The following is a 262,379-nucleotide window of genomic DNA, read 5'->3' on the forward strand; positions in this document are numbered from 1 at the left end:
GATGCTGCCTCAGGCTGCCAAGGTCCCAAAGGTGCCAGTTCCTTGTGGTGGGGACGAGGTACCCCTCACCTTCTTCTTCTCCACATGGCCAAGCTGCTGCTGCGTATTGTTCCAGTGCTGCTCCTGGCCTGAAATCTGGCTCTGCAACTCCTGCATCCTCTCATCCAGACGCTCCATATTTACTTCAAATTGGCTGCAATTGACTTTGCTGCCCAAGGCAGCTTTGTCCGCCTTCTAGCAGAGGGGAACAGCAGGAGAGCGGTGGGGAAAGGGATGAGGATCGCCAGGCAGGGCCAGCGTGTGAGGTGCAGAGGGAGGAGTGCTTCCTCCAGGCCATCGTGCCCCTTTCAGGCTGCTGTGGCCCCATTTGCCCCATCACCCTGGTGAGCTTGGTGCCACCATGTGAAGGCTGAGGGACCCCATGAGCTCGGGAAATTGTCCCTCCCCAGACCAGTTCTGCCACCCAGCCCCCAAGGGACAAGGGGCATCTGTCACCCTGCCCGGGAAGCCCTGGGCTGGCACAGAGGCCCCCTAGACTGTACCATGTCCATTGCAGCCATCATGTCCTGCTGATCTGCTTTCTCCTTCTGCAGCTTCTCCAGACACTGGATCAGCATCTTTCAGCACAGAGAAGAACCCACATGATTACACCACAGCAAGGTTGGAGCTCCATCCTGGCCAGGAGGACAGAACCCGCTCCCCCTGCCCAAAAACCTCAAGGAAGGCACTTGGGACCAGCACAGGGCTGAAAAGGTCGGCAGGGAGACATTCTGGTGATCCCTGCCTGGACTCACGGAAGCCTGGGGGATGCTCTGACCGCACAGGAGTTTCAGCCACACACCTCGATTTCTTTCTGCTTTTGTTCAGAGTCCTTCTGCAGGTTCTCGGAAACAAAGCTGAGCTTCTCACAGTCTCCTTGCATCTGTACAAACTTGCAGCCTCCACGTAGTGCAGTCGCTCCTGGTCATGCTCCAGCTCCTTGGAAGGAAAAACCATGTACTGAGCAAAAGGGAGTCGGCTGCTCCACAGGGGCAGAGCCACATTGCTCAGCCAGTGGCCATGAGCCCTCAGTGCCAGCAGGACGTTTGCATCAAAGCTTTAATTTCTGTCCATGCTGCTGACTGGTCCAGGCCACTTTGGGGCAGTTTGGGTCTACCCCCGGGGATTCTGTACCTACATATTCTCACAATTTTTGCACTTTCATGCATGTGAGACTCCAGGTCCACCTGCTGGAGTTCTCACAGCTAGGAGCTTACCACAACGTGATGTTGAAGGTGCAACAGTCTCCAATCCCCTCTTCCTGCTCCTCTAGGCCCTCAGTTTCTTTTATGCCAAGCTGCAGGAAAGGCAGAAGTAATTGGCTCAGAGATGGGATGAATGGAACCAACATTTCTGGGGCCCCAGCCAGCTTGGGAATATGGCTGAGAACTCCATCAGGACTATTGCACCAAGCCAGGATTGGTGGGAGTGCTCTCCCAGGACCTCACCTGCTCGTTCACTTTGTTGACTGTCGCAGTCACCAGCTCCTCCAGCATGGCACTCCTCATCTCCTGCTGCTCTTCCATCTTCTGCAGCTCAAGCTTTGTCTCCTGCCGCAAAGCCCTGGCCAGAGAGATGGGGGCAAGGGCAGGGTTACCCCTGCAGGGCTGCTGGGCATCCCATGCCCACAAACGTGGATGCGGCCAGACCCCCTGGGCTCCCTTGCAGCCCCCCCGGGTATGACCCCACTCCTGTCCCCTTACTCAATTTGCTGAGAGATCTCCTTCCTGCTGTCTTCTTTCCACTTGGCTGCATCCTCCCTCAGGTTATTAAGGTCCTCTCCCATCTTCTTAATCTGGGAAGACCAGTGACGGTCGACTCAGGGCACAGATATCATGTTGTCCCAGTGTGGGGGCCCTTTAGCTGCATGGGGAGACCCAGGGCCCTCCACCCAGTCCTGAGACCCTGACCCCAAACCCTGCTCTTGGAGTCACATTGAAGTTCCCCATGAGAGCCCAAAGATTACACAACCCAACAACTCACTAAGGCAGGGGTCTCCTTAAGCATCTTTACATCTCCTTCCATGCGGATCTGTGTTGTCTTTATCCTGTCAATCTCCTCACGCATCTCCATGTCCTAGGAGAGGGCAGTGGTGGCAGTGAGCCTCTGGGAGGGTCAATGGGGACCCACAAGGCCTTGGCCCCTGCTGTGGTTTGTGGAGCACTGGGGACAGGGCAGGGCCGGGCTCAGCCAGGCTGGCAGGGCTCTGCAGGCAGCACGGTCCATGCATGGAGCAGGGCCAAGGGTGCTGAGCCTGCAGCCAGCAGAGCAGAGGGGACGGGCTGCGGTCTCAGACCCAAAACTTGCTCCCAGCAGCAGTTCACCTGGTCCTGGATCTTCCTGATTTCCTCTGTCATGTAGGACTGTAGGAAAAAGTGGTATCAGAGACAAGGAGTGGAGGCCACATGACATGAACCACTGCACTGGTGTCCACAAACCTGGGCCTTCTGCATCTTCCTAAAATCCTCTGAGAGGTGGGAAAGTTCTGCCTTGATCCCACCAATCACATCATGAACAACCTGTGAAACAGTCCCAGAAACAGGGATGTCAGAGGTGATGGCCAGGGCAGCAACACCCCAAAGAGCCCCACCCTGCCACGGGCAGCCCATGGCACAGCCAGGGGAGCAGGGAGAGTCCCGCTGCCACCTGCCCCAGCCGGGCTCAGTGCCAGAGCACTGAAGCCCATCCAGATAGCAAAGAGCCCCTGCCAGTGGCTCTGCAGGGCAGTGAGGGCAGAGCCAAGCACTGCTGTCTGAGGGAGCAGGGAGGGGCTGTCTGCTGGGGGAGTGCCAGGGGGCCTGGAAGAGCTTGCACCTCAGACATCTGTTTCTTGTAGTCCTCCATCTCCTTCTTCATCTTTTCCATGTTAGTGGCCACATCAGCAAGTGAGGAGCCACTCAGGTGGCCTGGCCACGGCTCCTGGCTGGTCAGGTACTGCACGTTCAGGTGCTCCAGCATGGCCTGCAGCAGTTTTCTCATGGCTGCAAAGTGAACAGTCCCCTCCTGGGGCATCCCGATGGCGAGATCCAGCATCTGGGAGAGGCTGAGTGTGTCCAGGGATGTTGCCATGTCTGCACACACTCTGTCCCTGATTTGTCACAAGCCTTCTGCCCAGTTGGGTCTGTCAGGGATGAGCAAAATGGATGACAAACAGGGGGAACAAAAGCGTTGAGAGAAGCAATGAGCAAAAGCCACAATAAAAAGGACGAGTAGCCAACAGGCTCCTTCTCCTTCCGAATCCTTTGCAGGACTGAGGCCGGCTCTGCTGATGCCCCTCCTCAACACAACTCCTGCTGCCAGGCAACGCGCCCCACTCCACTCCTGGGAGCCCGTGGGTCCCATGAAGTCATAGATTAATGGAGTCTTGGAATGGTGTGGGCTGGAAGGGACCTAAAAGATCATCTCGTTTCACCTTCTGTCAGGGACAGGTAAAGGAACATTTTCCAATAGACCAGGTTGCTGCATGATCCCATCTCATGTGGTCTTGGACACTTCCAGCAATGGGGCTTACTCTGTCAAGGCATCAGCAGGCTCATAGGGAAGAATTTCTTCCCAATATCCCACCTATCCCTCCCCTCACTCATTGTGAAGCCATTCCCATGCCAGGCCCTTGTGCAAAGTCACCTCCAGCCCTTTTATAGTCCTTTTATTTCCCAAAAAGTGCTCAAAGTTCTCCCAGGAGAGTACAGCCTCATTGTTTTTCTTTGGATCAGTTTAAGATGGGTGTTACATCTGAGCCAGTTCCTCCACTGCTGCAGCTCCAGGGCCTGGTTTGCAGCATCCATTGGGATCAGCCTTTGCCAGGGGTGCTGTGCATGAGCCCCTGGCTGAGCAATGGGGTTGTTGGGGCACAGACTCCTTTCTCCTCAGGAGTTCAGGGCAAAAAGTCTCCGTGGGTGAAGCCTTTGGACATTTTCCTCCAAGTCAGGTTTTATGTCAGCTTGACAGTCCATAAAGAAGACAATGAAATAATTTCTCCTGCCAATGTCCCCAAGACTGTGGGGGAAGACAAACCGAGTTCTTCCTTTCAACACCAGCCATCCATCCTCCTCCTGCCCCTTTCCAAAACATGCTCTGTTCACTCCTAGTCCTTTCTGCTTCAGAGCTCCACAGCAGGTTAAGAGGCTTGCAATTTCATAACTTTTCATTTATTTTGTAAATTTGTCTTTAGCATTGTAAGTTCCACTCTTAGCCAGCAGGTAGCTAAACTTCTTTTCAGAGGGTGTTATTATTAGAGCTTGATTAGGAACATCAGGGAAACTTTCAGTTTTGCTAAACTAGCCCTTGACAGCTTCAGTGAACAAAGCTGAGAAGTGGACATGTAAAATGCAGGATTTATAGCCCTCCAATAAGCTGTTGCAGAGACCAGAAGACAAAGAAGAGATTAATAAAGATAATTCAGTATATGCTGGAAAACTCCCTACCTAAGGAAAAGATAATAAACTGACTGCAAAATGTAGGATAATTAGGATGAGAAGCAAGAAAGCTCTAACCAACAGAGGTTAGAATGCTAACTAATGAAGAGAATTATGTGATTTAACATGGATGACCATTGATTCCTTTGTTTGCTAAAAACGGACAACTAAGTCAAAAATTGTGTGTGTGTGTGTGTGTGTGTGTGTGTGTGTGTGTGTGTGTGTGTGTGGCTGGAACTATCCCCTCCACCTGCCCTGACCAGAATAAAGTAATGCCTAACTCACTAATACTAAAATTACAGTGTTTGAAGATTTCATTTAACCTAGTTTTGGTGACAGTTTCTAATGACCCAGATGGAACTTTCCTCCTTCTTTTGCTCCATGGATTAATGGGACCTAGAGGATTCCAGTGCACTCCAGAGATTTTTCAGGGAGATCCTCTGATGCCCCAATCCAGTGAGCTCAAGGCAAAGAGCTCTGGGATTTGAGTAAGGTAGTTTCAGACACACTGTTAACTCCAGGTGCAGGAATTGTGGTAATGGCAAAAGTGGGGGAAGAGGCTGAGAGAGGTCATGCTCAGAATGTTCAGCAGGGAATGCTGGATCAATCTTTCCCTCCTGCACATCCCTGGTGGGAGGAGGTGGAAAACACTGTCACTGTGTTGGTGTGGACCAGTGGAATTCCAGGGAAATCAAAAGCAGTGGAACCAGTAAGGATTCAGTTGGAGCCTGAGGGAGGACTGGTTAGGCAGAAAAAATAGTCGTTGAAGTTAGAAGCTAGAAGAGGGTTAGAAGAATGAATTGCTAAAGTTTGCAAGATGGATCACTAAGGGAATGTGAGTCACAATATAGGACTCCTCTCCTGCTGGTAAAGGAAGCACATACTAAGGAACACAGGCCGGTACAAGATATCAGAGCTGTCAATGAAATAGTGTGAGACTTAGACCCAGTGGCAGCAAGTCCTTATACAAGTCCTTTTTACCCAAGTTAAGGAATCTGATGAGTCCTGATGAGTCCCCTGTTGTGGATGTTAAGGATGCTTTTTTCTGCATTGCCCTTGAAACTGAAAGTCAGCTCTTGTTTCTTGAATGGAAAGTTCCTTGATAGGCCATGAAACCCAATTGAAGCAGAACGTTCTTCCTCCAGGGTTCAAAAAATCACCCCACATTGTTTGAGAAATGTCTCGATTGGAGACAAGTTAGGAGGAAACATCTCCTCTAAAGAAAACAGGTTTGGGCACTCCCTGCCACCCACAGCAAGGAATTTTTTGGAGGAAAGTGAAAAAAGCTGTTTATTTAACACAGAGAGTGCAGGCAGGCATGGGAAAAAGAATGAATAATGTTAGATCTTCAAACCTTCTGCAGAGAAAGCTGGAGGATTCAGAGCTCTTTCTGTAGGTGTGGCTCGGCTCCTCCCAGTCTGGAGCCAGGATGGGCATCCCAGGGCCTCCCCTGCGGCCTTGGCGCAGGGCTCCTGGAGATGTTCTGGTGTTTTGGACCAGGGAAAAGCCAAACAGTTGCAGGAGAAGCTGCCACAGTCCTGGAAAAACTTCTTGCATTATCAAAGAACAAGAAGCCAGCTAAAAGCCAAGATGTACTCCCTCTGTCTGTGCTGCACAACAGAGCTGAGCGAGCCTGGGGGAGGATGGGTGAACACCACACCAAAAGAATTCCACCGGCTTTCCACCCCTCTCTCAGACGTAGCGTAAAGTTACTGGACCCATGTCTGGGCATAAAGCACACAATAGGGGACACAGTCTCGTACTGTCACCCAAAGACAAGAACCAGCAGGCAAAAGATTGGAGGTATGGGAAAAGGAAAATGAGGATATGGCTTTGCTATAGTATGTAGGTGATCTTTTACTTGCTACAGGAACTCAAGCTGGATGCATTGAAATGACTCTGAGTTTCCTGAACTTTTGGGGGCAAGCCAATTACAGGGTATCCAGGAAGAAGGCCCAGAGTGCCAAAGAGCATGTTACCTATGTGAGGTTCACCATTTCCCAGGGAGAGCAAAGCCTTGGAACCAAAAGGACAGAGCCAAACTCCAGAGCCAAAGGTCTGTGTGCAAGTTAAGAACATTTCTAGGAAGGGGTGGTTGGTCTGGGCTCTGGATTCCTAGTTCAGGCCTATGGTAAGACCTTTCTATGAGGCCCTGAGAATTGCCCAAGGAGGTGCTACACCAAGGAGGTGCTACAGTGGACTCCAGAATGGCAGAGGCTTTCAGAGACCCCAAGAGAGCTCTAATGTCAGCCCTGCACAGGCATGGCCTGACTTGACCAAGCCTCTTGAGCAGTTTGTTCATGAACACTGATGTGTTGCGCTAGGGGTGTTAGCTCAGAGGTTATGGACATGGAAAAGGGCCACAGGATATTTTTCCAAACAAGTGGACAGTGTCAGTTAAGGGATGTCCCTTAACTGCCTTTGACTTGTAGCAGCAACTGCCTTTTAGTACAAGAAGCCCAGAATGGACCATGGGCCAAAAGATGACTGTTCATGTTCCACCCTTGGGCCTCTCAGTTCTAGGACAAAAAGGAGGTCACTGGTTACCCCCAAGTCAAATGCTTAAGTATCAAGTTGTCCTGTTGGAGCAGGATGATGTGGAACTGCAAACATCTCCTTTGCCTTGTACCCAGGCACGTTCCTGGGGTCTGTAGCAGAAAGAAGCCTCACAACATGACCGTGTTCATCAGCTTCACTCCAGCAGAGGAGATCCTCTGGGAGAAGATCCGGACTGGGAATTGTCCACAGGTGGGAGCAATTCTGTGAGCAAAGGAAAGCAGAAGTTTGGGTGTGCAGTAGGGCCCAATCCAAGCCATCCTATTACCTCTTACCACCTCTGCATGCAAGGCTGAGCTGCTCAGTCTATGGCAGCCTGGAATTGTCACAGGGAAGAAGGGGAGCATATGGGCTAATTCTAAGTGTGCATTTGGAGCAGTACATGCCCATGGAGCTCTCTGGAACAAAGGAGGGCTCCTTTCAGCACAAGGATCTCCTGTCAAAGCTGGAGAGATTATCAGACAGCCCCTAGAAAGTGTTCAGGTATCAGCCAAAGTGGCTATCGTGCATTGCAAAGCTCTTCCATTTGGAAATACATCAATTAGTGTAGGAAATGGACTGTCAGATAAAGCTGCTAAAGGGGTGGCAGAGAAAAGCATCCTAATATGTGGATGCCATGGGACAGAGAGAGAGAAACGGCAAGTGTTTCTCACAGCGGCTTGTGAGAAATTTTAGGGAGTTGGAAAGATGTGATAACTCGTTGAGCATAAACAGTTTGCAGGTGGTGCTTTTCTACTTTATTTTTCTGTTCCTCTCAAGGACAGTGTGTGAGAAAGATGTTTCTGTTAGTTAGCCAATAGAACAGAACCTCTCGTACCACTCTATAAAACCCGCGCGGTTTTTTCAATAAAGCCTTCCTTGCCTTTGCTACGATCCTGCCTCTCGCCTGCTCCTGCCTCGACCTCAGCGCAAGAGTGACACTAATAGTTGCTGCACCAAAATGTGTGACCTTTCAAATGTAACCCAGAATAACAAGCCCAAGATAAAATGCTGGCAAAATCGAATGGCCCTAGATTAAAAATATTATAAGTTTGCCAAAAAAATTTATTAACTAGTTTAATGGCAACTATTGCATTTTAGTGTCTTAAGTCTTTCTAAATATTCAATGATTTAAGTGGAAGTAATCCTAAAAGAAATAGTTAAGATCATTTTTCAAGGGGGGGATTGTCAGAAATCATATAACTTTCTAATTCACTATTCCAATTATTTGTTTTCATTAACTCTGTTAATAATAGCTTTACTTAGTCATAAGCAGTGCAGTTTTCCACTGGGGCATGTAGCAAGATTTTATAAAACTGCTATTAGTGGAACACTATTTGGGAAAATGACTGAAACTTTTAAGTTATGCTAAACAACCTTGATGTGATTCAGTGAACAAAGCCTGGGGTAGAAAAATGGGGCTAAGAACTGGACACCAGGAATGCAGAATTTGTAAACTGTGAGGACAAGCTGTGGAAACCAGAGGTAAAGAAGAAACTAGCAAAGAGAATTCAGCTTTTAGTGTACAGAAAACAATATATGGGAAAAAAGGAAAAATAATAAAAATAATCAAAAAGTGGACTAATTACCATTGTTATCAACAAACAGTAAGAAACAAACACTTTAATTTTCATATTAGGGATGAGGCATTCTTTACTGCAATGCCAGATGTATGGGGGATGGCTACACAGAGTGTACATGCTGTGTACAGGAAAAGCCCCTGTTTAAATACCATATTTGTCATCATATTCATACCTATTCTCAGAAGAAACATACATATGACAATAATTTCCCCCAAGAATTAACATACATTCCCTCCCCTTAGCACAGGCATTCTCCTGCCCTGGGAGCCTCTTTGGCTGTCCCGGGTGATTGGTGAACCCACAGTCACATCTGACCCCCTGGTGAAATGGTGCTTCTTTGCAAATGAGGAGAAAAGTTGGGATAGCTGGCCAGTTATTTAATTTGTGAAACCACAGATCAGTGGATTGTAGGTTTACTCCCTTCCTTTGTAAGTGTTTATCCTGCTTTTGATGGTGTGGCTCCATGGACTTGGCAAAATGAGCATAGTATGGAGCCCACCAGGAGCAAGCAATTCTTCATGTGGCAACAGCATGAGAACTGAGAAATCAAAAAGAAATGGAAGATAGAATATAAATTAATGAAGAGAAATTGGCAATGTATAGGCAATGAGCATTAATTTCTTTGCTAAAAATAGGTAGTGAAAAGTTTAGGGAGTGGGTGTGCATTGTGAGTGGAGCTATTCCCATGCAGCCAGTGCTGAGACTAAAGTACTGCCTGAGTCCTAATAGTAATATTAGTGTAAGATAGTTTGAGTTATCCTGGTGTTTTCAGTGACAGGAAAAGGCTCTGCCTCTCTTTCTGAAGGTTTTTATTAACCTCATAGAATGAAAATGTTACTTCTCTGACAACAATTGTCACAGACATTTCTCTCTGCTGACACAACGTCCCTGGTGGAGCACTGGGTTCCCAGTCCTGTCCAGCTACTTGAGGCTGTCGAAGTCTCATGGGGCTGGAGTGGCAGGAGGAGCCCTGGTGCCTTGTTGGGAGACTGTGCCTGGCCGGTGATCCCGCGAGGTGGCAGGGCCTGGGGGTGAGAAGCAAGGCTGAGCCCCAGTCCCCGGGGCTGCCCCATCTGGGTCAGCTCAGCCAGCTCAGAACGGGGCAGCAGGAGGGTCACCTGCTTGGCCAGAGACCCCCAGGGAGCAGGTGCAGACCCAGCAGACAACCAGGCTCTTCTCCCCTGATCCCCGTGCCCTGACAGGGCCACACCTGGCTCATCCAGAGTCCTGATCACCACAGGAAGTTGGTCCCTCAGGATGTGTCCACCCCTGCCCAGCAGCTGGGTCACTCTGGGCTGGGAAGGAGAGAGCAGCAGGGTGAAATGCAGGGCCCAGTCCAGCATTCCCTAGCAACCCTCCCAAACCAGCTCTCCCCGAGGAAACTGAAGGCACAAATTCACCCCAGATCCTCAGCATCGCCCCGCCAGCCCCTACTACACATGCCATGTCCCCCCCTTCACCATCCCTACCTTGTTGGGGAGAGTCACGAGTCCCTGCAGATATGCCTTGTTCCGGAGAGAATCATGAATGGGTGGCAGTTTGAAAGTGCTGCTCTGATGATCCCCAGAGCTCTGTAGCGCATAAAAGCCACCGCCACGGAGCAGTGGCTTCCTGTAGGACGGGGCAGAGGACACTCAGTGCCCAGCACTGTGGCATGCAGGGCATCACCCTGCTGTGCCAGGGAGGGACTGGCAGTGCTGCCTGCAGGGGCATGTCCCTGCCAGCTCCTGCCCACCTGCTGCAGGAGCCCCAGGCAGAAAGCAAAAGCCCATCCCACACAGGGAAAAGCCCTCCTTGCTGTGTCAGGGCTACCCTGCACCCCAGGCACTGGGGATGTGTCCTCAGGGCCCTCACCTTTGGCTGGGTGGGGGCTCCTTGCTGGGGGGCATCGGCTGCAAATACGGGAGTGTCTCGGGGTACCTGGGGAGGGCAGGAGTCACAGGTGTGTGACAGGGGACAAAGAACCTGTTCCTGTTGGAGGCAGCAGCCCCAAAGCCATGGGATTGTAGCCCATGGCATCCCGCTGCCTGTAGCCCTTGGGATGAGCCCCCACAGGCCCTGCTGATGGGCAGGGCTGCAGAGGGGGCTCCCCACATCAGCCCCTCCCGAGCAGACACTGTCACCGCTGTGCCCAGCACAGCAGGTCACTGCTGGCACCCATGTCCCCCCATGCCAGCCCCGCTGCCCCCGAGGCACTGGTGCTACTCACTGGCCAGGAACCTGCACGCTGAGCATGCGGTCACAGGACAGGCACGAGAAGGGGACTGGCAGCTGCCTAAGGAGGGTGAGGGAAGAGGGCTGGCTGAGCTCCTGGGCCCACAGCCCTGCAGCACACAGGCAGCAGCTCCCTGCAGCAGCCAGCTGCTGGGCAGCTCGCTGCACAGGCTCACGGCCATTGCAGGCTGAACCGGGGGCTCTGGAGCCTCTTTCTCCCCATCCCCAAGGTGCTGGCTGGTGCCAGGTGAAGGGCACAGGCACCCCTGCCACCATCCCAAGCAGCCCCTGCAGCGCTTTCAGCCCCTCTCTGGCACCAAAGTCCCGCCATGTGCACGGCCAGGAGGGCCGGACACGACCCAGCCCTGGGGCACTGCGTGTCACAGCCCTGCCTGGGAGGGGCAGTTGCCATCGCTGTCCCCAAAGCCATCAGAAACTCCATCACACTCACTTCTTAATCCCAGCACCACTGTCACCCTCCTTCATCTCATTCTTGAGCTCATCAATGCTTCTCTTCCATGTCTCCACCATTTGATTACGGAAAGTCTTCAGCTCCAGGCGATCCAGCTGTGAACAGGTGCACAGCCTCAGCCAGCTGCTCCAGGATGTGACATGGAGCTCTCCAGGGAAAAGCCTGGAGGGGGATCCTCAGAGGGATGCTGCCTCAGGCTGCCAAGTCCCAAAGGTGCCAGTTCCTTGTGGTGGCGACGAGGTACCCCTCACCTTCTCCTCCTCCACAAGGCCAAGCTGCTGCTGCGTATTGTTCCAGTGCTGCTCCTGGCCTGAAATCTGGCTCTGCAACTCCTGCATCCTCTCATCCAGACGCTCCATATTTGCCTCAAATTGGCTGCGATTTACTTTGCTGCCCAAGGCAGCTTTGTCCGCCTTCTAGCAGAGGGGAACAGCAGGAGAGGTGGGGAAAGGGATGAGGAACGGCAGGCAGGGCCAGCGTGTGAGGGGCAGAGGGAGGAGTGCTTCCTCCAGGCCATCGTGCCCCTTTAAGGCTGCTGTGGCCCCATTTGCCCCATCACCCTGGTGAGCTTGGTGCCACCATGTGAAGGCTGAGGGACCCCATGAGCTCGGGAAATTGTCCCTCCCCAGACCAGTTCTGCCACCCAGCCCCCAAGGGACAAGGGGCATCTGTCACCCTGCCCGGGAAGCCCTGGGCTGGCACAGAGGCCCCTCTAGACTGTACCATGTCCATCACTGCCAACATGTCCAGGTGATCTACTTTCTCCTTCTGCAGCTTCTCCAGACACTGGAACAGCATCTTTCAGCACAGAAAGGAACCCACATCATTACACCACAGCAAGGTTGGAGCTGCATCCCGGCCAGTAGAACACACCACTCTCCCCCTGCCCAAAAACCTCAAGGAAAGGCACTTGGGAGCAGCACAGGGCTGAAAAGGTCAGCAGGAGATTCCTTGTGATTCCTGCCTGGAGTCTGCCGGGGGGATGCTCTGGCCTCAAATGGGTTTCAGCCACACACCTCGATTTCTTTCTGCTTTTGTTCAGAGTCTTTCTGGAGCATCCCAGAAACAAAGCTGAGCTTCTCATAGTCCCTTCGCATCTGTAGAACTGCTACATCGTTGGGCTGTATCTGCTCTGGGTCCTGCTCCAAGGAGGAAAAGCATTTGTTGCTGACCAAAGAGGGTCTGGCTGCCCCACAGGGGCAGAGCCACATTGCTCAGCCAGTGGCCATGATCTCTCAGTGCCAGCAGGACGTTTGCATCAAGGCTTTAATTTCTGTCCATGCTGCTGACTGGTGCAGGCCACTTTGGGGCAGTTTGGGTCTACCCCCGGGGATGTCCTCAGTCCCCCATGCTGCCAGCTGCCTACCTGGCCCCAATTCCTCATCATCTTCTCAAGCTTGCCCGCAGCCATCTGCCGGGACTCCAGGGATTCCACCTGCTCCTCAAGTTTCTCGCAGCGCTTGAGGAGCTCCCCCAAATGCTCATTGAGGTCGAAGGTGCAGTTGGAGCACTCTGCCTTTACCCTCTCCTGCTCCTCCTGCACACTCTCCACCATCTCCCCTATCTCAGCCAGCTGCAGAAAGGGCAGAGGGAATCGGCTCCAGAGATGGGATGAATGGAACCATCAGTCCTGCGTGCTGTGGGCGTCAGTGGCCCCAGCCAGTTGGGGAATATGGCTGGGAACCCCACCAGGACTACTTCACCAAGCCAGGAGTGGTGGGAGTGCTCCCCCAGAACCTCATCTGCTTGTTCACCTTGTTGGTTGTCTCAGTCACCAGCTGCTCCAGCATGGCCTTCCTCATCTCCTGCTCCTCTTCCATCTTCTGCAGCTGACGCCTTGTCTCCTCCAGCAAAGCCCTGGCCAGCGGGATAAGAGCAATGGCAGGGTTACCCCTGCAGGGCTGCTTGGGCACTGTTCCGTGCCCACAAACCTGGATGCTGCCAGACCCCCTGTGCTCCCTTGCAGCCCCTCAGGGTATGAAACCCACTCCTGTCCCCTTACTCGAGTTGCTGAGAGATCTCATTGCTGCTCTCTTCTTTCCACTTGACTGTATCCTGCCTCAGCTTTTTCATGTCCTCCTCCAGCTTCTTCATCTGGGATGACCAGTGACGGTAGAGTCAGGGTACACAGACATGTTGTCTCAGCATGGGGGCCCTTCAGCTGCACAGAAAGCCCCATGGCCACCATCCTTTCCCCATCCCCTCACTCCAAACCCTAGCCTCAGGGAGTCACACTGAAGTTCCCCATGAGAGCCCAAAGCTGACATCACCCCATAGCTTACTGCGGCAGCCAACTCCTTAATCTTCTGTGCATTGTGGTTCTGTGTTGTCTTTATGATGTCAATCTCCTCAGGGAGATCCATGGAGAGAGACACGTCCTAGTAGAGAGGGGTGGTGGGAGTCAATCTCTAGGGAGGGCCTGTGGGGACTGGCAGAGTAGTGGCGGCAGGCAGCACTCTCCATGCAACGAGCCAGCAGAGCAGAGCGAATGGGCTGCTGTCTCAGACCCAAAACCTGCTCCCAGCAGCAGTTCACCTCATCCGGTGCCGCCTCGGCCTTCTTCGTCTTCTCTGCCCTCTGGAACTGTAAGAGAGGCAACTCCGTGAGAAGTGTCTGTGAGGGAAACAGCTTCACCACTGTGCAGACCACAGTGGTCTGCACAGACCGGGGCCTTCTAGTGGTTGATTGAGTCTTTTGGCACAACACTCCAAAGAGCCCCACCCTGCCACGGGCAGCCCATGGCACAGCCAGGTGAGCTGGGAGAGTCCCGCTGCCACCTGCCCCAGCTGGGCTCAGTGCCAGAGCACTGAAGCCCATCCACACAGCAAAGAGCCCCTGCCAGCGGCTCTGCCAGGGCAGTGAGGGCAGAGCCAAGCACTGCTGTCTGAGGGAGCGGGGAGGGGCTGTGTGCTGGGGGAGTGCCAGGGGGGCTGGGAAGAGCCTCTACCTTGGACATGTGCTTCTTGTACTCTTCCAGCTCCCTCTTAACTTCTCTGACTTCAGCAACCACATCAGCAAGTGAGGGGCCACTGAGCTGGCCTGGCCAGGGCTCCTCACTGGTCAGGTACTGCACGTCCAGGTGCTCCAGCACGGCCTGCAGCAGTCTTCGCATGGCCGCAAAATGGACGGCCCCATTGTTGGGCATCCCGATGGCGACATCCAGCATCTGGGAGAGGCTGAGTGTGTCCAGGAATGTTGCCATGTCTGCACACACTCTGTCCCTGATGTGTTACAAGCCTACTGCCCAGTTGGGTCTGTCAGGGATGATAAAAAGTATAATGAAAGGGATGAGCAAAAGCAATGATAAAAATGACGAGTAGCCAGCAGGCTCCTTCCTCATCCCTTGTCCATCAAAGGACTGGAGCCTGCTCTGCTCCTGCCCCTTTTCATCACAACTCCTGTTGCCAGGCAGCACATGTCATCCCTGGCAGACCTTGGGTCACAGACTCATGGAGTCATGGAATGGCTTGGGCTGGAAGGGACCTCAAAGATCCTCTCTTTCCAGGAACGCCTTCCACTAAACCAGGTTGCTCCAAGTCCCATCCAGCCTGGCCCTGGACACTTTCAGGAATGGGGCAGACACAATTTCTTTGGGAAACCTGTGCCAAGGCATCACAACCCTCGCAGGAAGATTTTCTTCCCAATACCCAGTGTAACCCTGCTGTCTCACAGTGTGAAGCCATTGCCCCTTGTCCTGTCATTCAAGGCCCCAGTGCCAAGTCCCTGTCCAGCCCATTTGGAGCCCTTTAGTGACTGAAAGGTGCTTGAAAGTCTCGCAGGACAGGAGAGGCCTCACTATTTTTCTTTTAATCCATTTAAGACTTGAGCTAGAGCTAAGCCACTTCTCCACCTGCTGTGTCAGGGTCCTGTTGTGTGGCATCTCATGTTCTCAGTTTTTCCTTGCATTGTGGAGCGGGCAGCAAGCCTGGCTTTGCTGTGCAGTGAACTGTCAGTGTGAGTCACCAGGGGCAGGGCACTGCAACAACCACAAAGCCCCAGATGAAGGCCAAGGGTACCTTTATGTTTATTTCCTCACCAAGAGAGGGATCCCCCAAGCAGCTTCTGGGCAGAGGCTGCAGGTGGGGCCAGCAGCCCCACAGAGCTCAGTCCCTGTGAGAGAATCCCCAGCCTGCTGCTTTCCCTGGGGTTTCAGACACGGCTACTTGGTGGCTTGGCACAGCAACCCCAAGGCCTGGTTTGGAGCATCCATTGGGATCAGCCTTTGCCAGGGGTGCTGTGCATGAGCCCCTGGCTGAGCTATGGGCTTGTTGGGGCACAGACTCCTTTCTCCTCTGAAGTACAGGGCAAAAATCTCCGTGGGTGAAGCCTTTTTACAATTTCCTCCAAGTCAGGTTTTATGTTAGCTTGACAGTCCAGAAAGAAGAGAACGAAATAATTTCTCCTACCAATGTCCCCAAGACTGTTGGGGAAGACAAACCAAGTTCTTCCCTTCAATACCTGTCATTTACTATCTGCTCTACTTTAGTTGTCCACAGAGCCCCATAATTACCTTGGGCTGCCTCGATTTGTTACTGAGCTCTCAAGGTAGCACTGACTGTTCCGTTAACTGCCACTTTTGCAAAATTTGCTACACTTTCAGGGAGGTTTTATTGCCACACACCATTGTGAACAGCATCCCTGTAGTGTCCTTTGTCGGGTGAGAGCACAGACATTCCTCTGTGCCCGGGTCCGTGCCAGCCCCGCACAGGGCGCTGCTCTGCGGGAACGGGGACACGGGGAAGCGGTGCCCGCCGCGTGTCCCCCGTGTGTTGCCGTGTGTCCCCCCATGTCCCCCTGTGTTCCCCGGCCAGGGAGCTGCTCTGGCCCGGGATGGCCGGGCCCAGCCGCCGGGCCTCGCCGGCAGCGGGCAGGAGCCGGCCCGGGCTGCGGGACACGGCGGGGGTGCCCGGCTGGAAAGCAGCTCTGGCTCCCGCCAGGGAGCTGTGGGCAAGGGGCTGCCGCCGTGAGGGAGGAAAGCCGCTGGGCCAGCCCCTAACGCTGCCCCGCAGAAAGGAAGGGCAGGAGGAAGCTGACAAATGAGCTGGGGATCTGGCAGTGCAGAGATGAAGGGACAAGTGCCCTTGGGGGCCGCGGGTCGGGGCCGGCCCTCGGGCACGGCTCCGAGCGGCTCCTGAGCCGGCCTCAGGGCTGCCTGTGAGGATTGCAGGCGGCAGCCGAGAGCAGCAGCGCCGGCAGCGCCAGCCGGGCCCCATGGCCCTCTGGCCGTGCCTTCGCAGCCCGTGAGGGCCGCGGGCTCTGCAGCGCTGCTCCTGCTCCCACAGCCGGCCCGGAGCCTCAGCGCTGCCCCGCAGGCGCCGCGGGAGCAGCAGCGGCCTCAGGGCCCGGCCCGGGGCTCGATCTGCTCAGCCCCGTGGCAGAGCCACAGCAGCGGGGAGGAGCTGAAGGAGCACCAGGGAGCCCGGGGAGAGACAGGCTGTGAGACAAGGCTCTGCCGATAATTTTAACAGTTTTTATTAACTTAATACAACTAAAAAGTCATGTTTCTCCACCACCTCTGGGCCGACTGTTCTAGTACTTTATCACTCCTTCTCTAAAGATTTTTTTTCCTAATATCCAGCCCGTGGTGCACCTTGAGGCTGTGTCCTCTGGTTGTGTCAGTGCTGCCTGAAGAAAGAGCCCAGCCCCAGCTGAGCACAGGCACCTTTCAGGAGCTGCAGAGAGTGATCAGGTCACCCCTGAGTCTCCTTTTCTCCAGGCTGAGCACCCCCAGCTCCCTCAGTGGTTCCTCACAGGGTTTGTGTTCCCAGCCCCTCTCCAGCCCCGTTGCCTCCTCTGGATGTGCTCCAGCCCCTCAAGGTCCTTCCCAAGCTGAGGGGCAGAACTGGACACAGCACTCCAGGTGTGCCCTCAGCAGTGCCCAGTGCAGGGGCAGAATGACCTCCCTGCTCCTGCTGGCCACACCATTCCTGATCCAGGCCAGGAGCCATTGGCCTTCTTGGCCACCAGGGCACTCTGCTGGCTCATGTTCAGTCACTGTTGACCAGCACCCCCAGGTCCCTTTGTGCCTGGGCACTGTCCAGCCACACCATCCCCATCCTAGAGCGTTGCAGGGGTTATTGTGGCCAAAATGCAGGACTTGGCACTTGGATTTATTAAACTTCATCCTATTGGACTCTGCCCATCTATCCAACCATTCCAGTCTCTCTGCAGAGCCCTCCTACACACGCTCCCAGCTTGGTGTCATCTGCAGATTTACTAATGAAAGACTCAATCCCCTCATCCATGTCATCAATAAAAATATCGAACAGAGTTGGCCTCAGCACAGAGCCCTGAGGGACACCACTGGTGCCTGGCTGCCAGCTGGATGCAGCACCACTCACCACCACTCCCTGGGCCCATCCAGCCAGGTCTGAACCCAGCAGAGAGTGCTCCTGTCCCAGCCCTGGGCTGCAGCTTTTCCAGAGAATGCTGTGGGACACAGTGTCAAAGGCCTTGCTGAAGTCCAAAAAGACACATCCACAGCCTTTCCTGCATCTACCAGGAGGGTCACCTGGTCATAAAAAGAGATCAGGTTGGTGAAACATGACCTACCCCTCCTAAACCCCTGCTGTACAATCTGAAATCTCCTCATGCGGAGGAAACAGGATCTGTGAGTTGGCTCTCAGCCCAATCATCCCAAGAACAAAACCAAGAATCACCATAGGATTTACCAGTGTTAGAGTTTGAACCCCATGTCCCCTCAAACCTAACAGTGTGAGTCTGCTTTGGAGCAGACACATTAAAATCTACCCCATGAGAAAGGAAATTAGCAGCAGCTTTGACCAGATGCAGTCCAAGTGCCTCTGCAAACCCATACCCAGAAAAAAAGTTCACAGCCTGAGATCCCTCCCAGGGAATCCAGAGCTTCATGGATACTCACGTGGCTCGAGCTGGGACCCTCTTCACAATCACTGAGACGTTCTTTGGGATCTGTGCATCATCAGAGTATTCTGAGAACAGCACAAATGCAGAACAAGTGTGAGTCAGTTGGGAAGAATGGGGCAGCCAGGAAGGACCAAGGCTTTAGGAAATCCCTTCCCAAGCCCAGCTGAAGCTCAGGAAGCTGTCTGCTAGTGGTGGTGTTGTGGCATCTACAGCACCTGGCAAGATCTCCAACATTTCCTGGGTTCACCTTAGTTTCTGCTCTGCAGGAGAGAGTTGGCAAGCATTGGGTTTGAATAGCCTAGGCTGTTGGACCATCTTGTTGTTTTTGTCACCATGTGCTTTGTCAAACACCTGCATAGTGACCATGGCTGCCAGCCATGGGTCACTGTCTCAGTGCTCATTAACAGGAGAGGGATGAGAGTGAATATTTGCAAGCTGGATGGAAAAAGCAACTTGCATTTATTACATGTTTTGGCACATGCCAGGTCAGGTCTTACAGCATCTTCTGCCTTCTAGATGTTTTGCACCAATCTTCAGTCTCATGCTTGTTTTTCACCTGCAAACACTTTCATGTGTTGCTTCCTTCATCAGGAACTCTTGTCCCTGTAAAGCCAACAGCTGCTTTCTGAGTCTTTTGCTTTGTAGTTAATGATAATGTTTTGTAGTTTCTTTCTTTCTCTCCCTCTCTGTTTTGGAGAGCTGAACAATCTAATACCTTGCATCACCAGGTGTGCATTCCTCTACTCAAGAGTACAATATAGAAGAGAGGCAGAAGAATCTCTTCAGGACCTACAAACACCATGTCCCAGACAATCCCAGCCATGTTTGGCTGCTGTAACCTTGGGCTGGCTCAGTTCATCCTGCTCAAATGTGAGGCTTACAAATTCCTTGCTGGGTTCTCCCCACACCTTTGGCTGGTGTGAGGTCAGTGTGGCTGGCGAGAGTGTGGCCTCCCGCCTTACCTGGTTCCCTGGCGACCCAGGTGCCCAGGTTCCACCTTGGAACCCTGCCTTTGTCCAGGGAAGTCAGGCACTTGCGTGCTAGGTTTGGGGTCATGGGGTGGTGGTTTTTGGCCCTGATGCTGGTGTTAGTCCCCTGGCATACTAGAAACCTTAGCTTGTGGCTGTGGGTCTTGATGTCCTGCTTCCCTGAGGTTAACCCCTGCCTGCTCTGCTTTGGGCCCCCTATTCAGCGGGCACGGCTTTGCCATGAGATTACCGGGGCCTTTGCTGATGAGCTCAGACATAAAAAATGCATTGAGGCCATTGTTGAGGCTTCTAAACCACTTGCCTCTGTCACTGTAGGTACGTCATGAGTCCCTAGGGACACCAAACCCAACAGGGATCCTGCCCAAGGACCTCTGTCCTGACTGGACCCCTGTCCCTCCTTTCACCAGGGACATCCATCCCAAAGGGGATCCGCACCCTGAACAGCACCCCAGAGCCCTCTGGGGTTTCCCATTTCAACCAAGGCCCTCACACTGACATTGAGCAAGATCCCAGGAAGCTGGGGACCCTAGGGACCCACCCCAGACAAGCTAAGGTCTTCTGAGTTCTGATTTGGCCCCCAGGGACATTTGGGAATCCCACACCTGCCTGGAACCCTGAGAATCCTGCAACCGTGAGCAAGGACACGCTGGGGACCCCTGGGGCCCTACCTAAGACCTTAGGAATCCACAGGGACACCTAACCTTTCCCAGTATCCCTTAAATCTTGTTCAGGACTTCAGGAACACTCAGAAACCCCCAGACCTTACTGGACCTTCCCATCCCTGAAACTCCAACCCTAACCCTGTACTGATTCCTGTGTCCTTGTGCTGGTTCCAGCATCAGGACAGCGTGAGGAGCTTCGGGAGATCGTCATGGATGCGATGTATTCTCTAGAGGAGCGATGGGGCAAGAGTGAGTAGGCTAAGGGACATGGGACATGAGACATGGGGCAAGAGGGGTGGGATGTGGAGGCCTCGAAGGGGGATGACCTGGAGGTGAAATAGAGGATACATGAAGGTCTGGAGCTGTAAAGGGATATTTGGGGAATCCTGAGGATATATGGGTTTCAAGTTATACAGCTTCTTGGGGAGTTTGAGGGGATATTTGGGAATGTATCTGACTTCAGGAGGGATATATGGAGTCAAAGTGAGTTATATGAAGGATCTATCGGGTCTGGGAAAGGTTTATGGGGACCAGGGGGAGGGCACATTGTCTTACCTGCACATTTGGAACACACCAGAGTCCTTGAACAAGTCTCTGCAGGAAGCTGTCAGCACAATCTGGAAGAAGCTGAGCCAGCTGGAAAAAGGTATGGGGGCACCCTGGGAACCCCTGTCCTAGAGAAACTCCCAGGTACTCCATCTGGGCTGGACAAAGGCTGAATCCTGACAGCTCATTACAAGGATGTGGGTCCCCAGTGATGCCCAGTCTAACGCTGCTTCTTCCCCACCAGTTCCAGCCTGTGTCCCACCCTGTGGTGAGTGCCCATCCTTCTGTCTTGGCCTCCCCTGTCTCCTAGTACATCTCCCACTTCCCTGGGACCACCAAGTCTCTCTTTCCCAGGATTCCAGCAAGCTGCCCGTGTGTTCCAGTGTGCTACCTGCCGCTTCATGGACTGTCAGTTTGCCCTGGACTGCCCAGGTATGATCGGGCCATGAGAGGCTGTTGTGTTAATGGTAAGGAAATCTTCCTCAACTTCCTCCCATTCTTGGGTTATTTTTGGGCTATTTTTTATGCTTGGTGGCACTTGAGTGACTCCAGTTACACTTCTGTTACTCATTGAGGTCACATGATCTAACTTTGCTTTTAAAGGTCTAAGCTAGAAAAATGCAGAATGTGTGCTCAGCTAAGGTGGTCATACATTGGGGGCAGATAGCTTTTGGGATGGAGGTGTGTTCAGTATTATAATGAGATTATAGTGAGCAAAGTTGATCCAGAAGACAGGATTTTACCACAAAAATCTCTGGGGACTCCCCGTGTTTCTCACCCACGGTCCCACGCTGAGTGCACCTGCCCAAGTGTACATCTGCCCATCCCTGCAGCCAGCACAGGAGCACCATCATGTCTGTCAGTGCATGTGCAGATGGGAGCTCATGAGCCTGTCAATGCTCCCAGTGCAGGACCTGTGGACCTACACAGATGAAACCATCGTGCTGCGCTGCAACGTGCCTTTCCACATCCCGCCAGGCGTGCCCATCACCTGGATGTTTGCCCCAAATGTGAGTCACACGTGGTCCTACAAGGGTGTGAGCAGACATTCCGAGGGGCACTGCTGCAGGTGTGGTGACTGCTGCCACAGCAGCTGTCTGTGCTGGAGGTAGCAGCTGTGTAAGGATGTTCGCTCATGTGAAGGGTGCACACAAGCAGCAGGCAGATGTGTGTTCGCAGATCCATGTGTGCACGTGTAGAATCATAACATCACAGGATGGTCTGGGTTGAAAAAAACTTTAAATCTCATGTCATTCCAATCCCCTGGAAGGTGTGGACGCCTTCCACCAGACCAGGCTGCTTCAAGGTCCAACCAACCTGGCTTTGGATGCTTCCAGGGATGGGGCAGCCACATCTTACCTGCACAACCTGTGCCAGGGTGTTGTGGGCAGAGTGGAAGCTTCAGACAAAGTTTGTTAAAGAAGCCCTGCTGCTGAGTCTGAGGGTCAGAAAGGATTCCTTTGTGTATTTAAACTCTTTCAGGGAGATGGGTTCAGATGAAGGTAAATCCTTCCTTAGCCTCAGAATCTGGCAACATTTTAAATCTTAGGAATTATTTTGGCCCAAAAGTCCTAATGATGGCAAATCAGATATATTTATAAAAAGGAATTATTTAATAAACAAATGAACAGACAAAATAGATTAAATATCTTAACCAGAATTACTTACTACACTATAAAATTAAAAGAACTACTAGTAAATTACAGCATAACACAGAACAGTGCACTATATCAAGGTATCTATATTAAAGCTAGCAAAAGAAGTAGTATTGAATAGAAGCCACATGTAACTTACCACCAAAATGACAATAATGTACACAGATTCCTTCACTCAACCCCTGGGGGATTAACTGGGAAATAGGTGTCCCTATTTATGTGAGACATTCCACACATTTCCAGGAAAACCTATAGGGATTTCTACTTTGCAGAAGTTTGCTGTGGCTTTTATAGTTGCAAAGTGACTTGCTGTCAGTCAGAAATCCAACTTATCTTCCACGTCTCACCTTGACAGTAAGGTGTTTATTGGCAGCTGGGAGATGCCAACCCAGAGGTGCAAAAATAACTCATTATAAGCCAGATTGTCCTGTTTGAGTTACCTGACTGGCTAACAAACAACAGATGAGCTCTTCAGGGGATGAGATGCTCTGCTACACAGGGCCTCACCACACTCACAGGGGAGAAGTCCTTCCTGCATGTGCAAGAAGTGACTTTTGTGTGCACCCTGGGTGTACATGCACCTGGGCTGGGAGCTGTGTGCACCTGCAGCAGCCAGGAGCACAAGAAGCATGAAGGGGATGTGTTGAGCACGTGCAGGACACAGGTGCCTTTGTGTGTGCAGTTCTGTGTGCCCGGTGGTGTGGGCAGTGCTGATGTGTCCCCCTGTGCCCCAGCTGCGCACACAGGACATGGCACTGTTCAAAGAGGTGAAGGGGAATCCAGAGAAGCCCTTCAGTCTGACCATTGAGGAACCTGCTCCAGGAACCGTTGCCTGTCGCCTGGGGGAGCCAACCAAGCCCATTATCCGCAAGTTCTTCTACCTCAACGGTGAGCCAGACACCTGAGTGCCCCGGGGCAGGGAGCAGTGTGGAGCAGAGTGGGACCTGGGACACCTGGCTCCATGGGAAGGGGGTGAGCAGGGTGCCAGGATGCCTGGTTCATGGTGGACAGGCAGATTAGAGCATGTGTTTATCAGTTCTGGGATCTCCCAACGTGGGAATAACGTGCTCTGACTCCATGATTTCAGAAGGCTGAAGAAATGCTTTATTAAGCTATAGTATATTACACTAATACTATTTTAAACTATACTAAAAAGATACCAAAGAAAAACCCATGCCTGTCTGGAGACAGTCATGACACAGGTTTAACTTAATTAGCTAATCAATCTAAACAACTCTCACAAGTGTCTAATTAACATATCACTCATAGTAAACAATCTCCATGACACATTCCACATGTGCTAAACAACAAGAACAACAAATAGAGATAAAAATTGTTGTTTTCTCTTCTCTGAACTTCTCACTACCTTCCCTAAGAAAAATCCTAGGAGAGAGAATTATGTCTCTCTCTGTTCAGAGAACGTGAACACCACGTGTCCCCTGGTGCCTGACTCCCCTGGGAGCATGTGGGGTGGAGCAGGGACCCCCAGCTGCCTGGGTCACTGGGGACAGTGAGGTCTGTGGCTGGAGCAAGAGCTGCAGGGATAGCTGGTCCCTGGGTGCAGGGCCCCATGACCTGAGGGGCCTGGGTCTCCACAGTATCAGAGGGAAGCGTGGAGGAAGAGAAAGGACTGCAGACTTTGTTCAGCACTGTGTTGAACTGGGATGACGAGACACCTACCCACATACCATACCTGGGGCTGGCTCTGGGTTTTGGCTCCATGGCATTCATTCTGCTGCTGATGTGAGTACTCCTGACCTGGTAAACTATACTCTAAAAATCCCCATGCGTGTCCAAGGGTAGGCCAAAGACTGCTAGGACTCCTAAATTCCCAGGAGCCTCCATGTCTCCTGGGGCTCCCTTTGCCCTCTGGCCCATTCCAGGATCTCTCCCTTGCACCCAGTAGCACTCCAGGCTGCCTTTTCTTCCCCCGGATTCCCTAATTGCCCCAGAAACCCTACAGCTTTCCCCTGTTTTCCCTACAACCCTTGCTGTCCCTTTGGGGGTACCAGTTACAATCACCCCAGTTGCCCCCAGGATACCATAGCTTCACCCTTAGGCCCATCAGTTGCTCCAAGGACCCCCCAGTTGCCCCTTGAGCCCTCCAAATGCCCCATGTGTCCCTGTTCTCCCCACGCACACCCTAATGGGAATAGGGTGTCCTCCCTGCTCCCCCTTTCTCCATTCCTCCTTCTGTCTCCCAGGGCCAGCTGGCAGTGCCTCAGTGTCCATCAGATCCACCGCAGACGTGGACATCAGGGTACCCAAGAGGATTCCAGACCCCTGGATTCAGTCTAGGGCACTGTAGCACATGGATCCACCCCAGAGAACCAAAATTCCTGCAATTGCTTTTCTTGTGCTAGTCTTAAAATAGAAATACAGAGTTCTGAAAACCTGGATTATGCTTGTGATAGAAATATTGGGTTCTTGAGCTTGCAGACATTAAAACTGGGTACTGGACAGCATTTCCTTTCCCTGGGTGGGCATTCCAGCTGCAGCTGCAGGGCTCTCAGTGGTGGTGATGCTGCAGGGTGTGGAAGAAGGGTAGTAACTTGACAGACTTGCTTTAGAGCTGCCTTATATTGATCAAGAATCAACGGGAGTGGTTGAGAAACATAAGGGATGGGTCCCTTGGCTGCCCCTGACTCCAGCAAGAGCCAACACTAGAACAATGTCTGGAGCAAAGCTGGCCAAAAATTATGGTATCAAAGTGGGGTCTCAGGGCAAAAAGAGGAGGGGAAAGCATCTCTTTTTGCTTGAGATCAGCAGATGGACAGTGTCTCTCCTTCTCCCCTGAAGGGATGCCTCTGCTTGAGCTTCACACCTCCAAGTGTATTGGAGCAGACCTGGGAATAGTTATTATATATAACTGGGTCAATATATATTTATAGCTAATAGATCCCTGTTACTACCCCTTCTGTCATAATACATATTAATACTCCATAGTGCATTTATCACCAGCATCCTGAATCTGCTTTCCTATTCCTTCCCTAAACCATGCTATTAGTGAACCTGGATTCTGTAAATTCTTATTTGACTGGGCCAGACAATGTTGGTCAATTGCACTATGGGGGATCTGTGATCTCACAAGTTCCCACTGAACACAGTCAGATTTATTGTGCCAGATATTCTATCAGATTTATACTTTTGTGCACTGCCTGTCCCTGCCATTCTTTCTGAGTGCCTTAAAACTGAACTATACCTTTGCATGTTTCCAAATTCCCTCTGTTCCCTCTGAGTGCTTCTCTGGATCCCCTCTTTCTCATTCACTTCACTTACAATCACCAATCACTCTCACATGCACTCCATTCCTATCCAGCTGCTTTCATATCCTCTTCATTCCCCTTGCTGTGCCCTCTTAGAACCCCTCTGTTGTTCTCCTTGCACTAACAGATCGTTGCCATTTTTCCCCTTGTACACGCCTGTGCCCTCCATTTCCCTCTGTGTACACCCAGATCTCATCTATCCCCCTCCTTGAGTACTCAGATCTCCTTTGGTCCTTTCAGCATCTCTTTAGTGCTGACTTTTCTCCCCTGGGCAAGCTCACATCCCTCTTTTCACACCTCACATTTCCTCTGCTGACCTCCATCGATGCTCAGATCCCACTGTCCCTTCTGTAGGTGCTCAGTTCCTATGGGTTCCACCATGATATCCCTCACCACCCCTCTGTGCACACTCAATCCTTTGTTTTTCCTCCAAGCATGCTTAGCTCCCCTCTGTACATGCTCAGATCCCCATTGCTGCCCTCCATCCACCTGTTTTCACTCCATTCCTGGGCAGATGCTTTCCTCTCACCCTGCATGGCCACAACTGTCTCACCTGCCTTACAGAAACCTTTCATCAGGCCCTTCAGCTGCTTCCTTGCAGGTCAGGACTGTGTCCCACTGGGGATTCAAGACTTCTCCTGCTTCCCCCAGATACAGACCCCTCTGCCTGTGTCATGCACCCCAGAACACACCAGCTGCTCCAAACACTGCCCCATAGCAGTTCCCCTCCCTGGGGACCTTGGGGCTGCTCTGCTGCCCCACCCCAAGCCAGGCTGGGCTGGACTGGAGCAGATTAAACAAGAGCCCCTTGACCTGGCAGCACCAGCTGCAGTGGTGGAGGCAGGGACAGACTTGTGTTTGCTCTCCACCTGGCTGAGGACTGTGGCATTCAAGTGTATGCTCAGCAATACTCTTCAAAGTTTGCAAACATGCTGTTCCTTGGGGAAATTCCATCCACTCAGCACTCACAGAAGAGACCATTCCAAGGATTCTTGCTGGCACAGGAATTCTTTTCTTTGCAATCCAGAACCACGGGCGCCTCCACCTCAGCTGGTGTTTTCTGCAGGCACAAAGGAAACCAACCTGATCTCTTCCAGCAGAAAAGGGAGGCAGGACCCACTCAGCCCGCCCAGCGCAGAGGGCACTACAAATCCCTCTGTGTGCCCAGCCAGTGCAGAGCTCTGCGCTCCAGAGGGCATTTCCACAGGGAGCAATGGGTGAGTACAGGGCTGGGAAGTGGGTACTCCTTGCCAGCAATGGGGAGAGCAAAGCTAGGGCAGCTCAGCAAGGGGGAGAGGCTCCAATCTCTGCTTCTTGCACACTGATGGGGAGCAGTGGCACCGGTCCCTTTAGGGGCACTTTCCCCCTCTGAGCACCAGCTGCTCATGCCCTGGCTTCTGGCTCAGCCCAGCCCAGCCCCTGCTCCAGAGACCAGGAGTGAAGCTTGACTCAGGCAGTTGTTGGTTTCTTTGCTCTGCCCAAAACTACCCCGTGTTTGACTTGCCTGCAGCAGATCAAGGGGGAAAGGGCAGGTTGTGACCCCTCTGGCAAGCTTTGCAGCTTGCAGGGAGCAGCCTGATGCTGCCCAGCATGCTCAGTGCCCTCCAAGACCTCACAGGCTCCTGTTAGCTGTGGTGTTGGTGCCATGGGAAGGATGGTCACATTTCTTCTTTTCTTCTTGTCCCTTTCTACCAGCTCAGTCTCTTCTGCTCCTTGCTTCCCTGCTCATCTTGTCTTCACCAGGCCATTGTGTGCACACACAAAGCCTAAACGCCTTCAAGAAATCTCCCTCCAACACTTCATCGAGTGTTCTGAAGAGAACCAGTAGGTAACATCCCTTGGGCACCTGGTGTTGTATGCATGTGTTCAGCCAGCTCTGGGTGGGGCAGGACAGTGCACTGTCCCTCACCCTGGCCCTGCTCCAGGATGGAGGATGGTGAAGGTGTGCCCAGCACAGGCTGCAGGGCTCTGTGTGTGTGTGTGTGCACTGTGCAGGCTGGGAAGGGTGGCTTTGTGCTTGAAGGGATCATTTTTCCCCATTTCCTGAGTCACAGGCAGGGGCTAGGTCCTCTTCACCTCCCTCCCAGTGTGGCCCTGCTGTAGTGGCACAGCCCCCTTTTCAGGAGACCCAGGGGAGCCCGCTGGTGCCTGTATTCAGTCTCTTGGACTGATATCAGCATAGCTCAGTCAGTCTGGGGCCTTTCAATGGGGCTGACTCCTATGGGAAAGGAACAGAGGGTTGAGGCCAACCCCCTCTCTGGGCTGGCAGAGCTGGTTATCCCCCACGTGCCCTGGCCAGATGAATCTCCCTCCTGCCCAGGGTCTTGTCCTGATGCCCAGGCTTTTGTTCTAACCCCCTTTGTGCTGCCCCAGCTTGGCCCAGGGACTGCAGCGAGGTTCTGGCTGGCAGCCCCAGTGGTGTGTACATCATCCAGCCCACGGGGCTGCACCCCATCATGGTGTACTGTGAGATGAGCGGGGCAGACGGGGGCTGGACCGTCATCCAGAGGAACCGGCAGGACACGGACATCACCTGGGCCGAGTCCTGGAGCACCTACAAGCACGGCTTTGGCAATGTGCACACTGAGTTCTGGCTGGGCACCGAGTACATCCACCAGATCACCAGGCAGAAGATCTACCAGGTCAGGTTTGTCATCTGGGATGCTGCAAACAACATGAAGTTTGCAGACTACAACCTGTTCAGCCTGGATGATGAGTCCCAGGGCTACCGGCTGAGGCTGGGAGCGCACTCGGGGACAGCAGAGGATGCCATGGATTCAGACAATCCCAGGAAAGTGCACAACAACATGAAGTTCTCCACAAAGGATCGGGATCAGGACACTTACAGAGGGAACTGTGCCTCACGCTATGGGGGTGGGTGGTGGTACTCAGCATGTTACTCTGTGCAGCTGAACGTCAAGGGGGGGCTGACGTGGGGCAAGCTGTGCAAGGGGACCTGCAGAGCCTCGGCCATCCTCATCAAACCAACCCCATACCCCTAGAACTCCTTCCCCCCTCTGTCCACATGCAGCACATGGCCCAGCCAGTGCCCTGCTGGGGCCCATTTGATGATGAGGCCTTGGGGGTGAATAGGGTTGCTCCTCGATATCAAGAATTGCTTTGTTTCCTCCTGTCCTGAAAAGTAGCAAAGCTGCTGGCTCTGTCTCTGGCCATTCACCTGTGGTGGGTTTTGGGGGCAATATTATTAGAGCTCATCTTTATAAACACTGCAGTCTCCAAGCATGTTCCTTCTGGAGAGAGCTCTGTGCTCAGAAACCTAAACCCCTCCTGATCAGCATGGCCTTAAGCTCTTTTTGCTTTGTGGGTAAGATGTTTTCAGCAGAAAAGTATCCACCCTCACCAGCTAACCTGACCTAAGCTATACTGACCCTAGGGTAGGCCATGTCCACAACACATCGCTGCTGCAGTCCGTGTTCATCCTGCAGAATAAAATCACTTTCAGACCTGCACAGTGTCCTTCATTTATTTGGGAACTCCTTGCAACTGCTGCCTGTTTCCTGCCAGAAGAACACCTGAGGCTTCTGGTGCAGCAAGAAAAAGTCTTCAAAGGAAGATTTTTTCATACAACCCAATTAGAGACAAAACTTTCACTTATAGAAGAGGGTTGTATTTGATGGAGGGGATCTTCGAAGGAGAGAATGTAGCATCACACAGCCAACAGCAGCAGAGGGTGTGAGGGAAGCACCAGGTCAGTTGCACCCTGCCAGCCATGACCTGGAAAGCCAGGCCAGTGTCATCCTGCCTCATTAACCCTGTGTGTACTGGGAGGGAACGCGGAGAGTGGAAAGGAACAACAGTACTGCAAGGCCACACAGCACCATGTGGCTGGTCTGTCTGGGCCAGTGTGAGAGCTGAGACAGCCTGACAGGGCAGGGATCCCAGAATTTCAAGATTCTGCATCAGCTTGGGTCTGTGTGAAAGTGCTCTGGTGTGGTGATAACCTTGTGATAACCTTGTGCACTGGACAGCTGGGCAGTGGACCCGGTACCTGTGGTGTGATGCTGAGCAGAGGGAGGATGTTTGGCTGCTGCACTGCTGTCTGGCAGTGCTGAACAGAGCAGGTGTCTCACTGGCTGCACTCATAGATTCACAGAATGTTCTGAGTTGGAAGGGACCCACAGGGATCATTGGGTGCAACTATTCTCTTTCCAGCAGAGACCCAGGAATGCAGCTCAGCATCACTCAGGGCTGCCAGCTGGCTGGAATGTTGTTTACCAGGAGCCCCAAGCCTTTGTCCAGCCTCTCCCCTCTGTTAGGTTGTGCATCCAGGCTGGAGCACCAATGCCTTTTTAAGCCAGCAGCCACATCTCTTAGTCCAGAAGTGCTGCTCTCAGCTCAGCTCCAGCTGGGAAGCCTTTCTCAGCCAGCTGCACCCTCATATCTCTCTCCATCTTCCCACAAAGCAGTGCTGCCCACCTGCAGGTGCCTCCAAGGCTGCCAAAGAATGTTCCTTGGGAACTCGACAGCTCCTCAGGAACAATGCACTGCCAAAGCTCCGGGACCTTGGTCACAGAGCTTGGCTCCAGAGTCCAATGGTGTTCAGCATTCCGAGCCACAAACCTTCCTTGAACTCAGTTTCCTTCCACAAAGGGAGGAGAGAACCTTCCTTGAGCTCAGCTTTCCTTCCACAGAGGGAGGAGAGAACCTTCCTTGAGCTCAGCTTTCCTTCCACAGAAGGAGGAGAGGAGCTGTGGGTTCTTTCAGGCCCCAAGTTCAAAATTCCCTGCATCACAAGGGAACTTCATAGACACATTCCCTGTCTGCAGCAGGGAATGATGGAACTGACTGACCCACATCACTCACACCCTCAGGGAGTCCACTGCCCTCTCCACACTCCAGGCTGTGGTGGTTTCTTCTCTTTACCAGGACAGAGCAACCACCCAGCCATGAACAGAGGCAAACTGTGAGTGAGTGTTGTGCATGAGCAGGGCTTTGCTGGCCCTGTTGGCTAATTGTAGCCTTACAGCCACAGTCCAGGCTGGAACAAGCCATTGAAAGGAATATTGCTTAAGACACTTACTTTCCCCCAAGTCTGCCACCCTGAAGAGTAGACAGAGTGATCCCCCCACAGCTGTGTGCAGGCAGACATGAGGCAGCACAGTCTGGCTCCAGGGTTTATTGCAGCTGATTCCTCCCACCATGGATAGCAGAGCTGTGGGGTGTGCAGGGCTCAGGGAGGGAGCAGGGCCTGGGCAAAGCAGGGGTCACCGACTGCAGGGGAAGGGAGCTGGCACCATGTCCCCCTCCCCAGGATGGGAGCGGGTGCACCCACCCCAAACCAGTGCCTGTGCCCCAGTGCCAGCCAGCATCATGGCACTGGACAAAGCTGCCCGCATGCCCAGCGCTCCGGGTGATGGCTCCTGAGCCCCAGAGCTGCTGTGTTTTGGCTGGTGAGGGAACAGGAGCTGTGGGCAGAGCAGGATGTGCGCTGGTACTGGCATGGGAATGGGGCACTGAGCTGGGGATGGTGGCACCCCCACGCTCCCGGGGGGCTGGGCATGGTCAACACACATCTGTGGGTTTGACCAGGATGAGGGAGGATGCACAGTCACCTTTATCACAGAATCCTGGCCAAACAATGTAGTTTTTGGCATTGAGCAGGACGTTCTGGCACCTGTTGTACCACCACCCCCCGTAGCTCTTGGCGCAGTTCCCGCTGTACTGGTCCTGGTCCTTGTCGACTGTGCTGAACTTCATGTTGTCATGAATGCCCCCCTTCTTGGGGTGGTAGAGGGTCAGGTAGTCATCCCCATCTCCAGAGTGCCTGCCCAGCCTCAGGGGGTACCCGCTGGCCTCGTTCTCCACTCTGAAGATGTCGTACTCGGCGTAGTGGGTGACGTTGGCTTTGTCCCGCACCACGAAGCGCACCTTGTATGTGCCCTGCTGCGTCAGCAGGTGCAGGTACTCGGTGCCCAGCCAGTAATCGCTGTGCACGTTCCCAAAGCCGTACTTGTAGGTGGTCCAGGATTGCTTCCACGTGAGCTCAGTGTCGTGGGAGTTTCTCTGCACCACGGTCCAGCCCTTGCCCTCGGTGTCCATGTCGCACCAGACCACGCGCGGGGGGGACCGGGCAGGCTGGATCACGTACACCCCGCTGGGGCTGCCCTTGCGGAGGCGGCTGCAGTCCGGGGGGAACCCTGAGGCTGCAGCAGCAAACACAGGTGGGGGGAGAGAGAAGATCTGTTGTTGTGTTGTGATTTCAGGGTTTGCCTCGGAACCTCCGTTGTCAGTCCCCCCCAATTCCCCAGGGCGGTATTGGCAACAAAGCCCTCTACCCCTGGGGGCACTGGCCCCAGGTGTCCTCTCCCTTCCCCCTCCACACCGTCTGTCAGTCCTGGCATTCCAGGGCCTGGTATTGGCAGATCCAAAGGATGCCCTCTACCCCTGGGGGGCATTGGCCATCCAGGTGTCCTTTGTCCTTTGTCCCTCCCCTCCTGTCCCTGCTTGGTGGCTCCCTGCCCCTTCCCTGCCCCTCTCCCCCGGGGTTCAAAGGAGCAGCAGCCACGGGCTCAGGAGTTTTGTTGGAGCTGGTGCTGCATTCAGAGGCCTGTGGGCCAGGAATGAAGCTCTGGATCCAAACCCTCCATCAGAACCGACTCCTTTCCTTCACCATTGCCTTTAAGCTTCTCCACACAGGGAAACCTGAGGAGCAGCCCCTGTATTGGGGGAAGCTCCAACCCAGCACCACCAGGGCTCCTGCAGGCCTGGACTTGTTGCAGTGCCTAGTTGAAGAACCCAGAAAAAAATATTTGTGTGTGTGGGGATAAAAAACAAAAAAAAAAAAATTTTTTATTATAAAAAAAAAACACCACCCCAATCTTGTGTCTGCAGTGCCCAGCTGCACCAGCCAGCCAAAAGTGTCTGTGGGTGAAACACCACACACCCATAGAGCCCAAAGTGTCTGTGGGGTGAAACACCACACACCAGCCAGCCAAAAGTGTCTCTGGGTGAAACACCACACACCAGCCAGCCAAAAGTGTCTCTGGGTGAAACACCACAGTTGCTGCTGTTTGGTTCAGCACCAAGGCCAGACAAGCTCAGGCACATCCCATCCATCTATATTGGTATTATTCCAATAGGCCATGAGTCTATCAGGACAACAAGGAGCTTCTGAAGATGGGTGAGGACTCAGGATAAAAAGGAGTGGTTCTGTCTGTGGCTTTTCCACTGGCTCATCCTCAGGGAACCTGAAGGTTCTGTAAGAACCTTCAGCCTCTGTAAGAGATCTGGAACCTATTTCTCATGATTTGCTGTTTCATTTGGAGCCTCTTGCCAAGGAAAGAAGGGTGAAAAAATGTCAAGGATTGCCAATCATGTCCTCAAAGTATGTCTGGCCCATATACCCTTGGCATACTGAGCTGCAGCTCTTGCAGGGACCAGAAGTATCCAAATGCTCCACTGCATGAGGATATGTAATGAAAATTTATGTTTTCCCCGGGGCTCTTGGCATTGGATAAGAAGGCTTAGTTCTACCTTGGTCTTACAGAGGTCTCCTCCCCCAGCTTGTTATAATTTATATGATCTCTAATCATATAAATTATAAACTAATTTGCCATCTAATTTGTTTTTCCTGGTTTGTGTCTGATGGGAGACAATTTGCTGCGGGTAATTCCAGTTCAACCCATGAAACTCTGGGCTCTTGCAGGTACTGTAATCCTCCCTTGAAGGGAGGAAGAGGATGTTCCTAATCCAACAAGAGCTAAACAAATAACTAGGAGGATCTCTCCTAGAACTTAGCCTCACAAACATGGCACAGCAATCCTTCCAAGCTGTGATGTTTTGGCACAGCAATCCTTCCAAGCTGAGGTGTTTTGGCACAGCAATCCTTCCAAGCTGTGGTATTCTGGCAAAACCCCGTTGGTTTCAGCGTGGACCCACCAAGGGGGTGAAGGTGACGTGGCAGGAGCCAGGCTGTGCAAGCCCTGGCCCAGGGGTTGTGTGTGTGAGGAGCTCCTGTGCTGTGCATCCCTTTGGGTGTTTGCTCCCCTTCCCTGGCACAGAGCAGCCCTGAGTGTCCTGCCCTGCCCCTCTGTGCCCCTCTGTGCCCCCCTGTGCCCCCCTATCCCCTACTCACCGCTCCGGGGGCCGGCCGTGGGCGCGGCGGGGCCGGCGCTGGCACAGAGCAGCAGCATTGCCCCCAGGAGGGGCAGCAGCACAAGGTCCCGGTGCAGCCAGGGTGTCCCAGCCTGGAGCCCTGGGGAGGAAAGTGCCCATCACTGACACTGGCAGGGGGTTATGTACGAATCACAAACAAGAAGGGGCTGCTGTGGAACGTGCCTTGAGCTGTTTGATTTTCCAGCATCAGTCTCATTACATGGTTATGACAATGGGAAGCTGCCAGCAGCTCACATCCCAGGCAGCAGACCAAGAATTTAATGTTACAACTTACTTTATGAGTTTTTTGACTAATCACACAAAGCAAAAGCACATTGACAGTAGTTCTATCTAATCACTATAAACACACGTTTATAAACCTTTGGTTAAACAATGCTTGCTTATTTCGAATACAATACCTGCTTGTGAGCCTTAAAACACAATGCACAGAGCTCCATTATTAAGCTTCAACCTTCCTAATATCTTGCTAGATAAACTTTTCTGTAGCTTAGACACTTATTCTAGACAAGCGTTAATACACAGACCATTGTTCTATTTGTCCTTGCTTTTCTACAGTTTAAATAATTTTTCTGCTGACCAATCTCATGGCTGCTGCTTAGCTCCAATCACAGTTCTACTGCTTCTGGGGCCTGCCTTTTGCAGCTTTCCCAAAACCCTCTGATTTTGTGGATTCCCACACATCACCACAGCTCCTACTGCACTGCTCCTGAGCACACAGGAGGAAATGTAGAAACTCAAAGCCTGCGTGCTGACCAGCAGCACCCCCTGCTCCCTGCACTCACTCAGCTCCTGGGGAGATGCCACCATGCCTGGGGCAGGGTCCCTGAGCAGCCACACATGCCACATGCACTGGTCAAGCAGGGAAAGGACCAAGGTGAAGCTCAGGTCTCCACATTAACCTCCCTTGGCAGGATGTTGGAACACATGGCACAGGGAGCCTGGGCTGGCACCAAGCGTGTGTGTTGTTTGGTGCTTTGCTCTGGCAGCCCTCCTGCTCCCAGGGAAACTCACAGCTGCTGTCCTGCTCATCATTCTCTGCATACTCACCCCGTGAGGTCTCATTTGAGCCCAGCACCACACTGGAGTGAGGTGTAGCTGAGCAGGAAACTCACCCATCACGACACAGCCAGCACAGCCGCGCAGAGCAGGAGCCGATGGAGCACCCTCCCATCAGAGCTGTCCACGCTGCCTTTATAGGCACTGCACACACCCACGTGTGCTCACACTCATCATTTCTAGAGGCACAAGGAGGCACTTGCTGATTGTGGCTGGAGCAGTTTCCAGATCCCATGACGGCACAGCTGAGGGAGGGACACGTGTGCTTCCAGCCAGAGAGTGCAGAATAACCCCCTCCATGCTGAGGAGTTTCAGTTATTGACTGTCCCTGCATAAACACTACATGTGAATTGCACACTTGGAGCCAAATCCAGAGAGCTGTGATCAAAGTGAAGTGGAGAGACCCAGCTTTTTGAGGATATACAGAAACCAGCAAAGCAGGAGAGGTCTGTGTGACCAGTCCCTAGCACGACCTTGGAAAGCTGAGGACAGGTCCTCAAGAGAGGTGCCCCCTCACTAACTCTCCACTGGCAGGTTTTAGGATCAGTCTCTGGGCTGGAGCCAGTGTCCTGCAGCCAGAGCTGCAGTGTGCCCTGGCACCCCAGTCTGCATGCTCTGAGCCAGGGCTCCAGGTAACAAACAGGGGTCTGTGGGTCTCCAATCCCTGCCTTTGGGCTGGTGAGTCCCTACAGATCCACCTTCAGCCCCAGAAATGTTGACCAGGAGTTTCTCTGTGTTCTGGATCAAAATGCTCTCTGGGCAAATCCTTTGGGAGGACAGTTCTTCCTGCCAGAGGATCCAGGAAGCTCCATAACCTTTTCAAGTCAAATTTAAGATAAAGATGTGGCCTTTCTACCTTCTTCTTCTGTGTTGGTTTCTGATCAGATTTTTTTCGTGGCACAGCTTGACACCTGCTCTTCAGAACTATCCAGGGTCAAGCTGAGGCTCCCACCAAACTTTCCATGCTGTGGGAATCAAGCAGTGCCACTTGCAGGCCTCGATGGACAGGGTATCCAGATCTCTCCAAGGTAATGGATCCCTGGTAAGGGATTCCTGGATTTGACAGGACAAGAGAAAATAGTCAAGTTGTAGTCAATAGTCAACTCCTCAAGTTGCACCAGGGGAGTTTTAGATTAGATATTTGGTAAAATTTCTTCATGGAGAAGGTTGTCAAAGGAACAGGCTGCCCAGGACAGTGGTAGAGTCACCATCCCTGGAAGCATTCAAAAAACACGTGATGTGACACTTGAGGATGTGGTTTGTTGGGGAACACAGTGATGCTGGGTTGACAGGTGGATTTACTGATCACAGAGGTCTTTTCCAACCAACTTAATGCATCCATGATTCATTCCAAGGGTTCCCTTGAACCTCTGCTAGCCTGGTGAGAGGCTGGGAGCCAAGGAGGAGAGGAGGAGGAGATGATGATGAGATTGAGATTGAGATTGAGATTGAGATGAGATGAGATGAGATGAGATGAGATGAGATGAGATGAGATGAGATATGAGGAGATGTCTGTCCTGGCAGGCCCAAGCACAGTGGAAAGGGCTGAGTGTGGGCTTCATGTGAGGCAAACACAGCTGGATCCAGGATCCTGGATCAAGGGACACAGGGCAGAGGGCAGGGCTGGAAATGTGCTATGGCAGAGATGGGAGCAGTCCATCCAGGAAATAAACCATCCACAAAGTCTGAGATCCATCCAGAAAAAGTGGACAGAGAAGGGACTGGAGTCCCCCTTTGTGCTCCCAGTGTGGCTCAGATGAGGACTGGAGCTCTGGGGCTGAGTTTAAACTGAGTTTAAACCTCACAGGCCTGGGGAAGGCCCAGGGTGGGACAGGCCACAGCCTCGAGGGCCACAACAGCTCCTAACCCTGAAAGGGCAAATCCCCCAGCTGGGCTGGCTGTGGGGGGCCCAGCACTGAGATGTGAGGGCTGGGGAGGGGGTCTGCAGAGACCTGGAGACACGGGGTATCCAAAATCAGGAGGATCTCTGGGTTTGGCCTCAGTGCCAAAACACTGAAACTTGAATGGGCTGTTTAGGATCACACCTGAGTTGTGAATGTCAGGGAATGGAGCTCACATAACTTCTCTTCCTTTTTTTTTTTTTGTATTTGAACACACTCAGGATGATTTTTTAAAACCTAATTTCCCTTCCTTCCCTTTGTGTCTGTTGGCTCTTATGATTCCCTGTGCACCTCCAAGGAGAATCACAGAATCACAGAGTGATGGAACAGTTTAGGTTGGGAGGCACTTCTGGAGGCCATGTGGTCCAAACCACGCTCAAGCAAGTCCTTGTCAAGTCTTGAACACCTCTAAGAAGACAAATCCCACACCTCTCTCTGGGCACCTGTCCCAGTATTTGATCAAGTTCATGTTGAAGCAAAGCTCTGTTTCTAACTTGAATTTCCATGTTCCAACTCAGATCCATTGCTTCTCATCCCACCATCATGGACCTCCTTGAAAAATCTCCATGTTCTTTGTGTGCTCCCATAAGTTCTTTGTGGGCTCCCATGAGATGGTTGCTGTCAGCAATGGGATCCCTTCTGAGCCTGCTCTTCCCCAGGTGGAGCAAGCCCAGTTCTCTCCAATTCTCCTGATGTGTCCTGAGCTCCAGGGCTCCAGCCTGGCAGCCTCCGGTGGCCTCCGGACTTGCTCCAGTCTGTTTCTTGCATGGGGGGGGTCCAAAGCAGGACACAGTGCCCTGAGGAGCCTGACTCACCTGCTCCTCACCCTTCCACCAGGCAGCTCTGGGCAGCCCCAAGATCCCATCCCAGCCCTCTCTTCTCCAGGCTGGACAAACCCATCGTTCTCAGCATCTGCGCTCCTGCCCCAGCTGTCCTGGTGTGTTGGGGAAGATGAAACAGGAAAGCTTTACAAATATGATTGCCTGGCAAAAGATTTTGAGAATATGGAAACTGTAAGTGAGATTGAAATGAAAGCAAGCTTTGAGATCCCTCAGTTACTGAACAACTGGAAAACAATGGCATGGCCAGCTGAAGGTGACCCCCTTTTGATGGAACAACACCCTCTGCCTGCAGACAGGCCCAAGGGTCAGAGCAGACCCTACAGCTTGGCAGAAGGGGCCCAAAGAGGAGTTTTTAGGGTTTAAAATGTAACACAGTGTGGTAATGTAATGATTCTTACGGGCTGTATGTAAATGCTGTAGGATTTGTATCTTGTACTAGATTGGTTAGTGAGAATGAGAATATTCAGCACAGAAGAAGATTTATTGTATTGTAATGGGAACCTCGCCCTCTTAGTTCTTACCCTTTTACTCCTTTACTCTCTCACCCTCTTATCCTCTCTGCCCCTCTCTTCTCTCAGCCTGCTCTGAGCTGTGGCTGGCAGCTCCCAGCAGGGCCCTGCCCCAGGCCCTTTGCAATGAACCCCAAGTTCCTGACCTGGCTGCAGAGATCTCTGCTCTCCATCCATCCCCACCATCCTACCCCCGATGCTCCTACACTGGTGTTCTTAGCTGGATCCTTGTGGAGCTGAAGCTGCTGCTCTGCACAGGGACCCCACACAGCCCTGCAGCTGCTGTCTCACCTGTGGAGGTGAATTATCCCTTCTCTCACCCTCCTGGCTGCATTTTTCCAGATGCAGCCTGGAATGCAGCAACAAACAGAGCTGTGGCTGTTCCAGAACCAAACATTGACCAAGGCCAGGCTGGACAGGGCTTGGAGCAGCATGGTCTAGTGGAACGTGTCCCTGCCCATGGCAGGGGGATGGAACAAGATGGTCTTTGAAGAAAGATTTCTCATTCAGAGAAACACAGAATCCTGGAAGGGTTTGTAAAATGGTCTCACTTGGAGCCCCTCTCTGCTCTAGGAGCACTCACACCATGGATGTGTACAGAAAATGCCAGACCCCCCTTTTCCCTGGCATGGATGCCTGCAGTGTTCTCACTCAGGAGGGCTCCCACAGCCCAGCAGCCAGAAAGATTTGAAAGCAAGGTCTGGCATTTTCCATCCCAGGGAAAAGGGGGGTCTGGCATTTTCTGTACACATCCATGGTGTGAGTGCTCCTAGAGCAGAGAGGGGCTCCAAGTGAGACCGTTTTACATCAGTGGCACTTCACGATGCCCAGAGCTCCCCTGAGATTGCTGCAAGGGCCACCATGGTGCCAGGGGGGCACAGAGGGTGTTGCACAAGGGGCAGCGTGGCAGTGGCAGGGCAGGGGTGTCAGGAGGCACTGGAGTGGAACTTTGTGAAGTTCAGGGCTCAGTTTCCCAGGAACACTGGAGTACCTCTTCCCTGAAGGGTCTGTGGGGTTCCCAGGGGCTGCTGAGCTCAATGTCAGCTCTGAAGAGAGTGATTTACGCCTGATGTTTGATTTCCATCCAGGAGGTGAAAGTCACCTGGGTGTTTGCTCACCAGTTGAGCTCTGTGGAGATGCCCCAAGAACGTCATTCCCTGGGGGAACACTGCACACTGAACTGTGGCCATTTTAAAGCATTTGCTTTTTGGCACCAAATTATTTGCTTTGCCTCTGGAGAAAGCTCTTCACCTGTGTGACTTCATTGCCTGAGGACTGATCACTTGATGGTGGAGAGCAAATAAGCCCTAAGCCACTGGTCCTGCTGCCAAGCAGAGGACAAGTGCTGAGGTTTGGGTCTCATGCCTCCACCCCCTCACCTGCCCAACCCTATAACTTTCAGGCTGGACACCCCTCCAGCCAGGCCAAAACCAGCCAGCTCTGTGCTCCACAGGTCCCCACAGAGACAGCATGGGTGAGTGTAGGGTGGGATGGGATGGGATGGGATGGGATGGGATGGGATGGGATGGGATGGGATGGGATGGGATGGGATGGGATGGCACCTCTGTGTGTGGCTGCAGCTCACAGGGTATCCCAGCACTTTGCTGTGGGGTCTGTCCTCCCCACACCCTGGATATCCTGGTGCTGAGTCCCTGTCTGTGCCTGCTCTGCCCTGGGCTGAGCCTGCATGCTCTGCTATATCCAGGTTGTACCAGAGCACCACACAGAACATTTTACAAGTTTTGTATTTACCATTCTTTGCAATTTTCAGTTCTCCAAAGAAAGTGTGAAATACTCTAGAATAGAAAAGGGATTTTTTAGATTTTCCTGCTGAATGTGTGATATTGAACAGGTATCCAGATCTGGAGGTCAGATGCTCAATGGCACATTGCTGTCCCCAGCACAGCACCCACAAGAGGCTGATCCTCCTTTGCATCTCCTTCCTATGCAGACTTTTCAGGACCAGGAGAAGGGCTGGCAGTGGGGGGAGCATTTCTTCCCTGGGGGGCCTCAAGGAAAAATATCTTTAAACATGTCCCTAAACACAAATATATCAACACCCAAAATGTTATGTAGGAGCTGAGAAGGGAATCAGTTGGAGTGAAGTGTGATTAAAGGACTTGCTGTAAAGCTGTAACCAGCACGATAGGTTGGGACAACTGAGCATTCCCAGAATGGGGTGTTTGTCTCTAGGGTGGCTGTGATTCCACACAGTGGTTCCAGGCTGCCATCCATGATCATTTTCCTTCTCAGGCATCCCAGAGAATGGTGCCAAACCCAGGTACCCCTGGGAAATGCAATAGGAGTTGGCTCTGCTTGGTTTTGCACAGTGAGGGGTTCACAGTGGTAATCTGCCAGGTGAGCTGTGAGTGTCTCATCAGGAACAGAATTCCCCATGGGCAGGCAGCTCCACAGTGTCCCACTCCTTAGGAATCAGGACAAACTTTCTGTTATTTTACTTAGCTTGAATACTGCCAAAACTGTACTGGTTTTTCCCAGCGCTCTGAACCACAGCAGACCAGACCAGCTGTCCTCATATGGAAACCTTGAAGCAACCAACACAACCACAGAAAGGGCATCATTTACCCAGACCCACTCTAATCCTGGAGGGCTGTGCTGCCTTCCTTTGCCATGCTGCTTGCACACACACAGCCCTGCCTGGGGCTTGTTCCCAGCCCAGGCTCTTGCTGCCCACAGCCCCAGGGCAGTCCCAGCTCAGACCACTGCTGAGGGCACACCTGGAGTGCTGTGTCCAGTTCTGGCCCCTCAGCTTGGGAAGGACCTTGAGGGGCTGGAGCACATCCAGAGGAGGCAACAAGGCTGGAGAGGGGCTGGGAACACAAACCCTGTGAGGAACCCCTGAGGGAGCTGGGGGTGCTCAGCCTGGAGAAAAGGAGACTCAGGGGTGACCTGATCACTCTCTGCAGCTCCTGAAAGGTGCCTGTGCTCAGCTGGGGCTGGGCTCTTTCTCCAGCAGCACTGACAGAACCAGAGCACACAGCCTCAAGCTGCACCAAGAGAAATACAGGTTGGATGTTAGGAAAAAGTTTTTTACAGAAAGAGTGATAAAGTGCTGGAATGGCTGCCCAGGGAGGTGGTGGAGTCCCCATCCCTGGGTGTGTTTAACAAAGCCTGGATGTGGCACTGGGGGCCAGGGTTTGGTTGAGGTGCTGGGGCTGGGTTGGACTCAATGATCTTGGAGGTCTCTTCCAACCTGGTCATTCTGTGAATTCTGTGAATTCTGTGAATTGTGTGAATTCTGTGTCATGGGAGCATGATGGGAGCTGGGCAGAAAGGGGATTCCTCCCTCTGTGTTCCTCTGTTTGTTATATCTAGACCTGAATCTTGAGTTTTATAGGGATTTCTGATCATGGGCACTTTGGGTTTGGACAAGGTTTTGGCACTTCTTTGGTCTCAAATACCACTACAGCAGGTGCCACCACTAATGACTCCTGCTAATGTGTACAGGAGATCTCATCTAAATTAACTCATCAACATGGGGCTCAGGGCTCTGAGGGAGCTCTACACAGAGTTTTATTTTCCTATTTTACTCTGAGTGGGGTTAGTGGCTTTCCAATAGAAGAGTTCTGATCTCTTGCTTCCAATCTCTTCCCATTTCAGCTACCCAGGGCCTTTGTCTCCTGCTTTTGACCTGCCTGCTGGCCCTGGCAGCATCTTTTCCTGATGTTGACATAAGGAACTTGTACCTCCTCAATGGCACGATGGATGACATTATGAATGCTCCCCCAGAGTCCTCCCAGCTTGGTAAGTATGGCCCTGCAACAGGGACAGGCTAACAAGGTCCTGATCAGTCAGATCCTACAGAGCCTACATCCTCACCAGCCTGCCCACGCCTCTGTCACACCAAGGAAGGACTAAATACTGCTCTGAGAGTGTCCTACTGAAACAAGAGTAACCTTAGGGTCCCCCTCTGCCTGCTGCCTGTCTCATCTCCCGCATGGCATGAAGTTATTCTGTCCATAAGGGACAGAGAAGGGACAAATTGGCAGCAAGACCAAGCCCAGAGTCTTGTGGGCCATGTGCTGTTCCTTGGAGAAGAAGGATTAAAGATGGTCCCAGTATGGTCCCAGTGTGTTTTGAGGACAGGGAGAACAGCTCCCATCTCTGGGAATCATCAGTGGAGAACTGAATTCAAGGGAGACCTCAATACAAAGAGGAAATAAATGAAGTTAATACAAAGAGGAAATAAATGAAGTTAACACAAAGAGTTTGGGCAGTGGCACTGGCCCAGGGCAATCAGCCAGGTGATGGCACAGAGTAACCTACAGGTACCAGGAGCAGTGAGGAGGCCTTGAGGAAATGCTCAGGGAAAACACAGGGGCTGTGGGTGGGATGTGGCACGACAGAAAGAGCTGATTCCCTTCCAAGGGAAGAGGAAATGTGCTTGGCAGAGGAGCTCAAGGTCCAAGTGTTTGGTTTCAGGTCACCTGTCACGAAACTGCCAGCACAGGGAGCACTGAGCCTGAACAAGAGTTCAGCAAGAACTGCAAGTCTGAGTAGAGAAAGAATGTGTGCTCTGGGCTCCACAATGCTCTCAGGAACATGGTGTGATTTTGGGGTTGTCTCGTGCAGGGAGTCGGAGTAGATGACCCTTGTGGTTTCCTTCCAACCTGGGATATTCCATGGTTTTGTGATCTCTCACCCACAGCACTGTGGTGTCGTCTGAAAACATCAGGAGCATGAATGCAAACCAGAAGAGACAAAGGGATGGGTATGAAGGCAGAAGGGAACAGAGGCAGACTGCCTTACAACACAAACAGCAGTGAACAGCTCCATGTGCCTGTAGGAAAAGTAAATGCCGTGGTAGGAAGCTCCTCCGGGCCATGTCACATGAGTGTTTCCCACTCCACACAGGCTCAGGTTGGAAAGAAAGTCAAAGGGAGTCAAAAAGAGAGTCAATATCAAAATTGAGAAAGAAGTCTGGCAGGCAGAATGGGCTTATGTGTCAAGAATGGGCTTATGCAGAGTGCAAGGGGATCAAGTCAAAACCCTGCACAAGGGAGGAGGCGAGACAGTGCCAGCTGAGACTGGAAGCAGGGAGCAGGTATTTGAGGATGTCACCTGAGCAGCTGCAGGGTGAATTGTTGTAGAGAGGGGACAGGAATGGCTTTTGTGATTCCATAAATCTGTGACTGATCCTTCTGTTTTACAGCCATCAGTGGATACAGAGATGTCCTTGCAAAGGAATTGCATTAACTCATTCTAAACCATCCTCTCTTCCAGCAACATCCTTCAAATTCCCTTTTGAGCAGACTCCTCTCCCAGCTCCTGGCACCTGAGCCAGTTTTCCTCTGTCTGCTCTCACATTTCTTCCCCCCCTCTTTAATCCCTCCTCTTCCCAAATCCCAGCTGCTGCTGCTGCACTCTGACACCCATCTTCCCAGTGCTGCCACCACCATTAGGGGTTTTCCCCTGCACAGTATCCCCAAATCCTTTCCACCAAAAAAGCATCAGCCTGACTCTAACACCATGTAAATTCCCCCAAATTACCAACTTGCTGATAGCTGAAATTGGTGAGTTCCTCTGGAATTAAGACCAGTAACAGAAAAATATAATCTGGAGAAGATTGAGCTCTCCTAGCAGGGTTTTGACATGCCTACTCCCCACACTCACTCTGTCACTGACATATTTTCTGAAAAATACTTTTGCCAGAATTTTTCTCCTGAGAAGCTGAGAAGCCTTGGAAATGAAATGTAAACAATAACTATCTGATGGCTGTGGAATGTGGTCTGGAGATGGTTTACCAACAGGGGCATCTTTGACTGGTCTCATGTGAATTGTTTTTACTTGATGACCAATCACAGGTCCAGCTGTTTCGAGGCTGTGAACAGTCACAAGATTTTATTATTCATTCTTTTCTAGCTTTCTCCTTTCTCCTTTCCTTAGTATAGTTTTAGTATATAATTTTCATATAATATATATACTAAAATAATAAATCAGCCTTCTGAAACATGGAGTGAAGATTCCCATCTCCTCCCTCGTCCTGGGGACCCTCAAACACCTCCACACTCACTCCTGTCTCCTGTGCTACTTCAGATGATGGTGATGGACACGTCCGGCAGGCCAGGGACATCGCGCACCACCCACCAGTGAGCCATGGTGAGTCTCTGCATCTCCTGGGGGTTCCACCATCACTGGGCTCACCAAGGGCTCTCAGACAGCTCTCCCATGCCTTACACCTGCACTGCCAGGAATATGTTGATTTTCTGATGGGCTGCAGAGGTGCCACAGCTACAACCTCAGGGGACTCTGCTGCCAGCTGTGTCCTGGGCTCAGTACTTGGTGAGGGGTTTTTGCATGGGGAATTTTCCACATAAAGGTCCAAACTGGAAAGTGATGCTTCATTACTGGGAAGTGATGATTAGTCACTTCCCTATTTTCACTACACAGTTGGATGTGACAGAATTACTGAGCTGGCTGGATCAACATTAGCCCCTAAGGCCAAAGATAGGTCCTGCCTGGGTGGGGACAGCTGGTGACAGAGGCACTGGAAGTGGAGCAAATTCCTTCCCAGCAGTGTGTAGGTACATTCAGCTGTTTGTTGTATGAGGTGCAGACACTCTGGGGCGTGGAAAGGCCATAGTCAAATCCAACAAGTCAGGAAGCCTCCAAAGAGCTACTTGGGTAAGGCCAGAGAACAACAATGGCTTTGCCCTGTTGACGTCCCAAGGGCTGATTTAATTGGTAGAGATATGGATGTCAGGGCCACCCTCTCTCTGGGGCAAAGCACTAAACCTCTGTGCTGTGCCAGCAAGCGACTTTGTTCCCCAGATTTGCATTTATCTGTGGTGATGCATCATCTGCACGACACAGGCAAATCACACAGGCAGATCACTGAGGCTCAGCCCAGCCTGGATGGGGGACCCTGGGTGACAAAGATCCTGGCTTGGTCTCACCAGACATTTTCACAGTGTGTCCCCATCAGTTTGAATCCTGTCTTAGGAAAATGTGAAGCTCAACTGTTGCAATATTCACATACCCTTTGAACAGAGAGAGACACAATTCTCTCTCCCAGGATTTTTTCTGGGAAAGGCAGTGAGAAAGCTCAGAGAGAGCAGGGAATTAACACAATCCTTTTCTCTACTTGCTGCTCCTGTTGTTTGGCACGTGTGGGATGTGTTATGGAGATTGTTTACTCAAAGGGATTTGTTCATTGGACTTTGCTGATGGTTGTTTGGACTGATTGACCCATTGGATCAAAGCTGTGTCATAACTGAAAGGGTCATGGGTTTTTCTTTAGTATAGTATAGTGTAGTACAGACTATAGTATAGTATAACATAATAGTATAGTAATAATATAATATAGTAATATTATATTATATTATATTATATTATATTATATTATATTATATTATATTATATTATATTATATTATATTATATTATATTATATTATATTATATTATATTATATTATATTATATTAATTATTGTATTGTATTATGATATAATAATTAGTATATAATATATATAAAATAATATAATATTATTTTATATAATAACATAGTATAGTGTAATATAATATAGCTTCATAAATCCATTGCTCAGCCTTCTGAATCACTGGAGTCAGAGCACATTACTCCCACACCAAGGACGCCCTGATTTGATAAAGTCTTACATTGATCATGTAAGAGTTTATCAAATCACTGATGGTGCAAGATTTTGGTTTACCCCTGTGAGCACATGGCAGGAATGCAGCCTAGTGGGCTGCATTCACACACTAGTGAAGTGTGTGTGCAAAAGGATGAAGACACTAAAGAAACGCCCCACTTTCAGGGGGATTTAATAACCAGCCCTTGTTTCCAGCCTCAGGGTGGCCCAAGGACTGCAGTGAGATCCCCCGGGGGAGCCACAGCGGCGTGTACATCATCCAGCCCAAAGGGCTGCACCACCTGGTGGTGTACTGCGAGATGAACGTGACCCACGGGGGCTGGACCGTCATCCAGAGGAACCAGAGGGACACCCCTGTCACCTGGGCCGAGGCCTGGAGCACCTACAAGTTCGGCTTCGGGAACGTGCGCACCGAGTACTGGCTGGGCACCGAGTACATCCACCAGATTGCCAAGCAGAAGGTCTACCAGGTCAGGTTTGTCATCCAGGACTCTGCAGACAACCTCAGCTTCGCAGACTACAACCTGTTCAGCGTGGAGGACGAGGAGCACGGCTACCGCCTCAGGCTGGGCTCCTACAACGGCACAGCCGGGGATGCCATGACCTCAGACAATCCCAACAACATGCACGACAACATGAAATTCTCCACAAAGGACCAGGACCAGGACACTTACAGTAAGAACTGTGCCTACAGCTACGAGGGAGGGTGGTGGTACTCGTCCTGTTACTCCGTGCGGCTGAATTACAAGGGGGGCCTGACATGGGGCAACCTGTGCAAGGGGAACTGCAAATCCTCTCTTATCCTCATTAAACCAGCTTCTTATTGTTAGTGCTTCCTCCTCCTGTCCACAGTGGACACTCTGCAAAGGCTCTGCACGGCCAAAGAGTGTGAGCCTCTCTGGAGCAGAGCGAGGAGCACAAGGGTAGCAGGGCTTTAATGAAATGCCACTTTACAGTCCCCCTCTCCAATTGCAGACTCCCCTCTGCTCAGCTCCATTCCCTGTGCTTGCCAATGATTCCTTGTTGTTATGGTCATAATCAAGAATTAAAACAACACTGATGAAATTTGTGGATTCCACATGTACCTTCCCTGCAGGAGGAAAACACACAGCCCTGGAGTTACATCAGAATTTCCCTGCTGTCTCCAGAACTCACAGAAAGCAATGCCCAAATTTCCATGTACTCTGAGCCTGTCTGCAGTATTTGATAAGGCATCCAATAAACATGCTTGCTTGAGCTCATTCTTCAGTAATGACATCTGTTCTGTACCTCTGATCTTCTCCCCCGAGACCCAAGAAATCCCATGTCAGGAGCCAGGACTGGAATCCTGAGGCTTATCATAGAATCACAGCCTGGTTTGGGCTGGAAAGGACCTTAAAACCCATCTCATTCCAAACCCCCTGCCATGTGTAGGGACACTTTCCACTAAACCAGGTTACTCAGCCTGGAGTGAGAAAGCCTTGAGTGTTTCTCATGGATATAAGAAAATTAAACCCAGCTACACTGTGATAAAGGCCCTGTGATCTGCACAGCATGGGGAGGGGATCCACAGAGCAGCTCCAGGATGGATTTGTGTTGGCTGGAAGAGCAGCTCTCCTGTGCTGGGATCAGAAGCTGGTAGAGCAAGGAGACACGGCTGTTAGAGGGGTCCTGGAATTTCTCTTCTAGGTTTTGGAATCCCTGCAGACATTTAGTGACCCTGTGGCAGCAATTCCTGGTCCCAGTGGGGCAGCCTCCCTTAGGGGACAAAAGGGCTGCACAGACATGCCATGAGAGGATGCCCCAGTGACAGGGTGCCCCAGTGACAGGGTGCCCCAGGGACAGGGTGCCCCGACGTCAGGGTGTCCCGGTGACAGAGTGTCCCGGTGACGGGGTGATCCGGTGACAGGGTGTCCCACAGCTCCCACCTCTCCTGAGCCAGTGGCTAACAGGGCACCAGGCTGTCCCAGGGCGCGAGGAGTGAAACCGCAGTGGTGGCAGGAGGGACTCGGTGTCCGGGACGTGCCCAGAGGGCTGCGGGTGCACAGCGGGGAGCACAGGGTGTGCACTGAGGGTGCAGGGTGCACAGAGTGGGGAGCAGGGTGTGCGCAGCGGGTGCAGGCTGCCCAGAACGGGCACTGGGTGTGCACAGCCGGGAGGGAGCAGGTTGCTCACAGGGGGGAAAAGGTTGCCCAGAGCGGGGTGCAGGTTATCCACGGTGGGTGCCAGTTGCCCAGAGCGGAGTGCAGGATCCGCGCAGCGGGGAGCAGGGCGCTCACAGAGGGTTCGGGTTGCGCGCAGCGGGTGCAGGGTGCGCGGAGCGAGAGCAGCGCCCGTGTCCCCGGCCGGGGCGGTGCGGGAGCGGTGCGGTACAGGAGCGGTGCGGTGCGGGATCGGTGCGGGATCGCTGCGGTACAGGAGCGGTGCGGTGCGGGAGCGGTGCGGGATCGCTGCGGTACAGGAGCGGTGCGGTGCGGGAGCGGTGCGGGATCGCTGCGGTGCGGGTGCGGGATCGCTCCGCGCTCCGCTGCGGCTCCTTTAAGACCGGCGGGGGCGGCGGGCGCGGGGCGGCGCGCGCGGCTCCCGGCGGCGGGGGCGCGGGTCCCGGTGCCGATCCCGATCCCGGCCCATGTCCCGGCCCGCGGCGCCGCCCGGCTCCCCGCGCCGCCTCGGGGCGCTGAGCACGGCGCAGCTCCGGGCGCTGCTGCAGGACGAGCCGCGGCTGCAGCGCGCCGCCCGCCTCTGCAGGAAGGTACGGCCGGGGCCGGGGGCCGGGGGCCGCTGTCCCGCCGCCGGCGGGGTCCAGCCGGGCGCCGCTCGCTCCTCCGGGGCTGTCCCGGTGCGCAGGGCGGAGCCGCCCGCGGCCCGGAGCTGGCGCTGCGGGGCCGGGAGCCTCCCGCCGGCTCCATGGCCCGCTGCCCTTATGGTGACACCCGTAATCCCGAGGGCTCCGGAGGAGCCGCAGAGCCACCGGCGGGGCGGGGGAGCCTCCGTCCGGGCGTCCCGACCGCGGCTGCGCGGGGCTCCCGGTGCGAAACCTTGGGCCACCAAACCCATGGCCACCAAACCCAGGGCCACCAACCCCGTGGCCAACAAGCCCCGTCCGCTGCCCCCGCATCCCGAGCTGTGCCGAGGCCCCGGCCCTCCGCCCGCCCTCCAGCCCGGTCTCGTTTTCCGCAGCCGGGATGAGCCCCGCGCCCTCCCGGCTGCGCTGCGGAATCGGGCGCGGGTTATTGTGGAATCGCTCTCGGCCCCATCCCAGCCCCTTCCCTGGATGGCCCCGAGTGCGGGCGGGGTGTGCGCAGGGTGCGTGTCCCTTCCGTGACATCCTTGTCCTCTGCCGAGCGCTCTCCCTGCGGAGATTGCCGCGGTCGGGTTTAGCCTGGAGGCTGCGTAGCCCGGCTGCAGCCGCTGCATTCCCCGGGATGCGCCCCCTTCCCAGGCAAAGCAGAGGGATGGAGACCCTGCAGAAAAAGGGGGTTCACCCCCGGATGGACACTGCCCCCCGCCCAGCAAGGTGCTGGATCTGACCGGTTCTGCCCGTTTCTCTCATTGCTGACACACACGGCCCCAATCCCATTCCCACAGTTCCAGAGTCTCCAGCTGGAGCGGGAAATGTGTTTGGCTTCAAATTGCACCCAGGCCAAGGTGAATCTGTCCCTGCGCCCACGGCTGGAGGATGGGAAGGCTTCCCTGGCCATCAAGTACCAGGAGCTGCAGGAGATCCGAGAGGCCTGCTGGGACAAGCAGCAGCGCCTGGGTGAGTGGGGAGCAGCCCATGGGCTGAGGCACATCCAGAGCAACCCCTGTCAATATGAGGGTCCAGGTGGGCTCAGCATTCTTGACCCTACCCCAGGGAGATGGTTCAGCCATGATCAGGAGTGGTGGGGGATGATGCTCCCTGTGACACAGCAAATCCTGAGCTGGGACCAGCCATGGAATCACAGAATCATTTGGGTTGGAAGGCACCTTAAAGATCATCTCATTCCATTCTCTGCTGTGGGCAGGGACACCCTGAACAATTACAAGGATGAGGCATCCACAGCCTCTCTGGGCAGCCAGGGTGGGATGGAAGCTGTGGTGTGCAGGTGGCTCCAGGGATGTGTTTGGGGAGGTTTCAGTGCAAGGAGAGGGGCAGTGGATGCTTGAGGATGGGAAATTCAGCACCCCCAGCAGCGGGGGTATCCAGGGGAAGCTTGGCAGCCCCATCCCCTTGTGACACACAGAGGTTTACCTGGAGAAGTGGAGCCCACAGAGCGCCCTGGGCCAGCTCCAAGCCAAGCTTGATGCCTCAGAAGCAGAGTCAGAGGTGAGTTAGCTGAGACCCCTGTGCTGCTGTCCCTTCCTTACCAGGGCCACGGGGTGCTCTCCATGCCTCCCATGTGCCAGGGCCTGCAGAAGAGCCCAGGGTCCAAGGGGTGCTCCTTCTAGTCCCACTGCCCATCCCACAGGCCCAGATAAAGCAGTTCCTGGCCCAGGAGCTGCCCCTCGAGTCCTTCCTGGAGTCCTTCTGCCAGAGCCGCACGCGCTCCCACGTCTGCCGGACGCAGCTGGAGAAGCTGCAGGAGCTGCTGCAGAAGGAGCAGGTGCAGAAGGACCAGGTGGGCAGGAAGGACCCTGCGGGGTGCCCCGGTGCCCCGGCTAGCGTGGCACCAGCCCGCCTCGCCCCCTTGCAGAGCGGAGCAGCCCCCAAAGCCTTTGATCTGTCCTACGGCTTTGTGCCTGCCGTCCTCATCCCCTCGGAGGCTGCCGCGCCCTTTCCCGTGCCGGCTGCGCCTCCCAAGCACCATCTCCCAGCCCTGGCACAGCAGCCAGCATCTCCCTGCTCCGAGGTGCCCAGCCTGGGCTCTCCCCTGCGCCCCGCTGGAGCCGTGCCCGTGCTCAGCGCCCAGCCCCGGGAGCAGGAGCCGCCGCACCGGTAGCGGGGCACGGTGGGGATGGCCCCGCTCCTGCCCCTCCCGGGGCCGGGCAGCAGCACCCAGGGCAGGAACAGGAGGGGTGGGAGGTGCTGTAGGCACAGCTCCAAGGGGTCTGTGGGGTGGCACATGGGGGAGCTCACAGAGGTGAGCTTGGTTGGGGCAGGGGTCCTGCATTGGGGAGGTGCTGGGGGGGAGCTCTGCATCCACAGCTGGAGGAACAGGGACAGGGAGTGGGGTGGGTGGCTTGTAGGGGTGTCAGTGGGCTTAGCTGGGAGGGATAGCAGGGAAAAGGCACAGGAGCACTGGGTGTGCCACATGCTTCCTAAATAAAGCCTCTTTCCATGCTCTGTGTGTGCTCTGCCCTTTGGTTCTGGCTATGAACAGCAGGATGAGACAGGAAAGGGTCACCAGGGAGCACTTGCCAGGCTTGGAGGTGACTGGCAGCCAAGGAGAGCCCTGCAGCCTGAGGACCCCCCAGACCTTTCCTTGGCACTTGGCTCAGGACATCACTTCCCTGGGGAAGCTGAGAGCTCCTGCAAGGGGCGCAGGGCCTGCCATGAGTGTGTGTTTCCCTCAGGAGAGATGCCAAGGAGCAGTTTGGCCCTGCACATGGGGAAGGTGCCCAGAGATGCCTCGTGCCAGCAGCAAAACCCTCACCCCATGGAGGGTTACACCCCGTGGGCAGCTGGGCTTGCTTGTGGTGGTGTTCACAGGGGTCCCAGGACGAGGGAAGAGATGAGAATCTTGACTCCAGGTTTCAGAAGGCTGATTTATTATTTTTTATGATATTATATTATATTAAAAGAAAATTATATACTAAAACTACACTAAAAGAATAGAAGAAAGTATTTCATCAGAAGGCTAGCTAAGGAAGGAAAGAAATGATAATAAAATCTTGTGACTGACCAGAGAGTCTGAGACAGCTGGACTGTGATTGGCCATTAATTAAAAACAACCACATGAAGCCAATCACAGATGCACCTGTTGCATTCCACAGCAGCAGATAATTATTGTTTACACTTCATTTCTGAGGCCTCTCAGCTTCTCAGGAGAAAAATCTTGTCAAAGGGATTTTTCATAAAACATGTCCATGACACTTGCTCACAGCTTGGCAGCCACTGCTCACATCAGCCTGAACTTGTGTGGGATCTCATCCCTTTCCCATCCCAGCCCAAGGGATGAGATGTGCCTTCCTCATCCCCTCAGGGCCCACGGTGCCCTTTGGCATTCCTCACCCACCTCCCCCATCCCACCAGCCCTCAGTGGAGAGAGTGACAGGAGGCCTGAGCTCTCAGCCTGTCCCATCCCAGCCCCTTCTGTTCCTTTCCTCAGTGTCACCCAGTGGATGGTGAGTGCAGGGGTGCTGCTCCCCATCCCCCAGCGTGTTCCCCATCCCCTGGTTCCTCCAGCTGCAGCCTCCTGGGGTTTGTTTCCTGCTGTGCCATGTCCATTGTGCTGGATTTAGCTTTTGGGTTGGTTTCAGACTCTTCTTGTCTGGCTGTGTGTCATTCTTTTCCTCTTTCCCCACTGCCTGCCCGACGTGCTCCTTGTCCCTGCTTTGTAGACTGCTTGGAAATCATCCCAAACAGCACAAGGTCCTGGCTCAGGCCACAAACCACCCCAAAATACAGGTCAATAGCTTGCAGTGTCTGATCACCCTCCCCCACAGAGAATACCTGGCTTTATGCCAAACATCAGCCCTCATTTATGGCTAAAATTCCAGTATTACCAGTTAAAGCAGGTTTAAAACTGGGATAAATAGGGGACCAGCCACTGTGCCTTTATTGGCATGTGAAGGAGGTGGCAGTCACTGGACTATTTGGAGTTTCACAAAGCACCTGCTGCTTTCCTGAGTCCCACTTTGGGCTCAGCCTGGCAGGGAAAGGCTGTTTGCCAGCCAGGCTCTGTGCTCACTGCCCTGCCACAGGGGGCCAGGCACAGCACTGAGGCATCAGATGGTGCATGAGCAGCAAAGCCACCCAAAAACTAGCCAGGCCCCCCAGTGCGTCTCCCCAGGCAAGAAGATGCCCCTGGGCTGGGCAGCCCCAGGCTGGGTGGGTGTGCCACCAGCTCCAGGACAAACATCCCTGGTCCCTTGCAGCTCCTGAGTCACCCCAGTGGCCCCATGAGTGGGGACTGTCAGGGTGAGCAGCTGCCCCTGCAGCCTGGGCAAGGTGAGTGTGTCCATGAGAGCTGCAGCACGAGAAGTGACGGCCTGAGCACCAAGGAAAGCTCTGCTGCCATGGTCTGTCTGTCTGTCTGTCTGTCTGTCAGTCAGTCCACAGGAGCCCTGCAGCACCCCAGGGAGTTCAGGAAGCACTGGGCGGGCCCTGGCAACCCCATGGTCCTGCTGGGTTGGCCACCACCCCACTTGAGGGTGGAGAACCTTGGGATCCTTTGGGAAGGTGCCAAGCCAGGTGAGCCCCTGCCCTGGCGAGGTTCCTGCCACCCTGCAGCCCATGGTCCTGTCCAGTTTGGGGCTGGCCACCCCAGTGGTGATCCTGGCAGGGGGTGCACGCTGTACCCCTGGGGACTGAGGGGTATCTGCCCACTGACAGCTCCAGGCCCTGCACAGGCCAGCAGGGACTGGGCACACAGGGCAGGCAGGGACACTGGCTCACAGCAGGGGCTGGCAGGGGACAGGGTGATCCCTCTGCCCCTCCTGTGCCTCTCCCTGCCTGTCCCTGCCCTGCAGGATGCAGTCAAGGAGGGTAAAGGTGCTGCTGCTCACCCTGGGGAGGAGGAGGAGGAGGAGAAGAGTTGGCACTGGGTGTGCACCTGCATTCATTGCTGCCCCCTGCCAGCTGGGGTGCAGCCAGAGCTGGGCAGGGAGCTGGGGGTGCCCCCCATCCCTGGCTCCAGGCTGGACAAGGAGCAGCCCCAGCCCAGGAGAGCCACAACAGCTGGGAGAAGAGGGGTGCCCCCCACTCCCCCCTGAGCCACAGCCCCAGGCAAAGGGGTGCCAAAGGGGTACAAACCTGGCCTAGCACCAGCCAGGAAGGGGGTGGCAGGGTGCCCCAGCTGGGGCCCCTGGAGCAGGCACGGGGCTGTTAATTGTCCATTAACAATTAACTCTATTAACCAAGGAGTGGCCTCAGGGGATGCTGCTGAAGGGAGGGGGAGCTGCCCCCATCCTCGGGTGCTGCCAACCATGGCAGCCCTTCCCTGGGAGGGCAGAGCCGCCAGCAGCAGCCCTGGGCTGCAGAGCTCTGCCCACACAGAGGGCTGGGGCTGTCCCAGGGGCTGTCCCCACACAGCCCCTTTTGTGGGGAGGAGGCTGATGGCCACCCCCCAGTGCTGCTCCCCAGCCTGCAGCTCCCTGCTCCTGCCCCTCACAATCAGAGATCTGCCAGCAGCCAGGATTGACCCCTTCCTTCCCAAAGAGCAGCCCAGCTCCAGGAGGAGCCCTGAGGAGGCACAGAAACTCCCAGGCTGCAGCCCCCAGCAGCTGAGGGGGGCAGCTCAGCACCCCAAACCTGCAGTTATGGGGATGTCAGCCCACGAAAAGGGGCTGGGGCAGGGGTGGGGAGTGGGGTCTGCACTGAGCTTGGAGGCCCTCAGCACTGGGGCCATCCAGCTGGTTTAAGTTTCCCTGGAGCCTTTGATTTCCTTAGCTTATCACACATCCAATTCCATCTGTTAACTACTCAGATTTTGGTGCTTCCCTTTGTCTGCTGTCAGTGATTCAAGGGTGGGAATGAGCAACACCAAAACAAGCCCTGGGGTGAAGGTGCAGGGCAGAGCAGTGCAGGCCATGGGATGATGACTGAGGCCCCACCAGCAACCCACCCTGGGACAGCTGTCACCCTTTTGGTGACACTCAGCTGGCAAAACCTGGAGCAAAGGACAAGCATCCAGCATGGACACATACATCACTGCAGGCAAGGGAAATGGGGAGCCACAGGGTGAGGAGATGAGGGGTGGGATGTGCTACAGCATCTGTAAAATGGCCCCAGTGGGCTGGAGACTGAGGAGGAAGAAAGTCCCTGCTGTGAACATCACACTCCTCCCAGCAAAGGCCTCGGGGTGCTCATGGTGAAGCCCCCAGCTCGAACTGCCACCTCACCTGGGCCAGGAGGGGCTGTGGACAGCTCAGCTGCTGCTGCTGTCTGCTCCTGAGCTGTGCTGCAGGGACTGGACACACCCCCAAAGCAGGAAAAGGACCTGGGGGAGTTCACAGCAGGGACTGGACACATCCCCAAAGCAGAAAATGGGTTCACGCCCCCACAGGAAAAGGAGCTCACAGCAGGACACATCCCCAAAGCAGGAAAAGGACCTGGGAGTTCACAGCTGTTCCCTGCCATGACCCTGCTGTTGGCTGCCTTGCCCCAGCTGCAGGAAGGGGGGGGGCTCCTGTTCTCACAGGAACAGCCCTGTGTGTGTCAGTGTCCCCAAGGATGCATCCTGGCTCCTGAGATGTAAAGGCCACAGCGAGTTACTGAGCTTTATCCTCTGCCTTATCTTCCTTTATCCTTCCTTGCATCTTTATCCTGTCCTTTATCTTCCAGCCCTGTACAGCTCACAACCCCTGGCACTCACATGGCACCCTCACAGGCTGTGCTCAGCTCTCCTGGCACCTCTCCATCAAGGAAACAACTGGAGAACAGCCAGAATACCATGACACTGTTGACCCAAGGAGAAGAAGGGGCAGAACAGTGGTATGCTGGGAGCGGGAGCTGGGAGGCAGGCTGGGCATTTGGACCAGCTCCAGCCACTTGGTGCCCAAGCTCCTGCAATCCTGCCCAGAGCAGAGGAGCAGTCAGGCCTGACGGGGCAAAGGTGACACTGCAGAGCTCAGGGCACTCTCCTCTGTCCAGGCAGCAGGGGAGGGCAGAGCTCAGGGGATGTCACCAGGGCACAGCCAGCCCTGGGTGTCACCCAGGCAGCACAGGACAGACCTCCAGAGGGGCCCCCCTGCCCTGCTGACTGCAGGCTGCATGCCCACCCTGCCCAGCAAGGCAGACAGAGCTCCCCTCCCTGGCCTCTTCTTCACTGGCTGAAGTCAGGATGTGAAACTCCTGCCTGCCCCTTGTCACAGACATCTTTTCATGAAAAATCCTTTCCTTAGGATTTTTTCCTCCTGAGAAGCTCAGAGACCTCAGGAACAAAATGTAAATAATGATTATCTGCTGCTGTGGAATGCAGCAGGTGGATCTGTGATTGGTCTCATGTGGTTGTTTCTAATTAATGGCCAATCACAGCCCAGCTGGCTCAGACAGAGAGTCTGGGACAGCTGCCTTTGTTATCATTCTTTACTTTCTATTCTTAGCTTAGCCAGCCTTCTGAGGAGAACCTTTTCTTCTATTCTTTTAGTACAGTTTTAATGTAATATATATCATAAAATAATAAATCAGCCTTCTGAAACATGGAGTCAGATCCTCGTCTCTTCCCTCAACATAAGACCCCTGTGAACAGTCACAGCCCCTCAGCCCTGCTTTCCAGCAAGTGCAAGGAATATTTACCACCCAGGCCCACCACAAGAAAGATGTGTCATTTTGTCACCAATTTATGGCTGGATGTCTTTAATCTTCAAGATACATCACAGAGACCTGAGGAGGAAGAGAAGAGCCAGCAGCAGGAACTCCACACCCCCTGTTTGGGAGGGAGCCAGAGGAGTGCCATGGACACTGCTGGCTCTTCCAGCCTGCAGAGTAATGCTTCCTGCCAAACCCTGCCCAAAAAGCTGCCCCTGATCTTTTGAGTGATTTGTTTACAGAAGGTGAGCATGAAAATGCATCAGCAGGTGCCAGAGCCACAACTCCAGAGAGTTCCCTTTAGCAGGGCACACCAGGCTCCTGTGACATCCCAGGGCTGTGATCCCAGTGAAGGGACAGACTGACACCAGGGGGGACCTTGGAAAGCTCCCTCTGCCGCTGGGCTGAGCATGCAGCAGCCTCTAGTGAGCAGCTGGAGGTGGCACAAGCTGCTGAGAGCAGGCAGAGGGCAATGCTGAGCAACCCTGCACAGGCAGGAGAGGTGCCAAGGAGCAGTTTGGCCCTGCACATGGGGAAGGTGCCCAGAGATGCCTCGTGCCAGCAGAAAGCCCTCACCCCATGGAGGGTTACACCCCGTAGGCAGCTGGGCTTGCTCACTGCTCACATCAGCCTGAACTTGTGTGGGATCTCATCCCTTTCCCATCCCAGCCCAAGGGATGAGATGTGCCTTCCTCATCCCCTCAGGGCCCACGGTGCCCTTTGGCATTCCTCACCCACCTCCCCCATCCCACCAGCCCTCAGTGGAGAGAGTGACAGGAGGCCTGAGCTCTCAGCCTGTCCCATCCCAGCCCCTTCTGTTCCTTTCCTCAGTGTCACCCAGTGGATGGTGAGTGCAGGGGTGCTGCTCCCCATCCCCCAGCATGTTCCCCATCCCCTGGTTCCTCCAGCTGCAGACTCCTGGGGTTTGTTTCCTGCTGTGCCATGTCCATTGTGCTGGATTTAGCTTTTGGGTTGGTTTCAGACTCTTCTTGTCTGGCTGTGTGTCATTCTTTTCCTCTTTCCCCACTGCCTGCCCAGCCTGCTCCTTGTCCCTGGGTGTCCCTGCTGTGCCCCTGCCCCAGGCTCTGAGCAGGAGCACAGAAATGCAGACACAGGAATCCATTCACTTGTGACATTCTTGTGCTGGGACAAAACACAACCCAGGCTCTGGACAGGGCTTGGGCTCCTGCTCACCCCACTGACAGCAAACCCAGGGTCCCACACAGTCCTTGGCACACTCAGGCCATGGCCAGGAAGCTTCTCTCCCTCCAGGCAGCAGCAGCACAGGTGAACCTTCACCCAAGGAGAGAGAAAAGGCTCTGAGAAACACAATCTTCAGTTCCTGAAACACTTCAGTATTTAAATAGGCAAATGCTCTTGTGCAAACGATGCTCAGACACGTGTAAGACACAGAGAACAGCATTGGGTGCTCACAGGGGCACCACAGCCAAACTCCTCACAGGGAGGGGTGCTGTGAAGCTCCTGGCAGGCCCCAGACAGGACACAGGACCGCAGACACCAAAGTGCTGTCACACAGCTCCAGGCAGTGTCACACACTGACCAGGCCACGGGCTCAGGTTTCATTTTTCAGGTCTGATCTCAGCCCCCTGTACCTGTACCTGCCATTCTCACAGGGTGGTGCAGCTGGGACACCAGGAGCTCCAGGAGCACCAGCAGCTGTGACAGCACAGGCCTGGCAGCAGCAGGAACCACAGGCACAGCTGAACACACACAGCACCTCTGACAGCCTTTAATCTCTGCAGGCACCCAGGGCCACACAGCTGTGCCAAGGAGGGGACACATCCAGGCCAGAGTCCAGCGCTGTGCTCACTTGCCAGGCACTGTGCAGGAGGTGTTGGCTGAGGGGGCACATCAAGAGCTCCTGCAAGGTCACCCTGAGTGGCCTGGCCCAGGCTGCGTCCCCAGAGGCACCCCGAGGGCACAGCCTGTGCCAGCCAGGGCACTGTGTGTCCCAAGGTCACGCTGGCAGGGTGCAATGCCACAGCGCGAGCAGCAGACGCGGGGCGGTGCAGGGCACACCCCCAGCGACACTGTCCAGCTGCGGGGACACCCCGCGGGCCGCCCGGCCGTCACTTGAGGCCGTAGATGAGAGCAACGCCCAGGAAGAAGAGGAGCCCGATGGAGAGATCCGAGAGGGCCCGGAGGCGTCCCTGCGCCGCGAACTCCTCCCGCTGGAGCCGCAGCTGCTCCCTCCGCGCCCGCAGCATCTGCTCCCGCTGCAGCTGCTCCCCGTAGTGCGCGCGGTAGAAGGCGTCGAAGTCGAAGGGGGTCTGGCCGGGCCCGGGGCGGGCGGCGGGGGCGCGGGGCGGCCCCGGGGCGGCGGCGAAGCGCGGCCCGAGGGCCGGGGAGCGTCGCGCAGCTCGGCGGCGCTCAGCAGCCCGCGGTCGTACTTGCTGCGGAGCGCGGCGCTGCCCAGCACCCGGTAAGCCTCGTTGACGGCGGCGAAGCGAGCGGCCGCGGCCGCGCTGCCCGCGTTGCGGTCGGGGTGGTAGCGGAAGGACTGCTCGTAGTACGCCGTCTTGATCTGCGCCGCCGTGGCCGTGGACGGCACTCCCAGCACCTCGTAGAGATCGCGGCGCGGCCGCGGGGCTCCGGCACCGCCCGTCTGCGCGGCCCGGGAGGGCGGCGGGGCGCGGCCGGGCCGCGGGGCCGCGGGGAGAGCGGCCGCAGCCGCCCGAGCACCGCCGGGCCCATGGCGGCCTCAGCGCCCGCCCGCCGCCATCGCCAGCGCCGCGGCGCGCGACAGTGACGTCACCGGCGGAGGAGTGACGTGCGCAGACACAGCGCCCACCGGGCGGGCACGGCGCGGTCGCTGGGCAGTGACGTCACGCAGCCGCAGCATGGCGGGCAGCGGCCGCCGGCCCGAGCACCGCGGGCCGCCCGAGCTGGTGAGCGGCCCTGAGGGACCGGGACCGTCTGGGGGGAAACGGGAACGTCTGGAGGGGGAACCGGGCACGCCTGGGGGATAACCGGGCACGCCTGGGGGGAACCGGGAACCGGGCACGTCTGAGGGGACCGGGCCTCACCGCGCCCGCCGCTCTCTCGTTGCAGTTCTACGATGAGGCCGAGGCACGGAAATACACCCAGAAGTACGGCGGGACCGGCGCTGCGGGTGTCGTGGGGCGGGCACCGGGGGCACCCACGGCGGGTGGGGGTCGGTCCTGGGTCCGGCCGGGAGGCCGGGGGGGCCGGGAGTGAGGGGCAGGGTCGGTCCTGAGGGAGTGAGGGCTGCTCGGGCCCTGCTGCTCGGGCCCTGCTGCTCGGGCCCTGCTGCTCGGGCCCTGCCGTGCGGGCCCGCTCCCGCAGTGCCGGCGGTGCCGCCCGTCGCTCACGCTGTGCTGTGCCGTGCCGCAGCTCCCGCGTGGTGGAGATCCAGTCGCAGATGTCGGAGCGGGCCGTGGAGCTGCTGGGGCTGCCCGAGGACCGTGCGTGCCTCCTCCTGGATGTGGGGTGAGCGGGGCTCTGCACAATTCCGTGGCCTAGCTGGTGCATGGGCAAGGGGGTGGCCATGTCCCTGTGCCTTCTGTGGGCTGGGGAAGAGGGACAGGCTGCTGTAACGTTGGGTGTGTGGCCAGCAGAGCCTCAGAGCAGCCCCATGAGCTCAGCACTTTTCCCCTTCCTCCCTCCAGCTGCGGCTCTGGGCTGAGTGGGGATTACATCTCTGAAGAGGGTCACTACTGGATTGGCATGGACATCAGCCCTGCCATGCTGGGTGAGCACAACCTCCCTGAGACCCTCAGAGGCCCCAGGGCTGGCAGCTGAGTGCCTGAGCTGTGCTGTGTTCCGTGCAGATGTGGCCGTGGAGAGGGAGGTGGAAGGAGACCTTCTCCTTGCAGATGTGGGCCATGGCATTCCCTTCAGGCCTGGCATGTTTGATGGCTGTATCAGGTGAGTCTGTGCCTGCAGCTGAGCTCTCCTGACAGCCCCAGAACTGCCCAGTCCCCATGGTGCACACCTGGTGAGTCACAGCCCTGTCAGCCTTGGCTCATCACTCCAGGACAAACCTCCAAAACTCTGGATGGTAGAAACATTTGTGACAGCTGCTTCCCAGGGGATGCCTGTCCTTTTGTGCTGCTGTGCTAGGAATTTTGTTGAAGGGAAGAAAGTAAAGCTGGGGATATTGTCAGGGTGGCTGAGACCTGCTCCAAGGAGGAGAACAAAGTATAATGTGGCAGAGCTTAGAGAAGTCAGTCCCTGGATCAAGGGGACAGAGGGACTTACCTGCTCAGAGAGCAGCTGGGAAGAAGCAAGGGCTGTCCATTGCTGAGCCAAAAGCTCTGGTTTAAATTGCTCTTTGGGAAAACCTGCTTGGCCAGGCAAGGGCCACAACTGAGATCTCCAGTGCTGCTCAGGATCTGTAATACTTGGAGCAGAAGTAACAGGTTCAAGCTGAAAGTGGGAACTTTTAAATGAGATACAGAGAGGAAATTCTTCCCTGTGAGGGTGGTGAAGCCTCCAGGTTGCCCAGAGCAGCTGTGCTGTCCCATCCCTGGAAGTGTCCAAGGCCAGGTGGGGCAGAGCTTAGAGCAGCCTGGGCCAGTGTGAGGTGTTTGTGCCCGTGGCAAGGGCTGGAACAAGCTGAGCTTTAGGGTCCCTTCCAGCCCAAACCATTCTGTCATTCTAGGATTTGAGCACTTGGACTAAAAGGGATGCTTGGTGATGCTTTTGTCCTTTAACTTATGCACCTTGTTAAGTTTTGTGAGTCTCCAGAGGGGTTTGTGTAGCTGTGAAACAGAAGGCAGGGCAACACAGAGGAAATGAAATGATTTCCCTGAGGCCCAGCACGTGCCTAGTGCAGGAATTCAGCTCAAAGGGAGGTGACAAGCTCTGTGAAGGAACCAATGACTCTGTCCTGAGGGTCTCATTTTCCCTCTCAGTATTTCTGCAGTGCAGTGGCTCTGCAATGCTGACAAGAAGTCACACAGCCCCCCCAAACGCCTCTACAGGTTCTTCTCCACTCTCTACACTGCCCTGGTAAGTGCCACCCTCCACCAGCCAAGGCTCTGCTGCTTTTATGGCTTTGCTTTTTAGCAAGATACTTCAAGTCAGGTGGTTTTAAGTAAATGCTGCTCTGAAGCAGGACTGGCAGGAGCAGCCACTGCCTGCCTTCCTGCCTGGTGCTGCTTCTCATCAAGCTTGCACTTGATGGTCTTGGTGGTCTTTTCCAAACCTAGCAGTTCATGATTCTGGGGTAGCTGCTGTTCCCCTGTGCCTCACTGGCTCTGTGGGCTGAGCAGCTCTCCTGGGAGCTTGTCCTGGAGGTTTTGGGGAGCAGGGAGCTCATGTTTGGGGCAGGGATGGTGACCCAGAGGGGTCACCTGCACTGGGGCAGGTGAGTGACCAGCTCTGTCTCCTGCAGGCCCGAGGATCCCGAGCTGTGCTGCAGCTGTACCCCGAGAACTCAGAGCAGGTATCAGTCAGCTGGGAGGGGTACAGGCAGAGAAATAAATCATTTACTGTTTGCATCCTGTTCTTCCTCATCAAGGCAGTGCCTGTCCCCCCTGCCACTTCTAGAGCTCTTCAGGAGCCCATAAAAATAACTTGTAAGGAGGATGCCTTGTACAGGTTCTGTTATTTCATAGATTTATAGGAGTTATAGATTTATGTGCTCTTTGTTGATGGAGTGACAAAACTATTTTTTGTCTCTTTAAAAAGGAAATAAGCTTAGAAGTTTTTCTTCTTAATTAAGTGAAAAAAAAAATTCATAAGACTTAAAAGACTTCACCTCAAACTTAAAAATAGCTAATTAGACAAAAGCCAAAAAGTCCTGCCTAAGCAATTTACTAGAAAAAGAAGAGAACAAAGAAACTAATTGCTTTTGTGAGGTGTTGTACCAGGGGCAGGAGGGCCTCTTGCACCTAGATGCATTTTTCTCTGTAAAAAGTTTTGTTATTTTGCCTTTTATTAAAAGTCACTACCACAAAACACTACCACAAAAACCATCCTGCTGATTTTATGCCTTCTAAGGTAGCTGAGCTATCTTAGGTGTGAAATAAATCTCCAAAAGCTTATGAGACCTGGCTCGAGGAAACACATATTTCATAGATTGTCTTGGGCTGAGCCTTAAAATTAAAGTGGCAAGGGAGTTGGTGTGTGGGTGGGAGTGCAGAACCAGGAGATGGGTGCAGAGCTTAGCAGGAGGAGGAGCAGTCCCTCTTGGGAATGCCCAGCCTGGTGTGGTGCTCCCAGAGCTCTTTTGGGCTTTCCTGGGGGATAATTGCTCATTAACTTTGCACCTGCTGCTTTTCCCAGCTGGAGCTCATCACTGCCCAAGCCATGAGAGCTGGATTCACAGGGGGAATGGTGGTGGATTACCCCAACAGTGCCAAAGCCAAGAAGTGAGTCCTGCATCTCTGTCTGTGTTTGGGGTGAGGCCCAGGTTTAGCAGTGGTGGTTTAGTTTTGGGTTTGTTTGTTTGTTTTTTGGTTTGGTTTGGTTTTTTTTTCCCCTGAGCTGTTCTCTCTCTCATTATTCAGTTCTGGACAGAGGTTAAAGCCTAGATCTGACTCTGTTGTAAACCATCTCAGTCTTGCCTGGGGACTGAGACTCACATGCTGAATCCCACCTTCATGCTCCTTATTCTTGTTCTTTCAGGTTTTTCCTCTGTCTCTTTGTTGGGACATCTGGCACATTACCAAAGGTGAGGCCTCCATGAGGCAGCAGAGCTGCTGTCCTGGGTGATGTGGACGAGCTGTGGGCAGTGTGGGAGCCAAACAGCTCTGTGAGTGCAGGTGTGACTTCATTTATACATTTTCTGGCAGTCACCAAGCCCTGCTCTCACATCATCACAGACTGATTTGGTTGGATCTTGTTCCACCCCCTGCCATGGCAGGGACACCTCCCACTGTCCCAGGCTGCTCCAAGCCCTGTCCAGCCTGGCCTTGGACACTCCCCAGGATGGGGCAGCCACAGCTGCTCTGGGCACCCTGGGCCAGAGCCTCACCACCCTCACAGGGGAGAATTTCTTCCCATATCCAATCTAACCCTTCCCTCTTTAAAGCTGTTCTGCCTTTTTTTTGCCATGATTTCTGGATGAGCAGTTTGTGCCTGCTCTGGTCCTTCCCCTTGCAGATCCCTGCATTCCCCTTAGTTTTGATGGGCTGTGCCTGGCCCAGAGGAGAACACAACTTCCCAATTTTGTTTTCCAGGGCCTTGGTACCGAGTGTGCCAGTGAAGAGCCACACCAGGCAAAGTTCACCAATGAGAGGTATCTCGTGGGGGCTGAGGCTGCAGGTTCTCCCTGCAGAGTGGGGGCCTTGGAGGGCTCAGCTTTACTGGAGACCACACTGCTGCAGTGGGAGAAGCAATGGGAGGGAAGGACAGGGAGGACTCACAGCAGCCCAGGAGAAAACTGCTTTATCTTCCCAAGGGACATGGGGAACAAAACTAGTTAGTTCCATGGGGCTGTGCTGCTTACCTAGAGCTGTAGGTGAGCAGTCAGTCAGGTGTGCTTTCTGTCCAGCACTGGGCTCTCCAGCTGATGCCAAGGTGTGGCAGAGGGAATGTTTACAGGGCTCATGATGGAGCCACGGAGGCAGGCTGCTGTGCCTGAGTCCTGGCATTCCCTTTTTTTCTCCTGTCCAGGTCTTAGCTGTGGCCTGGGGGTTTCTGCTGCTGGTCCTGTCTCTTCCCACAGCAGTGGTGCAGGGAGGAGCCCCTCTTGCAGCCGTTGGGAGAGACAGAACAAAAACCAGAGGAAAGTTGTCATGGCTGCCAGAAGCTTGTGGCTGCCATGTTTTCCTGCCTCTTACATTGCTGTTCTCTGCTCACTCAGTCTAAGGGCTGTCTGGTCTTGGAGGGCAGTAGCAGAGCAGGGAACGTTGGAGGAAGCCTGACTTTGTCTGCCTTGCTTGGAGTAGAGCAGACAAGGGGAAGGTGGTTGTGCATGAGCCTGTAATGCCCTGAGACCCCAGGAGCAGCATGGTGCTGGTGTGACACGGGGTGTGGCCTGGGGGAGTTCATGGGTCAGGATCCCTCAGCTCCGAGCCAGGGCTGGAATCGGCCTCAGCCTCCTCCAGTGTGTCTGGAGTTTGGCCCCCTGCCCCAGTGCTGGCTCAGCCTCTTGCCCAGCGTGGTGGGAGGGAAACTCACTAATTCTGGGTGACAATCCTCTGGGGCAGAGAAATGTGCCCCCACACCTCAGCTCCTCTCCAGCTGCTGTCCCCTCTCCCCCCAGGACACGGTTCAGGAATGTCAAGGGCAAGTCTGTGAAGAAAAGCCGGGACTGGATCTTGGAGAAGAAGGAGCGCAGACGGCGCCAGGGCAAGTGAGTCCAGCTGAGTGCTGCCTCAGGGGCTGTCACTGCCCAGCCTCCTGCCACAACCCTGCTCCCTCCCCTCCCGAGTGCCCTGCAGGTGGGGCTGAGCTGTTCCTGCTGTTCCCACAGGGAGGTGCGGGCAGACACCAAATACACGGGGCGGAAACGCCGGCCTCGCTTCTGAACTGCTCTGGACACTGCTGCCATGCAAGGTGGCATGGGGGTGCCTCCAGAGAGCCTCCTGTGGATGGCACAGATGGCACCCCACACCTGGGGACTTGCTGGGACTGGTCACTGTGGCTCTTAAAGGTACAGACTGGCTCAGGTGCTGCCGAACAGCAAAGCTTCCAGCCCTGTTTCCCTGGAGAGGGTGCAGACAGTGCTCTGGCACTGCTGCTGGGCAGTGCTCTACAGTGCCATCATTACCTTCCAGAGTGCAGTGAGCCAGCTGAGCTCCAGGTAAGCCAGGATGTGATATCCAGTTCCTCACTAAAGAGTCAAAAAGTTTCAAGTGTTTGCTGGTGTCCTGTGTCCTGCCCTTGGTGCTGGGAGTACTGAGGTGGGAATATGGTACCTCATTCCCTGCCAGCTTCCCCTCTACCTGCAGAGGATCCACGATGTCAAGGTGTAGATCCATGAGGACAAAGTTGCTCCTGACTCAAGTGTTATTCCACTACCCATTTACTCCTGTTGGTGCTTGGCACCAAGCCCATCCTGTTTGCTTTAGTGCTTCCAAGCTGCTGGGGCTGACTGAACCCCCCTCATCACCTCTTCCCTTCCCTTGAAACAAGGAGAGGTTCCACCCAGAGCTTTACAGTTACAAATGTTTATTCTACATAAAAATTCCACAAAATGGGAAGCTGTTTTGCACCCAAAGCCTCGGGAGAAGAAAGGAATGCTAGCAGGAAGGGAAAGAGGGAAGGAGAAGAGAGGCAACATACAGTGTCATCCAGCCCAGTGAGACAGAGCAAGCCAGGGTCAAGATCCACATAGAAAACAAGGACACTTAGCTCACAGTACAGCAACAGTAGAACTCCACGGGGGGCTCGGAAAGCCTTCAAGTACATTAATTACAAAAAAAAAAAAACCAAAAAACAAAAAAAAACCCAATCCCCAGTTCGAGTGCAAGCTGTGCGTGCCCCACACTGCTCATGGAATACTGCATCAACACGCTCCCGGCGTGGGGAGGGCAGGTGGCACCTGGAACAGAGGTGGTGGAACCCAAAGGACAAGCGGGTGCAGGTTGGGGGCTGGAAAGAAAAGGTGAAACATCTTCCCAAAGCACAACCACACTTTTGGTGATTTGGTCTGTACATGCAACGACAGGTGGGTGAAAAGGAACTCAATGGGGCTTCCCGTAGTGCAGGGGTAATTATTGCACCAAAACACCCTCCCCTCACAGCGAGGACAGTGTGAGCCTGCCTGTGGGGCAGCAGTGGCTCCTCGTCTCCCTGCCTTTGGAGCCCAGCACTGCTGCTGCCCACAGGATCCCAGCAAAGTGCCAGCGGCCCTGACTGGCCCCATCTGACTCCTGCTGCTGTGGGGGCTGCTGGCAGGGGTGGTGCCAACAAGGAGCAAGGGCCAAGAACCCCCCTTGAGGCAGTTCCTGGCCTTGTGCCTTGACAGGGGTGCCACAGCCCTGATGTCAGGTGAGCTTGTGCCACTAAAGCCGCTGCCTGGAAGAAAAAAAAGTCACCTTGTGCTAGCAGTTGGCATGGCTGCAGGGCAGGAGCATGGCTGCAGGGCAGCAGCCTGGGAGGAGGGTTTTCCTGCCTGCCCAGTGTTATTGCTTCCTGGAGGGGCCCTGGGGCTCTTGCTGGCCTGGCAGAGCAAGCATGGACAGCAGTGGCAGGGAGCTGCTGAGGGACAGAAGCATGGCCACTCCCTTTTCCCCCTGGAGCAGAGCCCCTGCCCTTGGCTGCCTCCTAGCCCTGCCTGCACGGTCCTGGTGCCCCAAGCCCTTCAGTGCCTGCAGGCTGCAGTGCTGGAGCTCACATCAGTGCTGTGGGACTGTGAAAGAAGGGGGCTCTGGGCTGGGCTGTTCCCATGGCTGCACCCCGAGGGGCTTGGACTGGGCAGTGTGGGGAACCAGGCTGGACCCCCTTCCCAAGGGAGCTGTGTGCAGCAAGGGGCTCTGTGGGGTGACAGTGGCAGAGAAGCCGTGTCAGGGCTGGCCCTGGGGCAGGCAGCCCTCTGGCTGCAGCCTCTGCCTCTCCCCTGCACCCAGGGGCACACACACAGCCAGTGCCTGAGCCACAGCACCCTGCCAGCTTGTGGAGCAGCCCTGCCCTGGTGCTGGTGGGGCTGGGAGGTGACACTGCCCGAGGCTGGAATACTGGCTGCCATCAAGTGTCCCTTTTCTGCTGCCAGCACCTGACAGCCAGCCCCTGTCCCAGAGTGGCAGAGAGTCCTACCTGGGCACTCCTGGGGTGCTTTGGCATGTGCACAGGCCAGCCAGAGCCCTGGGGTCTGCAGAGGAAGGTGAGGGCAGAGCCCTGGCCCTAGCCTGAGGCAAACAGGCAATGGCAGTACTGGACCCCCCTGAGCTACCAGTGAGACCCCCACAGCAGCTGCAGCGGTGTCATGGGCATGGCAGAGGGCACGCAGAGGGCACAGGGCACCCAGGCTGTCCCACAGCTCCCCACTGAGAGCAGGAGCCTCACTGGGTGGCTGGGCAGGAGGGCACGGTGCCAGGAGGTGGCAAACAGGCAGTGGGGCACCGGCCTGTTCAGAGCCAGACTGGAGACAGGAGGAGGGAGGCTGCTACTCCTGGCTTGCAGGGGGCTGGATGCAGCAAGGGCTGCTCCTGGCACCACAACAGGAGAGAGCCCAACTGCTTCTAACCCCCAGCCATGGGTATGAAAGAGCAAGGCTGGAGCAGCCCTGCTTGCAGGTGAGTGCTGCCAGGGGCTGTGGGTATCAGCAACAGCCCCAAACCCCGGCAGGCAGAGTCCAGCCTGTGGGCAAGGGCAGCCAGGGCACCGTGTGCCAGGGCTGAGAGCACTGCAGGATGAGCAGCCAGGGGAATTCACTGGCCTTGGACTCTCTGTGCCACCCTGCCCTGTCAGGCCAGCCCCACGTGCCCTATTCCTGTCCCCAGGCAGCTGTGATGGCCCCAGGCAGCAGCTCCTTATTCCACACTGCTCCATCAGGCACCTCCAGCCTTTGGCACCCTGCTGGGGCGAGGGCTCATGTAGGGAGGGGAGGAGTGGCAGGGATGGAGCCCCAGAGCCAGACACAGTCACTGGCCAGGCAGGGCTGGGCAGAGCACACCCCTGGGGAAGGGCCCCGGAGAGAAGCAGCCCGAGGGAAGGTGTTTGCAAGCACAGATGCGGCCGACAGACATGAGAGCTGGAGGTGATGGGCAAGCTGGGGAGGTTGACTGGGCACCACACTCCCGAGGACCCCTGACCCCATCATCCCTCCCTCCCTCCCTCCTGTCACACACACTGCCCAGCACAGGATGAGCAGCAGCAGTCTCCCACCCCCCAGCCAGCCCCCAGCCTGCAGCAGTGATGAGAGCTCGGGTTTCCCCCCAGGGTCCCCCTCGCAGCCATCACCAGGGCCGGCCCCCGCCCGCCCCGGGGCCGGAGCTCCCTCCACACAGACGCACCGCACCGCACACACAGCGTCACAAACAACCATGCATGAAACTGAAATGCTGCTGGGAGGCTCCGGGGCTGCGCGGGGGGCTCCGGGCGGCTGCAGCCCCACGGCACGCGCGGCTCCATCCATCGCACACTGATAGTCCCGGGGGCAGCCTAGCCGAAAATGCCGCCGAAGGTGGAGGCGATGACGATGCCCAGGATCACACAGCAGATTATGATCATGATCTTCTTCTGCTCAGGTGGCCCAGCAGCAGCAGGGAGAGAGGGAGAGGGGATGGTGAGTGTTGGGGCAGGCTGGACCCAGGAGTTCAGAACAGCAGTCTGTCCTGCTCCCCTTTGCCCATGGCAGGCTCTGAGCAGCACCTTGGGAGCCAGAAGGGCTCTGGCAGCCCTGGGCAGGGGGGGACACTCCTGCTTCTGCCCTGAGCTGGCCTCCAGGTCCCCAAGCTGATACAGGAGCAGGACAGACAGCTGGCACTGTGCTCAGACTCTGAGCTGAACCATGACCTTTCCCTATTTTTATTTTGCATGGGCTGTGGCTCTCAGAGCATGTTGCTATCTTACTGCAAAAGCCCCATATTTTTCGGTGATTTCTCAGGGGCAGCTTTTCACAGCGCTGACTCTTTCTTCTTCACAGCACAGCTAACAAACTCTAACTCTCTTCACAGCACAACTCACTCTTTTTCAGCACTCATCTTCATTGGACACAGCTGTGGCCTGTTAAGGGCAGGCTTGCTCCTAACTGGTAATTAGTACAGCTGCAACTCCTCAGAGGTGAGATTACTTTCTGCACTATTTTCTTACATTCTGTCTTCCCACAACAGCATGCCTGGTCCAGGGGTCCACCTTGTCCTTTTTCCTCCCCCCAAGCAGCACCCCTGTCCTATGGCTCAGTGCAGCTTTCACAGTCTGTGCTGGGAGATCTGCAACCCTCAGGACCTGCTCCCAGTGGTGTGGGGCAGTGAGGTCCCTGGGCACCTACAAAGCTGTGCCAGGCTGCCCTGTGCCTGGGATGGAGGTGTCGGCAGTGCAGGCAGGGGCAGATGGGCCCCAGACAGAGCTGTGACTTGGAGCATCCCATGAACTGTCCCCCCTTGGTCAACCCCCAGGCCCTCAGCCCTGGAAACATTAACTACTTACCACAGAGTCATCCCTCCCAAAGGGAAAAACAGTCTCCCATGGACTTGGTGTCGCAACTTCCTCTGGTTTCTCCTTCCCCTGTCACTGGCTTGGTACCCCTGGTGGCCACCTGCCTTCCCCTGGTGGCCAGGCCCCCTGCCCAGCCCTTAGCTCTGCCCCCACCCCTTCCCCTTTATAAGCTGCCTGCTCCACCTGGGTTTTCTCTTTCCCTGGGTTTGTCCTTTGGTGACAGTGTTACTCTGCTGGAATAAACCCTTGCAAAAGAGCCTTTCGTGCCTCTATCACTGAGCCAGCTGTGGTGAGTGTTGAGTGGAGGTGTGACTGCATTGCCTGAATGTTAACTCAGCCTGGCTCTCCACAGGAGAGGCTTGCTGGGGACAGGGGACAGGCAGCAGCACCTATCACTGTAACACCGCATTTTCAGTGACTCACCCGTCTGGCTTTGCTCTGGTACTTCACGGCCTTTTTGGTGTCGGACACGGCCCTCTCCACGTAGTCCACCGAGTGCTCCACGTTGTACTCGATGCGGTCAATCATCTCTCCCTGCAGGGGGACACAGCCCGCCCGCCCGCGCACAGCTGAGCTCGCTGCCGCTCTGCCGCTGCCAGCCTGCGGGGGGACGCGGCCCTGCCCGGCAGCCCTGCACAGAGAGAGAACCATCAGCTGCCTGCAGGTACTGCGTGTTTCCTGCCCTGGACTGCATGCCCCGTCCCAGAGCATCTCTGTGCACAGCCCAGCAGGGAGACGAGCAAGGGTGAGGGACAAGGGAGCTCCCAGCCCGCTCCTGGCGCTGACCTGCCCAATATTTCAGGTGACATCAAAGCCCCAACAGGATCTACACCAGCACCACACGCTGCTGGAACACGAGGCATGGCAGGGGCAAGGACAGTGCCAGCAGCACCATGAGGGATGCCCAGGAAACCACACACGAGCGGGGACCAGGGACTGCTGCTCCCACCCGCACATGCACTGCACCGAGGGCAGGAGGCTCTGCAGCAAGGCCAGCCAGCACTGAAGGGACCGAAGGGCTCTGCAGCAAGGCCAGCCAGCACTGAAAGGGACGAACGGGGTCTGCAGCAAGGCCAGCCAGCACTGAAGGGCCCTCCAGGGACCCCTGCCCTCTGCCCCTGCTGCAGGTAGGCTGGGACTGGGGGCTCCTCTGGGGGTGGGGACACGGGCTGGGGCAAGCTCCTCCAGCCTTGTTCACCTCCTTTGGCCCCATCCTGACCGGGCAGGCAAACAGCCAGGTCTGCAGCAGCTGGACAGGACTGGCAGGAGTGGGAGATTGAAGCCCTGTGTCCTCCTGGATGGCATGGAAGGAATTGAGGCCACAGAGCCATGGGCTATGAGCCAGCAACTCTGCAATGCCCATTTCTCAACTTAATGCTGAGCACTGAGCCCAACCAACTGCTCCCTGTCTTGTGTAAAACTGCTGCTGCTTCTTCCTACCTGTGCCATGCCAGGGCAGGGCAGAGCTGCCAGCCCTGCTGCCTGCCCAGTGCCCTTCTATTCCCAGTGCCAGCAGCTCTGAGCTTCTCACCCACTGGACAAGGGTGCTGGCACTGTCCAGCCCTCAGAGCAGGGCATAGAATCATGAATTCCCACATATGTCCCCCACTGCAGGCAGGACAGGCCACCAACAGCACAGTGCCCTGGTGACCATCCCAGTGCCATGCAAGCAGCAGCCATGCAGGAGCAGCCATGCAGAGCAGAGCATGCAGCACCAGGGGCTTTACCTGCCACCGACGTCTCCTCAGGCCATGGCAGCATGGCAGGCAAGAAGGGGGGTGAGCAATGACACAGGAGCCCGTGCCTGGCTCAAGGGACTGGTGCCACGGGCTGGCAGCACAGCCCAGGGGCCACCCCGAGCTCACCCAGCTGGGCCTGGTGCTCCAGGGAAGGTGAAGGAATCTCCCCCTGCATGGCAGCCACCCAGTGCCCTCCTCCTGAGCCCCTCACTGAGCCTCCCACCCCAGACACACAGCACCCCAGCCCTGGGGAGCCCAGCTCAGCCCCATGGGAGCCATGCTGCTCCTGGATGTGCTTTTTCCTCTCAGCACCCACCCAGGCAGGGGAGCACTGCTCTCCAGCCTCCTCACCCACCACAGGGAGCCCCCATCACCCTGCAGGTGAGCCCTGGGCTGCAGCTTTTCCCCACCTGGCTCTCCACCAGCATGGCCATGTCCATGAACATGTCGTGCAGCTCTCGGATGCTGTTCTCCAGCTTGATGATCTCACTGTGCCGTGTCTCAATCTCGTTCAGAGCCTGCTTGGTGATGTTTGAATCCATGATGATCTGCAGAGACAACAAGGCTATTGAGCACCACGCTCACACCCAGCTCCAGCGGGTCTGAGCACCAAGACTCAGTCTGGGACTGGGGGCACCAAGAGAGGGCTGAGCAGGAGCTGCAGAGCCACCCCTAGCCAGGGGGTTTGCAGCAGGGTGCTGGGATTCAGACTGCTCCAGCAGATCCTCAGGCCAGACCTGAGCCCCCAGGCCCCCTCCTGCATGGGCTGTGTTCATTTCTCATACTGAGGCCACTGTGGCAGCACACCCAGCAGCATCCCTGGTGCTGGGGGCTGGCTCAGCTGTGGCAGAGCTTACCCCAGAGGAGAAGATGGCCGGGTTGCCGCTCTCCAGCATGTCCTCCAGCTCCTCGCTGGTGGTGGTCCTGCCAGCTGCAACCACACAACACAGGTCAGCCAGGAGCCCCCTGAACCCACCACGGGTCCCACAGGCTCCGAGGAAATTCCCCCACGAGTGGAACAGAGCAAAGCTTTCAGCCCCAGGAGCACACGGGGCAGTTTGGGGGCTGCCCTCTCACAGCCTGGCTCTGACACACCTCATGTTAAGGGCGTCAAGCTGCCAGCTTGGCTGAGCTCACACAGGAATGCCCTCCTGGGCACAATGAGCATTCCTGCAGAGCAGGGAGCAGTGCTGAGGGACAGCAGCAGCACCCAGTGTCTGTGAAGGAGCAGAGATGGGGAAGGAGCCACAGGCAGGTGTGCTCTGGACAAACCCTGTCCCCAATGCCATGAAGGACACTGGGCTCAGCTGCCCTGCCCAGGTTCTGGCCCTGCTGCTGTAGCCATGGCACAACAAGCAAGGCACAACTTCCCAAGAATATTTCTGGGATTCGCATTCTCGAAACCTCAGAGAAAGAAGAAACGCTTTTCTCATACATCATCCTTGAAAAAACGCAGAAAAATGAAGTAAAAAAACACCACCTGCAAATTGTTTACACTTAACAAGTTATCACATCCTTACAACTCCCTAAAAGTTCTCACAAGCTGCTGTGATAAACACTTGCTGTTTCTCTCTCTCTGTCCCATAGCATCCACATCCAACCACCAGAAGCCAGGCTCTGTCCTGCCCCCTCCATGTCTCTGGGGGCCTCCAGCCCCATGGCTCCTCTAAAAACAATTCACCCACACCTGGAGAAAAATGTGGTTCCTTCCCTTCCCCACCCCATGCAGAGAGAGATTCTGATGCCTCCATGGGTGGCACTGATCTCTGCATTAAGTGCAGTGAATTTCCTGGGCTAACAGCCATGAGGGACACATGGAGTTACAGCCAGACAGATGGAGATGCTGGGCAGGACACTGGGGGCTGCCCAGTGGGATGGGGAGGGTGAGCAGGTCACCTGGGACAGGGCAGGTGACACCCACTGGTGTGAGCAGGGCAGGCAGGCAGGAACAGCTGATGAAGTGACTCCCCCAAGCCTGAGGGAACCAAAACCTGCAGAGCAGGGCTGGGGCCTGCAGATGCTCCCCTGTGACATGCCCCTGCGGCCTGTGGCACTGAAAAGGACAACAGCATCCTCCAGGATGGGTCCAGGGCACCTCAGAGTGGGGAAACAGGGCAGAGCCCAGCACAGCTCTGACACATGGGCAGAGGCTGGAGCTCTGTGTGAGGCTGGTCTAGACAACCACGACCTGGTAGTGACCCCAAAGCCCTGAGAAGCTGCTGGTTGGAGTCCCAAAAACAACCTGAGGGGGTTCACAGATGCATGTGAGGCTGAGCTTTGCCACTGTGTACTCATAGATTTCAGGATCAGTCAAGCTCCCACCTTCCCCAGCTCTGAGAGGGGGCCCCAGAGAAGGGCCCCCAGAGGAGAAGGGTCCCCAGCTCATTTCTACACACCACTACATGTTTTAGAGTGACAGAGCACCACTCCCACCACGGATGATCCACCACAAGCCTTGCCAGCTTTTCTTGCTGTTGGCTCCTCGCTCTGGGCTGACCCTGCCCTGCTCCCAGGAAAGGAGAACAAGGGACCAAGCAGCACAAATTTCTAAACCCTCCTGTGGATGTGCCCAGCTCTGAGCAGTCACTGCCCAGCTGCTGTCCATGGAGAGCAGCTTGCTCTGCCAAATGCCAGCTCTTGAGACAGGAGATGCCACATCCCTGATGGGCAGAGGTGGGATGGGATGTGGGAATCACATCCTCATCCTCTCCCTCCTGCTGCCTCACTGCCCTAATGCAGAGCACAGGTAAAAGCAGCACTGAGGTGAAGGATGAGAGCAAATCCCATGGATTAACAGCTGGGCAGGCACTGCTGGCCTGGCACAGCTGCTCAGGAAGAACTTGCTTTAATGCTGAGCCAAGCCTGGGGCATGGAGGCTGCATCTCACCCACACCACCAGCACAGCACCTGCCAAACAATCACCAATTGTTTAACATAACCAACCTGCAGGACCTCAGAGGACCTCCCAGGAAAGCCACTGCCTCATAACTGGGCTCCATGGTTTGGCTTCCTGGCCTGTCATCAGCTCCTGCACAGCACTAAAATCAGCTCTAAGTGTCCTGGGTACCTGCCTGATCTGCTGCTCCCATTCCCACAGGGCCCTGGCACAGCCAGAAATGGCAGTGAAAGGATGGAGCCACTGCAAGGCAGCACCGAGGGAGAAGAGCCTGGGGGAACACTCCTGCCCCAAAATTTGGTGAAACACTGGAAAATCCTGAGCATTGGACCTGTGCCTCCCTAGAGAGCTCCAGAGTACACCTGCCTCTTACTTGGCATCTCCAGCAATTAAAGTTTCTTGGGGAGAAGCAGCTCTGCCAACAAGAGAAGAAGGAGGAGCAAACTCAGCCCTAAAGGTGGCAAGGAGAGAACAGAGAGAGACAATGCCCAGGTCACTGCAAACTCTGGGACAGGTGAATGTGAAACCACTGAGGAGACTTCAAAGCACAGTAAAGGCCCTGTAATGCTCAGCTGGACAGAGTGACCATCCCTAGTGACCAGCTCCCAGGGCATGGGGCAGGAGCAGCCCTGCCAGGGTGTGGGGGAAGCTCCCAGGGAAGCCTCTGGTGCCACAGCTCAGTGCCAGAGCCCAGCTGACACTGGATGGCAGTCTGTCCAATCCTGCATGCAGATGCCTATAAATAGGGAAGCAGCTCAGGGCTGAAGGAGTCCAATGGTCCATGGCCAAATGAGGGCTCAGCTGGGCTCTCCAGGCTGGCAGCACCCCTGGGCTGGCAGCATCCCTGCTCCCAGCAGCATCCCTGCACAAGCACCTGCAGAGCCACAGCTGGGGCTCACACTGAGGACAAGGCACCTTCCCCAGGCTGGGATCCTCTGCCTGGAGCTGGCTTTTCAACACTTATAGACACAAGTCAGGAGAAGGGAGTGCTCCCATCCCAAGAATTCCCTTCCCTGTTTCCATGTTTAGCTAAGTTCATCCATGAAGAAGAGCACCCCGAGGAAGGACAAGCACACACAGGAATCAGGAATTCCTGTGAGCTTCTTTGAATTAAAAATTAGCTGCAAACACAGAAGGAATCCCTCTCCTTGTGATCCCCGTGCTCTCTCTGCAGCATTTTGGGGTGTAATTTGCTGGAAGCACTTTGCCACAGGAACTCAAGGTCCCACCCCACAGGAGCTGTGTTCCAGCCACTCCCAGGGGCTCCTGTGCATCCCAGGAGCTCTGCCCAGCTGTGGGAGTGTCGCCCTGATTTTTTAAGATTTTCTAAGCCTTCTGATGTTGACATTCTTGTAGCGAACTTTCTCACACACTTTCTGTAAATAACTCATTGTTTTGCATTCTTTTATGGAGGAGGAGAAATTTGATGGACTGTTGGTTTGTACAGTGTCATTGGAGAGGTGGCACTGTCACCCTCCAATCCACTGTCATTTCTGGAAAACTATAAATGTTGGAGTCAGAAAATAAACTTCCCTTTCTCTGAATGATCACATTCACTCCTCCCTCAGGGGACACCTGCTGATAACAGCTATTGAATGTCCCTGCATGGCTGATAAGAACTACAGCATCCCACTGGGAGATGTGAGCCCAGAGGGAGGAGCCAAGCATTGCTACCTGGATATAATCTGGAGATTCTGGAACACCAGCACGGCTTCTCTGCTGGATTTCCCAGAGGAACAGCAGCTGCCTCTTCCCCTGGATCTTCAGAGGCAGAGACTGCACCTTTCTCCAGGATCCCTGCTCCAGCAGAACCACCCCTGACACTGCAGGAGGGCTGCAGCCACAATTCCAATGGGATTGCTGCCAACACCCTGACCCACAGGGTGTCAGGCTGGGTTCTGACTCTGTCAGTGCTGTTTTGGTTTACTGCATTGTTTATTTTATCCTTTTAATTTTTTCTTCCCTATTAAAGAACTGTTATTTCCTGCTCCCATATTTTTTGCCTGAGAGCCCCTTAATTTAAAATTTACAGCAATTTGGAGGGGTGGGGAGGGTGCACATTTTCCATTCCAGGGGAGGCTCCTGCCTTCCTTAGCAGACTCCTGTCTTTCCAAACCGAGACAGGGAGCAGCTCTGCTCCACTGGGAGTGTTCAGGCCGTGGCACACAGGGCCCTGTGCCCCATGGCAGGGTTGGTTACTCACTGATCTCCAGCTGCCTCTGGATCCGGCCCTTGCAGCGCTCCCGGTAGTCGGTCTGCGTGGCGTTGTACTCCGACATCACCTCCACGAACTTGCGGGACAGCGTGGAGTGCTGGGGGGGACACAAGGGGACAGCAGGCTCAGAGTGCCACAGACATGTTTCATGAAAAATCCTTTTGCTAGGGATCTTTTCTCCTGAGAAGCTGAGAGGCCTCAGGAACGAAATGTAAACAATGATTATCTGCTGCTGTGGAATGCAACAGGTGCATCTGTGATTGGTCCATGTGAGTTGTTTCTAATTAATGGCCAATCACAGCCCAGCTGGCTCAGACTGTCTGGTCAGTCACAAGATTTTATTATCATTCCTTTCCTTGCTAGTCTTCTGATGAAATCCTTTCTTCTATTCTTTTATAATATATCATTTCAATAGAATCATAATATACAATATATATGTTATTCTAATATATTATATATTCTATTCTTTTATAATATATTATTTCAACAGAATCATAATATATAACATATGTGTTATATATTCTATATATTATTCTTATATAGTATATATGTATTATATATTCTATTCTTTTATAATCTATCATTTCAATAGAATTCTTTTATTCTTCTATAATATATAATTTTCTTTTAATATAATATATATAATAAAATAATAAATCAGCCTTCTGAAACATCCCTCTGGATACTGGGGAGACAAACACTGCAGGAGCTCAGGGACCAGCCAAGTCAGAAGCCAAAGCTCCACAGTGGAGCAGTGTCACATTGCCCACCTCAGGGCTCTGTACCCTGGCCAAGAGGTGTCCCCTGTACTCAGGGAAATGCTAAGAATTGCCCAGATTGCAAGAAAACTTCCCAACTCCCTGACTGAGGGAGTTTGGGTTTCTCAGCCTGTGCATAACCCCCTGTGAGAGCCACAGATCTACATCTGGATCCCAGCCCAGCTGATAAAGAGCAGCACTGGCTGCCCCTGTTGCCTTTATCCCTTTAATGGTTTGCTAAAACACATCCCTGGTTGCAGAACAAGGCTCTGAGATGCTTTGTGTTCACCCACACCTCCCAGACTGCTCTGCAGTGATGCAAGGACAGATTCCAGGCTGGAGCAATGGCTGCACTCCACCAGGTGCTCTCTCACCAAAGCAGCACCAGGAAGCAGAAATTACACACCAGCTCTGCATGGCTGGGCAGGAGAACAGAGCTCCAGGCAGAGAAATCCACTCCATAGCCAAGCACAGGCCTGTTGTCATCTTATTGCAGGGGTTCCATACTGCTGTCTCCTATCACAATAGCTTCACACCTTCTTGGTGTTTTCTCATGGGCATCTCCTCAGAGCACTGACTTTCTTCCTCACAAAGCAGTCAACAAACTCCAGCTCCCTTCTCACCCAGCCACCCCACTCTTTTATAGCATCTTCTTCTCACTGGTCACAGCTGCGGCCTGTTAAAGTCAGGCCTGCTCCTAATCTTTGCTAATTGGCCCAGCTGCAGCTCCTTAGGGGTGAGATCACTTTCTACACTATCTTTATTTTCTTATGTTCTATCCCTCTGCACAGGCCTCCTCTCCAGCACTTCTGGGACCCCTGAGCTGCCCCTTGCACCCTCCCCTCCCCGTCAGAGGCTCACCTGAGTTTTCCTTATCCGCAGGTCGGCCGATGACCTGTTCAGCCCCTCCTCTTGTTCGATGCTCTGCTCGATGCCTGAAGGGCACAAGGACACATTAGTTTGTTGTTTTGGTGTGATTTCAGGGTTTACCTCAGAACCTCAGGTCCCTCCCCTGAAGATTCCCTCCCAGGTGTGTCAGTCACCTCTCCTTTCCCCTCCCAGCACTGCCTGTCAGTCCTGGCATTCCAGAAGGGCACTGAGTGATTGGCAGATCCAAAGGATGCCCTGTACCCCTGGGGGGCATTGGGCCATCCAGGTGTCCTCTGTCCCTTTGTCCCTCCCCTCCTGTCCCTGCTTGGTGGCTCCCTGCCCCTTCCCTGCCCCTCTCCCCGGGGTTCAAAGGAGCAGCAGCCACGGGCTCAGGGAGTTCTGTTGGAGCTGGGGCTGCATTCAGAGGCCTGTGGGCCAGAATAAAGCTCTGGATCCAAACCCTCCATCAGAACCGACTCCTTTCCTTCACCATCGCCTTAAAGCTTCTCCACACAGGGAAACCTGAGGAGCAGCCCCTGGTATGGGGGGAAGCTCCATCCCAGCACCACCAGAGCTCCTGCAGGCCTGGACTTGTCTGCAGTGCCCAGCTGCAGCACCCAGCCAGCCCAAAGTGTCTGTGGGTGAAACACCACACACCAGCCAGCCAAAAGTGTCTGTGGGGTGAAACACCACACACCACCCAGCCAGCCCAAAGTGTCTGTGGGGTGAAACACCACACACCCAGCCAGCCAAAAGTGTCTGTGGGGTGAAACACCACACACCAGCCACCAAAAGTGTCTTGGGTAAACACCACACACCAGTCAGCCAAAAGTGTCTGTGGGGTGAAACACCACACACCAGCCAGCCAAAAGTGTCTGTGGGGTGAAACACCACACACCAGCCAGCCCAAAGTGTCTGTGGGGTGAAACACACACACACCAGCCAGCCCAAAAGTGTCTGTGGGGTGAAACACCACACACCAGCCAGCCAAAAGTGTCTGTGGGGTGAAACACCACACACCAGCCAGCCCAAAGTGTCTGTGGGTGAAACACCACAGTTGCCACTATTTGGTTCAGCCTGAGGGCCAGACAAGCTCAGGCACGTCCTGTCTGGCTATAATGGTAATTATTCCAATAGTTTGTGCTCTTTGGAGAACAACCACTGAATCACTCAGGCTGTAAAAGACCTCCAAAATAATCAAATCCAACCTTCCACTGATTACCTCAAGCCCATGAAGCCACTCTGCCAAATGGGACATGTGCTCATTTTTGGAGCACTTCCAGGGATGGTGACTCCACCACTTTGCCAGAGTGGCTGCTCCAGTGCTTAACCAAAGGGAAGGGATTGCTTGCCAAAGGGACTGTGGAACACTGGATCAAGGGGCAGCTGGTGCTGGGCACTTCCCAAACCCTGACTCCAGCGTTCAGCCTGGCAGCAAAGCTCTGTTCCATGACTGCAAAGCACCTGGTGCCTGGCCCCTGGCTGTGATTTGGGGCTGAAAGGGCAGCACTGTCACCCCCAGGCTGCTGAGCCAGGATTTCCACACAAAATCAATGTTGTGCTTAGGTCTGACTGCCAGCATTCAAACAAACTGGAGAGCTGTTTCCATCAGAGAGGCAGAAGGAGAAAATCCAGAGCTGAAGTGGCTCTGCAAAATACCAAACCTCAAAACTCCTGCAGGGAACCAAAACTCAGCAGCTCCTCCATGTGCCTGGAGTGGCACAGGGAGGACTCACCATGGTGGCAGGAGTGCTGGGCAGCTATGGAGCAGCACAGGGATCTGCCCCTTTAATTAGGAAGGTAATTGACATGAAGCCCTCACTACCCAAAGCCTGAGGGCCATGGCAGGGAGGAGCAGGGCCATGTCCCACGGTGCTGTGGGCTGCAGTGTCGCAGACATCTTTTATGAAAAATCCTTTCCTTAGGATTTTTCCTCCTGAGAAGCTGAGAGGCCTCAGGAACAAAATGTAAACAATGATTATCTGCTGCTGTGGAATGCAACAGGTGCATCTGTGATTGGTCTCATGTGGTTATTTCTAATTAATGGCCAATCACAGTCAGCTGGCTCGGCCTCTGTCCCAGCCACAAGCCTTTGTTACTCATTCCGTTCCTTTTCTATTCTTAGCTAGCCTTCTGATGAAATCCTTTCTTCTATTCTTTAATATACTTTTAATATAATATATATCATAAAATAATAAATCAAGCCTTCTGAAACATGGAGTCAGATCCTCATCTTCCCTCATCCTGGGACCCCTGTGAACACTGTCACACTGCAGGGCTGGCACAGAGCAGGACCAGCAATCCTGCCCCATCCCTGGCAGTGCCCCAGGCCAGGTTAGACAGGGCTTGCAGCAGCCTGGAGTAGTGGGAGGTGTCCCTGCCCATGGCAGGGGATGAAATGAGATTACCTTTAAGGCCTGTTCCCACTCAAACCATCCCATCATTCCAGGATCCTATGAAACCTGCTCCTCAGGGCCAGCTCAGGACATACTAACTCAAAGATTTGATTTCAGGGGATTATAAAACTTGGAAGAAAGCTGTCATCAGCAGTCTGGCCAGTGCGCAGGGACACACACCTCCACCTGAACCAGCCAGGTGAGCTGGTGGCATGTTGGAACTCAGGACATCCCTCTGGGTGTCCAGAGTTGCTGGGACCCTGCCAGGGGGCTCAGAGACCCTCGCACACAGCCCAGAACACCTGTGGGTTTGATTATGACCTGCGGAGCAAATTACCAGCTTTGTATGAAGACCTGAAAGCCACAGAAGTTTAAGCAGTGTAATAATAAAATTATCACTAGGTGAAAAAGTAGATTTTGGGGTTTTTAGAACAGGGGTTTTGGGGACAAGATGGAGGGACTTGGGCATGTCCAGCCTTTCTTCTTCTTCTCTACCTCCATCTTCTGCTGTGATGTTGGCACTTTGGGATTGGTTTAGAATAGAAGCTCACTGTCTAACATAAATGATAGGTATTGGGAAGTTATTGTAAACATTGTATATGTAGTTTGTAGTAAAAAGACATAACACCGCCTCGGGGGCAGGCAGAGTGCCTCTGTCTGTCCTGCTGAGCGGACCTCGGCTGGGCAGGAGAAAAATTTTTACAGATAAGAAACAATAAACAACTCTGAGACCGAAAACTGAAGAACTCCGAGTCATTCTCTGAACGTGCGGGCCAAACCAGAGACTGTTCACCTGTCTCGGGGCTGTGATAAACTGCAACCTCCCAAGATCTTGGCATCCCTGGGTGGGCAGTGTCAAAGATTGCATGCAAGATGCTTTCCATTACCATCTGTATGGCTGATTACCTTGTCAAGTGGGCAGTTTGCCTTATCTCTCTCTTTGAGTGACCACAATCACACCTCCCTCGGGAGGGGACATTGCTGATAACAGACTATTGAATGTCACTGCATGACTGATAAGAACTATAACATCCCACTGGGAGATGTGAGCCCAGAGGGAGGAGCCAAGCATTGCTACCCGGATATAATCTGGGATTCTGAAACTCCAGCATGGCTTTTCTCCACGGGATTCCCCAAGGAACAGCAGCTGCTTTTTCCTCCACTGGATCTCCAAAGGAAAGACTACATCCTTCTCTACAGATCCTCCTTGCTCCAACAGAACCACACCTGATACTTCAGAGGACTGCAGCCACATTTTCAATCGGACTGCCACCAACATCCTGACCCACAGGGTGTCAGGTTGGGTTCTGACTCTGTCAGTGTTGTTCTAGTGGACTGCATTGTTTATTTTATTCTTTTTTTTTCTTCCCTATTAAAGAACTGTTATTTCCTGCTCCCATATTTTTGCCTGAGAGCCCCTTAATTTAAAATTAGAGCAATTCGGAGGGGTGGGGAGGGTTTACATTCTCCATTTCAGGGGAGGCTCCTGCCTTCCTTAGCAGACTCCTGTCTTTCCAAACCAAGACAGCACACTGATAAGCCTCTTGGCAAGCAGCCAGAATGGCATCCCTGGAATCTGGCTGAAGACCTCATTCCCAACACTGGTATCCCACAGCTCTCAGAGCTCAGCTGTCCCCAGCACTCTCCATCCTCGATCAGTCCCTCCAGCCCAGCACAGGGCAGGTTCCTCCTGCAGCAGGGCTCACCCCCAGCACAGCTCAGTGCATTTCATCAGTCCCTGGGCCTCCTGCACACCCACACAGAGCACTCCCCATTCCCATGGCATGGTATTGGCAAACACTGGGCATTTCTGATAACTAATAAAATCCCATTTTCCCAAGAAGCTAGCAGTCAGAATTAGCCCCTGCATGAGTAATGTCTGGCCTGAAGAAGTCAGTTTGTTGTCAGCAGCTGTTGTTTTTGATCAGCCCTGACTGTTTTCTGTCATTGATCATGCTGGCCAGGAGGCAATTTGGGACACAGCACAAGCACCAGTCATCTGCTGCTCCAGGTAAACATGACAGCAGAGAGGCTTTTCTGGAAGCAGGAAACAGGAGCCTGTCCTGCAATCCTTCAGGCTTTCAAAGTCCCTTAAAAAACACTGAACAACACACTTATGGAAAAGGATTTTTGTTTTCTCAAGGCCAAACCCTATCACCAGGGATCCAGTGTGTCCAGGGCCATAAGAATGGATCCCCTGGACTGTGGAATAGATAAGATATTCCTGGCTCTCCTTTCTGGCTCCTTCTGTGTTAGGAGGACAGAGGGAGCATGGGAACAAGGAGTACAGGTCTCCTGGCCCACACATGGGACATGGCCACACCAGGGGCGACCAAATACAGGGCTCTGGTCATATCTGAGTCCTCCAGGACTGCCAGACTCCCACAAAACCCTGGGATTAGTGAGGACACTGCTGCCTTGGGGGAACCACCAGCTCCTCTCCTACCCCTCAGACACAGCCAGGTCCTCTGCACCAGTGGACCTGACCAAAACCCCAGACTGATGTCCAAGACCACCACAGGCAAATTCAAGGTGCCAGGGGTGACCTGCCTCCTGTCTCAAGCCATCCTCTTGGACTCCCTCAGTCCCCTGGGGCTCAGTCTTGGAATTCTGGGTTGTCTGAGTGCTCCAGCACAACCCTGACCATCAGCGGGTTGACACCACCTTGTTCTCACACCTCAGAGACTGACTGACTCCTCCAATAGTGGAAATTGAGGGTCACATCCTGCAGCACATCCCACAGCAGCACCTCCTCACCCACCCAGACCCGAACAGAACCTTTGGCCAAGCTGGGGGTTTGCCCAGGCTCCAAGCCCTGCCAGAGGGGTGGCACAGGACTCACTCAGAGCCCACCAGCTGCTCCTGGCCCCACTCCCTCAATCCCATTCTGGGAACGAGGCACGAGGGGGCAAATTCACAAAGGGCAAACAAAAGCATCTGGAGGGTACAGCAGGGAGGGAAGGTGATGCTGATCCTTGGGAGTATTTCCAGCCTGGAACAAGAGTGCTCCATGCAGAGCCAGAGCTCCATGCCAGGCTCTTTAGTTTAGTTTAGTTTAGTTTAGTTTAGTTTAGTTCAGTTTGTCACCACTCACTCTTTAGTTTGGAGCGCACTTTGTTCGCCGTCTTCTTGATGTCAGACATCAGCTCCTCCAGCTCCTCTTTCGTTTCTGCGGAGAGAGCAAAGAGCAAACATGGGTGTGCTGCAGCCACCACTGAAATCTGCTGCCCTGCAGAGGGTAGAGACCAGGGCTGGGAGCCCTTCAACCCCCTAAGTGGAAGGATTTCCAACCCCTGACTGAAAACACTCCCAATTCCCAGACTGGGAGCACTCCCACAATCCAGGCTGGGAAAATTTCCATCTCCAGACTGGGACTACTCCCCCAATCCAGACTGGGATAATTTCCCCATCCAGACTGGGAGCTCTCCCACATCCAGACTGGGAGCACTCCCACCCCCAGACTGGGAGCACTCCCACATCCAGACTGGGAACACTCCCAATTCCCAGACTGGGAGCACTCCCACAATCCAGGCTGGGAAAATTTCCACCCCCAGACTGGGAGCACTTGCATCCCCAGACTGGGAGTGCTCCCACAATTCAGACTGGGAAAACTTCCACCCCCAGACTCGGAGCACTCTCACAATCTAGGTGGGAACACTTCCACCACCCCATGCTCCATCCTGGACACTCCTCACACTCCTGAGACCTCCAGCTGCTTCCAGCTCTGGGGCCCTAACACAAGAGTTAAATTGAACAGGAATACAAGAATGAGGTCAGGTTAGACATGGGGAGGAAATGTCAGACCGTGAGGGTGGTGAGCCCTGGCACAGGGTGCCCAGAGCAGCTGGGGCTGCCCCTGGATCCCTGGCTGTGCCCAAGGCCAGGCTGGACAGGGCTGGGAGCACCTGGGACAGTGGGAGGTGTCCCTGCCAGGGCAGGGGATGGAATCTTTCAAATCCCCTTCAATCCCTGTGACTCTGTGATCACATCCAGGTTCCTCTCCCAGAAACCAGCCTGTCCTGAAAGGAGCCAGGATTTGCAGCCGTGCCCCTCAGCAATCTGTGCTTCAGGAACTGCCAGAGCCCCTGGAGCAGCAGCAGGGCTGGAGCAGGGGCACAACCCCAAACCCAGATCATTGTGACCCCCCTGGGGTCTGCCAGTGCAGCTCTCCCTGCTGCCACCCCAGCACTCCCTCTTGATTTTGATGAGATCAAGACTTAATTAAATAAAACTTAGTTTAATAGAGCTGAGGCATATTGACTGACTCATGTCAATGGTTCTGATGCCAGCTGCCCTGATGATGGGAATGTTCTGGGGGAAGGTCCTATCATTCTGGCAGCTATAAGCATCCCCATCCCTGAGCTACAAGCTTCAGCACTATTGGGAAAAGGAGAGAAGGAACACATTTGTGAAGTTCTTTACCCCAGGATATTTGCTGTAGAACAGGCACAAATGCAGTGGCAGGAATAGGACACTTGCAGTTTAAATTCTCATTTAAGTGACTAATTTTTTTCCCATTCTTAAAAAAAACTTGTAATAATAAGAAATAAAGAGATAATAAGAAATAAAGAAATAATAAGAAATGGTAATGTGAAGAAATTACTTGAAAGAATTTATAGGAAATATAAAAATTTCCAATAATAGGAAAGTAATAAAAATAAGAAACTGTTATAATAAGAAATTAAAAACTGTAATAATAAGGAATTAAAAATTATTTCTTAATAAAGAAATAAACCAGCCTGGGCTGAGTAACTCCCTGCAACCATCCAGGCTGGGTAAGCAGACAGGACCAGGAGTACAGGAGACAAGAGGAGACAAGAGGAGACAAGAGGAGACAAGAGGAGACAAGAGGCCATGGGCACAGGGATGGGCTGGGAGCTGGGATTGCTCACCTGGGATAAGGAGAGCCAAGGGGGTCCCTACACCTGTCTGAGACCACCCTGCAGGAGGGTGGAGAGAACCTGGGGCCAGGTGTCCTGCTGGTCCCTGGAGGTGACAATCAGCTTCCTACTGAAGCTTGGGGGTGCACAGGGAGAGGACAAGCAGTGCTGGGGCAAGCAAAATGAAAATTAGATATTGAGAAGAAAAACATCCATGATGGTGGCCAAATACCAGATGCAGAGAGGCTGAGGGATGTCTGTGGGATGTCTGTGGGATGTCTGTCCCTATGGATGTTCTGCACAAGGCTGGGTGAAGGCTGGAGGGGACTGGCCAGGGGCCTCCAAGGTCCTTCCCACCCATATCCACCTTCAATTCTACTGAACAATTTCTCATAACTCACTGCCATGAGCTTTCCCTTCTCCTGTCAGTTCAGGCTGAGGGATCCCCCCTCTCTCCTGCTCCGAGACCTCACCTGCAGACCTGCTTCCAGCTCTGGAGTCCCAGGCCAGGAAGGATGTGGAGCTACTGGAGCAAGTGCAGAGGAGGCCACAGAGATGCTCTGAGGGCTGGAGCCCCCTCTGGAGCCAGGCTGGGAGAGCTGGGGGTGCTCAGCCTGGACAAGAGAAGGTCTCAAGAGTCCCTTCCAGTGTCTAATGGAGACAGGAGAGCTGGAGAGGGACTTGGGACAAGGGATGGAGGGACAGGACACAGGGAATGGCTTCCCACTGACAGAGGGCAGGGATAGATGGGATATTGGGAAGAGATTTCTCCCTGTGAGGGTACTGAGGCCCTGGCACAGGTGCCCAGAGCAGCTGTGGCTGCCCCTGGATCCCTGGAGTGTTCAAGGCCAGGTTGGACAGGGCTTGACCAGCCTGGGATAGTGGAAGGTGTCCCTGCCCATGGCAGGGGGATGAGATGAGATATGAGATGAGATGAGATATGAGATGGTCTTGAAGGTCCATTATGAGCTGTGACACGCTGCTGTGAAGCTGCCACTGAGGACACACAGGACAAGGTCAGAGCACAGCCTGTGCAGGCCACTCAGGGAGGCAGCAAGGGCCACAGGACCCCACTGGTGGAAGGAGGGGACAGGGATAGGGCTGGATGCCTTCCCTCAAAACATTTCCAACTGAGCAGCATGAAGAACACTCCTTCTGGCTGGATTTGAGTCACAGGCCGTGTGAGGATTACTTGGCGGCCTGGCAGGCACAGGCTGCCCAGACAATTATTTTCACATGCACAGTGTCTGTTTAAGTGACTCACTGAGATTATTTAACCATTCCCAGCCAGGGACACACAGCCACGGGAAGCTGGAGTACCACAACACTGCCGTGCCAGGGCCAGCAGCCCTTCATGCCAGAGGGGCACTGAGGGGGCACATGGGATGTTCCAGAGCATGAGCCAAGCTCCCCACATCCCATAGCTCAGCCAGGATGTCCTCCCCATTCCCACTAGCACTGAGAGCAGAGATGTCCATGCCCATGGCCACGTGTCCCCAGTCTCTGCTGGGAGGGAGGAGTCTTTGGTCGAGCGTTGTTTGAGGAGCTTTTGGTCAAGTTCGAGTTTTTCCCAGGAGCCCCCAGGGCCTGCTGTGCCCTGCCTGGGAGGGAGCCCAGGTGGTGCAGGGAGCAGGCAGGGGTGCAGGCAGGGCACAAACTCTTCCTCCTGCCTCTGCCAACAGCTAATGAGGCCCCTGTCTGACAGAGAGCAGACACTCAGCCCAGGCTGGTGACACTGCAGGCAGGCAGGAACGGGAAGGCAAAAGCAGATAGGAGCAGGCAGGAGCAGGCAGGCAGGGCAGGCAGGAACAGGCAGGAGCAGGCAGGAGCAGGCAGGAGCAGGCAGAGCAGGCAGGAGCAGGCAGGAGCAGGCAGGAATAGGGCAGGAGCAGGCAGGAGCAGGCAGGAGCGGCAGAGCAGGCGGCGGAGCGGAAAGGCAGAAAGGCGAGCGGCGGACAGGTAGGAGCAGGCAGGCCAGGCAGGAGCAGGCAGGAAAGCAGGCAGGAGCAGGCAGGAGCAGGCAGAGCAGGCAGGAGCAGGCAGGAGCAGGCAGGAATAGGCAGGAGCAGGCAGGAGCAGGCAGGAGGCAGGAATAGGCAGGAACAGGCAGGAATAGGCAGGCAGGAGCAGGCAGAGCAGGCAGGAATAGGCAGGAGCAGGCAGGAGCAGGCAGGAGCAGGCAGAGCAGGCAGGGCAGGCAGAGCAGGCAGGAGCAGGCAGGAGCAGGCAGGAGCAGGCAGGCAGGCAGGAGCAGGCAGGAGCAGGCAGAGCAGGCAGGAGCAGGCAGGAGCAGGAGCAAGGCAGGAGCACAGAGCAGGCAGGGCAGGCAGGACAGGCAGGAAAGGCAGGGCAGGAGCAGGCAGGAGCAGGCAGGAGCAGGCAGGAATAGGCAGGAGCAGGCAGAGCAGGCAGGAGCAGGCAGGAATAGGCAGGAACAGGCAGGAATAGGCAGGAGCAGGCAGAGCAGGCAGGAGCAGGCAGGAGCAGGCAGGAATAGGCAGGAGCAGGCAGGAGCAGGCAGGAAAGGCAGGAACAGGCAGGAATAGGCAGGAACAGGCAGGAGCAGGCAGAGCAGGAAGGAGCAGGAAAGGGCAGGCAGGAGCAGGCAGGTGCTGGCAGGCACAGACCTCCACCCTTCACAGGTACTGTCACTCGATCTCTCTGGACATCATGGTGACAGTGACTTTGCTTACAAGGTGCTCAGCCCTTGACTCTTTGCTGGCATTAAGAAATTTCACTTCGGCTACCTTCAAGTCTTTACTGACAATAACCAACAAACATCATTGAGAAAAGTGCAATTCCAAGCTAATTCCCAGCTGAGTTACCTGGCAAAGCTGGAAGGATCTTTTTGGCAAAGATTTAGCTCTTTCAATAAAAAATGAAAGAAGATTGTGTGAACAGTTTCTTGAAGAAAATTTTAAACAAATAAAGCTTTCTTGTTTATCTAGGAACTTTCATTTAAGGAATGTTGGATATTTTTTAAAGGTGAATGCAAAGAGGAAGCACAGAACTGAAAGCCTCACAAGGATCTGATCTCTGGGAACAAATAGTAAGGAATCCTTCCTAGGAAGTCTATGGAGTTGTCACAAACATCTTCCATAGTGTTTCATGGCCTTAAAGCAACGCAAATGAAATCTGTTTTAAAAGCCACTAAAGATGAGATTGGCTAGAAAGGTCCTGTACCTGGGTCAGGGCAATCTCCAGGGCCAGCACAGACTGGGGGATGGATGGATGGATGGATGGATGGATGGATGGATGGATGGATGGATGGATGGATGGATGGATGGATGGATGGATGGATGGATGGATGGATGGATGGATGGATGGATGGATGGATGGAGAGCAGCTCTGTGGAGAAGGACTTTCTAGCTGAAGTCCCATTTGCCAAAAGAAATTTGGGACATCAGTGACCTCTGTGCAGTCCTTCAGTTCCCAAAGGCTGACATTTATTCTTGGAAACAGAGCTCAGAGTTTCACATTGCAACTTATTGATTCAAGCTGTGGGAAACAAGAACAAAAGCATCAGATGCTGACTCAACCCCTTCCTAATTTTCTAGAATTTTTTTCAACTCTGACCAACACAACCATTTGCAGCAGGTATGACAGAATAGGGAGCAGGCAGAGGAGGACAGGAGAGAACTGCTCAGCCCCTGCATCCCACCCTCAGCAGGGGCACCCAAATAAACCAGCAAAATTCATGCAAGAAAAGGGCTGTGGATGGCTGCTCCCACCAGCTGCAAATGTGCCCATCTGTCAGAGCTTCTCAGCCCTGCAGCATCAGCCCCAAAGTTGCCCTCCTGGAGCAATCAGCTGGCTGATGAGCAAACACTCCTTCCCTGCCCATGGCCTTCTCCTGCCTTCCCTATGGCTCTCCTTCCATTCATCCTGTTAGCTCCAGGACAGCACTACAGAACCCAATCCCTCCACTGCCTGCTCCCACTCTCCCACACACCAACCCTTGGCAGCTCCAGGATGGACACAGGGCACTTGAGATGCCCACAGACACTGAGGGCACAGGTACCAACTAAAGCTCCTCAGCTCTATTTTTACAACACTGACTGCTCTCATCGTCTTACCTTTCTTAGCTCTCCCAATCGAACCCCACTTTGAATACTCCACTATTTTACTCAGAAGCAAGGTCAGTTTAATCAGTCAATAATTACCCAGCTCATTCCCTCTCTCTTTAGAATCAATGCTCTTCTACCTCCCAAGCTCCCAGTGTCCACTAGGTATGCCAGAAATTATTGGAAATCAACACTAATGGCAAAGGCACCATCTTACTCAGCTCCTGGAAAACTTCCCAATCAATACCTTCAGGCAGACTGAATCCAGCAGTGCCTATTTTTGGTATCAACTGTTTAGCAACAAACTGATTTACTGCTGGAATGTTGGAATTTATTCAGCAAAAGATAAATAATGTATTTCCCAAAAAAAGGGAAGTGTTTCCCATATGTTTGTGTCCTTTCTGCATTATTCTCCCATTTTCCTTTACTACTGCACCAAAATGATTGAGAGATTCTGCTCTTCTGTAAGCATCTCAAGAAAACTTCAGCTTGTCCTTCAGGCCACTGCTGGTGGTTTTCTGGCTCCCTGTGAGTCCCAGCTCCAGTTTCTGTGACACTGGGAGAAGGTGGGAAAATATTCTCCCCCTCACCACCCATGGGAGAACACAGGCAAACGTAAATCCATGGCAAGTGAAACTCCAGGAGTAGGAGGTACAGAGAAGAGGTAAGAAACACTGAGGCCAGCAGGGAGGATAAAGTGCTTTAAATTTACTCTGTGAACACTTGATATCAAGGAGCAAGACAGGACCATCCAGATGATCGAGTGACCCTGCTACTGAAGGGTCCTGCCCTTGAAGGGTCCTTCTCCCAGGCTGTGACAAAGATATTTCACACTTCATCCAAACAAATCTTTCTTCCAGGTCTGAGGAACACAAGCTAGGCTGAATGTGGGATCACAAACAAGCAATTGCAGTTCTGTAGGGTTTGAACTGGTCTCGTAAACAGAGATTTCTGGAGCAATTAAATTATTCCTTTTTGGCCCAAGCTTTAATCACAGGATCATGGACTCACAGGGTGGTTTGGTTGGAAGTGAGCCGCAAAGATCATCCAGTACAACCCCCTGCCATGGGCTGGGACACCTTCCACTGGACCAGGTTGCTCCAAGCCCAGTCCAATGTGGCCTTAAACACTTCCAGGCTGGATGGGGCAACCACAGCTGCTCTGGCAACCTGTGCCAGCCCCTCTTGGTCTGACATTTTTCCTACATGTCCAACCTCAGTTCAACACCATTGTCCTGTGCTGGGACAGAGCTGGGGGCAGCTCCAGGGTGTCTCAGAGCAGAGCAGAGGGGGAACATCCCCTCCCTGTCCTGCTGCCCTCACTGCTGAGGGTGAGCCCAGGAGACACCTGGCTTTCTGTGCTGCCAGTGCCCATGGCTGGGTCAAACCCCATTTGTCACTCCCCAGAATCCTCCAGTCCTTTTCTGCATCCATGCATCCATGCATCCATGCATCCATCCATGCATCCATCCATGCATCCATCCATCCATGCACCACTCCATCCATCCACCCCTTCATCCACCCCCTTCATCCATCCATCCATCCATCCATCCATCCATCCATCCATCCATCCATCCATCCATCCATCCATCCATCCATCCATCCATCCATCCATCCATCCATCCATCCATCCATCCATCCATCCATCCATCCATCCCCCAGTCTGTCCTGGCCCTGGGGATTGCCCCAGCCCAGATCAGGACCTTGTTTTTGGCCTGGTTCACCTCCCTGAGGCTCTCCTGCTTTTGGGCAGCTTTATTCCTCTGCTTCAGTATCCTGAGACCCTCCCCAGCTCCCAGGACATCCCACAGCTCCTCCCAAAATCAGACTCTGCCCAAATGCTGGATTAAATTGTTCCAGATGAGAGAGTGATCTGTGCCCATGAGGGGCCCTATGACTGAGCATCCCAAAGGATGGGATGGAGGGAGGGCCTGATGGAAGGACTCAGCAGGGAGGAAAGTCCTCCACCCCTGCACAAGGTGACACTCAGTGAGCCCACTTGGACAGACAGACACGGGGCTTTGTACAGGAAGGAAGCCAGCTGGGGAATTGTGGGAAGGTTATTTTTAGAGTTGCATATTTCCATGATAAAGAGCAAGTATTACCTCTGGCTGAAAACTTTTTATAGCACTGGCAGAAAAAAACTGACCAGAAGTAGTCCTACCTCCCAGAGCTTCAGCTGGGAGTGCCCTTGAGATGCTGCAGTTGGTACCCAAAGCACTGAGTGTGAAATAAAGACTCAAAATGCACCCACAAAGAATGCAGACACCTGAATGTGCCAGACCCAGATTTTTTCCCTTAAAAAACAAAACAAAAACCAACCAAACACATAAAGAACCCCAGCTAAAATAAAATTATAATAAAAAAAAACAACTTAAAAACCCCCAAAATATAAAAAGAGCATTATTTATGTTTTTTAACACTGACTGAAGTGCAGGGAACTGTTTTTTCATTGAAATTGTCAGATCTCAGTAAGGACAGCACACAGGCAGGTCACAGTAGCTAGGAAGGGCTTTAAGGACATCCTGCAGCCACTGTCACCTGCAGCCACTGTCACCTGCAGTGCTTGTCTGGCAGCTTCTTCAGACTCCACTAACCCAAGGAAATGGGATAGCCCAAAATTCTGAGTTGGAAGGAAGGTATAACCCTCAGGGTGCCCTGTAAATTTGAGAGATTCAATGGCTCATTCTCAGGGAAAGGTCAAAAAGGGGAAAAAAATCCACCTCACAGTGCTGGGTACTTGTTCAAGGATCTTTTCATATAGCCATGGACTTGCAGGGTGGTTTGGGCTGGAAGGGACCTTAAAGCTCATCTCATTGCAACCCCCTGCCATGGCAGGGACACCTTCCACTGTCCCAGGCTGCTCCAAGGCCCATCCAACCTGGCCTGGAGCATTTCCAGGGCTGGGGCAGCCACAGCTGCTCTGGGCACCCTGTGCCAGGGCCTGCCCACCCTCATGGCACAACATTTCCTCCTGATGTCCAGCCCAACATTTTTTGCAGACAGTGGCAGCAGCAAGGCAGGGTTTGGTCCATCCATACCCACCTGCACACCCAGCTCCAAGCACAGGAGTGAGCCAGCTCTGAGCCTGCATGTGAGTTACATGTGCTGGGCCCTCTTCCATGATCCCCATCCCAAGGCTGACTCACTGCCTCCACCTTTTGCTTGTTAATTCACCAAAATCAGAAACAACTTGTTCTGATGTAGCTCTGGAGCAGGGGAACACACCTGCCACTGCCTGGGGACCTCCCTCCTCCAGCAGGTTGGGCAGCCTCTGACCAGTCCCCCCAGCACAGAGCTGTGCCCAGAACCTCCCCATCCATCCACCCTGCACCTTCCAGGTGCTGCTTGGGGGCTGTGTGCCACGGGAATCACATGCCATGTGTGCCATGGGAGCTGTGTGCCATGGGAAATGTGTGCCATGGGAGTCACATGCCATGTGGGTGCTGTGTGCCCTGGGAGATGTGTGCCATGGGATTTGTGTGTCACAGGAGATGTGTGCCATGGGAACTGTGTGCCATGGGAGTCACATGCCATGTGTGCCACGGGAGCTGTGTGCCATGGGAGATGTGTGCTGGAGGAGCTGTGTGCCATGGGAGATGTGTGCCACAAGAGCTGTGTGCCATGGCAGCTGCGTGAAATTGGAGCCATATGCACTGGGAGCTGTGTGCCACAGGAGCTGTGAGCCAGAGGAGCCGTGTGCTGTGGGAGCCCTGTGCCATGGGAGCCACATGCATTGGGAGCTGTGTGCCAGAGGAGCTGCGTGCCACAGGGGCGGGCTGTGTGCCACAAGAGCTGTGTGTCACAGGAACTGTGTGCCGGAGGAGCTGTGTGCTGTGGGAGATGTGTGCCATGGGAATCTGTGTGCCATGGGAGCCACATGCACTGGGGGAGCTGTGTGCCATGGAATCTGTGTGCCATGGGAGCCACATGCACTGGGGGAGCTGTGTGCCATGGGAATCTGTGTGCCATGTGAGCCCCATGCCAGGGCTCCCAGTGCTCTGGAGGGGTGTGGGAGCTGTGTGCCATGTGCGCTGCCCCCCAGCCATGGCAGTGCCCAGCAGTGCCTGGCAGAGCCGACGTGCTCCCTGGCACGCTCGCTGCAGCTCCCTCTCCTCCCCAGCCCGGCGGCAGCGCAGCGTCACTGCTGTGTCACCGTCACTGCTGTGTCATCATCATCAGCGCCTCCTCCCCAGCTCAGGAATTCACTGCAGGGGAAATCTCAGGAATTCACTGCAGGGAAATCTCAGGAATTCACTGCAGGGGAAATCTCAGCAATTCACTGCAGGGGAATCTCAGCAATTCACTGCAGGGGAAATCTCCTCCATCCAGCAGAGGAGGGGACAGGGAATCCCAAAAGCAAGCACACCACTCAACCTCGCTTTCTTCCCTCTTCCCCACCCCAGTTTTCCCCCAGTGTCCTTGCTCCTTGCAGGGCAGGTGACTTCTGATGGGGGAGGGAGGAGGGAGAAAACCCGAGCAGGTCTTTAACGAGAAAGATGAAATCACACAACTGGAATGAACAGAAAATAACAGAGACGCTACAAATTCCTGCAGAACAGTGCAAGGATGGCCTGGGCTGGATGGGAGGGGGGAACAGGATGGATGCAGGGCTGGCACTGCACAGAACAACTGCCAAGGACTCACTCAGCCTGCCCAGCTCTTGCACAGGCAATATTTCTGTGTGCTATCTCCTGGTGCTCCCCTCAGCCTGCTCTCCCACCCTGTCCCAGCCCCACATCCCTGCAGCTCCCCCCAAACCCTCCTCCCCCCTCTCAAGTTGTCTGTCTCCTTTAATTATGGCTCCATCTTCACACTCTGCAATTCACTCTCCTCTGCCAAATCATTCTCCAGATTCCTTCCTTTGCCATTTTTTGCCTTCCCCATTCCCTCCAATCCTGGGTGCAGTTTTTAGGCATCTCATAACCAGAAAGACTTTAAAGGGCTGGGGGAGTGTCTAGAGCACCAGGAGAGGTTGAGGTAGCTGGAGCGGCTCAGACTGGAGAAAAGGAGGTTCAGGAGGGACCTTCTTGCTTTCTACAACTCCCTGACAGGAGGGGACAGCCAGGTGAGGGTCAGGCTCAGCTCCCAGGGAACAAGGGACAGGACAAGAGGAAATGGCCTTAAGTTGTGCCAGGAGAGATTTAGGTTGGATATTGGGGAATATTTGTTCCTAAAAGGCCTGTGAAGCCCTGGCACAGCTGCCCAGGACAGGGATGGAGCCACTGATGGGTTTAACACAGCCGTGGATGTGTGCCCCATGCTCACAGCACAGGGCACTGTCCCACTGCACACACAGCAGCGCTGTGGCAGCACTGTGGCTCTGCCTGCTCCACCCTGACATTTCAGCAGCTCTGTGGGAGCTATTTTGGTCTCTGCCAAGGGCAGAGCTCTGACACAGGCAGCAGAGGCAGGGGGAGGCAGTGGGGATGCAGGAGGAGAAGGCTCCCAGACAGATCAGCACCACCACCCATGCTGTGGAGCCCACTGCCCTGCACTGCCCTCACAGGCTGCTGAGGGAAGGGGGGCTTTGCCAGCCTGCCCCAGCCTGGGGAGGTGGGGAACTCCCCAGAGCTGTCCTGGAGGAGGACATGGAACCAGCCCACACAGGGAAAGCTGCCCTGCCAAGCCCCTTCCATCAGGCACAGCAGGATCTGCACATCCCAGCAGAGGGGAGCCCGTGCCAGAGCAGAGCAGCTCAGCAGAGCAGCAGGAGCCTGCTCAGCCCTTCAGGGAATCACAGCATCAGCGATGGGTTTGGGATGGGAGGGACCTGCAAAGGGGATCCAGTCCAACCCAAGGGCAGGGACACCTCCTGCCATCCCAGGGTGCCACATCCAGCCTGGCCCTGGACACTTCCAGGGATCCAGGGGCAGCCACAGCTCCTCTGGGCAACCTCTGCCAGGGCCTCACCTCCCTCACAGGCAAGAACTACTTCTTAATATCTAATCTAATCTAATCTAATCTAATCTAATCTAATCTAATCTAATCTAATCTAATCTAATCTCCCCTCTTTTAGATTAAAACTGTTCTCCCTTGTTCTGTCACCATTTGCATGTAAAATGTTACTTTCTCCCTCTTTTTTCAAGCCCCCTTCAGGCTGGAAGGGGCTCTAGGCTCTCCCCAGAGCCTTCTCATTTCCAGGCTGAACACCCCCAGCTCTCCCAGCCTGTCTCCAGAGCAGAGGGGCTCCAGGCCTTTGACCCCTCCACATTTACCTGTGGAGGACCAGGTCAGAGAGCACATCCCACCAGCAGGAACATCTCCCCACCAGGAACATCCCCACCAGGAACATCCCACCCCAGCAGGAACATCTCTCCACCAGGAACATCCCACCCCAGCAGGAACATCTCTCCACCAGGAACATCCCACCCCAGCAGGAGCTGAGCCCAGAGCAGCTCAGGGCACAGGGGCAGCCACGTGGGGCTGTCCTCTCCAGCCCTGCTGGGTGCAATTTGCCTGTATGCAAATCAGGAAGGGATTTTCCACTTCCATTCATCCTGCAATGTTCATGAGGAGCCCCAGGCACACAGAAGGAAGGAAAGTTTTCCAAGTCCCAGGTCCCACCAAGCCACAATTGCTGCATAAAACTCCAGGTGGGGCTTGAGACCAACCAGAGAACCTGGGGCCTTCAGGGACCCCACGTTGGTCTCCTACTGTATTGGAAACTGGAAATAGGAACACCAGTGCTGGGGGACCATGGGGTTATGGTCCTCTTGCTAGGGATGGAGCAAGGCAGCAGCAGCACTGCCCACAGCTGAGCTGCCAGAGCAGCTGGCTGCAGGAAGACCCCACCAGGAACTAAGCAAAGCCTGTTTACGTCACAAGAATTTGGATTTTTCACATGACAAATTATTTCAATCATTAAAAATTGATTTTTTTCATTTTTTCCCCATTTTTCTGCTGCTCACAGCTGATAGGACATCATCCCCAGCTGCTCCATCCATATCAGTGACCACCTTCCATCCAGTGGGGGGTTCAGAGGCTGGTCCCAAGGGGAAGCCCCTCATTAGCAAAGTTAATGACTAATTTCTTCACTTCAGGCTGCTGGAAAAAGCAGCTCAGAGCTTCTCTAGTGTGAGAGGAGAAGGGGCCTTGGGGCTGTGTCCAGCACCCTGCTCAGACCTGGGAAATGGAGCTGCAAAGGCAAACACTGACAAGCCCTTTTATCAGCATTTCTTTCATGTGAAACTGAACAACAGGGCAAACAAAAAAGAACAAGATGAAGGGTTGAAATGTCACTTCATTTTCTTTTCAATTAAGAGCAAATGCTACACATCCTTCCCCAGCTAAAGCTTGAAAGCAGCTCCATTTGCTGTGGCTCCACCACTGCAGAAGAGGAACAGCAGGAACCAAGCAGGATCTTCTTAAAATTCCGAAGAAAATAAGGTGGGTGATGCTCTGCCTACATTCTCCAACTTGCTTTCCCACCAGGCTGCTTTCCTGTAGCACCAGCAGCTATTAAAAGCCCTTGCAGTAGTCTCAAGAGCACAGAATTATCTTCCAGATTGGGAGCTCCAGATTCCTTTTGGTCATGGTGAGATATATAATCCACACATGGTGCCATTACCCACTCTAAGCACTGTCTCTGCAAGAACCCAGATGGATGCCAAGAATAAGGCACTTCTTATAGCTGAGGCATTTTTAAGAGATGTTAACATGCCTTGCATAAACGTGTCCTACTTTCTGACTTGGGCTGAACACACATGAGTCACTCAGCTGCATCCTCCTAAAGCCCACACCTGCACAGAAAAATCCCACCTCCCCTCTCACACACCCAACCTCATCAGGAAGTGGTGTCAAAGACAGGGACATGCTGCTTTTATCATCATTATTCAAAACTTTTAAGCCCTCAATGGAAAAAAAAAGTTACTCCACTGTTGGGGAAGATGAAACAGGAAAGCTTTACAAATATGATTGTCTGGCAAAAGATTTTGAGAATATAGGAACTAAAAGTGAGATTGAAATGAAAGCAAGCTTTGAGATACCTCAGTTACTGAACAACTGGAAAACAATGGTGTGGCCAGCTGTTCCATCCCCTTTTGATGGAACAACACCCTCTGCTTGCAGACAGGCCCAAGGGTCAGAGCAGACCCTACAGCTTGGCAGAAGGGGCCCAAAGAGGAGTTTTTAGGGTTTAAAATGTAACACTGTGTGGTAATGTAATGATTCTTATAGGCTGTATGGAAATGCTATAGGATTTGTATCTTGTACTAGATTGGTTAGTGAGAAATAGAATATTCAGCACAGAAGAAGATTTATTGTATTGGAACGGGAACGTCGCTCTCTTACCTTTTTACTCTCTTACCCCTTTTACCCTCTTACCCTCTCATCCTCTCTGCCCCTCTCTCCTCTCAGTCCTGCTCTGAGCTGTGTCTGGCAGCTCCCAGCAGGGCCCTGCACCCAGGCCCTTTGCAATAAACCCCAAATTCCTGACCTGGCTGCAGAGATCTCTGCTCTCCCTCCATCCCCACCGTCCTGCCCCCGATGCTCCTACACTCCACATCATCACCCAATGCACTGCAGAGTCACCTTCCACAGCAGCACAGGAGATGCTGAGCTCAGGAGTCCCAAAAACAAGGCATCAGCATGAGGTCTGAATTGCTTTTCATCACAAAACAGTGGGTGGGGTGACAAGAAGGGACACAGAGATTGGTGCTCCTTCCAAGTGGGGGTACAGAGGGGACAATGGTCTCTGCCACACAAGGAGGAGGCTCTGCTGCCCTCAGAGAGCAGATGGAGCACCTGACTGGCTCTGCTGCTCCTCCCATGGAAACAGGAGCCTTTCAAGCCTTGACATTGCCACCTCTCCTCAAAGCCTTCCCACCAGGCTGAAAAGGACAGGAAAGGAAAGGGCTGGCAGAGGTCTCTCCAGCCGCGGTTCTTCACCCGGGCTTTGGCTGACAGAGAACTTTGGAATTTCAGCCTTGTTTCTTCAACAAAAAGCTTCAAAGAGAACACCTGTCAGTCTGAGAACAGCAGCTCCCTGCCCCTGAGAGGAGCAGGCAGCATCACAGCTTGTGTTCAACAAGGCAAAGGCAGCACAGAAAAACCCCGTCCAGCCAGTCTGCCCCTGCTCTGCTTTCAACCCAGAAACTTTTTAGGAGAAACCTGTGGGTTTCTATCCCCTGACTAATTGAAATACCCACAGATACAAACTGTACTGTCTTCTCATCTCTGCTGTTTTGCTCTAAATAAATGTTAATGCACCTATTCTGCCTCAGCTGCCCTCAGAGCTCCAGAGACTCCTCAGGATCAGCTCCTTCTTGAACCCAGGGGCTCTTTACCTGAGGTTAAGGTCCTCCTTCTCCTGAGCCTTTCTATGACCAATCTTTTAAGGCAACTCTTAATTTAAAAGACTAAAGACCAGTAATTGTTGGTACTGGAAACCCTTTGACACAACCTGTCCACCTGCAATATCCAACTGACTACTTTGGAGAGATGGACAGCTGGGACAAAACCAGTAACACAGGGGGAAAGGAACAATCCAGCAGTAATGAAATATGCTGTAACAGTACAGAATAGGAAAGATTATAAAACTGACTGCTAGAAATGCATTACAATCAAAAAACACACTGCCACATTCTTCTGAGCCTTTGCATGACCAATCTTCTAAGGCAACCCTTAATTTAAGAGACTAAAGACCAATAATTGTTGGTACTGGAAACCCTTTGACACAACCCGTCCACCTGTAATATCCAACTGATTATTGCAAGCTTTAACATATTGATGCAACTCAAAAACTTCTCACATTGCAATAAAAAGTCAAGCAGTGTTCAAATCACTGCCCACAGGCAGGGAATGAGGGATGGTTTCATGTCATGGCACTAGAGAAAGGCTGGAACTGACACAGGCTCACTCTGGTATGTGGGAATGTCAGGATTTCGTTATTTTCCATCAAAACTTTCCCCTGAAGCTGTTCCCTTCATGGCTGCAGTTTGAAGGGCAGAGGAAAAAGTTTCAAATCTGGTTTCAAAGCAGAGCAGATGGGGCTTGGAGCACTCTGGGATAGAGGAAGGTGTCCCTGCCCATGGCAGGGGTGGAACAAGAAGAACTTTTAAGGTCTCTTCCAACCCAAACCACTCTGTGATATTATCATTCTGTGACACCCACCACTCCTGACCACACCTGAGAGGAAAAGGCTTCCACCAGGTTCAGACTGGGACCATGGAGGTGACAAAAACCCAAAATAGCAGCCCCTGGGTTATGGGAAATGGCACAAACATCCTTGTGTGCACACACACACCCCCCCCCAGTGGCTGACCTGGAGATGGTGTGCACCAAAACAGACCAAAACAGCACCAAGGGCATCTCACAGATCAGCACAATCACAGACCTGGATGGTCTGGATTGGAAGGGACCATAAAAGCTCCTCTTGTTCCAAACCCTGCCATGGCAGGGACACCTCCCACTGTCCCAGGCTGCTCCAGCCCTGTCCAGCCTGGCCTTGGGCACTTCCAGGGATCCAAGGGCAGCCCCAGCTGCTCTGGGCGCCTGTGCCAGGGCCTGCCCACCCTCACAGAGAAGAATTTCTCTCCAGTACCTGAAGTGCTGCTACCTGAGGGCTCCTTCCAGCCCTGAGCACCCTGGCAGTCACCAGAACAATGATGGATCACTCTCCTTATTAAAAGCGCACAGGGAAGTGGCTCATAGGAGGCTGCTAATGAACAATATCTGCACAAGATGGTCTTCAGCTGCACACACATCAGTATTTACAGATCACAAGCCAAGTCCTGACCTGCTGGATTCCATACCACTTGATTAATTATTCACCTCAAAGCTTATTAATCATCCATTAACTCTTGGTGAGCTCTTCTGCCAGTAGAGCACATTCATGGAGTGACTCAAGAAATGCTTCCACCATTTAGAGCTTCATATGCTTAAGAAAAATCTCCTGTGAGAGAGCCCCAGACATCTGAGAGGCCACATCCCAGCTGCCTTTCACCTTCTTTACTGGATAGCTCTTTGGCCTTGCCCTGATCCTGTTATCCATGCCATGAAGCTCAGTGCTTCTCCAGAAAGCACTTTTTTTTTTAGTTGCATCCAAAGCAACTCTTTTATTTGCATTTTTGCTAATAAACTGATAACTTGATTAGGAAAACACAGCTCTGCTCCACCTCTGTGGGGCCTGGAAACTCATTAACAGTGCTGAGAGATAAGATGCTTAAACCTATTAAGCAGGCTCTGCTGGCATTAAAAACAATTTCAAGATTTGTTGCCTGCTCTCAAAAAACAAATTTCTCTCTGACAGACCCCAGGGACTGAGGCAGGATCAGAGGAAAGGGCTCAGGGCACACAGGAGGAGACATGTCACCACAAGGGAAGTGACATGGCCATTGTCAAGCCACACTGTCCTTCAAGAGTGTTTGGCCCCAGCGTTGCCCAGCCAGAGCCTCCGTAGCCATCATGCCCAAAACATCAAAATTCATCCCATTTCCCCAACCACAGAATCACAGAATCAATTAGGCTGGAAAAGCCCTCTGAGATGATGAAGTCCAACCATTTCCAAGGCCACTACTACCAACCCATGTCCACAAGTGCCACATCCACACATCTGTTAAACCCCCCCAGGAATGGGGGCTCCAGCACTGCCCTGCACAGCCTGTGCCAAGGTTGGACAGCCCTTTCCATGATTAAACCTTCCTCAGTAACCAATCTAAATATCCCCTAGTGCAACCTGAGGCTGTTTCCTCTTGTCCTGTCCCTGTTCCCTGGGAGCAGAGCCCACAGAATCACAGATTGATGAGGTTGGAAGAGACCTCCAAGATCATCAGAGTCCAACCTATGCCCCAACACCTCAACCAGACCATAGCACCCAGTGCCATGTCCAGTCTTTCTTTAAACACATCCAGAGATGGTGATCCTACCACCTCCCTGGGAAGAGCATTCCAGTACTTTGTTATTCTTCTGGTGAAAAATTTCTTCCTAATATCCAACCTGTACCTTTTCCTAAAATCCAACCCATACCTTCCCTGATGTAGCTTGAAGCTGTGTCCTCCCACAGCCCAACTCCCACCTGGCTGCCCCCTCCTGTCAGGGAGTTGTGGGGAGGGAGAAGGTCCCTGCTAAGCCATGGCCTGTCCCTGTCACTACCACAGTGCAGACTGAAGTGACAGATTAATTTCTTTGTCCCTGTCAGCCAGCATCTGTAAACATCTCCTGTTCAGGCTGCTGAGGCTGGAGTATCAACCCAAGCCCCATCTTTCATGTCTCAGTCACAAGCCAGGGTTTATGGTAACACCTCCCCAGCCCACGTGTCCTCATGTCACCGTCTCCAGAGGAGACTGGTCCAAACACAGCACACCATCACCAACTGGAGGGGAACTGGAGCGTGTTAACAACTTGACAGGTCCCTGAAAGGGCAGCCCAGCACTCCACTGATGCAGGAATTGCATCCATGAGCCAGCTACATTAGGTAGAAGGTCTCAGGTGTGAGAAAAATCATTCAGCATCACCACACCCTGTAAGAGCCTGAATGAGGGATGTGGGACTCCCAGCAGCTCTCCAAAATTCAGTTTATTCCATCCAAGAGGTTACACCAGTCCAGGGCTGTGGGTGACAGAGCTGTGCCTACAGCTGTCAGCTCCAGCTGCAGGCAGGCCTGGAGACCCTGAGTTTAGGTTACAATGCATTATAGACTTTTCTTTGCTGAGCATCTTCATACAGTAGAACCAATCTATACCTTAACTTTTATCTATAGCCTATCATAACTGCTGTAATTACCATATTTATGTTACTGCTCTCCAATCACTAAAAGTCAGTACATTACAGTTCAAGCTAGAAGTTGTTTTTCAGTTTTCTTGCAGTGGAAAATTCGGAGACCTTTTTTCTACTTGCAACTTTGCTGACTTTTTTGCCTGTGCCATCTTTCTGCTTGGTAAAAACATCTTCTTGTTTGAGGTGGGTTTATCCTTTGCTCTAAGCCATAAAAACCCCTTCTAACTAACACACCCTTTGCCTCCTTGGTTATCCAGTAAGCCTGGCTCAGCAATTCTTTTCTTCTGTATCAAAACTTGCTTCCATCTCTATTCCTTCTTCAGATTCTACATTCAAAAATCTTTCTGCTAAGCATCTGTGAGACTTTCTTGTCAAACTTTCATCTTTCTCAACAACAGCCCATGAATCCAGCCCCATCCCCAGGCCAGGATATCCCTTTGGGGCAGACTCAGTGCCCCAGTAAAGCAGTGGGGTGTCCAGGGTGTGGGCAGCCCTGGGGGCAGGCTCACAGCTCCATCCCACGCTGTGCTCATGGAGCTCTGGAGCATCAGCAATGCACTGGTGAGCACCCAGAGATCACAGGCAGGGGACCCCAGCACTGATAACTCAGCAGCAAACTGCCAGGGAAGAAGCCAAGTGACACATCAGGGAGTTTTTCCTCTTACTGAATCCAGCTCATAAGCAGCAGTGTCCCATTGGAATGGCAGCACTTTTCCATGATATTTCACTTTCCAGCTGCTCCCCATATCTATTATTTACACCTGCCTGCTAAATTCACTTGGAAATACCTCAGGGCCCTCTCCCACAGCTCTGCTCTAGTTGAAGGACCAAAATCCAGGTCTAGAACCCACAGAATCGCCACCCAAGGAGGGGGGGGGCTGCTGCTTGGTGCTGTGGTAGGCAGCCCAGTGATGGTGGCCACACAAACTGGGGGTCCCTTCCCTCCAGCCAGCACCCACCCAAGGGGGTCCCAGCAGAGCAGGGCTGCAGGAGCCACAGCCCAGCCACGCAGGCAGAGTTCTGTCCTGGGACTGGCTGTCTGACAGGTTAAATCTTCCCCTGGAGAATGGGGAAGCACTCTGCTGATGGGAACAGCTCCTCACTGCCTGCTGGGAGCCTGGCCATGCCCTTGGAGGGTCCAAGCAGCACAGAAATGAGACAGGCACTGGTGGGTGCAGCTCCAGCATGGCTGAATCACTGCTGCTCTGGGGAGGAGCTCCTGCCAGGGGGAAAGCTGGGGGGACTTGGGGAAACTGGAATTGCCAAGAGAGGGGTCTGAGGGATGGACTGTGGAGGGACAGGGAATCTGGGATGGTTGTGTCCAAAGTGCTGCAGTGAATGGCTCAGTGTGGAAACTGGTGACAAGAGGGGCCCCAAGGGTCTGTACTAGGACCAGGATTAGTTGATACTAGGACTAGAACTAGTTCAAACCTCCATCAGGAAACAGGCTGTGCATCAAGCAAACCCCCAGCAAGTTTGTGAACAGTACTGAGCTGAGTGGTGGGGAAGGGGAAAGGGACAGGCTGGAGCAGTGGGTCCATGGGAATCCTGTGAGGTTCACCCAGGCTTGGCAAGGTCATGGACCTGCATCAGGACAATCCCTGGTGCCAGCAAAGACCAGGGGAGAGATAGAGGGATGGATGGATAGAGAGGGATGGATGATGGGTGGATGGATGGAGAGCAGCTCTGTGGAGAAGGACTTTCTAGCTGAAGTCCCATTTGCCAAAAGAAATTTGGGACATCAGTGACCTCTGTGCAGTCCTTCAGTTCCCAAAGGCTGACATTTATTCTTGGAAACAGAGCTCAGAGTTTCACATTGCAACTTATTGATTCAAGCTGTGGGAAACAAGAACAAAAGCATCAGATGCTGACTCAACCCCTTCCTAATTTTCTAGAATTTTTTTCAACTCTGGCCAATAAAAGACTTTGCAGCAGGTATGACAGAAGAGGCAAGGATGCAGAAGGATGGATGCAGAGATGAAGGGCATGCTGTGGTAGCTAAAAGAGGAGAAATTTAGATTACATATTAGGAAGAAATTCTCCCCTGTGAGGGTGCTGAGGCCCTGGCACAGGTGCCCAGAGCAGCTGTGGCTGCCCCTGGATCCCTGGCAGTGCCCAAGGCCAGGCTGGACAGGGCCTGGAACAGCCTGGGACAGTGGGAGGTGTCCCTGCCCATGGCAGGGGATGGAACAAGATGAGCTGTAAGGTCACTTCCAACCCAAACCATTCTACAAATCCATGAATTCATGAACTTCCAAAGCCAGTACTATGGGAGCTGCTGGCACTTGCAGCAGGGGAGCTACAGGGATGCTCTCTGTGAGCAGACCCTCACCAGGAGATGCCCATTTGCAGGGCACAGCCAGTGCCAAAGGGCTGCAGGACAGACTGGCCAAGCTGAGATAGTGCCTCAGGTAAAGGCTGCAAACAATGTGCAACAGCAGCTGTGAGCACAAAAGGAGAACATGTGAGAGGAAAAGCCCTGCAGACCCTGAGGCCAGTGCAGAAGGAGAGGCTGGAGGTGCTGCAGGCACCAGAGCAGAGCTTTTCCTGCAGCCCGTGATGAAAACCATGGTGAGGCAGGATGTCCCCCTGCAGGCATGGAGGATGCCACACCAGAGCATGGAAATATGTCCATAAGGAAGCTGTGCCTCCACAGAGAGCCTCAGCTGGAGCATTCTCTCTCATTTTTGTAGACTGAAGCTCTGTGGCCTGTCGCAGACATCCTTTTCACTAAAATCCTTTCGTTAGAATTTTTTCCTCCTGAGAAGCTGAGAGGCCTCAGGAACAAAATGTAAACAATGGTTATCTGCTGCTGTGGAATGCAACAGGTACATCTGTGATTGGCCCATGTGGTTGTTTCTAATTAATGGCCAATCACAGTCAGCAGGCTCAGACTCTCTGTCCAAGCCACAAGCCTTTGTTATCATTCTTTCTTTTTCTATTCTTAGCCAGCCTTCTGATGAAATCCTTTCTTCTATTCTTTTAGTATAGTTTTAATATAATATATATCATAAAATAATAAATCAAGCCTTCTGAAACATGGAGTCAGATCCTTGTCTCTTCCCTCAACCTGAGACCCCTGTGAACACGGTCACAATTGGGGCTGGGTTGGACTCTGTGATCTTGAAGGTCTTTTCTAACCCAGTGATTCTGTGAATTCTGTGAATTGGGAGGTCCAAGTGGCACTCAAGAATGTCCCACAGATGCCCAGGCCATGTGTTTGTGTGTGGGTGGCCAGGCTGGTGAACAGCAGTGTGCCAGCTCTGCCAGTGGGATTCCAAGCCCTTGGATGGCAGCAGGCAGCTCTGGGCAGGCAGCAAGGCTCAGCCTGGGCTGGCAGCTGCCCGAGCAGCACCCACTCCGGATCAGCAGCTCCCAGGCACTTCCAGGAGGCAGAGCCCTTCCAAGCAGCTCTCTGCAGGGTTTCCAGTAACAGCAAATGGGCAGCAGTGCCCCCACGGTGATTAATCATCTCCTTGGGATGCAGGGAATGGTTACTGCCAGCCCTGAGTGCAGCTGGTGCTGCACCCACGCCGCGGCAGCCTCGCCGCTGGGGCACCCTCGCATCAGCCGCGGCTGAGCAGGGGGCAGTGGGCACAGACCCTGAGAGAGTGGGCTGCAGCCTCATGCACAGTGTGGGTGGTGCTGTGAGGCTATAAAATACAGGGATTTGGGGGGGAGTTCAAGGGGAAATGGGAGATATTTGCTGTCTGAATGTTTTCTGCTAAAACAAGAGCTGAAGGGATTTAGAACGACAGTGAAACACTTGGTTACTGCAGGGATTCTGTCAAACACACAGCAGCACTGTGTGAGCTGCCTCTGAAAAGGAACAGGATTATCATGGAATCATTCAGGTTGGAACAATCCTCCAAGACCATGGAGTTAACCCAGCACTGCCACCACCAACCATATCTCCACATCTGTTAAACCCCTCCAGGGATGGTGACTCCACCACTGCCCTTCACAGCCTATTCCACTGCCTGACCACAATTCCTGTGAATAAATTTTCTCCCATCTTGCCACATCCTTTCAGGGAGTTTAGAGAGCAAGAAGGTCCTTCCTGAGCCTCTTTTTCTCCAGGCTCAGTGCTGTTTTTAGCCCTGGGTAGAACACTGGATGCAGAACCACGTGCTGCATGGCACCACAGCCATGCCATGAGCCAGCACCACCAGACTGCACATCTATTGCAGGTGTCTCTGTTTTGTCACTATTTTCCTTGTATCTCAGGAACACTCCAGAAGCACTGTTGGCTCGGCCTGAGCTCAAAGCAGCTGCAGCCCTGTAGTTCCTGAAGGAACCAGTCAGCTCACAGAGTGGTGGGGAGGGCAGGGACAGCAGGGCAGATGTGCCCAGTGCCAGGCTTGCCCTGGGCTGAGGCAGAACAGCTCATTTCTCCAGTTCTGCCAATTCCCAGCCTGACCCCTCAGATACCCCTGGTCACTCTGAGCTGGTTTTGTGAGGAGTTCTGCTCTGCACTGATCAGTCAGGGATGGGACAGGCACCCACTGCCTGCACTGATGTCAGGGCTGGGCTCACCTGGCTGCTGCCCAGGACTCTGAGGGCTCCAGGAATGTCTTGGAGCTGGTCTCATCACCACCCAACCTGTCCTCCCAGCAGGCTGTCCATTGTCCCACTGGGAATCCTGGCTGTCCACCCCTCCATTCCTCTTCCAGTTTCTCCTCATCAGTTAATGCTGGCAAACCATGGGCAGCCAAACTGTCTGGAGCACCTGCAGCTTCCACACCAGAAGACCCCACCACCAGTCCAGAGATTGCTCATTTCCAGACACAACACAACCCAAGGGGTCAGAGGAGCCACTTCTGGCAGGCTCCAGCCCTGTCCAATGTCACAATGTTCGTAGGGGTCTTAGGATGAGGGAAGAGATGAGGTTTGATATATTATTTTATGATATATATTACATTAATTGACTTCTTCTCCCTCTCCTCCCACCTGAAGCACAGCCACACACACCTCCCTGCCACAAGTGAGTACAGCCACCCAGGGGGACACACAGACACTGCCTTTCCAAATCCAAATGGATTTTCATCAATAATTCCTCCTCAAGCTATTCCCAGCAGTTTCCCACTCACTATCCCTGACTCCTTCCCCTCTCAATAATTTAGTTGTAGCTTTGTAGAGTCATTTCTTGGAATGTGCCCAGAGCAGGAGCTCCTGGTGCTCCAGGATCTCCATGGGTGATGCTGAGGTCCCAGAGACCCCAGGCCTTCTGGCCACCCTCCTCCTCCTCCTGCCTGTGCTGCTGCCCAGCTCCACTGAGCAGACCCTGCTGCTCCTGCTCTCAGCATGCCTAGAAAGCAGCAGTCTCCCACACGTCAGAATAATCTCAGGAAAGAGTAAAAGGATTTAGGGCTTGCTCAGCTCAGCCCTGCTAAACCCATTTCTGCAGAGAAGGGATTATCCCAGTGCCAGCGCCAAGACAAGGACCCAGCAGGAGCAGGCAGAGCTCCAGCTGCAGAGCACTCTGCCCACCTTGGCGTCCCTGCCCCTCTCTGCCCGCACAGGCAGCCCCCAGGAAGCCACAGAGCCAGGGGTGCCAGTGCTGTGCCAGCCATGGTGACACGTTGTCATTGTAGTGCAAGAGTTCTATTGTCATTACATTGCAAGGGTTCCATGTTGCCAGAGTTTCATACCTCCTGGATGTTTCTTGTAGGCAGCACCTCCAGGCATTGACTCTTCCTTATCCTCACAGTAACCAACTCCAGTTCCCCCTCACACCAATCCACTCTTTTATAACACTCTTCTTATTGGTCACAGTTGTGGCCTGTTAACATCAGGCCTGCTGCTAATCTTTAATAATTAACCCAGCTGCAACTCTTTAGGGGGTAAGATTACTTTCTATATTACCTTTATTTATGTTCTATCCCCCTCCAGTGACACAGCTGCTCAGGGCAGGGCTGCCCTCCTCACCTCGTGCCTGCTGATCCTGCTGTTTCCTTCTCCCAGCACTTTCCAGAGCAGCCCCATATTTCTGTCCTTCACGCCTCCTTAACACCTCCTGTCACCCTGACAATGCCAAACCTGAGAACCAAAGCATGAGGAAACCCAAGCATGTCCATGCCAGGAGGAGGACTGAAGGGATGGGAAGGGGATGGGGGGTAGAAGACGAGAGAAATTCAACCACAGACCAGTGATACTCTTGGGTGTCACAGACATCTTTTATGAAAAATCCTTTCCTTGGGATTTTTCCTCCTGAGAAGCTGAGAGGCCTCAGGAACAAAATGTAAACATTGATTATCTGCTGCTGTGGAATGCAACAGGTGCATCTGTGATTGGGCTCATGTTGGTTGTTTCTAATTAATGGCCAATCACAGTGAGCTGGCTCAGACAGAGTCCAAGCCACAAGCCTTTGTTATCATTCTTTCTTTTTCTATTCTTAGCTAGCCTTCTGATGAAATCCTTTCTTCTACTCTTTTAGCATAGTTTTAATATAATATATATAATAAAATAATAAATCAAGCTTTCTGAAACATGGAGTCAGATCCTCATCTCTTTCCTCAGCCTGAGACCCCTGTGAACACGGTCACCCAAAGCTGTGCCACTAATGCCACCAATGCCACCCAGCATCCCAGCCACTGGGGACAATGCCACAGCCCAGCTCACTGCCCACAGGGCAGGGCTCTTGGCTGCTACACAGGGGTCTCTGGCTCTTCTCCCCTTGGAATACAGCTGGGAACCACTCCAAATCCAGCAGGAAGAGGCAAGGACAGCCTGGGGACACCCCATGCCACAGCCCATGCATCCAGTGATGACCAGTCCAGACAGCAAGGGGCACAGCTGCCATATCCCCTCACATTCTGGCTCCTTTCTCTCTTTCTGACCTCCCTGGATGCAAAGACTCAGGAGAGGACCAAGAGACTCCTTGTGCAGCCAGCTCAGCTCACCCACCCAGCCATGTGGATCCCAGCCAGGGCTCAAGGAGCAGCCAGGGCTGGAAACCACCACAGGAGTGGGAGCAAAGTTGTTGTCTTATATAGCAGGAGTTCCACTATCATTACAGTGCAAGGATTCCATATCACCAGACTTTCATATCTCCTCCATGTCCCTCATAGGCAGCTCCTCTAAGCACTAACCGTTTCTGGTCCTTGCAACAACCACCTGACTCCAAATCCCACCAAGCCACTCCTTTATACCACTTGCTCTTATTGGCTACAGGTGTGCCCTGTTAACATCAGGCCTGCTCCTGATCTTCAGTAATTGGTCCAGCTGCAACTGGTTGGGGGATAAGATTACATTCTCTACCACCTTCATTTACCCATACTGTGTCCCCCTACACAAAGTCACACACACACACACACAGCATGAACCAGGAGAGAGAGACAAGGGTGCCACAGGCTCAGGGCAGTGGTGGCCTCGTGTCCCCTCACCTCCAGGGCTCCCCCTCCATCCCAGCACACAGAACAGGCACTGAGGATGGGCTCCCGCTCCACAGTCACCTCCTCACTGCCCATCACACCACAGGCTCTGGGGTGCAAGAGGGAGTGCTGCCCAAAGGAGATAAAGTTTTCCAGCAGCAGCAACAGCACAGGTTCCAGGAGTGCCACTAAACCTTTGGTGTGGGAATCCACAAAATCAGAGGGTTTTGGGAAAGCTGCAAAAGGCAGGCCTTAGATACAGTAGAACTGTGATTAGAGCTAAGCAGCAGCCATGAGATTGGTCAGCAGAAAAATTATTTAAACTGCAGAAAAGCAAGGACAAATAGAGCAATGGTCTGTGTATTAACACTTGTCTGGAATAACTCTCTAAGCTACAGAAAAGTTTATCTAGCGAGATATTAGGAAGGTTGAAGCTTAATAAAGGAGCTCTGTGCATTGTGTTTTAAGGCTCACAAGCAGGTATTGTATTTGAAATAAGCAAGCATTGTTTAACCAAAGGTACCTGTGCTTATAGTGGTTGGATAGAACTACTGTCAGTGTGCTTTTGCTTTGTGTGATTGGTCAAGAAACATAAAGTGAGTTGTAACATTAAATTCTTGGTCTGCTGCCTGGGATGTGAGCTGGTGGCATCTTACCATTGTCATAACCATGTAATGAGAGTGATGCTGGAACATCAAACAGCTCAAAGCACTTTCCACAGCAGCCCCATCCTGTTCGTGATTTGTACATAGACCCCCAGCCGGCGTCACTTTGGGCTAAATTAAACCCAAAGTAATTACAGAACAGCTGATTTTGATTCTTTTTTTCAATGTTGCCATGAATCAGACTCCAGTTAATTGATATTAACTGCACTCAGCGTGGTGGATCACCCAGTGCTGCTCAGGGTGATAGAGCAGACAATGGGTGCTGGTGATCAGGGATATTGATGATCATGGAGCAGGAGAACTGCATGGGAAAAGGGAAAATCACCTGGGATAAAACATTCAGGGGAAACAAAAGAAACAGCCACAGGGCACAGGGAGAGAGGACAGAGGTGTCCCAGGTAGCCTCACTCAGCACTGGGATGATGCATTGAAAGCCCATTGCTGGAAAAATCCCAGATTTACAGAGACAGGGCAACTGAGAGTGCTGGCTTAGGAAGGCCATGGAATAGAGATTACATTGTTGAGAGAGAGATTGAACTAGAAACAAGTTTCAGCAAATTTCAAACTATGGCCTTGCAAAAAAGAACATATTTTAGAGAATTAGAACTGTGAAAGATGCATTGCAGCAAGACCAAATGGGATAAAAATATAGGTGATTGGTGTTAGAAGTATTAGCAGCATTGTGTGGGAAAAGCTAATAGGCTGAAAAACATTTATAAGGTATTGTACCCAGGAAATTGGTTGGTCTCTGATAAAATGGTGTTGAGTTTTACATCTCTTATGTCTCACCCTTCAACAAGACTGAAAATGGAATAAAATCTTTTAAAACACCTCTCAGCTCCCCTGTCTCTGTAAAGCTGGGATTCTTCCAACAGTCCAGTGTCCAATTCCTGTGGGCAGCACCCAAGGGCTGGCAGTGGGTGCCACCATGCTGGGCACGACGTGGCTGTGGGAGCCTCAGGCAGGTGGTGGCAAAGGGAAGGTGAGGAACAGCAGGAGCGCTCCTGCTTCCATGACCTGAGCATCCCTGGCACCCATGGCAGGAGCATCCCCAAATTCACAGTCCAGGTATCCCCACACCCACGGCCTGAGCATCCCAAACTCACAGCCAAGGCATCCCTGGCACCCCCATGGCATGAGCATCCCTAAATTCACATCCAAGGCACCCCTGCCACCATGGCCTGAGCATACCCACACCCATGGCCTGAGCATCCCTAAATTCATGGCCCAGGCATCCCTGGCACCCCCATGGCATGGAAATCCCTAAATTCAGCCAAGGCATCCCTGGCGCCTATTGCAAGAGCATCCCCACAGCCATGGCAGGAGCATCCCTAAATTCACGGCCCAGGCATCCCCACAGCCATGGCCTGACCACCTCTAAACTCATGGCCAAGGCATCCCTGGCACCATGGCCTGAGCATCCCTAAATTCACAGCCCAGGCACCCCTGGCACCCTGCCCTGAGCACTCCCAGCCCATGCTCACCCCCATTCTCCCTGCACCCCATGGCACCCACTGGGCAGTGCCAGGAGGAACTGTGCTGGTTTAGGCTGAAGGGTGGCATTTTGCCAGCTTGTTCCCAGAGACCACGGGGAGGGCTGACTGGTGACTCCCAGGACAGCTGTGACCACAGGGTGACAACAGCTGAGTCACCATGACCTGCCAGCCCTTGCTGTGCCCATGTCCCCCAAACACACACTGCCTGTGGCTGCCCAAGCACAGCACCCACATCCAAACACAGGGAACCCCAGCCCATCCCACACAGACAGATCCCAGATTCCACAGGGAAAGTGAAGGGAAACCCAGCCTGAAAAGCTCAAGAAATGCTGACCAGCAGTGGGCTCAAAACCAGGGGTACCCCACCTCTTTAAAACCAGAGCTGGGGCAGGTGCAGGGGCCTGGGAAGGCTGGGGTTGTGCAAAGCCCACACAAAACACCTGAGCTGCTGTGGTGACCTGACAGGATGAAGCCAGAAGGGCAAACAGCTCTTTAAGCAAAATGTATTTGTTCCTGGGCTGACACTGGTGTGTAAATCGATTGTAACAGACTCAGGCTGGAAGTGAGAAGATCACTGGAGGGTATGTCCTAGAGAGGCCCTTCAACAAGGATTACAGGCAGGAGACACAAAACTCCTCCAAGATGGAGCTGGAGCAGTGTCTGCAAGGGTGACAAAGCATCTGTGTGACACAGGGACAGGACAGAGCCACCTGAGGCTCCCATTGGAGGGAAGCTGGGAGAGGATGAAGGAGCAAAGAGAAGACAGGAGAACAAAGAGAGACATGAGAACAAAGTCACCTTCACCTGTCCTATCCACTGCTCCTCCCACAGGAGCATCACATTCCTGAGCCACAGCACTACTGCAGCTCCTGGTATTCAAGGAAACCTCCCTGCCCTGGTGGGACCAGGGGAAAGTAGCCCCAGGAAACCCCTGCATGGTGGTGAGCAGAGCTGAGAGGGCACAGAAAGTCTGAGGGGGCAGCTCCAGCAGCAACCAGCCCCAGCCTTGCTCCTCCAGCAGCACCACAGCAGCAGCTCCTTGGAGCACACTGGGCTTCCTGCTGGGACACCCTCCCAAAGCACCTGCTGGGAGGTGAGGTTGTGCTCACAGGACAGCACAGAGCCAGCTCAGAGGGGTCCAGCCAGCCCCTCAGCACCCAGACAGCTCCAAATTGGTTTTTGTTACACAGGCCGGTGCTACCTCAATGTCACAGACATGCTTTATAAAAAATCCTCTCCTTAAGATTTTTCCTCCTGAGAAGCTGAGAGGCCTCAGGAACAAAATGTAAACATTGATTATCTGCTGCTGTGGAATGCAACAGGTGCATCTGTGATTGGCTCATGTGGTTGTTTCTAATTAATGGCCAATCACAGTCAGCTGGCTCAGACAGAGAGTCCGAGACACAAGCCTTTGTTATCATTCTTTCTTTTTCTATTCTTAGCTAGCCTTCTGATGAAATCCTTTCTTCTATTCTTTTAGTATAGTTTTAATGTAATATATATCATAAAATAATAAACCAAGCCTTCTGAAACATGGAGTCAGATCCTCATCTCTTCCCTCATCCTGGGACCCCTGTGAACACGGTCACACCTCAACAGCATCAGACAGAAGTGAGCAGCTACAGCTTGTCTCTTTGCCTGCCTGACACACCAGGAAATGGTTTGTTAGGAATAACAGGGGCCACTCTCCAAGGAACTCCCAGCAGCCAGAAAGGCTGAACAATGTCACCTTTGCCTTGGTGTGGACACCACCACCCTGAGCCTGCACAGATAAAATGATGAAGCTGGAAGTAAAGCTCCCATGGAAGTGAACCTCCTCTTCTGTGCTGGTGCAGCTGGAATGGACCTGCTCCCAGGTCTGAAATATTCACTGGGCCTCCCAAAGCCTGCAGAGATGGGCTGAGCTGACAGGCTGAGAGACACAAGTTGGGATCTGAAGATTTCTGTTCCCAGAGGCAATGCATGGAGCAAACAGCTGCGTTACATAACCCAGTGCTGGAGAGACAGGAGCACTGCCACTGGAGGGACACAGTGCTCAGAGAAGAGGAACGACACAGAACCCCTCCTGACCACTCCAGGGAAGAGGCAAATGTGATTTCATTGCTTGCTGGCTGTGAGATGTTGCAGTGTTCCTGCTGCTGTGCTCCTGGCCGCTGCACAGGCATGGGGTCCACTTGGGGCTGCAAAGGCCACTCATGGCCTAAAAGCATAAGAATCTATTTAAAAGTCTGAGATCTGCAGTGAACAAGATGTGGTGACATTCCCATGACTTCCAGAAGCATCCAGGAGCTTGGAAGTGCTTCTGGTTTTGTTTTACAGCGTTCCTTTGCCTTGGTATTGTAGAGAATTCAGTTTGTTCATCAAGAATTGTTGGGACAGGAAGAGAGGAGCCACACATTGATCTGAAAGCAGTGATTTGTGGCATTGGCCACCTCCTCTGGGATGTGGCCTGGACCAAGGACCAAGCAGGAGCAGCTGATGGCAGCGCCAGGAGCAGCAACAGCCACAGCACTCACTGGGAAGGATTTTAGGAATGGCTTTACCAGGAGGGGTGACTTAAACCTGATGTAATGGCACCAACCCAAGGAGGAACACGGCCCCTCAGCTTTTCCAAGCCCACCCAGTCCCACCATAACCCTGCCCAGCTGGGTGTGGAGACCCTCCTGTGCCCCTCAGCCAGCCCGAACCTGCCGGAGCCACAAGCTGTCACCTCCCTGCCTCATGGCAAAGCCAGCCAGCTCCCCACCCACTGGGCTCCAAAATAAACCCAGGCAGCAGTGGCGAGGCAGATCCAAAACCAGTCTGTGCAGCCAGAAGAGGGATCAGCAGGAAGGGAGGGATGAGCCCCTCCACGGATCCTGCAGCCCTGCACGCCGGGCAAATCCAGGTCTCACACAGACACTGGACCTCACTTGCTCCTGCAAACAAAGAACACCAAGGGGCTGCATCTGCCTAAGCACAGCCACTTAAAAAGCAGATTCCAGTGGGATTGTGCCCACAATCCTGCCGCAGACATCTTTTATGGAAAATCCTTTCCTTAGGATTTTTCCTTCTGAGAAGCTGAGAGGCCTCAGGAACAAAATGTAAACATTGATTATCTGCTGCTGTGGAATGCAACAGGTGCATCTGTGATTCGTCTCATGTTGGTTGTTTCTAATTAATGACCAATCACAGTCAGCTGGCTTGGACTCTCTCTCCGAGCCACAAGCCTTTGTTATCATTCTTTGCTATTCTATTCTTAGCCAGCCTTCTGATTAAATCCTTTCTTCTATTCTTTTAGTATAGTTTTAATGTAATATATATCAAAAAATAATAAATCAGCCTTCTGAAACATGGAGTCAGATCCTCGTTTCTTCCCTCAGCCTGAGACCCCTGTGAACACTGTCACAGAGTCCCTCTTTTCTGTTGCTGACCCTGAGAAAGCAGCTACTCACCAGCAGCCACCACACACCTCTGCATCCATCCCTCCAACAGCAACCCCAACCACTGCCCAAACACTTCCCAGACCACCAGCCCAGCTCTGTTCCATCTAAAGCCCCACTCCAAAGTCCTCCAGCTCCAGGAGGGACTTGCTGGTGGTGTTCAAGCAGTTTGTATCTCTGATGGAGAAGCTACACCCACACCAAACCGAGCTGCACAGCACATGTGCCTCCAGACAAGGATGAGAAGTCCGTGACATTCTCTTATTTCCTGGAGGAACATTTCCCCTCATCCTGCATCTTCCACATGATGCTGAAGTACTTGGAGATCACTAAGAATAAGCAAAGTGCTGTTCCAGAGGGGATGAGAAGAATCCCAAATCCCTGCAGGGAGCAGCATCTTGCCCTGATGTCCATCCCAGGTGTCACTCCTTGCCCTGTTAAACAGCAAACCCCAGTGAGCACATCCCAAAATTAGCCTCTCACAACCTACATTTTAGTGTCCTTTGGCTCCATCCCCCTGCCACGCCTCATGGGAACTTGTTTCTGAATTTCCAAATTAATCTTAATAAATTCACAGCCCTGGGTTACAAATTTGCATTAATGAGCAGGTTCTCTGTGGCTTCAGGAACACGGGAGGGTGGGGGTGAGGCTGCCAGCACACACAGTGCCCTGGCAGAGCAGAGGTGGCCACCAAAACGGTCCAAGGGCTGGGACAAGGGGCAGTGGGGTCAGGTTGGACATGGGGGAGAAATGTCAGACTGTGAGGGTGGGGAGGGGCTGGCAAAGGCTGCCCAGAGAAGCTGTGGAAGTGTTCAAGGGCACATCGGACAGGGCTTGGAGCAAGTGGTCCACTGGTGAAGATTTAAGGTGTCCCGGCCCATGGCAGAGATGTGGAACTGGATGATCTTTGAAGGTCCCTTCCGACTCAAAGTACTCTGTGATTCTGAGTCTGTCCACTGCTGAGCCCTGCCACGCCTCCTGAGCACACCACAATGCCACAAATCACTGCTATCAGATCAATGTGTGGCTCCTCTCTTCCTGTCCAAACAATTCTTGATGAACAAACTCAATTCTCTACAATACCAAGGCAAAGGAACGCTGTAAAACAAAACCAGAAGCACTTCCAAGCTCCTGGATGCTTCTTGGAAGTCATGGGGAATGTCACCACATCTTGCTCACTGCAGATCTCAGACTTTTAAATAGATTCTTATGCTTTTTAGGCCATGAGTGGCCTTTGCAGCCCCAAGTGGGCCCCATGCCACTGCAGCAGCCATTTCACCTGCAGACCCAGGGGACTGTGCCTGGTCCCAGTCACCCACCAGGGAAGCCACATGCCCACAGGACACACAGGACACATGGGGCTCACAGCAGCTTTTCTCTGAACACTCCCAGACAGGAACACTGCAACATGTCACAGCGAGAGCACAAGGGCCTGGAAGGTGATTGAGCAATAGCCTGAGACATGGGAACTCCCTTGAGAAAATCCCTCAATTCCTTGGCCAAGGAAATTTTAGCTGAGGAGCAGCTGCCAGGAGAGGGGAGCCTGAGACAATTTAGGAAGAGCCAGTCCCTTAAAGTAATTACAAAACCTACTGATTTGACATGGATGCAGGGCAATGTGTGTGTGGGCACCCTCCTGGGACCTCCAGGCACAATTCCACAAGCAGGCATGGAATTGCACTGGGCAAATGAGAAATGGATGAGAAGAGGGTAGATGAGCAGAGAGAGACCTGGTCTCACCTTTCCAGCCTCTATAACTGAGAGCACAAGCAGTGCTCAGCCCATGCAAGCAACACCTCTGCCAAAATGAGGGCTGCCAGTGGCCTGGAGCATCCAACACCCCTGTGACACCAGCATGATGATGGTGTGGGCAGAGGAGACCCACTTGGGCTCAGTGTCACCCTGAAGGTGGAGTTTGGGGCAGCAGAGCTGTTCCAGGGCTGTCCCTCAGCAGGTGAGTCTGGGCAGGCTCCAGCCACACCCTGCAGGGCTCAGCCCTCAGACCCACCCATTCCACAGTAAGGGCTTTGCAGACACTGGAGCTGGAAAGCCTCTGCTGACCTCACCACCCCACAGCCAGTTCCTCTGGGGACCACAGCATGCACAGTTCTAACACTGCCAGATCCCCCAGACACCCCAATGTTGCCATCCTTTGGGTGCTCAAATCCCCAACTCCAGCTCCTGGCAACAAACCTCTTCTCTGGAAGAAAAAGCTGGTGAAGAAAGAGGTCTGGAAGGGATAAACTCTTTGACCAGCCAGCAATAAAATGTCCCCAGGACAGAGATGCAAGGTCCCAGCTGCCACCTCTGGATCAAAGAGGAGCTGTGACATTTGTGGGCCCAAGCAGGTGACACTTGCTCTGTTCTGCCTTATCCACTCTTGGGACTTTCCCAGGCAGCCCAGGGCAAGACAACCACCACAGAAACAGCCACTTGCCCTTGCCAGCCTCCACACTGCCCCAGCCTTGCAGAAATCCCCTCACTGGACTCTCAGCACCTCTCCAGGTCTCAAAGCCACCACCAGTCAGTCACCAGGCCAGCCCAAGCCCTCCCTCAGCACCCAGCCATGGACACCACAGACCCAGGGACTGTGCCTGGCCCCAGCCACCACCAGGGGACACAGAGGACACACAGGACACACGGGGCTCACTCACTTTCATCAGGGTTGGGGGAAGCCAGAATGGCACTGTGCTTCCTTTTCACTTCTTCCACATTCTCCGAAATTTTATCAATGAAGCCTCGAATTTCTTCCACCTGTGAAGTGAGACAACAAGACAGGTGGTCTGTGACAGACCTGGGCTCTTGGAAAGTGAAGGGATTATTATACCCTATTCCAAAGCAGCCATGACATGTCTGAACCACAGCAAACATCCTCCTGGATAAATATTTTCCAGTTTGGAACTGTGGAATCAGCCCTGCTCCATCCCACCAGCCAGCTCTGAGTCACAGCAGTGTAATACAGACTGTATGTCCTGGATTCTTTGTGATACACTGAGAAACTTCTGGGATTTTATATAAATCAGCAGCAGATTGATCCCCAGACTCTGTGCCACTGACAGAGCACTGCTGAGACTGCACAAGCCAGGCTGGTGGTGGCTCAGTCCCCCATGGCTCCTTGCTCCATCAAAAGCTCCAGAAATGCCCAATTTTTCCTCACCCCCCATTCCAGGGAAGCCACATTTTCCCAAAGATCCATTCTGGCATTTTCCCTGCCCTTCTGTGCTACAGGAAGACACCAGAATTGCCCAAGAGGGGAAACCTCTCCTGTGTTCTCCACCTGCCAGGCTGCTCACCCTCTAACTCAGCCTTCTCCTTCGGCTCACACCACCCCTTTGCTCATCTTCCTCCACCTGCACATCAGATTTATCCCAGTTCCCACTCCATTGCCTGCACAGATCCATTTTAACACCCCCCACACACATGCCATGCTAAGGGTGTGCTAAAAATCAGCAAGCAGATCTTACAGCCACCCACATGCCAGAAGACAACCTCTTGTTTGGGAACAGGAGGCACAAAATTAAATCCATGATCCATGCAGAGACTGCTGCTCTGCAGAGGTGCTCTGGGGAAAGGCCTGAGAGCTGGGTGTGAGGCTTCCCTGCTCCCATGGCCTGGGCAACAGCCTGGATGGGTTCTGGAGGAGCAGGGCAACATCCCCAGGGCAGCACAGCCTCAGGTGTGCAGGGAAGCCAGGTTCCTGATGTTCAGCACTCAGCACCAGCCAGGGCAGGACCTTCATCCCATCCCCAGTGGCCACAGGGAGCCTGGACCGTCCCCAACCCACCCTGGTGCCAGCAGAAAGGTCTGAAGCAGCCTCAAATCCACACTGGAGGAACAAAGCTCTCACCTGCTCAAAGAACTCATCCATGAAACGGTCCCGGTCCACACTGACGGTGACTTCATCATCATCATCACTGTCCTTGGCCTGCAACAACACAGAGAGAGAGAGAGGCATCAGCCAGGGCTTCCTGCAGAGTTCACAGCCATATTTCAGAGCTCCTGTGAGGAACCTTCCCCTTCTCCTGTGCTGACCTGCTTCAAGGAGCTGGGGCAAACACCAGCCAGAGTGGGGAACACCCCAGGCACTGCCACTCCAAGCCCCAGGACTCTGGGAGAGCAGAGAACAGCCACATCCAGCAGGGAGGGATGGAGAAACACCACAGCAGCCATGGCACAGCATGGACACAGCTAAGGACACCCCACATCCCAGGAGGGGGAGCTCCCAGGGCACCCTGTGTGAGCACACCAGCTCTGCAAGGAGCAGGAATGGGAAACACCACAGACTCCAGCATGGGAAACACGAGGGATGCTGGACTGGGAAAGCATGAGGGATGCTGTGATGGGAAATACAGGGAATGCTGTGATGGGAAACTCAGGGAATGCTGTGATGGGAAACACAAGGAATGCTGTGATGGGAAAACATGAGGGATGCTGCCATGGGAAAACACAAGGAATGCTGCCACAGGAAACACATGGAATGTTGGACTGGGAAAGCACAAGGAATGCTGGACTGAGAAAACATGAGGGATGCTGTGATAGAAAAACACAAAGAATGCTGTGATGGGAAAACAAGAGGGATGCTGGACTGGGAAAGCACAAGGGATGTTGGACTAGGAAAGCATGAGGGATGCTGTGATGGGAAAACACAAGGAATGCTGTGATAGGAAAACATGAGGGATGCTGCCATGGGAAACACAAGGGGTGTTGGACTGGGAAAGCACAAGGGATAACTGCCATGGGAAAGCACAAGGGATGCTGTGATGGGAAAACACAAGGGATGTTGAACTGGGAAAGCACAAGGAATGCTGGACTGGGAAAACATGAGGGATGCTGTGATAGGAAACATGAGGAATGCTGGACTGGGAAAAAACAAGGAATGCTGTGATGGGAAAACAAGAGGGATGCTGCCATGGGAAAGCACGAGGGACGCTGTGATAGAAAAACACGAGGGATGCTGCCATGGGAAACACAAGGAATGCTGCCACAGGAGAAAGCCTGGGCGATGCCATGATGGGAAAACACGAGGGATGCTGTAATGGGAAACATGAGGGATGCTGTCACAGGAAACACAAGGAATGTTGCCACGGGAGAAAGCAGGAGGGAAGCTGCAGTGGGAAACACGAGGAAAGCTGCAATAGGAAGTGAGAGATGCTGCAATGGGAAAACATGAGGAATGCCATGTCAGGAAAACATAAGGGATGCCATGATGGTAAGTAGAAGGGATGCTGCCATTGGAAACACAAGGGATGCTGTGATGGGAAAACAAAAGGAGTGCTGCAGAGTGCAGGAAAGGTGGGAGCAAACACATAAGACAGCAGAACTAGTAAAGTCACAGCAGGCAAATGAGGGGTTGTCCTTGTCTGTAGAAGCATGTGTGTCATTGTCACCAGAGATGAAAACACCTCCTGTCCCAGCAAGGCGGGGGCTGCAAGCTCTCAAGGGAAGGAAAAATTACAGTCCTGCACATAAGGAGACATTTAAAAGATTATCATCCAAAGCAGTTACACGACGGAGGGAAATGGAAAATTAACAGGTTGGAAAAGTTTCCTCTTACTCCATCTTTACAAGAGAGAAGAAGCCAGTGGAACGGAGATTTAAGACAGGACTTAAAGAGGACTTAAAGAGTCCTCTGCTCATCTCATGATGATTGCAGTTACACATCACCCCATGGCCCCTCTGCAGAGAGACAGCCACTACAGTCTCCAGGGAGAGCCCTCTTACATTGAAATAAGCCAGATGAAATATCCATCCCACCCCCTAAAATTGTCTTACCACCCTACAGTGACTGACTTGGGTGGTATCATCTGCAGACCTCAGCTTTCAGCCTTGCCAACACTTGTGGCACTTTTTGCCTGGGTAACTAATGGAATAAATCACATGGACTCCATTTTTTCCACGGTGGAAAAAGCCCCCTCTTTATTCACATAACTCCTTTTTATACAGTTGTACAAACCTCATGTGGGACTCCAATTGGTCAGTAGCTTTCTTGCCAATTATTTTATTAGTTAGTAACAAGTGTTACCCTGTATTGATTGGTCTCAAACACACTCAAACACCCAGTGTGTACACACAGGAAAAGTTTGTGATAGTTTTAATTTTTCTATCTAAGGTGTAAAACCAGTTTAGACAGGTGCAAGTTGTCTTGCACCCAGGAACAGATTGTAATGCTAATGAACTGCTCACACCAGGATTGCTTTCACATGGCAACTTGCAAAGGGTCTGACAAGACCAGCCACTGATTTTAGGAGAGAAGGTTTGATTTTATGAAGCCTTTCTTTATGATTTTTTTACCTCACTACAACAGGTAACTCACTCCCACACAGTCATCCCATTCATGGTTACCCAGAGCCTTTGTGATCAGAGAGCTTCCCCAGTTCTGGTGAAAATCGCATCCTGACAAGGAAGAACAGGCATGGTGCTGCTCTTACCCACTGCTCCATGGGTCTGAAGTCTGAAATTGTGCCCATTTGTGGCACAGCCACTCAGGCCAGGATCTACTGGCACAGTGAGGCTGGGGCACGGCCAAAGCTCCAGCCTGGGGATGGGTTGGTCCATTTAAATCCCTCCAGTGATGGTGACTCCACCACTGCCCTGCACACCCTGTTCCTGGGTTTGACAATCCCTTCCATGAAGACATTTTGCCTAACATCCAACCTAAACCTTCCCTGGAGCAACTCGAGGCCATTTCCACTTGTCCTGTCACTTGATAACCTGGGAAAAGAGAGTGACCCTCACCTGGCTGCACCCTCCTGTCAGGGAGCTGTAGAGACTTAAGAAGGTTCCCCCTGAGCCTCCTTTTCTCCAGGCTGAGCTGCCCCAGCTCCCTCAGCCCCTCCTGGTCCTCCAGACCCTTCCCCAGCTCTGTTCCCTTCTCTGGACATGCTCCAGCCCCTCAATGTCTTCCTGCCCCATGGTTTGAGGTGCCTCAGCAGTGCCCAGCCCAGGGCACAGTCACTGTCCTGGTGCCACTGGCTCCCTGTGTGCAGGGACAGGCTGGGCCTGCACAGTCCCTGCAGCAGGCACTGCCTCAGGCAGGGCCAGCTTTTCCCTGAAGCTTTTTGCTTCCAAAATTCTGCAGTTTGCTCCCAGCAGGTGCACACAGCCTCTCCCATTCCCTTCAGCAGCCACAGTCCAGCATGGAGAGCCAGAGCACAGCTCAGGCTTGGGGCAGAGCCGAGTACAGGAGCACATCCAACCCTCCCACACCTCCCTGGAGCCAGGGGCAGGGTTTGGCCACGGGCTCTTTTCAATCCTTCCTGTGTGCCAGTGCCACCAGGCAGCCCAGTCCCTCCCCTGGCCTGTGTCACCACTGCTCCTGCCTTGCTCCAAACTGTTGGGGAAGATGAAACAGGAAAGCCTTATAAATATGATTGCCTGGTGAAAGATTTTGAGAATATGGAAACTATAAGTGAGATTGAAATGAAAGCAAGCTTTGAGATCCCTCAGTTACTGAACAACTGGAAAACAATGGTGTGGCCAGCTGAAGGTAATCCCCTTGTGATGGAACAACACCCTCTGCTTGCAGACAGGTCCAAGGGTCAGAGCAGACCCTACAGCTTGGCAGAAGGGGCCCAAAGAGGAGTTTTTAGGGTTTAAAATGTAACACAGTATGGTAATGTAATGATTCTTATAGGTTGTATGTAAATGCTGTAGGATCTGTATATTGTACTAGATTGGTTAGTGAGAAATAGAATATTCAACACAGAAGAAGATTGTATTGGAACGGGAACCTCGCTCTCTTACCCTTTTACTCTCTTTATGCTTTTGCTCTCTTGCCCCTCTTACTCTCTCACCCTCTCATCCTCTCTGCCCCTCTCTTCTCTCAGCCTGCTCTGAGCTGTGGCTGGCAGCTCCCAGCAGGGCCCTGCCCCAGGCCCTTTGCAATAAACCCCAAATTCCTGACCTGGCCTCAGAGATCTCTGCTCTCCATCCATCCCCACCATCCTACCCCGATGTTCCTACACAAACCATCTGAGCACGGTGACAGCTGCCACTGTCCCAGCCCCAATGCCACCACTTCAGCCAGCACCAAGCCTGCCTGTAAGCTCAGCTCCACCTGGGGCCAACAGCTGCTTCCAGAGCAGTGCCCACATGTGCTCCATTGCTCCCAGAGCATCCCAAGCACTCCCCCAGCACTCCCAGCACATGGCAGGAGGGCTCACCATCGAGGAGGTCACAAAGAACCATGTCCTAAAGCTAGGAAAGCATGGACAGAGTACTATCCATGTTCACATTCCACTTACATATCACACATGCCTGCTAGGTTGGTGCTGTGCTTGATTTTAAGCACCAGCAGCTTTGAAGCATCACACACACTGGTGGGTGGTACTGAGAGCCCACTGGATGGGCAATAACAACACAAACCCCCACCTACATCCCCCAGGATCCTGGAAAATGCCAACAGAACTGGGGACACACACTGGGAGTGATGGAAGATGCACCTGCCAATGCAAGCACCACCCTGGATGTGCGTTTACAGGACAGAGGATCTTTATTCCCTCACCCTGCTAAGCCTCTCCCTGTCAGGGACAGGGACACCCACAGCACCCACAGATTGAGGGACACCTGTCCTGCCTGCAGCTCCTGCCACCTCACCATGCCCCCAACAGGATGGGCATCCACAGGAAGGAGTAAAGGAAAGGAGCTGAGAGCCCCCTGTGAGGATGGATCAGGGGATTCTGCTGGGTGACAAATGGGGTTTGACCTGGCCATGGTTGGCAGCACAGAAAGCCAGGTGTCTCCTGGGCTCACCCTCAGCAGTGTGGGCAAGAGGACAGGGAGGGGATGTTCCCCCTCTGCTCTGCTCTGAGACACCCTGGAGCTGCCCCCAGCTCTGTCCCAGCACAGGACAATGGTGTTGGACTGAGGGTGGAGTCAGGCTGAACATGGGGGGAAAATGTCAGAGCAAGAGGGGCTGGCACAGGGTGCCCAGAGCAGCTGAGGATTCCCCATCCCTGGAAGTGTCCAAGGCCAGGCTGGACAGGGTTTGGAGCAGCCTGGACCAGTGGAAGGTGTCCCAGCCCATGGCAAGGGGTGGAACTGGATGGGAAGCACCAGCCAGCCCCTGCAGCCCTGTACAGAAAAACCTTCAACACAACCTCCCCACAAGCCTATCCAGCATTTTTTTGCCATCATTCTGGCAGGATGTCAATTTGCCAGAATTCTGAGCCCCTTTTTAAGCCTGTGAGCAGAGTATTGCCACTGTTAATTTTAAATGAAGACTTGCACAGAAACCAGGAAGGCCAGGGACTGGCAGCAGAGGAAGAGCAGCAGGAGAGCAGAGTGCCTGCCAAGATGCTATTGTCCTTGTCACCTCTTGCTTGTCCCTTCTACATCCAAAACAGGCCTGCCTCATTGCACAAAGGATGCCACATCCCTGCCTGGTCCTATCTGGACCCTGCCATACCCAGAAATCCTGCAGAAAGAGGACCCAAGCCACACACAGTCTTGCCAGAGGCACTCATGCTTGAGGGTACAGCACTCCTGGGAGCACAGAGGCTGATGGACAGGCACAGAGATGTTATTTAGGGCAGGCACTGGACAGGGGGAGTGGCACAGAGCCCAGCCAGAAGCCCCATGAAGAGGAAATTACACAGATGGAGCCTGCTGGTCAGGAGGGCACATGTCACTTGTCACTCCAGGCTGGAGAAGGGCACCATCTGTCCAACCCACGTCACTGGGAACACCCTGAGTGCCATCCTCACCCCCTGTGTCAGGCAGAGCATCCCACCCCATCACCCCAGCCCTGGGCCAGACAGAGCAGCCACAACCACTAATGGGTGCCTTGGAGTGGAGCCAGAGGGATGCCAGGGAGAGCAGCACTGATGGATCAGCTGCTCCCTGCATCTCCCTCCACCCTGGCCCTCACTGCTCTACCCCAAGTTTGAGGTGTCCCCCCGTGACTAATTCTAGTACAAAAGCAGGAATGAGGCCAAAACTTTCATAAAAGAAACATAAAAAAAAAAAAGAGAAATGTGTTTCAAAAGGAAACATAACAGTGTTTTGGCTTCATGCATCCCCACTGTGAGCATCCCAGGTTTCCCAAGTCACATGGGAAGCTCCAGTCTTGGTCAAAACTACCTGCAGGTGCTGCTCAGCACAAGCAGCAAACAATTCCCCAGCCTGGTGTGACCGTGTTCACAGGGGTCTCAGGTTGAGGGAAGAGATGAGGATCCGACTCCATGTTTCAGAAGGCTTGATTTATTATTTTATGATATATATTATATTCAAACTATACTAAAAGAATAGAAGAAAGGATTTCATCAGAAGGCTGGCGAAGAATAGAAAAAGAAGGAATCATAACAAAGGCTTGTGTCTCGGACTCTCTGTCCGAGCCAGCTGGGCTGTGATTGGCCATTAATTAGAAACAACCAACATGAGACCAATCACAGATGCACCTGTTGCATTCCACAGCAGCAGATAATCATTATTTACATTTTGTTCCTGAGGCCTCTCAGCTTCTCAGGAGGAAAAATCCTAAGGAAAGGATTTTTCATAAAAGATGTCTACGACAGCCTGGGAACTCACAGTGTCAGGCACAGCACCCTCCCCATGCCCCTCACTTCTGCCTCAGGCCCTGTCAGGCAGCACTAAGGAGCCAGGGCTTCCAGGCTTTCCCCCACACAGGGTGGGTGAGGAAAACCCTTCTTTTGCAAGGTTTTTGTTTCTCCAGCCCTGCAGTGCCCCTGAGCAGCAGGGGCTGGATGGGGAGGGCAGGGCAGCCAGAGCTCCTCCAGTATCACCAGCTGGGGGCTGTGTACAAATCACCAACGGGACAGGACTGCTGGGAACTGCCTTGAGCTGTTTGATTTTCCAGCATCACTCTCATTACATGGTGTAGGGGGGTTCAGAATGGGTAAATGAAGGTGGTAGAGAATGTAATCTTATCCCCCAACGAGTTGCAGCTGGACCAATTACTGAAGATCAGGAGCAGGCCTGATGTTAACAGGGCACACCTGTAGCCAGTAAGAACAAGGGGTATAAAGGAGTGGATTGGTGAAATTTGGAGTCAGAAGGCCGCTGCAAGGACAAGGAAGAGTCATTGCTTAGAGGAGCTGCCTATGAAAAACATCAAGGAGGTGTGAGACTTTGGTGACATGGAATCCTTGCTCTGTAATGATAATAGAGCTCTTAATATATAAGACAACAACATGGTTATGACAATGAGAAGATGCCAGCAGCACGCATCCCAGGCAGCAGACCAAGAACTCAATGTTACAACTCACTTTATAAGTTTTTTGACCAATCACACAAAGCAAAAGCACATTGACAGTAGTTCTATCTAACCACTGTGAGCACACATACCTTTGGTTAAACAATGCTTGCTTATTTTGAATACAATACCTGCTTGTGAGCCTTAAAACACAATGCACAGAGCTCCATTATTAAGCTTAGAACTTCCTAATATCTTGCTAGATAAACTTTTCTGTAGCTTAGGGAGTTATTCTAGACAAGCGTTAATACACAGACCATTGTTCGATTTGTTCTTGCTTTTCTACTTCTTACGTAATTTTTCTGCTGACCAATCTCATGGCTGCTGCTTAGCTCGGATCACAGTTCTGCTGTCTCTGAGGCCTGCCTTTTGCAGCTTTCCCAAAACCCTCTGATTTTACGGATTCCCACACTCCAGCAGCTTCTGGACCCTCACAGGCTTCACAGTGCCCTCCACAAGGGCCAAAATCCCAAGTGGAGGCAGAGGCAAACTGTGATACCATCCCTGACAAAAAGGAGCAGCAGATGGGAAGACATCCAGAGCCCTGGAGCATCCCAGCTCTATTTTGAGGTTTTGTAACCAGCACATGCTAACAAATTCATTCCACCCCATTCCCTCTCCAAGCACTTTCTGAAAGAGGCAAAGGAGCACAGAACACCTGAAAAGACTTGGTGCTTGCTCTCCTCCAAACAGCAGAGCTGGCAGGGTGGGCAGTGAGGGGCACAGCCAGCTCTCTGTCACCCAGCAGCGACACACACAGCCCCAGGTTCCTGTCCTCTCCTGTCAGGACTGCAGATGGATCTGACCATGTCCAGGGAGCTGGTGCAGGCAGGGCAGAGGAACAATGGGGCTCAGCCCCTGCTGGGCATACCTGAACTCAACACAGCCCTCTGCCAAGCCCTGCTGGCACATTTTCCTGGGTCCAAAGAGGCAGTGAGGCCCTGCCTGCCTCCCACCCTACAGAGAAAAGGCAAGCCTCACAAAAGCACCAGGGACAGGAAAAGCCACACCAGCTGCCATCCCCCTCTTAGGGACCACCCAGTGCAGCACAGAAAGGGCTCATCCCTGAATGAGGAGGCTGCTCCACGGCTTCATTCCCAGGCTGCATCTGTTTGTTTGTATTTACCAACACCCCCGTGCTGCTCTGCCCAGCTGAAGAGATCCCAGCCATCTGGGCTTGACTTGCTTTGTGAAATTATGTTCTTTTTGTGCCACGGCAGGGTGCATGGGCTGCTCCTGGGGCTGCCTCTGAGCAGCTGTGGGTCATGTTTGGCATTGTGTCCCCACACAGGTATCACTGTCATATTTTCTGAAAAATCCTCTTTGCCCACAATTCTTCTCCTGGGAAGCTGAGAAGTCTCAGAGAAAAAAGAGAATAATGATCCCATTTTGCTTCTCCTGTGTTTTGCTGCTTTGGAATGTGGCTGGAGATTGTTTATCCAACATGTGAATTGTTTTTACTTAATGACCAATCCCAGCCAGCTGTATCAGACTCTGGGGAGAGTCACGAGTTTTCATTATCATTCTTGTTATGCCTTCTGATGTATCCTATCTCTGTTCTTTAGTATAGCTTTAGTATAGCATAATATAATATATGATATGATATAATATATGATATTATATATAATATATAATATAAGCTATAATATAAACTATTATATAACTATATAAACTAATATATAGTATATAATATATAATAAATATATCATATATAATATAATGTAATATAATTATGATATTAGATATATTATATACTATCTATATGATATATAATATAATTTATAATATATATGATATATAATATATAATATATAATATATAATATATAATATATAATATATAATATATAATACCATATCATATCATAATAAATTAGCCTTCTAAGAACATGGAGTCAGACTCATCAATTCCTCCCTCATCCTGGGGACCCTGCAAACTCAACACATGGATCCAACACCCAGCAGCAGTCACCTTGCCCCTATATCCAAACCCCCAAGGCCAGGGCACTGACACTGAGAGCTCCCAGGGCAGCTCATTCTGGCATGCAGCTATGCAAGGAAGGACAAGGTCACAACAACTGAGCAGCTCTGACATCTCAGCATCTCACAGAGCCCAAAGGACACACAGGAGAAGGTACAGATGCTCCAATCTCTGGGAACACAAGGGCAGCTCAGCACAGCCCCACCTGGACAAGGTGCAGGGCACCCATGGATCTCCCACCCACCAAACGAGTCCCTCACCCTGGGGCTGCCCTTCATGCCTTGGGAAGGCTGGCCTAGAACAGAGGCTAGACAGAGCCAAAGAATAAAGCAGGGATTTCTGAAGAGGCTTCAGTGGATCCACCTTGGGCAGCACAACCCAAAATGGTCACAAAATGCACACCTGGTCACTTTTATAAGTTCTGCTCCATTTGCATATTGGAGTTAATTGTCCAATTACAGCTTTAGCCCATGCAGTCCCATCCTTCTTGTTTTTCTCTCTTCAGCCCACCTTATTTATGCTTCTGGGCCTGAGGTCTGGATCATTTGTCCCTGGTCCCCAGCTGGAGCAGGAATTGTTTTGTCTCTCTGCTCTGTGCACAGAGCTCAGCATCCCCTAATGCAAAGCCCAGATCCACACATTAAAGCAGCACAGAATGTGAAAAATATAAAAACTAAAACCTGAGGCATCACCCTGACCTCCTCACACTTCAGGATTTGCTTTAGGCATCTGCAGCAGCCAAAAAAAGCCCTTCAAGCAGGGCTGAAGTCCTGTTCCTGAAGATACCCAGGGAGGTGGTACCAAGGCTGAGGATAAGGATGAGCACAGCCAGAGGGTGTGCTCCCAGGGGACAGCCCTGAAGAGCTCAACCACTCAAAACCATGCCTTAAACCACCTATGGCCTCAGCCCTTTCTGCAGTGCACCAGGATAAATTGTCCATTCCATGGCACAGAGCCCCCAAACTCAGCTGTGCCCTATTCCAGCATTAAATCCAGTTGGCAGCCTGTCAGCAGTGGCGTTCTCCAGGGATCAGTGCTGGGGCCACTCCTTTATCAATGACGTGGACAAGGGGATTGAGGGCACCCTCAGCAGAAGACACCAAGCTGGGTGAGATGCTGACCTGCTGGAGGGATCTGCAGAGGGATCTGGACAGGCTGAATCAATGGGCCAAGGGCAATTCTGCGACATTCAACGAGGCCAAGTTCAACACTAGGGCAACAACAACCCCATGGAGTGTTCCAGGCTGGGGGCAGAGCCACTGAAAAGCTGGGAAAGGCCTTGGGGTGCTGGCCAGCAGTAGCTGAACATAAGCCCATGTAGGGGGATAGAATATAAAAAATAAAGATAGTGCAGAAAGTGATCTCACCCCTAAGGAGCTTCAGCTGGGCCAATTAGCAAAGATTAGGAGCAGGCCTGACTTTAACAGGCCACAGCTGTGGCCAAAAAGAAGAAGATGCTATAAAAGAGTGGGGTGGCTGATTGGGAAGGGAACTGGGGTCAGTTGGCTGCTTTGTGAAGAAGAAAGAGTCAGTGCTCTGAGGAGAAACACCAAGAAGGTGTGAAACTTCTGTGATAGGAGACAACAGCATGGAACCCCTGCAATAAGATGACAAAAAGCCCAGGTGGGCAAGAGGCCAGTGGCACTTGGCTTGTATCAGAAATAAAGTGTCCACAGGACCAGGGCAGGGATTGTCCCCCTGTGCTGGACACGGCTGGGGCACCACAAATACTGGGGTCAGTCTGGGCCCCTCACAACAAGAAGGTCATGGAGATGCTGGAGTGTGTCTAGGGAAAGGAATGGAGCTGGAGAAGGGTCTGGAGCACCAGGAGCAGCTGGGGGAGCTCAGCCTGGAGAAAAGGAGGTTCAGAGGGGACCTCACTGTATACAATGCCCTGACAGGAGGTGGAACCAGGTGGGGATCAGGTTCTGCTCCCAGAGAACAAGGGACAGGACAAGAGGAAATGGCCTCAAGCTGTGCCAGGGCAAGTTTAGTTGGATTCTGGGGAAAATTTCTCCATGGAAAGGGCTGTCCAGCCCAGGTGCCAAGGCACAGGCTGTGCAGGGCAGGGGTGGAGCCACCATCCCTGAATGGATTTAACAGATGTGTAGTTGTGGCACTTGGGGTTAGTGCTGGAGAAACAACTGGATCTTAGAGGGGTTTTCTAACCTAAGCAATGCTGTAATTCTAATATTCACCAAAACCAGCCCATACCTTCCCATTAACAACTTTTTTTTTATGAATAAAAGTCCAAAGCACAAATGACTTCAGCATTCAACAACATCTGCATGAGTCAGGTGGTGTTTCCAATTTCCAGCACTAGCAGTGCAAGGGAGAACACGATTTCCAAGAGTTTTGTCCTTAGGTGCTTGCTTGCATTCCTGCAAAATAATTCCCAGCCTTTGGCACAAAGTCCAAGCCTTTTACCAGAACCACGATCATTCCTAAGCTCAGTTTTAAAAGCAAACAGGTAAAATTCTTCTTAACTCTGAAGAGCAAGTGCCAGAGGTGACACCAGTCCTGGAGAGGGCAATGAGCTGAGGACAGCACTAACACCTTCTAGAAAAGCACCCAGACTTTACAGCCAGTACTTTCTAAATTTACAGTCATGGCTGAAGAATGATTAGCTTAAAAACAGACTTAAATAATCTGAAATTAATTTTTAACACCCTCTAAGTGGCATCATCATGGTTACAGCTCCTGTGCAGACCAGAGCTGCCAGAGAAAAAACAAGGGAAGCCTCAGACAGAGAAGGTGACAGGGGCAGCACCACAACTCCCGTGGCTGTGGGATCAACACAGTCCACACAATGGTTATCCTTCAAATCCCACCACCTCACCTACAAACAGGCACTGAAAGCTCAATGACATTTCTTTGGTGCTCTTGCCTATACCCTTTAAAAGAACCTCAGCACCATCCCGGTGAGCCACTGATCCTCCCAAAAGGCAAAGGTCCTCTGGAAAACCAAAACAGTCATTTCATACACAAACCCAAAGTCTGACAGAACCTGATGGAAGACCAGAAATGGCAGAGAAAAAGGCAGAGCTCATACTGGAAAACCTGCAGCACACGTCTGCAGAAGTACACAGCATGGAAGTGGCCAAAGTGGCAGCACTCTCCTGAAAACTCACAGAACAGTGAGCAGAAAACTTCATTTTTAGTTATTTCTCATGGAAAGAAACCTGGATCTGCAAGTATTCCCTAGAATCTGGAAAACTGCACTGTTAACACAAAGTTCAGTCCCACCCGGCAGCAATATTTGATGCTGCACAGCCAGGTCCTGAGGTGCCTGAGGAGGAGGAGGAAGCAGAAGGGAGGAGGAACCTTCTCCTGTAGAAAGAACATGCTGGCCTAGGAGCAAACGAACACAATTTGGGCAGGAGATTTGGAATTCTACAACCAGTCAGGAGCTGGTCTAGTGGAAGATGTCCCAACCCAAGACAGTAGGATTGGATGATATGGTTCTTTGAAGGTTCCTTGGCAACTGAGGGGAATCTTTTCTTGAGCCTGAGCTCTCCAGGGCTGCTGGAGCAGAAGAACTTCCTGTTCTCCTCTGGATGTCCCCAAGCTTTTGGCCAGCAGATGTCCTGGGCTACCCTCACTACTTCCATCCCTTCTGCAGGGAAGAGCTGCTGCATCACTATGGAAAATACTCAGAGTATCACTGAAAAAGGGTGAAAGATGTTTATGTTTCAGAACATCTCTCATGCGGGACCTGAGCATCCTGAAGTCCGTCTGCTGTGTCAGCCCCATCCCTGGAAGTGTTCAAGGTCAGACTGGAAGAAGGCTCAGAGCAATCTGGTCTAGTGAAGGTGTTCCTGCTCATGGAACCACATGGTCTGTGAAGGTCCTTTCCAAGCCAAACCACTCTGTGAGCCCATGACACACCCAATGCCACAGCCTGTCCCCTGTTCACAGCCATAAGTCTGCTCCCTGATTTGGGGGGCAAAAGCAGTGCCCACATTCCCAACAGGAGCCCTGGTTCTGGCCACTGCAGGCAGGGGCAGAGGTGCAAGCAGCTTGTGACATGTCCCCCCTGCTCTCTCCCCTTCTTTCAGTTCAGCAAAACTTTCTACTCCTTGTGCTTCCACAGTTGCCTGGTTTCACATTTTCCCTAAGAAAAAGAGCCTCTCTGGCTTTGTGCCTGCTCTGGTCCTGACACAGCACTGCTCCATCTCCATTTCCCCTGCTGTCCTCTGCTTGCCCTCCCCTCCCCACGTCTCCTGCAGGATCATCCCATGGAGCAAGGACACTCTCCTGAGGCAGGTGTGCCCAGGTCACCTGGAGCCACAACAATCCCACACACTCTGTCCTCCTGCCCTTCCACCTGGGCTCACTCTCCTCCTTTTTTGCTAATATACATAATTTTCTGGAAGAAGCAATTTATCACAGTACTTAGCTTAATGAGCCTTACTGTACATGTTCTGCCTGTAGTGATAATTTTGCATATTTCCTGAGAAATCTTGTTAATGGGGAGATACATGGCAAAACAAACATTTGTACAGCTTCCGAGCAGCTCACACACAAAGACACTCAGATTAAAACAGAGGGATGAGACTGAACCCTTTTGGCTCCCTCCTCTCAGACACCCAGTGCACAGCTGACCTATCTGGCTGCACTTCTTATCACTCTTATCACTCTCTGGTGCCCACACTGACACCAGGTCTCAGTGGGGCAAGAGGATTCCTGTGTTTAAGTTGGTTTCAGTGGGACCACTGAACCCCCATGCAGCAGACCTGAAGCTCCCCAACACATACCAAGGGATCCCAGGGTTCAGGGTCCCCCTGAGCTCTGTCTGTCCCTCAAACCCTGTCCATCACCCCACCAGGCCCCTCGCAGGCTGGGGACATGACACATCACCCAGAGCTGACCTAGAGTCTGGGCTTTGCCTGCAGCCATGTTTAAAGCACACAAAAAGGTTTTCTCAGTTTTTGGCTTGCCCTACCATGGTGTGCACCCACTGAGAACAGCATCCCTGTGGCACAGGGACACCCAGGACCCCTCAACTGCTGGGGAACACAATAATATCCCATACAGGAGTATGTAGGAACACAGGAATATCCCACACAGGAGCATGTAGGAACACAAGAACACAAGAACACTCCTTCTCACACCAGGAGCATGTAGGAACACAAGAACATCTCACACGGGAGCATGGAGGAGCAGACGAACATCTCACAGGAGCATGCAGGAGCACAAGAACATCCCACATGTAGGATCACAGGAATATCTCACACAGGAGCCTGTAAGAACACAGGAATATCTCACACAGGAGCATGAAGGAACACAAGAACACAAGAACACTCCTCCCCACACAGGAGCATGTAGGAACACAAGATCTCATACAGGAGCATGTAGGAACACAAGAACATCTCACACAGGAGCATGGAGGAACACAAGAACATTCAACAAAGGAGCATGTAGGAATATAGGAACATCTCACAGGAGCATGTAGGAACACAAGAACATCTCACACAGGAGCATGTAGGAACACAGGAACATCCCACACAGGGGCACGTAGGATCATAAGAACATCCCACACAGGGGCATGTAGGAACACAAGAACATCTCAACATCTCACACAGGAGCCTGTAGGAACACAAGGACGCCTCACACAGGAGCATGTAGGAACACAAGAACATCTCACACAGGAGCATGTAGGAGCACAAGAATATCCCACAGAGGAGCATGTAGGAACACAAGAACATCTCACAGGAGCATGGAGGAACACAAGAACATCTCAACATCTCACACAGAAGCATGTAGGAACACAAGAATATCCCACAGAGGAGCATGTAGGAACACAAGAATATCTCACACAGGAGTATGTAGGAAGACAAGAACACAAGAACACTTCTCCCCACACAGGAGCATGTAGGAACACAAGAACATCTCACACAGGAGCATGTAGAGCTCATCTACATCACTCTGGCACGTTCCTCCTTGCCCAGCAGAGCCCAGCAGTGAAGGTTCAGCAGCATCTCACCCCTCCTGCTCCAGGGCCCCACGGGAGCAGGCACAGCAGCTTCCCTGCTGCAGTGCTTGTGGGATCAGGACTGCTCTGAGTCACGATGTGTGACCTGCCAGGACAGCTCTGCTCCTCCCCACCCCCAAACCCCAGCATTTCAGTGATGCTAAAGCCCCTCAAGGCGAGGCAGAGCTGCGGACACAGCCACCGGCTGTCACCTGCCATGTGACAGCCCCACTCCCCAACGGCAGGGACACAGGACAGCTGAATTATTCACGTGTGACCCTTCTGGGTGAACAGAAGAGCCCGAAAGCACTTATGGCAACGAAGAGGGTTAAAAAGGGAAAGAAGATGGCATCTGAACAAGTGAATATATTCATCTGCAAGGTCTGTAGGGACTTCTGCAGCCGGGGGGTTCTGGAAAAGATGGAGACACACAAGACCTGACCTCTGCAAACAGCAACTGTGCTCCACTTCACATTTGTGCCCCCGGGAGAGAAAGCCTCAGTAGGAACAGGATGGAATTAAGAGGAAGGAATGGGGAGAGGTCGGGCTGTGAGTCCTGGGGCACTGCTGCAGATTTCACTGCCACAGGAGGGGACAGGGGGCACCCACAGAGCCCGACCTGGAGCCCACCTTGCTTCCTCTCCCCTTCTATTTTTAACTCCCATCTCCCACTACTCCCACTGGCAGGAGGCAGCGCTGGGAGCAGGGACTTGGCTGTCAGGAGTGGGGATTCAGCCAGCTGGGGAGGGCAGTGGCACGGCACAAACACACAAACATCACTGGAGAAATGCACCCAAAACCAGCTGTGGAGATGAATAACGGGCACAGGGGGAAAGTGCACCCCAAAAAATGGGTCCTGCCCATGGCTGGGGGTTGGAACTGGATGGTTCCTTCCAACCTAAACCACTTGTGATCCTATAACCCTGGCACATCTCCCTTGCTTCCTCCCACTGTCCAAACACCATTCATAATTATTTTACCATTTGGACCTGTGTCACCTCCTGGAAATCCCAATGCCTCACTCAAGCTGAGCTGTCAGCTCTATGGCACGATGGAGCACCACAGCACTCCCACAACCCTGCATACACACACCATCTCACCAGGGCTGCTTCTGGGGGTGTTGGGGAACGGGACCAGGCCCAGACCCACTCCAGGTGGGCAGGAAACACCAGTGACAGCCAGAGCTGTGACACCTGCACAGAGGCAGCTGTAAACAAAGCTCTGCTCAGCCTCATCCAAGGCATCCTGCACAGCCCATCCTCAGCAGAGCTCCTCCACAACAAGAGGAAATGTTTTATCTGTAAGTTAAATTTCCTATCCCTGGTCCAGAGCAGACCTGGGGGCACTACTCCCACAAGGGCACTGAATAAGCTCCAGCAAGTCTGATCCAAACCAGAGCTGAGGTTCAGAAAAGAGCTGGGATTAGCATTTTGAATATCAAGTACCATTTAAAAAATCCCATTAAGACATGGAGCTCCTGTTCTGTAGAGCAGTGACCGCCCCACATCCCCTCCTCTGCTCCAACAATGCCAGTTCTTTTTTTATTAATCCTTCCTTTTTATCATCCCTGGCAGATTTTAAGCACTGTATTAACATGGGAGGAACCAACCCAGGCTATTAATGAGGCAGCAGAGAGGATACAAGTTCAAACGCTCCTGACTCTGTGTCCACTGCAGCATCTCGCTCCTCCCTGGTGTGTGCCAGCACCAAGGGGGTAAATCCACGCTGCCTCACTCACTGCAGTCCTGCCAGGGGGCACACACTCATACTCGGGGCAACTGGATGCTCAAAAGCATTCCTCCATCCCCAGGAGTCCCCGGGAAGAATGCTGCACCCTCAGCATGAGGCTGATGAATAAGGAGCAGCAGCAGGAGTGAGGCAAAAACACTTTTTTTTTTTTTTTAAGACATATTTAAAGGAACAGAGAAATTTTAAAATACTCCATGGCATCACTTCTCAGCCAGCAACGGCTGCCAAAAGGGCATTCATGAGGCTTCTTTTTACTATTATTATTAAAAAGCCTGCTTTCCAATCCCATTTCACAGCCTGTGCTGGTGGTGGAGACAGAGCCCCGTGTTTGGGTGTTTTCCAGGCAGAGTTGGGGAGGCAGCTCTTGGGGGAGCCTCTTCCTCCCCCAGAATCCACAGCCACCCCTGGGCACATACAGTGAGCCCTGGGCATTCAGAGCTGCCCATCACCCCCTTAGCCCCTCGCTGGCATCTCCACAGCCCCATCCTCCGGGTGGTTTTCGGACCAAACCAAACTCCCAGCCAAGTGATGCTGGGGGCAGCTTTGATGCCCGACCAGACTGGGCACCACAGTGGTCCCCGCTGTCCCTCGCTCTATGGCAGAGTCCTCCCCATGGGACAGACCCCCCTGCAATCCCAGGCGGCTCTGCAGCGCCAACTGTGAAGTAATTTTAAAAAAATAATCCACAAAAAAAAAAAAAAAAAAAAGGAAAAACCATACAAACAAGAAAAAGCACTAGCGGGAGGAGGACCGGGGGTGGTACGGGGCGGGGGCTGGAGCAGCGCTCCGGGATTTCGGGCTCTGCCCCTCCGGCCACTGCCGCTGTGCCCAGGGCTCGGCCCCAGCGTGGGCAGCAGCACCGCGGCGGCCCCGAGGGTGCCGCAGGGGCCCGGGCATGGGCACCGGGGACACCGGGGGCACCGGGGCTCCTTCCACCGATGCTCCGTGCGCGCAGCCGCCGCCTCCCACCGCCCGCGCCCCGGGCTCGGGGGGCTCGGGGCCTCCGCGGGACACGGGGCCGGCCCCGGCCGCACACGGAGCCCCAGGCCTCCCCGACAGGCCGGGTCAGGGCGCTGGGGTCAGCGCGGTGCAGCGGCCGCAGGCGGCCCCCGGCCCCGCCGCAGCGGCTGCGCCGGAGGATGAGCACGCAAAACGGGAGGGAGCGGAGCGGGGCGGGCGCGGCACGGTCCCGGGGAGCACAGCACGGCACGGCACGGTCCCGGGGAGCACAGCACGGCACGGCCCTGCGGGCAGCCCCCGCCCGCACCGCTACAAACACACGTCCGTAGCCGCTCCTCCCAGCGGTGATGCCGCTCCGCCGCCGCGGCCCCGGCACCGCGCAGATCGCCGCTCGCAGCGCCCGAAGCCGGGCAGAACCGCAGCGGTGCGCGGCGTGCGGACGGCGCAGCCCGGAGAAGCCCCCCCCTCTAATCCCGACATCCCGGCCATGTCCGGGGGCTCATCCGCTGCTGCCAGCCCCCGCCCAACCCCCTCGCCGCGCCGCCGCTCAGGGCAGGGCGGCCCCTGCGCAGGGATGGGGGCCCGGCCGGCTTGGGGCGGTCCCCGATGGGGGCAGAGGGCTGCCCGCATCCCCCGCATCCCCCCGCTGCGCCCCGCACTCACAGCGCGCAGCTCCCCGGTCCGGTCCTTCATCCTTGCCCCGCTGCCGCTGGGAACGGGCAGAGCGCGGGGAGGGGCGGGCGCCGAGCATGCGTGCGGCGCTGCGGAGAGGGGCGGGGGGACACGGCGGGGACCCGGCCATGGCGGGGGGGACCGGCAGGGGACACTGGCACGGGGACACGCACATCTCGGGTCAGACTGAGGGGAGGCGGCACGCGGGGTCTCACATCGCGGGGAGGCCACCGGAGGAGGGGGTGGCACAGATGGGAAGGTCACGGCTGTGACAAGGGGATGTCACCGGGGGGAGGGAAATTGCGCCCGCGGGAAAATGAGGTGTCACAGCTGCGGGTCACACCCAGGGGACCTCAGACGAAGGGGTATCACATCTACGGGAAGGGGGTCTCGCTGGGAGGGGTCCACGCGAAAAGGTCGCAGCTGCGGGTCACACCCAAGGGACGTCACACTTAGGGAGGCCACAAGAGGCAGTCACATCTGGGGATAACATCGGGAGGGATCACACCTGGGGAGGTCATACCTGTGGGACATCACATCACATCACATCACATCACGGTGCTCTTAAGGGTGTGGAGGGATGCACAGCAGGGCAGCCCCAAGAGCCACCCCTGGGGTCCCCGGGGCGGTGGCAGTGGGGCTGGGGGTCCTGCAGAAGCGAGGTTTGGTGGCACCGACAGGACGGGCTGGCTCTGACCCCCAGCCTGGAGACAAGCAGGGCATGTTGGGGGATCCACCCTGAGGACCCCAAAACCAGGCCCACAGGGAGCAGAGAAGTGCCAGCAGGGCTCAGACAGGTGCTGCCAGTTTGCGGGATCTCCCACAGCCGGGGCCTGCAGGTTCCTGCACTTCCTGAAGCCATCTCATCCAGCCGCGGGTCGCGGTTCCCTCAGTCCGGCTGTGTCCAGCACCGCTGGGGTGCCCAGGGCTGGGGTACTGGGGTACCCTGGTGAAGAGGCTGGGGGTCTCCCTCGCGGGTGTTACAGCCAAACCCAACGCAGCTCACCCTGCATACAGCCCCACTCACCCTCACTGGCCCGCATACCGCACACACCACCCCACACAACACCCCACTCTCCGCGCACGGCTCCACTCACCCCGCTCACCCCTCACAGCCCCTGCTCACGGCGCACTGTCCCACATACCACGCACGGCCCCCCTTGCACAGTTCCACTCTACCCCATTGACCCCCCACTGCCCCGCACAGCCCCGCTCGCCCCACAGAACCCTGCTCCCCCCTCACAGCCCCGGTTTCCTCGCAGTGCCCCGTTTTTCCCGCACAGCCCCGGTTATCTCACTGCCCCTCTCTCCCCACAAAGGTGAACCCGGCCCGGGCTCCGAGCGCGCCTCTGGGGCGCGGCGCCCCCTGGCGGCTCCAGCCAGAACCTGCGGGGTCGGTCTCCGGCACCCCCGGCACCCCCGGTAGCCCCGTACCCCCGGTAACACCTGTAACACCGGTACCCCGGTTACTCCGGTAACCCCGGTAACCCCAGCAACCCCGGTACCCCCGGCACCTCTGGTACCCCCGGTAGCCCCGGCACCATTCCCGCTCCTCCGGGAGAGCTCATCCCCCCCCGGGACAGCAGCGCCGGATTACACCAGGGCCACCCCAATATTCCCATATTATCCCATGCATGTTCTTCCCTTAATTACCCGTATCCATCCCTTTACCACCTTTGCTTCTCTCTAAAACATCCCATAATAAACTCTGTGTCCTTGGGCTTTCCTGGAGAGCTGGGACCATCAGGATCAAGGCTTCCTGCAGGGGAAGGGCCCATTTGCCTCCCGGAGATTTGAAACTCCTGCTCCCAGCCATACACGTACTAGCATGAAAACCAGCTCTGTGCATGCCAAGAAGTGGAACAGGATTTTTTGGCCACCACCATCCAGGTGCCTTTAAAGAGCTCTGATGTCAAGGGACACCCGTGGGCGCCTCAGCTGGTAGTGCAGGAGCAGGATCCCATTGTGCCGAGGTCTCATTGGTGGGACTTTAGCACTGGGCACAGTTTAGGTGCTGGGCACAGCTCAGGTGTGCACAGCATTTCTCCTGTTGGTGTTGCACTTATTTACTGCAAGTTATGAGGGCAGGGGCTCGCCCCACCCCAGTGTGGAGGACACAGACCTTGTTGCTGCGAATCACTCCAGTGCCAGGGATGGTCTCACTCATGGAAGGATGTACAAAGCCACCATCATACTGCAAGGGAAAGACCTTGTCTGGTGTCAGAGCAGCCCTCCAGTGCCCACCATGATTGGTCTGCCAAGAGCCCTGGGCATGCAGGGGCTCATGGAGAGGGTTACACAGCTCCTCACTTGTGCTCCAGGCAACAGAGGCTTGCAAATCCAGGGAGCCAGAGGCACAGCTCACTGGAACAGTGCCTGTGCCTGCAGCACTCAGGGTATGGATGGACTTTCAGGTGTTAAGCAGCCCAAAATGCAGCACAGAAACCCAGACACATGAGGAATTACAGAGGTGTTTTGAGCAGAGGCTGCAGAGGATGGCTGGTGCAGCTGCAGCAGATCCAAGATCAATCCTGTCATTCTCAAGGACTTGCCTCTGTCAGGAGAGACAGAACCACAACCGCCAATGGAGGAGTTCAGACACACACAAGGGGGTGCAGAATAAATCCTCAACAGAAACACAGAGAAAAGCAAGTGCTGGGCTCAGGGTGAGGCTGACAGTGTGAACGTGATGGAAATCCAGAGTGCAGCCCTGAGCTGCAGCTTGGCTGTGAATCAGAAACCACCTGAAGCTGCTCATTCATTCATTTTCAGTCACTGCTGGCACTTCAGGGACACTATTCACTTTGGAGGGAAAAGACAGAGATCCTGGAAGAGCTGCTGGAAGTTATTTGTTGAGGATTAGGCTGGAAAGCTGCTCATGGAGGAACAGACCAGAGTCACAGAGCACATCAGTGCTGAGGGAGCCAGGGAGGTGTTCTCTGTGCCAAAAACACAGGCCAAGTCCTGTGGCTTAGGAGGATCTCAGAGGCAAGGAAGGAATGAGGTGGATGGGCCACTCCACACCACCTCCCTGCAAGGGAGACTCACCCCTCATCCTACTCAATGCCCACAGGGAGATGCCAGGGAGGGCAGGAACAGCACAGGGAAACGTCCATATAACCATAGCTGCAAGTAGATCCAGCTGGAGGTTCCCTCTCCCTGCTCGAGGGAAGCAGGTATGTCAGTGCCAATTGCTCAAATGCTTGTCTCCATGCCAACAGACATTAAAAGTTGCTTTTGGACAGCTAGCACAGGCTGCAATCCCATTTGTCCAAGGATGGGAAGATGCTGCATCAGGGTCTTTCCAGGGACAGGACTCCTGTCCCCACTCAGCGAACAGGGAGATGATGTTGGGAGGAAGGGGAGCCGTGCCATGACTTGGAGAAACTGAGGCAGGGCACTCAGAAAGGCATTGGATGGGGGTGGAAAATTGGCAAGAGCTGTATGCTGTGGCTGAAAAAGTCAAAATGGGACAGGATATGGTAAACAAAGGAAAAAGAGAGGTGACCAAGGAGAAGGAGAGGCAATTCAGCCTTTTGAACACATCTGTGGTGGAAAAAATCAGACATTATAAGGGCTCATTATTTCCAGCAGCAGCAGGAAAAGTGGACATTCCCTTCTCTACAGCTTGTCTCATCTCTCATTCCCAATCCCATGTCCAGAGCTGTAAGAGCATCATGGCATTCACAAAAACGTGAGCAGAGAGAAGAAGATTTCCCAGGGAGTGGCAGAGTGGGACAGGAATACCCCAGAGAAACAAGAACCACCTAAAAGGAATCACAGGCTCCCTCCACCTCCTCATGCCTCCAGCAGCAGCCTGACAACACGCTCAGGTGCAAGCTGCCACTGCCAGTGCCCTGCACAAGAAAATTTCCTACAGAGAAAAGAAAACATGTGATAGGGATGATCTGTATTCTCAGCCTTTATGTAAGGAACAAGTTGAAAAACATTTCTCAGGTTTTTCACAGATGAGCATCTGTCATCTGTTACACTGCCTGAAGAAATTCGTGCATTATACCTTGATAGTCAGCCTGACCTTTCTGGATTTCTAAGGTCACATTAAGCCATGGGAAACTCACCTTCCCCACCTTCCCAAAAGCTGATTCTCTCATTCTCAGATCTGGAAAGCTTGAAACAACCTGGAATCACACACCTCCAAGACAAGTTTCACTTTCGCGCATTGTAGAAATCCTGCCAACTGTTGTGAAAGTCAGATGATTTTTAGTACAAGAACTTGTGAATAAATTATAGAGAAGTCTGATTCTGTCAGTCCCTTCTGATATTCTGTGTTACTCTAGAAAATGATTTTGACAGATGAGAGAGAAAGGGAAGGATCTCCAGCCTGCACGGCACTAGGGTTCACTTAAAAACCTGCTCGAACCAAAGTAGTGAGGGATATTCAATCAAACCAAAGCAATCATTTCAGTGCAGGAACAGGGCACATGGACATTTATTTCTTGACTGATCCAATGAAGTGGGATTTCACTCAGGTCAGCTTTACTCTGCCGTGCATTGAAATATTGGCATTAACTGCAGAGAACGTGGGCTGCACCTTGGGAGAACAGTGAGCATTAATAAAACAGCAGCAGGGGGTGAGAGGCAAACCAGCCCAGAACTTCCCTTTGCTGCTGGAAGCCTTCCTCTGCTACTTCAACCCCATGGCTAAAATTAAAACATATTGATCCAACAATCAACCTCCAGTAGGGATTTAATAATGACCACTTAAACCCTGTGGTGCAAATAAAATACTCCTCCCCTCCCCACACACCAGCCAGGGGCAGGACAGATCTCTGTAGTACATGGTCCTGCTGCACCTCCACACATCCCAAACCCCCCATCTTGGTGCAAATTCCCACCACCCTTCTCAAACATCCCTCTTGATGTACACCCCAGGTCCTTCCCAAGCACCCCTCCTGGTGCACATTCCAGTGACCTCCCCAAAATCCCCTCGTGGTGCACATCCCAACAGCTTCTCCAACACTCCTCCTTGTGCACATCCCAGTGTCCTTCTCAAACACCCTCCTGGTGCACATCCCTACATCCCAGTGTCCTTCACAAAGGAATGATGCAACTTCTGGTGCACATCCCCAGTCCTGGGATAGGGCCAAGCTAATGCACCATTTGAGATTTCCTGGCAAGTCTCCAGTTTGGAGTTATCACAGCCCAAACCTTCCTCCACTGAGACCAAAACCCATTCCTGCAGTCTGACTTTGGTGGGAAGCTGTTCCAATCATGTGAATGACTCATCTCTAGGATTTTTTTTCAGTTATATTTACACTGGAATTTCTAATGGATGTTGATTTGCATCATCCAGGCTCTGTCAACTGCCCACATCCTTTTCCTCCACCAAGCTATCATTCCTGCCATTCCCTTTTGTTTGCACAGCTCATTTAATTTGACCCTGGAAGGCCCTGAGGGCCTCTGGGCTGAGTCCTGCCCCCAGGCAGCCCAAAGCACCGGTGAGGCTGCTGGATTCAGCCTTGGACAGATGCCCATTCAGCTGGAAGTTCAGCTGGCTCTCAAAAACCCATCCTAGCTCCAGTCTGCTCAAAGGAAGAAGCAGACAAAGCCCCAGAGAAACCAGCTATGCTGCTGCAACTGGTGTAGCCAGAGCTGGGGGGCTGCCAGCCATGCACAGACCCCCAAGTCTCACTGCTAGACCCACTGTGGGACCCCCAAGAATCTGCAGCAATTCCTGGCCTGTGCCTGCTGCAGGCTCCTCCTGCTCTCCCCTTTCAGTTCAGGGGTCCCCTGTCTCCTTAACTCGTGCCCACCCATCCCAAGCTCTTGTGCCCCCACAACAGTCCTTCCTCTCAATTCTCTTGTTGAGTTTCCCTGTATGGGCACCCCTCTGGTGAGAACTGTAGGGACACTTCCAGCAGTGACCTCCTCATGGCTCCAGGGAGGACACTGGTCTCCCCTCCTGCCTGTCCCCAGGGCCCATCTCCTCTTCAATCCTCCTGTGCACACCTGGGAAATGCACAACCCCACTCCAGTCATAGAATCATAGACCCATGGAACTGTTTGGGTTGGAAGAGATCCTAAAACTCACTTCATTCCAATCCCATGGGCAGGGACACCTTCCACTAGACCAGGTTGCTCCAAGTCCTGTCCAAGCTGTCCTTGAACACTTGCACGGATGGGGCAGCCACAGCTGCTCTGCCAAAGCCTCCCCACCCTCACAGGGAAGAGTTTCTTCCCAATATCTCACCTAACCTAGCCCTCTGTCAGTGGGAAGCCATTCCCCTTTGTCCTGTCATTCCAGGCCCTTGTAAATGGTTTCTCTCCATCTCCCTGTCAGCTCCACTCAGGAACTGGAAGGCCACAATTAGGTAACACCAATTAAACAAACACGGCTCTTCTCTTTTCCAGGCTGAACAACCCCAATTCTCACAGCCTCTCCTCATAGGAAAGGTGTTCCATCACTCTAATCAACTTGGTGATCTCCAGTTCCAGCTGTGCACCCTTCCTCTCCAAGCCAGATTCCTTGGCAGGCTCAGAGCACAAATGGCAGCTGTGACTAAAAGATCAGTGACATTTTCATATGTGTACATGTATATGGAAATTTGCTAGTTTAATTTTAAAAAGTGCAAATTCAAAGAGCCTTTGCTGAGGGGTCTCTTCAAACCAGCTTTTACCAGCACCATTTTATTCTGCCAGGCCAAGGAGGCTGCATGCATGACAGTCAAGAACTGCAGTCTCTTATTTTGGAAGAATTGCTTGCTTGGTTCTAGTGATTTTGAATTTTAAAATTTTCCTCGTGAGTTTCTCTATCCAGCATTCTAAGTAGCATAATAATATAATTATGTACATCTTAGTGCATCTCACACGCAGGACATTAAATCCTGCCATAATAACTGGGCAATGAGTCAGGAACCTGACCTAATCAGAAAATTCCACTCTAACAGGATCTGCCATTGGCATAATCTTGATTTAAAAGATTTTTTAACAAGTGTTTTGCTACTTCATTGATAAAAAAATTTATTCTCATAACCTTTTAACTCCATCTTGAGAAGCATTTCAGAGAAATGCAGTTCAGCTGTTGGTGGTAAGCACCACAAAAACACCCAGATGAGTGTGATAAACACACAAGGCCACAACATGAATAATAATTAAAATGAAGAGATAACAAATTCTACATACTCACTGAATGCTTTTCCTCCTGGGTCAGTCATCACAGACCATGACAAACACAGAGATCAGTTCTGCTGCTCCAGCACCATGTGGTACCTCCAGAGTGCTCACATCAGCACCAGGCACATCACCCAGCTCCAGGCCAAGGACACTGCTCTGCTGCACAGGCCAGCATCATCAAACACATCCTGGTAACCCCCTCCATCAAAATGAGGAGCAACAGGCAAGGAAGGTGAACAAAATTCCATTTATAATTGCAATTGCCAGACAGACTCAAGCTGCCAGACAGATCTAGGAATTACAGCAAAGGTCAAGGAAGAACAAACTCTGAGAGTTGCTGACTCTTTTTTTAAGTTTGTTTTCTCATTGAAGACTGGGACAACCTCAAAATGGCAAGAAGGGAGTGAGGAAAATAATGGAGCACCAGGGAATAAGGGGATGTTCCAATAACCACAAAGGGCTGCAACCATGAGTCTCATGTTCCCTGTGAAGGAGGAACGTGCAGAGCAAAAGAAGGATGGCCAATTCATACTTCATATCCTGCCTCTGAATCAGCATAAATTCACAGACATATTCAAACCTGCATGGTCTGAGCTTGAGATTTCTCTTCCCACCCTTTGTTTGGAACAGAAAACACATGGAAATGTGACTCGTGCACAAACCAGCACAGCACTGTCAGTCTGCAGGGAGCTATGTTCCTCTGAACTTGAGACAGAAATGAAAACAGGGGAAAGAAAAAGAGAAAATAACAGAAGAAACTGGCAAAGAGTGGGTAAACACAAGCTTTCCCAGGAAGCACCACAGTGTTCTGCAATCAGAGATGCAACAACGAACCACCAACAAATATCAACCTCAAATGAACAGCTTGAACAGTTCAAAGTTCAGCTGCTGTGCAAATGTTATCAACTGCTCTCACTGTCTGCAAACCTTACAACCCCCAAAGCTCCGTGGTGAACTAAGGGGAAGGTGTGTTTTCAATTGTGTTCCTGAACAAAGAAACTTCCTGCTCACCACTGCAGAGCCAGACCTTATGGGCACACAAGAAAATGTAGAATGTAATCCTTTTGTCCAGCTCTCCATCTGTCTTCCTTTGCTTTAATTTCATGTATTACATGTGGCAGAGAGCTCTCTCTCTAGGAATGAATCAGTCTTAAGGTGGAGGTGGATGGATGAATTTTACTATTGATTGTCCTGTACAAAACAGGTAACAACAATTATCAGCATTTCTCAAGAAGTCATCTATTAATTCCATTAATCTCAAAAAGCATCCGTGCCTTGGCCTTCAACATCACCCTCTTCTCTAAGAAGAAAACTAAATTTACAATTTTTCTCATTATTTCCTTTTCAATCCCTGAAAAGGTGTTACAGGGTTCAAAGGTTCCATGCCAGTATTTCAGAAGAAATGTGAAAAACTGGCTGTATGTTAGAGCCTGGTAACAAAGGGCCTTGAAAAACAGGGCTCCTTCCACAGATACCTGTGGAAATGCAGATTCTAGGTCTGGAGGTGTTACAAGCTCTCTCCCCCATCCAAGGAAAGCAACAAAGAAAGGGCTTCTGAAGCTTCCAGGCACCAGCACTGGGACTCCTGCTGAGGGGTGGGAGCTTGTGCTGGAGGGAGGATGCCAAGTGCTCCAAGCAGCAGCAGCAGAGGTGAGGCTCATGGCTCCAGTGGCTGGGGCAGAGCAGAGGCAGAAGTGCTGATGAGGTCCTGGGGAAGGCTCTCCCGCGCTTCCTGCATCCGGCGCCGTGCCCGCTGGAAAGCCTCTGCAACACAGAGGTGACAGCAGGCCAGAATGCATGAGACAGCCTCAGGGAAGGGGAGGGATGTGTCTTTTCAGTGAACATCATCTCTCCTGGTGCAGGATCCTACTTTCTATGAATACGTTACACTACCAAAGCACCTGTGCTGCTCCACCTGCTGCTCTCTGATTTCTGTCCACAATGGAATCAGAGAGAGCCTGTGCCTTAGTGCCACCAGCTCTGCCCAGTCCAGGCTGTGCCCTCACACAGTGGTTACCACTCCTGCCTGCTCAGAGCTGATGCCTCCTGAAGTTTCCAGCTCAGAGCAGAACATTTAACCTCTGTCATGGACTGTGAGAGCTCACAGGGAGGGGAATCACTCCCACAGTAATGGATTATCCTGAAATACCCTGCCCACTCTGTAAAAAGGGAGCCAAAGCACACCAAGACAGAATGACACTGAAGGCCCTACCCAAAACATTGTAGACAGAGCTCTGCTGGCTGAAGCCTCCCAGTCGGTCCAGGACACTCTGCATGCGCTGTCTCAGGGCACTGTTCTCCAGAAAGGCTCTGCACAGAAGCACACCAGCAGGTCAGGGCTCCCAAAACCAGCACAGGAGATGGAGCTGGTGGAGCTCACACTCCCTTTGCTGCACTCACCTGGACTGCTGCAGGCAACAGAGCCGGAAGGTGACACTCCCTGTGCTCTCTGTCCGGAAACCAAAGCGGCTCAAGCGCTTTCCCTGCAGGGATGGCACAGGTTAGAGCAACCCCACAGCGAAAACAAGCACGTTCCACCAGAGCACAAACTCCTGTGGGCACAGTACTCCCTTCCCTGCAAGGCTGGAAAGAAGGGCACATAGCTCCAGGCTGTGTTCAGGGCAGGACCTAAACACTTGCAAGCTGACAGTGCAGTGCTGGGGCAGGGTTTCAACAACCGCTTCAGGGCTTGTTCCCACACACAGCTGCCACTAACATCACCCTGCTCATTCACCAGCAGCCACCTCTGCAACTTACTCAAGAACATGAAGTTTCTACCTGCCTCACACCCATCACCTTCTTGCTTCAGGAAGCTGTTCCAGGCATAAAACAGCCCAAATTCCTCACAGAAACTCAGGAGCAGTCTACAGCTGGTACCAAATGCTGACCTGACAAACACTGTATAAGCAGGGCAAGCCAAGGCTTTGGCCCACGCTCCACTTCTCTAAGCTGCTCACCCCGCAGAAGGCACAGCTCTGCCTCAGTGTTCGCTCATTCCTCTGCTCAGGATTACAAGACTCGCAGAGGAGATATTTCTTTAGTGAGAGGCACAGGACCAGCAGCTCATCCTTGTTCAAATTTGGTCCAGGCTGACCATGGGACACCTGAACCCAAGAGCAAAATGCACCACGTCCTGGCAAGAGGCTACTCTGCAGCTGAGCCCACCTTGAAGGTTGATGGTATCCGGATGTAGGTTAAGTCCTCCAGCTCAGGAGATCCCCCAATGAAAAACCTCCTCATTTCAGCCACAGGTCCCAGACCCACAGGACGCCAGGTAGGGATGGTGAGCATGTGGACACCTGGCCCAGGACAAGAGGACAGCTTAGCTGCTGTAACCTGTGATTTATTCAGTCACAGAGGACAGCAAAGGCAGGTGGATACCTGCTGACCCAACCCAGAGCTGTCTAGAAATGGAAACACTGCACAGCATCAGAAATGTTCTAAAAGCATGTTCCCATTGAGTCAGCCCATTCTAGTCGCACAGCCAATGCTGGAAGTACCCTCTGCCCAACAGCCGCATCCCCCCACAACACACAGGGGTCACTCCCAGATCCCACATGGGACACAGAGGGTTACTGCCATTGTACAGGTGGATGCATAGCATCACCCCAGAGCTTTATCACACCAGATAAAGTATGGCAGTATCAAAGGATCAAGGGCAGCAGCTCCAGATGTGCCTCACATCCTTCCTTGCTGCACCCCAGACAGCTGACTGCTCCCTTCAGTACACCAAGTCCCTGGGACTGCCTGAATCACCTCCCAAGAGGAATCACCCAACTCATTCTCCCAGACAATTAACACAATGTCCCAAGGATGCTTTACCTGGACACGTTGGCAGCACCAAGGACCCATATCCTTCCACACGATACCTCTGCCAGAAGTCCAGGGATAGGACCTCAAAGTACAGAACAGGCCACTGAGGGAGACTGTCTGCAAGATGGGGAGGAAGTCACAGCTTTGCGAATGAGACTATCAGTCAGAAAAAGAATGCTAAATGCCCAACTCCACTAGTAGGAAGCCAAAGAATCAGAGAATCATTTAGCTTGGGAAAGACCTCCAAGATCATTGAGCCCAACCTGTGACCAATTCCCACCTTCTCACTCAGTATGGAATACTGAGTGCCACCTCCAGTCACTCCTTGGACACCTCCAGAGATGAGGACTCCATCACCTCCCTGGGCAACCTGACACCCATTATGGGAAGAAATCCCTCCTAGTGCCCAGCCTGAACTTCCCCTGGAGCAACCTGAGGTTTCCTCTTGTCCTGCTCCTTGCTGTCTGGGAGTAGAGCCCAATCCCCAGGTGGCTCTACCCTCCTGTCAGGGAATTGTAGAGAGTGAGAAGGTCCTCCTCGAGCCTCCTTTTCTTCAGGTTGAGTCTGCCCAGCTCCCTCAGCTATTCCTTGTGCTCCAGACCCTTCCCCCAGTTCTGCTCCCTCTCTGAACACACTCCAGCACCCTTCCACCACAGTCCTTTCTGTATTTCTTCTACAATGACTAACAAAGATTTATGGTTGATTAGTTTCCCCTGTAAAACCTGAACCCTCAGATTTGAGGCTGAAAACAGAATTATTGAAGATAAAAATTAGGGAAAATTCTTTAAGAGCAAGTCCAGACTGGGCTTTCAATTATCTTTGAGCAGTCAAGACAACCTTTTGTGAATGATCTGAAGCCAAACAGCAGAACCTGTTTATCTCTGACCTTTCCCACTGTTATTGGGGGAATATTACCTTGGATTCTCCAAATCTCTCCAAGCATTTCTTTTTTTCACAGTGAAACAAAATCATTTTGTTTCTTCTAGTCTGAAAATTCATTAGTGTTGGTTGAATACCCAGATCCAAAGTGTACATTGGATTCAAGTGGCAAGGCATGCCACAGTGCTGTCCCCAGCAATTGCATCCACAGAGCAATAGGATTGGTGAAGAAGCAGCAGGAACAGGCAGAAGCTCAGCTTAAAATAGAGTTGAAGTTTCAAAGTGACATGAACTATCTAGGGATTATACAGGTCACTGAGCACGTCTACAAATGTAAGACTCAGCACAGAGTTTTAGCTGTGTATAAAAAAGCTGCCTGGTTCTCCAGCTGCAGCATCCCAGGGCTCTGTGCAGGCACAGCAACACAGCCCTGCACTCCAGGTTTAAAGAGACAAGCCAAGATCCAAGCAGTTTTCCAACTGGATGAAGCTGCCTACAGCCTAGAAACAGGGCAACATCAATGAATCCATAAAAATGCTAATGGATTCCTGGGCAAACACAGGATGTGTCCAGGGGCTGCGTGGTGACAGGGTGAACTTGTGTTGAACCAGAAACATTTCCCTCTATCCTTTCATCTCCAACAGGACAGACAGCATGACAGCTACAGTGGGACCAAAGGATTTCAGAGTAACAGGAAAACACACCTTCATCTTCTTGGGTGTAAAACATCTCCACAGTGAAGGGGTAGCAGAAGTATGCCACATTATCCTAAAAAAAGAACAGGGCAGAGATCAGATTCCTGGAGAATTCATCACCAGCACTGCAGAGGGCATAGAGAGCTGGGAGAAAGGAATTAATGGTAGAAAGCAGGTGATGCAGCCCAAAAAGATCAATTACATCCCACTAACATGGGATGGACCTGCATACACTCCCTAGTGCCACGCTGATGGGATAGGATGTTGAAAATAATGGAAAAGAGGAGTGACACACCTCAAAGGCAAACTCAGTCAATTGCATAACTACAGGGCAGCCTCAAACTTTACAGGAGCCAAGCCAAGCAGAGTAACTCAAACAATGGTATTACTAAAATGTTGTATGATAACTATTTTTGTAATATGAAAACATATAAAATACATTAAAAAGCTGATAAAATTCAAAATCAATGTAGAGTCTCTGCACATTCCTGCCCCAGGCAAGATGGAACAGTGCTTGGTTAACTCAGAGCATTGGAGAACATAAAAATCAAAGCTCCAAGGGCAATCAGACAGCAAGAATGAATAAAAAAGTGAGATTCCAGAAAATGCTTGGGAGTAGTTTTATTTGATTCAGTTTTATTTGGAGACAATTATTTGGACCCTTGAAAAAATGACAAGCACAATTAGAATAAAGAGAATCCCAAACATGCTCCGGTTTTGAAAGAAGCCCCCAACTCAGAACATTTGCTGAATATATCTGTAGTTTGTTACACATGTTCCACTCCAGAGACTGCCTGTTCAAATTGCTCTGCAGGTCTGAAAGTGTCCTTACCCAGCCCACTGCCTTGGTGGCACAGGTCTGTGTCACTCCTGAGAGCTGCTGGAACGGGGAGCTTGACCACTCTGCAGAGGACAGGAGAAGATGAAGGCTTGGGGTGAGGCCAAACTCACAAACCAGAGCAGCTCAAAGGAGAATGTGATGACTGATGACTGGGGTAAAAAGTAAAGTCACCCACCCTGACATTCACAGAATCACAGAATCAATAAGGTTGGAAAAGCCCTCCAATATCATCAAATCCAACCTGTAACTGATCCCCACCTTGTCTACCATTGAGTGTCACCTCCAGGCATTCTTTGGGTACCTCCAGGGATGGGAACTCCACCACTGCCCTGGGCAGCTCCTTCCAATGCCTGACCACCCTTTCCATAGAGAAATTCTTCCTCATGTCCAACCTGAACCTCCCCTGGTGCAACTTGAAGCTGTTTCCTCTTGTCCTGTTACTTGTCTGGGAGCAGAGCCTGACCCCACCTGGCTCCACCCTGCTCTCAGGGTGTTGTAGAGTGAGAAGGTCCCCCTGAGCCTCCCCTTCCCCAGGCTGAGCCCTCCCAGCTCTCTCAGCTGCTCCTCAAATGACTTTTCCCTGTCCTGTTGCAGGCACTGCTCTTTAGAACACCCTGAACTGTCCATGAAAAGCACCAACTCAGGTCAAGAGAAAAGCAGAGCCTTATCTAAATGTACTGAGCAGCAGAAGTGGTATCTTGACAGATATACCCAGAGAGGGGAGGCAGAGCCATAGCTTTAGGAGAATTAAACATGCAGCAGGATATGCATGTATGTGCTGGGAGCCTTATTTATCCATCAAAATTTAATATGTTAATATCAGCACAAAGCATGATGGCAAGCACTGAAATCAGACAAGGTCACTGGGGTGGGGAGCACAGGAAGGCTGTTCTCTGCAAGATAAGGAATGAAGTTTGGACAGACTGGTCACCACGACCTCTGTGTACCAGCCTGAGCTGAGTTCTGCCATTTTAGCTCTGAAAGCCTCTGACTAGATCCCAGCCTCAACATTAATTTTTGCTGACTCCCAGCAGAGCTGGTCTGCTGGACCAGCCAAAGCCTGTTTCACCTCTCCAGCTGCTGTGATGTGGCTGGGAATGTGAATACTCACGGTCAGGCAGCTCCAGGAAGAAATGCACATAAAGGTTGTCATACTCATAGCCTTGAGCTGAAACTGAGGAGAGAGAATGAACTTCAGCTGTTTGATTCCATACAAATTCTTCCAGCATTCACTGTAGGTTTTTGGGAGAGCCACCACCAATAACCTCAAGGAAAATCAGTTACTGCTGGAAGCTGGGAAAAGCCTTCAAAGTAACAGGAGATAGCCCACAGAGAAGATTCCTCCTCCAGACTAGCCCTGTCTCTGTTTTACTAACCAGATGAGGGAGTTCACACATTTAATTGGTTTCTTTGGGAAATTAATAGATATTATAGCAATCTGCTCTCCTTTTTTAAGATCTATGCCTTCTTAGAACAGCTACAGCATTTGTAACCTCCAACCTGTAAATGCCTCTCAAGGGATTAGTCTGCAGGAAACAGGGAGGAGAAGGAGGAAGTAAAGGATTCTAGGGCCTCTTGAATCAAGGGATTCAAAAATCCTTGGATCATACCCTCAGCCATCCTAGCACACCCACACTGGCTCTGTTTAGAATAAGGACTCACCTATTTCTCCATTCACAAAAAGTCTCAGAGTACCAGGAAGAGGCTGGAAAAATTAGCAGATAAACAAGATAAAGAGCTCACCAACCATTGGTGCAACCTCAACAATTCCTTCCCAAAAGCATCTCACACAGGTATTTCATGGGTTTTTGGACATGAATGATTTACTGTTCTGGCCAGGGAGGAGGCATGATTTGTCCTATCCCTTCCAGAAGTGAACAGTCCCTCTGGAAAGAGGCTCTAAAGAGACCAAACCCCCCAAAGCCCAGCCTGCAGGAGTTTACTGTTCTGTAAACAGGTCTCTTACAGATGTCAAGATTGATAAAACACACAGTGAGAAGTCACTTGCAGAAATCACAGTCCTGGTTCTGTCATGTTCCTGCATTTGACCAAGGTGAGGGAGCAGGGGGAAGCACTGAGACACTCTATCAAAGTACTGGAAAGCACAACTTTCACTGTTTTGTATTGTATTTCACTGATTTGTATTCACTGTATTGGCAAACAGCATTTGAGCAAAACAAAAGATTGCAGTTTGGATAATTCAGTGAGAATGGAAAGTGCATGAGTGTGAGAGGGGCTGTTTATTTGCACAAAGTGGCACATAGAGCTGTTTGACACTGAAGAAGTTAACAGCAATCACTGTCCCTGAAGACATAAACCCTCCTTCCTTCTCAAAAGTACTAGAATCACAGCCTTGAGGCGCTGCACACAGCCTCACAGAGACAGCAGTGTTCAGCAGGCCCTGAACGGGCAGGATGGATCTCTGCAGACCCCAAATCCACTGCCACTTGTCCCTTCTGACTCAATTTCCTGCTTGAAGCCACAAGGTAAAACCTGCCCACGCCCCTCCAGAGTAAAACAGTCTTTGGAGACTGTGCTGCAAGTGCAAACTGTGTGAGCCAGGTCAGCAGACCCCAAAGACAACAGAGCCCCAGTCCCTGGCAGTGCCTCTGGAACTCACCATTTCAAAGTCTGAGCCCACGAGCCCATTGAGGTAATCCCTGTGCCGCCCGTACAGCTGGAAACACACACACAACAACAACAACAACAACAAAAAGAGTGGCATTTTGACTATATCTGCTGCTATCTACTGCAAAACTTAAACTGTATATAATTTAAATTCAAGTCATTACCAGGCTTAGCATATGTGGGGTTGTTACAACAAATATGGAGAATATAATTATCTAATAGAACACAGATGCATAACTGCTAACACTGCACAGAACTTCAGCTTTGGTTCTCCAAGGCGAGTTTTAAGGGAAAAGAAGCTCTGAAGAATCAGATCTTAAATGATATCTGAAAACCACAGGTACAGACTATTTCAAGGAAATGGTCAGGCAGAGATCAGTGTAGTGAAATCATGACTTCCTTGGTGACCACAAAACCAGTAAAGAAATGCACAAATAAAAATCAAAACCAAAAAGTACTTTCATAAACTGTCAAGAGACAAAAAGGCAATTCAGAAAAATCAAGATGTGAAATGAGATCCCAATATCCTGGGACATTACAGATAACAAGGCATCATTTAATAAATATACAGGCAGCAAGAGGAAGATTAAGGAAAGGGTTTGCCCACTGCTCAAAAGGGAAGGGAAAACACTGGCAGGTGACACTAGGAAGGCATGGAGTTGGGTGGGTTCTTGCATCAGCTCTCACCCCTAAAGCAGTGCAGCCGGAGGCAGGGCAACTACAGACAAGGCCTCTTTAAGGAATAAGGGATGAAGCAGAGAGTATTTGCTGTAGTTCTCAGATCCCTGAGCATGACGAGGCTCAGGGCAGTGACATTTTGTCCCTTCAGGTGTGCAGAGCACCAGTTACATCTCCATGATGATCTGAGCTGCCTCTGTTTCTCAGAACTAGTGAATATGCTCTGTGGCCAGTACTTACTTCTCTGAACACACGTTGCTCACGCTCCTCCTCCTCTGGCTGCACCTGGGCAGACGCATTCTCAATGCTGTATTCCCACACCTCTCGCTTCTCTCCATCCAGCTCGATCCTGCACAGCCCCAAAACACATGGGAAAAACTCCCCCATTATGCACAGAATAGGCACAGGTACCAATGGGGCCCTCCTGACCCAATGTCCCCTCTACCCAGCCTGTGCAGTGAGACAAGGGCACTCACAGCCCTCTCCTCACTCCCAGGTATCTGCCAGCATCATTCCCTCAAAATAGAAGACTTGCTTGCATCCACCACATGCATAACGTAATTTTACAAGGGATGTAGTGATAGAACAAGGGGGAATGGCTTCAAACTGACAGAGGGCAGGGTTAGATGGGTATTAGGAAGAAATTCTTCCCTCTGAGGGTGGGCAGGCCCTGGCACAGGTTGCCCAGAGCAGCTGTGGCTGCCCCATCCCTGCAAGTGCCCAAGGCCAGGTTGGACAGGGCTTGGAGCAGCCTGGTTTAGTGTCCCTGCCCATGGCAGGGGGTGGAACAAGATGGGCTTTAAGGTCCCATCCAACCCAAACCATTCCATGATTCCATGATAACCTGCATCCCTAGAGACCTGCCCCAAAGCCCCGCATAGCACACACACAGTGACACTGAGCATAAGCACACAATAATATTTCCCTAGAAATCTCTGAAATAAATATTTCTCAATTTAAGTGCTGATCCCCTGCCCAAAGGGTGGGCAGGAAAACAGCCATTTCAGCCCCCAGTCCCAGGAGAGGTCCCAGCTCTGTTCCACTCACCGGTAGGGTCCTTTGGTGCCAGTGAAGTCAGGCTTCACTGTGATCACCCCGTTGCCATCCACCTTGATTGTGCAAAGCACATTTTCGTACTCCCTCTGACCAAGCCTGAAGGAGGACACCAGGAAAACACAGTCTGAACAGAGAACACGGACACTCTCTTGCTCTGGAACACCAGATCTGGTAAAGGAACTTGGGGGTACAGAAGGGAACACATACACACTTTCCTACACTGGTTTAGAAACCTTTTGGATGCACACACTCAGCTACCTCCCAACTGAAGAAAGAGGCAGAAATAAATTGCAGCCCACATTACTGAGCTCTTGGAATTCTCCCCCCTTAACTAATGAAAGAAACAGGAGTTTTGAGTAAGGAGGAAAGATGGATTTTTTTCTTTTGGAAAATTATGATCACTTCAGGATTTTACTTACTTCCCATAAGGTCCCAAGTCCCCCATGATGTACATGGTCTGGACCGGTGTGTTAATTACATGATTGTTCTTTATAAATTCTTCTGAAGGTTCCCAGGTGATGATTTTTGACTTCAGAGAACTTGCTTCTCTGTCAACAAGAGAACAGCACCAGTCACAGCTCACCTCAAACCCACCATGATGAGGAGTCACAGAGCTGGATTACATGTGTGATACAGCACAAGCCACCAGCTCCCACAGACCAGGCACAATGCAACCTGCATGAACAAGCTCCAAGACCGAGTTTGAACTCACACAGGCCTACGGTCCTGCCTTCTCCTCCTCACATTGGCCATCCTCTCGACCAGATACGATGGCTCTTCATGATCCGAGTCTGTTACCTTCTGGCAGAGCTGGAAGAACAGACAGGAACTAGCTTAACTGGACATCTTTCCCAAACACAGCTCTCTTCTTAGAGGAGGGAACAGATATGCACACAACCATGTGCAAGGACAACTTGCTAAATGACTGCAGAATTCCTTCATTGTTCTGGTGACAAAATACAGCTCACTCCACCCAGCAGGACTCCTACAGAGCAGTGTTCCTACAGAGCCAAGTCCCTCTGACATCCCACCCCAGGTCTCAGGCACCAGGGGAAATTGCTTTGCAGCACTGTGCTCTCCAGCACTCGGGGTATCTGCCCAGCTGAGAACCCAGAAATGTTCCCTCTGCAGTAGGACTGGAAGTTGTGACAGACACAGAGTAACTAAGAGCTGGTACCTCCTCTAGGTTGGTGAATCGGTCGTGGTCGGTGTAGGTGAAGATGCGACAGTTCTTCCGACCTCCAGCCTTCTCCAGTTTCCGGATCTCCTCATGGTACTGCCAGTCCAGGGGAGTCTGGCAGGCCGACTCATTCAGGTACAGATCCACCTCAAACTGACAGCACCACAAGTAAAGCACAAACAGCTCCTTTCACCAGCTTTGGAAAAGCCACAAATATTTTTCAGCTTTTTTCCAAAGCCACACCAGAGACAAGACTCTTTGGGAATCTCAGAAAATAAACCAAGCTCCAGAGCAGCTCCAACACTGCTCAGGCATGTGGCAGCCAGCAGCCCCACTGATGCCCACCTGGAAAGCCTTGGGCACAGTAGCTTGCCCTGAAACAAGGAACCCCACAGTGAGGTGCACAAAAGGGGGTGTCAGGAAGCTCCCCCAAGCCTGCCCAGTTCTGGACAGGACAGGAGACACATGGAGCTCCTGGAGCAGGTTCAGGAGAGGGTGACAAAGTTCATCAAGGAACACCTTTCTTACGATGAAAAGCGGAGGGAGCTGGGGCTGTTCAGCCTCGAGAAGAGACATTGAGAGGGTACCTCATCCCTGTCTGTCAGTGTCTGAAAGGAGGGGTCAGAGCATGGACGAGGCTCTGCTACTTGGAGACCAGTAACAGGACAAATGGAACGGGCAGGAACTGATGAAAGTTCCACCTGAACACAAGGAAGAACTTCCCTGTGCGGTTACCAAGCTCTGACCAGGCTGCCCAGAGAGGGCGTGGAGTCTCCCTCACTAGGGACGTATTTCAAAGCCACAGCTCAGGACACAAGCCTGAGCAGCGGGCTGCGGGGTCCCTGCCTGAGCAGGGGAGTCGGAATGGATATCCCTGTGATTCCCTCCGATCTGACCCATTCCGCGAAGTCCCTTCCGCCCCCCTCTCCGTGCACCCACCTGGCTGAAGAGCTTCTCCTGCCACCCCACCTCGACCTCCTCCTCCTCGTCCTCCGGGGGCCGCTGGGCGCCTGCGCGAGAGGCCGCGGTCACCCGCAGCGGCACCGCTCCCGCATCGGCGGCGCGGTCGGCCCGGCCCGGCCGCTCGGGGCCGGCGAGCGGCGGCACCCGCGGCAGGAGAGGCCCGGCCGGCGCGACCCGCTGGATTCGCACCCTGCGGAGAAGGAGCGGAGCGTCAGGGCTGTGCGGGCCGGCGGAGCCGGGCTAGGGCCGGGCAGGCGCTCACCGTAGGCGCAGATTGCGGACGGGATCCCGGGAGCGGTACACGGCGGGGTCCCGGGAGCGGCACACGGCGCTACCCCCGCTCCGCGCCGCGCCCGCCATGGCCGCGCTCCGGGGAAACCGGCGAACACGGGCGGGCAGCGCCCCCGCGCGGCCGGAGCCTCCCGCACAGCCGGGCCCACTCCGCGCACGGAGCCCGCAAAGCTCCGCCTGAGATCCTCTGTGTGAGGGAAGGTCGTACACACCTCTCCGTGTGAGGGGGGGTCCCACACACCCCTCCGGGTGAGGGGTGGTCCCACACATCGCTCTGGGTAATGGAGGGTCCCACACACCCTTCTGTGTGAGGGAGGGTCCCACACATCACTCTGTGTGAGGGAGGGTCCCACACACCACTCTGGGTAATGGAGGGTCCCACACATCACTTTGTGTGATGGAGGGTCCCACACACCACAGTGTATGAGAGGTGGTCCCACACATCACTTTGGGTACACCTTTTGTTGGGAGGGTCCCACACACCTCTCCATGTGAGGAGTTATCCCACACATCACTTTGGGTAGAGGTCCCACACACCCTTCCGTGTGAGGGCTCCCGAGGCCCCTGGGGGATTCCCCACAGCCTCTGTTTGAGGGTCCTCATGACCCCCATAGGGAGGTCTCCATGTCCTTGTGTGTGCGGCTCCCCAGAGCCCCTCAGGGGCTCCCAGGGCCTCCAGGGAAGGGTCTCCCACATCCCTCTGTGTGAGGGACACACAGCCTGTCTGTGACGGGGAGTCTGCCACATCCCTCCACAGGAGGCCCCAGGACAAAGCCCCCCAAACCAACAGCCCCAGGGAAATGCTGAGGGATCTCCAGCAACCCAAGCTCCAGGCCCACACCTGTGTGTAAGGAGCCACCTGAACCTGCCCATCTCTGGGACCCTTCCTAGTCTGTCCCTCGATCTTCATGGGCACCAACAGTACCCTCATTCTGTTGCCAATTTTAGGAGCTCTCCAAACACAGACACAGTCTGTTTTAAGAAAGAAGACATTGTTTCTTCTCTGCAGGATGCAGAGTGGTTTCCACAAACCAAGCACACCGAGGCCTAAAAAGTTATCTGATCCATGTGCACCAGCTGTATAAAATTAATACTATTTAATATCAGACAGTTAAAATTAATACCTGTCAAAAAGATGTTAGTAATAAAATCTATACACCTTTTTGGCTTTGTGTTAAAGATTCATGGGTCAGGAATATACATGTTTGTATTTCCCAGTCTCAAATATTCCTGTCCCACTGGAGTCCCATTCATGTTTTCCTTTCTGTTTGCATCCTTTTGTCCCTTAAGAAATCATCCCTTCTGTGAGTAGCCTTTAAGTAGTCTGACTTGCAAACATAAAGAAATGGTGTCAGAAGCAAGCCCTTTCCCCCTCTATAAAAACTTTGAAAGCTTTTGAGATTAGTTGATTTCAAAGTTATTTGTCATTAGAAACAAAACTGCATGAGGGCACCTCTCATACTTTTGGCTGCACTAGTGGTAGCTTTTGGGGTTTTTTTCCTTCCCTTCTGTTTGGATTCAGTTACTTTACTGCTGTGAAATAGACTCTTCCATTGAAATCTGTGTATTGACAACAGGAATTTATCACAATTCTGTCTGCAAATGGCATTGGAAAACAGCCACTATAAAAAAAATAGTGAGGAGGAAATTAATCTTGAGCAAGTTTTTCTTGATAAGGAAAGAGGATGAATGGAGTCTGCCTCTGCTCAGTGGTGCTGAGCAATGAGCAAACAGGCAATGGGCAGAAATCAATGCAGATGAAGTCACACCTGCACACAAGGCAGAACTTATTTACTGTGTGAGCCACCAAGCACTGAACAGGTTGCTCAGAAGAGGATGTAGAGTGTCCCTCACTGGAAATATTCCAGAACCCTCTGGATGCAATCCTAAGCAATGTGCTCCAGGACTGCGGACGACCAGGCCTGAACATGTTTTATCTCAGATATTTCTTGTTAAAACAGGAAAGTTCTGATGGAAAGTGAGGATCCTGCAGAGGTGGGGCAGCGCTGTTCTGCGCCAGCTTCCTGCTCTGCCTTGAGAGTCATGCTCAGTCCCCACCCCCAGGTCACTACCTGGAGAATGGCTGTGCATGCACCAACGAAACAGGTGAAAAATCTAGTTTGCATAAGAGGCAGGCACCCAGGTGAATTATAAAAGGAAGTGGATCTCATCTCCTTCCCCCTCCCCACCCTGCCTTGCTCCTTCCTCTCCTTCTGTGTCTTTTCTTTGTCTCTCAGCCCCAGATCTGGACACACCATGTGGCAGGACCAGCTCAAGATCTGCAGACTGGTGATATTCTTTTTCCTCCCTCTCTCCCTATTCTGTGCCTGTATTTCCCCACCTGTCAGGGCAGGGAGGACACTGTGCCTGTTGTCCTGGGCAGGCAGGCACAGTCCTGGGGGTGAGCAAGGTCTGGGGGGTATCCTCACTCAAAGCCAAGGGATCAGTGCAGAAGTCCTCTGCAGCAGACCTGAGTACCCTGTGCAGCTGCCAGTCCTGGAGCAATGTGAAACATCTCATCCAAGATGCTGCAAAGCCCAGGCATGGAGAACATCTCCTCCAGAGAGCACTGCAGACTGTGGCAGTGCTGAGTGCTCCTTCAGCAGGGCTGGCTTAGCACTGGGATGTGCCCAGTCCAGCCTTGACAGACCCAGGTGGTGCTGCAACACCAGCCCTTCCCTCTGCCTTCTCTTTGGATCACCTAGGCAGCCCAGAAGGGAACTGAGGTGGTGTTTTCTGTGGGGCTGGGAAGAGCACGGTGGTGGGAGCTCTGGCTTGGCCAGCTTTGGCTGCTGCACATCTGACACACCCACTGGGACACAGAGGTGTGGTGGGATGCTCCTCAGCCATGTCCTGTGGTTTTTTCCATGCATCTGGCAACCAGAGAGTCTCCAGGGCTCTCTGACCACAAGAGCAAGCCCTCACAGCTGTCAGGGCCAGCACCTTCTATATAACCAGCTATAGCTTAATTATGACAAGTGGAGTAGGTAGCAGAGTGTTTGAGCACTAAATCATTGTCTAAATTTTCACATAAATAATAATTTATTGTCTACACTATCATTTAGGTAATCTTCAAACCATAGTCAAAATCCCTGTATAACAAATATTCAATTCTTGATTGCTCATTATTTGATTACTCCCTTATTTTCATTCAGTCATTGATTAATTACCATTAGATAATCATTTGGTCATTAATAAAATGCTTTTAGTCAGCCCCATATTGATGACTTTTCATAATAATTTCCTTGTGACACATGTACATTCACAGATAACATTTCCCTTTACACAGTCAGAATCAGATGCAGCGAGTGACACTGTGACCAATCATGGTAGCATGACAGATGGAGGGACTGTCACACATAATGGTATTGATATAAATACAGCTGAAGACAAGGTTACACAAGTGCTACAGACCCCAGTCCAGGTATGGTTACACTGCCAGCAAGTGAGACTGGCTGAATGCTGGGATCCCATTGCCTCATCCCTCGCTGGCTGTGAGGGTTCTGTGGGCAGGGACCACGGTGTTCCCTAAATGCTACGGCTGCTGAGATTCCCAGGAACACCTCTGCTTTGTGGCCAGAGGAGTGGAATTCCCTCCTGGCATAACTCCTACCCCACAAGGTATTTCAGGTTGTAAAGAAATCAGAATGCCATCTCTGATGGGGTTAATTCCACCTCCCATGACAAATGCAGAGCAGAAGGGAGGATCTTGAAGCTTCCAGGCTTTCTGCTGCAGGGTCAGGACTTGAGAAGCATTACCAAGATGGCTTTGCTTGAATTTTTTCCTTCACTTCAAGCTCCTGTGCAGGTGCTGGAAAGGTAGTGGCAGTTCTAGCTAGTTCTAGCTCCTTCTGCTTGCCAGCTAGGAAAAAGCCTCTCAGCTGAGAGCATGAGTAGGACCCCACGTTATAACTTCTGAGTCTTTATAAGAACTGTAGAACTACTCTGAATTAAATACACAGCACTGTTGGCACTTGGTGCTTTTTCCATGCTAAAGCCTCTCTCAGTTGGGAATGTGCTGCACTGTCTGTGGCCCATGCCCTTGCTCAGCAGCACTCATACAACAACAAAACACCCATCTCCTCCTGCTGTGTTTTTTGTGTCCATGGATTGTAAATCCTTTACACAAATGCACTGCCAGCTGTCTTAGGATATAGGGAAAAAACTGGGAGGCTTTCTTCCTTGTTTCCTGGCTCCTCCTTTTTCTGGACTCCAAATAAAATTCTCCACTATCAGAATTACCTGACAGTTTTAAACTCTTTTCAAATAGTTGGTGAGGTTTGCAGGTGATGGATTGATTCCAGGGTGAGACCCCAAGAAAATTACAGGTGACTAACAATAACACCCTGAAAATTGACCACAGCAGACTTATTCCAAAGCTATAACAGGGTCTGTGCAGTGTGATCTGTGATATCCTCCTATTTTCTTTTTTCAAGATGGGCAGAAATTTCTGCCAAGAATAAAAAACTTGGGACTTTCCGTTTCTCCAGCAGCTTTTGGGCCCTGTGCAGTGCAAGGTCTCAGCCTCTAAAATATCTGTGCAAGAATGGCTGGTCCCTGGGGCATTGTGTGGCTTATTTCTACAGTGGGTGCTGAGGACAGTGGCTGCTCCCATGGGTTTCACTGTCCTCCAGCAGCTGGAAGGAGAATAATTCATTTGAAGTTTGCTTGGAAGAAATCTCCAGCTGCACAAAGTCCATGGGGCTCAGGCAATGCTAGTGTGGGAAAGGGGTTGATGATGGTGTTACATTCATTGTCTTATTTTTCAGAGGTGGCTGCTACCCAGTCACATGAGGTCCTAAGGTGATGCAAATGTGCAGTGAAGCCCAGGATGAAGAAGGACCAAGAGATACTGCAAAGTTCATGTGTGGTGAGTGTCTTCTACTTGATGTAGACTGTCTTCTACTTCTCTCCCCACTTTCTTTCCCACCCCTCTTTTCTGTTTCTTTACCTCACAATTATTGTTAAATAAAAATCAATGTTAATGACCTTCAGATATGGTCTCGTTTGCAGCTTAATTTGGGCAGAGGCATCTGGCACTTATCAGATCTTAACAAAGCCCATCCCTGAACAGTGGCTTCAAGGAGGTTTGTGATCCTCTGCTCCATTGTCCCATCTTGGCTGCAGAGGGAGAGGATAGCTCCAGCAGCAGCTGTTGAGCTGTCCCCACACCAGCTTCCAGGTCACCAAGAAAGTCCCCTTTTGCAGCCAAAACTCCTACAGGAACACTCAATCTGAAAAGACAGGTTTTGGGGACAGGAGGTGTTATCCAGTACAGCTGGAAGAAAACATCGAGTTTTCCATCAGCCAGCCCTCCCCTGGGGGCAATATGCATGGGCAGGAAGCAAAGGCCACCAGAAGCACATCCCTGCTCAGGGCAGGTGAGTCCAGCTCCATCTTTTTGTGTAACCCCACTATATAATGCCTTTACATGCATATTTACAATCAAGTGGCCAAGTCCTGCATTTTACAGAGATAATGCTGCAGTGCATCCCTTTGTTTGCAGACATCACATTTTGATGCTGTCAATTGTATAGTGAGGATTAATAAAACATGAAGTTTAAAGATGCCTAAATCACAATGGGGGAGCTAATAACCTCTGCCAACAATAATATTTGCACTTTATTTTCATCCTAACATCCAGCCATGGAGTGAAGCTTGGGCCAGGGAGCAGCACTACTGCTAATGGACTGGGTGAGGATTCCACAGGGATCCTCAAGCCTGCGCCTTGGGCATCACCTGGACATCCTTGGGGTGCTGTGCCTGTGCCCACAGCTAGACCAGTGATTTCAGGCTGAGTTTACCAGGACTGAGGTAAGCAAGAGACATGGAGTGGTCTTTCTGCATCTGGAGCTGATATCTCTGCATGGATGTGTCTGTCCTGGACTAACACATATCCTGTGGCCAGCCATGGTCCATGCTCTGAGGACCCACCACCTGAGGGGATGTCCCTTTGGGATGTCCCCTCTGGAAGGGCCAAATGGCCCTGGGCTTTGGTGCTGAGAAATGTGTGAACCACCAAAGGTGTAATTTGGCTTTTGCAGAGTCTGCCTGTGTCCCCCCTCCCTGATACAACCCCCAGTGCCAATGACCTGGCTTGCTGGGCCACCACAGCCCAGCAGCCCCAGGGCTGAAATTGAAGCTGGGTGTGTGCTGCATCCCTGGCACGGCTCTTTCCTCTCCATCTCTTTGCTGCCTAGCAAGCATCCTTGTCAAAATAGCTTATTTCATTCCAGAACAAAGTTACCTGAATACATTTGGAAGTTGTACTGCACTATCAGAGTAATCAGAATTTAATTTGATGCAGTCAAGGCTCTAAAAAGATGTTATCAAGAAGAACATCAAAGCTGGATTCCTGCACTTGGAAAGGCAACTGGAATGCTTAGTCCAGATTTCTCATTTTATTGGAGACTTTCAAGATATCAGTCTAAATAACAAAAAATTATTATTGAGAGTATTTGCAAATTAATGTCTTTTGTAGATGAACAAAGGCCCACTTCCTTTGCATGTCAGGGACAGTCTCTTATTAAATCCTGCTAATTATACCATTTGTTGTGTCTAATCATTTCTGCAGTTGCAGAAATTAAAGCTGAAGCTTATTTTCCTATGTGTTAAACCATGCTGTTCCTTGGAGTCCCAATCCTGTAGAGTGAGGATGCTCCCACTCAAGAAAGGGAGACCCTGTGGGTACAGCAATGGGGGAAAGGTGGGAATGGAACCTGGGCTCTTTCTTTTGTACTTATGTCTCTGTTACACACTTGGGACCTTTTATCATTCCCATCTCTTGGGATAGCTGAGGAAAAGCTACAGCTCTTCCTATTGAATGTAATTGTATGACAATCCCAGGTTTTATTTTCAAAGCACAATTTAAGAAGGAAGAAAGGTGCCTTTGGGTCTTTTGAGAGCCAAGGAAGGTTGAAAATGTGACCAAAAAGTGACCATGGAGATGGAGGCTCCTTTTGGGGAGGTTTTATTTGATGTGGGGTGAAAATGTGTTAGAGCACCAGTTGGTGCTGGGGCAGGGGATGGTGGAGCAGTGAGCTTGACCATTTTCACTTCAAACACCCTGATTTCTGTGCCAAGCTCAGGCTGCCCAGTGTATGTCAAGCTGGTGGCAGGGGTGAGTGATGGTAGCCACTGCAGCCATCGATCCCCTCTTCTCCTTTAGCTCCTGTTTCTGCAGAGGCTGATCCCAAATGCCATCATGCCCCTGCAGAGGGGACACAGGAGACAGCCCCAACCCTGACTTTCTCCCTCAGAAATGTGTCGAGGAAGCTTAGGGGGAAAGGAGGCTCAGTCAACTTCGTTAGGGAAATAGTATGGATCTTGTGTTCAAACCTTTGAAGTGTTAATTAAAAAGAATTATGCAAAGGAGCAAGGATTTGAAACATTCATTTGAATCTCAATAAGGCATCTGTATTAAAAATAGCAGCGGGATCAACTACAGATACAGCAGTTTTGGAGCAAAACGACCCTGGCATCCTTGGTTCTGCCGAGTAGAGCATTCCTGCCTGCTCCCTGCCCTGGATGGGTGCTGCAGAGCACAGCACAGCACAGGAAAAACATTTTGTGCCTAATATTTAAAGATCTTGAGAGCATTTCACTTAAAAAAAAGACCCAATGGGGTCTGGCATGGCACTTAGATGTAGAGCAAGGGTAGGTAGAGCAGGTGTATGGGTTGGTATGGTGGGTGCAGGGCTGGGACCACTCCAGAGGCACCCAACATGGGGCACTGGATACCCCATGCAGACCAGACCTCAACCCCCCACCCAGCACAGGCCCCTTCCAGGGAAAACTGGGAGCAAGTGCTTCTCCAGCCCATCTCTTAATTAAAACCCCCAGCATGTCCTGGCCCTTGCTCATTCCAACAAAAAGAATCCAGGGTATTAATTACCAGATCAGTGGATAACATCGTTAAGTTTACTTTTGCACTGTGAGAACCCTGGGGGAATGTCAATGCCTCCTGCCCTTGGCATCAGTGCTCCAAGGGCACGAGTGGGTGGGATCCCCAACCTGCACGGGGGGGGCTGTGCCAGGCCAGCAGCATCAATGGGGTACCAGCAGCACCACTGGGGTACCAGCACCAACACCCCAGGGCTGTAGAGTACTGACAACCTTAGCTCATGGAATGGGGTGTGGGCCTTCAGTGGTGATGGCTTAGCCAGGTAGAGTGCCAGGGGGTTGCAACCCAGGGCTGAAAGCAGCCTTGAAGGGGAGAGCAAGGAGCTTTGCTGGGGCTGAAGTCCCACGGGAAAGGTGACAAGAGGCAAAGCTGGAGCCACACTGCGAAATTCTGCAATGATTTCAAAGGCTGAGGCTGTAACCTCAGCTGCGGATTTGATTAAAAATGGATGAATAACAGCCTGACCTTGGGCAGGGCTCAGGCAGGCACACCCCCTAGACCCTTGCTGTCAGGAGGAGGTGATGCTCTCAGCCAAAACATGCCTCCCTTTCCACCTCACAGAGTGGAATTTCCATGGGTTGGGCCCCACCTGTCCCTTTACAATGCCTGAAGTCTGCAGAGGGGAGCCCAGAACCAAGGGCTGGGTTGTTGGGTCCCCTTGGGATTTTGCTGGTACTTGGGTGGGTGTGTTCAGGATTCTCCATCCCCTGAACTCCTGAGCCAAAACCAACCCCAGTGGCATCAGCTTAGGCAAGAGCCCTTTACTCCTGCCAGTGACATGAGGGTCAGAAGGATGGGGAAGTCAGAGCGTGGAAATCTCCCTGCTCTGCTCCCCAGGACACTGTTCAGAGACTCTGGTTCAGTAGCACTTCACTGTCTCTCCATAGCATGGAAATAATTCAATGGACCACAAGACAGCTAGAAAAGCCTTCTTGTTGTTGCACTGGAGCAAACCCTTTGAGCAGTTGAAAAAGCAGCAGGGCTGTGGGCACTTGGTGGGCAATGAGGTGTGTGAGGTGCAGGTAGGCAGAGCAAATAGTCAGTGTAAGCCATCACTGAGCCCCAGTGGGCAGGGAATGGAGAGAGGATAATCATTTTCCTGGTCTTTCTACAAATATATTTGGGACCTACAAATATCAGCTTGGGTTTTGCAGGGAATCCTTGCAGATTTTTACTCAGTAGCATATACCTTGCAAAAGAATTAACACTACGCTGGGCTGCCTTGAAGCATGGCTCTCCTTGTAGGAGCTGGTTTGGGACAAGGTGGACTTGCTACAAATACAGCCTCAGACCTGGTGGTCAATTTCTGAGTGCAAAATCTTGCTCTTCCAAGTGAAAATGGTGGCTGGAGAAGCTCTTTCCCCCTCCACAAACCTCAAAGCCTCCCACCCAGTTATGCAGATCCCAGTATTTTCTCCTCTAGGCTTTTCCTCATGTGGTTTTTGCATCTCCCAGCCCCACTCTGGGTGATGCCAGCCCCCTGCAGCCACACTGCTCACCAGAGACCTGCCTGGGAATATGAGGTGGGGGTAGGCTTCCAGAAACTTCCTGCTCTTTGATCTATAATTTAAAAACCATTTTGTTTTGTCTTGGTCGCTTTAACCAGCAATTTGCTATAGCAAAAGAACACAATACCCCTTCAGGAAGAAGAAATATACTCATTCTTTCAATTAAATTTCTCCTGACTTTACTAAAACTTTTCCCCTGTTCCTGCTTCTGAAGAAGCAGCTTTTCTCCTTTTTTAATTTTATTTTTGTGATCTCCAATTCCACCGAGACAGAAGAAATCAGCATATCAGAGAAAACAACAATCCTTGTGATGCCCAGCAGTCATTAATTAACAAATTATATTAAAAAAAGAGTTCTGCAGATAGGATTGTTTCCTGGTGATGTTGCCTTTTCTTTTGCTGGCACTGTGACAAGGAAGTCCTTTATTGCTGAGATAGAGGAGATTAAACCATCCCTCTCACACTGGATGGCTTTGTGGGGCTCTTTTCGTCCCCAAATAAAACATCCTGCCCCTGCTTTTACCCTGTTGTGACAGGTTTCTTCCTTGATGGGAAAGAGATGCAAAAGTACATTTGAGCCATAGCATCTGTCCCCCAGCTGACCAGGTCTCCTTTTCATTAGCATGAGCATCAGAGCATGGGGGGCTGAGCTAACCTGAGTGGATTCAGTTTCAGTGGAACACCTGTGGAACATTTGTACTCCCATCAGGTAGTCCACCTCCTCCCTGAAGTCCACAGCCCCAGCTGGCAACAGCCCCAGCAGAGCTCCTCAAGTGGCCCTGCTCTCCCTCCCACCATCTTCCCAGGCTTCTTCTCTAAATTTCAGGATTGTTTCAGCCTCTCCCTGTCCCTAGCTCTCATACCCCTGCTCAGGTAGGAGTAGGTTCTGCTGGGAGCTGTAGGGACTGAGCTCTCTGTTCATACACTGGTGACCAAGGGTGGCACCCATGGGTCTCCAACCTCATTTCAGCTCATGGTCTCCAATGGTGAGGAGAAAAACGAGACCCCAAAGCCAGATGTTACAGAGCCATCCCCCAATGCTCAGCATTCGGGTCCCAGACTTGGGACCAGCTCTGCTGCAAGAAAGCAAAGGGCAAAAAGGTTCTCTGGGCTGTTAGAGCAAGCCAGCTGCTCATCTTTGGCCAAAGAACCTTGGACTCTCTCTTTGCCAAGGTCTGAGGGGCAGCATCCTTTCAAAGGATCTGAAAAGTGTTGCCTGCAGCCTATTTGCAGTGGGGATGAGTTGAACACATGCTGGGGGAAGCTTAATTCTTCCAATAGAGACACCAATCATGTTCCTTTGACTGATCTGTAAATGCTCCCTATAAATCCTGGCATTATCCTGACTCAAGTATGGCTGCAGGCAGGAGCTCCAAGCCACCCAAGCCTCTGTCTGCTGCTGTGGGCACTGTGGGGCCACAGTGCTTCCAGGGCACAGGGCAGGGGATGTGCACAGGGATGTTGCATCAAAATACACCTTTTCCCACCCTCTTTTCATTAATGATGCAGATTTCCCCACTCAGGGCCACAGGCTTGGGTAGGCAGTATTCTGGGGAAAGTGTTGGAGGGCACCAGCAAAAGCAGGACATGGAAATCTGCCTGTTCTGTGCAGGCAGCTCCCACATACTGTTCTTGGTGACCCAGTTAAATTAATTTTGCTGGGTGGTTGTTTTTCTGGTGAAGTGCTGGCTTAAAGTTAATTAGCCAAAAGATGCCCTGATTTCTTTCTTCACAGTAAGATCTGTCATTTAATTTGTCAGCTAGGGTGTTCTCACATTCATGGTCCCAGGCACCACAGGTATGAATTAGGGACCACCCCAGTGGGACCTGTCTTGCCCTGAGCATTCCTACTGGAAACCTACTGGGATTTGCTGGGCCCCTGTGGCTATGGCTACCAGTGCAACGAGTTTGAGACTTGATGGGGAGTGACACATGAGGTGCTGGGTGCTTGCACATTGCTCAACAGCACAGAAAAACCCCCTTCTATGCTCCACCAGAAACTGGAAAAAGAGTGTTTCCTCTTAAAATGTTTTCTTCTCCCCATGGCCCTGGAGAGGGCAGATAATGGAGTGGCTGCCTAACACATACTTCCAGGGAAAAGTGTCAGTACTTCTAAAACTTCAGAGGTTAAAATAGTGTCAAGTTATTTTTAGTAGTTTTTCATTCATTTTAATTTGCCATTCGTCAACATGCAGCAAGGAACTCAGAGAAGCATCGCTCACTCCTGGTGGGTTCCTTTCCCTATGCCAAGCTATGCTGTGCAGGGCCAGGCTGTGCTGAACTGAGCTGTGCAGGGCCAGGCTGTGCTGAACTGAGCTGTGCAGGGCCAGGCTGTGCTGAGCTGGGCTGTGCTGAGCCAGGCTGTGCTGAGCTGGGCTGTGCAGGGCCAGAATGTGCTGAGCTGGGCTGTGCTGAGCTGGGCTGTGCAGGGCCGGGCTGTGCTGAGCTGGGCTGTGCAGGGCCGGGCTGTGCTGAGCTGGGCTGTGCAGGGCCGGGCTGTGCTGAACTGGGCTGTGCAGGGCCAGGCTGTGCTGAGCTGGGCTGTGCTGAGCTGGGCTGTGCAGGGCCGGGCTGTGCTGAGCTGAGCTGTGCAGGGCCGGGCTGTGCTGAGCTGGGCTGTGCAGGGCCGGGCTGTGCTGAACTGGGCTGTGCAGGGCCAGGCTGTGCTGAGCTGGGCTGTGCTGAGCTGGGCTGTGCAGGGCCGGGCTGTGCTGAACTGGGCTGTGCAGGGCCGGGCTGTGCTGAGCTGGGCTGTGCTGAGCTGGGCTGTGCAGGGCCGGGCTGTGCTGAGCTGAGCTGTGCAGGGCCGGGCTGTGCTGAGCTGGGCTGTGCTGAGCTGGGCTGTGCAGGGCCGGGCTGTGCTGAACTGGGCTGTGCAGGGCCAGAATGTGCTGAACTGAGCTGTGCAGGGCCGGGCTGTGCTGAGCTGGGCTGTGCAGGGCCGGGCTGTGCTGAGCTGAGCTGTGCAGGGCCGGGCTGTGCTGAACTGGGCTGTGCTCTGCCTCTGAAGCACCTCAGCTAATGAAAACAAGCTGAAGAGCTGGGGTTGTTCAGCCTGGAGAAGAGAAGGCTCTGGGGAGATCCTAGAGAACTTAGAAACCCTTCCAGTGCCTAAAGGGGCTCCATGAGAGCTGGAGAGGGATTTTGAACAAGGGCTCGAGAGAAAGGACAAAGGCGAATGGCTTCACACTGCCAGAGGGCAGGGAAGAATTTCTTCCCTGTGAGAGCAGTGAGGCCCTGGCTCAGGTTGCCCAGAGAAGTTGTGGCTGCCCCATCCCTAGAAGTGCTCAAGGCCAGGTTGGATGGGATGTGGAACAACCTGGGACAGTGGAAGGCGTCCCTGCGCATGGTAGGGAGCTTGGAACAAGAAGGTCTTTGAGGTCCCTTCCAAGCCAAACCATGATGCGGTGCTATGACTCTATACCATGCCATGTCCCAACGGATCAAGCCGTGCCAAGAGGTGCCAATCCACCCAGCCGTGCCAACACCAACAGGTGGCGACACGCACCCACGGCACCCCAGAGCCGGGGCCGCGCCGGGGCCGCGCCCGCGTGGCCCGGTACCGTCTCGGCTCGTCCCCGGCGCGGCGTGAAAGGACTTCCAGAGCTCCCCTCCGCCTTCACCAGCCCCCCCTCCCCGTTTTCGGGCTGGTTAATCCCGTGTGTAAAGGGCAGCCAATGGATGCGGCCGTTGCGCGGGGTTGGGATTAGCGGCGGGGCGAATGGCTGGCACTTTTACTGGGATTACAGAACAAAGAACTGCTCTCCCTGCCCGATTTGGGGTGGGGGGAGGAGAAAAAAAAAAAACCCAAACCCAACACCCCCTTCTCGGCTTCTTTTCATTCCTTTAGGCCCCTGTCGGGTTGTACCGGCTCCGCCCGGGAAGCGGCGGGAGGCGGCGGGAGGCGGCTCCATCCCGGCCCCCGCCCGCCCGCCCCCGCCGCTCCCGCCGCTCCCGCCGCTCCCGCCGCTCCCGCCGCTCCCGCGCAGCCTCGCCGGGGGAGGCAGCGGCGCCGCGCCCCAACCGCCCGCGGTAAGGAAAAGTTTTGGCCTCCCCTCCCCTCTTGACGGGTCCCCTCTGCACCCCCAGTCACGGCCCTGGCGGGGGGAGCAGCGGCGGGGGGCACATGGGGGTGCGGGGTGCGATGGGGCAGGGGATATGGAGCGTGGGGGAGCGGTGGAGCTGGGGGTGCGGGATAGGGCTGAGGGATGCGGGGGGCAGCAGGGTTCGGGGGGTGGTTGGGAGTGTTGGGGCTGGAGGTGTGCGGGGCAGCGTTAGGGATCCGGGGGGAGGGTGGTGCTGAGGATGCAGCGCAGGACACGGGGTACGAGTGAGAGCTGGGAGATGCAGAGGGGCAGCAGGACTGCTGGAGGGGGGTACGGCTGCAGGGCTGCTGAACGACGTCAAGGCACGGGGGATGTCAGTGGGCAGCAGGGTTGCTGGGGAGATGATAGGGCTGCGGGGTTGGGGGGGCAGCAGAGGGGGGGCATGCTGGGCTCTTTAAGGCTGAGGGATGCTCTTTCAGGCTGAGGGTTGGGGGATTCATTAGGGCCGGTGGGGGTTAATAGGACTGTGGGGGTGCAGTGTGGCATCAAGGCACGGGGGATGTTGGGGTTGCTGCAGGGGATGCTGAGATTATTGGGGCTGGAGGGATGCTGGGGGAGGAATGCCAGGCTCATCAGTCTGCGAGAGTTCAGGGGGGTAATAGGAATACTGGGACCTGATAGTGTGGGGGGATGCTGCAGGGCAGTGGGGCTGAGGGATGCTGCAGGGCAGTAGAGCTTGGCAGGGGTTCTGGATGTTATTAAGGTTGGGAAGGATATTGAAGATCTGTAGGGCTTGGAGATGCTGGGGATATTAGAGCTGATGGGGTGTTGAGCACATTGCAGCTGGGGAGTCACTGGGGCTGGTGGGGGAAATGCTGGGGGTGATGATGGGCCCTGGGGTTGGTTGGTGGGATCCCTGGGGGCTTTGAAGGGATGGCAGGAAGCAGTAAGGCTGGGGGTGATGGTGCTGCAGAGGGGGTGCAGGGAGCAGTAGAGTTGGGGGTGGGATAGGGGATGTCAGGCTGGCCCTCAGGGGTGGCCCACATCCTGAAGGCATTTCTGTGACCACCGCCTGCCCTGGCTGCGTTGGACGGTGCCAGGCAGGAAGGGGAGCTGGAAGCAGGGCTCTGCCAGAGCTTGCCTCCTCTGTGCTGGTGTGGGGATTGGCAGCAGTGCTGCTGGAAATAGAAACACGGTGCTGAGCCGGTGAAGTGCCTGGGGCTTCAGCTGGACTGACCACTGGCCTGGGCACCGTGGCCCATGGCCTGAAGGAACAGGCATCCTCTGCAGGGTGAGTGGAGGATTTTTGATGCCCAGGGATGGCTGTGATAGGGAGAAAGTTACTCCCTGAGGAGCAGGTGCCCTTGTCCTTGCAGCGTGTGGGGCTGGCAGTGGGTTGATCTGGGATAAGCTGTAAATTGGAGTGATCCTATTAATGTGCCTTGTGCAGGAGTGAACTTGGACCCGGCAGTCCAAGTTCAGGTAATCCTGGCTGTTGGTGGTGGGCTCTGGGCACAGCCAGGCGAGGGCACTTTGGGAGGTGATGGTGCCACTGAGCGCCGTGGCAGAGCCATGGGACTGGCTGCTATGGGCACCTTGAGGCTGGTCACCCAGCCTGCTGCCACATCTGTCACCTGTCAGTGTGAAGCTGTGGACACTGGAGCACCTGGGGACATCAGTGTGTGGCCTTGCATAACGGGAGCTTCGGGGTGTCTGCTCTTGGTGCTGCTCCCACTGAAGGAGCTGTTGGAAGTGCTGTAGCTGGGAAATAATCTTGTGGATGTGAGAGCCTTTAATTCTCCAGAGGCCCCCACAATGCACCCAGACCCATTGAGCTGGTTGTTGCCCATCTGAGCCTGCAGAATCCCCTTCTGTGAAACTGCTGCAGCAATATGGGGACCACCAGGGTGAGACCTGACCCTGCTGGCAGCCAAAGGCAGTGTCCCAGTGCTTCTGCTGCAGCCCCTGAGGCAGAGCAGCAAGCCCTGGCACAGCAGCACGTGCTGCCATTGGAGCAGTGTCAGCAGCTGGTTGCATGTCAGGACTGTGTGGTTTTATCAACACCCGAGGGTCCCCTGCTCTTCTCCCCTTAGCCTTGCAGAGCCAGACTCTCTGTGACCACTGGTGGCCACTGAGGGACAGGGTGCCCTGCTTTGGGGCTGTGCCACTGGTTTCCCGTGCACCCTGGCTCTCCAGGCTGGCACGGCCTCTCAAAGCCACATTTCTGGGGTGACACCTGCCAGGGATGTATTGGCACTCTGTGGACAGGAGAAGGGATCGTGGTGCTTGCAGAAGCTGAGGAATGAGTGATGCCAGGGATATGCTCTGGTGCTGCTGCCTGCTCCTGCTGTCCCTCCTGAGAGGGCTTTCCCATCTCTGGAGGAGCTGCTGGTGCTGTCGCTGCTCGTTCAGGTTTGCTAATGAGAAGCTGGGGCAGATGAGCAGGAAGCTGCTCAAGGACACGTTTAGCAACCTGGCTCTATCTGCCTGGGTGAGACACGGTGCCCATATTGGCAGCCCAGCCCTTCCTTTCACAAGAACCTTGCATGGGGCAGGAGGTGACAAGAAAGGTGGGCTTTGGGGTCAGCACGGAGGGTACAGGTCTGGCTGTCCTACAGGGTGTGCATCACGTATAACTGGAGTGATGCTTGTAGGAAGGAGAGGAATACCAAACCCCCGAAGTCCCAGGCCAAAACACAACCTCTGGCTACTGGAGTTAATGGGGGATTCCCGTCTGCTTCTCCCACAGGAAATAGCTCAGATGTTTTTTGGCAATTATCAATGCCCTGGACTTCCTTCAGGAATTTTGTCAGCAGCACCCCAGCAGCCAGGCTGGAGGAATGCACAGGGACTCCAGCTGGATGTTGGCTGCAGGGCTGACCCCTGGGCTTGCTGCTGGCTGTCCCCATCTTGGGCAGTGGTGTTGGGCATGGTTATTCTGTGTGCTGCCATTTGCAGATGCCTGTGGTGAGTGGAGGTGCTGGTGGTTTGTCATGGAAGAAAATGTGTGAATGGATCCTGCTGCTCCAGGATGACTGGGCTGAGGTGCAAGGGCTATGTGATGGTTTGGGGAAGGGGCATGATGGGCAGATGAGGGGCTGTGTTATTGCTCTGGCTTTGCTCCTCCAGCCATGTGTCTGGCTGTGTTAACACCTTGTTGGTAATGACAAAACTTCTTCAGGGCTTTGAGGGGGGAGCAGAGGTTTGCCACCACCAAAGACCTTCTTCAGGATAGGAAAGGACCTACTGGGAGCCCGTCCTGAGATGGAGATAGCTATCCATGAGCTAAATTTATTGGCTCGTTGGTTGGGAAGAGCCCAGCTGGAAGCTATGGGGAAGGCGTCTGGTGTCCATCTCAATTGTGGCCAGAGCAGTGGGGCTGGGGGTAGAGAGAGCCCCAGCTGGAGGTTTGCAGAGGAGGTGGCAGCTCTTTGCAGACTGGAGTGAAGCTTCCCAGGGCTCTGCTCTGCCCTGTGGCAGCCCTGTCCCTTCACCGGGCATGTTCAGTTTGCATTTCTTGAAATGTTGTCTTTAAAAAGCAGTCAAGAGCCGCAGGAAGCTGCAGTGGCCCCAGGTGGGCTTTAGGAATTGTGGTCATGGGGATTTCTGGCTTGCTGTTTTGATGCTTCATTTCTTGGTGTTGCTCTCTTGGTTAAATTTGCTTCAATCCCAAGAGTGGTGGAGCACTGGGCTGGGCTGGGCTGGGCTGTTTCTGCCAGATCCCCCCAAATCAGCTGGGGCACGTGGGACCACCTCATGTCCCATCCTGGTCCAGGAGCTGCTGCCAAACACCACCTTAGGAGCTTACCCAGAGCACAGCAAGGCTCTCCTTGCTGTGGGAGCAAAGGACAGCATCCCTTGAGGTGAGATGCTGTGGAGAAGAGCACAGGGCACATGGACCCCTCCTGGGCACATGGACCCCTCCTCAGGAGCAGACTGTGCTGAGCAGCGTTTACATTTGTCCATGCAAACAGTTTCTGTGGGAGCTTTCTGGATTCACATTGTCTTGTCTCTGCTCTGTGCTGGTCTAGCTGGTTTAAAAAGGTAATTAATTAATTTGGGTGGAATGAGTGGGGGACCAGTGAGGAGCATCACTCTGCTGCTGCACAGCCACGTGAATGTCATTGTCCTTTGCCAGCATGTCCCTCCTCAAAGCCAATCTCCACCTCTCATATGAGGGCTGAGATGCCCATCTTCATTTTCTTTACATCTCTGACATTAAACAGAGCAAGAGCCAGTGGGTAGGTGGGTGTGGACCCAGGATGGGTCCTGGAAATGTGCCGTGTAGAGCCCACCTGCAGGCCTGAGACTTCTGCCCCACGAGATGGGAGAGACAAGCCCAGATGCCTCCTGGCCACGGGTGACATCCCCTGTGTGGTGTGCTGGGGTCTGGCAGTGCCCCTGGGCCATTCTAATGGGTGTGAACAGGTGGCTGCAAAGGCTTGTGGTGGGCACCACAGACCTGCTGTTGATCTGTTCCCACAGCCCCACAGTTAAAACCTGGGAGCCCAGAGGGTGCTTTGAGGTGTAGATCCCACTAGGGCTGGGAAGAAAACTGCTGGGCAGGATGTTTTTAACCATTTTTAATTTTTGGATAATTTCTTGAATGTTTTGGTGATGCGTGTGGATGCTGGTTGCTACCATGGTTGTGTGTCCTGCTTGGCTTGGTTTCTCCTCCAGGAGAAACCTCCCCCTGCAATGGATGCACAGAGATTGCACAGATTTATGTGCTTCTGGGAGAAGAGCATGGAGCCTGGGCCTTGATGGGCAGCAGCACTTTTCAGTCCCACTTCAAATCCCTGGATGAAGCAGGATGGGTACATGGGGTCCCTGCCATGGGTTGTGCCCATGGTGTGGCTCTATAGGAGCCCTTGGCTTCCTTCTCCCGGGCTAAAAACCTTCCAAGCTTTTCAACAGGTAATTGTTGTTTGGAAGAACATAGAGACATTGGTCTGGCTTAGGGAAAACTTACAGAGTGGGAGTCTTCCAGAGCAAGGTGACACTGGAAACAAAACACCTCAGTGGGTGAGAAAGATCTCCGTGTTTTTTTCTGGTTGCTGTGCTGGAAGATGCTTCACCCACTTTTAATGGGATGAGTGCCTCCCTGTGCCCAGGTTTTGGCAGAGATCACATTGTGTCTTTGGCTCCAGCTGTGTCCGTGTGGATGTCTCCTGCCTGGGAAGCCACCTACAGCTCAGTACCTGTGAGAGGTGACCTTGCCTTGAGGCACTGGCTGCTCATTTGCTGCTGGGCTCCAGCCTGGCAGCACCAGAGGACAGGCCTAGGGCAGTGGAGACATCTCAGGCCATCTCACCAAGCTGGAGGTGGCTCCCTGGAGCTGGGCAGAACTCCCACGCTGACAGGATACACAGATGAAAGGGACAAACCCAGCCCTGCTGCTAATTAGCAGCAATCCTCATGCCAGCTATTAACCCTGTCCACTTCAGAAGGGCTCAGTGCCAGGCACGTCGGTGGCACCAGTGCCAGCACTGCCCTCCCTGCCTGCCCACTGTCACTGAATGCTGCAGGAGGCTGGAAGGCTTTGGGTGAGGCTTGAGACAAGCTGCTGGTCCTGCTCAGGGCTGAGATCCCAGAGGGACCTTGGTGACAAGGGGAGGGATTTCCCTGGATGGATGCTGCTGCTTGGACAGTCACAGGAGGTTCCATAAAGTTGCATTTGTGGTAGGGTGGATACTGAGTCCAGTGGGATGGGTGTTTTGGCATTGGTAGGATGGGGCTGTGCCCTCTGTGGCTGTGCTTTGGGATCTGTTTGAGGCTTCCACCAAAGCTACACTCCTTCCCACTGGGCTGGATTTCTCCTTGTATCACTGCAGGGTAGGAGACAGGGATGGAAAAACCTGTAGGAAAGGCAGGATTATGTCTCCCTAATTAGTAGGGGCCTGATTATCATTTCTTCCCAGAGCTCTGGTAATGATTAAATATGTGGGAATTATCTTTTATTATTTGTATTGCATTATTATTTAGAAGGCTGGGACCCTGTTTGCTGTGCAGACAGGGAATGACAGCCCTTGCCAGGAGGAGGAACGCTGTCTCTGGCGTCCTGCTCTGGGTAGATTGGGGGTTGAGCTCTGTGTGCCCGTGGCATTACCCAAATTGCTACAGCAACTCCCCACCCCAGCACTTAAAAGAATTTAAAGCATTGAATTGTGTGTCTTTTTGCTTGCATGTGAGTCACATCTGTTTTAGTATGGGAAAAAAAAAAAATAGTGTATTACTGTGACCTCTAAAATCACGATTTATATAAAGATCTAAAATTACATATATATTTTTTTGGCACCAGGGTTGTCAAAGCCCAGGCGTTGGCCACTGCTTTGAGATGCTCTGGCTTTATTGTTGGAGGGCTACAATAAAGCAATCTTGTTAGGTAAACATAATGATGTTATGAGCCACCATCTGCTGAAGAGCTGCTGCAGGGAGCAGTGGGAGCTGCCTGCTGTACTGCTGCTCCCCTGCTACTTCCTGCTGGCTGGTGTCAGATGTGTCCTAGGAGAAACACGAGTGCCTGCTATGGATGGAGAAGGGACTTTTTCTTATGGCTTCCTCCCTCTTAATCAGCTGGCACATGAGCTGTTGAGCCCTTCCAACTGGTGAGGACCAATTCCCACTGGAGTGCAGTGAGGCTGTTGGGGTGATGCTGGGGTCATTGGCCAGCTTCCCAAAAACTGAGCCACCACATTGCTGAGCTGTGGAGATGTGTTGGAATGCTCTGAGGACACCACAAGGTGCCACCAGGTCCCTGGGTCCCACAGAATCATCCTTGCTCCCACCTGAGCAGTGGGACACCATCCTGGTGACAGCAGGGACCCCCACAACCCCCTGGGTGCAAACTTGCAATCACTGGCATGAAGGATTGCACTTGGTCTGCAAAATATGTGAGGAACTTTGCTTGTTTAAAATGCCTTTGGGGTTTGGGTCTTAAATAAACATCCTGGTTGGGGTTTAGGTTGGAGGTTTTCATCCTGGGAAAGGCAGGCGTGGGGGGAAGGGAGCTGTGCCCCGAGCCTGCATGCACTTTCTGACAGTGTTAAAAATTGACTTCATTAGAAGAGGATCACTGGAAATAAATTGCTCTGCACCCTTTAGGGGAACTGCTGGGCTGTAATTTCATCTTGTCTTCCTGGGGAAAAATGCCCAGAAACCCTTTAAGTGAAATTACAGCATTTTACCCTGAGCTAGAGTTTGGTATTTTTGCCCCCCAAAATGTGTTTACCTCCACACCCTCGGATGAAGTTCATCCAGGATCTTGAATCATGGAACCATAGAATGCCTTGGGTTGGAAGGAACATTAAAGATCATCTTGTTCCAGTCCCCTGCCATGGCAGGGACACCTCCCACTGTCCCAGGTGCTCCCAGCCCTGTCCAGCCTGGCCTTGGGGACTTCCAGGGATCTAGGGGCAGCCCCAGCTGCTCTGGGCACCCTGTCCCATCAAAGGGGAGAAGTTAGCTGGGGGTCACTGCATGTGCCAGCCCTGCCCCACAGCTCCTTGGGAGGTGCCAAGCTGGGCATCAGGGCCCTTATGAAACAGCACAGCCCAAGCAGAGTGCCCCAGTGCTGTTACTGCAGGTCCACAGGCAGAGGTGAGTGGGTGGTGACCTTTAACAGGACATTAAACATTTATTAAACCTGTCAGAATTAGTGTCAGGCTGTTTTGGGGTTTTTTGTTTGTTTAAAATGAGAGGGGAGAAGAAAGACATTGAGGAGAGACAAGCATGAGTGGCGTCATGAGCAGATCAGCCTGGTGCATCCAGTCCCACATGAGCTCTCAAAGTGAAAACCTGGCTCTGGGATGGACCCAGCCCCACCTGTGCCCTTCCCAAGGCTCCTTGCTGCTCCTGCTGCATCCATTGCCCCCACCTTCATCTGTGCCCCTCAAATACTTATTGGTTAGGTGGGCTAATTTTCCCCCCCACTGTCTAAAGGTTTATTCCTTTGGAGGGTGGGAGAGTGAGACCAACCCCATTTCTCACTGGTACTGTCTTCCCACAGTTCCCCCCAGCTTTCCCTGTGCCACCCATCTGAGGGTTATGTGCTCTCTTGAAAACTTCTTTGTTTCCCCACATTTTCTGTTGTAATTTTTGTACAATGCCACTGCTTGTTGGAAACCAAGGTCTTTATCTCTGTGGGAATCACACCTGCAGAAATCCAGCCCTACTGCTGCCTGCACAAGGCTCTCCATGGTAAAAGACAGCTCCAGTACCACTGCTGTAATGCAAATGTTTCCTGTTTCCACATCTGTCGAGGGTGATGCTTGGCTTCTCTCTGCACCTCAGCGCTCTCTGAACATCCCCTGCTCAAGTTGGGGCTTGAACCCCAATAAATTTTATCCCCATCTTCATTTATTTCTCTCTCCCCAAGCAGCATAGGGTTGTTGAATATATCTTTTTCTCCTTTTGGTTAATTTTTTTCTTTTTTTCCTGCAAGCAAGATGCATATTTCAACACCTGCTGACCTTTGAGTGTGCCATGGAGCTGATGTGGTGATGCCAATGGGCAGAGCAGGGAGTGTGTGTCCCACAGGGCCAGGGGTGCCTGTGGTCAGGGCTGGCACTCCTGGAAAGGGCTATTTTTAACTCCTGGGCTGGTGCTGGCTTGCTGTCAATGCATTTGAGCACGTAGGCGTCCTTTATTATTTTGAACATGATCATTCAAAATAATGTGGAATTGTCTCTGCTCTGGGGAGCTGCTGCTGTGGATGCTGCAGAATCCAAGAAGATTTCTGCATGTTTGGGGGTCTCATCCATGTCCAGACTGGATGGACTTGGTGTGGCATTGTCCCCATGGGCCATGGAAGCTGGGGCCTGGTGGCAGCTTGAGCTGGCACATTGGAGGTACAAGAGCAGGAGAGGAGAAGGGAAAATTCTCCTGTCAGGGCTGCAGGTGAGGAGAGCAGCAGGAGGGTGACTCTCTTCTAGTGCTGCCTGATGGCTTCCTTGTCTTCATGTGCTGCCCCATGTCCCCATGGCTCCACACTCCCCAAAACCAAAACTGCAGCCTCTGGTGCGTACAACATGGCTTGTCTGTGAGCCAGGACAGGGGCTGGGGTCTTTCTCTTCTTCCTCCTCCCCATAACACTGTTTGTGCCTGGGTGTGGTTCAGGGGGTGCCAAGCTGAGTCTGTGTACCCCCAGTGTGTGCTCCCTGCCTGAAAGCCATTGTGATACCTGTGGAAACCCTTCCAGCAAACACCATTCCTCTCAACTCTGTGTGGGTGTCCAGAGGGTTTTCTGTCCTCCCCTTTTACCAACCTTTTCCAGTGATGCTATGATAGGCATTTGGGCCAGGAACTTCCTTCCCAGTATTGATTTTGCTGCACTTTGGGGTGCTTTGTGTCCTCAGTAGCAAGGCAGTGGACCTGGGGGCTGGGGGAGGTGTTCATGGGGATGGAGGAGGGTCCCTCCTTGGAGGTGCTGGAGAGATGCAAGATGACACTCAGCTCCTGGGCAAAGCCTCTTCAGGGTGGCTGGGCTGGTTTCTTCTCCCCATCCCAAATCACTGGCCCTGGGTAGAGGTTAAGGTGCTTCCTCCCATCTTGAGGAAAAACAGCATTTTGCTTTGAATCAGTTTTTGGGGCTCTCTCTGGGTCAACAGGTTATCAGAGGATGAGGCAGAGTGGCTGAAATCAATGCTATTTATACATTTACCTGCCCACTATACAGTAGTTCTGTGTTTACCTGCTCTGGCTGCATGTGCAGTGAAGAGCTGAGCACAGCACTCACCCCCTTGCTGCCCCTCTTGCCTTTTCCTTCCCACCCATTTAAGAGGAGCTGATTGAGGAATGAATTCACAATCCCAAGGGTCCAAATGCAGATGCTGTGATTGCTGTGGGCTGGGGATGGATGAGGGTGAGTGTGCTGCTTCCTGTACTTCTGGCTGAAGCAGGAAGGGGTTTTGCTGTTGGGGTGATTTGATGTTTGGAAAATTCTCATTTTTATTGGTTCCTACAAGTTTTGTGGCATATGGGACTGCGTGGGTCCTGACAGGGTTTTGGTGTGTGCTCAGCAGTGTCCTGAACTGGGGTGATGGAGAGGCTGAGCTGGTCTCTGGTAGTACATCCCCTCATTGCCTACCCCGTGGATCATCACATTGAAGGGTTCCCATTTTTCAACTCATTAAGCCCTTGTACAAAAACTAAGCTGTGAACCCCCAAAATAAGCCATGAACCCCAAAAATAACCCATATGCTCTCTGCCTTCCCTGTCCCAAGGTGCTCTTCCTTTACCTAGCCCCCAAAATCTCTTTTTTAGGGGCCCAGACCCACCCTCCCTGCTACATCTCCTGGAAGCATCACCATCCAGGAGCTAAGTCAGCATCCAGCCACCTCTCACACACACTCTCATGGTTTCATGATGCAGATACATTTATTTTCTGTTATTTATGAGGTGCCTGAGCCAAGCTCTTCGTTTGCCTTGAGGTAAGGAGCCAGGGTGCTTTATGGCAGCTTTGGCACCCCAATCCTGCCCTGGGCACCCCAGGAGGTGGTGGGTACTGGACCTTGGGTGCTCATTTCCCTGCCCCTGCATCTAAAGTAGGCTCTGAATTTGGGACATGCTTCTCTTGGAGCTTTGTCGGGCGCCAGAGCTGCCGATTAAGGGAAACGTGCCACAAGGCAGGTTTGCTTTGCAGGATTAAAAGCAAATAAATATTTATGCATTATGCAAAGCAGCTCTGATAAGATATGTGTGTCATTGGGAATTTGAAGCAGTTTCAACTTGGCCCTGAGATGAAGGGGTGTGTATGTCGATGTGGTATGGGGGCTTAAGTGGATGTTTCTTCTCCTGCTGCAGAAAAATAAAAATAGAGAGAAAAACAAGGGGTTTCTTGCTTCTTGGGCTGCTCTGGTCTTGGGTTTCACCATCTCCTGCATCCTTGTGTCTTTAGCTGCAAAAATGGAGAAGAGCCAGGGAGAGAGAGCAGTGCAGGCAGCATTTTGGATGCAAATATAATGCTGGCCCTGCTCCTAATATTCGCTGTGTTTACACGTAAATGCAAACAACTGTTGACTTAGTTTCAATAGATAATGTATTTCATAACACAATGGAAATGAGAATTAAGCTGGAATTTAGCAGGAGGGAACATGTGTTTCTGCAAGACCTTGGGCTCTGCTGGCCCCATGGTGTTGGGGGACACCTCTGCCAATGATTTCCCTGGCTAATCCTTTCCAAAACAGTGTGAGAGGACAGGGGCAGGGCTGGGGGCTGCAGGCTCAGGGAGCTGAGCTGACCCACTGGCAAACAGGGGTTATAGGGACCAGGGCTGATCTGGGCCAGTTTCTCCCTGGGAAAGAAGGGCTCTGGGATAGGTTGAGGTGTCAGGGAAGGGAAATGCTGTCCCAAGCTGCCATGCTCAAGCCTGAGTGATGACAAGTCCTGGAAAGGAGGAGGTATCAACAGCCAGGTCACCTTGTCCCGACGTGACTCCCAGCAGAAACACGTGGGAGAGGACCTGGCTTGTTTTGGGGCCAGATCCTGGAGCCATCCCCACAGGGCTCCCTGCGGCCAGCCCTTGGATCAGGGCTGTCATCAGAGCCACTCCCACTGCATCTGCCCTAGGCTGGCACACTCCTCATCCCAAATCCCTCTGGGAGCCCCAGTGAGACCCTGGCAGCGCAGCAAACCCCTCCAAGGCTGTGCTGTCCTGCCCAGGTGAAGGCACCAATGTCGGTTCCTCAGAGCCACCAGGGCGAGAGGTGTTGCTGCTCCAGCAGCTGTCTCTGGATGTGGGTCTGTCCCATCCATCTGTCCCTGTCCCTGGCTGGCTGCCATCAGCCCAGCAAGGCTTGTGGCACTCAGGGCTCAGTGTTAAAAAAAGCCAAGCCTTTGTGAATGTGAGGGTAATCTTGTAGTACACACCCGAGATGTATTGGACACTGGGGAATCTCCCACAGGAGCTGTGGGGATGGTCACACTGGTGGGGACACCGTGCTCCAGCAGCCAGTGAGCTGCAAAGCAGGATCTGGTACTGCTGCTCCAGCTGGGATGCTGGGCAGCCCCCCTGCCCTCCCCAGTGGCTTCCCTGTCTTGCCTTGCCATGGAAGGTGATGTCCCTGCCTGGGGTTGGTGGGAGCCGTGGCACCCACAGCAGCTTGGCTCTGGCAGCAGCAGTGGCACTGAGCCCTGGCAGGGTTTGCATGGGAAAGGGCAGGGTTTGGGGCTGGTGTCATGGCCAGAGGCTGCCTGGGGAGGAAATGGGGATCCTGGCTGGCTGCACCTCCCAGGCTGCACTGTCAGTACCTGCCTCACCCGACGGGTCACACCAGGGCGGGGGCATGCTTGGCTTCAGCCAGGGCTGCTGCACTGCCAGTGTGAGTCACCTGCCCTGTGCAGGGTGCCCAGCTCTGGGCAGGCACTGAGGCTCTGGGTGGCAATAGCTCTCTGCACTCATGCTCCCAGCTCTGGGCTTGGGGTGACCCAGGACCTGCTGTCACCTTTGTGACTCATCCCATAAAATAAAATAAAATAAGGGAGAAGTGAGTGGGGAGCAGACAGGAATGGGAAACTCAGGGAATGGGATGCTCCCATCTCTGAGCCTCCTTTCATCCTTTTAAAAAGCCATTTTATTTTTTTTTTAATGAGTTTATTTATGTAGCCAGCCTGGATTAGCAAACAGCCCCTCCTGTAACGCACGGAATACTCAGTGCTGAGACACCAGTAACCAGAGAGAAATACTAGAGATAAAATTAAACATAATGAGATTATGTGGCATCTTTCTGTCAGGGACCACCTTATGCAGAGCAAACTAATTGCCTGTGCAGAGCAGAAAGTGGGTGATGAGCACTGTCTGGGAGCTGGGGAGGGGCTGGTGCCATCAACTGCAGCTTTGCAAAAGAAAAAAGCATTGGGGTTGAGTGCTGAGGAGCAAGATGAGGAGCCCTACAGCTTTTGGGGGAGTGGGATGGAGCATCCTCTGCTCAGCCCTTGTGGACTCATTGTCCCCAGCAATGAGTTGGTGCTGCTTGAGTAGCCTTGTAGTTTGAGTAGCCTTTTGCTGGATAATAATTAATAAAAATAATAATAATTATAATGATAATCTAGAGCAGTGTTTGGTTAGATGGACAAGGTGGACGTGCCAGTTGAGCAAGAGCCAGGATATGGCACTGAGCACTGTTCAGAGAAAGCAAACCCCCTGCCAAGGTGTGGGGCCAGGGCTGCAACACCAGGGGCATCATATATATGGGATTTTTCCTTAATTTAGTGGGGAGAAAAAATATTTTTAAAAAGCCAAAAAGCATGTGTCTGTGAAAAATGTAAAATTCAAGTTAGACTCTTAGTGATTTCATGGAAAACAACAGGCTTTTTATATTGGCTCTTGGGGTAGGAAGAGAGCAGGCTAGAATAAAGATTTACAGTCTTTGGGAGATTAAAGGCCCTTGGTACATTGTTCAAATACCACGAGATTAGTTTCCAAGGAGACGGATACCAGTTGCCATAGGCACCGGGGGCCAGGAATTAGGATTGCGATTTTTTATCCTGATCACGCAACCAGGAGCTGAATGCTGTTAAAACTGGGCTTTAAATAACCCCAGTGTTAGTGTGTGCACTGCTGAACCAGAGGCAGAGGCTGCTTGCCTTCCCCCTGCTCCAGCACCCACTCAGGCATGCAAGGTGGGGCCCAAGTGCTCATGGAGGGGTGCAGGGGGGTACAGGGCTGGGAAGCCAGGCTGGTGCAATCCCAAGACCTGCCTTGCACGTTGTCCCATGGCTTCCCCTCATTTTTTTTCACTGAGCATGTTTTGCCATCATCTTCTTGCAATAAGCAGCAGTGATGGTGGTGCAGGAGCTAGGGATCCTCCTAGATCCATGGAGTCATGTGGTTTGAAAGGGACCTTAAAGGTCATCTGGTTCCACCCCACCCCTGGCACAGGCAGGGACACCTTCCACCAACCAGGGGATGTACCAAGGGGTAGAATTATCAGCCTGCTAATTTTGGCTTCCCCATGCCACTTGCTTCTGGGAAGTGCAACCTGAGCCCTGGCGTTTGAGGTGCCGGATCTGCGTCTCTCCTTCTAGGAACTGCCAGGCAGAGGGCTTTGGTACAGGAAGGGGTGCTGAGCTCCCTGATGCAGGCCGAGTTTTGGGGCTGGGCATCCCCCTGGGGAGGGAAGCTCAGCTCTGGGAGCTGTGCAGGCACCCAGGTCCCTGTGGCTGGATGGTTCTGCTCACCCACCAGCCACCCTGAAGCTCATCTTGGCCTCGCTGACCCCAATCATTCACGCAGGGCTGGGGCAGGACCCAGCTTTCCATGCGCGGTGCTTTCAGCATCCCTCCCTGCTATGGTGGGAATGAATGCTCCAATTAACACTTTTTTCTTCCTTGTTTTTCTTTAAAATTTCTTTAATAAATGAAGAAACAGTTGCTGGAAGCAAGAGCTTCTGTGCCTGCCTGCTGTGAGATTGCAGCATGGAAACTTGTCTGGAGCTGAAAGCAGTGCTGCTGGAGCTCCACAGGCACAGTGATCCCCCTGCAGCTGCCATGCCATGGAAGTGTTTATCCTGGGGGAGATGAGATACAGCTTCTGAAGGGCACTTGATCCTCTTCTATCTCTCTTTGCACTATACAGAAGCCTGCTATAATTTTATTATATTATGTTAAGATATGCACCTAGGCTAGGCTTAAGGAAATCAAGGTGGCTGCAGAGTGCTATGCCCTGGTTGGAGATGGAAAGTGAAATTCCTGTGGTAGACTCTTTTCCCTGTGGGAGCCCCCAGTTTGCTCTTTGTTTCTTTTATAAGGGGGACTAAACCACAGCAGGTGCCAGATTATCCAGGAAAGCAGAGCCGAGGCAGCAATGCTGCTGAACGTTGTCGTGCCCGTGTGTATGTGAGGAGCTTTTCCAGCAGGTGCCTTGGGATTTGTGGGTAAAATAAAACAGGGGAGGAGGTGTTTGGTCATGAGAGCTTGCTCTGCCGTGTACTACCCACTTGGAAGGAAACAGGCAGGGGAGATAGAGGGTTTGGGAGAGCCAACAGAGGCAGTGAGGTAAGAGCTCACACAGGGGACACAGGCACAAAGCCGTGCTTGCATCCTCACTGTGCTGGCATCACTGTGGCCCAGACTGCACCAAAGGGTGTTTGCCCCCCAGCTCTGCTGCTTTCAGTCTTTGGAGAAAGGTATCACCTTGAAAAGCTGATAGCAGCTTGACACCTTTCAGTCCTGGAAGAGCTGGGACAGGAGCACTCTGTGCTGGGTTCAGACCTGGCTGGATGGGCCCAGGGAGTGGTGGTGAGTGGTGCTGCATCCAGCTGGCAGCTAGGCACCAGTGGTGTCCCTCAGGGCTCTGTGCTGAGGCCAACTCTGTTCGATATTTTTATTGACGACATGGATGAGGGGATTGAGTCTTTCATTAGTAAATCTGCAGATGACACCAAGCTGGGAGCGTGTGTAGGAGGGCTCTGCAGAGAGACTGGAATGGTTGGAGGGATGGGCAGAGTCCAACAGGATGAAGTTTAATAAATCCAAGTGCCAAGTCCTGCATTTTGGCCACAATAACCCCTGCAACGCTCTAGGATGGGGATGGTGTGGCTGGACAGTGCCCAGGCACAAAGGGACCTGGGGGTGCTGGTCAACAGTGACTGAACATGAGCCAGCAGAGTGCCCTGGTGGCCAAGAAGGCCAATGGCTCCTGGCCTGGATCAGGAATGGTGTGGCCAGCAGGAGCAGGGAGGTCATTCTGCCCCTGCACTGGGCACTGCTGAGGGCACACCTGGAGTGCTGTGTCCAGTTCTGGCCCCTCAGCTTGGGAAGGACCTTGAGGGGCTGGAGCACATCCAGAGGAGGCAACGAGGCTGGAGAGGGGCTGGGAACACAAACCCTGTGAGGAACCACTGAGGGAGCTGGGGGTGCTCAGCCTGGAGAAAAGGAGACTCAGGGGTGACCTGATCACTCTCTGCAGCTCCTGAAAGGTGCCTGTGCTCAGCTGGGGCTGGGCTCTTTCTCCAGGCAGCACTGACAGAAGGAAAGGATACAGTCTTAAGCTGCACCAGGGGAAGTTTAGGTTGGATATCTGGAAAAAATTCTTCACAGGAAGAGTGATTGGGTGCTGGAATTGTCTGCCTGGGGAGGTGATGGAGTCACTGTCCCTGGCTGTGTCTAAAAAAAGACTGGACAAGGCACTCAGTGCCATGGTTTAGTTGATGAGAAGGTGTTAAGTCATAGGTTGGACTTGATGATCTTAAAGGTCTTTTCCAACCTAATTCATCCTGTGATTCTGTGAAACATAGCAAAATAAAAGGGAATTTTTTGACCAGGTTTGGGGCTGGGGGTGCATGGACACCCACATTAGGGGATCAGATGTGTCCTCAGCAGAAGCTGCTCACAAGCAGGGCTGTGTGGCAGCACAGCACCTGGGGTCCCTCAAAACCCAGAGCTCCTTTCTTGTCCCAGGAGGGCTGTGCTGCAGGGGCACCCACACTCAGGGCATGGCTTAGGGCTTTTCAGGATGTTCAGACATTTGAGGGTATTTCTGGGCATTTTGTGAGTGCCCTGGACCACAGTTACATCTGCTGTACCACTGCCATTGGTGCTAATGGAGCAGCTCACCAACCACCTCTTAGGGACACAGCAAACCTTCCTGCCATGGGCATGATCTGCTCGAGATGGAGATGATGATGTGGCCACAGAGGCTGAAGGCTGGCACTGAGTTAGGTGTAAGGGATTTTAGGGTTTAGCTGGGCAGGACAGGTGGGTTAAAGCAAATTGCCCATGTGGAGCAGGTATCTCCACTGCTGCAGCAGAAAACCCAAGGACAGCTGTTTGGCAAGCGTGGGACCCTGTCACAGTGCTCCTGTGTCCAAGAAGGCTTTGGTCACATCTGCTCCTCTGATAACAGTTTTTGCTTAAGCAATGAGAAAAAAACACAAGGGGAAATTCAAGCCTGGTCCCTACCCTAGCTTTTGCCCTTGCTGGGGTTTCCAGAGCTTTTTGCTGAAATGGCTCCAGCTCACCAGGCACCTAAGATAATATAATTATAATATATATTTTTTTTATTTTTTTATTTTGCTGGAACTGGGTTTGGTTCTTTTGGGCCTCCCACCATCTCATCAGAACCACTGAGGGAACAGCTAGTATTTTAGAAAAATGAATAAGTGGATAATTTCCTGCCACTGTTGTGTGGAACTGTGGGCAGCACCAGTGCAATGGTCAGTTTTTTCTTTCCTGTTTTTTTTTTTTTTTTCTTTTTTTTAACCCCCAGCTGCTCCATGGAAACATTAGAGGGACTGGTGAGGGGATGTGCCTGCTGTGGGTGCAGGGCTGGGGGGCCCCTGGCCCATTCCACAGGAGTTCATGAGCCTGCCTGGTTTTTCCTTTGCTGCACAGGTGATTCATGAGTGAAACTGCCCTGGGGCCAAGTTTCTAATCTTTCTCAGGATTATCAAGGGAGATGTTGTAAGAGCCAAGCAGGAGATGACATCCTGTGCCAGCTGTTGCACAGCACCCTGTTCCCCTGAGATTACTTTCAATTAAAAAATAATAAAATTTGATAACTTTTTTTTTTTTAAACCCTAAAAATGTTAAAACAATGTGCAAATGCTTGCTTTGGCCCCATGACAGTGGTGTGATGGTCCTTGAGCCAAGCATTGCTCCTGGGATTGAGGCTCAGTTTGCAGAGGTGTGATGGGGCTGTCCCAGGAGCAGGACCCCTATGGAAGGTGCCATCAACCCTTTGGTGGTGTCCCAGGGAGGGATTGCAGCAGGACAGGCACGTGGAGCCCCAGGAAGTGGGGCAGGCTGCTCTGCACCCATCCTGCCCACCCTGCTCCCTGCTGCCAGCCTGAACTGCTCTAAGAATGGTTTACCCTAGTTTTCCTAAAGAGGACTTTCCCTTTAATTAGACAAACAACTTCAAGCCCTGTGTCTTAATTTGATTTAAATAAGCCTAGCACTTGCTGGTGAAGTTTTCTTTCCTCCCTTTTATACCAACCTTTCTTAAATCCACTGTCATGCTCTTTGTGACCACAAATGATTAAAAGCTTTACTGGAATATTGTCCCCTCCATCCCTTAAAATCCCATTGTGTCACTTGAGTCTTCTTTTTGGTTATGTTTTGGTTTTTTGTTTGTTTTTTTTTTTTTTCTTGTTGAGTGATTCTTGCTGTACTTATTAAACAATCAGCCAGGAGAAGGGGATTCTTTTTGTCCCAATCTTGTGCAGGACAGGAAGGGGATGCAGGTACCCTGCCCCATTTCCCATTGATGTCATCCCTGTCTTTCCTATTGGTTCCCTCTCTGTGCAGCCAGATCCAGCTTGTGGCTTTGCTTTTTGCAGCCAAGAGAGGAGCATCTCTTCCCTGGAAGTGCTGATTCCTGTGGGAGGCCATGGCTGAGCAGGTTGGTGCAGCTCTCTGAGTGGATGCAACCAGCCCCACCAAGGCAGGGACTGCTGCTCCAAAATGCTGCTAGAAGGCAACAGAACGTCCATGTGACAACAGCCATATTTAGTAATAAATAGGGCACTCAGAAACATGTACAGGCATCCAAAACTTTGCTGTTTTTAAAAGTAAAACTTGCTGTTTTCTAAGCAGGTTCTTGGGGGAGTGAGGAAGGGAGTGATGCTCCCTGGAGCAGGGCAGTGGCTGTCCCCAGCTCAGCTTGGTGCCCAGCATTGGCACCACCAGCACCTCCCTGTTTCCTGCCAACTGCAACAAGGCACCTCTTATTAGCACAGCATCCATGAAAATAGGGAATTCCAAGTTCCCTGCTCCTGCAGAGCTGTGCTCAGGAAGCTGCTTGGGAGCTTGCAGATGAAATGGGCTCTTGTCTGTCTGTCTGTCTGTCTGTCTGTCTGTCCATCCTTGCATGCACAAGCTGCAGGGCTGGAGCAGGGCAGATTGCTTCCTGGTGTTGCTGTGATGGTAAAGCTCAAGGTGCCTGACAGAGATCCCAGCATGGGGACACCTGGGGTCTGTGCCCAGCTGCAGGACCATATGTTCAGTTTCCTGCTTTATTTTCCAAGCTAATGCCTGTTTAGGCCAGGTTCCTTCCCCCCAAGACTATCATGGAGGAGATGCCCATCAGCTTTGTTAGAAAGTGTCAGATGGGTGGAAAAAGATTTTCCTGGGTGATTCTTAGTGTGGCTGAGGTTCCAGCTCTGCCATCTGCAGGTGCCAGTGGAGCCCCAGCACTGCTTGGCTGCTTTCAAGAGCTGGCAGTATGGGGAAAGTCCTGGAGGGCTCATCCAGAGCAATTCCTGAAATTCAGTCATTATTGTTTAATGGGATTTCTCTCCCCTCTTCATTAGCTTGTTGCAGACCCTTATAAAAGTTTGTCCAGAGCATCTGTGGCTGTCCCATCCAGGAAGTGTTCAAGGACAGGTTGGATGAGGCTTGGAGCAACCTGGGACAGTGGAAGGTGTCCCTGCCGTGGCAGGGGGTAGGAATGAGATGGGCTTTAGGATCTCTTCCAACCCAAACCATTCTGTGATTCTTTCATAACGTGTGTGTGCTCAGGCACCTGCAGAGATGCCAGTGTGGGGGAACTTGTTATTTTGGGCCAAACCCCACCATTTCCCCAATTTCATGGGGCAGGACAACTCTGCTTTGCATTCAAATTCCTTTTGCTTGGACAGAGCTGCAAAGTAGGGCAGGAGGGTGAATTTGGGGATTTGTTGCCTTTAAGCCGTGTTTTCAGTGAGGCTGGGCAGCTGTGGTTATCGACTGAGTGGTAAATTGAGTTATGTGCAGGCAGCTTCATCTATATTCCCCACCTTCTGCCCATCCAGCCTTGTTAGGGATTCTCTAGCCTCCTTCATCCATTTGTGAGCACATGATTTATGATCTGGTTCAAGTGGTTTATGAGCTAACTTGCTGCCCTTTATTGGCAGGATTAAGGCTGGGTGCTGCAACAGTGCCCTGTAGATGGAGGGGTGGTAGCTGGGAGGGATGTGTTGGGTGCTGGGGGTGGTGCTGTCTCAGTGTGGGTGTCCCAGCATGGGTGTTTAGAGGGTGACACCTTGCCTCAGTGTTCCTGCAGCACTAGCATTACCATGAGTTGAGATGAGACATGAACACTGAGGTGCAGGAACCTGGTGCTGCTGCTGCACTTGTGGCTGGGTCCCAGCATTTTCCCCATTTGGCTGTGAGGGATGGAGATTGTGGGCTGAGTCTCTTTTCAGATGTGTGGTCCCTGCACTGTCCTGCTCCCCCTGACACCAAGAACTGCAGAGTGGGGTGATTTCATTAGGGAATCCCTTGCCATGAGCTGCATCTCAGAACACCCTGTGACTCTGACCTGTTTCAGGGACACTTTGGGTGACAGGCTCTCCTCTTGCCCAGGATTTAGAGCAGGAGGCACAAGGATGGTCAGCATAGTGTCTTCATGGGGACAGAGCCATCACCCCCTGCTCACAGCTGCCATCAGAGTGTTCTGTGCCCACTTCAGCACCACATCCTCTGGCTTGCATGGCCACAGGCTGCAATCTGGGGTGTCCCACCATGCAGCTGGTCCTGTGGCCCCTGTGGTGGTGGCATCTCCTCGAGGGTGAGCTCCAAATGCAGAGATGATCTGGCCACTGCTGGTGCACACAGCATTGGCTCCAGGGTTTGATTACAGCTCAGCAGCTCCTGCAGTTATCTGCCTTTAGCAGAGGACTCATGGGGATTGTGGGGCTCAGGCTGCTGTGGCCTCTCTGCATGCCTCAGTTTCCCCTGTGTTCCTGTGCCAGCATTGCTCCTGTTGCCCACGATGGAAGTGGGGCCTCTGTGGTCGTGCTCAGCTCCAGCTCTTTGTTAGTAACAGTGATGCACAGCTCTTTCTTTTTTATTTTTTTTCTATTTTCAGGTGAATATGGCCTTGGCAGGGAAGCCTTTAGATGTGACACTCACCACCTCCAGGGCTGACCAATGGAATATGGTTTTTCCCCAGAGAGACGAAATCATCACCAGCTTAGTGTCTGCCTTAGACTCCATGGTAAGAGGCCAGTGGCACCCCTCTCCCCATCCCCCTCCCTCCTTTGGCCTCCATTTAGCAAGGCTGTCTGGGTGCAGGGCTGGCACACGATGCCTGGTGAGCTCATTCCTCTCTCCTCTGCTGCTGGAAAGCCCAGGGAACTGCTGAGAAATAAAAACCCTTTCCTGCCCTGACAGCCATAAGGATCATAAAGTCAGCACAAGTTAATCTCCGTTGTGTATTGTTTTCCCATTAATATTTATGTTGGTATCAACTGGCTGAAGGGTGCTTGGCTTTTTTTTTTTCTTGCTGTTTTACCAATGTTACCGTGAGCATTTACACAACAGCAGAACAATGGCTTTTTATCTCTGAGAACAAAGAAAATAACTTTCATATCTTTTGACGTAGAATTCCCGGTGGAAGCCTTGCCTAAGTCAGCCGTGCTTACATAAACAAGATAACTGTCTGGATTAAGTCTCATGGACCAGAGCTAATCTTATTTTTAACTGTGAATGTGATCAATAAGGGAAAGAGGATGTGTAGTAACAAATGTCTAATGCAATGAGATGTGCTAAATAGCTCTCTCTTTTTAAAGTCAAGTCATATGTAATGCATTTATCTAGGATATGTTTTCCTCTCTATGCAGGTAGAGGTTTTTTCATTAATACCAATTTCCTTCTCTTTGACATCACCACCCCACTAAGGAGCAAGTTCCCTGGAGCCTACACACCCCAAGCAGCTTTGGTGATTTATATACTTGCCATCCTGTACAACAAATTATGTTACCATAGTTTGGCTTCTTAACGAATATTCATTATTATGCAGTCCTTGTTAGGAGCTTACACAGGGGCCAGGGAGCCAAGCTGCTCCTGAAATTCAGCCTTTAACCCAGCACTTCAGAGTGGCAGGCTCTGTGCTCACTGAAACCTAGCTGCCCGCGTGCCTGGTAAATAAACCACAGGGCCACATGCATATCACCAAACAGGGTTAGGGTTTGGATTTGTTCTGCACCCAGATCTCACATACCTTCATTTTTGTGTCTATTTTTTGAGTGTTGGACTTTTTGAGCAAAATACTTCTCTTTGCAACCGGGTTCTGAAAGGAGGTTTCTTAAAAATACCTGTTTTGTGGGATTTGATTCAATGCCTCCTTGAAGAAGGTGAGCAGGAGGTAAAATGACCTAGCACAGAAGCTGGTTTAAGCCCACACAAGTGAAGCTCATTGTAGGTGTGTGCAGGGAGCTGGAGGTAGCTTAGGGAGGTTGATCCATGTAACCCCCCTGCTCTCCTGCTCCCTCCCTGGCTGCCAGCATCCTCCAGCTCCTCTGTGGGATTGTTGATGTGTCTAACCAGGGCTGATGCTGGGAAAATTCTCCCTTTTTTACCCATTTCAATGATGACCTGGGGATAGCATCTACCTAGCACCAGTGCTGTAGCTATAGGAATATGACTCAGGCTGCTAGCACTGAGTAACTATTATAATATAAAAATATTAATAAAAATGCATATACATGTGTATTATGTAGAGCAGGAAGGGCATGTTACATAAAATGGATTAATGGAAGAAGTTTTTTCCATCTCTTTGTTGTTTTGCATAACTGTACAAGAAGAATCGTTCCACTAATCTGGACTTTGACCATATTAGTGTTCTGCAGCTCAAATAAGATTCCCGTGTTCCTTATTCCATTAGAGCTGGTGGAAAAATGCAAATTGTGATCGGTTGTGGTGTGGGGTTTTTGTTAGATTTTTTTTTAACAGGAATGTTTTCTTTTAAAGAAATGCAATAAAATGTTTATTTTTAGGCTAGGAAAAAGTGAAATAAAACGATGGGTAAATAGCTCTTGTTTTCCAGCTGGCTATTTTTGTAGAGCTGTAAACTCACCGAAATTTTTTAGGCGACGCCATAAACGCATGAAATTCTGACATAAACCAGAACACTGCTTTTGATGGAAGAATCTTTTTGATGGGAAGGATAAAACCCCACTGGGAAATGGCAGGGAGTGGGAAGGAGGGGTGGGAAGGAGGAATGCTGTCCCCAGCCTGTGCTGTGCTGACCTGGTGCCTCCAACAGTGCTCGGCGCTGTCCAAGCTGAACGCGGAGGTTGCCTGCATCGCCGTGCACGAGGAGAGCGCCTTCGTGCTGGGCACTGAGAAGGGAAGGGTCTTCCTCAGCGCCCGCAAGGAGCTCCAGGCTGACTTCCAGAAGTTTTGCAGTGAGTATCTGCACCTGCAACATCTTCCGTGCCAAGGTTGGCACTCCAGCTGTGCCAGCTGTGACTCCTACTGCGCATGGAGCGGGCGCTGCAGTGCTGTCTGTCAGTCCGTGGGGATGAGGGGTGTTAAGTGATGGAGGAGTTGGGAGGGAGCTGCAGCCAGAGCCTCTTCCCTGCCAGGGAGGGCCCTGCATGCCCTGGGTTTTCTCTCCTGAAGCATCCCTGAGGTGGCTCAGGGCTGGATGGCTGCTGTGCTGCCGTGCTGCTGTTAGCCTCCGGCAGTGCTGCCTGAGTGCTGCAGTGGTTTTTGAGGACTTAGCAGAAATAGTTTTTCCTGGTGATCCTCCCAGGAGCAGAAGGGCTTTCTTGGTCCAAGGCTTTTTTCCTGGTTTTGGAAAAACAGGAATGGATTGGTTGTTGTTGTGGAGTTGCTTGTGTTTTTGAGGGATGAACAGTGGTGACAGGATACCTTGAGCAGGAGCTGTGTTCCCCCAGTCTCAGATCAGATTCACCAGGTGTCTGAGAGATACCTGTGTGTTGCAGGCCTTCTGTCCCAGCTCTGTACCTCTGCCAATTTCCAAAAAACAGTCTGGGAGCTGAAGGGAGGGTAAGAGCCATTCTGTGAATGTGGACCTCTATTCTTGGACAGCATCATCCCTGGCATGCTAGCTACTGCTTTCTTCACTCAGTGTAGAAACTGGAATGGGATCTGGTGTTGGTGGTGCTGAGGACACCAGACCCAGATCTGTTCTGCAGTGGGATGTCAGTGGAGAGAAATACATGGTGTTGACAGAAACCACATGGGTGCTTAATCCATTGGAGAGGTTGTTCAGGAAGGGTTTGCTCTGGTGACGCCAGTGCTATGAAGCTGCCCAGGTCACTGGGTTGTTCAGTGCATGGCTCTACAGGAGCAGCTCTCTGCCATGGCTCTGCCCAGCCCCTCGTCCTGCTGCCCTGGGCAGCTGCTGGCCAACTCCACTATTCCATCCTCTCACATCCTGGTTAGTTATCCTCCACTGTACTCTGCAGGACAGGGGGCATTTGGGAGATGTTTCCTACATTCATGGGCAGCTCTGCCTTCCCTTCCCACCACCCTCAAGATGTGGATGGCAGTGGGGTGGCCAAAGGGAGGGAACTCCCTTGTGTTTCCTCAGGCAGAGAGAGGTTGTTCAGTCCGGAGAAAGGTCCAGAGAATCCTGAGAGCCCCTTCCAGTACCTAAATGGGACTTATAAAAAAGAGGGAGAGTGATTTTTTTCCCAGGCAGATAATGATAGAACAGGGGAGAATGGTTTTAAAGTAAAAGGGTAGAGATTTAGATTAGATGTTAGTAGGGAATTCTTCTTTTGAGTGTTATGAGCTACTGGGATAGGTTGCCCAGAGAAGCTGCAGCTGCTCCATCCCTGGAAGTGTTCAAGGCCAAGCTGGACAGGGCTTGGAGCAATCTGGTTTAGTGGAAGGTGTTCCTGCCCATGGCAGGGAGTGGAATCAGATGGTCTTTAAGGTCTCTTTTGACCCAAACTTGTTCTCTGATTCCATGATTCATCCTGGTTGATGCCCTACTGCTGTGCCTGGGGCAAAGCACCTGGCACTAGATCCTGATTCCCCTGTCTTTGGTTTCATTTATACTTTTGTCAAAAAGAAATAGTCATGTCTGGTTGAAAATAGCAATCTTGAGGATGGGGTTTGAGTAAAGGGGGATGATGCTGCAGACAGGGTGAAATGTGATAACTCTGTCTTGAATTGTACAGGCCCAGACTCAACTCCACTCCATAAAGCCCTTACAACTGGCACACAGTGGAAAGTATCTCTGGAAGTGCCTCTGATTTCTTGCTGCCCTCTTAGAAAGATGTGAATTAATCTAAAGCAGACATCACTTGGAGATGTAAGAAGCCTCTTATCTCTCTGGGACACAGACCTCACTTGAGCACCCTCCTTTATCTGAGCCTCTGGTCCTGCCTCTCATGATGCAGGGAGGAGCTGACAGTGATCAGAATTGATGTCAGTGCAGGAGGGAGAGGCAGTATTTGGAGGATGTAGATGCATTTCACAACCTTGGTTAAACACCCCAAAAAAGTTTTCCAAGGCCTGTTTTGCCATGCTGTGGGAGGCATGTAGAGCTTTCCAGGGGTGGCATGGTGGCTGTTTACTTTGCTGTGTCCAGTTTGTGTGTGTCCCATGTTGCTCCTGACCATTCCCTGTGATGTCCCAGCCATGGACTCTTTCCACAGAAGGATCTGTGAGCTCCTTGAGCACCCAGGCAGCATCCACGCCCGACTGCCAGTAGGAGTCTGTCGAGGATGATGAAGGAATTAGTCCTTTGTCACTGAAAATCCCTTGCAAATTACTGTGGATAGAACAGCAATAATGTATTTGTAGTGTTTAATTTTCTGTGCATTTAGAGATGCAAAGAAGTCAATGCTGAAGATATGCTTTATTTGAGGTTTAATGGGGGAAATTAGCAGGAAATAGCTGGTATTACTGAGCTACGTGATGCTGAAGGGTAAAAAAGCCTCCAAGAAAGGCGGATTTTCTTCTCCTGAGAGATTGAAGGCTAAGCAGATTGAAACCAGAGACTAGAAATGGACTGCCCAATTAGTCATAACTGTTTCAGTCTGGCTGAGTGGGAAAAGCCAGGGAAAAGGGGGCAGGCACTGGATGAGTGCTGGCACCACTGCCTATTGCCAGTACCTTTCCCTGCATGTTGGGGCTGCTGGGATTGTCCAAGCTGGGTGGGAGAGCTGGGACACTTGCCTTCTCACCACAGTGACTCCTGTTTTCTCCTCTCCCCCTCAGGAATCCAGCAGAGGAAGGAGCAGGACGCAGAGGTGCAGAAGAAGGCAAAGGAGTGCGGGCAAAGGGTGCTCAGGGTGTCCCCGGACCAGGGATCAGATGTGTACCTCCTCAGGAAGATGGTAGAGGAAGTGTTTGATGTGCTTTATAGTAAGAACCTTCATGCTTCCCTTTGGGGATATGGAATGTCCCTGGGGCTCGCTGAGCTGCCCAGCACTGCCACCAGCTGTGGCTTTCATGCCAGCCCGGCTCCTTGGCATGGGAGCAGGTGCCTGGTGAAATGGTGAAGTGTGCTCCTGTACAGAGTTAGCACTGCATTGAGATGGGGTTTGGCCACTGCTTCTTCGTTTTCCACCCCAAACTGAGCCAAAAAAATCCCTGTGCTGAATGAAGGATCTTTTGTCTCCCCTGACCAGGGGAAGCCTCTGATGTGATTTCCATGCACACTTTTATCCCTGCCACTGCATCCACAACATCTCTTTCATAGCACTGTGTTGGAGTTCTGCAGATTCACTCTCTCTTTTCCCTGGCAAGTCTATTTAAAAAGAAAACAGATGATTTTCTAGCATGTGGCCCTGCAGCCTCAACTTCCAGAGACGAGGTGGTGCTGCTCCAGCACATGCATCATCCCCAGCAAGAAAGCTTCTGCAATTAAATATAGATGACCATATGGCTGTTGGTATGGAACCCAGTGGGTTGCAGAGCTCCTTCCAGGCCCAATCTGCAGTGGCTTGAGCAGCAGCAGCACCTTCTCACTGACAAGGATCCACTGGAACCCCTATGGAGTGACTGGCAGTAGTGGCCATGCTGCTGGCTCATCCCCTGGCAGCACCTCTACAGCTTTGCTAGTCAGGGTAGGAAAAGCAAAACTGGCTTGGGAAAACAGAGCCCCAGTTATTCCCCCATGCTGCTGAGAGGGTTGTGTTAGTTCTGCATGATGCTTTAGGGAGTGCAGGCCCTGTGGCTGGACCAGCTGCAGGACTGGGTGTTGTGCTTTTCTGGCTGCAGCTCCCCATCACCATCTGAGATTCATGTAGAGCCCTGCTGGTCTGTGCAGGGCTCCCTGAGTGCCCCTGATTGTGGATGTGATCTGGGAATGGGCATTCCCACACAGCAGGAGCTGCCACCAGCCATGCTGGGCTCACATGCAGGATTTGCTGCTGCTGGCTGTTGCATCTTCCACAAGCTTCAGAGACAGGAAAAGGGAGCTGGCATCCCTTCTCCCCTGGGACAGACAGTCACTGAAATTTTCTGAAGCCACTTAAAGGACTTAGAGGCAATATTCCCATTAATGGGAGCAGTCAGATCCTCTTGCTGCCTTCCAAAGGCTGGGCCCAAGGATGAAGGAAGGGATGGTGCAGAAGAACCAAGGGAACAGAATGAGGAGGGGTTTTTTTTGCTGCTCCAAGCTGCAGGTCTCATTGTCCTGCTGCAGGTACAGTGCCAAACTTTGCTGTCCTCTTGGGAATATGTGAATTATTAAAATCTGACACACAATAAATACATAATTGCATTAGAAAAGCTTGATCAGGGTGCATCTGCATGGGCTTTATGAACCAGGCAGCCCATCCATTGGATTACTAGTAAGGCTTTTTACAGTTTCAAGGTTTATGGAGGTGTGTGGGGACACGTTGGCCATGTCCTCTACCCAGCATGGCCAGAAGAAGCTTGGGCATCTCTGGGACAGCAGTTTTGGCTTTGGCACTGGGTGTGATTCTGCCTTTGCTGCTGCTTCAGTAATGTCAGCTGTTTCCATCCTTGAGCCTCTCTGTGGTGAAACCTGGCAAAGCTGCTGCTCCCCTCCCTTCATCCCCACTGGGAAAGGCCTCTCCTGCTTGAGTGGGGAGAAATGCACAGGAGACTGTAGATGCCCCAGGGTGATTCTGTTTGTAGCACTGAGAGGTCTGTCAGAGTTTAACAATGATGATTCTTAGGTTGGTTTTTTTTTTTATCCTTTCATCAATAAGGATTGGAAACAAAAAATCTTTTAAAATGCACAGTCAAAAAGATTCCCTTCAGAGCCTGGTAATCTCTGCACCAACAGGATGACTGATTACCAGTGGCTTCTATTAAACAGGCATTAATGATGATTATTGTCTCTTTAGCCAAACCATGAGTCTCTGTGCAGCAGTGCAAGGCTTCTGAAGGTCACCTTGGCAATAACACAGTCCCCATAAAAATATGTTTGGGGATTTCTTGAGCATTGGGTTGATAAGGAGCCACTGTGGACATCGGGAGCTTCTCCCAATCATGAAGAGAGGTGATGAAGGGAGATGAGAGCTGCTAGAGCCAGCACATTGGGGCAGGGAAACTGTCAGCTTGCAGAAAGTAAACTCATGGTGTCATGGTTCAAAGGCTTATTTTAAAACTTTGGTTATTTGCTTAATTAAAATATTATCAATCCTCCCTATAAGAAGCCTTAATGGCCTGTGCAAGTTGCACCTTGTTAGTTATAATGCATTCCTTCAAAGGACATGGTGAAGAAATCACTTTTAGTAAGGACTTGCTGGCAGTGTCACGAGATTTGCAGTATTTCTGTAAGATCTTTTGGTTTTGTTTTGTTTTTTTTTTTTTTAAGAAGAGGGGAAAAAAGAAAAGATTGGAAAGAAAATCCACAGTATAAAATCCCTCAACAACTTAAAGGTTCTATAACCTTCTCTCTCTGCCCCTCAGCTTGGAGATGAAGGTGCAGGCACTGTATCATGCCACCAGATGTTCTGCATCTGGACACTATTTTGCCAGACAGGTTGCATTCTTGCATGGCTGTTTCTTGTGCTTCATGCTTTCAGCACCATGTTTATTGATCACAGTGGCTTGGGTTGGTTTCCAAAGTAATTTTTCCCCAGAGAGTGGCTTGAGGGTTTTGAAATCCTTCAGAGCAGGCTATTTTTCTGATGGTGTGTTCTGCTTGCAAAGTATAGGAGGGCAGCCCTGGTCTGGGCACACAGGCTCTTTATCTGGTTTAGAAAATCCCTATATAATGGCAATGCTGCTACAAGGGAAGGAAAAGCAATTTGTACCTGGCTCCTTAGGGAGATTTTGGTGGCAGAGGTAAAATGGAGCTAGAGGCACATGGTGGGGACATGGTGGGACTGCTGCCAGTGTTGAGGGGAGCAGGTGAGAGTTCTGGGCAGCTGGAGGGGACTGTGCAGTCAAATGTATCAATGTTCAAGCTGTCTGTGAATAGTGGGATGGAGGGAGATTGTTGGTTTTGGTTTTTTTCCTTGTCTGTCAAAGTGAATCAAAGCTGCTTGACAGCAACAGCAATCAAACTGTTTTCCGTTCTTCCAGGAGGTAAAATAAGAAAACTGACTAGAAATGAGGTTCCCAGAATATCTCAGTAAGCATGAGATAAAAATCATTGTGAGCTCCTCTGCCTTCTTTGTCAGCCCTTGGCTCCCTCCCACCTTGCTGATGGCCATGTACCTCACTGGCATATGGCTGGGCACTCCCAGGGGTGGGCTTGTGCCAAGTGACCCCAACTGAGGATTCTACTGTGAAACCTGAATGATGAGACATCTGTTTATTGGCTTTTATGAGCTTTTTATTAATTAGTGCTTTTAGAAAGGAATTGGAGTGCCTTGCATGCTAAGTGTGAAGGTAGGAATGGGTTTTTTCTCCGAGTGATCCTGTTGGTATTTCTTGCTCTTGCATTTACTGCTCCAGCCCAGCTCAGCCATGGTGAGGGGCACAGGGTGTTTGTCAGTGTGTAACTCTGTCCCCTCCCCAGGTGAAGCCATGGGGAAGAGCAGCGTGGTCCCCTTGCCCTACGAGAGGTTCCTGAAAGAGCCAGGCTCGCTGGCAGTGACTGGCTTGCCTGAGGGAATCAGCTTTAAGAAACCCCTGGAGTATGATGTGAAATCCCTGATGGCCATCCTAGAGCACAGCCACAGCATCCGCTTCAGGCTAAAAAGGTAATTTTAATTCTGGGGACCTCCAAGGAGCAAGAGAGCAGCCAGCCCTTGGGATGGTGGCACAGGCAGGAGGGTCCCTCCCATGTCCCAGCTTCTCCTCAGGACCCACAAACCTGGGTCCAGCCATGCCAAATCCAGCCTTGCACAGAGATTTGATCGTGCTGGGGGGCTTGAGTCCATTTCAGGCTCATTTCTATAAAAAGTGTGTGTAAACATGCACATTAACTGCATCTTTTTATGTGTCTCTGCCAAAATTTCCACTGCGGTAAGCTAAGTGCTTCTCTGTCTCCAGAGGGATTTCCAGGGTAAATGCTGCAAGTGTCTTCCCAGGCTGAAATGGGTTTTTTAATGCCAGGCAAGGAGGGAAGTGGGGGACTGCAGCAGAGCAAACTCCCCCTTTTGGCCACATTTATGCAAGGGGTTCAGTAGTTTTAGGTGCATTTCCCCTGCATTTGCCTGGCTGGCAGCACCTCAGATCCATTCAGAAAAATGCTGAGCATGACCAAATACCTCCTCTAAAGGCTTGATGCTTCTGGAAAATCAGGCTGAGACAGCTAAAAGTAGGACACGCAGAATTTGTGCTGTCTGTGAGCTTGTGGCTCCCTGTCTCATGTGGAGCACGTTGGTTTCTTCAGTCTGAAACTCATTTTCAGGCTGAGCGAGATCCCCCTTGAATGTGCCATGGGTGCTGGGGGCTGTCATAGGCAATGGAGCCAAGTGATTGTGGTCATTAAAGGTTTTACCCCTTAAATGCACCGGGCATGGAGCTGTGCAGCTTGGTCCTAGCTAAAAAAAAACAAAAGCTTTGAACTAACCAGCTTTGACTAACCAGCTCCACTTAAAGAAGACAAGAACCATTTAGGTGCCTGAAGATACTCAGGAGTTTGAGTGAAGGATGTAACTTGTGAATCACAGAACAGAACTATAGAATGATTTGGGTTGGAAGGGACCTTAAAGATAATTTCGTTCTAACCCCTGCTGTGGATAGGGATGCCTTCCACAAGACCAGGCTGCTCCAAGCCCCATCCAGCCTGGCCTTGGACACTTCCAGGGATGGGGCAGCCCCAGCTTCCCTGGGCAACCTGTGGTAGGGCCTCACCACCCACACAGGGAAGAATTTCTTCCTAATAGCTAATCCAAACCAACCCTCTTTCAGTTTGACACCATTCCCCATTGTCCTGTAACTCCCTGCCTTTGTCAAAAGTCCCTTTCCAGCTCTCCAGTACCTTTGGGTAATGGAAGGCCAGAGAATGTTCTCCCCAGAGCCTTCTCTCCTCCAGAGTGGACAATCTTAACTCTCTCAGCCTTTCCAAATAGGAGAGGTGCTCTAACCTGTAATGGTCTTCATGATGCTCCTCAACAAGAAGCCTGGCAGCTGGTGGTGTCCCACCCTCCCAGGCACGGCTCTTCTTCCCCATCCACATCCTTTCTTGTTGCACCTTAGCACTGCCATGGGCTCAAAGGAACCTGTTTTTCCCTCCTCTTCTCCCTTCCTTCCCCTCAGGCCAGCAGATGAGCCCAGCCGAGAGCCCAACCCCAACATCGAGTTAACTTGTTCCTCCCTCGCCTCCAAGGGCAGCCGAGACTCTGGTGCCAACGGCCCCGTGGCCAAACCCACCTCGCAGGACGCCCCCTCGGCCATTGCTATCACCAACTTCCTCTACGGCGTCTCTCTGCCCGGCCCCGTCGCCATCGACCTCAAGCAGGAGGCGTCCTCGGGCCTGCCCGGGCCCACGGCGGCGGCGGGCGAGGCGCTGCTGGCCCGGCCGGCGGCAGAGCTGAAGGTGCCTTCCTCACAGGAGTACAGCGACTGCTGTGGTAATAGCCTGGAGTGTGCTCTCCCCTTAGGGCCCGCGGCACTGCCCAGCCCTGGCCCTGCTGGGGGGTGTTGGAATTCCTGGGATGGAAACCAGCCTAGAGCTTGGCCTGTGTGGGAGTGAGCAGAGCCCCTGCCATGCTGCACTGCCACAGCCTTCCCTCGGTGCCTGCAAGTGACAGGCACACCTCTGGTTTTGCCCCAAGTGACAGGCACACCTTTGGTTTTGCCCCAAGTGGCAGGCACACCTCTGTTTTGCCCCAAGTGACAGGCACACCTCTGGTTATGCCCCAAGTGACAGGCACACCTCTGGTTATGCCCCAAAATGACAGGGCCTACACCACCAGGCCAGAAAGGCACCAGGCCAGAAAGGCATCCCCCCAAAAGGGAATGGGGATGGCAGGGGTTGATCTGGCCAGCACCACACCCAGGTGTCACAGGCCAGGGTGCATGGAGGGGACACAGAAGGAGTGGCAGGGGACAGCACTCAGGGTCTTGTTGTGGTGCCTGGAGCACTGGTCAGGCTCTCATCAGCCCTTTCTCCTTGTCTCCCCTCTTGTCCAGGACAGAAATCATCAGTCTCCGGAGGTCCCCTGATCCAGAATGTGCACTCATCCAAGCGCATCCTCTTCTCCATCGTCCATGACAAGACAGGTCTGTGTCCTGCTCCAGCACTAAGGCAGCCTTCCTGAAAGGTTTTCCCTCACCACATCCCTCCCCAGCAGCCTCCCAGCCCTCTCCATGCTCTGCAGGGACCTGGCAGTGCTGGAGGGGATGCATCACATTGGAGCCAAGAGCTTCCTCTCTGCTCCAGCCCATCCCTGCCATTCCAAGATGCTGCTAGTGGTCCTTGAGCACTGCTGGCTGGCTGGGAATTCCCATCTCTGCTTCCTGCACAGGGAACCAAGGCATGGCTTTGGGAGAGGCTGTTTGCCCCAGCTGCAAACAGCACATATCTGCTGAAAACTTGGCATTCTTTCCAAATTACTGAAAGCCACTAGTCCCAGTGGGATTCTACAGCAGTGCCTGGGGGGATCAGCAGTGGGGAGGAGATTGCCATTTCCTTACCTCCACTGCACCCAAGGGAAATGCAGCCTAAAAATCCCTGCCTGCCTTGAAGAGGAGAAAAAAAATATGGGTGGGAAGGTTGGGAAAGAGGAGAAGACAGAAAAGATCCACTTGTGAAAGGGCTGTACCTTTCAAGGGTTCATTCCAGGTGGAGTTGGCTCTGTCCATGAGGGTCTTTCATTCCAGGGCTGAGAAATTTTATGGAGTCATTTCTTGGGAATCTGCACATGCCAAGGAGGTGCTTAGGTCAGGGGTTGGAGAAACCAAGACCTTATCTGCCAGCCTGGCAAAATTCTCTCAGGAGCAGGGAAATAATTTTTGAAGTCTTGTTCCTGCTTCGCAGCACTTTGCAGGAGAAAAGTGCATCTGCTGTGTATGAACCATATGGAAGTTTCTTATTTCTTGTATTTTGTTTTGATAGATAAGTGGGACAGTTTTATAAAAGAAACTGAAGACATCAACACCCTTAGGGAGTGCGTGCAAATTCTTTTTAACAGCAGATATGGTGAGTAGGAGTTAATATCCCATTATGCATCTGCAGTGCTTGTGGATTGCATATCATTATATAGCAATCATTTTTGTTCCCTAACACAGCAGCAGAAGCCATATGCTAGAGCTCCCTGCTCTTCCTAACACATTTAGCTCAGCAGCTCCCAGTCTCCTGAAGGTTATGTCAATATTTCTGTTTGGAGCCCCACACCATAGTCAAGGAATTTATAACTGGGCTGTAAAACAGCCCTGTCTGGGAATGTGGCAAGCTGGATCATAGCACTTGGGCACCAGGAGTGGTGGCATGTGGCCCTTTTACATACATGTGGCAGGTAAAAAGAAGGTGGTTGTTATTGCAGCTGCTTTTTTCTCCATCTGCATGGCTTGCCTATGCTGTTGGTGCTCACTATGGGCAGTGCTTTTGGTGCAGCTCCTGGGTGTTTGGGCAGGTGGAATCTTGGGAAATCACTTGGGGCTGGTGAGTGCTTCATCTGTGCCATCCCCATCAGGCTGTGTGATTTGTGAGTTACAGATGGGCTGGAGATGTGTGCTGTGTCACCTGTGAGTTGTATATGGGCTGGAGACAAGCCTTCAACTTGTGATTTATAGCTGTGGTGCTGGAGTGTGTCCAAAAGGTAACAGAGCTTAGGAAGAGTCTGAGCACGAGCCTGATGAGGAGCAGCTGAAGAAGCTGTGGGGGCTCAGCTTGCAGAAAAGGAGGCTCAGGGGGGATCTTCCCACTCCCTACAATTAGCTGAAGGAGGTTGTAGCCAGGTGGGACTCAGTTTCTTCTCCCAGGTGACAAGTGATGGAATTAGAGGAAGTTGCTTCAGGCTGCTCCAGGGAAGGTTTAGATTGGACACTGGGGAAAATTTCTTCACTGAAAGGATGGTCATGCACTGGCACAGGTTGCCCAGGGTAGTGATGGAGTCACCATGCCTTGAAATGTTCAAAAAAGCATATGGACCTGGCACCTGGGGGCATGGTTTGGTGAACATGCTGCTGCTGGGTTAACAGCTGGAATCAATCTTAGAGGGTTTTTCCAACATTAACAATTTTATTATTCCACATGCTGTGCAGTTTGTGAATCATAGAGCTCACAAACCTGCTGGGGTGGGTCACAAGGAGTTTGGGAATTATATTTGGGCCAGCTCACTCCTGGCTTGAGCATCACTGGGCATGTCTGGGAGTTTTGGAAGACACTTAGCTGTGTTCACTGCTGCTTTCCTTTTTGTCCTATTTCCCATGAGAGAAATGGGAAATAGGAGTTCATTTTCTGGGACAAGCAGAGAAGAGGGCAGAAAGCATTTGCTCTGCTTGAGTTCAAGCCCTCACACCTTTGTTTTAGCACCTGTAAAAGACAAAGCACTGGTGCAAATGAAAACCATGTGTTCATCTTGCAGCTGAAGCCTTGGGGTTAGACCACATGGTCCCTGTGCCATACAGGAAGATTGCCTGTGACCCCGAGGCAGTGGAGATCATTGGCATCCCAGACAAAATCCCTTTCAAAAGACCTTGCACCTATGGGGTCCCCAAGCTGAAAAGGATCCTGGAGGAGAGGCACAACATCCATTTTGTCATCAAAAGGTGGGTGGCAAGGACAGCCAAAGGAAGTGTGTGGCTCAAGGGTGTCAGGGATTTGAGCTGTGCTCCCTCCATGCTCACAGGGTTTGTTTTGACACCAAAAACTCATTTCACCCTCCTTCATAAGAGCTCTTTCTCCCTGCAAACCTCTGATTTTCATCTCTCTCTCCCTTTTTGCAAGGATGTGGCAGAGCTGGCTGTACCATGATGGCCTCCAAGCTCTGCCGCCCTATTTTAAATGATCATGGGCACCAGACTTTGCCAATGCCACCCCAAACATTTGAAGGTGGTTACAGCACCTTGAGTGACATTTGGATGGGAGTAATGCCCCTGGGTGGAGGGAGGAACATCCATATTCTCACAGGGATTCCCATGCACCTTGTTTTTCACTGATCACTTGTGCACATCTCTGTATCTGGTGATGAGAATCTATCACGTACAGGCCAGGCACTGTGTCCAGGTGTCTGCTTTCCACTGGGTAGGAGGAATGGATGTATTCCTAGTTATCACTGCGCTGTGCAATCTCTCTTTGCTTCTCTGTCAGGAAAATCTGCTCTATAATACGTTAATTTATCCAGTCCCTGCCTGTGCAGCACTTGTGTTGTTCCATGCCTAGAGGTGTGAAACTACAGCACAGAAAAATCCTGGACAAAACTCCCAAGGGGGCTAAAATCACCAACACTGATGGAATTCAGGCATCCTGAAAGGGATTAGCTTTCCTGATGTCAGTTGGTAGAGAAGCCACTTTGTCCTGCTTTGTCCAGGCTGTGGGATGTGGCCTGGACATAGTTTGCTCCTGTGAGCAAAGTTGTGGGTACACCAAAATATAATATTGAGGAGACAGGTGACATCCTGGTCAATGGTCTGCATTGGAAGTTGAAGATCCAGTAACAGCTACTTTGATCCCACTGTTTCTTTTTGTAAAACCATCCTCATTTAATTGCAGCCCTATTTAATAAGTTAAATTAAGTCAATGACTTATAAGCAGATTTAGAGGTGCTTTAGTTAAAAAGCATATGCCATAAGGTTGCTTGGCTGCACAACAGGCTAAAAGGCTTTTTTAAGCTGAAAAATTCATTCAGTATTTTTAGAGAATGAAAAAAATTACTAGTTTGACTTGGTTTAATGCAATTCATTAATTAAACCTCCAACTCAGTCATTAGCAGCATCTATTTCTAATTCTTTTTTTTTCTTTTCTCCTAGGATGTTTGATGAAAGAATTTTTACAGGTATGTTCTCCAAATCCTTTGATTTATTGCCCACAAAATGGAAAGGTTATCCAGAGAAGCAGAGTTGAAATAATGTCACTGTAAGCAGAGGAAGTGCAGGACACATGTAATTAGGAGAAGGAGAAGCCTTGTCTGTGCCCTACACGAGGACATGCTGACATTGCCTTTGCCTGGGATCAGTGCAAGCTCTGTACTCCCCCTAAAAATTGAGTTTTGAAGGTTTGAGTGAGAATTCCTGGTGTGTGAGGCTAGGCTGGCTCCTGAATCAGGCTGAGCCACAGTAGAGGCAATATCTGTAATTTCAAGAGGAAGAAAATTACTGCTGTGTTCCTCACTGGTAAATTATTCTTTCTTTGACTTTCTTTGCTCTGTGTTTTTACTTCTTTTTTCTCTGAGCTGGAAAAGCCAGACAAATTCTTAACTGTGAGGGTGGCAAGGCCCTGGCACGGGTCTCCCAGAAAAGCTGCAGCTGCCCCATCCCTGGAAGTGTCCAAGGCCAGGCTGGATGGGGCTTGGAGCTATCTGGGATTGTGGAAGGTGTCCCTGCCCATGGCAGGGGGTGGAACAAGATGGTTTAAGGTCTCTTTCAACCCAAACCAATCTGTGATTCCATGATAAATGGTTCTTGGCAGATACAAGGAGACAGGTCCCCATGCTGTCAGACTCAGCCCACTCTCCAGCAATGCCCTCATACACACCTGGATTATGGCATTGCATCCAGATTTATCACACCTTGGTCCTGGATTGCCTGGGCTTGGCCCACGAGTAAAGACATGTTTTGGGGTGGTGTTTTGTTTTTTTCCCCCGTAAGCTGCCAACTGCACATGCTGGTAGCTCTCCAGACACCTTCTTCCCAGATATCTCTGCCAGCCAGGTTATCCCTCTTGCCCCACGACAGCCCCAGCCCTGAGAGTGCTTCCTGAGCCTGGTGAGGCTGGGGCCACCCAAAACAGGCTGGAGCCACCAGCAGAACCTGGAGGGGGTCCCACCTACCTGGGGGATTTCTTTGTCTAAAGCTGATAATGGCTTTTTTTTTTCCTCAAGAAAAAGATTTCTTTAAGCTCTAGCCCATCCCCAAGGGATGGAGCACTGAGCTGTGTTTTGGGATGCTTGGATTTTCCTTGCATAATGCCTGCATGGTACCTGGGGGAGGCATCATGTACATCTGCATATCAGCTCCAGACCTGTGCTATGGGCTTGTGGATTACATGGTAGGCAGGTGCAAGTGGGTATTTGGAGCTGAGGAAGCAAACCCAGCAGAACTGAGGTGGGTGACAGGCCCCACTCTCCTGACAGTTCCCTGCAGGGCCACCAGAAGCAAAACCTATTAAACCTGGCTCTCTGTGGTTTGTGTCAGCACATCAGCTTGTGCAAAAAAACCCTCATCTGCTGAGTCAGGAGGTGCCATTTCTGCAAAGACATTATTTTCTGAGTGGAGCTGTATTTAAGTTGCCATTTGTGAAGTATCCCAAAGCTTCCCCATAAAGTTTTGCTCACCCTTTAATTAAAATACCCACCACTGCTTGGAAACCTATTTTTGTTACTCCCCTGGGTAGCAGCTTCAGGCAGGCTGTGCTGGTGCAAGAACAAGATTTGGTTCATAGAAAGCACAAATTAAAAGGAGCCTTTTGGACTGTCAGTAGATAAATAGTTTTTTTAAGGTTCTGTGTTTCTGCTGATCCTATTGCCAGAGCCCTGCCCTTTCTCACAGGCTGGAATAAAAAGGAAAGTGGCATCAGGTTCCCATAGATGGAATATGTTTCAGAAGGATGAGGATACTGTAATGGTGCTTTGAGACCAGCAAAGGGCTTTGATAACAGCTGTTTAACAAGACACCTTGTGGTTTCTGCAGCCTCACAATGTAGTCTCACTCTCTCATCTTCAGCTCTTTGCTCACTTCCCTGCCTGATTTTATTTCGTACTCTGCCTTCAGATTACTCTTACCATCTCCAAGGTCATTGATGAGGCTTCATTTCAGCTCCTTTCAGGCTGCTGAGGAGCAGGGAAGGGAGAGAGGAAGTTTTTTATGGTGGCAGGATGCTTCTGTCCCTCCCTGTGTCACTGTGACAGGGATTTCTCCTGCTGCTTGGTGGGTTTGGAGCTGTGAGACAGGGCTGCCTGTGTCTCTGCTACTCTGTGTTTTGCCAAGCTGGCATCCAGTGCAGCACATCCCCTCCCTTGGGACAGGGCTCTCCTCACTTTGGGGCTTTCTTCTGGAACACTGGGATATTTCTGGGTTTTCTGACCTTAGTCCCTACCTCCTGGAATCCTTCTCCTATCAGCCAGCCCTTTCTGGAGATGCTCTTTGCTGGCAGGGCTTTCCAGCACACACATAGTTATGGAGAGGTTTAAACAAATGACCTGCTAATATTTCAACATGTGAACCCAGTAGAATCACACCCTTGTCTTTGCAAGCAGGTGACACTTGAAAACCTGCTCCCCTACCCTGACCTCAGCTCTGGGGCTAGGAGGGGAACAAGCTGCGACATTGGCACCTCCAGTTGCTAATCCTGGTTTTGCTTTTCTCCCAAAACCCACCATGCACACCTGGCAACAGGAAGCAAATTTACCAAAGATCCAACCAAGCTGGAGCCCTCCAGCCCTCCCCGGGAGATCTCCCCCGAGCCTCACCGTGGGGCCACGCTGGAACTGGGGGGGACCTCTCAGGCCAACAGCAGGTAAGTGGGACTTCTGTCCTGTTCCCTGTAAAGTGACATCCCTCAGAGGGTCATTAATGTGCACAGCAGGTTACTGATGTGTTCATCAGCAATGTCCAGTGGGTGTAGGAGGGTGCCATGAGTGTGATTCAGTAGCTGGAGCATCAGGGAGATGTTGTAAGTCCATAATGGGAAGGTGAGTGGCTAAACTGGTGCTGCTTTCCTGCCTCCCTAAAATCCCACTGCAATGGGGTAGTCAGTCAGTCAGCACAGGAGGAGGGCAAGCAGCCCCATCTTTTTGCAAGTCAAAAGTTTGGAATCATTAATTTTGAGCAAAACTGATGAAATGAGGGCCATGTTTGGGATTATCTGCTGGAACTGTCTCTGGTGTTAATGCATGACCTGAAGGATTTACCCTCAGCCCACACTGTAACAACATCCTGCTCATTAAGTGTTGCTTGTTTAGAAAGCTCACAAGGAGCCTAACATTTAATGAAGGTGGGGTTATACAGTCCAGCAGGGCAGGAGATTTTTTATGAGAGTTCCTCTTTCTGTTACAACTGTGCCATGAGCTAGACAGGTCCAAAACATGCTGGCAGCACCTGTGGAGCATATATCACATAGCATACAGCTTTCCAACCCAGACTGGGAGATCCAGGAGGTATTTGTCTCTTTATAGCCCAGTTTCCTTCATTCTTAATTCAGTGGAAGCAAGGTGTAATTTAGCCTCTAAAATCACTTTAAGGAAGAGAGGCAGGGCAGCAGTTTATAGTATTATGAACTGCTATAAGACAAGGAACCTTCTCCCAGCCTTGCTTACACCAATGGAGTGAAGAATGCTCCTGAGCTTCTCTGGCACAAAGCCTCACTGCCCAGCACTGACAGCTCCACCAGCTGGGCTTCACACAGAGCTGTGTGGTTGCTGAGCTGTGCAGGTCAGGATAGGGAAATAAGGTAACTTTGTCCCATCCATGACATCTCCTGTGTTCCTTTTCTTTCTTGGCCTTTTGATGACATGAACCTGTGACAGGCTGGGTCTCTTCTGGTTCTCCCCAGTGCTGTTTCAGGTTTGTTCCTTTGGATGTGGCTGCTGCATTCCCTTAAAGCATGTCTGGGACAGCAGAACCTCAATGGGTGAGCCTGGCAGTACTGAAATATCACAATTTTGGAGGGCAGAGACCTCTTGAGCTGCCCGGTCTGCAGGGCTGGCATTTGTCTCCAGCTCTCTGGGTATCTTCAGCTTCAAAGGAGGGTTTGTGGGAGATTGGTTTTATTTTCTTTCTGCAAATGAGGAACCTCTGTGCCTCGGTAGGAGTGTGTCCATAGGAATGGACTCCCCAGGTCAGAGTCCTGCTCCAGGGAAAGTGCAGTGTCCAGTACTCCAGGAGAAGGGCCAGACCCTGTGAGGTGTAATGCACTCCCCAGAGAAGCCCTTCCCCAGATTTCCTTGGTGAAAGGTTTGCTTTGACCCGAAGTGGGAGAGTTTAAAACCCTTCCCAAGGCTCCCAGGTAGTATATTTGCCTTCCAGACCAATGACCCCTTTTGCCTTCCCACATTTAGGAAGAACATTTCAAGAGCACTCATGGCTTGGTTTGTGGTTTGTTCTGGTGATTCTCCTGAGTGGGTTTAGGCAAGTGAGAAGTGCTTTTGAACATCCCTCCTGAGCCAACAGGATTTTCCTTCCCCCTGCAGGGCCAACATTGTGCAGGAGTGCTTTTTCAAGAGTGGTTCTTTAGGTCCCTTACTGCCAAAGGGCTGTGGTTGTCCTTGTTCAAGAGAGAGACAGGAAAGCACATGCATCCTGGGAATGCAAAATAATCTCATTTAGATGCAGAACAAGTTGTGTAAACTCCTGAGCATGTGAAGTTAACTGTAGATGGGAATTTGGGATAGTGCCCAGTTTTCAGTAAAGAAAAGCTTTGAACAGAATAAATATTTACCAAAGCAATTGATTTTTCCTTTCTCCCTATTTTTTACCTCCATGAGTAACCACACTGCAGTAATACTTATACACTGCTCTGTGTCACAAAGGGATGGAGCCAACCAAGTTTTGGGCTGAAAAACAACCTCTCTTGTGTTCAGGAGCTCTGTGCTGCAGTTCCATCCATGGGTGTGAGGAGGCAAGGCAAGGGTGCAGGAGCAGGGTGGGTTTGAGAGCAGGACTCATTTCCAGAGAAGCTCACAGACCTTGCAGCCATGGATGCTCTGCCACTGTTGGGGCTGTGGCTGTGGTGGCCCTGTAGCTCCTGCAGCCCTCTGTGATGCCAGGCAGCATTTGTCCCTCCTGCCAGGCTCAGTTCGCACACCACTGTGTTTTAAGCTCTCTCTTTTCTTACACCATGTCCACCTTTCTTGTCTGCCTTTCCCTTTCAGGTCTGAGAAGTGTAATGTTTCTGAAGGCTGTGAACCAGGTGAGGAATAATTCATTTTCTCTTGCAAGACAGTGTTATTTGAGGGACTCTAGAGAAAGATGCCTGCAAAGTAACTTGAATGTTTAGTTGCCTGATTGCACCTCAGTGCAGTTCTCTAAGGACTTTATCTATTTGATCAGTGCAGAGAGGAAGGCTCTTACCCTCTGACCCTCCAGCTGGGGCCTAAAAATGCACAAATTGAAGTAATGAGACTTAAGCATGTGCTTAAGTGCAAAGCTAAAGGAAGTCTTCACTCTCTGAGTTCCTTTGAAAGCCACCAGTGAGAAGTCAGCAGTGTTGGTATTCTGAGCACCATGAATGAAAAGGAAGTGCTTTTCCACAGATTTAGGGGCTTGGACCCGTTGAAACACCACACCAAGCCATGCTGTCTTGCCTCTCCAAGCTGCAAGCTGGGACTCAGTGCCTTGCAGTCAATCTGTCCCACCCAAAGTGAGGAGATTTATCTTGAGAGGAGGCTGGGCTGAGGACTGTGGGCAGCCTCTTCCTGGGACAGCCTCCTCCTGGGGCAGCTGGTCAGCACAGGCTTTCATCTGCTGGGGTTGAAACCACACTGAATTTCACCAGGGTTCAGCTGGTCTCATCTTGGTGTGATACAGCTTCAGTCAGAACAGGGGCAAGTTCCAGGCATGAGTTTGGGAGCATTAAAATTGCTGGGAGCCACCCACTGCAGACAGCTCCTCTGGTGTCTCCCAACATCCATTGGTGGCCCAGTTCATTTAAAGTGAAGAAAGCCAGGAAATGAGCATTTCACAAGGTCCAGCTGCCAGTTTGTGGGCACCAGCAGCTCCTCCAGCCAGGCTGTTTGCAGAAGCCATGCCCACAGGTGTCCCTTTGGGTACCTGCATGCTGTGGGCTTGATGCTGCTGGGCCACTTGACTGAATCCTTGTTGTTGTGGCAAGCTCAGCTGGTACTGGACTGACAGCTGTCCCTGCCCTGGTGCTGTGTTGGGCAGATTGCTGGATCCTGTTGGTGACTGCCTTCCTGTCAGAGCCCAGGACATTGATCTGACTGCCCTGGAGGACTAGAGACCCTGGCAGGGGGCTCAGAGATGTGGGCACAGAGTCAAAGACACCTGTGCCTTTGATTTTAGCCCATGGAAGCAATTACCAACTTTGTATGAAGATGTACAAGCCAGAAGAGTTTGAATAGGATGATAGTGAATTAATCACAAAGTGAAAAAGTGGAATTTTGGGGGTTTTAGAATGGGGGTTCAAGAGGCAAGATGGAGGAATCTGGGCATGTTCTGTCTTTCCCCTTCTTCTTCTTGTCCTCCATCTTCTGCTGTGATGGTGGCACTTCTGGATTGGTTTAGAGTAGAGACAGACTGTCTAACACAGGTGATAGGTATTGGAAAATTATTGTAAATAATGTACATGTGGTTTTTAGTATAAAAGGATAACACTGCCCTGAGGGTGTCAGTGTGCCTCAACGCGACCTGCTGGACAGATCTCAGAAAGAATCTTAAAGATAAGAAATAATAAACAACCTTGAGAACCAGAGCTGAGGAATCCTGACTACTTCTTTGATCTCAGGGCTGGGAAAAAGAGACTTTCTGACACCTTGGGGTCATCTCGACACCAGAGACCCCATCACCTTCCCTTGCCTTTCCCCATAGGTACCTCAGGAGAGCTAGGTGGGATCAGGCAGATCAAAATCGAACCAGACGAGCTGAACATCATCCAGATCACCGTACCAGGTAGCTGCTGGGGTACCTCTGGGTGCAGTGCTGCTGCCCAGGCAGGGTTCATGTTTCAGCATCATGTTTCAGCATTTTGCTTTGAGAAGAGGCATTTGCAGTGTATTTCCCAGCATGTAAGGTTCCCTCACATACCTGCAATGGTCTTCCTTAGCTGACACAGGAACATACTGAGGTTTTCTGGGAGCATTGGAAGGTGTTTTAGGGCTCTTTGTTGTTTTTCTCTCTCCTTCATTGCTGTCCTATCTTGCCTTTCCCCTGGAGAAAGTGAGCCTGGTTTGCTGCTTTGCTTCATGTGGAGGATCCCAGGTATTGAGTACAGGATGCTTTGGAAGAGATCCTTCATTAAGAAAGCCAGCCTGGTTTGAAGAGTTCATAAAAACTAATAGTAGGAAGGTCTAATAGGTCTAATACTAGGCAGGTTTAATATTCAGCACATGCTAAAAATGTGTTGGAATTGCTGACACTGATGGGGGAGTTCCCCACATTTCAGCCCAGAGGGGTCAGTGGCAATGGGTTGTGATGGAGATGACATGCTTGAGGGGCAGCTGGGAGAATCAGTTTTCCTGTCCTTAGCTGTCCTGGACAGTGCAGCAAATGGTAGGATGGTCCTCAGGGTTTAATGAATGGATTGTTAGCAGTTTGCATTTTTGGTGTGCTTTACAACCATTAATTAATAAGCTCCACAGAGTGAGGGCAACAACAGAACTCTAACATGCCTGAGGGTGAGTGAATCTGTGGACAGCGGTGACACCAGGCCCCACCACACCAGTTGTTGCACCTAAATTGTAGCAGTCCCCTTAGTAAGGTGAAAGTTGAGGGGTCACTCCAGGATTGGTGTAGAATAGACTTATCTATGGTTACTAGAGGGGAAGGAGAAGGAGCAAGGTATAGTGGTAGATCAAAGGTAGAGTGGTAGATCAAAGATTTTCTTTTTCAACTTGGCAGCTAATGGAAGAGAAGAAAGTTGATACGTGGTAAGCTGCAGGTCCAAGGGAGGAATGGGAAGAATTACCACTTGGCCAGTGCCAGGGAGATCATACCTCAAGTCCAGAGTCCACTTTTTCTGGCCTTATTTGAAGATCAAGTTGAATCAGGGGGAATACAGCTGAAGGCAAGGAGGAGGAGTAATAGAAAAGAGGTGCTCACCTACAGGGAGAAATTGGGATTATTTATCCTGTGAGGTCAGAAGCAACCTGATTGAAGTATATAAATAGTTGAAACTTCATTTAAAGCTGAATTTGGGTGGGTGTTTGAGGACATTGGACAGCCTAGCACTTGAGGAGACAGATTTAATGTAAGGGAAACCAAAAGAGGGTTGATTTTGTTGAGAAAGGCAGCATTAGTGGAACCCTTTCCTACCCCATGTAGTAGCTAAATCAAGCAGCATTCACTTTTTAAGTCAAAACTGAGTGTCTAGATGGAATTAAGCCAAGTAAATAATTTGAACCAGTTTTGCTCTTCACCTTCTGTGGAGGTTAGGAAGAGATTTTTTCTTCTTTCAAGAGGTCAGGTCTGTGTCAGGGGTGAGCTCTGGGTGGTTCTGGGAGGAAGAAGGCAGATGCATCTCCAGAGCATCTTCTGGTGATATGTGGGGCTCCTGGGAGTGGGGGGCCCTTTGCTCAGTCCTTGCTGATGGCTGGGACCCTCTGAGGGCTGTTTTGGGGACAGTGTCTCACTGGTGTCAGAACAAAAGGAGCCCTGGGTTTTTGTCCGCAGACCGATCCCCTGCCTCAGTGGAAATGCATGACCCAGTGCCCACGCACGTGGCCTCAGAGGAGTCAAGATACATCCTGGAAACAGGAGCAGGTACCACAAGTGAAGCATCTGGGAGACTGCAGGGTAGGAGGGGTGTTCATGCAAGTGTCAGAAATGAGTAAATACCATTTATGATGCAAAGTGGTGGAGTTTGAGACCCAGTTCCAGGGTCTTGGCCTCAGTGAGGCCAGCCGGGAGCTCTGACAGACTAACTGGTGGGTTTGCTGCATAAACTGGTGGGTTTTCTGGCACTGCTGCTCCTTCCCATCCTCTCTCCAGCTCCAGCATGCTGCAAACCCAAGCCCCTTTGCCCAGAGCACCCCTGGAATTTCCCTGTGGGATACATACTGGTCCTGTGGCTGCCCTTGCTCCTGCTGGGTCTCTCCTCTCCCAGGGAGCCCATGCCAAAGCGTGGGCAGCCCTCTTGTATGGAAGCACTGGATTTATCCTGCCTTTGGAATGCTGGTACCAGCCCAGCCTCTGCTGGGACACTTGCTCAGAGCTTAGTGAGGGGAGGGAGCAGGCTGCAGGACATCTGGAGAACTCCTGCTCATGTCTTGTCTGCTTTTGCTGCTGCTAACCCTCTTCTTCCTTGGCAGAGGCAGAGAAGGGGTCCAGCGAGGAGTCTCGACACGAAGAAAAGCAGATGGAGGGATCAGGTGAGTGTTTGGTGAACTCTGAGCATCATTGCAGGATTTTGGAAGGATGGATGCACACAGATGTATTTTAGGTTGGGTTTTGTGAGCTTCCTATGTATCAGCAAAGCCTTTAGCTCTTTAGCTTTTAGCCTTTGGCCTCCAAAACCTCTGCCCACAGAAGGGCACCATTGTGTTCCTGGGCTCTGTTTTCTCCTCTTGTGCTTGAATTTACTTTTCCTTATGTATGTGTGTGTATATATATATATGTATATATATGGGGGGGTTGGGGTTTTTTTGGGTTTTTTTTTGGTTTTTTTTTCTCCTGGCTGCTAGCTTGGCTCTGTAGCAGGTGCATCCTTGCCCTTCCTTGTTAGGAGATCAGTCTGGAGGCTGCTGTCAGGGGACTAGCACTGATCTGAGGGCATGGAGAGTGAATGACTGTCTCTGCCAGAGGTCAGGCAGGGGCTGCTCACCTGCACAGTGCCTGCCCTGGTAACAGCTGGTTGCTCAGAGCATTTCTCTGTATTGTTGTTTGTTTTTTGGTTTTTTTTTCCTGCAGATGGTATAGGGGACATTTTAAGTCATTTGAGGAAACAAGTTGAAATTTTGTTCAACTCACGATACGGTAAGATAACATTAACACATGTTCATCATGCCAGCTGCTGGCTTGGTCATTGGCCAGTTCCAAACCAGCAGCTGAGTGAAGGTGCAATTGTTCATTGTGTCATGTATCATCACAGAGGCAGTACCAACCTCTCTAACTGACCCCACAGCATGTCCATCTTCAGAGCCATCTGAGACTGGCTCTGTCAGATATGGTGGAAGCTTCTAGCAGCTTCTCAAAGAAGCCACTTCTGTGACCTTCCCCAGCTATCAAAAACCCGGCTGTGCCAAATCGACACAAAGCTGTTTTTTCATCTATCCAAACAGCATGGCTTGGTGTTGGCTGTTTGGCTGCTTTTGGCAGTATTTAGCAGAGCAAGGGGACTCCTCACCATGCTGGGCTGCACAGACTGATGGGCACCCCCAGGCACATTCCCTGTCTCCTCCCTTAGCCCAGGGGTTTCCATGGGGGTCTGGATTTGGGGTTCCATTGCGTTGTGGAGAGATGCTTGCAGCCTTTATAGGAAAGCAGGATGTGATAATGCAAAATGCAAAAGCCAGCTCCAGGTGGCTGCATGGCTCTGCCCCTCATCTCATGTCTGCCAGTGTAAGGGACATCCCCACAAGGCACAAACTCCCCAAAACCTCTTGAATCCCTCCAGCAACTTTTGGATTGATTTAGAGTAGAAACACGCTGTCTAACATAGGTGATAGGTATTGGAAAATTATTGTAAATAAAGTACACGTAGTTTTTAGTATAAAAAGATAACACCACCCTGAGGGTGTCACTGTGCCTTGGATTCACTTGCTAGACAGATCTCAGCAGGTTGCTGTGCTGTTGTTGCTTAGACCTGACATGGAGGTCCAGCAAACTAATGAGCTTGGGTCCCCATGCAGCGAAAGCCATAGGAATATCAGAGCCAGTCAAAGTCCCCTACTCCAAGTTCCTGATGTACCCTGAGGACCTGTTTGTTGTGGGCTTGCCAGAAGGCATCCTGCTGCGCCGCCCCAACTGCTTCGGGATCGCAAAGCTGAAGAAGATCCTGCAAGCGAGCAACAACATCCAGTTTGTCATTAAAAGGTGAGGAGGGGGGGGTGGCTGTGCCTTGGGGAGGATGTTTGTGCTCAGAGCTCCTGCTGCTGTGCAGTGTCCTGGGGAGCACCCATCAATTGGTCACCTTAAATAAATTTGCTTGATTAGAAGCAGACAAGGGTTGTTGCCTTGTTGGAGCCATCCGTGGGAGGCAGCAATGGTGTTTTCGTCTGTCTCTTCGTGTCTTCTGGGTTTTTAACCTGCTTTTGTAAAGGTTTGGCCACCCCAGCAAGATGGGTGAAGAGGCCTTTAAACTTCAGGGTGCCCTGATGTGGAGCAAGGACTGGGGCTGGGAGCCCTGGAGGGTTTTCCTACAGAAAGTGGCTCCAGCTGAGGTCCAGATGTGCATATGTGCGCTTGGGATGCTGCAGACATGAGGAAGGATGCCAACCCTGTGCTGGGGAGCCATAAGAACTGTGGGAGGGCTGTGAAAAGCCACAACCAATGTAATGCAAGAGCATTGCCCTGATAGACAGAACAGATCCAGCAGAGATGGATTTTAAGATGTCTTGGGTATTTTGGGGGCAGTTTCTCGCCCAAAAGTTCTCGGGTGACTGAAACAGAAAATAAATACTGGGAGCATGGAGATTTTGTGGTGTCAGAACAGCAGCTCTCAGGTCAGCCCAATCATATTTTAGGGTTTCCTCCTGTCCTGATCTCAGATCCATTCCTTTGTGACACAGCTTCAGTGCACCTTGTTAACAAGTCCTACTATCACCTCACTATGCAGCTTTAGTATTAGGTACCCAAATGGCAATTTTTGGGGTCAACTTCATGTTGAAAGAAGCACAGCTTCTCCCATCCCTAAGAAATGCTCAGGACCATATCCACTGAAAGTCTGTAGCTGCTGACTTAAGCTGCTCAGTCATCACCTGCTTAATCTCATCCCAAGAAGTGACACATCAGCTCATTAAAGAGCCTGTCGGCATGAAAACTATGTCCAAAGTTCTCCTGCTGTGTTGCAGGACCTTTTAAATAGAATTAGCCAGACAGAGTGAATGGTTTGTGGCTGTAGGAGTGGTGTCCTGAGGATGCTGGAGCAGCAGTTTGTCCCTGCCAGGGAGGACACTCACATGCCCTCTGCTTCTCCCTGTTTTCCAGACCGGAGCTGCTGGCGGAGGGCGTAAAGGAGTCGGTGTCAGACAGCCCAGCAGCCAAAGGTAGGCTGAGAGACACCCAGCAGCTGGGCTGCTAAGGTCTAGGTAGGAGAGGAGTGAGAGTGGTTTCCTACAGCCTTCCCTCACCACCTTGTTTTTTGGCTGGAAACCCCCTGCCATGCATCCCCCTTGGCAGTGCTGTGATTCCTAATTCCTCTTGTGTCCCCTGTCTCAGCCGCCGACGAGAGGGACTCGAGCGAGGCGCTGCTGGAGGACGCTGTGAAGAGACAGGGCTTCCAAGGTGTGGGGCTGGAGACACGTGGGGGCTGAGGAACAGCCCCTGCCTGCTCTGGGGGCTGCATGGGACACACGTGGGAAAGGAGTGCTGCAGGTGTTGGGGCTCCGGGGGTTGGCAGAGGAGCAAGACAAGGCTGGGAAGGAGGAGAGAAGGAGGTGGGATGAGAGGATGGCCACACTTACTTGACCAGAAAGGACTCCTTCCCTCATTCCTGGAAAATGATGTGAGGTGATACAGAATAAGCTCTAGGTCCTAGCCTTGCCCTCTCCTGGCTACTGCAGAAATTAACCCTGTCCTGACCACAGGAAACTACAAGACAAGATGAACAGCCAGGACAGGCAGTCCCACAGGTCTAAGGAGAGGTTTGAAGCGCTCTTCATGGTGCCCTAATTAACCAGCTTGGCTTATCTCCCTGTCTGACCTTGTGAGATGCATAATTAAGTTTCCAAGCCTAGGGGTTTGCCTTTTCTGGGGCTTTTTCCACCTGTGTGATGTTTGTATAAATGCCACTCGAGTTTAGCTGGCAGTAGCATGGTGGCTCCCCTGGGGGACAGAGTGATGGGGAAAAGCCTGTGGGCTGGACAGGCAAGTGCTGCCCTGCTCAGGCATCTCTACTTGGGCCCCGGGGGCCTGTGAGGGTTTGCACAAGGATGGAGAGCTTTTTCAAAGCCTTTGGTTTCTCTGAGAGGCTTTGGAGTGTGTTATATTTTAATGCCAGTAATTATCACAACTGAATCTTCAATTTCACGTGGCTTTTATTCTTAGCAAACAGGCGAGGGAAAAATAACCCAACATATTTCTGTTTAGATTATTTTTAAGGACTTTGAATGACCCACTCCACAGATTAGCTAATTGCAAGATAAGGGCTTTCCTATAATTAGAAAATGGCATTACTTAAAAGTCATAGAGTGCCTTTTAATATACCAGCAGAAATCTATAATTGTTTCTTTATTTTACAGAAAATTATGATGCCAGGCTTTCCAGAATAGACATTGCTAATACGCTGCGGGAACAAGTCCAGGACCTGTTCAATAAGAAATATGGTGAGAATCCAGGCTTGTTTTATTCCCCCCCCCTTACTCCCTCCTAATTTTTTGCTCTTTATCTCTCCCCTGTGCTCCTGATTCCTTCTAGCCAGGTACTTTTTCTCATCTCCCCCTTGAGCTGCTGGTACTTAGGAGGGCCAGGAGGGAATGGCAGGTCTGGGATTTGGCCCTGTTTGCTGCAGGAGCTGTGGGAGGTTGGGAAGGGAATAGGAACAGGCCATAGTGAGCACTGTGGGACAGGAAGATGCTTCTCCCCCTGTTCCTGGAGCAGGGAAATGCTATTTTCCCCATGCTGAGGTTTAGGAATGTTATACCCCAGCTTAGTGTTCCCACTGAAGCATTGCAAACCATGCACTGCTCGTTCACTTGTCCTTCCCCCTCTCCCTCCCCTTGCAGTGGGTTGGAGAGGAGACTTGGAGGCACAGAGGGTAAAAATCACCTATTGAGATATGAGTTTAGTGGAAACAGCCGTGGAATAAGAAAACAAACAGTAACAGCAACAATATCAGTAACAGAGGGAACCAGCACGACCTGACCACTCCCTCTGCCACTCATACTTGACCAGAAAGGATCCCTTTGCTCATTCCTGGAAAATGATGTGAGGTGATATAGAATAAACTCTAGGTCCCAGGCTTGACCTCTCCTGGCTACTGCAAAAATTAACTCTGTCCTGGCCAGAACCCCTCATTCTATACCACTTACATCATGCCAAAATTCTACACTTTCCAAATATATACATGTGTGTGTGTGTATCCACAAGCACAGATATCATTTCTGTAGTCACTGCCATCTGTCCAAGATGTTTGCTGAGTTCATTTAGACCATGATTATGGGTTCTATCCATCTTAGAGGTCTTCCACAGGGCTGCTGTGCTTTTGGCTGGTTGCTCCATCACCAGCTCATGGCTGGTGTATCTGGAGCAGCCCATCCTCATTGGCCATGGCAGTTATGGGCAGTGTCACTCAGCAGCCAGTGTTGAACAGTGTTCAACATTACAAACTGTTCTCACCCAAATATCAAATTCCCTGGAGGGACACATCATGTTTCCCTGTCCCTCTGCAACACCCACCAAGTGCACACAGGGCAAAAACAATCTCACTGATAGGTTTGCATTTGTTTGAGGCAGGACTGATCCAATCTGTCTTCCCTAACACATTTTCTATATGCTTCATGGGGACTTCATCCTCTTCTTCAGCACATGGAGTTTTTGGTTGGGCAGGGCCAGCCTGACTGGTATTGACTAACCAGGTGGCCTTTGCTAAATGTAGACCCCAATGTTTGAAGGTTCCCCAGGCATTGCTGTCAGTGTGAATTTTAGAAGTGCATTGTACCTTTCTGTTTTCCCAGAGGCTGCTGCATGTTCTCAGCACTGGTTAGGCCACACCTGGAGTGTTGTGTCCCATTCTGGCTCCCCCAGCACAGGCAGGACGTTGAGATGCTTGAATGCATCCAGAGAAGGGCAGCAAGGCTGGTGAAGGATCAAAAACACAAGTCCTGTGAGGAGAGGCTGAGTGAACTGGGGTTGTTTAGCCTGGAGAGGAGGAGGCTCAGGGGAAACCCCATCACTCTCCACAGCTCCCTGACCCAGAGGGTATAGCCAGGTGGGGTTGGTCTCTTCTCCCAGACAACCACTGACAGAATGAGAGGACACAGTTTTTAGCTTTACCAGAGGAAGTTTAGCCTGGACATTAGGAAAAAGTTCTTCACAGAAAGAGTGATTGGGCATTGGAATGAGCTGCCCAGGAAGGTGGTGGAGTCACCATCCCTGGATGTGTTTAAAAAAAGACTGGATGTGGCCCTTAATGCCATGGTGTAATTGATAAGATGGTGTTTGGTCATAGGTTGGACTTGGTGATCTTCAAGATCTTTTCTGATCTAATTAATTCTCTGATTCTGTGATAAGATGTCTTAGCAAGCAGGCCCCTGGCTGGGTAATAATTGGCATAGACTCCATGTATTTCAGAAGGCTGAATATTAATCTTTATTAAGAAACCCATTGCTCTTTTATAGACATTTACAATACAGGTGGACCTCACTGGTCCAATCCAAACACCATCACCACTGGCTAATTAAGAACCCACCCTTTGGTAAACAAATCTCCATAACACATTCCACGTGTTCACAACAGCAGGTGCAGCAAGTTAAGAATTGTTTCTCATTCTTTTCTCTGATCTCCTCACAGCCTTTCCCAGCATGATGTCTGGGAGATTATCTGTTTCTCTCTGTGGCCAGGGAGCTGCTGCCACAATAGGGAGTATGATACACCCACCCAATCCCAAGCTTTCTGGCCCAGGTGTCAATGAGGCTATTTTTGAAATGAGTCCCATTGCCCAGCCCAATTCTTTCAGTGTGCCCTGTTGCCACAAGACCTGCTTTTCAAGGCACAGGATGTGGTGTGAGGCCCAGGGTAGGTCCTCAAGCATCCACTGGTGCCTTCTACCACTGTGAGCACGTAGTGCTTGCCTTGGCAGGTTTCAGGCAGCATGATGCAATCAATCTGGCAGGTTCCCCGTGCTTATATTTAGACCACTGCCCCCCACAGGGGCTTTACCCACTTGGCTTGCTTTGATCTCAGCTCATGTTTCACATTCTTGGATAACCTGGCAGGTGGTGGCCATGGTTGAGTCCACACCTCCATCACGAAATCATCTGTGTGTTGCAGCTCTTCCTTGATGACCTGAGGTGTCAGGTGTCACTGAGCTAGAAATAATCCACCCTTATGTTGCCAGGCCAGATCTGCCAGAAATACTTTAACCTTGGCAGCCCAATCCACCTGCCCATTGTTGTGATACTCTTCAGTAGCCTGACTCTCCTGTATGTCTGTATCTAAAATGACAGGCTTTTACAGCTGACTTCTCTACCTGGGCAGTAATGTTGTGGCACACTTCAGCAGCCCAGGTGGGTTTCCCTCTGTACTGCCAACTGGTCATTTTCCATTGGTCCAGGCACCCCCACAGAGCATTTGCTGCCATCCATGTGTCAGTGCAGAGGTAGAGCACTGGCCATTTCCCTTGCTCAGCAGTATCTAGAGGCAGCTGGACAACTTTCAGCTCAGTCAGCAACCTGACTTGATCCACAGTGTTCCTTGATAGCTTCTGTGACACACTGTGTGACTCCACACCATGTGACTCCATATGGCAGCTTTCCATTTTCTCTGAGTCCCTACAATATGACAGGAAGTGTCAGTGAAGAGAGTGTATTGCTTTTCATTTTCTGGTAGCTGGTTGTATGGTGGGGCCTCCTCAGCACATGCCACCTTCTATTCACTGATGATGATGATGACAACAGTCAAAAATTTTCACTGTCAGGCCAGTCCATGATGACTCCCAGGATGCCAGGGAGGTTGGGATTTCCTGTTCAAGCTCTCTGTATGATCAGTGCTATCCACACAGGCCCTGTATGATCAGTGTGTGCTGCAGGGCCTTTCCCTTTGAACACCCAGCCCAGCACTGGGAGCTGGGCTGCCAGGAGCAGCTCTGCTTTGGTGCCAGCCACTGCTGAAGCAGCTCAGAGCCCTTCATAAGCAGGCAGTCTCTCTTTATCAGTTGGGGTGTAGCTGGCCTCAGATATTTCACATTCCCAGCTCCAGAAGCCCAGGGGATGTTCTGGAATCTCTCCAGGTACCGTCTGCCAGAGGCTCCAGGAAGGACCATTCTCCCCAGCTGTGGTGCAGAGCACATCCTTTGCATCCTGGCCTGTCCTGACTGACCAAGGGATACTGCCTGAACAATCTCCTGTTTAATTTGTTCAAAAACTTGTTGTTGCTCAGGACCCCACCTACAATCGTTTTTCTTCCATGCCATGTGATAGAGAAAGTTTACAATCTGACTGTAATCTGCAATATGCATCCTCCAAAACCCAACAGCACCTGAGGAAAGCCTGTTTCCTTTTTGCTGTTTGCTGAGGACAGAGCTGTTTTGTTGACCATATCTACTGGAATCTGACAACATCCATCTTGCCATTTTGCTCCTAAAGACTGAATTTTCCAGGCAGGTCCCTTGACTTTAGTTTGCTTTATGGCAAAGCTGGCCTTCAGGAGGACTTGGATTACCTTCTCCCCTTTCTCAAAACCTCCTTCTACCCCGTTGCCCCACAGATTGATGTCACCAATATACTGAAATTCCAGCAGGGGTAAGACTTGTCCAGGTGCTTGCAAGGAAATTGTAACCTCAATCCTGCAGCCAGGCCTAAGAGAGGGATCATATCTGTGGAGTTATCTCCAAATAACATCCCAGAACAAAGAGCAGCAGCTTCCCATCCCTCCCACTGCAGTGCATGGGCCTCACGATGCAGGACAGTGCATCTCCTCGGCCCCATGAGCTCTGCTGCACACATGTGCCTGTGTTTGGACCCCTCCACTGCCATCATGGAGGCAGCCTGAAAATGTTGGTCCTTCATTTAATGCTGAGCTGGTGCCTCAGCAGCCTGCTCACACTGTGCTGTGCCTTGGGAGGGCTGGGGAAAGAGCTTGGTAGGGCTCTGGTAAAGCCAGAGCTGCAGCAGAAATGGCATCCCTGGCATTCTCACTACTTAATGAGCACTCACTTCTCTCCTAGGTGAGGCCTTGGGGATTAAATACCCTGTGCAAGTGCCCTACAAACGCATTAAGAGCAACCCAGGGTCGGTGATCATAGAGGGACTGCCCCCTGGGATCCCCTTCAGGAAGCCCTGCACCTTTGGCTCCCAGAACCTGGAGAGGATACTGGCTGTTGCTGATAAAATCAAGTTCACTGTGACAAGGTACGTGGTGAGAGGTGTCAGCCATCCTGTGGAGCCAGAGAGGGAGAGAGGAGGGAGCCCCCCTAAAGGCACTCCCTGCTCTGCAGCCCCCTTGGGGCAGGTCTGTAAGTGCCTCCAGAACCCCAAGACAGCAGTTAAGGAGGCAGCTAATGGTTCATCAGAAAGGAGGGGACCATAACACAGACAATCCTGTGGGAAGGCAGTGGCAGGAGAAGAAGGTGCTTGGTGTGATTGATCTGCAGGCACAGAAATCCCAGCCCCTTTTTTAGAAGGCTTGAGACAGATTATTGCTGATGCAGGGCAGTGCTCAGAGCCCTGCTGTGCTTTAGCACCTTCTGTTCATGGCAGGATCCTCTGTGTTTCAAAGCCAAAGGGGCTGGACACAAGTGGGAGGGGAGGGAAGAGCACTTCAGTGTTGTATCACACTAAGGTGAGTCAGGAAAAAAATGGGCTTAAGAGTGCCTCTGTCACCCTTTTGCTGGACCGTGTTGTTTGTCTTCTTATCAGTGGGGCATGAGGTACATCATGCTGCCCCAAGCAGGGACCTGATCCCCACAGAGCTCCTGCTGGTCCCACAGGAGCTGTGTGCAGGACAGGCTGATCCCCAGCCTTCCATGGGCCACAGGAGGCTATTCAGCCAAGGCATGCTTGCTTCTTGGTACCATTTCATTTTCAATTTCCTTTTTTCCTTCTTTTTCACAGGCCTTTTCAAGGACTCATCCCCAAACCTGGTAAGAGATGATCCCTTTTTGCGTAAGCAATGCACTGACTGGGTGTTAAGTGGTGCTCAGGGAGTTGTAAACTGTGGATGGCAAGCAATAATTTAGTCAGCTGCAGGAAGGTTGTTCTACTTCACTTTCCTGGCCTTCCCACTCTGGTTTTGTTGTTGTTTGGTGCATTTGCTGCCTGAGACAGCTGGCCTCAGCAGCACCCATCAGTACTGCTGCTGTTGCCTTGAAATGATGGCATTTTTCTAGAGCTAATCTAGGGCAAGGATCTGTTTTCTGTATTTAAGAAAGCACCCACTTTCTTAAGTGTTTTCTTTAAATAAATCAGTGTTGTAAAGAGCTGGTGGGTTGGGTGGAGAGGGAAGGTTGTGGTAAGGGGTGGTTAACCACAAGGGTCCATGCTGGGCTGCTGTAGCATGGCAGTGAAGGTCCACTCCAGCTCCTGAACATTCCCCAGGCAGATACAGCAAGGAAGACATGGCAGAGGAGAGGACAGGGTGTCCAGGGTGCACTCCATACCCAGCTGCTCAAATCATCATCCCAGAGCCATGTCCTTCACTGTCAGTCCCTGCAGTACTGTCTCTCATTTCTTGGCTGCTCAGAAAAGAGAATTGCTGTCAGAAATGTGGGTAAAAAACCTGTCTTCATTTTAAATGTCTGTAATTACAACTGTTGGAAGAGCACAGATGGGTGCAAAGAACCTTGTCATCTTTATTCATGGCTTCCCATTTCCTTGGCCAGCCTCCATGGCAATGGCACAATTTAGGAAAGACAAATATGACAGACAGGAAAACATTTATATGCCTTTATTTGGAATAGCAGGAAGGTGTTAGAGCTCTAACAAAAGGTGAGCTGTCAATAAAATTCAAGCATGGTCCATGTGTTCACTTCTAGGAAGATTCAGGCATGGCCCATGTGTTCAATTCTAAGAAATTCAGGCATGGTCCATGTGTTCACTTGTAGGAAATTCAGGCATGGTCAGTGTGTTCATTTCTAGGAAGATTCAGGCATGGTCCATGTGTTCAATTCTATGAAGATTCAGGCATGGTCCATGTGTTCACTTCTAGGAAATTCAGGCATGGTCCATGTGTTCATTTCTAGGAAATTCAGGCATGGTCCATGTGTTCATTTCTAGGAAATTTAGGCATGGTCCTTGTGTTCAATTCTAGGAAATTCAGGCATGGTCATTGTGTTCAATTCTGTGTCCCTGTGCAGGGCCCAGCCAAGGACAGGGAGATCCCCCAAGATCTCTGTGGAACTTGGCCTTAGACTTGTATCTTTTGGTCCTGAGCAGCAATGTGCCAGCTCACATCAGCTGGACCTAAAATGAGCCCTCACTGAAGCACAAGTTTTGCAGAACTCTGGTTTTCCACAGAATCCCATGGCTGTGTGTACACTCCTCCAGCCACCTCTTGTTTTTCCATTCCCCTGCCCTAAACAATATAATTCTGTTAAGAGATGTTCATCTGACACAAATCACACCATTAACAAGGGAGCAATTCAGAAGGGAAATACTTCAGGCTGCTACCTGGCTGGGAGACACAGCCTGAGAAAAAGAGATGGAGAGGAAATTGATTTTCTTTTCAATGCACAACATTTTTTCCCTCCTCCTCCAGCTGAATGCTCCCCTCACAGACCAGCCTTCTAGCACAAACCCAAACACATATTTTATGTGTATTTCAGTACCCAAGTGGGCTCAGCAGGTCACAGCATCCCTGCCAGGCTGGGTGCTTCACTCCCTCTCCTCCCACTGAGGTTTTAAATAAGAGCACATACAGGTGAGGGTTTTTTCTTACTTGACATCTCAATTTGTTATAGACAATTTCCCATATTTGCCAAATCTTCAGAGACAGTTTCAGGACTCATAAGTATTTTTTAGTAGTCAGATTACCACTGGAATGTCTCTTCCAGAAAAGAGCTGATTGTATTTTGCCCCTCCCTAATCCCCACTGGCAACACTTAACCCATTGTTTGATTTTCCACCCCTCTACACCAAAGTGGTTGGTGGCAGTACAGTGATGCAGTCACTGCCTTGGCTTTGATTGCTTTTCATCTGCCTTAACAAAATGAATGATTTCCAACTAGCCATAGGTCACTAAAACTTTAAATTAAAGAGTCTTCAATGTTGTGTAGTGAAGCCCTGTAATGTAAAATGAAGAGCAGCAGCATGCTTGGTATTAAAATAAAACCAATGAAAATCACTTTTATTTCACAGAGGAGGGTTAAAATGAAAGCAGTAGTTACTCCCAGGTGTGGCATTGCACGGGTCTCTAAAAGCTGGAAAGCTCAGGAGGTAACATCATAAATGTGAGGAGAGCTAATGGGTTTTGTGGATAATTTTGGCTAAAAAATTACATGAAGTGTACACGTGTTTAGGAAAAAGGGAAATTTGATGTAATTTTAAAATAAAATCACTTTGGAGTGATTTTAGTTGCCTTTAGGTTAAACCTTTAACCTTTTAGGTTAAACTTTTATGGGATTTAATATGCTTTAAAGCTGTGCACCTCCTGCATTGCTGTGCTGCAAAACCAGCACAATTGCAAAGAGCATTCCTGGTAACTGCAGGACCACAGATCTCTTTCCTTTAGGGACACCCATTTTTTAACTGTAACAGAAACAGGTAAAAGGACTTCAATATAATCTAAGCACCTCATGGGCCTTTTTCTCAAGATAATCTGTAATTTGTATGTTGAGATGGTATTTTTCCTTGAATGGGAGATGGGGGAGTTGCTAGTGCAGGATCAGCTGGGGGCTGTGTGCCTGCAGGGATGCTGTTTGCAGAAGGAGGTGGATTTTGCAGGGAATGGGGCTCGTTTTTGGAAAAAAGCCCTTCAGCAGTGCAGGTTTGCAGCCTCTCAAAGATGGGACAATGGCCCTGAGGCCACCAGTGCCAGCCCTTCACCTGCTTGGCTTCCCCAGGGCCTGCACAACCCTCCTGGCATCCAGAGGTTTTCCTTTTGATTTCCAGTGCCTCTTCTCCACACTGCTGGTCTCTGCTCTGCAAAAGAGACTTTCAAAAGCCCTTTTTGAGAGCAGCATGATCTTGCAGCATTAAACAGGAGTGAGTGAGCGGGGGTGAAGCTCTAGTGCTATAAACACTACATTCATCCTTTTGTTTTTTCTTTCTTGAGGCACAGATACAAAACTGGCTTAATATGAGCCTTTGAAAAATACTATCAAGCATAAGTAATCTAGCACACACACACACATACACACACAAAAAATCTCTCTGTGTGTTAATTTTAATGTGCTTTGATTGAAAATGTAGACCAGCTCCATCTGTCCTATTCCCCAAGCTCCCTACCATCATGATAGATTATTTTCCATACTCCAATTAATAAAGTAGGGCAGGCAGTGTTATTTAATTAAAAAACCCACACATCCAGGCATCCTTTATATATACATATATATATATTTATTTCTTTTTTTAATCACAAGAGCACAATCCTCCTCAAGACTTTGATGAGATGTGCCTCGCATTGGAAACTCCTAGCAAGAAAAATAGAAAAGAGGAAAGCTGTGATGAGGGCTGAGCACATCTTGCTCCATCACCAGGTTGCTTTTCAAAGTCCATATCCATCTCCCTTTACCCCCCAACCCTTTTTAACCCACCAGCCAGGCCTGGGGTGATTATTTTTGAGTGTTCAACTGGTCACTGTTTCTAGTCTAAGGTGAAAATTCAGGCAGGTTGAATATATGTGTGTGTGTATAAAAATTATTATTTTTATATATGGATAATTATGAGGGTTAAAATTCAAGCAGGTGTGAATAGCTGTGGAGCTTCAAAGCCTGTTTATAAGCATGTTTGTGATTCCAATCACCTTTTTGTTTCCCTAGCTTTGGTCTCCTTTCCCCATTTGCTTCTGTGTGTGGCATCCTCGCTGTCCAGAGGGCAGCACATCACCCAGCTCATCCAAGCCCTTGTGTTCACTCTGCTCTTTCCTTCCTCCTGCTCTCCACCACCCTCACATCCTGTTGTGTCCTTCAGAGACCCCATCCCCCTCATTTTTCAGGGTGAGATGGGTGCCATTCCATCCTGGCATGTCCATCCTTGCAGGACAGTTGCCCTGAACCTGGTGGGATGATTCCTATGGTTCAGGGCTAAATGCCACCTTTGAGTTAACAGGACAAGAAATTCAAATTACCTTTCTTAAGGTAATTTCATAAGAGCACCTTGAAATGCTGCAAAAGCCTTTGAGTTGCTGCCAGGCAAAGGAAATGCCATCCTGCCTTTTCTCAACCAGTTCTGAGCCATATTGGAAAGATCCTGCCATATGTTCTCTCTCTCCCTTGCTGCCTGCAGCCTGCCTGTGCTCCTGCCTGCATTCCTCCTTCACAGAAGCCATGCCAGGACCTTGCTCCCTCTTGGCTTGGACTCCAGCTTGGCTTTCCCAGCACCAGCATGACCCATCTGCATCTCCTCCCCTCTGCATAAGCATTTAGTGCAGTTGGTGTTGTCCACAGGGTGTCACCAGAGATTTAGGGCACCAAGCTGCAGAAATAATTTCTCATTTTGGGGCAGGATCCTGCAGCATGGCAGTGAGAGGCACTGCTGCAGCTACTTATGGCAGAATTGGTCTTCCTGCAGCTCAGGGGTGAAGAGCCCCAGCTCATGTGGGTCTGCACCCAAAGCTCAGTGCCTGCAGCTGCCCTGGGCAGAGCCACTTGTATTTTTCTGTTCCTTTGAGCTGCTGAACTGAAGGGCTCTCCTCCCCCTGCAGGGACCAGCAGAGCTCTGTGCTGCAGTGGCTGCTCTCCTGAGCCTGCTTGAAATGGGGAACACGTATTGTCAGCTAGGTATTTGGAGCTACTTCAGATTGCTTATGCCTCTGCTTAGGAGATTTGGACACATGCTCCTGCTGTCTCCCAAGTCCCCTTCTGTTTGCTGGTGTCAGCTCACTGCAGTGTGGCATCAAGAGCCTCCCCTCTGGGCCCCTTCCTTGCCCTGGGGCTGCAGCCCTGACCTCCCCACAGCTCTCCCTGTGGCTGTCACTTCAGCAGGATGAGCCACTTCATTCCTCCTTTTGCCCATCATGCAAATCCAGGCCATAGTCCCATCCCTGGCTGTTTTTCCAGAGGAAGTTAATTTCTTTTTATGTCACTGATCACTTTGGAGTCAGTGGCAAGCACCAGCCTCTCCTTAGGGATTCCTTTTTCTCCCATTTCTCCTATTGATGCAGAACTGTCATGATCTCCCTGTTTGCTTTTCATCTGCTTTAACCTGAGGGGTTTTTTTTTCTCCTCTGGCACTGGAACAGCTGTGCAAGGCAGCTGCTGCTGCTCTGGCACATGCCATAAATGCTGTCATTTGGCCATGCATCCTTATGCACATGTGGACCTTGAGCTGCTCAGGAGAGCCAAAGGGATGCTTAAGCAAATTCCAGCAAAGCAGGTCCTGGTATGAGGTGGAGAGCCCAGCTCACCAGTAAATAACCTGCCAGGCAGTTATTAGCTACCAAAACTGTGCCAAGGGGCCAGAGGAATTTTAATCCTGGGTTTTGCTTTTGTTTGTGACCGAGAAACCAAGCTGCAGCACTCATGGATCTCTTTTTCTTTCTCTTTTTTGTTTTTTGTCTCCCATTACCTTGTGCTGTAGCCCCTAGACGGATAACATCTTTGGAAAAAGCCTATGCTGCTCTCAATGGTACGTAGCTCAGGTGGTGCATCGTAGATGGTAGCAGACAAGAAATGCTCTTACTTGTGTTTTAGTATGGGAATGAAAATGTCTAAACGCCCCAAATTTCAGGTATTGTTATTTCTGTGGTATGCAGAACTGAATGATACAGTGTTTTATTGTTGTTATTAATCCTTTCTGCATTTCTAAGCACTGCTGCTGCAGTCCCTGAGCATCGCTGCCATCACTCCAGCCAAACCAACCTGCCACGTTCTTCTCATCTTCATCCACGTGTCCCAGCAATTAATTTGTTACAAATCCACTTGCCATTCATAAGGAGAGCTTCCATGGGGTTGGGTTGGGGTTGGTTTTGCTTTGCTTTAACACAGACTCTGGGTCAGGGCTGGTGAGCAGCCATGAAGGCCCCGGGGATGTAAGACAGACTGGTGTACAGGAGTAAGGAAGAGCTGGCCTGTGCCTGTGGCAGGGCATGGCACAGCAGATCCAGCTGGGATGTTGGCTGGGGGTCTAGGTGTTAATTGCTGCTGCCACAAGTTTGTAGCCCTGCTTTGAAAACATACATATGTTAAGCTAATTCAAACTGCATTTAAACCTGAGTTACTGCAGAATAGCCTCAGGAAAGTCAGCACATTTATTCTGGATTTACACAGGGGTGTAACTGAATTGCAGCCATGGAAGCTGGAAGGGGAAAGAAAGACTCCTCTTAGGATTCAGGGCCAGATCCCAGGCTGCTGTAAGGAGCCTGCCCTCAGCCTGCCAGCTGAGTATCTCTTTAATGAGTCTGGGATTGCTTGCAGAAAGGATCTGAGCCATATTTTCAGTGAGATGTGTTGGGCAGTGGCAGTTTTCCTGATGAAACAGGCTTCAGGACAAGTCTTTGGGTAACAGGAGGTTGTTACTCCATGAGCAGTGGCTGAGCAGAGGCCAGGCATCCCCCTGAGCAGTGTTTGAGGGCATGGGAAGGAAGAAGGATCCATTGGGTACCCTGCCCAGCTATGCTGTGGCTTCACACTGAGATCAAGGTTCTGCACATGACATCAGGAACACAGACAGAGCCATTATTTATCCATGGGATACCTTGGATTTGGTTTTGTGTGGGTTTTTTGAGTCACTAGAAGAATAAGCAGTGGTTTGGATTCTATTGCCCAACAGCAGACACCTAAACCTCAGTTTTTGTAATTACTAAAAGCAGCTTGGTGTCTCTCAAAGAAATGTTAAGCTCTGACAAGTCCTATAGAAAAAAAGTAAGTGGTGCTTTAAAAATGTGACCACTTGTATGTAAATGCCTGTTGAGTGCAGCGGTGCTGACATCAGGAAAGCAGAATTGGGGAAAAAATCAACTAGCTGCTATTTTAATTAAAAAAAAAAAAAGATAGCACAGACCTGAAGCCACTAAACCTGCTTCATGGGAAGGACTCAGCACATTTCAGAAGCCCCAGTGGCTCCCTTGATTTACTTCTTCCTTCAGTTCACTCCCTGAGCTGATGAATTCCAAACCCAAAGGGGTAAAGTCAAAGGGAGATGGAGACCCCTCTTGCCTGGGCACAGAGGGGTAAGTCCCTGGGAAGCAGTGCCACTGGCCAGAGGCTCCTCTTTGGCTTCACTGTTATGCATGCTCAGTTCCAGGATTTTCATGACATTTGTTTGTGTCCTTGAATGGGAATTTGGGAGTAGTGCCCACCTCAAGGTGGAAAGAACAAGATCCCTTGGGATCTTTTTCCTTGCACTTGGGTCACTTGGGGCAGGAGCAGAAAGGAAAGACCTGCTGCATTTTTCAATCCCAGAGAATTAAATGAGTGAGAACACTGAATTTTGGTGTGTCTTTGTCTGCTACCATCTACACATCCATACGGGTACGTATGTACAGCCCAGAAACTGAGCAGTGATGACAGGGAAGTCACAGAGGGAGCCCTCAGGGCTGTCCCCTCTGGTGCTCCATGGCCTCCAGAGTGGCACTGCAAGGCATCACTTAGAAATCTCCATCTGCTGTATTTATGTTTTGCTTCATGCCATTCAAGCTGCTTTGCTGCCATTTCCAGATTTGAAGCACCCCTGAGCTCTCTTTGCAGAAAGTTCTTGGGTTGTTTTTGGTTTTGTTTTTGTGTTTTTAGGTGTTTTTTTGGTTTTAGTTTTGTTTTTTTGGGGTTTTTTTGTTTGTTTTTTTTTGTGTGTGTGTAATATCCAGGCAAAGCAATTGTTTTCCAGGTGGAGAAGAGGCTTTTTTGAGGCTGTACCCTGCAGCAGCAGAGTGCAGAGGTTTGAGGTTGCCAGCTTCTCTCCAGAGCAGCAGAGTGGCTGAGATGTGAGATGGGATCTTTCTGCACTGAAATCAGTCCCATGCAGGGGACAGGGACTTGCAATGGATTTTCACCTTGCATTTAAAACTAAACTTCCAGCCATGTGTTTGCTTGAAACCAAAACAAAAATCATATGATTGCTCAAAATAATAAAAAATCATAATCATGTGATTGCACAAAATGAAACTGAATAGCTGCAGACGGGGGGCAGAGGATGCCTTGATCCCTCATGCCAAGATTTGCAGGGGTCACCTTGATGCTGTAAAAGCCCACTGTGAATAGCTCTTTTGAGACCCCACCTGAAGCTGAGGCCTCCAGCACAAGAAAGACCTGAACCTGTTGGAATGAGTCCAAAGGAGGCCACAAACTCACCCAAGAGCTGGAGCACTCCTGCTCTGGAGCCAGGCTGGGACAGCTGAAGTGTTCACCTGAAGAAGAAAAGGCTCTAGGGAGAGTAGCCAGAGTCTGGTCTAGACTCTTAGAACCCCTTGCAGTGCCTAAAGAGGCTCCAGGAGAGCTGGAAAGGGGCTTTGAACAAGGGCCTGAACAAGGTCTCCTGGCAGCCTCTGCCCCCAAAATGTCCTGAGGGCTGGGTTCAAACCTCTTGGCTCAAAGCATTAACAAAAAGACTGATTAAATGTTGTTTGAGACACCTGAGGATGCCAATACTAAAGATGGGATTTGGGCAGCACCTCCCAGCACCTCCTTCTACCCTTTTGAGCCACCCTCCACCATCACCTGAGCCAGCACTTGCACAGAGCACACAGCACTGTGTCTGTAAGGCACACCTTGCTGTGTCTGGCCATGGCAGCAACTTGGAACTGGATGGTCTCAGAAGGTCCTTTTTAACCCAAACCATGCAGTGGTTCCATGATTTTTACCCAGTGGCTTCCAGCCTGGGGGACAGTGCCTGCCTTGGGTGCAGTGAGGATGTTCTTGGGGAGGAGAGGAGGTGGGGAGTCCACCCCACTGAGCTGGTGCTGCATGGTGCATCCCAGCTTGCTGGGGTGACCACAGCAAGAGGCAGATAAGGTGTGTTCACTTGGTACTTTATACCTCTGGGGAAAAAAAGGCATTAAAGGGACAGGTTAGAGTTAGGGTCATTTGAGTCTAGGTCAGAGGTTAAGGTCATGACCCCAGTCATTTGTCCTGGAGTGTCCTGCTAAACAGCTGAGTGTAAAAATCTACTGACTTAGGCATAGTGACGTGAGAGAATGGAAGAGAAACTGTTCTCCAAGCTGATTATATGGCATGTTATAAAACAATACTTCACTTAGGAGCTTAGCCAAAAAAGTGCTCTCTCATTCCTTGATGTCCCTTGTGGGAGCACTCATGGCACTGAGGGCTTGAGTCTTCACTGCTTTGCATTTTTTCTAGTCATTTACAGCCCCGCAGAGTAGATATAAAACGCTTTTAGCTGCGGCAGCACATGGCAAATGGAGACCTGGCAGCATTTTAGAGCTGCTTTGCCCAGCTCTGAACGGTGTGGCAGGGTGCAAGCACAGAGCAGCCCCTCTGAGGTGTCCCCAGGCCCACAGGGACAGGGATGCTGTCCTGCATTGTGTCAGGGAGATTGGTTTTCCAGGGGCTCAGAAGGAAACAAGTTGACCCCTGTTCTTTCTTGCTTTTGCAGATGAGGATGATGCCAACAGGCTTGGAGAGAAGGTGATTCTGCGGGAGCAAGTGAAAGAGCTTTTCAATGAAAAATACGGTGAGTCTCTGCTCGTACACATCACAGGGTGAGGCTGGTTCTGCTGAGAGCAGCCACAGTTAAAATTATTTCCACAAAGGCCTCTATTTATAGCCCAAGCCCATGGCAGCTGCTGCAGCACAGATATTGTCCTGCTGCTCCGTGTTACAGCCTTCCCCAGGGATAGGGGGAAGGCTAGGGCTAAGTTTATAGATAGTTGGGTGGTTGGGATAAATGTGTAGGGTAGCAGTCCTAGGAGGTTAATGAGTAGGAGGAAGATTATGAGGGATGTTAAAATTAGGCCTTATTTGTGTCCTTTTTTGTCTAGGGGCATTATTAGTTGTTTTGTAACTAGGTTGATAAACCATAGCTGGAGGGTTGAGAGTTGGTTAGTAATTCATTGATTGTCTAGGGATGGTAGTAGGAGAGCTGGGAATGTTATTGAGATGAGGATTAGTGGGATTCCTAGGAGGGATGGGCTTGAAAATTGGTCAAAGAAGCTTAAGTTCATGGTCAGGTTCAGGGGACAGGTGTGTCTCACTCTTGGCAGGTGGGACCATTACATTCTTGTTGGCGGCTCATCCTTGGAGAGGGGAAGGGGTCGTGGCAAAATGCAGCACAGCAGCAGGATTTGTTCACTCTGATGTCAGCCTTTGTTGGGACAAACTCTGTGGGAGGAAAGCCAGAAATGTGGCTGTGCAGCCCTAACAGCTTCATGTTTTGGGGCTGCAGAGATGCAAGGTGGGAGCAGGCTCTTACAGTCAGAAACAGCACAGGAGTGAGGGATGCTCTCTGCTCCCCAGTGAGCAGGAAATGAAGGGGTACCCAGAGAGGTGAGCAGCAGGTTTACCTGTACAGAAGGAAGGGCTTTTCATGCAGCAAGGAATTAAACTGAGGTGTATCACTGCCACAGGATGTGGAGGCTAAAGAGATAAATTGATTGGAGAAATGGGCAGGAGTGATGTGGTGTGATGTGGTGTGATGTGGTGTGGTGTGATGTGATGTGATGTGATGTGATGTGATGTGATGATGAGGATGGCTTTGATCTCCACCCCAGTGACCCCCAGACCTGCTGATGTACAGAGGCAAGAGGAAATGGGCAAATCTCTTCCATTTTCCCTCTGTCCTGGGCTGTTTTGCATGCTGCTGCTGCTGCTGGTCCAGCCATGGGTTTGGGCAAGTGTGGCAGTGTGTGTGTTCTGAATTCACCTGAGGCTCCTGGCAGAATTCTAAATAGAGAGTAACAGAGCAGACAGTAAATTGGGCAGGTACATGTAAAATGTCTGGGTGGGATGTGACTACAGCAAAGGTTGGGCACCATAGCAGCCATGGCATCCCAATGTCCCCCAGGGCTCTTGGTCCTTCCGTTGGTTGGTTCTGGAGCCCTGCAGTCTCGGGGTTTCTGTGGTCGAGATGACCCCAAGGTGTTAGAAAGTCTCTTTTTCCCAGCCCTGAGATCATGATTCCTCAGCTCTGGTTTTCAAGGTTGTTTATTTTCTGTTATCTATTACATTCTTTTACTGACCTGCTGAGATCTGTCTAGCAAGTCGGTCTGTGGCACACTGACACCCTCGGGGTGGTGTTACCTTTTTACACTAAAAACTACGTGTACTTTATTTACAATAATTTTCCAATACCTAATACCTATGTTAGACAGTGTGTTTCTACTCTAAATCAATCCAAAAGTGCCACCATCACAGCAGAAGATGGAGGCTAAGAAGAAGAAAGAAGAAGGACAAGGCACACCCAGATTCCTCCATCTTGGCTTCTGAAGCCCCATTCTAAAAACCCAAAATTCTACTTTTCACCCTGTGATAAATTAACTACATTCTATTTAAACTCTTGTGGCTTGTAAATCTTCATCTAAGGTTGGTAATTGTTTCCATGGGTTAAAATCAAAGCCACAGGTGTCTCTGGCTGCGTGTCAAGGTCTCTGAGCCCCCTGGCAGGGGCTCGAGCCATCCAAGGCAGCCGGAGGGATGTCCTGAGTTCCGACACTGCAGGGTAAAGCTGTTGTGCTGTCCTCTGTTCTGCCCTTACAGGAGAGGCTCTGGGCTTGAACAGGCCTGTCATGGTGCCCTATAAACTCATCAGGGACAGTCCTGACTCTGTGGAGGTTACGGGGCTGCCGGACGATATCCCGTTCAGAAATCCCAACACCTACGACATTCATCGGCTGGAGAAGATCCTGAAGGCACGGGAGAGCATCCGAATAGTGATTATAAACCAGCTCCAGTAAGTTTTCCCAGCTTTGTGATGGGGGATGTTTCTGTTTGTTAAGGGTTGTCCTTGCTTCTTCAGCCATAAGCAGAGCAGCTCACCCTGAGGCCACCAGAGCCACCACATACCTGTGGATGACATGCTCCATCCCTGGCATCCACTGTCCTGTGCTGCAGGGAGGTACCTGCCCATGGGTGGGCACACTGAAGGGTTACAGGGCCAATCTGTCCCCTCTTTCTTCTGTGATTTGGGATGGTGATGCTGGGATGTGACATGGGGGCTGGTAACTCAGAGACCCAGCTGAGCTCTTTCAGGTTGCTTCTCTCCAGGATGCACTGGGGATGCTCCCAAGTCCCCTCTCCACACAAAGGGGTGTTGGAGGAGTCAGCTCAGGCTCAGGGTCTGGGCTGTGTCCCAGCACAGGCAGGCACACAGGGTGAAACCACTGACTCATGCCTTGTCTCTTCCACAGGCCATTTGCTGAAATCTGCACCGAGGCCAAACAAACAGGTAAGGGAAGGGCTGGGACATAACTGTGGCTTTCCTGGCACTGTGGGAGAGAAAATGGGTGGGAGTTGTGAGGTGGTGTTTGAACCTCCCACATGGGGAGAAGATCCTACCTACGAAAAGTTAGGCTCAGCATCTGTTCCAGAGTAAACTATCCTCTTGGAGGATTCCACTTCTGTGAGCTGTGGGAAGACTGGGCTGTTTGGCTCAAACTTTCAGCATGTTCTGGAGGATGTGATTATCCTTCTCCCATTAGCAATTTACTCACCATGAGAAATTTATTCCCTGGTTAAAGCCCTTAATTTGAGCCATCATTTAGCAGTTGAATTTCTAAGGCAACGAAGTTTTCTGTCATCACTGGGCATGTGTTTCTCTCTCTGTCCCATCATCCTGATAAATCTCAGACAGTTTTAATCAAATGTGTCAGAATTAGCAGTCCTAGAGATAACTACAATCCTGTGTTTTATGAAAAGAGGTGGATGGATAGAGAAGGGAGATGTGGCAAGGCAGAGCATGCCTGCAGTGTGAGCAAAGCTGGCAGCTCTGTGCCACTCATGGAGGCCAAGCCTGTGCCACCAGGGGCAGCACTGCAGGGGGATGCCCTGTGGAGGGCAAGGTCACAGTGGCAACATGAGTCCCCAGATTCAGGGACCACTCTCAGGGCTTGGACACCTCATGCCTTCCCTCTCTCCTTGCAGACAAAGACATCAGTGTTCCCAAACGGAAGCGGAAGAGGATCTCCGAAGGGAACTCGGTATCTTCCTCTTCCTCTTCTTCCTCTTCTTCTTCTTCCAATATGGAGTCTACATCATCAACAAATCAGATCTCGCTTGTGGTAAAGCCTTCCAGATATTAGGGGGGTTACTGCCTACCTATCTTTCTGCTTCAGGATGCTGCTCTGTTCTGCTCGAGCTGTCACCACCTCCCTGCGCCTGACAAACACTATAAAGTGTGATGTAAAATGGCACAAGCAGGTTTGGCAAAGGAGGAGACACGCCTGTGGGGCTGTCTTTTTCTGCAGGGTTTGTCTGGGGGAGGTCAGCAGAGCGAGCCTGACACCCCCAGGGGCTCTCCTGCATTGCTGCAGTGTGCCTCAGGGTGCTCAGCTTTAGTGGGTGCTGCATCTGAGACAGGCTCAAGCAAATCCCTCCACGCCCCTGGGTTCACACTCGAGTGCTGGTGACATCACCTCAGGTCTGTGGTGCCCCTCAGCAGAACCCAGTGGTTCCCCACAGTCCAGGCTGTGCTGGGTGTACCTCTAGCTCAGTTCCTGGAGTAATGCAGAGTTCTAGAATGCCACAAAACAGGAAAAATAGGAGATAAATTCAGGCAGATGCATACAACTGCACTCCAGATGATACCAAATAAAATTTCCCAAAAATGCACAAGAGAAATAAAAACTTTCAAGGGTTTTTGTCCAGTTTGCTAATGGTGTTTTGGTTTGGGGTTGGTTCTTTTCTCTTACTTGGCAAGTGGGAGCAACAGCCAGTTGTTGGAACATGTCAGAGATTTGATGTTTGCATGGTTTTGTGTTGTGTCCTAACGGAGACTTTTGCCTTCTTTTCTCTCCCTCTCTTTCAGCAATGGCCCATGAACATGTACATGTTAGACTATGGTGGTCTAAACGTCCAGATCCCAGGACCTATTAACTATTAGACCTCAATATCAAATAAGAACCTCAAATGAAAGAAAAAATAAATAAATGTAATTTATGTAAAAAGTGTATATTCCAATATGTATCGATGCCTTTTAGTTTTTCCAATGATTTTTACACTATATTCCTGCCATCAAGGCCTTTTTAAATAAAAATAAAAAGTGTTGCCTTGCTCTTAAAAGTACTTATTTCATTGCATATTGTATTGATAAATAACATTTACAGGTAAGAATAAGGGCAGAAGGGCACCCCTTGGACCGGCCTTGTTGGGCTCTGGCAGCTCAGTAAATCCTTAGTGTCATCAGTGCCTGAAGCCAAGAGGTCTGAAATGTTTTAATGCTTCATTTAATTCAACTCAAAGGTGTAAAAATTTGTGTACAGAGCTGCCAGAGGAGTGGTACCAAACTGCAGTGGTGACAGGAGGGAGCCAGCCCTCCCAAGCATCAGTCACCTTCACCCATGAGTTCTGTTGGCTCTGAAGCCCAAGTGCATTTGGATTAAGGGAGAAGGAGGTTTCAGGCCCCCCCAAGAGGTGAAATCCCCCCAAGCCCTCCTGTGTCAAGTCTCCTGCCATCCCAGGAAAGGCACAGAAAGATTGGATTGTGTGCATTTAACTGGCATTTGAACCAGGAAAAATTTTCAGCCATAGAAGTCCTTAAAGATTTATGGTGTTATGATTATCCTTCTGTGATTTTATGGGAGGCTTTGATGCCTTTTGGGGAAGGAAGGTCCCATGATAGAATAGTGGAATTTTTTAATTTGGGAAAGATCTGTAAGATTGAGTCCAACCTTAACCCAGCCCTGCCATGTTCACCACTAAACCACATCTAAGGACCACATCCCCATGTTTCTTGAATGGTGGCAGGATGATGGTGATGCTTGCACTTTCCTGGACACTTTATTTCAATGCCTCACCTCCCTTTTTTGTTGACATTTTCCCTAATACCAGATCTAAACATCCCTTGGGAAAACTTTAGGCCATTTCCTCTTGTTGAGGTCATTTCCTCTTGTTGTGTCACTTGTTACCTGTGAGAAGAGACCACTGCCTGCCTGGCTACAGCATCTCAGGCGGTTGTAAGCAAGAAGGTCCCCCTGTGTCTCCTGTTCTGCAGGCTGATCACACTGATGCTCCACTGGACCACTGCTGGTGGCAATGCTGAGTGCATGCAGGGTGGCCCCAGACTCCTCCATGTACCCTGGACTTTGCCCCATATAATAAACAAACCAATAAATTGAGGGATATAATTTGCCATTCCTGCCCTTATATTTCCATTTCATTCCTGGAGTTTGCAGAGGCAAATGCTGTTACTTCCCTCTGCATGTGTTTAACTTGTGCTTTGTGCCTGCTGAGAGCCCTGCATGGGTGAGACACTGTGGGAGTGTCAGTGTGAGAAACCAAGAAGAAGAAACATCCTGGCTTGTGTGCAGGTAAATGCAGCCCAGCATGAGCCAGCAGTGAAGCAAAGAGCCCTGGGGCTTCTAGCTTTGGAGTCATTGCAAACAGGGGTATGGGGCATCACTGTGAGGTGACCATTGCTGAATGTCCCTCCAGGATGGGTCACCACAGGCTTGTCACAGCAAACCTGTCCCACCAGCAGCAGCTGTGGGCTCCTGGTGGGTAGATGGTGGTAGACAGAGGGTCAAAATCAATCCTGACAGTTCTGAGTGGAATCTGCTGCTTTATTTGTTTTACATGTGTTCATTTTGCTTGAGTCTGTGTCTCTTCAGGCCATGAGAAGGCTTTGGACAGTGCATGGAAGTGTTATTTGATGCTGGGTAGGAGTGTTATTTGATGGTGAGTAGACATGTTTCAAGGCAGCTGCAGTTTCCTGGATGTGGACTTGAGTTTGCTCTCAAGGTGTAAATCATCACATGAGATAACAAAATCCCAAGTAAATGTAGGACATGGCACAAAAGTGGTCAAGTCTGTATCAGTGACTCCAGTTAGAAATATAGTTTAACATCTGAACAGTTGGCATCAAAATCTGAGACTTTCTTGTTTCTGCCTGATACTCAAACCTGTGGCATCTCCAAGATACTCAGACCTGTGGCATCTCCAGTTAGGAAACATGATTCAGAGATGAAAACTCATTTTGTCTTCCCAAATGTGTGAAAAGGACTTATTTGCAGATTATACCCCACTGAGTAGATGTCTCATAAGAGGGCACACTTTTATTTTTTTGTGTTGAGGACATAAAAGTCTGATGCCATAACACTGAAGGTGTTAGCATGGTTTAGCAATGCCAGGGATGTTTGAGGCTGCTGCTGGAGGCTCTGGCAGGCTGGGGGGCTGGAGTGCTGTACCCACACAGGCTCTGATGATGCTGCCAAAAGGCAGAGGTGAATGCAAGCACTGGAGTTAAATTAGGGCATGGGAACTGTGCTGGGGACTAATGATTTAGTTCAGAGAGCTGAGTGGAATCATAAAGGCTGTGAATGGAAACTGAGCAAAGAGACTCTTCCCCACCAGCATCCCCAGCTCAGAGCGGGTGAGCAAGATGGGGCAGGGGAGGGCTGGCTGTGCCACTGGGGCTGGGCTGAGTCACAACACTGGGCTCAGGTTTATTCCCCAAGTTTCCTGATCCATGATATGGAGCCCCTGAGCCCCACTCACTAAAGGGCAGCATGTGCCCTGCTCCTTCTGCTTAGCTGGGAAGCTCTGCATCCCCCTGGCACCTCCAGTGCCCCCCAGCTGGGTCTGGACACTGCTGAGTTCTGGTAACAGATGCATTTTGAGCAGTGAATAGCAATAATTCCTGCTGGGATTTTGAGGAATTGCAGGGTCACAACATCCACTTTCCATTTTCTGTGGCTGGGGTGGGAAACTCCTGCCCTGGTGCCTGTGCTTGCTTGTTGTTGGAAATGATAGAACTTTCCTAACTATTAACTTAATTAGTTGTTTTCATTAACTCCAAGCAGTGCCCACTTTTAGCCAGCACTAATTAAGTTTCTTTACAGGCTCTTATTGTTACTTTGATCATTAAATCACTGAAACGTTAAGTTTGCTAAAACTAACCGTGACAAGCTTCAATAAACAAAGCCAAAGGGAGTTGAGGATTGGACACATGGGATCTTAAATTTATAACCTTTCTAGGACGTTGGAGTAACCAGAAGATACAGAAGAGATTAAGGCCTTGAAAGCTGAACACCCTCTATCTTAGAAAAAGATGATAAGAGGACTAAAGAATGTGGCTCAAATTAGCATGAAGAGTAAGAAATCAATAACCAATAAAGGATAGAATGCTAATTAATGAAAAGAATTATGTAACTTAGAACCCATTAATATTAATTTCTTTGTTTGCTAGAAATGTAAAAAATAAATGAAAAGGACTCGTATCAGCATCTGTGTGGAGGATGGAACTTTGTCAGCCACACACACCTCTGGGCCAAGAGTAAAATAATTCCTTACTCCTAACACTGAAAGGACAGTGTTAGAGAGTCTTATTTATCCTGACTGATTTTTGATTTATCCTGATGATTTTGACAACAATTTACTTGTGACCCCAGATGGGACAATGCTTTTGATGCTCCATGGATTGACAGGATGGAAGACTCTGGTGTGCATCAAAAGCTTTTTTCAGGGAAATCCTTTGATCCCATAATCCAACGAATTCAAGGCAAAACCTCTGGGTTTTATTAAGGCATTATTGAGGGTATAAAATGATATCTAACCATAAGCTGCAGCAGAGAATCCCTCCAGAAATGGAGCTCAATAATACAATTGGGTTATAAAAGTAATTATATAATTTGTTATTTTCTATTAAAAATTATTGTAAAACTGTGTAAGTGAGTATCAAAAGGTTTCAAGTCCCCAGCTAATAAAAAAAGTGTACTTTTAAGGAAGTACAAGTCCCCAGCTAATTGGTTAACAGAAGCAATGCAGGGCTCAGAGGTTTTTGTAACTGTGCTGGCATATGTAAGATCATGCACTAGCTAACACAGGAATGCCCATAGCACAATTTCAGTCTTGGGAAAGGTTGTAAAAAGTTACTAAAAGTTACTAAAAGGTTGTAAAATGTTAGTTTTAAAAAATTGTAAGAGGTTTTTAAAACCTTTTAAAGGTGTAGAAAGGTTTTTTCATAAGGTGGTTAATGTGGTGTGGGACTGTCTTCATAGCTCCTGGGAGAAGGAATTCCCCAAATCTCCCCTTGAGCTGTGTTTTAAGGAATGGGAAAAGGTGTGGGGTGGGGGGTGTGTATGTGATCCCCTGACATGAAAACCAACTTGTTGAATGTTATCCTTGGTGGCTGATGTATGAGCTAAACAATCACAAAAAGGGGCGTGTAAATGGGACTGACCATTTTGCAACTAATGCTGTTTTGTAGAAGGAGTGGAATGGAGCTTTATGTTGATTTATTTTTTTTTGATTTGCAGAATAATCCTGAGTTGCCGAAGAAATACATGCATGGTGTTAAAAGAATAAAAAAACACTAAAAAAGGGCTGAGAGGGGGTGACAGGAGACTTTCTTCCAGCTGCAGGTGTGCAGAAAATCAGGCTATGAAAAGCCAGTGTCCATAAAGATGAAAGGAATGAGAAGGAGGTGTATTTACAAACAAACTGTGGGCCTGATGGTAGATAAGGCCAAATGTGGAGTGGTGAAAGAAGCAATGGGGAGAACCATAAATTCCATAGGAATTCCCCTAATTGACGCAGACTGTCACTCACTCAAGACTGTGCTACACGTTTGGATTTAGAGAAAGAGAACAGGGACACAAGGAAAAAGAAAAACAGGAGGGGTATTCATTAGAAGGGGGTCTTAGGCGTTTCAGGAAGTCTGTACCTCTCAAGTAACTCAGGAAATGGGGAAAGAGAGAGGGAAATGCAGCCAGGAAATTAGGAGAAAAATGAAGCTGCATCCTCTAAAAATTTTGAGATACCCCATGGGGAATGCCCCATGATTTCTCCCTTTATTCTAATAAAGTTACAGGACTCCTCTGTCTCCTTTTTGGACATAAACCTCTGGTGTTCGTGGATTAATTTTCCTGACAAAGGAGGCAGAGGAGTCCTGCAATTTTATTCAAATTAAGGGAGAGAGGTCACTTGGGTGTGCACACCTGCGGGGTTTTCTCTCTTGAGGTCTTAGAGGACACAGCCTCCTTTTATCCTAAACTCCTGGCTGCATGTTGCCCTTTTCCTTTCCCCATTGGTTGAGGTACTAGGAAGGTACAGCTTTCCCAAACTGCCTACCCCATATCCCCCCTCAGACCTCTCATTTTAGCTGAAAATTCAGAAACTCAAGCTTGTGCAGACCCACTTGTCTGTTTCAGAATTCAAGCTGTCTGGGCTCTCTAGGTAATCAGCTGCCCAATGGAGATGTTCAAAAAGCAGCACTTTTGCCAGAGGTCTCCGGGATCCTCCTTTTGCTCCCCAGCCATTTCAGGGGGGATGGGGAGGGGGAAGTGGTGCTGTCTTTTCCACCAGAGGTGTTGGAGATAATGAAATGTGGTGGAGTGGAAGAAAGAGGGGAGAATTTTATATAAAGGACAGTAAACAGTGGATGCCAGGAGCTTTGACCCTGCAAATATCAACCCCATGCAGGGAGTCATTTGGCCTCTCGAAGATTTGCAGAGGCCTTCCTCAAGATGTACTGCCCTGGGTCTTTTTGCTTCAGCAAAACGAGCTATTGAGGGCTGCCCAGCTAAAGCTGATGGCCAGACTACAAAGGAGAGTGCAAGGCAGGGGAGTGACCTTGGGATATGTGTCCTTTCCAAGGATGCTGGCTGCATTTTGCTGAGATGCCCCAGACAAAAGGGCTTAAATATCTTCTGGTAGTGGTATGCCAGCTGGCAGCATGGCCAGAGGCGTTTCTGGTCACATCAGCAACTCCTGTGTCAGTTATTAAAGTATTTTTTGGAACAAGTAATTCCAGGGTATGAGATTGTGAAGGCAGCAGACTTGGACAGGGGAACTCATTTTACAGGGGAATCCTTCAAGGGATTATGGCTGCTTTGAGACTTCAGCAGGACCTCCATACCCCTTAGCACCCTGAGAATTCAGGTCAAGTAGAAAGGGTGAATGGACAAATAAAGAAACACCTTTGAAGCTGGTGACAGAAACTAAGATGCCATGGGCATAGTTCTTGCCAGTAGCTGGGACAAAACTAAGAGCCAAACCCTGAGAAAATCATTCCCCTTGGAATTAATTTTCAGTGTGGTGGGGGGAGGGAAGATGAATACCAGTACATGTCCAGGATACTGCGTCTCTTGAAATCTCTTTGACAGGAAACTCTGGAAAACGCCAATCACTTGTTTTCAAAATTTTAAAAGTTTAATAGTAATAAAATGGTTGTAGAAAATAGTGTCGTAGACATCCTTTTCACTAAAATCCTTTCTTTAGGATTTTTTCCTTCTGGGAAGCTGAGGCCCCAGAAACAAGATGTAAACAATAGATTGTCTGCTGCTGTGGAATGCAACAGGTGGGTCTGTGATTGGTCTCCTGGGGAAGTTTTGGTTCAGTGACCAATCACAGCAGAGCTGGCTTGCGGAGTCTGTCAAGGCCAGCTTGTGTGTTATCATTCTTTACTTTCTATTCTTAGGTAGCTAGCAGCTTCTGGAAACTCTCCCTTTCCTTTTCTTTTTAGTATAGTTAAAATAGATGTTTATATCATAACTTAATAAATCAAGCCTTCTGATCATGGAGCCCATCTCGTCTCTTCCTTCACCCCGAAAACCTTGTGGCCAACCGGCGACAATTGGTGACCCTTCGTGTTTCTGAGGACATTTATCAATTGAAGTGGATTTAGCCAGGAGCTGAAGAACCGAAGATCCGGATTTGGACAGAGTTCACAGCAAGGCTGACCACAAAAAGGACCTTTTGAAGCCTCCAGGAAGATGCCCAGAGAGCCTTTCAGCCTCGAACAGGAGCTGGCCAGAGAGTGCTGGATTCTCTCAGAAGGTACTATTGGGTTTTCCCTTCCTGAAGATGCCGCCCTGCGATGGTGGTGGCTGGAAAAGTGGACGAATTTTCCCACTGAAACAGAGGTCCATATCTCTCCGTCAGAGGAGAGACAAATTTCCCTCTGGCAAAAATGGGGTAAGGAGGATGGAATTCTCCTGTTGACAAAAGATTTATATGACTTTTTTCGATGGGCAAAGTTCTTTGGATTTTTTACTAATGTTCTATATGCATTGGATTCGTATGTATGGGAATGCATGCAATTTGTCTGCCAAGCTGTTTGGGGTCGGACTTCCCGTGTTCCTTGCCTTTATCCCGTCTTCATGGCTTTGTTCCCGGTTTTGAAACGAAAAGCAGCTGCCTTTCCCTGGATCGCGGAAGCGAGGGGGCAGGCGCCGTTCCCCCCGACTCACGGGGGACGACCCTTCGGCGGGGGACAAACGGCTGCTTCCCAGCCCCCCCGTCCCAGCGGGGGGGGCGAAGTTTCGCCCGGAGTTGCAGGTTTTTTTCCTCCGTCTTCGTCGCATGCGCAGATGGGGCCACCTTCTCCCTCCCCCCGCCGCTCTCAGAGGGGGCAGCCAGCGCTGCCAGCTCCACTCAAGCCGGTGCTGTACACCGCGCCCCAGCCGGCGCCGTGGGGGCAGCCAGCGCTGCCGGCTCCTCTCAAGGCGGTGCCGTACACTCCGCCCCAGCCGGCGCCAGGGGCAGCCAGCGCTGCCGGCTCCTCTCAAGCCGATGCCGTACACCGCGCCCCAGCCGGGCGCCGCGGTGGCAGGTGCCCCCGCGCGCGGCCCGGCGGCGGCAGCGCCAGCCGCGGCACCGGCCATGGCTCCGCCCCCCGTGGCCCCGGCGTTGCTTGGTGACGCAACGGAGACGCGGCGGCTGCTTCCGTCCCGGCGGGGCACGAGCTCCCACCGCCCCCAGAGCCTCCAGCGGCCCCGTTTTTGCCCGCAGCGCCGAGGTCGGAGGTTCCACCTGAGAAGAGCGACTCACCGCCCCCGCCGCCTCCTCCTCTGTCTCCCGGGACGGCTTCGCCGCTTTTGCAGACCGCGGCTGCTTCCGTCCCGGTGGAAGACGGGCTCCCGCCGGCCCCACAATCTCCAGCAGTCACGTTTTTGCCCGCAGCGCCGAGGTCGGAGGTTCCACCTGAGAAGAGCGACTCACCGCCCCCGCCGCCTCCTCCTCTGTCTCCCGGGCCAGCTTCGCCGTTTTTGCAGACCGCGGCTGCTTCCGTCCCAGCGGGGGACGGGCTCCCGCCGGCCCCACCACCTTCTGCGGCTGAACCGGACCCCCCAGCAGCCCCGCCGCCTCCCGCCGACCCGGTTCCAGTCCAGGATGATGCCGAGTGCGGCGATGAGCCCACGGGACCGCCTTCAGAGCTGCCCGCCCCAGAGGTTCTGGCACCTTCAGAGGCCCCGTCCCCTGCACCCAGCGTGGCTCCCACCCCGAGTTTTTCGGGCTGTCCCGGGGCTGCCCCTGCGGGGGCAGCTGGGACAAGGGAAGAGGGCTTCAGCCTTTCCTTCCGTGGGGGGAGCGTGACCCGACAGCTGGGGGCGTGGGCAGCACGGCTGCCTGTTTTCAAAATCAGAGTTTTTGGGGGGTTGGGGGTCCTTCCTTGGAAATTGTCATTTCTGACACCCCTCGTGCGCCCCAGTGGCGAGGGGGCGGTGGGTCCCAAGGGGTCTGCCTTTGGTCTGCAGCCCAAAGGGGGTGTTTGGTCGTTTTTTTCCCCTTGGGGGGCGCAGATCCCTTCGCCGCCCCTCACTCGCTCCAGTGGCGAGCTGGGGGTGGATCTCGAAAGTTCTGCCTCCGGTCCCCAGTCCGGAGAGGATGGGGGTGATGCGAGGGGGCAGATGAGAACAACACCCTCTGCATCTGCATGGCAGAAGCAGGGGGGACAACGGAAACGTTTGGTCACCCGGGTTGCCACTCCATTGGCAGTGTGGTGCCGGGTTGTGAGAACACAGAGCCCGCCCGGCGGGCTGGGCTGGGCCATTGGGCTCGGGTCCCTGGGCCAGGGCCGCCTCACGGCCTCCGGCTGGAATTGGGGGCTTTGTTTTCCCCTTCAGGTCCTGGGCCACCGTTTTGTGGGCCAGGTCTGGGGTTCCTGATTCTCCCACATGGGCCTGGCCCCCCAGGGTCTCTCTCAGGCCCCTCTGCTGCTTGCTGGTTAAAAAAAAAAAAAAAAAAAAAATTTAATAAAAAAGGGTGAAATACCTGCAGCAGCAGCTCAAAAAGCATTGAAGGGCCAAAACCTAGCTTCAGCCCATGTTGTTCAATAAGGGGCTGTGTCAAAGACATTTTAGAAACTTTTTAAAAAATTGTTTGGAACTGTTTGATAACTATTGATGGATTCTCTGCAGCAAGTCTGTTTCAGGACCAAAAGAGACTTTCACAGATGGTAAAGAAGAACATCTTCAGTCCATGGACTTTTTCCTGAAACTCAGCTGTTGGGACTTGGACTTTGTTTTGCATTGTTTTTGCATTTTCTTATATTGTAAGGTTGTTTTTGTGATATCATAGAATTTTATGTTTTATAGGTGAAGGAATTCCCTGTTCATTCCACAGGAGCACAAATCTGTCAGGTGTTTGTTCTTTCCTCTGCATGAGCCCAGCAGAGAAAGTTACAAACATTTTTCTTTTTAATTTAATTAAATTAAAAGGGTGACATGTCGTAGACATCCTTTTCACTAAAATCTTTTCTTTAGGATTTTTTCCTTCTGGGAAGCTGAGGCCCCAGAAACAAGATGTAAACAATAGATTGTCTGCTGCTGTGGAATGCAACAGGTGGGTCTGTGATTGGTCTCCTGGGGAAGTTTTGGTTCAGTGACCAATCACAGCAGAGCTGGCTTGCGGAGTCTGTCAAGGCCAGCTTGTGTGTTATCATTCTTTACTTTCTATTCTTAGGTAGCTAGCAGCTTCTGGAAACTCTCCCTTTCCTTTTCTTTTTAGTATAGTTAAAATAGATGTTTATATCATAACTTAATAAATCAAGCCTTCTGATCATGGAGCCCATCTCGTCTCTTCCTTCACCCCGAAAACCTTGTGTCCAACCGGCGACAAAATAGTAATACAATTAGAGTAATAATAATTTGGACAAATTGAATTAGGACAACATGAGACAACAAAGAGTTACGGACGTCCGGGTACCTTTTTCTGGGCAGCACAAGCCCCCGAAAAAGAACACCCTCTAACAAACGGAGTAATCTTTAAGAACAACAGCCTGTTGCATATTCATACGCTTCATACATGATGCATAAATTCCATTCAAACACAGGATTCTGTCTGGTTTTCATCAACTTCTTCTTGTTAATCCTAACAGCGCCAGGGAGGCAGAAAGAATTTCGTTTCTTCTGATAAGAGGGCAATAAATTCTTTTCTTCTGAAAGATTTAGGCGTCCTGTGGCTGCTATCTCACTGCAAGTTCTTTCTTTTAAACAAAGCATCTTATATAGCATAGTTTCTAGTTTAACTTTTTTTTTATAACCTAAAACTATATTTAACACAGTACTTAAGAGAATTAATACAGCATTACTTTCTAACACAACACATATAATATTCATTTTAATATTTGCGAAAAGCCAATCATAAAATACATGCATTTTTCACAAAACCCAGTTAGCACAGATGCTGCCTTTGGACTTTGCTGTCCATAACATCCAACCAGGACCACAGGAACAGCAGTCAGGAGAGCTGAACACGGCTGGGCCCATCATATTAGAGTCAAGGTCTCTAAAGCCCCAGAGATCTGGACTTCTCAGCAGGAGGAAAAGGATGGGAGTCCTCGGGACCTCTAGTGATTAGTGGGCTGATATGAGCTGTTAATGTCTTCTTTATGCACTGTATTTACTGTTTTCTGTTTCTCTGTATTTACTTCTCTGTGTTTCAAGAGTTAATCTTTATATCATGCCAGGTTGTTAAAAAAGTTTAAGTTAATAATGCCTAGGGTTTGTAAAGACAAATTGAGAAATACTAAGAGGAGGGGTTGATAGGGAAGATGTGTGCTAACCTCTTTGCAAACAATTCTATGGGTGTTAATGGCTTTGAAATGAATCTTAATGTCTGTACCAACTTCAAGCAGCAGGATTGTTGCAGAGCCTAGACAGCCTAAATCCTGAAGCAGTCAAGTGGGTCTGCATAAGCTTGAGTTTCTGAACTTTGGGGTAAAATCAGGTTCAAAGGGAGAACATGTGGTAAGCAGTTTGGGAAGGCTGTACCTTCCTAGTGTGTTGGCCAATGGGGAAAGGAAGAAGGCAACATGCGGCCAGGAGTTTAGGATAAAAGGAGGGTGTGCCCCAAAAACCCGAGAGACAGAACCCAGTGGGTGTCTACCTCAGTGTCTTCTCTCCCTTTATTCAAATAAAGTTGCAGGACTCGTCTGTCTCTTTCATGAACACTGCGTTTTCAAAGAGTGATTTTCCATACAACTGGGAACTCTTCATGGAAGAAGAAGCTTCATGGACCAGCTGTGTGAAAAATGGAATCTGAAAAGCTGGGAATGTGGTGGTAACTCAGCACAAGGTAATAGAGGCCAAAGCTCTGACCCCCAACATCTCAGAAAGCAGAGCTGATTGCATTTGATGAGAGCATTATGTCTCTCACAGGATCAGACTGTAATTATATGGACTGCTTCGAAATTTACTTTTGGAGAGGTCTACATGAAAGAGAGGGAGCTATGAACATCTCCTGTGAAACATAGAAAAAGAATACAGAGTTTGTTAGATGGGGGGCAGCTACCTCAGAAGGTGGCAGTAATGCATTGTAAAGTTCATAAATTCAGAGAGACCCCAGTAAATATTGGAAATGGCTTGGCTGACAAATCAGCCAAGGAGGCTGCCAGTGGGGACATCATTTTTCTCGCCTAAGAAGTACCAGGATTTGGACAAAGAGGCTGCTGATTACCAGACTGAAGATGAGAAATTGGCAAAATTGTTAGATGCTGAAAAGAGTACTGAAGGATGGTGAATTACACCCAGCAAACACATAATAATTCCCCAACACCTTATGAAGAAAATGGCAGAGAAACAACAGAAGGTTGCTCACTGGGGAATAGACTCTATGGTAGAAGTATTGAAACCTCAAGTTTTGAGCATATGAATGACTGGTATTATAAAAGCATTGTTAAAAAGTGTCAAACCTGTTTAAAGAAGGCACATTAGATTAGGCAGAGTGCACTTGGGACAGTGTTTAGAAAGGAAATTGACCAGGAAACTATCGGCAAATGGACTTTGCAGAGGTTTCTCCACAAAATGGGTACCAGCAGATACTTTTTCAGGATGGTGAGAAGCTTTTCCTTGTCGCACCAACAAAGCTGACAAGGTGGTAAAGATTTTGTTCAAATAAATTATCCTGAGGTCTGGACTACCAGTGGCAATGTCATCAGAGGTTCACACTTCATTGCTGAAATAGAGCAAAGGCCAAATAAAACAGTAGGGGTGAAGTGAGACTTGCACACTCTATGGAGACCTAAGTGGAGCAGGAAAGTTGAAAGAATGAATCAAAGCTTAACAGTAACATTGTGACCCAGAAATACTGACCTACTTTGAAAAAAAGTCAGATTGCACTTCATTACTGGTTTCCCTCAGCTTTAATTCTCATAGCTTCCCTAATCTTGATCCTGCAGTGGTAGAGCATTTCTACACATGGGTTTTGTGTATGATGTGATTATGGGAATTGCTGAATTGGAGCCGCTCCATTGTGAAAGGAATGAAGGACTTGTCTTTAGAAACAAACTGTGGGTCTGCTGGTAAATAAAGCCAGATACTGAGAGATAAAAGAAACTATGGAAAGGATTCCATTGATTGATAAATGGAATGAGAGAATTGTCTTCACAAACTGTAGGTCTGCTGAGAAATAAAATTGGAAACTGAGAGATGAAATAAATAATGGCAAGAACCATAAATTCCATAAGAAATTCCACTGAGTAACACAAGGAAAAACAAAGGGGGGGGGGTACATTAGAAGGGAGTCTTGGGTATAAGGTGTTTCAGGAAGTCTGTACCTCTCAAGTACCTCAGGCAATGGGGAAAGAGAGAGGGACATGCAGTCAGGAAATTAGGAGAAAAAGGGGGCTATGTCCTCCAAAAATTTGAGAGACCCCAGGGAAAATGCTCCATGTCCTCTCCCTTTATTTGAATAATGTTACAGGACTCCTCTGTCTCCTTTTTGGGCAAATTTTTGGAGGAAGGAGCCTTCTTTCTTTCCTGATTTCCTGGCCATATGTCCCTCTCTCTTTCCCCATTGCCTAAGATACAGACTTCCCAAAGTACCTAAGACCCTCTTCTAATGTCTTTGTCTTTTCCTTGTGTCACTCAGTGGAATTCCTTATGGAATTTATGGTTCTTCCCATTGTTTCTTTCATCTCTCAGTATCCAATTTTATTTATCAGCAGATCTACAGTTTCTTTGTAAAGACAAATCTCTCATTCCATTTATCAATCAGTGGAATCCTTCCCATTGTTTCTTTCTCTCACAGTATCTAGCTCTATTTACCAGCAGACCCACAGTTTGCTTCTAAAGACAAGTCCCTCACTCCTTTCAAGAGGAAACCTCACTGAAGACCTGTGGGAAGCAACAGAAGTGGTGCAGAAGCACTTCATAGAATAAAAGGAAAAACTCCATCTGAATAAGTTAATGCAATTTACTGTTTCACTCAGGCATATTCTGCCGGGGAGTTTGTTTCTTTCCTCTTTTCCAGGAATGTCAAACATCCCTGCATCAAAGATAAGGAAAACAGTTTGAGAGGAGAGAAACCGCAAGCAGCAAAATCATACCTAAATGTGATAACCATTTGTTCAAGTGGACTCTGGAGCTGTGTGAAAACCAATGAAATTTAAAACCATAAGTGTTTGCATTTCCAGTTTGTTTCTGTTTGTAATTTGTGCTTTCAGTTCGAGTGACTTGGTGAGAGATCTAATATTAGTTAAAGTATCCTGCATATTTCTGAGTTTGATTTTTGTCTAACTTGTTCTGCCTTTTTACTGAAAAATGGTGTGCCTAAAGGTCTTGTGAATGCATGGGGGGTAGTACGTGAGTTTGGAAAGCTGGGGAGAAAGAGGTTTAACTTCCAGGGAAAACTCTGCTCATGAGACCTCAATTACTGACTTGTTGGAGGTAGTGAATTTCCCATAAGAGGCAGAAGTAAGAGCTGTTAAGTGACATCAGGCAGGGTGCTCAGAAGAGACAGTAGGTAATCAGCTGGTCAATGGAGATGATCAAAAAGCAGCACTCATGCCAGGGTGATCCTCCCTGGGATCCTCCCTTTGCTTCCTGTGGCTCAGCTGTTGCCACGGGGAACGGGAAGTGGTGGTGTTGTCTTTTCCACCAGAGGAGTTGGAGATAATTAAAGGTGGTAGAGCAGAAGAAAGCGGGGAGAACTGATTTACAAACGAGAGTAAACAGTAGATGCCAAGAACTTTGAGACTGCAAATATTGAGACAGCTCAATGGGAGGAGTCGTTGGCACTCCCCAGGACTACCTTGAGTCATTTTGTTTTAGCAAAACGAGCTATTGAGGGATGCCAATAACAGCCAGCCCGCAAAGGAGATTGCAAGGCAGGGGAAGTGACCTTGGGCTATATGTCCTCTCCAGGGATGGTGTATTTTGCTGAGATGCCCTAGGCAAGAGGGCTTAGCTAGTGGTAGTGATATGCCAGCTGACAGGGTGGCCAGGGGAGTTTCTAGTCACTCAAAAGCAACTATTTGATCAATTAACAAATGATTTCTGAATATGGGATTGTGAAGGCAGTGGACTTGGACAGGGCAACTCATTTTACAGGTGGATCCTTCAAGGGATTATGGCTGCTTTGAGACTTCAGTGGGACCTCCATACCCCCTGGCACCCTGAGAATTCAGGGCAATTAGAACAGATGAATGGAGAAATAAAGAAACATCTTTTGAAGCTGGTGATAGAAACTAAGATGCCATGAGGGTGGCTTTTGCCATTAGCTTTGGCAAGAATAAGGGCCACCCAGAGAAGATATTCAATTATCTCCCTTTGAATTGATGTTTGTAATTCCTTACCAATTTAATTCTCAACATGGTGCAAGCAGGGGAGGGGGGGGGTATGCGGAAATAAGTGATGTATATTTAAAACAATATGTGGCCAGGATCCTGTCTCTTGTGAAATCTCATTGACAGAAAGCCCAGTTAGCACAGATGCTGCCTCTGGACTTTGCTGTTCATAGCATCCAACCAGGGGACTTAGTCCTAGTTAAGGAGTAGAAAGAAGCACCCCTGGTGGTGAAGTGGCATGCACCTTTCCAGGTGTTACTGACCATAGAAACAGCCATCAAGACAGCTGAACACAGATGACAGTACTCCTCTGTCTCCTTTTATGACATAGACCTCTGGTGTTTGTGGATTAATTTTCCTGGCAATTACAATCAGATGAGTGAAGATGCAGATCTTAACGCTTGAGCCCTGTTTCTGATTTATCACCTTTCAAACTCTTTGGTATTTCGGAGGGGGCTGGGGGTGATGTTTATGTGTTTACAAATCCAATAACAATCCTCATTAAGAGCTGCAAAACATGAAGCCATTTTGATCCCAGGCAGATGGCAACTAAATGAAGTTTAATTAAAGAATGAGAGCTTTGATTCAAATAATTTTTTAAAAATGTAATGCACCACGACGCTAAAGAACAGCATAAACAGCATCTGTGCTTTTATTCAGAAGACTGAATGCATTTTTGAGGAATCCCTTTGCAACATCTTCCAGAGCAATCCCAGGTTGTGAGATGCAGCTCGGCAGGCAGAACAGCCAGAGGGTGTCTCCAGAGGACCCTACTTCCAGTGATTTAGGGAAAGGCTGGGAAAGTAATAATGCCATCAAGAACGAGGTCTTGCTTCCCTCTTTGAGTAGTTTTGTTTTGTTTTGTTTTTAATATTTATTGTTATAAATAACTGATGTTTGTTCATCAAAATATGTAATGTAACTATAAGAGCCTGGATGTTAAATGTCACAAGACTTTGTATACTTAACAGGAAATCTTGTAACTGCACAAGCCATGAATGCAGACAATAATCAATAGCTTGCAAGCCATGTTTAACAGGAAAAGCACAGACCCTCGATAAGCACAGCAGGAAGTCCCACCCGGATAGGAATCCTCTCGCTTGCAAAATACAGAAAGGTCGGTTGAGAAGCAACCCATGACCACCAAGAGGCAGGAAAAGACCCCTAGCAACAGACTGGAGCAGGCGCATGTACGCAGAAGAAAGAGCAGATAAAAGACGAACTCAGGGGGGTGGGAAGAGGCGGGCCTTGGGGAGCAGAGACTCCCAGCCTGTCCCGCGCGCTGAACTTGCTTGTTATCCTTGCTCAATAAATTCTCAATTGGTATTCTGATTGGCTCAGAGAATTCTTGATTGGCTTAGAGAATTCACAAACTTAACTTATAACATTTATTTTTATTTTTGAAGAGTTCAGCTGTTGCCAAAGTAAGACTATGTCTTAGCTGCAACCAAGAATGCAGTTTTGGACTGTTTTCCAGCAGTCATTACAACCCATTTCTTCCTGCAGTATCCAGACCCTTCCAGCAGTGCACAAAGTAAGCATGGCTGCACAGACATTACCTGTAGCTCTTTGTAGCCTTCACAGCTTAAAGCAAGTTGCTTATCCAAGGCTAAAGCTTATGAAATGGAGGCTGAAGGGTTGTGAGAGGCTCCATCCCAGTTGTGGCAAGGCTTGGATGCCCTGGAAGCTCCCAGGCAGCTCCATCCAGGGTTCAGTGCTGCCCTTGAGGTCTACCCTGCTAGGCAAGATCGTGTGCTAATGTCTTTACAAACAATTCTGTGGGTGAAGGCATGGGTGTTAATGGCTTTGAAATGGGTCTTAATGTCTCTACCAACTTCAAGCAGCAGGATTGTTGCAGAGCCCAGACAGCCTGACTCCTGAAACAGTCAAGTGGGTCTGCACAAGCTTTAGTTTCTGAATTTTGGGGAAAAATGACAGATTCGAGGAGGCATACATGGTAGATGATTCAGGAAGGTTGTATCTTCCTAGTACCTCAGCCAATAGGAAAAGGAAGAAGGCAACATGGCACTGAGAGTTTAGGAGAAAAGGAGGCTGTGCCCTCCAAGACTCAAGTGAGAAAGTGCCCAATGCCTCTCTCCCTTTATTTGAATGAAGTTGCAAGACTCCTGTGTCTTCTTTATGGACACTGGCTTCATGGAGAAGCTGTCAGTGGAGTACCAAAATCTTTTGTTAAACGTACAGCCCAGCTGTCTCACTCTCAGATTTACAGGTGTTACTGCCTGCCCCTTGTGAGAAACAACTGCTCACTTTTGAAAATTTTAAAAATACAAATAAAAAATACAACAAAAAGACCAAATAAGGAAAAATTACAGCGCTGAGAGCCCTCCCCCATGACTACCAGCCACACAGCTCATCTTCAAAATGGATGCTCCGCCTTTTATATCTCTAGCCCTTCCTAGAGCCTTGTAAGTCAACTCCTTCCTCGCCATCACGCGCTGGAAGTCGCTTTCTTACATTCTGATTAGGTAACCTTGTGTTCCATATAAGGTATTGTTTCTGTTCTCTCTGTTCACTTGTTCCCTGCCCTCAGATAATGTCTATATAAGGTTGCATTTGCCTCATTTCAAGGTCTTCTGGAGCAGCTCTATACAACGTACAGATTATGTTTTGTTGTGCATTGATTGTTAGTGCACCTTTTCTTTTCCATTATTAAACTTTCATATTCAGGCACTCCAGTCATTCTCATCCCTTTTCATTTTGCCGCACAACTCCTGGCTAATCTGGTTCGAAAGTTGCATTTGTCAGATGAGATGCAATAAGTGGCGCCCGAACAGGGACACTGATATTCAGAGTACTGCTGGGATTGGATCATCAGGGTTGCTGACCAGTAGGTTGTCCCTCCGGAAGTGTTAGACTGTGGTGGACTAGGGGTGACAGGAAGTTGACCTTGCCTTGACTAAAGAGGTGAGGACTCCTGTGATGGACTACAGATGAGCTGGAGGGATGGGGGGGGCATTGGCCCATTGCTGAATCGGAGGCAGTGAAAAGCTTTTGAGAATGTCTAACCAGCAGAGGGATATATATATATGAATGGTTAAAATTACTTTTGGCTAATCATAGGAAGGAAGTCCGGAAATGTGCACTAAAAGTGATTTTGAAGTAGGTCTTCTGTAATTTCCCCAATTCCTCAGCTACTAACAACTTTACATTGATTTCTGGGACTCAGTGGGAACGAAACTTTACAAAAAGAGACTCCACGACACCTCGCATGCTCCTTCCTTCCACATGATCTCAGCCACTACCACCTCTATCCAAACCAGGACAGCGCTGTCCCCTACTCTTTGTCCCTTGGGGCCTATGAATAAGACATGAGATGGAACCCACCATGAGGTGCAGATGAGCTACCATCTTTCTGCTATCTTGTGTCCTCCTACTCCTTCTTCTCTGTCAGTCCAGGATGGTAATGGTCTCACCATCTTGGACCCACCAGACCCTCCCCTTCCTGCCACTCCACCTCTTCCTCTCTCCTCCTCTTCCAGAAACTGCCATTCTCTTACATCCTCCCGAGTTGCCATCTTAACAAGAACACCATCCTACAAAATGGTGTCACCGACATGAGCAGTAACAAAGCCGAGGCTGAGATCCAAGCACTGACACCATCATGTGAAAAAGAAAATTAGCAAGACAACACCACTATTCTATCTATCAGCTTCACAAACCTACCACCTGAAGCTCTTCAGGTATTACAGGCAACACCTAGCGGCAACTACATCTTTTCAGCCTTTATCATCTAACAACTTCAGCAAATAACACCCTGGCATCAGCGACATCACCACCACTGTATATTGAAGAACATAAATATTGTCTTAATAAAATCATTAGATTTTTAGATTAGTTTAACTACCAAAAACTTTTATTACAAGCGTCAGGTAGAGAAAGTCTTCATTTTTTAAGCTTTGAGTTATTTAATTGAGCTGTATAAATTTGATAGTACTTTATTTATAGTGTTTAAATTTTGACTTAAACATAGTAAATGGAGTATATTTGAATGAATTGAATAGTTGCTATGTCCAGTTTTCAATTTAAGAAATGTAAATAGTTCATTTCATACATTGCACTAATCAATTTTTATATTATTTTGATTACATAAAGTGCAACAATTATACCTTCTGTTTCATCTTAGTTATCACTTAGTATACCTTTAGTAACAATCTAGCAAAGTAGTTTTAGTTCTTATTTCTCTTTTTACAGTTTGAGTTCATAGATTTACTTTATATACTTTAAAGTAGTTAAGTTTATCCCATAGAGTTATCAAACCTCGCAATTATTTAATAAATTATTTTGTGCATTTGTATAGCAATTACTTCAATGCATTTTTATACAATTTCCTTATACTAAATTGTGGTTCTCATTTCCCTTCAAATGTTTTTTTTATTCAGTATTTCTGTTGTAGTGGTTCTTGTCTATCTTCTTAATTCAACTTAATGATTTTATTTATCTTTTAATTTAATGTTGGATACCAATGTTAATTAGTTGTATATACTCCCTAAGATTTTAATCTTAATCACTTTCCACAGCCATATTATTATTTTAACCCACTGAATAATTACCATATTTCATTCTTTAATCAAAAATATCAGCAGTTTACAAATTGGCAGTAGCTATAAAAATAATTATCATCATTAATACCAGTTTCTCTATTGTTGATTTTCATCATTACTTTCACAAATATTACACATTGTCAGGTAAAACAGTTTAAAAGTAAAGGTTCGCTAAGGCAGCTGCTCTTGTTGATTAAAATAGAATTGTTAAGGTAGATTACAGTAATGATTGTGCTTACATTATGTTGCCTGTTAAAAATTTTGTTTACTCAACAATAACTATACCAAGATTTGTTTTTGTTAAAAAAGTGATTAATGCTAGTCTTGTTAAATTTAAGTTGTTTGCCAAAAGCTACTATAGAAGACCTTGAGATCTTTTTAATTAAAAAAAAAAAAAAACTAAAAGGGGGAGATGTGGTGGTCCATCCTTGAAAGGATGGGCTTTGGGCTGGCCATACAAAGTAACAATATTCAGCCTTGGGAGGCAAGAAGCTAAGACAGGAAACATCTAGTTAAGTTAGAATGAAAAGAGAGGAATGATGGGAACAGTTATGTTCCAAACCCTGCCCTCTAATTGGGTAATCTTGTGTTCCATATAAGGTATTGTTTCTGATTCTCTCTGTTCATTGGTTCCCTGCCCTCAGATAATGTCTGTATAAGGTTGTGTTTGCCTCATTTTGAGGTCTTCTGGAGCCTCTCTATACAATGTACAGATTATGTTTTGTTGTGCATTGATTGTTACTGCACCTTTTATTTTACACTATTAAATTTGATTTTCAGGCACTCCAATTTTTCCCATCCCTCTGTCTGCTGCCTAGGACCCTCTGCAGGGCCATCTAAGCCTCGTGGTGACTGGGACCTCTCCTGCTCTGCCAGCTTGTGTACAACCCTTTTGGCTTTCATTTTAGACATGCTTGGTCCCTGGATGGTGTGGTTGGAGGAAAATTTGTGAATCAAAAACTGCTGCAACAGTTTCTGTACAAGCCTGCAATGGCAGTGTTATGAAGTTCTATATGTCTAATTTAATAAACAATAAAATTGAATTTAGCAGCAATTTTAATTGAGCAGCAATTCTTTATATAAATGAATACAATCAAGTATGTTAAATATAATCAAGCATATACCTGGAATCGTCCCAACTTTGTTCATTCCAAGGCTGATTCTGTTTTGGGATCTTGCTTATCTCAATACTACATTCTGTATCCTGTTTTTCACATGTCACATCTGCAAAGGGGCCCATCTGCTTTGTAACACTAACCATATATACTTTTCCTTTATTTTATATTGATATAGTTACAATTTAGTTAGCACGAATCATATCCATTTATCACAGCAGCAATGTTCAGAGATATGAATAATTACTCAGCAGCCATGAATGATTTTAATATCCCTGTTAACCAGTATGCTCTTTGAAGCATCTCAGCACACAAATTTGCCAGACTTTAAAAGTGGCAGCTTCTTTTTTAGCTTGAATAAAATGCCCCTGGGGGTCCCTATGACATATTACTAATGCCTGCAGTTTTGGATCGCATGTTAAGTTGAGGGGTTTTATTTGTGAACTTTGGAAAAATGCATATTTACTGTCATTGTAACCCTTTTGCACAAAAGGTTAATTATTTTCAAATGTTTTCCTCCTTTTTTAGAAGAGCTACAGTACACAAGCCAGTTACATGAAAACCTCTTTCAATCTGTTGTTGAAGCCCAGCTGGCTAAGTAGTAGAAGTAGAAAAGCAAAGTGATCCTAAATACTTTAAACCAAGGAATTTAGATAAAAACATTTTCTTCCAGGAGGCTTGTTCTTGAATTTTAAATCTAGAAAGAATATTAAGGTTAATTAGTCAGATGTTTTAGATATATTATACCTGGTTCAAGAATCTGACAGCAAAACTTCATGGAGGCTGTGTATTACACTGAACATCTTTTCTAGAAATAAGTTCTTAATTTCCAGGCTCTGAACTGATGCAGCAATTGTTATGGTAATATATTACACTTGTTAATTACTCCATCTGCTAAAAACATATAAGTTACTTCTAGTCTGAACATTGATTCATCATACAGCAAACATTTCTGATAGATTTAGAAGTCTAAAAAAAATCTTTTTTTTAGTTAGTCATCTTGTAATCACACTGGATAAACACTATTACATATAAAGTGTGACTTAACTCTATGATTTAAGTTAATTTTATTCAGCTTCATAGCTCATGTGGTGGGAGGAGGTTATAGAGAGTGTGTTGGGAGGAAAGGGTAAAAACTGGGAAGTTTGGTGAGGAGGAGAGAAGAGTTTTGATTGAAGTGATTCTGCAGCTGGGAATGCGAGAAATGTTGGTGTGAGAAAACTCCATTTATTATGCTTAATGTTGCTCATCCTCTGTCAAAAACATGCAAACCCTTTCGTTTTCAAGAGGCAAGAAGTAAGCACCCCTCAAATGTCTGCTAGAGTGAACAAAGCCAAATAGAGCCTGTGTCCCCATGTGTCTTCCACAAGGTGTTATTAGCAAGGTAATGAAATAAATCTACTCTTCGCATTTCAGCTGTGGTTTGATGGTTATCCTTGGTTACTTGCATGTGTTGATTCACACAGAGGGATACAGAAGAGTGGGAAGAATCCTGACCTGGACAAATACCAGATTTCCTCTCTTATGAGGACTCATGTCATAGCAATAATGGTCTTACCAGCAGGAACCAGCTGGTACATATAACTCTCAAAATTAATCACGATTGTGATTTGTAATCAAAAGGCATCTTATCCACTCCCAGAACAAACCATGCCTGCAGGGCAACAGTCTGGACACAACCTGTGAATGATGTCCTGGCAGTGGGCTTCCATTTCATAGGCAAGTAAACTCCTCTGGTCTTCCAGAAGGATTTGCTTGAGTAACTTCTGAGCAGGGTGTACGTACGACATCTAAATCTGTATGAAGTGGTCAGTATCAGCTGTGTGTGCTGTAAGGTGCAACTGGAAGATGCCAGTATGAAGATATGGTGGAGCATGAAGTTGTGGATGCCTTCTGCTGAAAATGCCGTCTAAAAACAAAGAACTACAAATTAAAAAAAACATAAATAGTTGTCTGCTTAAGAAAAGATTTGTTTCTAGTTGTGGTGTAGAAAATTTGTGCTGAAGTTCTTCACCAGCAGCTATGCCTTCCCCTGCACAGGGTCTGCAAAAAGGAACCATCCAAGCACTGCAGGGTGAAATCTACTGGTTTCAGCTCAGGTGGCAATGATTTCTAACCTTTTTAGGGTTTTGAAGTGTTTTGGTGGCTGGGATTTGTGTTTCTAGGCTGCTGCAGAATGCTTCTGTCTCCTGCAATGTAAATGATGAGGACAGTTACGTCCAGCTGAACAGTGACAAGGAACCACAAAAGCCACTCAGATCAGCTGTTTAGGGTACTCTGGTCAGTGTTTGCAGCTGGGTATTTGATTTGCACAAGTCCACAGCCTCCAGTGATGGTACAAGAATGGCCAAGGCATATCCTGCAGGGCCCTTTCGCAGCTTCTGAGCTTTATTCCCCAGATGGATTTCTTGCTATTTATTACAACTAGGAGGAAGCGAAAAGCTTAAATTTCTTTACAAATGAGATTTACTTAAAGATGTTTGGTGGTTACTCTTGACCAACTCTAAAATACACTGTGAACATTTTGAAAATACATTAGCAGTTTTGGGAGTCTACATACTGTAAATAATGTCATTTATGAATGTGGTAGTTTGATTTAAAATCTCTTGGGTT

The 262,379-nt window shown here is 51.1% G+C and overlaps 10 protein-coding genes and 1 non-coding gene across 17 annotated transcripts; 7 read left to right on the plus strand and 4 right to left on the minus strand.

The window, feature by feature from the left end:
• Positions 1 to 19,197: 19,197 nt before the first annotated feature.
• SPACA6 (sperm acrosome associated 6) lies at positions 19,198 to 26,348 on the plus strand. Its single transcript, XM_030962953.1, has 11 exons — positions 19,198 to 19,447; positions 19,969 to 20,043; positions 20,372 to 20,440; positions 20,585 to 20,608; positions 20,695 to 20,772; positions 21,247 to 21,350; positions 22,730 to 22,883; positions 23,594 to 23,738; positions 24,200 to 24,255; positions 25,863 to 26,101; positions 26,328 to 26,348. Exons 1-11 carry the CDS (start codon positions 19,198 to 19,200, stop codon positions 26,346 to 26,348), a joined length of 1,215 nt encoding a protein of 404 aa, XP_030818813.1.
• Positions 26,339 to 28,373, plus strand: LOC115911661 (fibrinogen-like protein 1-like protein). The gene is made up of 3 exons (XM_030962804.1): positions 26,339 to 26,478; positions 26,957 to 27,085; positions 27,635 to 28,373. The coding sequence occupies exons 1-3, from the start codon at positions 26,475 to 26,477 to the stop codon at positions 28,261 to 28,263; spliced, it is 762 nt and encodes a 253-aa protein (XP_030818664.1). The 5' UTR covers positions 26,339 to 26,474; the 3' UTR covers positions 28,264 to 28,373.
• Positions 28,374 to 30,784: 2,411 nt separating this feature from the next.
• Positions 30,785 to 34,513, minus strand: LOC115911759 (fibrinogen-like protein 1-like protein). The gene is made up of 3 exons (XM_030962954.1): positions 34,510 to 34,513; positions 33,357 to 33,476; positions 30,785 to 31,425 (listed from the first exon to the last, which is right to left on the minus strand). Exons 1-3 carry the CDS (start codon positions 34,511 to 34,513, stop codon positions 30,785 to 30,787), a joined length of 765 nt encoding a protein of 254 aa, XP_030818814.1.
• Positions 34,514 to 35,453: 940 nt separating this feature from the next.
• LOC115911760 (fibrinogen-like protein 1-like protein) lies at positions 35,454 to 46,165 on the plus strand. Its single transcript, XM_030962956.1, has 4 exons — positions 35,454 to 35,481; positions 41,327 to 41,470; positions 43,763 to 43,825; positions 45,537 to 46,165. Exons 1-4 carry the CDS (start codon positions 35,454 to 35,456, stop codon positions 46,163 to 46,165), a joined length of 864 nt encoding a protein of 287 aa, XP_030818816.1.
• A 1,754-nt stretch (positions 46,166 to 47,919) lies between these two features.
• Positions 47,920 to 50,443, plus strand: VPS37D (VPS37D subunit of ESCRT-I). Of its 2 annotated transcripts, XM_030962755.1 has the most exons (5): positions 47,920 to 48,066; positions 48,903 to 49,074; positions 49,541 to 49,623; positions 49,766 to 49,915; positions 49,991 to 50,443. In XM_030962755.1, the coding sequence occupies exons 1-5, from the start codon at positions 47,944 to 47,946 to the stop codon at positions 50,234 to 50,236; spliced, it is 774 nt and encodes a 257-aa protein (XP_030818615.1). In that variant the 5' UTR covers positions 47,920 to 47,943; the 3' UTR covers positions 50,237 to 50,443. The 2 variants fall into 2 exon arrangements, with proteins under 2 accessions (XP_030818615.1, XP_030818614.1); XM_030962754.1 differs by having other exon boundaries at positions 49,766 to 50,438.
• A 5,149-nt stretch (positions 50,444 to 55,592) lies between these two features.
• On the minus strand, positions 55,593 to 58,422 carry DNAJC30 (DnaJ heat shock protein family (Hsp40) member C30). The gene is given in 3 exon segments (XM_030962665.1): positions 55,593 to 58,054; positions 58,057 to 58,392; positions 58,395 to 58,422. Coding segments are annotated over 3 exon segments (621 nt in total). The 3' UTR covers positions 55,593 to 57,797.
• A 126-nt stretch (positions 58,423 to 58,548) lies between these two features.
• Positions 58,549 to 64,496, plus strand: BUD23 (BUD23 rRNA methyltransferase and ribosome maturation factor). The gene is made up of 12 exons (XM_030962675.1): positions 58,549 to 58,616; positions 58,780 to 58,817; positions 59,083 to 59,178; positions 59,358 to 59,440; positions 59,520 to 59,616; positions 60,606 to 60,702; positions 61,088 to 61,138; positions 61,981 to 62,066; positions 62,323 to 62,368; positions 62,877 to 62,935; positions 63,905 to 63,994; positions 64,115 to 64,496. Exons 1-12 carry the CDS (start codon positions 58,569 to 58,571, stop codon positions 64,167 to 64,169), a joined length of 846 nt encoding a protein of 281 aa, XP_030818535.1. The 5' UTR covers positions 58,549 to 58,568; the 3' UTR covers positions 64,170 to 64,496.
• Positions 63,351 to 63,483, plus strand: LOC115911794. The gene has a single exon (XR_004061292.1).
• A 3,010-nt stretch (positions 64,497 to 67,506) lies between the features above and the next one.
• Positions 67,507 to 136,840, minus strand: STX1A (syntaxin 1A). Of its 2 annotated transcripts, none has more exons than XM_030962674.1 (10): positions 136,771 to 136,840; positions 118,080 to 118,157; positions 116,887 to 116,986; positions 82,711 to 82,785; positions 77,212 to 77,285; positions 75,581 to 75,689; positions 71,339 to 71,412; positions 70,892 to 71,029; positions 69,166 to 69,276; positions 67,507 to 67,824 (listed from the first exon to the last, which is right to left on the minus strand). In XM_030962674.1, the coding sequence occupies exons 1-10, from the start codon at positions 136,798 to 136,800 to the stop codon at positions 67,747 to 67,749; spliced, it is 867 nt and encodes a 288-aa protein (XP_030818534.1). In that variant the 5' UTR covers positions 136,801 to 136,840; the 3' UTR covers positions 67,507 to 67,746. The 2 variants fall into 2 exon arrangements, 1 of the variants encoding a protein (XP_030818534.1); XR_004061278.1 differs by having other exon boundaries at positions 67,786 to 67,824; positions 69,166 to 69,373.
• Positions 136,841 to 144,213: 7,373 nt separating this feature from the next.
• Positions 144,214 to 157,036, minus strand: MKS1 (MKS transition zone complex subunit 1). Its single transcript, XM_030962898.1, has 17 exons — positions 156,909 to 157,036; positions 156,623 to 156,836; positions 155,681 to 155,836; positions 155,216 to 155,313; positions 154,923 to 155,051; positions 154,495 to 154,599; positions 153,688 to 153,796; positions 152,762 to 152,818; positions 151,804 to 151,846; positions 151,253 to 151,315; positions 150,133 to 150,203; positions 149,310 to 149,373; positions 147,736 to 147,843; positions 147,079 to 147,212; positions 146,314 to 146,396; positions 146,126 to 146,223; positions 144,214 to 145,677 (listed from the first exon to the last, which is right to left on the minus strand). Exons 1-17 carry the CDS (start codon positions 157,004 to 157,006, stop codon positions 145,571 to 145,573), a joined length of 1,737 nt encoding a protein of 578 aa, XP_030818758.1. The 5' UTR covers positions 157,007 to 157,036; the 3' UTR covers positions 144,214 to 145,570.
• A 13,279-nt stretch (positions 157,037 to 170,315) lies between these two features.
• GTF2IRD1 (GTF2I repeat domain containing 1) lies at positions 170,316 to 239,364 on the plus strand. 5 transcript variants are annotated; one of them, XM_030962504.1, is made up of 28 exons: positions 170,316 to 170,379; positions 191,182 to 191,310; positions 193,360 to 193,501; positions 196,296 to 196,442; positions 200,023 to 200,206; positions 201,711 to 202,024; positions 202,587 to 202,676; positions 203,512 to 203,595; positions 204,983 to 205,166; positions 206,367 to 206,392; positions 208,950 to 209,070; positions 211,424 to 211,461; positions 213,099 to 213,179; positions 214,899 to 214,988; positions 215,537 to 215,596; positions 216,135 to 216,200; positions 217,076 to 217,259; positions 218,373 to 218,431; positions 218,604 to 218,669; positions 219,626 to 219,709; positions 224,269 to 224,452; positions 225,155 to 225,183; positions 230,777 to 230,824; positions 234,746 to 234,823; positions 236,845 to 237,037; positions 237,495 to 237,532; positions 238,228 to 238,364; positions 239,111 to 239,364. In XM_030962504.1, the coding sequence occupies exons 2-28, from the start codon at positions 191,188 to 191,190 to the stop codon at positions 239,183 to 239,185; spliced, it is 2,925 nt and encodes a 974-aa protein (XP_030818364.1). In that variant the 5' UTR covers positions 170,316 to 170,379; positions 191,182 to 191,187; the 3' UTR covers positions 239,186 to 239,364. The 5 variants fall into 5 exon arrangements, with proteins under 5 accessions (XP_030818364.1, XP_030818366.1, XP_030818365.1 ...); XM_030962506.1 differs by having other exon boundaries at positions 238,228 to 238,283; positions 239,111 to 239,350; XM_030962505.1 differs by lacking the exon at positions 230,777 to 230,824.
• The last annotated feature ends 23,015 nt before the right edge of the window (positions 239,365 to 262,379 follow it).

Source organism: Camarhynchus parvulus, chromosome 19 (genome assembly GCF_901933205.1).
Source record: "Camarhynchus parvulus chromosome 19, STF_HiC, whole genome shotgun sequence".
Classification (NCBI taxonomy): domain Eukaryota; kingdom Metazoa; phylum Chordata; class Aves; order Passeriformes; family Thraupidae; genus Camarhynchus; species Camarhynchus parvulus.

Coding starts and splice junctions, on each gene's coding strand:
- STX1A (XM_030962674.1), bottom strand. CDS start 136,800: ATGAAGGACCGGACCGGGGAGCTGCGCGCT. Junction 118,158..136,770: donor GGACCGGGGAGCTGCGCGCT/GTGAGTGCGGGG, acceptor GTGTTGTTGCAG/GCCAAGGACAGTGATGATGA. Junction 67,825..69,165: donor ACCAGAGCAAAGCCAGACGG/GTGAGTCACTGA, acceptor CCACCTGAGCAG/AAGAAGATCATGATCATAAT.
- LOC115911661 (XM_030962804.1), top strand. Junction 27,086..27,634: donor GAGTGTTCTGAAGAGAACCA/GTAGGTAACATC, acceptor GTGCTGCCCCAG/CTTGGCCCAGGGACTGCAGC.
- LOC115911760 (XM_030962956.1), top strand. CDS start 35,454: ATGGACAGGGTATCCAGATCTCTCCAAG. Junction 35,482..41,326: donor GGTATCCAGATCTCTCCAAG/GTAATGGATCCC, acceptor TTCCCATTTCAG/CTACCCAGGGCCTTTGTCTC. Junction 43,826..45,536: donor CCACCCACCAGTGAGCCATG/GTGAGTCTCTGC, acceptor TTCCAGCCTCAG/GGTGGCCCAAGGACTGCAGT.
- SPACA6 (XM_030962953.1), top strand. CDS start 19,198: ATGGGGTGGTGGTTTTTGGCCCTGATGCTGGTGTTAGTCCCCTGGCAT. Junction 20,441..20,584: donor GCTGAGCCAGCTGGAAAAAG/GTATGGGGGCAC, acceptor CTTCCCCACCAG/TTCCAGCCTGTGTCCCACCC. Junction 26,102..26,327: donor CACCAGCTGCAGTGGTGGAG/GCAGGGACAGAC, acceptor TGTTTTCTGCAG/GCACAAAGGAAACCAACCTG.
- VPS37D (XM_030962754.1), top strand. CDS start 47,944: ATGTCCCGGCCCGCGGCGCCGCCCGGCTCCCCGCGCCGCCTCGGGGCG. Junction 49,075..49,540: donor GGACAAGCAGCAGCGCCTGG/GTGAGTGGGGAG, acceptor TGTGACACACAG/AGGTTTACCTGGAGAAGTGG. Junction 49,624..49,765: donor CCTCAGAAGCAGAGTCAGAG/GTGAGTTAGCTG, acceptor CCCATCCCACAG/GCCCAGATAAAGCAGTTCCT.
- MKS1 (XM_030962898.1), bottom strand. CDS start 157,006: ATGGCGGGCGCGGCGCGGAGCGGGGGTAGCGCCGTGTGCCGCTCCCGG. Junction 156,837..156,908: donor GTCCGCAATCTGCGCCTACG/GTGAGCGCCTGC, acceptor CCTTCTCCGCAG/GGTGCGAATCCAGCGGGTCG. Junction 152,819..153,687: donor AGCAACGTGTGTTCAGAGAA/GTAAGTACTGGC, acceptor GTGTGTTTCCAG/CTGTACGGGCGGCACAGGGA.
- LOC115911759 (XM_030962954.1), bottom strand. Junction 31,426..33,356: donor CACGGCCGGCCCCCGGAGCG/GTGAGTAGGGGA, acceptor TTGCTGCTGCAG/CCTCAGGGTTCCCCCCGGAC.
- BUD23 (XM_030962675.1), top strand. CDS start 58,569: ATGGCGGGCAGCGGCCGCCGGCCCGAGCACCGCGGGCCGCCCGAGCTG. Junction 58,818..59,082: donor GCACGGAAATACACCCAGAA/GTACGGCGGGAC, acceptor GCCGTGCCGCAG/CTCCCGCGTGGTGGAGATCC. Junction 59,617..60,605: donor ATGTTTGATGGCTGTATCAG/GTGAGTCTGTGC, acceptor TTTCCCTCTCAG/TATTTCTGCAGTGCAGTGGC.
- GTF2IRD1 (XM_030962504.1), top strand. CDS start 191,188: ATGGCCTTGGCAGGGAAGCCTTTAGATGTGACACTCACCACCTCCAGG. Junction 214,989..215,536: donor CATCCTGGAAACAGGAGCAG/GTACCACAAGTG, acceptor CTTCCTTGGCAG/AGGCAGAGAAGGGGTCCAGC. Junction 216,201..217,075: donor TTTGTTCAACTCACGATACG/GTAAGATAACAT, acceptor GTCCCCATGCAG/CGAAAGCCATAGGAATATCA.